General features: G+C 39.2%; 4 protein-coding genes and 1 long non-coding RNA gene across 9 annotated transcripts; 3 read left to right on the forward strand and 2 right to left on the reverse strand.

Moving 5' to 3' along the window:
* The first annotated feature begins 36,682 nt into the window (after positions 1–36,682).
* On the forward strand, positions 36,683–60,912 carry C3H2orf50 (chromosome 3 C2orf50 homolog). Its single transcript, XM_032682245.1, is given in 8 exon segments — positions 36,683–36,768; positions 43,927–44,002; positions 50,016–50,215; positions 50,217–50,369; positions 52,603–52,646; positions 53,267–53,384; positions 53,386–53,458; positions 60,679–60,912. Coding segments are annotated over 8 exon segments (984 nt in total).
* A 39-nt stretch (positions 60,913–60,951) lies between these two features.
* On the forward strand, positions 60,952–70,555 carry SLC66A3 (solute carrier family 66 member 3). 2 transcript variants are annotated; one of them, XM_032683829.1, is made up of 7 exons: positions 60,952–61,197; positions 63,262–63,344; positions 63,783–63,852; positions 64,473–64,530; positions 65,670–65,790; positions 66,881–66,922; positions 68,800–70,555. In XM_032683829.1, the coding sequence occupies exons 1-7, from the start codon at positions 61,055–61,057 to the stop codon at positions 68,886–68,888; spliced, it is 606 nt and encodes a 201-aa protein (XP_032539720.1). In that variant the 5' UTR covers positions 60,952–61,054; the 3' UTR covers positions 68,889–70,555. The 2 variants fall into 2 exon arrangements, with proteins under 2 accessions (XP_032539720.1, XP_032539719.1); XM_032683828.1 differs by lacking the exon at positions 68,800–70,555 and adding an exon at positions 67,521–68,792.
* ROCK2 (Rho associated coiled-coil containing protein kinase 2) lies at positions 69,095–175,586 on the reverse strand. 3 transcript variants are annotated; one of them, XM_032683823.1, is made up of 35 exons: positions 175,390–175,586; positions 135,117–135,198; positions 124,679–124,779; positions 118,231–118,368; positions 115,365–115,625; positions 110,021–110,165; positions 107,486–107,624; positions 105,676–105,767; positions 104,710–104,869; positions 104,058–104,121; positions 103,888–103,899; positions 100,394–100,473; positions 99,994–100,042; positions 99,124–99,259; positions 98,902–98,993; positions 98,406–98,652; positions 97,972–98,078; positions 97,192–97,351; positions 96,368–96,528; positions 95,764–95,948; positions 94,508–94,577; positions 93,098–93,201; positions 92,781–92,967; positions 92,451–92,544; positions 92,242–92,336; positions 91,416–91,595; positions 91,101–91,269; positions 90,566–90,742; positions 87,995–88,065; positions 86,929–87,017; positions 86,097–86,175; positions 85,633–85,894; positions 84,837–85,050; positions 80,636–80,739; positions 69,095–79,424 (listed from the first exon to the last, which is right to left on the reverse strand). In XM_032683823.1, exons 1-34 carry the CDS (start codon positions 175,537–175,539, stop codon positions 80,646–80,648), a joined length of 4,446 nt encoding a protein of 1,481 aa, XP_032539714.1. In that variant the 5' UTR covers positions 175,540–175,586; the 3' UTR covers positions 69,095–79,424; positions 80,636–80,645. The 3 variants fall into 3 exon arrangements, with proteins under 3 accessions (XP_032539714.1, XP_032539715.1, XP_032539716.1); XM_032683824.1 differs by lacking the exon at positions 103,888–103,899 and having other exon boundaries at positions 175,390–175,585; XM_032683825.1 differs by lacking the exons at positions 90,566–90,742; positions 103,888–103,899 and having other exon boundaries at positions 175,390–175,582.
* A 420-nt stretch (positions 175,587–176,006) lies between these two features.
* Positions 176,007–186,371, forward strand: LOC116784843. Its single transcript, XR_004356266.1, has 4 exons — positions 176,007–176,338; positions 180,558–180,672; positions 182,833–182,935; positions 184,193–186,371. It is a non-coding gene; the product is annotated as an uncharacterized LOC116784843 (long non-coding RNA).
* Positions 186,372–191,546: 5,175 nt separating this feature from the next.
* On the reverse strand, positions 191,547–204,806 carry E2F6 (E2F transcription factor 6). Of its 2 annotated transcripts, none has more exons than XM_032683827.1 (7): positions 204,634–204,806; positions 199,931–199,979; positions 198,149–198,365; positions 197,690–197,848; positions 196,554–196,668; positions 195,138–195,285; positions 191,547–194,402 (listed from the first exon to the last, which is right to left on the reverse strand). In XM_032683827.1, the coding sequence occupies exons 1-7, from the start codon at positions 204,688–204,690 to the stop codon at positions 194,356–194,358; spliced, it is 792 nt and encodes a 263-aa protein (XP_032539718.1). In that variant the 5' UTR covers positions 204,691–204,806; the 3' UTR covers positions 191,547–194,355. The 2 variants fall into 2 exon arrangements, with proteins under 2 accessions (XP_032539718.1, XP_032539717.1); XM_032683826.1 differs by having other exon boundaries at positions 204,625–204,804.
* Positions 204,807–226,858: the final 22,052 nt, after the last annotated feature.

The raw sequence follows: 226,858 nt of genomic DNA on the forward strand, positions 1-226,858 counted from the left end.
GTGTTTTGTCTGGAAAAAACCCATCTCACATTGGGTTGAGATGTGGGAGGGGGATGGAGCTAGGGAATTGGATTTTTGGGCTATCTCAAACCATGACAATTAGACAGTGGTACCATGTGGGGAAAACTAGGAAATTATTAATTGCAGCCATAAAGGCAAGGGAATTAGAGCAAACTGCAGATTTTCACACTATAGGCTGAACCATCTCTAGATACCCTGAACTCACCTCAATATGTAAATGCCACTGAATATTTCCAGTTTCTCTGCTAAGCCCCGGAGACTGGCTTGCACAGTGAGGAGACAATCCCTCAGCTCAGCAGGGATGCTCATCCTCCCTCTGCTGCCTGTGGAGCTCAGGGGAGTGGGAGTGGGGAGATGGGTTCCACCTGAGCAGCACCGTCTGCCAAACCATGTGTCAGCTTGTAAAAGCTCCCTCACCTTGGCCCTACAGGGAGCTAATGTCTCTGATTTCAGAAGTCAGAGACATTAAAAGAGCATTTGCAAGCTGGACATGGTGGCTGCCAGTGTAGTTCTAAGGTCTAAGAAAGGATATTTTCAACTTTGTGAGGCAATTAGTAAAATTAATTCAATAATATAATAAATTTATAGTCTTTGCATGAAACTTGTATGAATATTAATTGTACAATAAGACAATTTATAATGGCTCATTATTTAATATTATTAGTGTGACTGCAGCTTATTAATTTCAACTTGTTTTATCTCTGTTGAACTAACTTCAGCCTTTCTTTGAAAAAATCCATTACAATGGTATCTCTTTTTAAGCAGCACTTCTGAGCATAAGGTCAGTAATGTTTGCCAGGGTCTAGGATTTATTGAACATTTAATGAAGTTAATTTATCTGTTTGGACAAAATCTTCATTCAGAAAACTGCAGCCCAGCAGTGGTCACAAAGTGTAATACACAGCATGATGTTCATTTGCTTTGATTCTAGTCATGTACTGGTAAATGGTAAGTAAATTTGACCCTCAACCTTCTTGCTTTTCTAAAAATTAAAAATGTCATTAATACAAAAGAAGCAATTTTGTGCTTTATTTATCCATTATGCTGCAGCTTCACAAAGGGAGAGCCTGTGTCTTCAGCATGTTTAGTCCCTGTAGTCACTTTTCTGTCTATAAAGTGAAAATAAAAAAAAATTTCATGGGAAAGGCAAAATGTTGACTTGGTAGTTCAGTTCTTCTCTTATGTTTTTTGATATTAGTCACATTTGAGAATACAGAAATACTGAAAGACCGCTGCCTTCTGAAACTAGAGTCACATACATTCACATTAAACATTAATTTCAGTATTTACACACACACATATTTGAGAATGCACAGAAACATAGACATGCTGAAGATACAAAAAACCCACTATTTGTGAAGGTAATATCATACCATACCAATTCCATCACATTTTCATAAGGTCAGAGAGGTCAGAGCGTGGGAAAGGTTTGCTGGTGATGCAAGAGCTGCTGAGGGTGGTACGAACAAAGGTGGATAGTGGCACTAGGAAGGACACTAGGAAAATGATTGTTAAGGCCCTTAGATAGCAAAGAGATGAATGTAAAAAGATGGACATAACGGCAAATGATTCCCACATAAAATGCTGCTTCTGAGACAACGAGAACCCTTTGGGAGTGAGGCTTTGGGAAGCTGCAGCTGTTTCTTTATCAGGGTTTGGTGGAAGCCAAAAAAACCAAAGAAAATGAAAAGATATATCAGGTAAACAATTGTTTCAAGGGGAAAACAGGGACTTCCATAAAAGAGATCCCTTGAAGGTTACTGAACAGATAAACCGGGACAAGCAGAGGAAATCCTTTGCTCTGAAATTGGAGGAGGTGGGCCAAGGCTGCAGGAAGAAATATCCCACAGATTTCTTCTGCTTTTATGATTCCCTATGTATCTACTTATGGACACTTTCAGGCTAGGTGGATATTTGCTCTGAACCAGTATGATCATGTTCATGTTCTTATGTGACACAGGAGGCCTGCATTAAAATCCAACTTGTTCACAGAAATCAAGAACATTCTTTGCCTGGTGACTTAACCTTGAATAAATTTTCCCAGACATCTGAGTGAATATGAAGTTTATGGTTGTTCATAAAGAGACTTGTGCACCTATGAAAATTATTCCCACAGGCTTTCAGTGAACTTTTGAGAAGCAGAAACACTGTGAGGTTTTTAAACCAGGAATTCTTGTCCTTTTATTCAGCCTGAGAGGCAGCCAGCACACCTGTGGCTGGCAGAAAGCAATTACAACAGTAATTATTTGCATTTTAGTACCAAAATTATTAGCCTTACTGAGGAAATTCAATCTAGTTAAAAGTTGGCTTCAGTTCACTCAAAGGCTGAATTGCTCTGTCTTTCCTTGAACCCTACCCAACCAGCAGTGTGGTTTGTAAAGGTTGCTCAGCAGGGTACAGACCAATTTTATTCCAAATGCATATAATGAGAGGGTGCAATAGAAATGGCTGAGTCAGACACAGCTTGCCATTTGTCACTGCCTACATGGGATTAAGCAAGTGACCTTACGATGAAGCCCAGTATTAGAGGATCATTTATGAAGGCTGTTTGATACTGGAATAACACTCAACAAAAATGAACACTTAACTGTTGTGATTTTAATATCTACTTGTCCCTCTTGGTTCAACTGTGCACTTACATGTGATTAGCCCCATTTCAGCTGTCAGTCCCTGTCTGAGTGATGCTGCAGGTGTACCCGTATCGATGGACTTCAGAGCCACATCACAGCTTCTTCCCAGCCCTGTTTCTGGCCCCGTCTCCTTCCACTTCTGGCTGGAGCACTTGAATGGGTCCTGGTCCTGGTTCATTGTTTGCCAAGTCAAGGGCTATCAGACCCTGTTATCAGCTCCTGTGAGACTGTGACTGGGTGAGGGTAGGTTATGCACTGGCTCATGCTCAGCTCCTGGCTTGGCTGTCCCCCTGGAGCAGCCGGCCCTTGTTGCCCCCAAGACGAGACCTCCCTCTCAGTACACTCAGTAAAAATGGGTGATGTAGGTTTTTTCACAGCAGGTCTACTTGAGTGGATTTGTGTGGATGTTATGCTTGAATGAGCACAATGCCTTGCTGCTATTTTCTATTTTACAGTGTAGGGATATACAGAAAAAAATGCAAGGCAGCTTCTTAATGGATCTTTACTTTTGGAGGCAACAATTTCATCTTCTAGAAATCCAAAACTTGTGGGTGAAATGTTTTTTTTCACTGGCCATCTATTTACTTATATTCACATTCTTGAAGCAATCCAGAGGGCAATTGTACAGTATACAAACAAAAAGCAGAAAGAAAACAGAAAGAAAAGAATACTAAAAGAAAGTAAATTATGTTTTCATCACTGACATCTAAAGGCTTCTTACTGCCCAAATGACAAGCATTTTTGACATCTGAGAAATTCTTTAGTATCTTATGCTTTTAACAAAGACACAAAAGATGTTACAGGTTAAGCAAATGTGCTTGTATTGCTTGAGAGATGTAACTTATGGATTCTTAGAAAGAAAGGGCTGATAGGCTTTTTGAACTGTGGCTCATGGACTGCTTTTACCATTCTGTGATTCAGCCCTTGTCTGAATCACTCAGGTCTTAGTTTCTGCTGGAGCCTTCCCTAGAACCAGTTTATCTTAGGCTACAAATTTCAAAGTTTCTTGTCTCGTCCTTTGGATATAAGGGAAAGAAACAGAGGGAGAAAGTACTCAGAAGTGGTCTAAGTGTCAAATTTTAAATTGTTGTTATGTCACATGCTATCGCTGAGAAGAGGATGTAATAATCTAGAAAATCTGAATTTGGCAAGATCCATGTATAATGAATATTTTATACAGTGAACACTGCTTTCAGTGCATAATTTAGATAGTTTGAAAGAAGTCTTGCATCTGTTGTGATATCTCCACCTCCAGAAAATCCCAGAATGCTTCATTCATATCGCCCAATGGGCTCCTGCCTCAGATCGTTAAGGCTTTAAAAAACAGAGATGAGAAAACTGCAGTGCAAAGAACATGGGAGAAAGGAAGAGACCTGATCAGAGGCTTTCAGGCATGGACAAGTGTACAAGATGACAAGTTGAAAACAACTCTCCTGTGTCTCTTCATAACACTAATTAACACTGGAGGAGGTCCAGGAGGAAAGCTTAGCAAGGCAGGCAATTCCAGCTAAACAAAAGCACACCTAGGTAACTCTAAAAGCTCACCAGGGACATCAAGCCTAAGAGAGTGAAAGTAGTTTGTTGTTCCCAACCATATAAAACACTAGAAAACCAAAATAGAAATATACTATATTTTGTTATTTTTATTTAATGATTTTGTTTAGAGCTGTGTTAATTTGGAATACAATCCTTTCTGGTAACACAATAAGATTTCTTTTATCTGTTAAAGACAGTTGATTATTCTTAGAAGAATTTCATAATTTGATAGACCACACAAGCAGCACATTATGTGCTTAGCAGACACATTCTTTGATTATCTGTAATTTCCTGCAAAATTCAGGGATTAGAGTGTATTTTTCATCAGTGAGCAAGAGTTGTCTTAGAGGTTGATAACACTGCTAGCCTACCAGCACAGACAGAAATATACCTGTGGGTTAATGTATCTAAGAGGCAGAGACAATCTGACAGGCAGGTAGGATTCATCTTCCACTATCCCATATTGTGGAAGATGAACCTTGCTGTGCAGGATGAAAACCTTTCCTTTGAGAAGAGAAAGACATTATACAGACTGCAGAAGGATGTACAGTTGGCAACAGCCCTGAGAATTGGATGTTACCTCTTGAAAAAATGCCTAGGATTCCAGTTTGCAGATTTTCAAGTTATTTACATTCTTAAGCAGAAGCAAAAATATTAAAACACATTTTTTAAAAAAAAGCTGTAGAAAGCTACTATTTTCTGTTATACAGTGTGGGGATCTATAGAAAAGAAGGTCTTATGGTAGTGAACGTTGTGCAAAAACATCTATATTCTATAGATATCCTCCAGTCATTGCACAAATTCTTTTACAATAATTGTCCAATGGGTAGCTTTGAGACTAGTCAGAGCACAGATATTTGAGTACTTTTTGAGTATAGTATTGGCTTAAAAAAGGTACCAGTGCATCAGCAGACTGTGAAAGCGGACTGTTCTTGTATCAATTAGGCACTAGCACATCCCCACAGGCTGCCTGCTTCTGGAACAACTCCATTTAGTAGAATATTCAGTGAATAGCAATAGCTTGGTATCATTGGACTAAAGAAGCTAATAGGCGATGAGACGAGCGTTTGTGGGAGGGGAATAGACCAATGTTTTGATTTTTAGTAGCAGAATGTTAGAGAAACTGGTTTCAACTGCATTTTGTAAAATAGCAACAAGTCCTAACCTAAAAAATAATCCTGCCTGGAATAAACCAGCAGTTGCATGCACAACGAGGAGATGGGACAACCTGGTACTTCTGATCCTCTACTTGAAGTATCAGCCCCTCTCAGTTTTGCCTCCAAAATCCCTAGCAACACACTAACCTGCGGTCTGCGATTGCCCTCAGTGACGTACATGGCTGATTCCTCACTGATCTGAGAATATCAAATCCTCTAGTTTTCAAGAATAGCTATGATGCACTTATTGATGGGTACATAATATTTATCGTAAAAAAATATCTTTTATATCAGTAAATCTTACATGGCAAGCAATCCAAATCTGACTACTATTTATCACAGTTTTCCCACGCAGAAAATCCCAAAATAAACCAACAAACATGATTGCATGTTTAACCATGACACTCCTTTCTGATTAAATATTATTTCATAGCATACACAGTCCAGGAGCAGTAATATACATTAGAGGCCTCTTAAAAGTTTATTAAGACCCTTATAACAATTCTAGCAACATTAAACAGATTATAGTAAAAATAATTTATATTTTAAATCTTTTATACATTGCACTAGGTGAGGTTAAGATTGGATATTAGGAAAAATTTCTTCACTGAAAAGGTTGTCAAGCATTGGAACAGGCAGCCAGGGAGGATGTTGAGCTATCATCCCTTGGAAGTATTTAGAGACATGTAGATGACAATTAGGGACACGGTTTAGTGATGGACTTGTCAGTGTCAGGTTTACACTCTGACTTGGTGATATTAAGGGTCCTCTCTAACCTAAAAAATTCTATGATTCTATGATTTTAATAGTACAGAATATTGAGATAATATGAATGGGAACATGAATGTAAACCTACCACATGATTTCTGCTTCCAGTCCAAGAAGGCTTTTTTTAAAGTTATGAAATAAAGTTTAATCAAAATTTCACAAGGATCTTCAATGATTAAGCTGCAGCTCAAGTATAGCACATAAAAAATATCTAGGAATTACTTGCAAGACATTTGTGAGAGTCACAATCTGTTTTGACAATCTGAAAACAGCAAATGTAGAAATTCATCAAACAGGGAGAAATACTTATGAATACATGAAGGGAACTGAGAGGGAAAGCAATCCTATGTTCATAGCCTAACTGACACATACCTGGAGATAAGGTATCATTCTCCTTTCCGTGGTTCTATTTGATGACTATGAGGGACATGAATTGGTGAGGAGTGGGCTACAAGAGCAGAAGAAAGGAATGTTTGTGGAGTTTGCTCCTAAACAGTGAGGTTCAGGTTTCATAGAGGCACTGATATCCAAACACTGCAGAAAGAAGCCCCAAAGACTTTCACAGCATTGCTTTACCAGAGTTTCAGGAAATGTATAGCTGATTTGGGCACATTTTGACATTTATTGTAGAAGGGAAAGCTGCCTGGTAATTCAGAGAAAGCTGATGAGGTGCTCTAAGAGGCCTGAGGTTTCTAAGCAAGAAACCCAAGTGCTGCAACTAACCCCTGGACCTGAGCCTGCCTGGAGCATGTAGAAGGATCACCCATGGCCACTGTTCTCCAAATACTCCTGTACATACAGCTTTTAACATTCACCTGCACATCAAGGGCTCTTTTGACAGGCTGCTCATGTCCTCAGGTAAGGAGTACTCTTTGGACCCCCAAAGAGATTAATCATCACCCTTTTTAATGCTCCAGTGTCATGCCACAGAGAACTGTCTCATTTTTAGAGCTGAAGAGTACTGAAAATGTAATAACTCTGTCTCAGCTCCACAACAGAAACTGACATCATGCTTGAAGTTGCTCAACACTCTCATTTACCAGTTCTTTTCTTCCTGTCATACATTCCTCTAGCAGTGAAGCAAGGCTTCTCCATTCTCTGTAGCCCCCCTCTTGCCCAACCCACAGAGTAAACATGATCAAGGCTGTGCCATCACCTGGGCACCATTCTTCTTCCTCCTCTTCCTTAACTTAATAAAAACCCTATTTATGAAGCTCCTAATATCTCTGTGAGGTCTCAAGCCTAGAATGGTGGAAAACAATTCAAAGACACTGTGGCATTTTGCATCCTCCTGCTGCCTCCTATGGTAGTAGCAAAGAAGTGCTACAGATTCCTGGCTGTTGTCAGTGAATCAAAACCAGAGGTGGAGGGGTCATTTCGGAGTGGGGTGTACAACCTGGGGAAGCATCCTTACTGGTTCCCAGGCAAGGTATGGCATTAAGAATCTTAACTGCAAAATACTAAGGTCAGATTGCATAACTCAAGAAAAATGGAGGGAGCAATAACAGTGTGTCCAAGTGACAGTGACATAGAGACAGGAATTTAAAAAGCCTTAATCTCAGATGCAGCATTTGGCAATACCAGCTCTACCACAGCTCCTTTCCCCGTTCTTGAATTAGGAATGAAAAAAATTTCAGCAGCCATTTACTCTGGATGTTGTGATATTGTACTGGCCAAGCTATGTTCTAGCAGCCCACATTTTAGAAACCTGAGAGTAGAAACACTGACTCATGAATCCTGTAGCTAAACTAGTGCTACAGGAATATGACTGCATGGAGATGTAAGCTGAGATCTGTAGTTTTACCAAGGCATAAGAATGTTTTGTACACTTCTTCGATATTTCCATATATTTAATATGTTTCTTTGGACTGATTCCATGGCAATTTTTTTATGAAATGTCTGCCTATAAAAGTAAAAGAAAGGATTCATAGTTTATAACTCCCTGACTGTAATGTAAGTTACTGTAAAGTAAGTTTATCTGACTCAAAATTGAAAGAATTAAGCAATGGTAGTTTTACCCTTCTGAAATAAGACTTGTCTTTAAGAGCCTCTTAATCCTTTACTTATGTCATAAGCATGAACTTCACACAGTAAAGCCTGGTACCGACTTCACAAGTGCTTCCATGAATTCTGGAAAGGTGTAACATTTCTTTTTTTTTTTTTTTGACATAAAAGATTAGGCTTTAACTTCCATTTTTTGTGATGTTTCCTAGAAACCGTCTCTGGAGAGTTTAGCCCACTTACATCTGGCAAAACATGTGTCAAATCTATTGCTGGAGGCATAACAGTGAATGATGTTGGAAAGGCAGTGTTCGTCTGAACATCACTCCATAAAAAGCTCCAGGCTGACCCCTCTGCTGTGTGCTGGCACAAAGGGGCTGCCTATGGGTCAGATATGCCTGTCACCAGAGCAGTGATCTGTGTCTCCGGGGATGCAGAGTAGGGGAGGAGTCCCAGTGTAATACAAGTAAGCTTTACACACGTACCCAGCTTCATTGGGACAGTGAGATGCCCCTTTACAGCACTTCATAGCTCTCCTTTACAGAAAAGTGAGCTCAAGCTCCAAAAGTTTTGAAAACTGTAAAATACATTTTAAAAATTTGGAGGGGGGGAAAAAAAGCTTTAAGTCAAAATAACAAATGAAGCCTTAAAACGTACTGTGCCTGAAAGCTTGTGAGCTTGTGCATATTTTATGAAAGGTGTTACTTTACGGTGCTCATCCCTCACACTTCTGATACTCGGGTAACATATATTGTATCAATGAAAGGATAGTGCCCCAAAAGGCAGCACACTGATAGCTGCTTCCATACCACAGGCAGAAGACACCAAAGTCAGGACGATCCCATCTAGCTTTGAACATTTCTATCTGGCCCCAAAATCAGAGACTTGTCACCAAAGATTTCTACAATACTCAATGGAGAGAGAGAGGCATCTTTGAGGGACTGACTCCTGCTTGCTGGCAACATTTCTTTCAGATTTTTCTTACCAATCTGTAGAGTGTTTGCTGTCAGAGCGTGACTGGGAAAGGAGCAGGAGATGAGTGCCAGGTGCTGGAGTTGTCATGGGGTCCCCTCAACAGTCACCCTCTACTGCAGCAAGAGACAATACAGCACTGCAAGTATCTCACTGAGCTTGTTCACACCCCAGAATGTTAGAAGATATTTTCAGGATAGTTAAATCTGACTGGCTTACTGTCATTCATTTCTTCCACAGGGTTAATTATTAGTCCAGAACCAGCACCAGCATTTCAAACACCACCAAAAGGGATTTCCCATCCACAATAAAACCTGTTGTATTGGTATCTTTCCTGGTAGTCTTTTCAATAACCAAAGACATGGATATTTCACATGAGCTTAATAATGCCCAGAAAAAATGATAAATACTTTTCTTAGAGCATTTGTTCTGTTTATTTCCATTCCTAATAAAAATACATATACAGAAAGCTGCAGGCTTGACCAGAATACTTGAAGGTGCTTCCTCTACACAGAATGAGACTTTTAAAAACAGAACCTAAGAGGTTAAAATGAGCTCTTGAAAAGGCTTTTGGAAATACTGAACATAGAAGAGAGAAGTATTCAGCTAAAATGCTGGTTCACTGAAAGAATGTTCGTTCCTGTGGTTTCCTGGCTTTTTTCTTCAGACAGACAGGATAAGTTGGAGCTAGCTTTTCTTCAAAAAAACCATTTCTGTAAAGCTGTGTGCTTTGTGCCAGTGACATATTGCACAGGAGAGACATTTTTAAATGAACATTTTGAAGGTGAATTCCACAACAGTGACACACCTGTAGGCATTTGTGCTGTATGAGTAATAGCAAAAAAGATTAACAGGTTGTCATAGCAACAAGGATTAAGCAATGACTTCATGAGAGAAATTGAGTGACATCAGAATAGGACCTTGAAAGTAGCTGCTTTTGCTGTGAGGCTCTGTTGTAGTTTAACCCCAGCCAGCAACTGAGTACACACAGCCGCTCACTCTCTCAACCCTGATGGGGAGGAGAATTAAAAAAAAAGAGTAAACCTCATGGGTTGAGATAACAATAGTTTCAATATTGAAACAAAACATACTAATAAAAATATAATTGTAATGAGAAGGAGAAAGGAATAAAAAACACAAGTGGTACATGCTGTAACTGCTCGCTGCCCACTGACTGACGCCCAGCCCATTGCCAAACAGAGATTGGTCCCCCATCCCCCCCCAGCCAACTTCCCTCCGTTTATATACTGGGCATGATTTTCTCATTTTTGCCAGTTCAGGTCAGCTGTCACAGCTATGCACCCTCACAGCTTCTTGTGCACCTCCTCACTGGCAGATCAAGAGACATTGAAAAGTCCTTGACTTAGTGTTAGCACTGTTCAGCAATAACTAAAACATCAGTGTGTTATCAACACTATTCTCATGCTAATTCCCAAGCACTGTACCAGGAAGAAAATTAACTCTATTCCGGCCCAAACCAGGACAGGCTCCCTTTACAGGACAGACTGAATGAATATCTTCTCTCCCAACCCCTGCAGCTCGGAGGAGCTGTGAGCACAGGGGAAACCTGAGCTATGTGTCACCCTTAGTGTAGGGATCAGCACAAGCAGCTGGATGAGCAAGATGCAAGCCCCATAGGCATGGAGGATTCTCTCTTGTCTACCTGATAGCTCACTGAGCAGTTCTAAGAAGATTTTTTCCCCCAAAATGCTTGCTGTCACTCATCCAAATTTTTACTCAGATGTCAGAGCAGCTCCTTGACTCAAAGTTTCTGTTCCCTCAAGCTTCTCTGTAGAGGGTTTCTGTCTTCTTAGCATGTTGACACATGAAGCTTTTAAAACCCCAAGGGAAAAGGAGGTCTGAAAAAGGCAGAAAATATGCAGCACAACTGGGCTTGGACTGGAGCTGGGACATCTGTGGTGCTATTGGAAGGAGTAGCTGATATTTGGAGTGGTATCTGAGGAATCACTGACCATTTGCATCCAAATAGTATTTTCTTCAGAAGCAGATTCTATTCCCTTTCAGGTCTCATCTCTTATTCCTGTCAGCTGAGAGGCTCAAGATTTATTGGGGTGAATTTTTTTTAGAAATTTACAAGTTTTTTTCATCCCATCTTCTCTGCTTTCTTTCACCCAACAGGCTTAAATAGACATAGAGAGATGTCATCTGGTCCCTGTTACTTCTTGCTAGCAATTGGCTAGAGGAGGCTACCTGCCTTACATCTTTTCCCCCAAACAGATAAGGAACCAAGGATTCAAGGACTTGATAGGTGGATATAGAAGATTATCTCCAACTTTCCTCTTCCCTGCTCTCTTCGGCTCTCTTATCTAACCCATAGTTTTCTCTCATCTGGACAGTTTCCATTTCTCTGTGGTTTTAGTACATCTTTTTGAATACCTGCCTGCTTCTGGGCAAAGGGAAGGTGAACAAGGGCTTGGCACTCCAGATGGTAGGGAAACACAGGTGTAAAGAACGTAGAGTCTAATAAAAAAATTAAAAAAAGATGGTTTAGACACCAACATATTACATATAAAAGCCAAAGAAAACTTATACAATAGCAATTTTCTTCTCTGAAGAACCTGATTTATAGAAATGAGCTTAATAGGATAACTTCAGGATGCTTTTCCAGACAGGCTCCTTCCAGGTATTACTACATCATTGCCTCTTTGACTCTGGGATGTCACCTGCTGGATACAAGTGTTCAGGAGATCACACACATGTGTGTGGCAGATGGGACTAAAGAGCGAGACTCATAGTATGTGAGACAGAAATATGGCAGAGAGGTGAGTGAGGAGGGCCAGATAACTTAGTCTCATGTGTAATGCTTTAAACTTGGTATAGTCTGACAATTCATTGCTGAGGGACAAGCACTAATTGCATTCCAGAAGCAGACAGCACCAGACAGTGACCACTTGGGTGCTGCAAAAGCATCTAGAGGCATGTGTCAGGCCTTTCTGCTGTTTTTGTGCTTGGCTAGAAAGACTGAACTCGTTGCAGGGTGTCTGTTTTGAATGCAATGAAAGGACAACACCAGAGGCTTTCAGCAACTGAGAAAAGATTCCAGTCCTCCAGGCTCTTTTCCAGAGAAATATGACATTTCAGTCAAGATACTACTCATAAAGAAAGCAAGTGCTCCCAACTGACAATATTTAGAACAGTAACCAAAATGGCCACAAACTCTCCAGATACTAAAGATACTGCATGAGTCATTAATGAGTGCTGTAAAGGAATCTTTAGCTGTGACAGGATCAGAAAACTACATCCCACCACATTGTGTACACAGTCTTTTTTTAATGGCTTAGCCTACTCTGACTTCAGGAAACTGTGGTGTTGAATCTCAATTTATGGCCTAGCAATGGCTAATGAACCTCAGAGGAGGAGATAAAGGTGACTAATTATTTGTACATCTGGACATATGAGAAAAAGAGGAAGAATAGGAACATCTTAAAAAGATAGAGGTGGAAAAGACTCTTTGGCATGCGAAGGCATTTAGTTTAACTCTCTGTGTAATGGAACTCTCTATAAAGAAAACAAATACTTAGTTTGGCTTCCCTTCTCCTTACATATTTGAATGAAGCTGCCAGAGAAGAAAGAGGGATACAAGGTCCTTGGACACCAGCCCTTTACCCATAGATACAATTTAAACGCCAAGAGAAATGTGAACAGTAGATGTCCCACATATTCACTGACTTGTAAAAAGCAAATATCCCAAATCCAATACCAGTCATAAGATTCTGAAAGCAATTCAGAATAAGCTAGCATCAGCCTATAGTGCTTCGAATCTTGCCTGAGAAGCCAAGGATAGAGGACAAAACATTGTTAACTTCAAAACTCCCTTCAAGGCTTGGAAGGACATGGCAGCTCAAAAGTGTAAGAATAGCTTTCCAGTGGAAGTTCCTTTATAAATCTACATTCAGATTGTTCAACTCAACTGTTAGTTGCCTGATCCTGAGGGGCTTTTCCCTCTCACCTGCCTTGAGTAGATCTCTCCTACTGGTCAATGTGGTCACATCTTTGCAGCTGTGCAGCTTCCTTATTCTTCTTTCTATCCTCCCTGCCCTGAGGCTGGGATGGTTTCTGGTTCTGCATAAAGATGTACGAAAGGAGAGCTTTTCATCTCACCAAGAAAAGAAAGGATTTCAGCCTCATAATAGTGTTGCATAGAAAAAGGAAGCAAAAATCTGGAAGATGATGAAGACATAATGCTTCAGGAGTTATAGGACCTCAAAATTCAAGCATACATTCAAACTAAGAGACAACATACATATATATGGTGTCTGTATGTATATATACACAGACATATATAGATATACACAGCATATATAGATAGATATACATGTATATAAAACAAATCTTTAAAACAAGAGTGAACTCATAACCAGGTATTATATAAATGACTATAATTCTGGAAAAGATGCAATCTAATCTTCCACAAATTTAAATGTAATAGCAATTTCCATTAACATGTTAGAGTATCTGTTTCTGATGCAGAATAAAACTGGTTTTGTGGAACAACACCTTTTCCTAGCGCAGTTACTAACAAAAACCTGAAATGAACTCTCTAATTAATTAATAAATAAATGTCTATGCCTATTATACACTGAGTTTTATACCACCAAATTGCAACCATATAGTTGGGCATCTAATCTGCATTAGGTAGCCAGTTTGAGGTTTGTCTTTCTCACATCTCTACATTACATTAGCAGACACAGGTTGTCCCCAGAGTCCAGCCTGGGAGCACACCACCTGTCCTAGCTGTCCATAACAGAAGACAAAAGCACTACCAGAAGGTGTCTCTTTTAGTACAGTGATTTCAGTTAAAACCTAGGTCAAATTTATTTCAGTCGCCCCAGTGAAGAGATGTGAGTTGAACTTCACTTTACATTTTATGGTGGGGGTTGTACCAGAGTGTGAATCTTGCAAAATCTCCAAAGAAGGCTCCAAAACAAAAGAATGCAAAAAAATGGTCTGAAATTCAGACCTTCAACCTGGTGTACACCATGAAGAAATGTAGTGACATTGTGCCTCCACCTGGTCTGCAAAGAGAAAGAAAGGATCCCTGTCGATGCTGTATGTGACCTGGCCAGCCATGGGAGAGGTGTGAAGCCTGGCACGGTACTCACTCACCTGTACCTCCAAACTGAGCCAAAACCAGATTGCTGTGAATCCCACCTGCTGTGGGCACCCAACGCCGTGATCTACTCAACATCCTCACATGGTGTGATATTAAGGACAGTCTGGACCCATGCAGAGATCTCAGGCACTGCATGTTGCTGGCTTGATACAGTGCAGGTAAATGTAGATTGCCTCAGAAATGCATTTCAAATACTTTACAGACAAAGACAGAGATGGTTGAATGCTGCAGCTGGCAGAACTCCAGCTTGGTGAGAATTAACTCACTTGATTGCAGATCTGACTCATATGTACCTGCAACTCTGCCTTCAGTGAGTCACATGTACACATTTTCCTTCATGAAAAGGAAACCTCATCTGATTCTTAATGCATCCACAAGATTTTCTGCTCTTCTCATGATATTTCTTCTTGTTCCTGCTAAGAGTCCCTTTATCTTCTTCCCTGGCCTTACCTCATGCAGTATTTCCCAGTTTCTCACTGTCCTGACATCCTCTTGCTCTCCCAAACCCTTTTCCTTAGTTCGTATTTTCCAGATCTGTCATTGTCCTCTTCTGATTTTCCATATCTTCCTTCCACACCTTACATTCCCCTCTGCATCTTCTGAAAAAATGATTTTTAGGGTTTTTTTTAGCAACAGCTGGTGGCAACCAGTGGTGGTTGCCATTGCCTAGGGTAACCATTTGCCAATTTATATGGGCAAATATGACCAAAATTAATTCAGTGAGAAGGAAAAATAATAACAGATCCATCCAATTTGTTTGGATCATATAGGTCTCAGCCAGGCCTGCTCTAGACAAGGGTAACTGAACTCTAACACAGCCAGTGGTTTTCTCTGCAATGGCTCTTCCACAGTCCAAGATAAATTGCACTGACTCAGAGACTTGACCATAGAAATGTCCTTCAATTGACATTCATCCAAAGTGTTGAATAGATAAATTCTTACGGGAAACTGCAAACAGATGCTATTGTGGTTCACAATATAATTTTTTATCACCATTGAACTCCGCAAAGATTTCCTCCAGATTAGCTTTCTGTCTAAATACACCAAATCTGTCACCATTAAGGTAATTTCCACATCGTTATAATCTTCTTGTACTTGTTAAGGAAACTTCCTTGCCATTGGGTATGCAGAGTTCAGTTATTAAAATGTGCTTTAAAGCTAGTAAAATGTTGTTAGCAGTGGGTCTGTGGCTTTGTACATTGACAAATATAAATCAGAAGAGTATCCTTAGAAAAAATAAATTTGCTACCAAAATGAGAAATGAAGAGGCAATTTTCAAAAATCTGAAACTGTGACTGGAGGAAAGAGGGATGAAATGCTTTAAGAGAAACCTAAAAATTGATAAAATATATTTAAAAGACCATTCTTGCTTCTTTAATTTAATCTCTTCATGTAAAAACTTCTAGCTCTAATTAAAATCTTCATATCGCTCAACTAACATCCACTGCTACAAAGTGATAACAAACCACAGGACTGGTCTTTTGAAAATGAAGAATTCTGGTCTTAGAGATAATTGGATCTCAATTAATTATAAGCCTTATCTGATTATAAACCCAAGATATTTCTGCCACATACTAATCATGATATATTTCTTGATTGTCCTAGTGCAAGACTCTAAGCACTGCTTAATTACTTAGGCCAAAATGAGAACAGTTTTTCAGATATAGTATTAATTGGATTAAGGGTACTATCAAGCTTGGTTTCCCATAACTCGATACCTAATTTCTCAGTCCTGCTGCTAATGCCATGAAAAGTCTGCTTTTTCCTTAAAGATAAGAATCTTGCCAGAGTTTGGTCTTGCAGAGGAGCACAAATGGACTGTGGTCCTCCAGATTTCAGCAAGGAGGCAGAAAGCAGGGATGTGTCCCACTGGGGTATCAAAGGATCCAGGCAAAAATATCTGGCATACTAAGTGAGGCAAAAGTGTACTCCTGGGAAGAACAATCACGACTGCCAGGATGACAGGATGCAGAGAGGTCTGAACACCGGCTTTGATTAAGCGTGGTATGTTCATGGAAGTAAAGCGAATGCTGGCATGTGCCTTAGTAGAGGAAGACAGCACATCCTGTGAAATAATTCTGATCAAATGAAAGTTGAATGCCAAACATAAGAGGCCTAAATTTTATCAGCTAAATGCAGCTGTGTCTCCGTCTCTGTTCTGTTTAGTGAACTGGTCCTCATCAAATCAGAAGAGCAGGTCACACTTACTCACATGGCCAAACATATTTTCAGTGTATCACTTTTCACATTTTTAGTGTCATTTCTATATAAAACTAGTGAGTAATTACGAATTCTCTGAAATTTTTCCTATGAGATAGAAATGTGCTGGAGCCGGGCTCTCATACAGAAGAATGACATGAGGGGAGTTTGTTCCACTCCTATTTATTTAATTTCTAAATACCTATTTTTCAGAAATTGGAATTGCTTCTAATACTCTTCATTGAATCATTCATCCCATTTTCTTTTTGCATTTATTATTTCTCATCATCTATGAAAAATGCAGTCCCAAAGTGTCTTAATATAGCTGACAGTTTAGGTAAATTAAGTTCAGTCACTTTTTGTAAACTGAAAAATTACAAAAATGGCATTGAGACCAAAAATTTCATTAGTAAAAAGCACAAATAAAACTTTCATTCTCCAAAGTTTTCATCAGTTCAAATATCCTTTTACTGCACACTCCTTGGGGAAATTTTAAAAATCATTTTTATTATTGATCAATGAAAGCAGCTACTTGACTTCCTGAGTATACAGTCTTGTCCTTGAACCATGACCAAATGCCCCACAGAAGTAAAAGGAAAGGAAATTCTGGGTGTGCCTCCAGACAGGCCCACTTTGTCTAGCAGAGTGCAGAAACTGGGCCAGACACAGCTCCATGGAGGCCGGGGCTAATTCAGGAATTTAATCCATGTCTCTCCAATCCTGACTCTACAACCTCTCTCTATTAGATCAATGTAGCTAATAGCCAAAAATGGTCAAAAAGAATTAGTGTTGCAGAAATTGAAAACCTCACCACTTCTAAACCACAGCAGCGGTAGATGCAATGACAAAACTTCCTCATGTCCAGTGATGGGGGGGGGGGGGGCGGGGGAATCACACTCTTTCTTAATAAGGTCCTTTTTAAAGTATTTTTTCTCTTTATGAATTTTAAGGCAGATGTAGAGTCCAGGACAGAGCTGCCTGGGTTACAGGAGACACAAGCTGTGAGATGATAATTGCTGTGGTTTACATGGTAACACACTTTCCTCTTACCTTTGACGCAGAATGACATATGGATTAACCTAGGGCTGGATTCCTCTGGACAGATCAAGATGCTTGGAGTGTCTGGGCTTCATTTTCCTGACACACTTTTCCCCAGTTGGGCTTGATGCTACAGCTCCAGCCCCCAAATACCCGCACACTCCTCTGCTCTCCTGGAGCATCTCATCAGCATTTGTTTATCATTCGGTGTGTTCACTGCCCTGTCCATCAATGCTGCGTGCTCACACCACACCTGGCCAGGTGGTGGGCAGTAAGCTGTCCTGCCCAGCCAGGAGCCTGTACCCTGGAGGCTCAGGGGCAATCCCAGCCTCCCTCATGGAGAGTGATTCAAGACATGCCTGCTCCTAACCTCTTCTAACTCTGCAGTTCACTTAATTTCACAAAAATGTATCAATATTAATTATTGACTGCAGACAGGATGCAGTGAGTCCCCCTCAGTGCTGGGCTCCGGCACAGCTGCAGGGTGGGCTACTGCCCATGGTCTGCTGTTGCCTGCCCAGCCAAGCAGAGCCCTCTGACCCCCAGGGCCATCAGTACCACACACCTGTGGCAGAGCAGCAGCCCCCAGTCACAAGGGATGCAATGCTTGGGGTCTCAGTACAGGCACTTGAAGCATCACATAAATAAACTATGGGTGAGATGAAGGGAAGAATAGTCTAATAATTTCCTGTTGTGTAATTACAGTAAAAATAGCTAATCCTGAATAAAGTTATTGCTTCATCCCTGTATCCATAGCAACAGGGAGGAGGCTGGTAGACTATCTGGGTGTGAACATGGGGTTCCTCTCCATCACACCAGGAGTTCAGTCAGCCCAATGCTTCAGCAGGCAGGCAAGGGAGGGCTTGTCTGCTGCTGGGGTGGGCTCTGCCCTGTGGTGAGAGGGACTAGCAGCAGGAAAATATATGTCCACATTCTGCAAGCTCTGTATAAGCCCAATACGCTTTCAGAGTGCCCTGCTCTGCTCCCTTGGCCTTTTCCAAAGGCATGCACAGGGAAACATGGGGAAACTCTCAGTGCGGGGAGATGTGGGCTTACACCCAACCTTTCCAGCGAGCCCTTTGCCTCCCAACAAGCTCCCAAGCCAGGCAGTTAGCACCAGCATGGGTAGTCTGAACACTTCCAGCCTCTCCTGCCTTCTCCTTGCTCACCCATCTCCACAGATAATGCTAATGGTGGTGATTAAAGAGAACAGAGCTTCCTTGTGACTGATCATCTGTGTCTTCTGTTGCTGAGACCCAAGAGCTTCTTTTTGCTAAAAATATATAAATTTTTGCATCATGCTGCATTAAAAAAACAGAATTACACATACCTTACAATATCTAACATGATGTAGAACAGTTTCTTAAAATTATTTCCTCTCTTGAGTGGCATCTGTCCATTTGTCAGTCCTCGTCACACTCTTCCATTATTCCATTACCAGAAGAAAGTAATAATGACAAACAGTTCCCAGATCACTGTTATTTGGCTACATGAAGGCCAGGTGCCTGAGTTCTAAGTCATAAATCAGCACAAAACAACTGACAGGTGACCAGACAAAGTGGACCAACACTTCTCCATGTGCAGCAACAGGTTTCAATGCTTGTCTTAGGCGTTAACTGAATTCAGCTGGGGCAATTTGCATTCTGATTTAGAAAAGATCTTGGTGCATTGCTGATAATCTGTAAATCACCTACTGACACTAACGTGTTTGTGCTTGTTCTGTGAAACTCTACACAAGTCACTGAATGCCAGTGAGCAGCAGGTCAGTGTCCCTATTTCATCCTCATTGAGTCTGTTGAAATTATGCCACCATATTGACAAGCCTATCAATATTGTCTGGAAATTAGTAAGCACCACACAGAGCAAACCTTTAATTCCCAGTTGGAAAAGGCCCTATCCAATGTTTATTCTACATGTGGATTTAAGTGCAACAGATTAGGACTGGGATACAAATTTCAAATGTCATGCCTAGGTGAACAGGGGCCACAAGCATTGTATCTCAGTCACATCTGTTTATTTGCATGTTCTCATCTCCTTCTTTTCATTAATTGCTGGTCATGAAATTCCTCCTCTTGAAATGATATCAAATTTGATTATAACAGTCAGTTTTCATTTGATATTAACATTCCTTTAAGTACAGCAAATTGCACTGCATTTTTAATGGAAAATCATATAATACAAAATCTTATAATGTATTCCACTGATGACATAGCATCAGAAGCACATAAAGTTCTTGCAACTTTATGTATGAAGAAGCAGCTTTTCTAATCAAAGTCCTGGGAATAACAAAAAAAACCCTTGTAACATAATAATATCATAAGGGTTGTGCAAATTGTGAACACTGAGATGCTGGGAAAAATAAAAGCACTTTAATATGTTTTTCATGTCACAGAAAGGATGGGTGAATAATTATAGCCCCTTTTAAAAAGTTAAAGCTCCTTTAAAAGTTAACCATATATAGAATGCAGTATCACCTCTTGGAGAAGAATAACTGCACAAAGTAGGATATAACAACTAGTGTGTATACAACAGCTAGCAAAAAAATAGTTAATTCTTTTTCTGTTTGTGGGTTGCTGGTTTGGGGTTTTCCCAAGGAAGTGGGAATGCCATCTGAGATGCCATCCCCAGTGGATGGCATTTCTGTGGGGATTTTTATTAATTACAAGTAACTAAGATGGGGAAAAAAAAACCCAAAACTTTCAATGAATCTTTTTACCTAAGTGAAAGCCATATGAAATGACCAAAGAGAACAAGTCTCATTCTGATGTAGTTCAACTAGCTTTCTCTAGTCTGGCTTTCATAGGCAATAGAGAACCATTCTATAAGTAGAGTTAGCAATTCCACTGCTGTCTTGATCAATCCAAATGTGAATTAATTTTTTTCCCAATATGCTCCATGGACATCAGTAAATAACACATTCCATGCTCAGAACATTGACTGGTTTGGAGGGGGACTGGCATGGCTTGGTTTGTACCCTTGCAGCTGATTCTGCTGTCCCCGGCACCCACACTGCCTGACAGGATGGATCCTGCTCACCCACACTCCCTACCCAGGCACTGCATGGCAGAGCCAGCCCTGCCCCACAGCCATGTCAGGGATGGGCCAGGAATTCCACAGGATGGACAGCCATGTGCCAGCACTGCCCCATGTCCTCATCTGGTTTAGTTTACAGTAGGGACATAACTTGTGTGGCTCAGAGGGAACTTAGTTTTTCCCAGCAGCTGCTCATCTGAAGGTTAACAAAGAGCTCTCACTGTCACACCAATGTTCAGAGTTAATCCATCATGCCCTGTTTGCAATTGATCTAAATCACTAGTGTGAATGGAAGAGGCACTGATGGAAGTGAGAGGGAAATACTGCTGGCTGATCCCTATTCCAAAAAAATTTGCCTCTGGATCCCAAGGACATTTGCATGAAAAATCTCCTGTTTTCCTCAATATCTGTCACATTTATCAACAGCAGCCTGTACTCATCTAAAGCCTTTTGCAAACCCTGTCACTGTGTTCTTTTCACCTAGTGTTTCTGCAGCCTCTGCCTCTTCTTCACTCCCACCGTCTCATGCATTTTTAGCCCCAGTGGTTGTCTCCTTTATCAGTGATTCTTCTCTTCTGCCAAAAGCAGCCACATTCACTTTAGTAAACCGAACAGTGTTAGAAAGGTCACCTGGTTAGGAAGGTCACAGGTGCAGTTCTGTCCATCACCCCAAGCAATTCCTAAGAAGTGTTCACAGGTTGGCAAAGAGGAATCTTCCAAAGTTACTTCCAGCAGATGATTTCAGTGCAGCTTCTGTTTCAGTGCAGTGCCTATTTTGAAGCAGTAGAGAACATGACATGGCCAGGCCGTGCCGTGCCGTCGCACTTCCAAGCTCCGAAGCTGGCTCTCCTCCTCTTCAAACACAGGGCTACCCTGTGCCAGTGTGGCCCAGTGAGCTGGTCCGGGCACCATTTAGCACCTCAGATACAAGCTAATAAGCAGATGTAGCAAATGTGATCTCAGTGTAAGGGTAGTTATGGCATTTAATTCCTTGGTGCAAAATTTTAGGGCCTCTGTTATTGTCAATCTACTCTCCTAATGTGCTTATTCACTTCTTGGACTCACTGACAAAAGCCCTCTATCCCATTACAATGGAAGGGAAATGTTTTCTTATCAACATTGGAAACTGGAAATGTTGTTGGTACAACAGAGGATCAGCCTGAATGTGTGACCATCAGCTGGGACAGGTGATGGTGAGGGTGATGAGAGCTGTTGGAGAAGAAGACAGCATCACCATTAGGGCAGAGGCTGAACTGACATAATGGGTTCCACTCCATGTCCTGCCAGATCATAGCCATACTGATGGAAATGCCTGGCACTGCCCCATCAGGAGCTCTGGAGTGCACGTGGCAGCCATTCTCTCACCCAGCTCCAGTACACCACATATTATGGACAGCACACAAGGGAAATTACTGGGGTTTGCCTAGAGAAAGAATAGTGGTAGAAATAAATATTTTCCCATTATTGCCAAATATGTACTTTGACATCTTTCAATTTTTCTTTCAAAACAACAAGACCCAGAAAAAAATTGCCCAGAAGCAGTTTCTGAAATTTTCTCCCATGTGTTCTCTCTAATGAATGTTGTTTTTATCCTGATTTTCCCTGAACAAAACAAAATACATTGCTACAGAAGAAAAAACCCCCTTGTTACTAGGGATGTTTTGTCTGCTACAGTAGCAAAGGACCGTGGTTTAGCGAGCCAGTACTATCTAGGAGAGCTATGTGCACAACTCAGTGAGAGGATTGCATGAGGTTTAATCTTGGTTTTTGAAGGTGAATCCTTTCCTGTACAGGACAGGTGAGCCAGTGTATGAAAGCATGGGTAATCCTCCTGTAAGGCACTGCAGTGTTGAGAGGGTTAATGATCCCAGGCAGTTTGTGAACCACCCACCATTTCTACACACTACAGCTCTGCCAAGCCCCATTTCCAAGGACAGTTCATTTTCAGAGGCTCTTTTTTAAAAACAATTCCTATGTTTTTGCTATTTGAAGCCTGTCCTAGGCTTGCTGGTGTTAAAACCCTTTCCACCCAGTATGGCACTGGCAGAGATAACTGGGCACGATAGGAAGCAGAACTGCTGATGGTGTCAGAGACCTGGAGTCACAATTATAAGTGAAGTGAAGCATTTCAGAAGCAGTGATGATAAGGCAATACAGAATCTGGCAAGTCACACTTTTATCTAAAGCTGACAGGGGCAGAAAGATGTGGCTTTTACACAAGACATTTTTCCATTGTTAATGGACTGCCTCCAGAAATTCGACCCTGTTTGGGGCAGGGGGAGGGAATGTAATGTTGGGATTGCTTTAAAAGAGATTTCACATACTTTCTGAGGGCAATAAAATTGCATTACTAGTTCCTAAAAGAAATGCGTTACTGAATAGATCTTAAAAAGTTTTCCAGATTTCCATAAAATGGTTTGTAATGTCAAATCTGAATAAATATTAATTTCATGGGGATGTATTTGTTAGGGTGCAACTTTTTTTCATTTGTACAGGTTATAAGACTAACTATCACTGCCCAAAAGAACATTATTACCGTAGCTGAACAAATTACTGCAATGTATAATTTATATTGTGTATTTATTTATTTCCATTTGTGAATCATCTAGGTATAGTTTTTGCAGTTTGCTCTTTACAATTGTTTTAGCATTTTAAAAAATAATATATTTCACCTTGTGTCTGACTGAGCAGTTGCTCATGGTAAGAAGTGGATATGTGAATTCAGTGAGTAGGCATCTAAATCACCCACCATCTCTTCTGCTCCTAGACTTGAAAATCTCACTTTCAGTAGGAGCTGAACCTAATAAATTGTGGGTTTGCTACCCTCACGATGGTCCAGTTTGGGAGGACAAGGTGTGACAAGTCGGGGATGCTTTAAAATATTTCTCTTTCCGATTTACTTGATGCATTTTTGAGCATAGGATAGTCAGCAAAGCACTCAGTTCAAAATACAGGAGATGCAGGAGACCACAACATACAGATTCCAGTTTCAGAAAACAGCAGTTTCGGAAAACTTTACTATTACCCTGAAGACTGCAGATGAGACCAGAGTAACTTGGGTGATACATATATACAGACACAAGGCTTACGCGTCCAAGGTTGTGAATCCTAAGAAGCTTATGGGTAACCTAGAAAAAAATCCTCAAACAAATACACAAAGAGAGATAGAGGCACAGCAGGATAAGGGATTCAGCCACAGACATGTGGTGAGGTGGAAGCAGAAATAAATAGAGGGTCTGGGTGTCACACATGCTATCCTCGTGGATCATGCCACGTTGCCTTTATGGACTGAAAGCAGTCAGTTGTGTCACATCACATTATTTTTTCCAGTAGAAATAACCCACATGGAATGAGCAATATGGCAGGACAGTAACATACCTCATCACCACCACCCACAGAAACAGAGCCTCTCAAGAGCCTTCTCAGTATGATCACATCCTTGCAATTTCTGTGCGTGCCTTCAGATGTGTTTTATCAGTTCCTCTCTGGCCACTTGTTCTGACTGGTTTTGATCTTGAATGAGATCTTAGATCATATCTGCTACTTGAAATAAACCCAACCAAAACTGTATTTGGGATTGCTGTCAAGATATTTTCTGAAAAAAAAGTGAGCTCCTGTAACCTCTTCCCTATGAAAGAAACCATTTCCTCTAACAAAAAAAGAAGGGAGTCGAGTTTCAAATACTAATTCTAAACCTCCAGCTAGCTACAGACAGATTTAGTGCTGTAGTGCTGCAACTATTCAGACAGCTCAGAGCCATGGGATAAGGTACAGGAAGAGCTTTGTGCTGCCTGAGAGCACAGGACTGAGCGATGTGTTGCCCCAGGGAATGTGGCTCTGTTTCTAAGACAGCTCTTACTGCAATGAACTGCAGAGGGGGATTCTCCTTTTGCAATCATTTCCTCAGCCACTGCTTGTTCCATGTCCTCAGTCTTTCTATGGGGCCAGGGACCACATGCTGAACAATTTGTCAAGGTCTCCACCAGGGCTGTCTCTTTGTAATCCCTCCTTTGGTCTTTCAAGCCCTGGGAATCATTCCAGACCCAAAGGACCATCAACCCAATGCTAAGGAGTCTCCCTCTAATTACAGCTTCAGAAAATAAGCCTTTTCTAATACTCTTCTGTACAGAAATGATAAACCCCTGTAAATCCTTTGCCAGTCCTACACACCCATCAGCAGTGTCTGTGCTGTTTTTCCCAAACTCTTTGCTGAGCATTTTCCTTCTGTACTCTTTGCTACCTCAGGTGTACCTCTTCCCCACCGGTAAAGGTTATACTTGGAGAAGGACCCTTCCCTCACCCCACATCCTACCTGACCCTGGGACCCAGGGAAGGAGACATGCACAGGCTGCTCCAGCCCTGTAGTCAGGTGCTGCCTCAGGAAACATTCGAAGAGAAATGGGAAGTGCTCTCTCAGCCTCAGAAATGGAAACTCGCTACAGCCTCCAGCTACCAACTTCTATTGGGAACTTATTGGGAATTTGAAACTTATAACCCTTAGTATGTCTATAGATGTTTACACAGGAAAGTGTAAATTTACATGGTTTAGTAGCACAAGGAACCCCTGCCCTAATATCTTGTAACTTCATCTAGAGACACAAATGTCTTGCTCTGCCATGGTTGCAAACTCTACTTCATCCAACAAAGATGAGAAGGTCTTTGACGCCCTCTGAAGAAAGGTATAATACCTCTAAAACCGTAACTTCAAAGCTGTTAAAGCAGAAGGCAGTCAGTGGAGCTCTTCCTTCCAGACAGACCACACTGGGAGGGCAGTTACAGGCCATGCTGTGCATGTAGGAAGGTCTCCGGCATCTGAGGTCTTTCAGAGTATGCTGCAGGTTTAAAGAAATAGCATCAGATTTTAACAGCCTCCAGATGCCTTGAAACATGATAAGTAACATTGCAGTTGTTGTCTCTGTCCAGTAAATTATGATGGACATTGCAATGCAAGCCTGATTTCACAGGCCGCCAGTGAAGCTACACCAGTGAAATCCCAAACTACCTATTAAACAGTTCAACTAAAGTTTGACTTTCCGCAGTTTCTGGTTAATATGCCTCTTCAGGATTTCAGAAAGAAAGTAACATTTCATCTAAAGGTTCAAGGCAGAATTTAAAGTATTACCAACTATCCAATGTTTAAAAATAAGCATTAACAGATGCTGATGAATAGTACTGTGCACATCAATTATTGTTTTTAATAGCATCCATTCAGCCTCAGCAGTCACAGTGGAAGAGCTGGTGCTCATTATTAAGAAAATTAAACAGGAATGTACTCTCTAATGTTGATCACAATTATACCAATCATAGAAAGTGGCAGGACTCCTATGAGCCTGTACTGGTGGAAGACCCTATTAATTATCCCAGTGGAAGGAGGAATGATTTGCCTTTGTCACAAAAACAAACCTCAGCACTTGTTAACTCAGCTAGAGAAAAAGTACTGAGATGTTTTAATTTTTCATATTGGAATGAATCTAGAAGGTCAGAAGAGTGTTTTGATATTTAGGAAACGAGAAAGATTATTTGTGAGATTAGATTAGTCTGACACTGAGGGTGTTGATATTAATATAAGACCCTGTAGTGCTAAAGAAAGGTGTTAGAAACTCAAACACTTACAGAATAATTTATTATTGTTATTTGCATGGTAAGGGCACACAGAACCTTTTTTTAAATACTTCCACATTAATTTAATATTTCACATTTATATTTGGCCTTCTGTGGATCACAAAATACAAAAATTAACAGGAGTCAGGAATATTTTGTGCATGTTTCTGAGTGGCCAAACATGTTTTAGCATGTTTCTGGTAGGTTATGAACTCTTAATATCTCAATTCCCTTTTCTGGGCAATGCAATATAAAGGTTAACAGGAGAAACACAATCAGCCTGATCCTCCTCTCAGATTGCTGTCTGGATTACAGTGCTTGAAGAATTCCCTGGGGAAGAAGCTGCAGGTAATAAAGCTCTTATTTTTATTTTTTCCAGCAGGGAAAGAACTGAGAGAGGGTAAAGGCTCGAGGGGGCAACTGCAAGTGCAAGAATACCAATCCAGAACTGCCCAGAAATGTTGTGCTGACATCGTATGAATGAAACCAGAAAACACAAGAGAATTGAAAAAGCAAGTTAGCAGCTGACAGGTGAAACTACACTTCTGAAATGAACCTTACGTCTGTCCCATCATTCTTTCTAAATGCTCTCAAGATGGCCAAATAAACAAGATAAACCATAACATTTACATTGTACCTCTCCACTAAACTTCAGGAAGGAAGATCTCTGCTCATCCAGCTGTGAGATGATAGGATTAGCTGTGAGATGATAGGATTTGCTCTCATTGTTTTCTTTTGCGTTATTTTTCTGCCTATTCCACAACTGGCAACAAAGTGGGGATTTGAAGGCTGAATTTTGATATATCACTCCTTGGAAACTCAAACAATTAAGGTGGCTTGGCAAGATCTCAAATCATTCGAAGCTGAATCAGAACAAACAAGGGAAATCGCATTTGGGGCTTCCACCCAGCTGCTGCTGTTGTCACTGTGAGCATTTCATAGAATCCTAGAATGGTTTGTGCTGGAAGGGACCTTAAAGATCATCTGGTTCCAAGCTCCCTGGCCATGGGCAGGAATGCCTTTCACTGGAATAGGTTGCTCCAACCTGCCTTGAACATTTCCAGGGATGAGACACCCACAGCTTCTCTGAGGAACTGGTTCCAGGGCCTCAATTTAAGAGTTGTTTGGTTAGGAGACAAGTATTTTCAGTAAAACTTTCCTCTATTTCTGCAGATTTTGAGAGTTTCCCACATAGCAGAATCCACAATCAGAAAAGTGTTTCAGGAGATGTCTGTGTAAGATGGTGGCTAGCAGCATGAGGTTGGTAATGTCTAATCATTACAAAATGAGTCCATCTACACTCTTCCTAAGGTGTAGAACATATTAGTAAAGATATATTCTGGTTTGATATATAGGGACTTAGACCAAAACTAGTTTAATCCACCTATTACTCAGTAAAATACTTACAAGTCCATTTGGAGAGACTGTCACAGTTAGAAACTTATGTGGGACATAAAGCAAGGGCTGAAGAGGAGTCAGATAAAGGCTTGGTGGACTCACAAAACACACTATGTCCAAAGTGGAAAATTAGGCTCAACATGATGCAAGAAAAAATTCTGTACATTACCAAATCAACTATGCAGCCAAAGAGTTCACATTAATTTTATCTCTTAGCTCCAACATCACCTTTTAGCTCCAAAATGCAACCATGTGCTGTGACTCCTGGAATTCCAAACATGCAAAATTACGTTTGCATAATCTTCAGTAGCTTTTGGAGAGATGATGCCCTAAAAGATATGCAAGAGGAATTGTAACTCAGGTAAAATGAAACTAGTCCCATTTTACATCAGACTGCTCAGTGGTCTGTGGCTGCATAGTAAGGATACAGCAAGATGGGTCATAATTGTGTTGGTTTGCTAAATTTACCTGCACAATAAAATTTTAGTGATTCCTTTATTTGGAGAAACATTCTGAGCTCTTCATCTCATTAATTTGCACTTACTTTAAACTGCACAATTTATTTTCCATAATGGAAAGAGTCTTACAAAGTGGAAGTCTGTAAATATTTGAACTCCTATCATCAAGTCAAGACTCAGAATCAATAAACAGTTGTCTTTTTAACCTGATATTGATATTCTGGGAAATATAACTCATTTGCATATACTTGGCCCACTGATGGGACTCCAAGATTTTCAAATATTCCTACAGCAATGAGTCATCCCAGATCCTGGAATAACATCTGAGATTATTGTTAGACAGATGTCAGCAGAGACATGCCCAAACTGCCAGGTGTATTCTTCTGAGAGTTTATTAAAGCTATAATTAAAAAAAAAAAACCCATGGGTGAAGATGTGTGGAGCATGACAACAAAAGTCTTTGTGGCTGAGAGAAATCTGACTCTGGAGAGACAGTTTTACAGTGGCACTGATGCAGAACTGGACTGGCTAGGAAGGAGAAGCAGAGAGACATCTCAGTACACCTTTGTAAAACAATGACTATTCACACAGGAGGGTACATGTCAAGGTAAGAGGTACCACTATTCCTTCTCACCAAAGGCCAGATGTTGTTTCTGCTGCCTGTAAGAAATACGATTATGAAATTCAAAGGATGGAGTTAGAACCTTAGGGGATGCTGACAGAGGGTTTTAAAAAATATTTTGTTTGTGTTTCTTTGAATCTGCAATGAACAAAAATCCTCAGCCACTCATGTTATTGTGACCTGGATGTTAAATTATAATAGAGATCACAGCTGTGCAATGGCATCCCCTGCCCCTCAGCCATAGCCTAGCTCTCATATGAAGAATGCGAATGCTCATGGAAGTGCTCATGGAAACAGCATCTTTCTACTTTTGAAAGGTTTTTGTTTTACAGTAAACCTAGTTTATTGTCTTTTCTTGGTTTACAGTGGCACAGTCATTGCTCAGGCACCCTCCTGCCCTTGGATAAAGCATCTCAAAGAAAGCGCTTTGAGCAGTGAGGAGCAGCACAAAAACGGCTTAGAAATACATCCAGAGGCTCATTCACAGTTAGGGTTGAAATGCCAGGCAGAAAGCCTTAAGATTTTACTTGGTATTTTTGTCTGGTTGATTGGTTGGGTTTTGTTGTTTTTATTTGTTTGGCTGGGCTTTTTTGTTGGGTGTCTCTTTTTATTTTTTTCCCCACCCCAATATTTTCAGTGTTTCCTGGCTTACTTGAGCCAAAAATGCTCAGGGTAGATGAACCCATCCTTCCAAATTTTAATAATCCTCAAAACTTAACTTGATGCTAGCTTCATTCCCATTTCATTTTGCAGAAAACAGAGGAAAAGGAGGTGGAAAGTAATGTCTATTTCTAATATGAAATGTTATGTGCATATTGCATCCAGGCTTAAGCAGTCATGGCAGCTAACATTCAAGTGCAAGCTCTTTCTTCTGTTAAGAATTTTCTTTTGGATCAGTGGAAGTAGACATTGAAGAAACTATAGCACTTTGGCTCATAACAGCCTATAATTTTATTTTCTCTAAACAACCAGATGAGTATTCTTTTTTGCTTCATTAATTGTGGCCCACAAAAGGCACTTGAAAGACCTAGTCAACCCAGAGAGAAAGGCTTTTTAACCTGCCTGGAACAAATGAACAAATGACATTTTCCTTTTAAAAATCATATGCAGTGGATGGAGAGGGGAGTTAAAATTACTTTTTAGAAGGAATGATGAGTATGACCACTGGTACTATTTATATATTTGTATCTATGTGTGTTTATCTGTCTCATTCCTGGGCACCCTTACACAGAACTCACTTCAAGGAGAAAAAGGGAATTTAATAAAGAATGGCAAAAAGCAAAAGATCAGTGTCCTTCTTCTTCCCCATACAGTATATACACTTTGCCTTTCCAGAGCGTAATTCCCCTGAACAGAAGAAGCTTTAGAGAAGCTTTTTTGCAGCAAGAAAGCCTCTCCAACAGTCATCATAAACCCCCACTGAGGAGCTTAAACCATGCAGCAACCCAGGCAGTCAGAAGCAGGTTATTTGGTGCTTTGGTTCCCATGTTTGATCTGAGCAGCTGTGGTGTCGAGAGCTGTGCCACAGGCTGCCGAGACAACCCCAGCAGCCCTGTGAGGGACTGCTTCAGTCCTTCAGCAAGTCCCACCAACGTTCCTGTGGGGCTGGCTAGGGAAAAGGGAAGGGCTGGACAGTCACCACCCACCATAGCTGAGAGGAGAATCACTGCTTCACCTTACTCTCCATATCAGTGACCCTGGTATTTTAGGATGAAGAACACTCTATTCCTTCTGAAATACTTTCCTCATTCCTCCTGCAAAGGATTTTTTCTACTTTCTAGGCACAGCTGATTTCTTCAAAGCTCATCTGTCCCGCTGACTATGGCAGGGCAGCATGTTTCTAAAGCAATCTAAAGCAATAATTGTGGTGTGTAACCTATCAAACCTAGTAGTAACCTATCAAACCTCAGAAAGCAAAGGTTAGTCTGAAAATAATAGAATAATAACATGAAACACAAAGGGAACACAGTTCTTCTGGAGCGGGTGGCTGATTTAGGGAAGCTGACTGCTTGCTCTTGGAAACTGAGCGCTACATTCCAGGGATCACATTTATCTGGGTCTGAGCACAGGCTGTGATGCAAAGTTCTTCTATGCCATAAGTGTATAACACTTCACCTCTCACTGACATTACACCTGTGATGAAGTTTGTACAGAATGACAAGAAACTGCATTTCAAGTAGGCAACTCAGAAGTTTGCTGCTCCAGAAGGAATTTAGGCATCACAAACATGGATGAAACCACAATAAAGTCAGAGGAAATGGTACACCCTCTTCGCTTGGGTTTGTCTTTCTTTTTCCCTTGTGTAGGTGCTGAGATATTGTGCATCCACAAGCCTGAGCTCTCTGACTAAGAGAGGTTTTTATTATTTGATATAGCAGATCTACTCAAAACCACTGGGCTAACACTATACGTAAGAGACAGTAAAGCTTTAATCACACAAGGCAGAGAGGGGGGAGGGAAGATGAGGTCAAAGATTAGATAACTTCATGAGGCCCTTCCATGAACATAAATAATCCTGTGAGCCACAAAGGATAGCCAAGACACCATATAAAAGTCAAACTGAAGAACACCGAGACCTGAAAACACTCACTGCCTGCAGGCATTGGGGCAGCACCAGAATCCCACATTGGTTGGTGCTCACCTTTCTCCTGTTTCACAGATACTGTCCATCCTCCTCCCTCTTGATTTTTGATCTGCCTCCTTTCAGCTTTCCACTCTTAACCTCTGTAATTCATATTCTCCACCTTCACCCGTCCTCCACTCCAAAAGCCACTCTCACCAATATCACTCCTCCCACATCACCTCCCTCATCTTAATAAGTGCTTTTGTGAAAGTGCCACTGCTAAAGATGCATCCTCCCCTTCTCCTTTGATGCTGCACAGTAACAACTGACCTGCACCCTCTTCACCCCTAATCAGTGCTCTTCTCTCCATTGATCCCACCCACACTGCTGGAGCTTTCCCTGATGCTGGCTTCCTGCCCTTTTCTCCTGCTGAGAAAAGGAGCAGGGTCTGTGAGCACAGCAAGGGCCTTCTGCTACCCTTCAAATCTAGTGGGTGAATTGTGGTTCTGTGCAGGTTGAATCTGCCAGTAAAACAAACCAGAATCTCCCTCAATGAACTGAGGAGAAGGCAAAAGCAAGGGATAGAAACAGACTGTTAAGTTATATTTTACAGACCATTTATTTCTGGCCTTTTATGGTTTGTGAAGAAAAGAGACACTTGGAATATTCCAGTAGAATAAAATTATCAGGGATGTGACTATCAGATATGCAGTTCTCTCTCAAGATCTTGTCTGTAATGTTTGTTCATTGACCTGTTGCTGTATTAAAGACTCCTTTGGAGGCTCTGAGACAGTTTCATGTCATGTGTTTTCTGGTATAAAATGTTCAGGGCATGAATGTACTGTTCAGTGTTTTGGGAATTGATGGATATTTATGTCATCAACACATCACTTTTAAGTACCCTAATTCATTAGCGTCCACTTCCAGCACCTCCACAACACAGTAGACAACTAAAAACCAGAGCTGCTGAAAATGCAAAGGAAGACATTTATTCATTCATGCATTAATTCACTCATTCATTCATTCATTCATTCCCAAGCAGCCTGTGCTTTCCTGCAGCAGGCGGAGATGGATGCACAGCTGTCGGCTCCCCTCTGCTGGCTGGTTTGCGGGCATGGAGCAGAGCCACGGTCAGACCTTCCCGGGGCCCTTATCCACCAGCTGAAAAGCAACGAGGGCCCAAACTGTTCAAATAATCACAAAAGGATTTTTTCCCTGGCAAGTGATCAGCCTTTGCATGACTCTGTGCTGGGGCAAGCAGATGTGACAGCAATTTTCACAAATTCTTTATGCCAAGACCAGTAACTTACTGCAGGGAGACTGGAGATACTGCCTGGAGTGAGTATGTATTGAATTTCCTGTTGTAAATACCAGGTTTTCTGTGATTATAAATTTCTGTGGCTATAAATTCTGTGATTATAAACTTTAATCATTATGCCTGACAATTTTCCTGTCAGATCTCTACCTCAGACTGATTCTTTTTAACTTTCTACCAAAACAGCTCAGCAATTCCTATAAATTAATATAGGGAGGAACAAAATATTTTTCTCCTTCATTTTATTTGCTAATTTTTTTATTTCTTTCTTTTTTTTTTTCTCTTCTCACAATGCTTTCTAGCAGTAACTTGAAATATGGCAGTTTGGGAATGGCTTTATATCAGCAGCCAGAATGTACATACCCAAGTCATAAAACTTGGAATTGAAAATTGCCTCTCTGCCCATAAGCAGAAAGAGACTTGGGGGTTTGGCAGCAAACCTCTCCAAAGAGACTGTCTACACTGAGAGCACACTGCTGTTTTAGTCCTTCTGTGGGACTGCAAATCCAGCATTTTGTCATAACACTGCCCAAAAAGAGATAGTAACACCCTTCCCACTGATGGCAGTGAGTCCACAGACCTGCGGGGAGAACACGTGGCAACAGCAGCACTCCCACCCAGCCAAGCTCTGAGCGCTTTTGGCAAGGCACTGCTTGGACAAGGAGCCCAGAGTTGCTCTTCAATTGCATCCTGAAAACAGGGCAGCATGTTCAAAGCTTGACTGTATCATTAAGCAACACCTGTAACTGAAGCATGCTCTTCTTTTACATTCCCTGGTTAGGGATTTATTTGGGCTTTTTTTCCCTGATAATGGGAATTCTGATACTGGCTTCATGAGAACAAGGCAAGACTGTTTAGTCACGGAAGTACTTAAAGTCCACTGTGTACGAAGGGCATTTATTTCTAAGTACAGAAGGTCTGGTTTGAATCAATCCTGATATCACAAACTTAAAGAAGTCTCACTTACATGGCTCAACGCCAAGAAAGGATGCTGCTTATCATTATTCATATTATTGTTGCTATTTGTATTAAATTATTTATGCCCTGAGTAATAGACTCTTACAACTTTTAAACACTGGGGATAAGGGTGTCTTCTGGAGGCACAGAGATACAGTCCTGAGCTACGAGTGTGTTCGTCCATAATAACACATCACTCTGAAGAACAGGAATAGCCGAAGAACTATCCCACATACCAGGAACAGGATCTCTCAGAGCAATCTTCTCTCTGGGAGACCAGATCTTGCCCCTTTGGCAAAGCTTTGTAGCCTGGGAACAAACCTGTGATCTTCTTGTTCTAAACTATCTGGTGTGGTCTGCTGGCAAGGTACCCCCAACAGTCAGTGAGCAACTTCTCAGTGGGAGCACAGATCTACAACAGAAACAGTGCACAGGCACAAAACTCAGGGCTTCTCATACGCCCAAAGGGAAATAAGGATAAAGGCTGTCTTGGTCCTTGGTCCTTAGATTTTGGTCAAACCCTGGTTTGTTTCAACACTTTTTGTGTAACACAGGAGCATTTATGCATAGTGCACGTGTTGCAATGTACTCACAGCATAGAACACGTATGTGTTCCATTGCATATACTAAGTGACATTTTCTTAAAATCATTAATGCTTTGTCTAGCAGAGAGATATTTATTATATTGAAATTGTAGAGTACTTCAATTTCACCACTTGACTAAACACCAAATAGGACCAACATTATCTACAGGGAAACAAGGAAAGAAAACAAAAATAGTGCAAAATGCTGGGATGGTTGTTTGAATCAAATTTTCATGAAAATGATCAGGTTTATGCAAATTTATAACTAAGCTACAAGTCAAGCACTGACACAAAAGCCCACAGGAGCACAATGATAAATGGCTGACCATGTTGCTTGCTGTGTCAGTCACAGACTTATGATCCTGTTACCAGTTACGGGCAAACGGCACAGTGTGGCCATAATGAATGGTGCTGTTGATTGGTAAGATGCCATGGTTCAACACAGAAACACTTTGCATAGCAGGTAGACAAAAATGGGAAAATAGTATACACAGAGTACAGTCTATATTCCACAATAAGTGCCTCTGATGATAGATCCTGCAAAAATTTCAGATCCAATTTCAGTAGTCACTGACAATAATCTTGTGGCTGATGATTTTTGCTTGATGCGTTATGGTACAGAAGTCCATTTGCAGTAAATGTATGCCTTGTGAAGAGACTTAAACCAGCATGGGAGGAGGACAGGCTGAAATAATTTGAAAACCACTTCCACTCCTTAAGTGGCTCTCAGGATTAGAAGCCACAGTGGTAATGTGAAAAGCACTTGGCTATCTTCAGGGATTTCCCTTCAGCATTGAAAGATTTCTCAAGATGTTTTTGAAGCTCTGATGGAAAGGATTTACAGTGGGAAGGTTGGCCGGTGGGGTCATCTTGTTTCTTCTACTAATCATATGATACAGTAAGAAAAATACTTTCTGTTCTTCCAAGCACCTACATAAAATACTGTCTTTAAATGGAAAGCTGTGTTCATCTGAGAGCTGAAATCCAAGACAGAAATGGACTAAAAGAGTATGCTGATTGTTTTCCTTACACTGAACACAACAAACAATATCTGCTTATTAGTTTGTGTTTATTTTGCACTTATTAGTAGATATCGCATAAAAAAATGGCAAGGCACCTGATTTTGCTTGAGAGGCTTCCATCACCCACAGACTCTTGTAGCTCTATCACAAAGAACTAAATAATGCAGCTCTTCCCAGAGTTGTGACTTTTTTAGGCAACAAGAGTGGATCGCACTCAGCACCCTCAGGGCTCCCTCAGAATTCAGAGCTGCACTGACCATGCTGCTTCTCCTCTTGCTCTTGTTTGCTTCCCCCTGTCTTTACAGTTTCATCAAATCTCCATCCAGACAAAGGACCCAAGAGCTCTCTTGGACACAATAGTTACTGGGATGACTATTCAAAGGCTTTGAGAGGACAGCTGTCTTTCACACTTCCCTGGGGCTGTCAGACGTAATTTCCAAACACCAGAGCTGCTCAACACCCCAACTGTTACTCTGCACAGGGAGGTTTAAAAATAGGGCTGTAAGAATTTTACTGAAGTTATATCTTGCACTCACCCTCAGTAGGAAAGAGAATAATTGAAATGTTATTACAAAAAGCTCATTACAAGTTAGCTGTGGGCTGCCAATCAGGCAGGGAGGTGTTGTCATTTCTTCTTCATATACTATTAAACCTACTTGAGAAAATTCTTGCAAAAATGAGGGGGAAACCTGAGCTTTCCATTAGCATTAGGAAAAGGTAGACAATCACATGGACACAAACCCAACATTTCTGCTTGCATGTCCACCTCTCAGCTTTCACCAGAGGCTCCCAAGTGCTCAGACTTGCTTTGCACTCACCAACAAAACAAATAGATAAAAATAAATAAATTTGAACTGGCATTTTTATCTTTCCAATCAAAGCTGCAGACCAGCCCTGGGTACACTACGCTTGTCAATGCCATGCCCTCTCCTGACCTGAGAGACCTGCCTTCCTGGTCCCAGCCTCCCACAACATCTATATGTCACTGCTTATCATCTGAGGGCAACAGGGGACACAGAGACTTTGTGAGTCAACACAAGAACCCGAGGAAGGGAACACCTATGGGTTGCATGCTACAAAAACCTCTATAGTCTCACAACTAAAGCCCAAATCCAATTTTTTGTTCAGGCTCCCCTACAGAATAAACTTCTATCTGGTCTTCTTGTGTTTTTATTTATACAGTAATAATAACACACAAAAAGAAGTCTCTTTTCTCCGTATCTACAAATCAACAAAGGTTCTCAGCTCTGAGGCCACAGGCTACTGCTACAGGAGGCTACAGAAATAGCATTGGATGTGTTTGCAGACATTCTTGTTAAGGTTCATTTTAGCCATCTTTCCCTTTTTATCTGTACCCTCAGTTTTATGGATAAAAAAGAAATATTGCATCAGTCATGGACATACTGCTGCTTCAAGACCAGAGTACCCCTTTTCAAAGGACAGAAGAGGAAAAGGGGGGAAAAAATCATATTAAAAACTTAACCCCAGGATCTGCCAGATGGTCATCTTTCCCCCATTTCCCTGGTGTGGTCCTATTACCTTACTCCTCCACAGAGCCCCAAAGACCCCATTCCCTATGGGATTCTGCCAGAGAGAAGGAGGATGAGGAGGATGAGAAGGATGAGGACAAGGAGTAGGACAAAGAAGATGAGGAGGACAAGGATGAGCAGGACATGAAGGAGGAGGAGGAAGAGGAAGAAGAGGAGGAGGAGGAGGACGACAATGATGATGAGACTGAGGAGGATGAGGACAAAGACAAGTAGGATGAGGAAGAGGATGATGATGAGGAGAATGAGGAGGAAGCCTTCAGCCACTTGCTTAGCTACTGTTCCAGAGAGAGAGAGGATGAAGAGTCCTTCTGGCTTCCTTCTTCCCTATTGCTACTGCTGCCCCAGAGCCATTTGTCCTCCAGTAGGTTCCTGCCACCGTCCTCCCTGTACCGTGACTCCTGAAGTCCATCCAAGAGACACTGCTGTTACTTCCCAAGGCTGCCAAGCAAACCTGCTCTGGCCTATGATTATAAACAAATGCCTCCAAAGAGCTCCTGCTCTTTCCTGAACAGAACTCCTCACAGCATCCACATGGCCAGCATCAAGGAGACCTTCATCAGCATCTCACCCACCTTAAAATTGATGAGGATTAATTTTCTTGGACTTGGCAGGCCTTTTTCTCATTTCTGTCTGCATCAGTAAAGCTTTTAAAGAAATGGCAAAAGGAAAGCATTCATATGCATGACTACTTTTATTTCATGTGCTTGTTCCATTTCCTTCAGTGTAGCCTTTTTTATAGAGTTTTATGTCTAGACTTCTGCACTGGCAAACCAGCTGATTTTGACAGTGGTATGTGTGACATCAGATATTGGCTACTAGTGAAGAGAAAACAGTTATAACAGTTGATGTTTGTGAGAGTTTGTTAAGAAGATCAGTAAGAACAGGAGCACTTTGACTTTTCTTATTACGGTTTCTCTGGCAACCAGGGGCAATAACATAGGTAAAATTACAGTCCCATCACGCTCATGTGCTGACAGTACATAATACATAATTGCATGCTTCCCACCAGAAAGCTTACTCAGTATAATCCCATACAATCTTTTCTCTCTCGCTGTTTTAGGTATTTCATCATTTTCACAGCTTGCAAAGCCCTAAAAAACTCAAAGAAGGAAACAAAACCTCTTGAGTTTGTTTTGCTATTGCCTGGCTTTGAGAGCTTATGACAGCACCAATTTAGTTTGTCTGGCAGCAATAAACCTAGATTATTCAAAACTAAAAAGTGGGTGTGTAAATCATGCAGTCTTTCCGGAGAGAATTGGGTTTACAGTTTGTCAGAATCCTCATCCCACTAGATGATCAGCTTCAATACTTGTACAGTCTGACAGAACCTGATTGGCTATTGATTTCAAAGCGGAGGTGGTGGGCCAGTACCTTTCTTTCAGTGCACATTTTCCAATGGCTGGAATATGCAGTTTGTCAAACCCACGTGCCTGCTCTCTGTGTTTTGAGTTGTACTGGTCTCACAATCCAAGGAAACTCTGGGCTTGCAGAAGGTACTCAAGGGTACCTGGAGAAGCACCAGCATTTTGCTGTGACCACACAAGGAGGCTTTGTTAAGCCAAACACAAGTGGGACCTGCTCTGTCTGTCTGTAAAGTGTAGGAGGCATGTCCCAGGGATGCAGGGGGACACACCAAGGGCTAGGAAGCCAAGGGGCATGTACCGAAACAAACAACCCCATTAGTCTCAAGGTCACATGGTTTTAGGGGATAAAAGGGAGTGCCAAGTCTGAATAAAGTCTCTTTGATTTCCACCTCATCGGAGAGCGGTCTGCATTTCTTTATCATATAAAGACACCCACGCTACAGTAAAGTATTTTGCTGACACCAGTTGCCTACAGCTTCCCTGCTCATACTCTGGGATGTTGTTTCACTTGTGTTAAATATAGTGCAGCCATTGGAAAAATCACCTAAAGGACAAAAAAAAAGGTTGGCCTCTGCCTTGCTTTGCCCACTCTGAGGGATAGGAGGCTAAAGCACGACTAGGAGGCAGTGCTGGTGATGGAAGCAAACAACCATTTTTAAACCATGTCCTTGTTGCCTATCCTCATCCTCTCCTTTGCATCAAGCTCCTGTTCAGCTTTCCTAGACATCAATTTTCAGTGAGGACACACACCACATGACTTTGCTGAGGGCAAGATAACCTTGACCATCAAAAAGAGAGCTTTACTTTGTACTATATTTTCCACACTGTTTTTTGGTACTCCTCAGGGTATTTGTCTGCAGATTTATCTGCAATCTAAATAAATATTTATCTGTTTCTCAGGTAAATGTTTTTGAGATACTGCCTCACCTGTAACATCCAAAATTTGTATTTTAATAAAGTGAGTTCCTTTTTCTTCCTCTAGAGATCTTGTAATCCCAAAAGAAGCAAGCACATCTATTGCTTTAATATACGTCGTGAATACAGTCTCCTTATTACTTTTAGAGAGAGCACTTCAGATGTCTTTGAGATGTTCTTCATTTGTTTTTCTCTTCTTGTTTTGTTTTGTTTTTTTTTATTTAAGCCAGACTTACCAGAATTAGCAGGATTGCCCTACTGACTGAGGATCGATATTAGATTGCTTTTCTCCCCTCACAGCCAACAGCTTCATTCTCCTCTGACTTCAAAAATATTTATCAGAGTTACAGTCATTTTATAGACTTCTTTATCTTAACACTATCATGAAAGGCTTAGTAGATACAATACTTTTCATATATCAGCTCCTTTAATGCTGGCTCTTCTTTACAGATGGAGAGACAGAGAGACGACTGAAAGTGACTTTCTGGGGAAAATTACAGTCATAATTCAAACCACCAGATGCTTGATGTCATCCACACATTGTGACAGACTTGAAATGGCAGATAAACCTTTATAGTAGGAGGCTATGGCTTTCCTTTTCAGTGTAAACAACTTCAGACATTTGGCGTCTTTATATTACAGCATCCCCTAGTTGGGAGCTGCTGCTGGCTGTGCCCACATAGCTGAGCACACTATCACAGAGTTAGTGGTTTCTATAGCAGCAAGCACTATATAAAAAGCTTGACTTTTCCCTCACCCAGCTAATCTTCAAATGATGTAAGGGAGTTGGGAGAGAAGAGCACAGACCTGCATCTTTGTGTGTCGCACGTGGGCTCTGAGCAAGCATTGCACTGGAGGCTCTGTGGGGATCACCCACCCCTGGACCTTAAGACTCGTGTTCCACTGGTGTTCTGTAGTTAATGGGTTTTATGATAAGTTTTATCAAGCAGGAGGTGCCCAGAGGATTTCTCAATTTCCCAGATGCTCCATATTAAAACCATACCTAACCCTGCCCTGCCACCTAATCAGCTTCTCCATACACTCTCCACAACAAAAACCATGAGGATCTCACCAGATACAAAATCCTCCCAAATGGTGACTCCATCCCAGACTGTGACCCTTCTCCTGACCATGCTTTCTGAACCACTGGCCAAGTATAAAGGCAAACCAGCTGAAGGACAAACACGTATGGGTGAAATCGCTAAGGAATAAGGAATGGTTACACTTTGGAATAAAATCTTGCCAATTTGTATATCAAGAAAAAAACAAACCCAAAGTACTGCCAGCAACAGTGTCTTAACACCAGCTGCAGGAAGGAAAAAACTGTCCTTTTCTGGCATACCCTTTAAAAGACTAAAATCTCCCTGCAGTCAGGATGTTCAGACGCATGGAACTTACTTATTCCACTAGGTCTTCTCAAGCAAAATGTCCAGTTCAGTCAATAGACATTTTGCTTGAGTAAAAGCTACTTCTTTAACCAAAAGGCAAAGAAATTACAAACTGACAGGTTTAGGTTTTCAAAACACACATGGAGTTGCTCCCACTAAACAAACTGAGTTTTAATATCTATTTTAATGGAAAAACTCATATTCTGCTGAGTGCTTACATGAACCTCTTCCTCAAAACAGTCATGTACTTTCTAGTACTGTAAATGAGTGAAAAATACCCTCTCCCTACTGAGTGGCTGTGATGTATTATTTACTGGCAGCTTTTAAAAAATAAAATTATTCAACATTTAAATATTGAATGTAGATTTGTCTTCAACTTATCTGCATTAATCCTTTTGTTATTAAACCAATTAGTGTACTAGTTTAGAAAATTCCTCAGGACATAAATTTCCATGACACTGACGTTTATTTGAACTGTAAACAGAACTGAAGGGTTGCTATGGTGTGATCTCTTTCTCAAAGTCTATTTACTTCTCCCAGCTAACAACAGTCCCAATAGTGGAGTCCGTAAAACAGAACATACAAAGTAAAGCAGCCAGCACACACCTTGGTGTTGATAAATCTGAACACTCACCATAAACAAAGATATAAAGTAGAGTAAACTTTTTTAGGTTAAAAATTATGTTTTAATCTGTATTTTGGGATAAAAGTTTTAAAAAGAAGAAGCAGTTTGAGAAGTCTGCTTAGTATACAGCCTGAGTGTATATTCATAGTCCAGTAAGTTAATGAGACGCTGGAGAAACTGAAACAGGCAAAGACCAAATAGATACAGCAGAGAGATGCTTTTTTCAAAATCCCTATATTAGCCTTTTGCAAGAGTATGTTACAAGTTTAACAACGAAGCCAGTTCAAGCTATTTCCAAAATTAATATTCTCATTCACCAGCAAAACTTTTAGCTTCTGTAAACTGTTCTCCTACTGGAACTACAAGTACAAGAAAGTTTCTGCTTTTATTTTACTCTAATGACATAGGTGGTTTTCATCATCAGACTTGCAAAAAAGGCAGTGCAAACACATCCTCAATGTTCCAGTTGTCAGGTTCAAGGACATAACAAAACTATTATGAAAGAAAAATGGCTGGAATTAAGAATATAAACCACATCATCAAACAGAGAAAAGATCACACTTTCCTCTAACACAAGACTAGAAATTTAAGCCATATTTCTACAAAGTCTCTCACTCAACTTTTCCCTTTGGTCCTGGCTAAGTCCCTTTTTAAACAGCAATTAAGTAACAGAACATACCATGCAATATAATGCAATCACCTAGTAATAAACTGCTTCACTAAGGTGGAGAATGCTTCTGATCAAGGCTGGTGAAGGGACTCGAACACAAGTCCTATGAGGAGAGGTTGAGGGAGCTGGGGTCATTCAGCCTGGAGAAGAGGAGGCTCAGGGGAGACCTTATCACTCTCTACAACTACCTGAAAGGAGGTTGTAGCCAGGTGGAGGTTGGTCTCTTCTCCCAGGCAACTATCAGTAAGATAAGAGGGTATGGTCTTAAGCTCTGCTGGGGAGGTTTAGGTTAGATATTAGGAAGAAATTCTTTACAGAGAGAGTGATCCGGCATTGGAATGGTGGATTCTCCATCTCTGGAGGATTTTAAGGTGAGACTGGATGTGGCACTTAGTGCCATGGTCTAGTAACCACAGTGGGGTTGGATCAAGGGTTGGACTTGATGATCTCGGAGGTCCTTTCCAACCCAGTTGATTCTATGACTCTATGATTCTATGATACCCATTCAGAGAATGGGCCCTGGTACTATCTTCCCAGTGTAGGTGTAGTTATACCTTTCCTTCACAGAAAGAAATGCAATTTTCAACATCTGTGTGTAGGATTCCTTTAAAGGTATTTCTGCTACCCCACAGGTAATGGAGGTGTGGGGAATACATCTACAGTAGCAGGTAGAGTGGAAGTGAAACCAACTGTGTTTAAGGACTCACAACAACCTCTAACCCACCCTACAGGCCAGGGGCTGCCTGGCCTTTCCTGGTTCACTGTGTTAAGCATCTGGAGAGCAGGTGCACCTCATGTTCCCCAGCAGCTGCCTGGGAGTCCCCACAGCCAGCATGTTCCAAGACCACCCCATGGCAATCCATATTATAGTAAGCGGAGGTGACTGGGAGATTTGTCTGAAAAACACTATTAACTGGATGTCAAGATGTGAAATATTGACACACTCATAGTCACCTAGTGAAACCTGACAGCCTTTCCCTGTTCCTGCCTTTCCCTCCTGCTGTTGTAGAAAGATACAGGTTTCTTGCAAGTTTGCTATGGATCTACTGGCCCATCATGGACTTCTCAACTGTCCTAAGACTTTCTAAATGGCAGTAGTGGCCCATCATGGACTTCTCAACTGTCCTAAGACTTTCTAAATGGCAGTAGATGCCTCTATGTGTGACTAACTCACTGACCCAACTACTTTCATATAGGTTAGTCAATTTTAAGCAATTCAGAATACATTTAAAGGATCCTCAGCATGCACAGCTGATTCGCAGAATGGCCTTTTCATGGTTAAACTATTAAGGACTTGGAACATTGCAGCAGATCAAGACTGAAAAAGCCCTGTTTTGATTTTTTTCCTCTCTTTTAAAATCATACAGAAGCCTTGAGTAGACTGCACAGAAACCAGGGATGTGGGTAGCACAATATCTGAGAGCTTTGATATTCCTCCTATTCAGCAGCAGGAATACTGGAAGCTGTAGGAGACCTCACCTGACCTCCATGGCTGTCAGGCTTTACTCTGCTCTCTGTCATGGAACTCAAGAACCTGAAAGCATTTTGTAAATCCTGTTTTCTCATCAAAGATTCACTGATCTCATCATATTTCAAGATGAAATACTTCAGGTTGAACAGGTCAACAATTTTCCACAATCTCAGTTTGGCTGAAGTTTTTCATGATGTCTATAAGTAAGAGGCTGGTATGTGCACTTACATCAGCACTGTGATCAAAGCTGGATTTTTAAAGAGAGATATATGATACTCATACTGCACATGTGTAGATTATGTGGGTAATTCACACAAAAAGTAGAATAAGTTCTTGCCCTTTTTCTCCTTAAGTGTCCAAAAGTAAGAAAGCAAGATTTTATCCTAATTCTGCAACTGCATTTTTAATTGCATGGCTGTCTACTGCTTTGTAAGCTTTCTAAACTTAAGCAGTGATCTACACAAAAGGTTTCCTAAAAACTGAGGCCTGTCTTGAAAACTGGAATATAGCCCATCCTAAGAGGCAGGCTCCCATTCTCTTCATCACACCATACCAAGATTTTTAATGAAGCACCTGTTACAGTGAAAGTCCAGTCTGAAATTTGTTCTAAGTCTCTTTGGCTGCTCTGGCCCCAAGGTCTAGGGACACAGCTGTTTTTCTTTCGGTTTTGCCTGTTCAAGTATTTGCATGTGAACTGTTGCACAACTGAGCTAAAAATACAAAGCTCCAAACGCATCCAGGAAGATTTCACATTGTTCTAGCTGTCCATTTCTTCAGGGAGTAAAAGTTTCCAGTGCCATAGCAAAACAATCAAGCTCTGTACAACCATAGAAGGAATAAAGCTGAACTGAGCTACGGAACAGTGCAGGTGATCCAAGAGAAGAATGGCAAAACGGACTGTGCACTCATGGTACACTGTTACTTTCCTTTGTAGGTCTCATGGAGCATCTGCCCTGCTGGGCCTGAGCATCATACAGGGTCAAATCAGACAGGGACAGAGAGCAAGTGAGGTAAAGGTCTGACACATCTGTGTAGCAGAGACAATGTGACTGGCAACCAAATCCTGCCCAAACTGGAGCAGAGAATCTGTGGGGAAACTGAAGTCTCCCAATACCTGCAAGGAGGTTATTGGAAAGACACAGTCAGGCTGCTTACAGTGGAGCCCAGTGGAAGGATGAAATAAAAAGGATACATATTGGAAAAGAAGAGGTTCTGACTGTATATAAGGCAAAACAGAGTGCCCAGTGGTGAGACATATTACCCAAACTGGTTTTGCAGTTTCCATTCTTGGAGGTTTTCAAGATCAACAGCATAAAGCTCTGACCAGCTGGTCTGATCTCACAGTTGATTTTGTTCTGAGGAGCAGGCTGGGCTAGAGACCTTTTGAGGTCCCTTCAGACCTGAATTCTCCTATGATCTCAGGAAACTTGCCATCAGATTATAGTGTATCAAAGAAAAAGTTATATACAAAACTCCCTACATCTAGTTATAGAAACATCTTACCTTTAGGAAGAACGTCCTTCTATTCCCTAACAGTCAGACCCGGCCAAACATCAGCCTGAAGTGTGATTTAACACTAGCTTCTATAGTTAAGAAGGAAACCTACACTAATAGCTGCAGTGAAGATGCTAAAAGCTTTGCTGAAAAACAGATAAAGCTTGTGATTGACATGTTCAGACAAGGCTTCCCAATTTTAGACTCTGACAGTTACTTTAAAAAAACCACAGGAGCTCAATTCTCAGCCAACAGAACTTGCAAAGGTGAAGACATTTTAAAAAAACAGGCGCCTTTCATTTAGTAGCCAGGGACACAATTTAAAATAAATTTTAGATATCCTGATTTGAAAACTTTGCCTAACTTGCAGCAGAGATTTTTTGGTTTCTCATGTCAAAACTCAGAGTTAATGTCCTTTCTGAATACAGTGAAGTGGATGGTAAATGAAATATTTGGTGTACTAAAGTGCAGATCAACAAACAGACTCTTAGCTACCAGTGGAGATAGGTAAAACCCACAGAATGATGCAAAAAAATAACCTGAACAGCATCTTGAGCATTGAAATATGTAGTGATACAAAGCTGGAATATTGTAATTAACAAGACAAAATACTTCTGTAAGTACCAAAGTGTCCCAGGTAGCAGAGAGAGGAAACTGAACCTCTGTCTTATTTGTGCAGCAGCTTGCCCTGAGCTGTGAGCTGACACTGTGAACAGCTACACACCCTGGGAGTGCAGGAAGCAGGGCCGCGGCCAGATTCCAGAGGCCAAACCGCTGCCTTGGGTACTTAGGCAGTATAAAGCAGGGCCATTCTGCAGAAGTACTTAACCACTTTATACACTGGAATTCTCTTAGACCTGTCGATGAACTGTGCAAGCAAACAGTGAGGCTAAACAGAATAAAGCCAAGCTCCACCATGAAGTTACCAGAGCTCCCTGATGTGGTGAGGATGTGACTTGAGCTCAACTCCGACTAACAAAGACAACTTTGGTTGTCCATGCAATATTGCACTTCTTGACAGATCTAGCCTCTGAAATTATGTGCAACAGTAACTGAAAACATTCCCCAGCCAGCTCAGAACACTTCATATATATTTGTAGTTCTCCTCAAACCAGATACTTCCAAACATCCCTACTCACACACCAGCCCTGCAGCACTCCCTCCCTGAAGTCCCATCACCTTGCTCAGCTGGCAGGTTTAAGGATTAGACTCTAATGTAACAGGCCTACCTACTCTATGGAATAGCTGACGTTTAATATTTTTTCAAGTAAATTATTCTTTTTCAAATAAATAATTTTTGCTTCAAATAAAACAAACTGTGTATCAGTAGCTAACATATTTTGCAACATTCATGAAAGTATGAAAAATCACAGTATATTTCTTACAGTCTGTACTACAGCTTTGGTTTTATTTTGAAGTGTCAGACCCTGTGTCACTGGAAGCAGACATTCCCTCTGTGGTATTTGTACGCTGCGATGCAACAGACACTCAACTTGCCAAGGTCTCTCAGTAGAACCCTGCTAAAACAAGAAGTAAGTTTATATTTTTTAAGAAAGCTACAGCAAAACTTGATACAGGATGCCTTTAATGAATCAACTACATAACTGCTTAAAAGGAGTTTTCCTCTGAACTGGTAGTTGACTGGATTTGTTTTCGGTTTGGCTGCATACAGTGACCCACTCTGCTCTTGGCAGACCATGACATGGTTTGTCAGCAGGACCTGTCACCTCTGGGCTTTCCAGGGCCCTCGGTGGTTAATGCCCAGGGCCAAAGCCCTACATCACTCCTCTGCTGGGCGCTCAGCGTCCTCTGACTGACCATGTAACACCCTGCTCTGCTACCCATCAACATGGCCCATCTGAAACCTTGACTGACTTGACTGATCTTTATTCATTTGAGGAAAATTATGATGACAAGTCAAATGCCGCTATTTGAGGCAGGCAGGAAACACTGCTTGTACTGAAAGATTTCCATGGGGGTCTCCATCTCATTTGTGAAGTGACAGAGATCTTCTGAATTGTGACCTGCTCTGAAAAGCTGATCTCCAGACAGCTGCCCTCTCCTCCAGCTTTTGGTCCTGCCTCTTATTTACACATGATATATGCATTGCACACAGGTTTTTAAACATGTGTGTTTCTTAAATCTCTGCAAAATCTCACAAACTTTCTTATACATAAATTTGCCTTGGTGTCTATCAGATCACTATCACAACCCTCAGAAAGTTTTTCTTTGCAGATAATGTGATATGGCTGTTCTTTTTCTTTTACAGGTGAGCTTGTTGAGAGACAGGCAGGCATACCATGCACCTTCTCCTAAATTCAGCAGTAGATGTAGGAGCAGGTGAATCCAGAAATCCTTCTAGGTCCCTCTTCCATTGTCTGAACTGTGCAAAACACAGCATTTGGCAACACAGTCCTTAGAATTTAGAATACACAACTTTTGTAGGAAAGTATCCCAACACAGTATTCTTATAAAAAAGGTGCAAACCAATATTGGGTGTATACTGAAGAAGAATCAGGTGTAAGTGAGAAAACTGGGAAACACAAATGAGCTAAAAAATATTTCAGACTTATTCCTGCAAGTAGGACTACATATAAAAATCAGATCAGAGTCTTGCTGACTTTGACAGCTCCCATACTGGACCAACAGGCACTTACAACCAAAGCAGCAACACATTTATCTCCTGTTATTACTTCCCTTCTGTGACTGATATATTCTTGCATTTAACCAAGATATTTCCATTAAGTTTTTCAGTGTTTCAGAATAATTGCCTAAGTCTCTGTCTTCCAAAGAAATCTGTGAGAACTTCTTAAGCTTCTAGAAACTTGTTACTACACATTTCAGGAAAAACCAGCTCAGAAGTTGCCCTTGGACAAGGACGTAAAATACTGGCATACAGAACCTGATTTGCTTAACTACTGCCTAATATAAATGATCAATTTTGAGAAATACGTATTTTAAAAATAAGGCAGTGCACATAGAGGCAAACATTAGCTCAAGTCTTGCATAACTGATACTGCAATACCCTCTTGTGGTCAAATAAAAATGTTTTGTCCAAACATCTGAACTTTTTCCTTCACAAAATGCCTCTCTAGACATCTTTTCCTTTGACTCAAAGGAAATTACTCACATATTTTTCACAGATGAATTTGTACTGCATATCATCACTTGTCTGGAAAAACCAAAAGACTAACCTCAGTCAAGTTCTTCCTCAGAATAATGGGCTCTGACACTGCTTGTCAAATTAATTAATACAAAACAAACTTCTAAGCAAAGGCATCATCTTCAACAGTGACACTCATGACTTTTTTCAAGTTTCATGTCCCCAACCAGAAAGAAATCAAGATGCCGTAATCAATTTGCATAGATACATATGGCATGAAGCCACAATAAGTATCAACCTATTGTACTATGGGATGAAAAGAAGGTCACAGTAAATCAGTCGTACCAATTCAAATGAACAAATAAAATGCTAAACTGGCAGATGGTAAAAAGAGGGGAAACAGTTCGGTATCTGCAGCATGTCTGCTGAACTATTAATCTAGTAAATGGCCTAAATGGGATACTAGTATGTACAGTAGGGAATCTAGAGTAACATCCAGAAATGCCATCCTTGCACTCACCTTGATGTACTTTGGTGGTGCACAACTACTCCCTTAATGACTTTCAGTAAGACATTCTGAGAAGAACTTTGCAGCCCCACATCTGCATCAAACCCAGGATAGTTACAACTCCTGCAGCTTTGCAACCACCACCCAATGGCACAGACCTTAAACACCTACTTGCAATCTTTCCATCCAGAGCACAGCATTTGGAGGCTGTACTCAGCTCAACAACCATTTTTAGCTTATTGCTGATTAATTTGCAGAAATTGACTTGAAGGAAGGATCGGAATTAAAATAACACAGGAACTTTGTACAGAAGAATTAAAGAGTATTCCATGCACAGGAACAGACTTTCCATCGGGATCTTTTCCTGATCTGATCAGGAGATAAAACCCCATGCACACTGATTAACACATCTGGTCTTCCATACGTACCTCAGTTTCCTTTTAAAGCAATAACATGCTGCTAAAACACTACTCTCCAACCAGCTGCACACACTCCAACTTGGAGAGGACTCTGGAACAAATGCAGCAGGATAAGCAGATTCCAGAGACAACTATTAGGCCAGGCTAGCAAACACTTAATTGAAACCTCAATAGTGTTCTTCATCTCTTTCTGCCAAAAAGCAAAAAGTCATGTACCCACATATCATTATCATGAACTGAAGAAATTATCTCAGAAAAAACAGCAAACAAACAAAAAGTCCACTAAAATTTAATTCAAATCCAAAGTAAACATTGGGGTTTGTGGTGGAGTTTACCTCTTCTTATGTTATATTATCGTAATCTTCAAATTGTGAATAATTTTTCCAAATATAGAAGTATTTCTTGCTCAAACATGTCTCATGAAGTGCTTGGATTGTTGTATACTTGTAACTATTTTTAAAGAAATTATTTGCCAAATTCAGTATATGTTTCCCAATACTGCAAGCAAATAAGTATGTCAAAAAAACCCTAAAGAATCAGATTCAAAGTTCATTAGCATTTACCAGGAAGATGAAGCAAGAGACTAGAATTCATCTGGAGCTAAGCCACACTACTCAGAAACAAGTCAGCCAAGAATTTCAGAGGAAATTTATACTTAAAACACTCTATTTTCCCGCAAGGTCACAAATACTTGAGGAAGTGAGTTCATGCCACAAAAGCCCAACAGGCTGACTGTAAAGACAAACACTGACATTTTGTATACTGTTTTGAAAATTCTCGCTTTGTATACTAATGACCCTTTAAAGTTACTTAAAAATTGCTTCTCATAGTTGCTTAATACTTTCAGCAGAAATATATAAGTGCCTTAAAAGGGCTTTTGATGATCTCTGACTGCTCTTTTTTTTAATTTGAAAATAAGGAGCTTTCAGCACAGATTCGTTGAAACACTTTTATTTTAAACAAATAGCTCTGCTCCAAATAGAGTTCAAGGCCCTAGCAGCTGTTCCACTGGGTCTCTGCTCCTTTTCTGATGTATATTCACAAGTTAGACTTGTTTCCAATAGAGACAGTAAACACACCAGGGAAACTAGCAGCTTTCAGAAGCTTTTGCCTCTGCTACATAACCACAACAAAAGTCTTCCTGACATACTCAGCAGCAATCTCTCCTCTGCACCCTTTGCTACTACACCAGACTTTATTGTTCTGAGGATTTTGAATAGAAGCTGATCTCAGCTATAGTAGCAGTAATAACCTTGTAAGCTGAGAGTTTGCTGGTTACAGCTGGAGATCCCACAGCTTCCAATAACATTCGTTTCTTACAAAAGTGCTGTTACCATGAAAACCTCCTAAGTGTTCAAGCAATGATGCAACATAAAGCAGTAGGAAAGAAACATTAAATAAGAGGGAAGTAAACCAGTTCTGAGCACTGCCTGTCAGTGCTGCTGCGCACATTCATTTTCTGAAAGCACTCCAAAGCAGCAGCTGAAAGAAAACGTTAGGAGGGAAGAGGCTTTGAAAGTGCGAACAAGAGCAGGTTTAACTTTCTGAACAGTCACAATATACCAAACAGTGCTGGGTATATGGTAAGTCTCAAAAGGGACAAGTTGGGAAAGGGTTCTGGATTCAGGAGAAATACCTTGGTCAGGTCTTGGCAACCAGCAACCACACCCCTGGGGCAACCAGTCCCAGCTCCATCTGTGTCTCAGCAGCACCCAACCAACCAGACCTGCCACCGCACAACCGGCTACTCAGGCCTGGGCAGATGAGCAGGCAGCACTGCAGCCAGACCAGGTCCAACAGGATAAGATCTGGACAGAGTCAGCTGAGGCCAAACAGAGAGGAAGGCAAATCTGGTAAATCAGTTGTTCCAGTTCATGCCTCTTCAACACGTCTTGACAATGGTACAGATGCTCCCTGACAGCATTAGGGCTTGATCCAAAGCCAACACTATCAAATGAAATTTTCTTCTGCAGGGACTTTGGATCAGATCCTAATACCTTCCTTTCGAGGGCTACATTATCTCTGTTTTCTTTCACTGGACAAAATCTGTGCAAATATCTCCTGGCATGCTGAGCTTAAGTTGAAAAGAGATGCAAAGAACTGCATGCTAAGTATCTTTTAGCTTTTTAATGATTCCCACAAAGAAGATATAAAAGTGCCAAGCTTTATAATTTATTGCAGATGTACTGGTATTATCACCTCTTCTCATAATCTTGGAAATGGTTGAAATGGAAGCTGAACAGAGTGTTCTACCCAAATATGATTTGTATCCCCAATCTGTAAATCTACTGAATTTGCCCCATTTTTGTAGTCTTTCAGCAGACTGAGCTTCACACATACAACCTAAGCTTTGACTGTACATACACCAGTGACACAAAGGAACCCAAAATTAAGATCCTCTCTCTGCCACGTATCTTGAGTGTTTAAGTTCGTACTTCATTGCACAGCATGAGTATGCCTATTAGAAGAATAGCCTTGGTAAAATTAAAATCAGCTCCATTTCCAACTATGTCCTACCCAAGCTAAAGGGATGAAAAAGAACATCACTCTCAGTACTTTTTAAGATGGAAAAAGAAACCATCTGAAAACTTTTGCCCTCATCAGCCTTCTGGAGGAGATACAGATCACAGCTCTGACTTCCCCAGACACATTTGCACTCTCGTCTGGCTCCATTTACCTGAGGGACAGGCTGATGCCAGGACTCTGACTCATGCAAAGCCAGGGCCATAGTGCCAATGTTATTCTCTCCCAGCTGTGCTGGTAAACTCAGACTCCTGCTCAACAAGCCCAGCATATTCCATACCCATTCCTTAGCTAAGGCAGCAGGAGGGACTCTGTGCCTGTCCCTGGGGTTCATGGTCATGGATATTGGTACAAATTCACTTTCCTGAATAAGTAAGGTAACGCATCATACAGCTGATGCAATTTTCCAATTTTAGCTATGAAGACAGAAACTCTTGCAAAAGAGTAGGACAGACTTGTGAAGAACAAGGTGCCTAAAGCTGGATTCATCAAACTACATACCCTACAGCCTGCAGACAGCTGTCCTTCAGTTCCACATTCCCATCCCAAAGGTGGAAGGCTGCAACACGTTAAGTGGTCTGACTTGAAGTAGATTTAGGTAAATATCTAAGACTATAGCATTTCTCACTAATTAGCACCATTCAGTAATACCCAAATCTGATACATTCAAATCGTGGCTGCATAGCATGATAAAAAATTCTAGGACCTCAATGCTGTGGTGGTATACCAAGACATATAGTGATAAAGAGAACAAGCACAAATTCGTTCTTACTTGCACTTGGGGTATATCTGCACTGGGTGAGGGAGTGCAGCACAGAAATCCAATGCTCCACGTGGCTGTGCTGTACAGATGAGTTCAACTAGGAAGGATGTACACCTTCAGCACTAGCTCATTGAGCTTAGATTCAGCACAGGTAACAAGCTCAGAGACAACACAGGTGTCCCTTGAGCCCTGCTGCAAATAGCTGTACAGAACTGTTTCCACTCTTCACCTCAAAGTACTCTTACAATAGCAGGTGAACGGTCACTTTCTCCATTTCAGGCCGGGGAAAACAAGACAGAAGATCAAAGGACTTGCCCTGTAGTTCCACATCAGGTATAGAACTGAAGAGCAAAACTCAGGACTTCTGACTCCATTTGCTCCTAGCACAGCTGCCTATCCACACAAAATATTCCCATGGGTGTTTGGGAATTCCTACCAGGGACTTCTGGCAGCAAAGTATCGGTCATTTAAAAAATAAGAACCTGTGTCTTACTCAAGGCATTGGACAAACATTTTCCAGAGTGATTCAGCATGTGGGTAATTTATTTGCATTTGCACAGGGAATGCATTGTGAACATGGTATCCTCATTTTTCCTTAACAAAAAAACCACTCACTCCTCATGTAGTATGGGAATAAAGAAAATCCTGGGCTCCATGACAGAAAAGACATGTTTTAGTACAAGGAGTTTGCAGGTGTAAGAGCTGGGCTGTAAGTAAACAGGCATTCAATTATGACCAATATTGACTATTTTATTTAAAGACAGAAAATGTGACTCTGCATTTTTCACTTCTATTCCAAGGTACCAGAACTGGAGTTTCCTTAAGGACTATGACCAAACAGTGAGTTTGGAAATGGACATTCAGCTGTATCCATGCTCTTTTTAGTTTTCATCAATTTGGGCCTAGGCTAATATTTCAAATTGAAGCTTACTTAGGCACACTTGGAAAATGTTTTATGACTAAACTCTTTAGGAAAAATAAAAGGAACTGAAGTGCCTTTCATCTCCTACCTATGTGTGTTCAATCTGTTTCAGTGTTAACAACTCAGCAGAAAGACAAGTGCTAGAAAAACCAACTCCTTAGGAGAAAATTTGTAAGATAATGTCATCACTAAAAATGAAAGAAAAAACCTCCCACATCACAATCATTCTAGAGCAGGCTAACTTCTGTCCCAGATGACATTTTATTCAACATAATTTTAAAATTACTCATTTCCCTCTGTTATCCCATCATAAGATAGCAGAAAAAACCAAACAATTGCTTTATGTTATTTCTACAAGTTTCATGTACACTCAATATGATATTTTTAAGCAAGTTTAAATTGTCATTTCAAAAGCAAAAGCGGCTGGTATTATAAGTAAAAGTGCTGATATTATAAATAATTTCAGTAACTTGTATTTTTGTAAGAAGCAATGGATATAATTTTTAAAACTTATTAATGGCCTTTGTTTTATCCATGGTAAGAGAAAGGAGCTCAAGCTACTGCCAAACTATATACACCTGTGTTCTCAAGCAAAGTTCCCAATCTGACCAATCAAACTATCCTCAGTCAAATGAACATTGAGCTTGGCAGAGCTCTGGTATATGGATTATTTTTCCAGCAGTGGAGCACGAAAGAGGAAACTTGAGGGTGAGCTCCAACTTCCTAGTGTTTCAGTAACAATAAAACAGTAACAAAGCAAGTTGAATGGTTCTAGCTAAGCTGAATGGTTCTAGACACAGCATGAAAAAATTCCTCCATCTTTCCTACAGAGACCAACACTACCGTCTGGCACGGATTTTCTTTCAAGGGCAAAAATGGATGTTGTCCAGCAATGCTGTAGGAGATGAGTTTTCATTTTTGTTTCTTTAGATTTGCTGTTCTCAAATTCCCTTCTCTTACTCTTTTCTCTGGTTTAGCTGATAAAAACTCATTGACAAGGAAGCAGGCTTTCACATTTTGCTCTGAAGGCGTGTTGGCTCAGCAACCTGTCTTACACCCTCAGGACTGACAACCTTGAATTTAACAGGTTCATAGTCCCTAAAATCTGTGGTTGCCCAGGGAAACCATCATCAAGATAAATTGACACAATACCAAAAGCCTGTTCACTAGTGCCTCTTTATTACATAGGTTCAAACTTTGTGACCTATTATTCTGTACAGAAATATCAGCAAGCAGCAGAGCATGGAGAACGTACACACAATACCTGCCTTTTGAACTGTGCATAGCTTCCATAGGATCATGCTCAGTTCTAGGTGGAGCTCAACACAGAATCCATTAGAATGGCCTCGACACAAAAGGCTGCAATCTCTCACCAGACCCAGGTGGAGATGAGTTCACTTATGTCTTGCAATTAAAGCTATTTTGTTTTTATGATTAGACTTCAGTGGCAGAAAGCAGCTCAGAAGCACACGAGGTGACTGAGCACTGTGAGCACTGTGATCACAGATCCAAGTGGTTTCTGGAAAAAAAAGGCACTGTAGAAAGAAGAGCCAAATCCCACTCACTGAAGTCACAATACCAAGTGGTTCTTCTCCTAATTTCCTCAACACAGTGAGAACTGGAAGATTAAGGCTTTTGAGATGACAGGTAAGTTATCTAAAGAAGGAACACCACGTCATGCAATCAGCCCAAGTGAGGAGGACTGATTTCACTCTGTGCAGACATGAATTATATTGGACAACTGAGTTCAGTTGGGACTGAAAAAGTAGGTTCCAAATGGGAACCTACTTTTTAAAACAGACATCTTCCAAATGGGAACCTACTATTTAAAACAGACATATTCTCGTTCAGCTAAAATGCTTTCTGCTCTCTCCTGTGAGAAGAAAACTGCACCAGGAACTCACTTGTTTTCACACATCTGAAAGTGGGAAAGCAGAGAGCAGATCAAGACTTTCCTTGTCCCTGTGCTGTCCAGGAGCTTCTTGAAAAACTGCCCAGTCCACTCAGAGGTTACATATTTATTGGGCATTGCATAATACCGAGAGTCATTAGACTTGCATGCCTTACTCTGAGATGTACTGAGCAGCTGCAAGTCTTTCTGTGGGTCACAAACTCTACACTGAGCGGTGGATGTCCAGTATCTGTCAGGCTCAAGCTCCTATTCATGTAAGAATGTCTCATTTATAAAGCACAGGGATTTTGTTTTTCAGCATGAAAGCCTACAGAGCTCCATGTTTCCTAACCTCCAGATGGCACTCACTCCACATCAAGTAATCCACCAAAAAAGGACATTAAGGCAGTATGACGCAATTCCTTTTACATTTCAAGGGACATGAAATAATTCCAGATTCTTGACTCTGTTTACTGTGTATGAACCCAGAGAATCCTTCTCCCAGAGAGTTCCTGCAAACTGGAGGGTAAGAGGATGGTCTCAGCAGGGTACGATTTAATCCTCCCACTTCACTTAGAACTGGCATGGTTTCAACTGAAGCACTTCTCCTAGTTTTTCACAAGACTTTCCACATATTACCCTAAAGATGTGGATCGCTAAGCAGAGTTTAAAGAAGCAGTGATGGAAACTGGAGTACAGGAAGACATGTTATATAAGGAAAGATTAAAACGACTGTTAAAAGTTTAACCTGAAGAAGAAAAAGCTGTCTTGGGAAGAGGGCAGCAGTCTTTTGATACATGTATAACTCTGGAATGAGAAAATGAATCATTTTGCGCTTTATGTGAGTGGCAGGCACCAGGAAAAATAACAAGCTTAAATTATAGCAAGGAAGAATCATGTTAACTTTTCAGAAAGCTAGTAGCAAGGATAATACAGTACTGGAATGGATTCCCTGAGGTTAAACACACACCCCCATCAAGAGGGATGTATTTAACAGGGTTTATCTTTTACTGTATAAATTGAATCACTATCTAAAGAGCTCTTCACCAATTCTCTGTCTATATCAGAGCTGCTGGGATCAGAATACACTTTGCAAACATGATTTTTCAAACACATTCACAAAGAATTTTAAAAAAATCTATTTTAATTATACCAGGTTTAAATAGATTTCACATCTAAAATACAGATTAATCACATAATTTTTTTGATTGAAATATATTTCTAATCCTTCTAACGACTCAGAGAAGATGCTTTTCACAAAGACTAGTTGTGTCTCTTTCAATCACATACATCTGAGAGGCTTGTTTAGTGCCCTCCTGACAACCACATAAGGACATTTCTCAAGTTCCCTGTTGAAATCAATAGCAACTCTTAAGCACTCTGACATCTTCATGATTAAGGGGAAAATGTCTAGAGAAATAAAGTTGCCCACATGGAATAGATGAGATAACCTGTGTGATATGGGAAAATTGTGTTGAACTGGACACCTTATTTTGTTCAATTACACTTTCCCTGAAAATGTAAATTATTTTATGCTACTGCAATTAGCTCTCCTCTAATACCCAGCATTATATTTCCAAAGTTAGTTTGGGTCTCTCTACCATGTGCAGCAACCTTCAGAAAAGACCTTTTGGGAATATCCATGGTCCTTATCAAAACTGCCTCAGCATCTGCAAGCAGAAGGCAGCAAGCAGATATTCTCTAGACACCAATTTCATGCCAACTTTAACAGTAATTTTTCTTTTATGATAATTAACTTTGCCAACTAATTCTTATTTACATAAGCAGAGAGTCTTAGAAAGATTGGATGAGATTACAACAGTAGTGAAATCTGTAAATAACCACTGGAAATTCCATTTATTAAAGAGATTGTGTAGATATTAAACTGTGTGGTAAGTTACTTGTAATGCATTCTTATGATGTATCACTTGTGCTTCAGTTTTATAAGCATTTTTCCCTCTTGTTGCCAGATCTCAAACAAGGGATTATGCATGTTTAGATAATTCACTTTCAGTACTTCTTTCAGTTAAACAGCACAAGTGTGTAGCTATATGATTTAATTCTTTCCTTACGTATACACTGCTTTCAATGTTATATTTTTGAGGACTGTTAACGTTAATTGTACCTTGGTGCACAGGTGTTTCCACTGCCTCTAGATTTTGTGTGTTCTCTTTTTGAGTTCCATTTAAAATAAAGAATTGTGAAACATATATTTTAACAAAACATAACATAGGTAAATTTATATAAATCTGTATTTTTTATGCTTTTAGGACAGTCTTTGTATATAGTTCCCAGGTGGCATCTTAACTATAAAGTTTTGCTTTATAAGATCAGCGATAACTGTAAATCCAGTTGTGTTTCTTAGAAACTGCATTTAAAACTGTTGCTTGATCTTCAGATTACTCTAAAGTAAACAACATAACCAAATGGATTTTCCTATGAAGAAGGTGTCCTCGTGCTGTGAAAATTTCTGCATAAACAGTAAGATTCCTTGAACTGGGAAGGATGAGGATGATTATGTATGAACATTAGATGAATAATACTGCCAGTCCAGGCATCATATGTTCGTATGTATTATGTACATACACATTCACATTCTTTGCTTTCTATAAAGAACACACTATAGAACACAATTTCTCGACTGGAGTTCATCTTAAAGCAGACAACAGTTTTCTGAAGCGGGGTATTTTTTTGGTTTGTTGGTTTTAGAAATCAACAATTAGGGCCTCAAGCTGCATTTCCTAAATCCTGCCCAGGGAGAAACCAGTAAACCTTTCCTAACGCAGGATGTCTGTCTTAAAAACTCTACTTGCTACTCTGAATTCACGTCAGTTATGTTCTCCCTCTTCAGAAAACTTCATGTTTGCTTGATAAATTCCCTGAAACACAGATGGGTCTCCAAGTAACTCAAGAGTTCTGCCAAAGGCTGAAGAGGTGCTCACACAGCCATGCCCACAGTCCTCTTCTGTCACAGGTCATAGATGCCACAGACTGACGTCAGCTTGTGACCTTCTCTAAGCCTCTCTGAGATGCTGTATGTATCTATGTATCCACAAGAGCGCCAGCACTTAGAAATGGAATTTCCAAATATATGGGGTTACAGTCTCACCTCAGCACAAGATCTTTATGCCAGGCCACTGGCGCAAAAACAGGTAAATTTCTCGTAACTGCCTATTGACCCAGGGGATGGGCAGAGGAAAGTCTCAGTTGGCATATACTGATTGAAAAATTGCATTAAGAAGTAATCTGCAAATATAGTGGTAAAATAATTATAAAAATTATGAGATTTGTTTTCACTCTATGACCTGATCACTTCAAACTGTTGGTTCACTTTGCCCACTTAATAACAGTAACTCTTATGTCAACTGTGGGTATTGCTGAGAAAGGGAAACAAAATCAACCAACTATGTACTGTAGAACCGCCTGCAATTATCACAAGACTTATTAGCAGTTACACCATTATGTCTCTTAAAAGCCGAATGGATTGAAACTAGTACTACTACTACTGTGTCACCATAGAGATACACTAAAAACCCCATAAAAGCCACAGAGTGAAATCAGCACCTGGTGGTGTTTCAGACCTGGTGAGACGATCTTCACTGCTAGAATAAGCATGATTATACTGCAGCTGCTCCTCAGTGCTGGCATGTCCATTTGCACACTCTGGGAGAATCTTAAGACCTATAGCAAGAATGCAGGAGCCATCACACATCAGGACCTTACCAAGGGCTGTCATCATGCACTCACACTTTCAACTCTTACTGGAGGCCTCTTCTCCGAGTAAGTTGGATGTAAGCACAGATTTAGAACAACACCAGTACCAGATCCAAAAGCTACAGCTCAAGCTCCTCTCTGGGCTACAAGCTCAATGCAGTTTTTCTGGAAGGGACACTAGTTAATATATTTTCCTTCTCTTTTGCTCCTCCCAGATCCTTGGCTTTGTTAGGTTTTTGGGTTAGGTTTCTAAATCTGTGTTTGGTGTTCTAGGCTCTTTCAGTACTACTTTTTAGCTAGCCATACTGTTTTAGATAATATGCCATTACTTATATGGGTTGTCTTCAGCCCCACAGGTTCCTCAGTTGTGGAATCTCCTTTATTTTAACCTAGAGCTTAAAACACCAATTACCTATAAAATTAACTGTTAGCATGGTAGGCTGTGGAAATAACCAGCAAGAGAGCACTCTCTGCATTCCTTGCAAACCCACAAATTTTAAGGCATTATTTTGTTCAAAGACTCAACCATAATAAGCCAACATCATTATTGAAAAAAAAAGTCTGGTTTGGCTTTTTTCTTTGGTTACTACAGGAAGATTATTTTCCTCCTCTGTTTTATTTTCAATAGGACTCAACATATGCATTCCCATTTGAGGTGCAGCAGTGTTAAACCACTGCCCATCTGCTGTGGAACAGGAAATCTGCACTGGAGACTCAAATGTTATAATTTTATTCACTGACTTGCAATTTCAAATGGTTCTGCATTCTGCTGAAACTGCTGAAATTTGATGTAGAACTAAATAATTTAAACACAACAGGAAGAATTTCTTATATTCTTCATAGATTAAATTTTTTTGTTGTAACCTTGAACAGAGCTGCCCAGCACTGCAGCGTCTGTTCCTTCCCTAAGCTGCCACTTACATGGTCAGTGAACAGATGCAGATCAGGATTATTACACAGACAGGGCAGGGGAAGGATGGTAAATCATTCTGCTTAACTGACTGCTTGCAATGCAAAGTAGGATGTATTTTTTAAAAAGGTGAAATGATGACTAAAACTGCATTCTTAATGTCCTATCAAATTTAAAAACAGTTGAATAAAATAGGCTCATGGACCTGCTTAAGAGTTTGAAGTCAGTTCAGCTTCTTGATTACTCAAGTAAGATATAAGACAGTGCACATTATTGATAATTTTACATCACTTTTTGGATCAGCATCCACACAGTAGTGAAAATACACAACTTCTACCTTAAATATTGGTCTATTATTCTCAGATTATCTGAAATGACAGACACATCTACACCTCAGACCCAATTTTAAATGAGATAACTTCATCTTGTATGATGCATTTCCCAACTCTGTTTCAAGTACATAATAGTCCCACAAGGCTGAGGACTCAGTTTATCAAGAACATCTTGGAACAGTTATTATTTTAAGGCAAATTCAAATTTTCTTTTCTTCTTTTAGAGTTTACTGACTTTGAAAAGCTTGATTAATTTGAGTTATATTAACAGAAACACAGTTTTTAAACTAAAACTCTGTATTGGGGGGGTGGTATTTATTTGAGTCAAGAGTTTTGAGATTTTATGTAGTCATACTTCTTCCTTTTATGACTGAATTACACAGACATGATTTACAAATTAAGAATTAGTAATACTGTTTTAAAATACCACTAAGAGAATGTGAAATAAGTGCAATAAACTTCTTTTAGCCATTTTAAGAACTACTAGTCACACTGAAATACAACTTTCATTAAAATGAAAACCAAGAAATATTATGCCTGCGAATAATCCATCATTTCAAAGCAATTATGCTCTAGGTAAAACTCAGGATTAATGGTGTGGATTTGACATTGTAGTAGTCCTGGCAATATACAGGCATGAAAGAGCCAAAATTCTGTACGTGTGTGATCAGTACAAACGCAAATGCGTTGGATAACCACTCATATTTAGTTCTGACAAGTTGGTAAGTACGAAAGCTCTAAAGCCCGTGCTTTACTATTTTTGTGGATAACTGTGTATGGTGGGTAGGTGTATGTTCCGGGAAAGCTGCTCCATCTTTGATATTATGACAAGTTCTGCATTCAGGCACTTTTAGATTTGCTTAGCTTTTTTTTTCCTGTAAAAATATAAGTGCCGCTGTCAGAACTGTGCCTTCCCTCCTGCGGGAATTAAATCCAGACAGCGTGACTTGAAAAACACGGCCGCTGGAGCACTCGAGACTCCACTTTGGGGGAGAAAACTGAGGTCTAGCCTGCAGCTCCAGCCCGGGGCTGAACCTGCTCCCGGGCGAACACGGCCCATGGCCAACACAGCATGACAAGATCACTGTTCTAGGGATGTTGTTTAAGGTAACAAAGAGTCATTCCAACACCAACAATCTGAATCTGGAGCGGAACGTGTCTCGGCCCCGACACCGACGGAGTTCGACATGGGGAGGCCTCAACCAGCGGCCCGAGAGCTCCTCCCGGGCAGCGTTCGGCACCACTGGGACGGGGGTGACCGGAGTCCTGCCCCTCCCGAGGGCACCGGGGATGCCGCCGCCGGGTCCAGCTCTGCCCTCCCCGCGCTCCGGGCGCCATTAGCGCTCCGTGACGGCCGCCCCGGCGCCGGCGTGGCCGTTCCGGGCGGACTCCCCGCCACACCCCGTCACAGGCTCCCCGTCCCGGGCGGGCTCCCCGCCACACCCCGCCCGTCACGCCGCACGGCGGGTTCCCCGTGCCCAGGATGGCGCTGACGGTGCTGGACGTGGCGCACTGGAGCACATGGGCGGTGTGTGCCGTGATCAAGCTGCCGCAGCTGGCGGCAGTGTTGCAGGCCGGGTCGGCGCGGGGGCTCAGCGTGAGCAGCCTGCTCCTGGAGCTGGCCGGGTAAGGCGGCGGGGGCACACGGGGACAACGCTGCGTGTTCCCCCCGATCTGAGCAGTAGGTGCGGGAGCGCGGCGGGAAGAAGCGCTGGGGCCGCGGATCCCCTCGGCCGGGGGTCCGGGGCGCTGCGGCCACGCTGCTGCAGCAGCCAGGGATTAATTCCTTCCGGCGCGGCTCGGGCCAGGCGTGAGGGCGCGCTGAGGGGCGGCTCGAGGGGCAGCGAGCACACCCCGCTGTCTCGGTGTTACATCGCTCCGTTCGGGGCCAGCCCTCTCTAGGAGAGCCCAGAGAGACTTTGGAGAAGGATCTTCCTGTTTCTAAAGTGATTCCGCGCTGTTGTTTAAAGGGCAACCGCTTTTATAACTTGTCCTATACGACGCGTGTCGCTGGAGGTGAGAGCTGCTGAGGGTGCAAGCCGTCTGTTTGGGTTATTGAGTGGCCCGTGTGCCCTGTGGTGCAGGTTGTACTTGTCAGACAGGCTCCCCTCACCCAAATCAGTAAAACATAATCATTCTTTAGGAAAATTATAAGCCGTGTCAAACTCCAAAGACCTGTCAGCCTGTAATAAGCTTACATAGGCTAGGCTTATTAAATCTTGCCTAAAGAGGATTGTATGGAATGAAAAATAAATAAACTTTGTGCATGCACATTCAGATGTAGGTACAAGTGAGAGTAAATACCTTGAAAAGCCTCATGTTGGCCAAACCGATGGATGGAGGTGGGCAGAACATCCAGCCAGATGGCTGCTAGCTCCCTGCACCAGGCTAAAACAGGGCTTTTTATTCGGAAAAATCCCCTCACAAAACCGGCATGTTGTTTCTGAACTCACCCGTGACGTCTTCAGGCAGGGGCACAACTGCTGACCCTGGTCTGGCATTTAGGTGTACGGACATCTCAGAGTTAATTAAGTAAATTCTAGTTCCAGCAGAGATTAGTGACCCCACAGCTCCAGCCAGAAAGTGGTTGCAGCATTTTAAAATCATTCGTGTGCATTAAAAAAGCTTTGTAAGTAACGTTTCAGATGAGCATGGCGAAGCCATAAATGTCTCCTAAGCACCTGTGTGATAACTATGGTACCCACACCACTGCAGTGTGGGTCTTCTTTGAAACATTTATTGGGACTGTTTGTTTACTCAGTAGACTATTTATCCTGCAGCTTTTAAAGACTTTGAGTCCAGTTGCAGGGAGCTTTAGGACTACTGGTGCAAGCTGGGATGGTTCTGCAGAGTCAGCATGCAATGACAAGGCAGAGGAGTGATAGATAAGCATGGTGTTGATGGCAGGGAGTCTAATTTGACTTTATAACAAGGAAGTTCAAATATTTAAATTCTGAATACTGAAAGAAACAGTTTCTTCCAAGGCAGGCTGTTCCTTGTGCCATATTTCTACCCTGGAAACCATAAATTTTTCCTTACATAAAATTGTTCTCAGAGTCCTTTCTCTTTCCTCTGTGCAGCCATGAATTTTCTGTCTAACCCCATGGACTTGCAGGAGAGTGGAAAGTAGAGAAAACATTATAAAAATTCCGTTCTTTTCAGATACTCTGTTTTGGATTGGCAGGAAGGAGAATTGCCATTGTTTGGTGCACTTAGGAACAGACTCTCAGTCTGACTAGTAGAGCTACACTGGGCAGTCTCTTACAGTATAGTCTAAACAGCTTGGAAAACATTTTCTATTCCTGTAAAACTTGCTTAATGTAGAGATTGAACCACGGGCATAAATAAATCTGAATTATCCTAGAGGTGCCAGGGTTCTTGGAAAAAGAAGGTATTTCCTAGGTCTGGAAGCCTTTCTTTCTTTCTCACCAGTTGTAATTAATAAAATTATGCCTTACACACTCTGCCATTGATGAGAAGTGTGTGCAGCTCTCTACCTCTTATTCTATTTGAGGGTCACAGAAATAGATTACAGGATGATCAGGCTTGCACTTTGTGCCCAAATTTGTTTGATCAGTTTGACAGCAGGGGCTGTCTTGTGCCTTTTGACACCACCAAAACAGTAAAAAGTTGTGAAGGCGCTGTTGTGTCCCTTTGTGCAGTCACCTTGTTTTGTATCTCTCTGTTCAGCTTCATTGTGTTTCTGAGGTACCAGATCTACTATGGTTACCCTCTGCAGACATACCTGGAATACCCCATCATCATTGCACAAGGTAATTTTTTAAAACCATGTTTTGGAAATTAAACGGTTCATTCAGCACTCCCAGGCTCTGCATGTAGGTACAGTACTCCACTGCAGTGATGCTGGAGTTGGGGGGGGGGAGTGAACATCTCAAATAAAATTGAATTCTTATAAATTTCATTAAAAGAGATGGTAAGGTAGAGGAGAAAGACCAAATTATTACAAAGAGTTGCAGTGTAAGCGCATCCTTTATGCAGTACCTCCATGTGGGAGAGAAACAGTTTAAACACTCCAGACTTGATGAAAAGCTTTGTTTTGGAGCTTGCAGTATTTTGGACATTAAGCCCATTTGAGAGACAGAGCCTGTAAGAAAGGAGTTGCCATGGACATGGTGCCCAGTGGAACAGTCTAGGATTGCGTTCGGGCCCTGCCGGTCCCTCGGTGATGAGCTATCTTTCATTTGTTTCAGATGTCATTCTCCTTCTGTGCATTCTGCATTTCTTTGGAAAAATGAAACGAGCTTTGTTCTTTGCAGTTACGTATCCTTTGATATCTGGGAGTTTTGGTTTATAGAGTTGTTTGATAGTTCTTTGCATAGCAGCTATGTCATCATTTGTTTTGTGCTACTGTTGTAAATCATTTTCAGCCACTCCTCAATGTGCATTCCACATTCACATGCTGATTTCTTGGATCACAGTAAATCTCCACAGGAAGTAAGCTTCATATGTAGCTATGCTTTAGAAGACTACCAACTGATAAAGAGTAAACCCAATTCTTAATTTACATCTTTGCTAGGGATGCAGAGTAGAAACGACAGATCTTTTTTCTTTGATTCCCGCCCATGCACGTTATACTTTCTATGATGAAGATAGCAGTGTTTGTTTGTTTTTAAATAGGACTTCAGTTTAAATCTCAAATCTTGTGCTTTGGAGCAAGTTTTGAGAAACTACAGGCAACTGCTCAACTGAAGACAGTGTGAAAAATAGGAACACTTAATGTTTCAACCAGTGCTTAATATGTTTTATCTGGATTGCATAGTCTGTTACAAAGTTTCAATAAGATTGTTTCCAGATGTTTTAAAAAAATCTAATTCCTCAGGCAGTTTTGAGAACTTTGTATCCTAGAATTTTCAGTGCTATGAAACTTAACTTAATGTAAGATTTTGGGGGGGCTGGTACATGCTAACACTGCGGAAGTGGATAATAGACCTGGCCATGGTAAGTGCTGCATGTTTATTTGAAAGTAGGTCTTCATATGAAATTACTTTTTTTCTGGAAGTCTTTATCAGTGGAATCTCTCCTTATATTTGTCATTGGAATAAGGACAACTTTAGCTTTCAGAACAACCAACCAGTTTTCAACTGGTTCTCTCTTCTATGAGTAGCTGGAAAACATCAGTGGCAATAGAGACTCTATGGTGAAAAAAAAAGGTATGTTCTAAGGTAAAGTTGCTAATTAGTGGTGCCTTAATTAAAACTAGGAGATGTTGAGATTCTATTGCCACTTTAGTCCTAATGTCATAATCCCAACCAATAAACCTTTAACACAACAAGAAGAGAATGGACCGTCAGTCAAAGCATTTGGAACAGGACATGTAAAATAATTTTTCCCCTTTAGTCCTACAATTTTGCAAGAAAAATACCATCTGATAATGCCTACATAGGTTAAAGATGGTCTTTTCTCTTTTTACCAGAAGAGAGAAAGTAAAAATGTAATTGAGATGAACTGGAGTTGCTAATGCAAAAGATGATACAAATGGGGATAAAAACTTCTAAGCCCAACTCCAATCCTTACTTGCAAAGAAAATCTGGGCATGGCACAAAGGCCTGTGTGGAGGTGCTCTCTACCTGCTGCCTTTGCAAAATCCCCTTTAAAAGAGTGACAGAGTGAATAGTGCATTCCTGTTATTATTTTTTTCCCTCCAATTGGACTAATTTTCCACACATTCTTGTCAGTTTTCTCATTCCTTTATGGTTTGGTTTGCCAGACATAGTGGTAACAGATGGTCTGAATCAACCTTGCTGTTTAGACTAGATCAGTCCCATTTCAGCTGACTTTCATAAACAGTTTTATGGAGCAGGTTGAAAAGCTTTTTTCGTTTCTTTGCTTTTTATTGTATTTGCCTATATCAAGCATTTGCCAGCAACAGTAGCAAATGTGCTGCTCTTTGAGCCTCTTGCCTCAGAAATCAGTCCCTTGTTTCTGGCAACTTCCAGTTTTTGCTTCACTGTTCCTTAGTAAGAACCAAAGCACTTGGGTTGCCAAATACCAGCATTTATTCTAAGTGAAAAAGCTAGTTCTGTTCAGATAATACAATAGCAGAGGTTCTTTCTCTTTTTTTTTTACCTGCTTTTCAGAACCTGTGCACATTCATCAGCGCAGCCAGTAAGCTGGTTCAGCTGTGGTGTCTCTGGCAGACCAAAGATTCCGGACAAGTGAGCGCCTTGACCTGGAGTATGTCTGCATACACCTGTGCAAGTAAGCCATGGGCAACTTGGTGTCAAGTACTGAGTTCTCCTAATGCCTCTTTCCATAGGTATTTACTTATAGGTAAAGATCTTGCCTGAGTTTCCCTTAATGCTGACTCCTGAGACTCTTGAAATCAAGTTTGACACAATGATATAAACCAGTGACTTAAAACCCACGTGAATATGGCCAAGGGAACCTGAGTTGAAATAACTGAAAGGCTGTCTTTATGAAGAAAAGATTTCCATGTTCTAGGATTTAATAAAATTACAAGTGATCCAGCATGAAAAGGTGCTAACACTTGAGTTAGACAATCAGGCAATGCTAATTTTGAAGCTACCTATAAATAAGTACACACTGATAAATACCATTAACTCGGTGGCTACATGTAATTGCATTTCTGGACAGAGAATTTAAGAACAGTGATTTGTAGAGTTCCTGTGGTAATTCCCAATGGTCTGTATGAACAGTTCTACAGCTTTTTTCAGAAGTGCCAGTGCCTTTCTCATCTTCACAAAACTTGTTTAAAATATTCTCACTATAAAACACAGTGATGCTGGATCTATTTCCACATGAAAGTTAATAATTAGAAGTTTTGGTATGTTTGCTGAACAATGTAAATGCTTTTAGTCTGATGCAAATGTGAACTAATTAACGTTTAGGTCCATTGTGGGAAGGAAAACTGATTTCCTTGTATTTGCAGAAGGCTGAAAGCACACACCTGGACATTCACAATGGTTAAGTTACTTGATTGTGGGTGTAAGTCACTGTCAGCTACTGAAGGAGGGGCTGAACAGAAAGAAAAGCAGTATCCTCTGGCCACATCCAATCTATATCTATGTGATAGATACAGATATAAAAGTTCTAATTATGGCTGTGATTTTCTCATTGAAAAAGACCCTTAATACATTGCCACTCACCTTTGAGAGCATGATCTCTGAAGCTAAAATAGTGAAGAGTTGGATGTACTAAAAGTGGGAATATCTGTACAGTGTATATTTTCATGGAAGATTACCCTCTGTTGAAAAATAGATATTTCATCATTTTTTAAAATTATAAATATGTCATGTGTTCCACTAATCAGATTTCATTCAATTTACAGCAAGAATATTTACAACTGTAGTGACTACAAATGATCTCGCAGGTGAGTAAAGTTTGGAACTGCCTTTCCAAGGGAACAGCTGCCACAGTAGTTTTTAGGTCTTTTGTAAAACAGCTAAAAGGTCGCAGAAGAACAAACCATGAACATGGTGGGTTAGCATGGGAAGGGAAGGAGTTGCCAAAATAAGTAGCACAAGATTACAAATCAGGAAAATACATCAAGAAAAAAAAAACCACGAAAAACTGCTCACACATCACATGGTACAACTGGTCCAAAAGATATTATTTTTTTCAATTGGCAAAAGCACTATAAAATTAATTCTAAAACTAGCAGAGTAAAGCATTAAAAATCTTTACTATTTAACAAAAAAATGTAAAATATAACTTAAAAACTCTGTAGTAGTTGAATGAATTTTTCAAATAGGAAGTGCTTCTATTTCATATTGAAGGCTTTCTGAATTAAAAATTCTTCTAGAAAACTAAAGTTCAGCTTAGTATATGAATAGTAGTTAGGCACAACATTCAGAAGAAAGTTTTGGCAGGCTGAAAATGAAATGGTAGGCTGGTAAGAAACTCATAAAAATTGACTTAAAATATATAATTTGCAGCTGTTTTAATTATGAAGTAAATTTACTTAACAGGTTCTTACCATCCTAAGAAAACTGCAAGAGCTAGGGAGTGTAACAGATTTTTCAATAAATGGTTTAAAATCAAGACTTGGTGGATGCAAGAACAGTAACAAAATCCCTTTGTGCTTCATCTGCTGGTTCCTTGTTCTCGTTCAAAACTGCTGTTTCATCAGAAGCATCATTTGAATGAATTATATCCTTTTTAAGCAGCACATTAAGGCCGCAGCTTTACAAGCATTTCAAGCAGCTCTTTCACTGGAAAAGGAGTCCCATTTCAATCCCCCATTTCCACTCCTATGCTTGCTGCTTTCCTTTTGCCAGAGTAAGGAGTTCATGGGGCCATGATGTTAACTGGGTCACTAAAAATTTGGCAGAATGCACGTGCAGGAATTTAGTCAGGGTCAGGTACTGAGCCCACCTCACCTGCAGCTACACACACACACAGAAGTGAGAGAAGTTCACTGCGGGGAGGGAGGAAACACCAGGAGAGTAAAGCTGGCTCTGGGTAAAGCTGATGTATAAAACCCAGCATCATCCACTTTGGAACAGGGAAGAGACAGCAGCAAACATCGATGCTGTGCTGCTCTAATGGAAAATGTTTCCAGTTAACTTGTAACACTTGTAACATCCACATGTACAGAACTGTCAAATATCTCATAGTTCTGAAACAAAGTTTTGTGTGCATTTCTGTGAATATTCCAGTTACCAAACAGACATTAGACATACCTGTACTTCAACCTGTGGTCTTACAGGTAGAAGTACTATGCCTATGGTTTTTAAAAGAGCTGAGTTATTCAAGGTACTGAAAAACTGATTTTTTTTGTCAATTGTCAGATTTTCCATCATTAAAATCTGACAGATACAGGTTATTTCCTGTCTCCCAATGGCTACACTTAACAGATGGCAATAGAGACTAATCCCTTTATTATAAACAACACATGCAACTCTAAAGGACGTGATCTGCGACTCTGAGTTTAGCTTTTGCTGTAAATAAGAATTAATATGAGGCTACTCACACTTGTACTACTCTCCTGGCTTTGTTAGAAAATAATTAAATGTACTGCAGTGTATCATTTTCAGATATCGCTGCAAGCGAGTAAGTGCTAAATGCTCTTTTCTGTTGTATTTACACTCAGAATTTCTGGGTTCCTGAATATAGTAATTAAAACTAATTGGCTGAAAAGAGTTGCAGAATAGGAACCAGCAAAGGTTTACAAAACAACTTGTCCTGTGAAAATAACAGCAGTTGGTTTTTTTTTATTAATGCTTACAATATTTTTTTCCCTTTTAGTTCTCATCCGTTTCATAACCATGCTCATTCTCAATATTTGGGTCACAGCCACAATCCTGCACTACAGGAAGACTAAAAAGACCGATTAGAAGATACTGATTAACACACATATCATTACCATGAAAAAACCCAAACCTACGATTAAGCTTGAAGAACAGAACAAAGGTTGAGGAAGCTCCCTGTCTCTCTCAAGCCTAATATTTACCCCTTAGCATACTTATACTATGTACAGTTCTTACAGTATAGTATCTTCATGCTTACTTTATCTAAGAAATAATTTTGATAAGATACTTAATTTAAGCAGCATATTTTTATTGGTCATTTCAGACAAGTTTCACTAATATCACATTTTCTCTGGATTTTTTTACTACAATGTATTTTGTAATTAGATGTTTATATATTCTTGTATCACTTCAGTACTTTCTGGTTACATATAAGCAATTTTCTTCAGTTATACATGATCAATTTTGTACCAACATACCGACTTGTCTTTCTGCTGCAAGATTGAAAAACCACAACAGATGTTTGTCTTACAAGCAACTCAGTTTGACATTAACTATCTGTATTTTAGGATGAAGAAAATCTGAGTCAAGGCCCAATCCAAAATAAGGTTCTAAATGTCTTTTACTAAGTCACAAATCCACTTGGGATTGTAACACTTACATGCAACACTTAAATAGTACAATTTATACAGCTGATACAGGATACCCTTGGTCACTTTCTTCAGTATACCCAGTTTTTATTGGATAAGAGCAGAAACTCAACTATGAATTCTTCTTTTTCAACCTGAGCTCTCATTCACTGAACATACTGTTTTGGGAACGTCAGAGACTAGAATGTATGGGAATTAATGAAACTGACCAACAGGTAAAAATGGTGTTCAAGCAGAAGTTCCTGAACCGATATCCAGAATCCCCAAACACAATCCATACTGGCAGTGACCTGGCTACATGTGCACCTTGATGCACCTCACAGACTCATCTCCCATGGTTGGTCAGTTTTTGGTGATACTGCTCTGTGGTTCATTAGTTTTTGGCCTGTCTGTGCTAAAGGGTATTGAAGAACATAGACTTCACTTAAATTTTTACTTCAGAGATTCTAATCAATTTGCAGTACTTAGAGTAAAACGGGGCAAAAGGGTATTCTTGAGAACTATTAACGAGATTTTGCCTTTGGAAGCAATGCCTTCTAAACCAAAAGTTACATTAGTAATCACATATCTTGTCTTCATTTCTCATTACATTCTCATTACATCATTTCAAAAGAATTCTTACGGTATTCTGTTCATTGGCATGTACAAACCAAGGCACCCTTGATCCCAACACTCCTGAAAACTATGGGAAGACTATATTGACTACATCTGAGGCAGGTTTTCTTTGCAACATGCTAAATTGTGGGACTCTTGTGGAGGAGCAGGATGTGCAAAAGCAGATGTTTCCACCAGTGAACACTCAGCAATCAGACTGGGATGTTCAGCATCAGAAAACAGCTGCTTCGTTTTTAGAGTGGGAAGGGGTGGGAAGAGATGTGTCTTGAATCTAGATTTCATGTATCTCACATTATTGAGGGCAAGTCAAAGATGAGCATTTTTACTGCTACAATAAATCTTTCTATGTTGGTTGAGAGATTAACTGTAAACATTCTGTTACTGATTTTACTAAAGCTGTGTAAAGTATCTGAAGTGGTCTAAATGGTGGCAGGTGGCATGTGGTACATTTTTCAGGTGATATTAATAAATGCTATTCTTCAAGATTGATAATGTCATTCTTACAGTTAATTTTCATTGCATTTGATTTTTTATTCTGTTTTCATATATGGAGAGAAAATGAAATATTCATTACAGGTCATAAATGGGCAGCTTTTACCCTAATTATCTGAAGCATCAGACTGAATATTAACCTGTCAAATGCTAAAGAGCTCCAGCATCTTAAAATGAAAAAAAGAAACACACCTAATTTTTTTTTTTAAATTAAAGCCTCTTCATGATAGAGAAAGATTTGGATGGAGTTCAAACCCCCTCTGTTATTGACATGTTTCATACTCCTGAGTGATGCTGCAGCAAAGTGAAGCTGCTCCATTTTTGGTTTGAGAATCAGCACCTTAATTTGGTTTTTTCCATCATAAAATGCTGAAAACGCATTTAAGAAAGTTCTTAATAGGATACGTAACATATTTTGAATAAATCTCCTTAGAAGCCTGTGTGAAAAAAAGACTGAGGAAAAGAAACAAAGCTGGGTAATTCATGAGCTAAGGTAAAGTAATTTTGTGGACTTGGAAAGCTGGACCATGAGTTCTCATTCAAGCTGCAAGAGATATGGAACAAATCAGACAGTAGCAGTTAATAGTTTTACACACTTTTTTTTCCTCCCAGAGAGTAATTTCCTTCACTTTCGTAAGCAGACATACATTCCAGTTCTGGGCAAGCCCCATGAAAGCGCTGACCTTGTCTTTTCCAGTATGTAAAGCATAATCTTCTCAGTGGCTGGATTAAAGGCAGCAGCTTTAGACAAGATACACAAGGAGGATAAATCTTGTTAAACTTGTCATTCATCAGTATCGGGTGGACACAAGTTGGTTGCTGCTTAATGCAGCAGTGAGCCAAAGGCAGGCAGGGAAAGCTGCTTGGATTTATTGCAGTGGGTGTAAGCCAGTAAGCCACTTTTGTTCACGGGACTGGAAGTAATAAAGCTCCATTCACAGATGCTGCGTGAGTGTGGAATTACACACTCCGTGTCTAATTGCACCAGTTCACAACATGCTCACAAGGTAACACAGCCTGTCCTGTCCTGGCTGACAAAACCTGGGCCCTGTCAGGGCTTTCAAAAAGTTTGTTTCCTTGCGTGTGAAAAGACAAGCTCTGAATTCCAGTACAGTCCACTGAACAACTCCAAATATCTCCAGCTGTGGATATGATGAACTGTGACTGGGCATTTGGCAACAGGTAAGCTACAAGCTCACTTTAACTGTATGAGAGAAAGCATTTACCAGATTTACTATCCAGAGGAAGGAATGAGGACGTGACTCGAGGTAGCAGGCTGTGTGCCTGAAAGTGAGGATGTGAACAGTGTAAGATGCACATAGTTTATTTTTTCTGAACTGTCCTCAGTGAACAGCAACATCAAACACGTGCAAAACCATCTTCTCCCCCACCCTCTGGGCCTTTCTAATACAGGGCATTTTGTGCAGAGTAAAACTGTGCACAAAGATGTGTTTCTTTGTGCTACTCTAATCCAGCAAAGGATGCTGTTGCTTGGACTGCTCAGGAGTCCCTGTCCCTGCCTGACCCCCAAGCCTCTCTTACTGGCTTATGCTGTGCACGTAGCTGCTCCCTATCCTGGCTCTGCTAATCTAATCTATTAAAAGAGGAGAGAAAAGAGTAGGGCAGGGAGGCAGCAACGCTCCCAACCACTGCAGCTCCGAAGGTGGATTTTAGTGCAGTTTGACTTTCTGGAGGAAGTAATTCGCAATTAGCTGAACAGTCCCAATCAGCTTAAAACTTGCAGAATGGCTTCATTCACTTCTTTAAATGAGGTATCCTCCACCAAACAATCCTTATCTATTTAGGGGCATATGTAAGGCAGAGGGGGGGGGGGGAATTAACCCCTGAGAGCTCACAGGAGGAACTATTACAAATGAAAAGCTACACAGATGTGGAGATCAACTCAAATGAGGTAGTTTGCCAGCCATGTATTTTCTCCAATGATAAATAATAATTACTCCCCTCCAAATTCTCTTCAGGCTGGTTTGTTCCACTCCCTTCCAAATTCTTCGATACTTGGAATTCATATTTATGTATTAAGCAGAACATAAAATGTTGCCTTCATCAATAATAATGCTCTGAGGATGTCTCAGTTTGGAAGGTGAGAAAGCTGAAAAAAAATCTTAAGATGTTATTAAGTTCTTGATTTGTACTGAATTTTAATTCGCTTGATTTTGAGCCAGAGTTCTCCAGGATGCTTCAGAGTTCTCGGAGGTGATAGCTGCTGAGGTCAAACAGGTGTCTGGGAACCACAATAAACATCACCTAAGAACGTGACAGCTCATCACTTGAGATGGATCCAATTGCAAGATCTTGGCAGTCTCAGAGACCTGAGTCCTGATGGACCTCAGGTGTTTCCTGCCTGATGGCAAGATAGACATACAGATATTTTCAAGTTAAAGATGTCAGCTATTCCATTCTACACTGGAAGTGGTTGGGGCAAACACCATCTATGTCTTGAAAAATAACCCAGTCTTTGGACTAGGGGTAAAATAAGAGGCTTTTTAAATTATACTTTTGATGAAATTTAACTGGGGATACCTGAAAGACAATTTAAATACCTGTCAAAATGTTGTTAACACCCTGTTTTGTTTCATTATTTCAGCTCGTAACTGTCTTAAATTGTCAGTAGCCTAAACAAGTACTTCTGTGCATTATGTGCTATCACCGACTCACAGGGAGGGAACGTTAAGTGGACAGACATCTTGTTTTATCTGTCAAGTATTCTGGAAACTGATGTAAAGAACAGAACCTGCACCAGTCTAAAATGTGACAAGAGAAGTTAGCTAATGATAATTCTGATTTAAACTGAATAGTAACATGGCTCCATGCTGAAAGTCAATCCTACTTACCACCTTACTGTAACTGCAAGTCATCGGTGCATATGCCTGCTCTGCGATGTACAAGAATTCTGCTTTGGAATTTAGAGGCTCTGGCCAGCAATACCAAGATGCTGACCTGACTCAAATTATATGAAAATCATAAATGGAAGAATACACATCCTATGCCTCAGCGTCCTCTCTGTCATGTACATCATGACTAATGAAGCACAAATTGAGCTCGTGTAAAGCATATTTTAAGTACCCAATTACTGTAAAGAAATTCTTTCACCTTTGAGCAACTGACTAAATAAAGATTCCAGTGGTCTGACTTTCAAGAGAGCGACTTATCTTGTGAGATTTAAATTTTTTTTCCATGATATGCACTGTTGGCACAACTTTCAGTCCTCATGGACTCTGAGCTCAAGGATACTTTCCTCTCTCAGCTTTGTTTTTTTTTTTTTTAAGCTTGCATGTTTGCCCACCTTCCAGTAATACAACTCCCATTGCTGTATCTCTGAACAGGATACGAAATGTGCAGGGGAGCCTCCTTATTGTATTTATCTAGTCCTTCCATCACTGCAGAGGGGGGTAATGGCTACACAGGTCCTACTGAATCTGTTGGCCTCCAGGACATAAGGACTGTAAAATATGCTGGACATCACGCAGACACATGAGGCCATGGGATCCAGCAAATAAATGCAAGTCCTGAAGCTGCAGCCAGACCTGCACCCATGTGCAAGATCTGCTTTGAGAGTCTATTGGAAAGTGGAACACAGCTGAGGCAAGCGACACCACCAGGGCAAGCAGATATGAAACAGGGCTCAGACAGTGGGACTCCTGGCTCCTTCAGCCTCAAAAAAGTTATTTAATATCTCAGATACCTCCAGAAAACATTTCCACCAGTTCACTTGTTAATAAAAAGTAGCACATATCCAAGGCAATTCAGTGCCTGAAGTTGGTGACCCAAAGGAAGAGGATTGGCAGTGATCTCACAAGCCTGATGTACTTCTTATTGGGTGGCCATGCTTACCCAGTGCTGCAACAGCATCCTGGGCAAAAAACACCCCAAAGAGCAATGACAAATGACAAGAACTAGATGACCTACGAGGCCCACTGGTACACAGTGTAAGAGTATACATACAAACAGGCTCACATCTCTGAACAAACACCGAAGGCCTCGACCTCAAAATGGGGCAACAGACCAAAGCATCACATGTGGTTGTCTTGTCTGTGACAGCATTTCTAGGTAGCTCCTTCAACAAATGAAATTACTGTGCTCTCTGCCCTTTCTTTTCAGGGCGACGTGTTTCCAGATTTCTTTAAAGTATGCGGGACTACATACATTTATAACTTTGAAATTTTGCTGCCTTTCACTGTGACTTTCCTTTTGAAAGATCACTTTTATCATGGAGCTTCTCTTAAGATTATTGGAGCAAAACCAGCTGCAGTCAAATCCAAAGCTTCACCCTTTCATTAGCAAGCAGTATCGTGTCTTTCCTACCTTTATAAAACAATGCTTCCTTCCTACAAAGGGGCAAAGATTCCAAACACCAATCTTCATTAATAAGGCCTGGTAATCAGCATCCCTGTGCCAATAAATTACAGTTCCTCTGCATCCCCACTTCTTGGAGCTATGGTTTTACAGTGAGATTTTCCATTCACTACAGTAGTTTCTGGGGACAATTAGGCTCGATGTGTTAAGCCATGGTGCTCTTTTCAGCCACATACATCTCAATAGACTCATCTCATTTCTCAGATGAGAATGTCTGAGTATATTCCTGTCCACTTGATAGGCAACTTCAACCAAGAACACAAACTAGTTTCAGAACGACTCCATCAACATCTTTTACAGAGATCCAAAAGAAGACTCCTTCCTGCTCTTATGGAGGATACTTCTAAGCAGTAGGAAAAACCGCATGATCCTTGGGATGCTGATAAAACCCTAAGTGGTTCAGAAGCTAATCTTAAAAATAACAAACAATGTTTTCAGTTTAAAGTGTACTACATGCAGAGATGACAGTCCATAAAAAACTGTAATGCACTGAAAAGGCACCAAGCCTGTCAAAGTTCAAGGAGTGTCTGGATGATGCTGTTAGTCATATGATTTAGTTTTAGGTTGTCCTGTGAAGAGCAGGAAGTTGGACTCCATGATCCTTATGGGTCCCTTCCAACTTGAGATAGTCTCTGATTCTATGATATAATAAATTAACCCTTATTTTAACATCAATGCTGAGGCAAACTATCCAGGAATGTGAAAGAGACTGAAATACTCAAGTTCACTGAAGTGGACCATGTACTGTTATGTTCACCTGCCTCAGAAACAGAATTAGGAGACAGTAAGAGTTTGTAAGAGCAATGCAGGTAAGAAGTTTGTTTTCATATACATTCCCCCTTTTCAGAGCAGCATCCCAAATATCACCTCACAAGCACAGGATGGGTAAAGGCACTTGAGACCAAAATATATAAATCCTCTTCCAAGGATAATTCTCTCAAAGCTAGATGGGAAACTAATAGATTATAAGATTACAAACACAAATGCTCAAATTTCTCATGATCACTTGACATTGCCTGAGAAACTAAAGAGAAAAAGCATACAATTTCACTGGCAGCTTTCCTGGCCTTGGTGCCTTCAGAGAGCCACTGAATGTCTGTCAAAATGTAGGAGGTTCAGTGCCATCAAGAGGTAGTAAGAGATCTGGACACTTGCAGTAGAATTTCAGTGATGTTTTTAATCTGGCCCCTGTCACTGACTGCCGAGATCCACGGGCCTCTTGCATGTTTCCAAGTCCTACATGGTATGTGATTCTGTGTCACATTTTGGTTACAGCATCAACCATGCTCAGAAGCACAAGAACCACAGTTTTCCTCTAGTAAAAGCAGACGTGGTGCTGGATTGCTGGTAGTGCTGGGAGGGGCTGTGCTTTGGCAGGAAACACTAGAAGTAGAGAATTGCAGCACACAACTAGGACGGAAGTGGAAATCTCCTTGCAGAAAGGTCTTTCTGACAACTGACACGGTAACTCCAACGGGGTCTTCCTGTCCAGCTTCTCTGCTGGTGAGCTTTTGGATTGTGAACTAAAGAGCAACTTCCCTACAAGTGTCCAAAGCTTCTGGATCCAAGTTTGATCCCTGATTTTTCCAGAAGGTTAATCTGCAGCTTGGCTATGCTACTTGTTTACTCTTGTGAAACAAAAGGACTTGCAGTGAGAGAATTTTCTATAGATAAATCATTCAGGCCATAAAAATGTTCTGTTTGCTGGGGCAACCCTGTTACAAAATGAAAGTGTTTAAACATCTGTGGCTTTCAAGACAAATATTCTTTAGTTAATGAATATACCCTTCTCTCAAAAATGTTAAAAGGTGGACAATAAGGAAACAACACAATCTCCAGGAACTGGCATTTAAGAGTTCTTTGCGTTTCACAGCAGGACAAGTGAGAAGAACAGAAGAGCGGCTTTGCCTTTTGTGTCCGGTGTACAAATCAAGGTTCATACACATCATACCACTGGCCTTGAGGAACTGGTGCTAAGTTAGCCCTGCTCTGAGGTAGAGGTCAGAGCACAGGACCTCCAGTGCGCTCTCTCAGCCTCTATTGCTCTACGACACCATCTCAATACAGCCTGCTGTAATGTATAAACGCACAGAACGTATAAACTGGGGCCAGTAAATACTATAATATAGTACATTTCCTGAAATGTCAGGCTTAACAGGGCCCCAGGGATTAACAGTAAATGAGGGCAGGCCAGGGAGAGAAAAGTGCAACAGATCCAGCCCCAGCAGTGGAGGAGCTGCCAAACAGCTCCCCTGGAGTCTGCGCTCCCTCCTCACACAGGCTTTGTCCTTGCCTTTCCCATGTCTGCCGCAGTAGTTGCCTCTATAATTAAATTCAATTAATTACCAGCTTCTCAAGTTCAGGAACTATTTTACCTTACTCAAATAGTTTATTTAAAAATATATATATAATATTCTCCAATTCAGAAAAGGATAGAACTTCCCACAATGTAACATTTTTTTATATATATATATAAAATATTTATGCATTCAGTGAACGGAAACAGTTTTACTGTATACATTTTTAATGTTGTTCTCTATGCATATCTGCATCACCTAAAAATATACCGTATTTCTGTAAATCAAAACAAGCAGGGAAAAAACACTGTAGCTGTGCGCTGGGTTAGAATACCTAATAAAAAATGATATGAAAGTTTTAGCTTCGATTTTAAGAACTCACAAACAACATTTTACTTTGTGAGTGCATAAATAGAAGACTGAATACATTCTGGCTCTGTCAAGCTGAACTGTAGTAGAGGTTACAAAATGTAAATATATTTTTTAATTTTCAGTATTTCAGTGTTTCCAAGTTCACTTTTCATGATAGTGTTAAATAAATCATGGTCCTATCCTTCCAAACATTTCAACACTCTTTAAAAAACAAACAAACAAAAAATTTTAAAGTGAAATGTCCTCCTTCATTGAAGTGTTAGATCATATTTTAAATTACTGCACTCCCACACAATATTTTATATATATATATATTTTAAATATATATATATATTTATATATATATATATAAAGAGACCAAATAGGAGACTATATTTTTTACTGTCAATATGTTTAACATCACATACTGTAGTTGTATAAAACATGCATTTTCTGGGATAATTATGAACATATCATGAATGAGCCCACATAAATTATATTTTTTGTACAACTCCAAGTTAAAAAAAAGAAGTCAGATTAAGTGCCTCTGAGGCCCTTTCTTCCCAGCTATCAGTTCTCAAAACACACTACTGAAATATTTATCTATGCCTACAGCTATGTGCTAGAGAACCAGATTAAAACTTTAAAATACATCTACAGTATGTTTTACTTTTCTTAAAGTTTGTGACAGTCCTTGGATATTGTGTTGTGAAATGTAAAAATAGTCACAGATTCTTTTTCTTTCCAGAAATAAAAAAAAAAACACATCTAGGAGAGTATGCAAAAACAAGGCAAAATGAAGTTTCATAGCACTTAATGAGGGTTAATATAAGTCAATAACTAGTATTGAGGTTCGTAAAAAGGGCTGGATGAGCAGTTACATGTACAAGCAAATGGTCTGGTAATTCCAATGCTCTCCGACATTGTTTCTGTAACCAACACTTCCCCACCCTTAAAACCAGTCAATATACATTCAAAATAGGCTGACATTGATATACTTACTAGGTGTAAAAATAGTGCACTATTTTTTCTGCCACAAAGCAAAATTGCATTCTAAGAGCTGGTAAACTTTCTTTTTCCTTAAATAGAAAGAATGGGCAAAAAAAAATTGAAAAAAGTTTAAATTAAGGCAATTAGACAGGTAAAACAGGACTGCCCATGATGACGTACAGCTGAAATTAGTACATACTTCAAACCTATACTAGCTGCTGAACACTGACATGCAGCTTCTGATAGACGTGTATGAATGATATAAACTTCAACAGTATGGCTTTATACAAGTGCATAGTTGCAACTGCAATAAGTAACGGTATCTGATTAATAAGCATAAAAAAATAAAGTGGAAAGATTTTTAAAACCCTCTTGCAGTATTACAGTACAATATATATACACAGTATAATGGTCACTTCTTACAGATGCAGTCTATATCACTATGGTGGATCTTCCTCCGGTTCTGGTTGCAGACGTGCTGGTGGCATCTTTACAAAAGCTGAGAAGTCAGTTTCTTCCATTTTAATATTCATTCCTCTCGATCCTTTAATGAAATGTAGTGTATGTGTCTTGCCAAGAAAGCTTTTGTGGAACAGAGTTTAAAAGGTTACCTAACATATCCTTTTACTATTTGCCAACCACTCCTCAATTGATCAGTCACTTGGGAGAATACAGGAAAACCCTCAGAGATTAGTAATTTATATTGCAGCAAAAATGTAAACCTCTGATATATATAGCACAATCTCTCAGGAAAATATATATTTTTAATATATTTTGGGATATGTTTCAGTCTTGCTGTAATGGGAAGAAAATTATCACCTTGAACTGTGTCTGCATTCACGGAAAGCAGTTAGCTGAAAAAGAAGCAGGAAGGTTGGTCAGTAAATGCAACAAATGTAAATCTGACAAAAACATACTTCTCCAAAGTCTTAATTTAAGATGGGCTCATCATCATACTTGGGAGAAATGCATCCAACAGCATTGTTACTTAAGGACAGCACATCCTTAGGCATTATGATCCCAAATCAGTTAAACCCCCTTATAATATATGAGGGTACAATATGCACAAGGTAATAGTCACTTCTAAAAGATTAGTGACTTGTAAGCTTTTAGTACATAAAGATGCAGTATATTTAATTAAAGTAATGCTTGTTACTGTGAACGCTAAGCTGGTTAATTCCACAGGAGCTGGTGTCTCAGTTCCCTGAGCACAGCTGAGGTGCAGCCCCAGTGCTGCTGCCATCGCCCCTTCTTTTATATGGCTGAGACAAACCTCACATACTGTTTGAAAGAATTCTCAGGCATTTAACATTTAGAGGTTTTTTTCTGTGTAAATGAAAGATTGCATCAACATATAAAATTATTAAACTGAGATCTATAAAATAGGTAACACTATTTCCAGTACATTCACAATTAAGCCGTGGGACAAATTAAATCACTGCGATGGCCGGATCTTTCCTAAAGCAGTCAAGGAAACCACATCACAGAAGCTGCAAAGCCCATTTGTTTACATAATTTTCAAATGCATGGTTAGGTACCCAGAAAGCACAGCACTGCAAAGGAAAGCCAAGTCAAATTCACTTCAGAACACAAGGTAGAAAAGCAAAATGCAGAACTCCACTGATTTCATGTCTGCTAGCCATAGTCAGTTTATATTAAAAGTTTAAAAATGAAAAGTATTTGTAAATGCTAAATCTATTTGAGCTAAACATCCAGCTGCTACTATCTTCCTTTTATCCTTCAAATACTCTCTGCTGAGGTTAAAAGTATTAGCATTATAGATGAGCAATGACTGACAACAGCAGGGGTTTTTTTTCAGGCAGGCAGACATGAATTTGGAAAAAAAAAGATCTAAAATTAGAAAAATGAAAACACTGACAAAGGTAACAACTTGTTCTAATGAAAATGACTCCTCTTAAAGTTCAACATCACGAACAGAATCTCATTTTCACTGTTTAAAATATTAAAATGAGATCTTGTATTTTCTCTGCTTTGAGAAACAAAATCCAACATAGCATGCTGTATTCAAAGGCAAACAAATCCATTCCTCTCTATTTAGATTTACCCCTTATACTTCAGAAATCAAAAACATCGTCATCATCATCACCATCAATATCATCAACATCATCAAATGACCAATCCCAGTCCTTAAATGCCAGATCAAGTAATCTGCAACAGGAGGGTTTGATGTTTAATGAGTGTCACACTTCTATGAAAGTCTTCCAAATTCCTTTTGTTATCATTAAACCTTTTTAACTAAAAGACTATTTTAGGTAGATGGGTTTGTTCCTTTGTCTGTCATGGAATATCAAGATTCAGTTAGTGTTCATGTAAGCTAGGAATATTGTACTCATTGAAAATTCATCTCAAAAATCATTTAATTCAATATAGAACACTTACCATATTGATTTTTTTCCCAAAAAAATTTCAGTAGGAAAGACCAACAAGTACATTTTATAAAATTAGCTGCTTTTTGTTTTGCTGCTGTTCTTGTTGACTCAGGTGGTTTTATGCTCTCCTTTTATCTCTTTCCAGACAACAATGCAAAGCTAACAATTTTTCCAAGAAAATCAAGTAATTTTGATTGCTGAACAGAACAATGAATAAGAAACCTTCCTCTAAACATACAAAATACAGCATTATTTTACTGTATCCCAAACAGCGTGATTACACTATACAGCTATTCTGTAGCTCATGGCTTAAATCTAAGCAATGCCAAAAAAGAGGATATATCAGCTTGTTCTCTGGGCCTCGCTGTCTGTGTTCCTTCTATGGTCACTACAGAACAAAGAAAGCAAGGCAAACTCTGTCAGCAAATGAGTCATTTTACTTATTTAAGATATTTGTTTTGGGATGGAGTGAATCATTGTCTAGAAGCATTCATCTCTTTCTGTAGTTATTGAAGGATCTTAGACAAATATCTTAAGTAGTAACTTCTCAACTACTTTAGCTACAAGAAATGAAACCCAGTCTAGTTGTCTCTTCAGTGAGCTCAAAGGACTTTTAATCAGGATTATAGGTCGAGCATAGGAGGCAGGCATAGAAACCTTACTCTAACAGAGCATCAATGTAAACAGACTACACTGTTTAATATAGTTAATCACATGCTCTAAACAAAATGGGTTTCAGGAGGATTTGCATTTTTAGGTTTTAAACTATTTAAACCTTTAAATGTGATATACCCCTGAAAAGGCTCAATATTAATTTGTTATATAAACTACAGCTATAAAACTTAATTAATTAGGAATTAAAATACATTAAAGTTGATTTTTTTTCAATTTGAAATTATTCTTTTGGCATGATTGAACAGACAGCTAAACAGAAGTTATATGGTCTGCAGGAAAATCTGGTTTGCCCTTTCTTAAATCATCACAAAGAACAACAGCCATGAAAACCATGGTGAAACAATAACTGTGTGAAATTCCTAGGAGGGACAGCATTTTTAGGACCATGCAGCTTGGAAGGAAGCTCATGAAGTTTCTAGCCCAACCTCCTGCTCAAAGCAGCTACAAGGCAAACCCAAGATGCTCAAGGCCTTGTCCTGTCAGGTCTTGGAAGCCTCCAGGGATGGAGCCTGTCCAACCTCACCAGCCTGCCTCCCTGCATTGACTTTTCCTTCTATCCAGCTGGAAAGTCTCTTGGTTCAAGTGAGCCCCTTGTTTCTCACCCTCCCACCACGCAGCACTGCAGAGCCTGGCTCCGTCTCTTGGATACCCTCCCCACAGGCCAGGGCAGGCTGCTATGACAGTCCCTGGAGATGTCCTTCATCCAGGCTGAACAAGCCCAGCTCCCTCAGGCATCTGCTCTGACCATCCTGGTGGCCTCTGCTTGGTCCTTCCCCGGTGTGTCATTGTCTAGCTGGAATTTCAGGGCTCAGACACAGAGGCACTATCTTGCAGCAGACTATGGAGTGAACAGAGGTGGATAACCTATTCCTTTAATCATCTGGCTGTGCTCCTTTTGGTGCAGTCCCAGAGCCTGCCCTGCTGCCAGGACCCACTGCTTGTCCCCAGCCACTCAGTCCCTATCTTCATTCTTAATAAAGTTCATAAAGGAAAATTAATTATTCCATATGGTAAGCCCTTCCACAAAAGCCTCATAGAAACACCAGTCAGATATAAACTGGCCATAGCCATTACAGTAATTTATGAGTATGTGGTTTCTTAATTAAAGGTGTTTAAATCCCTACAAATTTCCACTGGTTTGACAGACCTGCATTAGTAAGGTGATAGGTGACATGACCTCAGAGAGCTACACTTTTCATCTGTTAGGTACATTTGCAAAGCTAACTTGGAAACTTTAACTGAAAAAGTAAAATGGTTTACATACAAAAATATTCATCCTCCCCCTTTTTTCACCAGTATAGAATGGTAGAGTAAATACTGTGTTATTATACCATTTTGTACAAAAGGTCATGAAGATTAAAAAAAGGATGTTGGAAGGAGAAAAATTATTTTCAGAACATCTAAGAATAGCTATTGAAAAAGAATAAGAATTTATAATATACCTTTACATATAAACAGTAAGAAACAGAATAATGCTACTAAATTAGACTGTAAACACAGTCTAATTTAGTACAGAAGAAAAGCATTCTGCTTGTCCTCCAAGTTGTCATGAATGTTTCCTTGATTCGTGCTTCAATCCTATCATTGATATTTTCGTTAGTTTTGCACAAAGAAACTCTTCAATAATGGGTCCCTAAAAAGTGATTAAAACCCTTTTTCCTTCATAATTATAATAAAAAAATATATTAATTTAAAATCCAAATTATGAGGTCTGACTCTCTTTTAAATACGTAAATTAAATCACCAAAAATTAGACTGCATGAAAGTTAGGAGAGAAGTGAAATTAAGTTAATTCAAGTCCTTTCACTATGCATTTCCACCCATTAAAATACCAATATTTGTTTAAGATGTAACTCTTCACAGCATAAGGATGTTTTGGAGTAACAGCAGCATCACAGCAAGCACTTCCCTGCATTCCCTCCTGTAACTCTGGCAACTCAACCAACCCTGTTCTCACCCAGCCAGCTGAGACACTGGTGCCAGTCTGGTCACAGACATAAGGACAGCAATCCTGTGTAGCCACTGCCAAATTACCTCTCTGGAGAAAAATGTTAAGCCTTTGCTGAACTGTCCATTGTTGCTGGAATACTGTAACAAACAAGTCAGGCCAACCTTTTCACAGGCTGCCAGCAACTGGGGACTGATAAAAGCACAATATTAGCTAGTGCTGCAGGTCATGAAAAAGGTACACTGGAAGAAAACCAGAAACTCTGTACTGTGCAATCACATAAACGCTACCTGCAGAATGCTATCACTTTTAAGAATCATGAGCATGAGTCCTTCTAGGTTGAATAAGGAATTGAAACCAAATTCTCTCACCCTTTGGGTAAATGACTTGACCAAATATTGACCCTCTGCCTCCCATCTTCCTGCTCTCTTTCAAAAAGCACAAGTGATACTCAGACAGGTGCCTGCCACTACAGCAACAGGCTCTACACTGTGGAACCCGTGTGGGCAGAGACACAGAAGCAAGATTCGCCATATCAGCTGTGTGCTCCTTTTGTACACTAGGACAAGAACCCTGACAAAGCTCTTCCTAAATGGAGTCAGACACAGAAATATATACATTTGGTCAGATGAAACACACATAAACATACAAATCCCCAATCAACTGTCTAACTCTAGAGCAGGGCAGGAATTTAAACACATGCCTCAAAACCGAGCAATAAGAAACGAAATACAGGTAGTTTTTTTTGTGATGTGTAAGGCCTTCTAGACTGCTTTTTGAAGGCACCTAATTCTCTCCAAGGTTCATCAGAACCACAGACACCTAACATCATTGCTCAACTTCAAATCAGGTACTGTAGTGGCCACATTGAAAATTTTTAAACTTTTTTTTTTTTAAAATCTTCACACCCCTTCTCACTGACCCTTTGCCTGGTTAAACACCATTTTCCCTATCAGTTCACAGGAAATATTAGGTCACAGATGACAGTACAAGTTCTGCCTGTTACAGGTAAGAGCCATTATCAATATGGTAGAGTTAACTAACACATAGTGCAAGGTCCTTCAAACAAGGGAACAAACATGGTGGCTCTTCTAGTGGACCTTTTTGTAACTTAACTGAGGTTTATAGATTACATGCTAGATCACACATCACTAGCCAACTACATTTGTGGTCAATTATTCTTATCAACTTATATGACATTAATTGTAGTAAAACGTTTAAAACAATAACTTAAATAGCAGCCCTTGTGTCACCTTGGTTTGTTTGGAGGAAGCTGTCGACTTGGTCGTCTGATGGACTGGTTTGGCTGTACCTTCATGGAAGTTCTGGGAGAAGATCGAGCAAAGGGGTCTGGTGCTGGAGGCTTCTTGGGTATTTTTTTCACCAGTCGGCTCACCCATTTTTGCTGTTCTTCCGTAGAATTAGCTAACAGTAGTAGATTCTTTGCCGTAGAAATATCATAGTACACTGTAATAATAATTTTTAAAATAAAAATGAATACTGTTATTATTCTAAACACGTCCCAACATTAGTTGTCAGATTATGGTACTCTCAGAGTCAACACAGTGAAATCAAAAGAAAATGAACCAGATTTTGCCAAATTAAGTTTCCTGGCTGCTGGCAGTGCTTCCTCCTTATATTTAGAGAGTAACAATTTAGTATTATGGAAGAGTGTGCGCCTGAGCCCAAAAAATTATATAACATTGAGTCACAACGCGTAACCTTCACCAAATGTCATCTCTTCCGTAACACCCACTAACACAAAGAGCACAACACACAGTGTGAGCAGCCTTACGAGCACCCTGCTTTACTGCATGAGGCTGCCAACACAACAGGTACACAGGTATCATGGTCACCTGCCATTAACTCACAGCAGTGAGTGACCCTCACAGAGACACCCTTGGAAAGGTGCTGATGGCTACGTATTAATAAAAGAAAAACTGACCTGTTTACATTTAGTTGGTATCAGATCATTATTAGAATCCTCTGACCTATCAGAATGCCTTGTGACTCCAGTACCATATGCATATTCAAATACTTGCTATTTACCTTTGCAAGGCGCTATAATCTCTTCTTTTTTATCCATGTGATCTTTGTGACATTTGATGTGGCAGCGGCGACATTCCAGAGCAGGAGGAGGTTTAAACATATGCCACAGTGGCTTCATACAAGCTTCACAATTGGTTGGAAAGTGGTAAAGAGTAGGTATAAACTCATGTCCTTTGTGACAAATGTAATTTGACTTCTCTCCCATGGGCTCCACAGGAAATTCCTGTTCCTTTTTGCTCTCTCCTTCATTAGCATATAGAATCTAGAATCAAAGCAAAATAATCTCAGTACTCCTAGATGGCAAATGTAAATTCAGAGTAATTATGTAAGTAGAAAGATTGAAGAATTACAACAGAAGTGATTTTTCAATAATTTTTTAGTAAATATTTCATTAGACAATATTTTTGACAATGTGTGAAATACCATGTCTGTTACACTAGAAACATTAATTTATTAATGAATACCTGGAATATCCTTGGAATCTCCTTGGAATCTGCTCTGTACACATCAGTCTGAGTGACTGGTCGGACATGGAAGAGTTTGCTATAGGAAATTATTTCAATAAGGACAAAAATGAATGTTACCAAAATAATAAATTTAAGTTGACAGATTAAGTTAGGATACACATTAAGACTTAAGAGCCATTAAAGATTTGTCAGTACAAATTTCTCATCACTTAATCCAGTCCTATCTTTCAAACCTGCACATGAACTCCCAAAACCCTAAATAAAAAGAACTGACAAGAATCCAGCTATATTTGCAAAAAAAATAACAGCACTGATAAATAAAACCACCATCATGTGACTTTAATGACTGCTGGCAGCTTTCTAACATAATCCTCTCCCTGCGCTCCAACCTCTGAATACACACATTCTGCATTTATTAAGAAAATTAATTAATTATACAACCCACCTGTAAGGACATGTTGTAAGAGAAAATATAGAACACTGAAAATTATAGCCTCTCTGCTACAGTTCTCTAATCATGTTTTGCTCCCATGTGTATGTGAGGAAAGTCTAGCTGAGCTCGTGGGAGCAGTTCAGTTACATCAGGCTCAGTGGAGTTCCCTGGATCAGTCTGAGCACCATGCTGCTGCTGCACCAATGCCTACAGCAAACTCAACTCTTTCCCACAGTGGGTACCCTAAGGGCCCAGCTCTGTAGTTCAAATTAAAAAAAAAAATGCCCCATGTGACGTTGTGATCCCAGACTGGACCTCAAAAGGCCTTTGGTCACAATCATTTCAACAAAATTCACCTGCAAATCAGAAGAAGGAATCACACATGGCAGTACTTACTCTATATCCAATACCATATAGGGATTAGATTGTTCTTTATCTTGTTCGCTGTCATAGAACAGGATCTTCTTACTGCTTACAATTACATACTGTTAGGAGACAGTAAATGATAAAATATACATTTTAATCCAGCTCATCACAGAGGTCAGAGATGTCACAGCAATTACCACAGATGTTGCACTGATATTTTTCTATGATTTTATTAAATGGTACCTAAATAAACAATAACAGTACTGTATGCTAAGTCCATGATTTGCCAAGAAATTCACTGCACAAGAAACGAAATCCTCATTACTGGATAAATCAATATATGTTATCAGTCTAATTGATACCTAAACAGATTTAAGTATCTGTGAAGAGACAAATCTAAAGTCTGGAAGAAAGTAAGATAAAATCTTTTCCTTTCTGTTTTATTGATTTAATTTTTACTTGAACTGGTAGAGTCAGTGTCATCTTATGATGACTTTGCTCAGGTCACAACTAATAGAGATCATACCTAAAAAGATCACTATTATACTTACCAGAACAGCCAGCAATATTCATTAAAAACCTAATTACCTAGAAGATGCCCTGTTTCTAGAATTTTGGCTAGAATTAACAGTATGACTGAGTAGTAAGCAAACTGGTATGAAAATGTGTATGTTATATTTTGGACAAAGACCCATCAAAGACGTTACTGAGAAGCAGTAAACAAGTGAAGGCTGCACAAGGTAGATAAGTAGTTGCTAGTTTTATCTCCTAAATAAAGAAATTGTCAAAGGCATCTGCTTCCAGCCTCTGCTGAATTTCAGCTATGAAATACTGTTGGGAATGCTTACAGCTGCATGTATAAACGTTTGAAGACCATGAATGATTCTTCTCACCTCTGGCTGGACAAAGAAGTGTCTTAACATATTACAATTGTCCTAAGCTGCTCCCCTCAGAGGTAGCTATCCCAGCTAACATATTTTATACATTTAAGTAATGAGAGAACACATATCAAATAAAAATTGAAGTGTTGAAAATCTGCATTCAGATTAAAATCCAGACTATGCATGAAACAAGACCAGAAATCTGGTTTTCTTACCTTTTTAACCCATCCAAATTTTTTAGTGTTATTTCTAACAGGCAGTGATAGCCAGCCTTCCAATCTCGATTCTGAAATAGATATATATATTAAAGAACATAAATATTCACAAAACATCTTTTTTGAGACTACCGTACATTTTAAAATAGTTATCGAAGATCAATAATAAAGCAACAGAGCAAACATAAGACCTATTTAACAGTACAAGGTCTTGCAAAGTTTAGCACAGTAAATGTTCAGGAATACATTAAATAATCTTTAATGAATACAGCCAATAACCAGCAATGCAATCACAAAAAAGTAGTAAGCACGAGGAGGAAGGGAAAGAGCAAACTTGCAATTGTAGCACACACATCCCCTTTAGTAATTTTTTCAAGTCATAAAAGCCTTATGTCTATCAACCTTTACCTTTTACAACAGCATCTAAAGGTATTAGTACAGATCACACAACATCCAGTTCAAGACAAAAAAAGGCAAATTACCACCACAAATAACCCATATGCTGGGGAAAATGTCAGTTTAGTATTCTAATTCATACTTTTTGGTCTGAAAACTTTTCTTTTCTCTAATTCTGCCTGTATCTCCTAGGTTTTCTAATTCAAAATAAGTAATTTTTGGTTAATCCTTAGGCCTTGCCTGAATTCAACTGCCCTTTCACACACTTGCAATATTTTATATTACACTGGCACATTAGTCAGATTTGATTTATCAACAGTATTAAGTGCTCAGCTGTTGCTTGACACACATTTACAGTAGTAACTATAGTACTGACACAACCAAAAGCTCACCAGGATCACACTTTCTCAGTGGTAGGTGATACACAGGATCACATAGCCTTTGACCCTATTTTTATAGCTGCACTTAACACAAGCACTACTTTCCCCTCTGCTTTATTAAGAGCAACTACTCAATTAGAATAATATTTTTCCAAAGAGTTTTCTACCCTAGCAGATAACCTGTACTGCTGCAGAGGAATCTCCAAGTCAAAAATAATGAAGCCTTAAGCATTAGCAAACACAAAACCGTGGAAGGAGCAAAAACATGCTCCAGAATTGCAAATGTTATTTTCTTTCTCACCAGAGGGCATTTGCAGGTTCCTGCCCATGTTTAACGTAGCAGAACGAATGGTTATTAGATATTCATAGAATTTTTATTGTGCCTAGAGAGACTTGAAGCAAGGTTATGTATTCAGATACACAGTCTTCAACATTTATCGCTCTACCAGCATTGCTGTTGATAACCCATTTTAATGTATATACTGAGTACATGATGCAGTTCTATAAAATGTATTTTGCCTCATACCTGCCACTTACATTGTTCCTTTCAACTACACCTGATACAAAGTGTAGCAAGCATAATGCTGATGAAAAAAAATCCTACCCCACATCCAGGAAGCATGTGTAGGGCAAAAAGTATGCTTTTCTTATTTCCTAAAATATAATGTTTTTCCTATTTTTTGCTGTAATCTCTAATACCATTGCATGAAATTGGACAAAATGAGTTTCTGATTATAATTCTTCAATGATTACAGATCAGAGAAAGGACAGAATATTCAAAAATTTCACAGCACATGCTTATAAAGCAATAGGAGGGAAAGAAACAACAAAACACAACGATCATACCTCAAACCTGTTGTAATTATGTCAGCAAGAAGTCCTAGCTTAGATATGATTTCTACTTTAGAACAGAAGAAAACCATGCACAAACCACGACAGCAGCTAACAAGAAAAAAATTATGTATGTACATAACTTTTCTTTTATTAGAAGCCTCATAGTAAAAAACAGAGAATGAGGAAAATAGAGAAAAATACATTAGTCTTTACTCTATTTTGATGAAGTAATGTCAATATCCTAAAAGAAGTTTTGCCTTCAGTGGAAAGGTATTCACACTTTAAAGGAACCTCCAGTGACATACAGGAATTTGAATGCAACTAAAAAACCCACCTATGACATTAACAGTAAACAGAAGCTTTGTTCGAAAGAGTGCAGGTGCAGTCATATAAAATGAACATAGAATTAGTAGAACACAGTTCTGTTTTACTGGAGTCTTATCATTCATTATATACTTTATGTATCTGGGAAAATTAACAAATCTTGCTTTCCTTACCACAAAAGAATCAAATATAAGATTTAAATTAAGGCAAAACAATGTAATACTCAGAAGACTGAATTTCTACAAGAAGATGACAAATGTTTAGATGTGAGGAGTCAGATGTTTCCATACTTCACTTTAACACAAAGATTCAACTTTTTGGTATCCAGTACCTTAGGGCCATACAGATAGTTGCAGACACTGGAGAGAGGCTACCTTGAAAACAAGGCCATAATGTTCATTTATTCAATGCTTTAATAAAAATGGTGGGTTAAGACATGGCAGCAAGTATTTGCAAAGGTTTAGAGAAAACAGGCCATTTATTTGTTGTGTCTTTGATGGCAATGTTTACTGTCAGTTTAGTGTGTTAACTGCCAGATTTATGTTTCTTTGTTTTAATAATGCATTAAGAGTGTTAGTTTTGAAACAGAAAAAAGGACACAGTAAGAACAAAGCCAAACACTTCTCAGGCATGTCACCTGTGCTATCAACTTCTGTAGGACTGTGTGAACAAGACAAAGGTTCTTCCTCTGAGTCAGAATCAGAATCAAGAAGCATGCGAGAACTGGAAGGCTTAGTGGCAATACTGACAGAGGTGGAAGAGTGCTGATAGGTAAAGGACATGGATTCCATAGTGTGGGATTGAGTGATACGGACTAAACATAAAGCATAAAGGAGGAAAAGTAGAAAAGAAGTCAAAACAGAATCTCTATGAAAAGAGTATTAGTTTTATATTTCATCACATAAACACAGTAACTGCAAAGGAACCACCACAAGTGAAAAAATATTTAGCTCTAATGGTGTGCAATAGAATTTTTAAAAATACATTTCAAGATGAAGTATGATTACAGACAGATTTAGTTAGTAGTGGATAGTGATCCCTATCAAAGGATTGATAAGATGGTATAAAATAGATGAAGATGAAAAGTCGCAGAATCATCAGATCATCAGCTTCCATGGTAAAACATTGATATAAACCCAGTTAATGAAGAAATATTATTAAGATTAACATACCAGGGAATCCATCATCTGCCTCAGCATCTCCAGGCCCGCTGCCAATGCTGCTGTTGTCCAGCCCGATGTGCAGGGACTGCAGCTGGGAACGAAGCTGTTCAATGTCACTGTCCTTGCTGTCCAGAGTCATCTGCAGCTCAATCCGGATCTGACTCTCTTCTGCAATTTGCTGTAGGGATAAATTACAAGATTTCCTATAATCCCAATATTCGGTTACTCAAATAAAATATAAGCAGAAAATCACGTGGAATTTGTAGCCAATTGTACAATATTACAGAAAATGCTGCAATGTCTATATTTGCAAAAGGATCTTACTGCCTGCATTTCATTTATTTCCTTCTGATATTTGATCATCATTTGGGTTAACTTTTCTCGTTCAGACTTCAGTTCCATATGCAGCTTCCTATTTTCCTTTTCCTTCCGCCGTACATCAGTGTCAGATCCACGTTTGACTGGACCCTTCCGATTCATGATCTCAGCCAATTTATTCACAGCCTTTCCATGGTAAAGAAAAAAGAGACAAAACCCACACTAATAAATACACAGAGCTACATTGTGCAGAAATAAAGTCTTCTGTCTACAATCAGGCACTTCTAACTGTAAACCAACACCTCTGTAATCCAGTAACATAAATTTGCTTTAATTCCATGTATTACTTATAACTGAAAAGAAGGTAATGATGACACGTTTACTTTAAGAAAGTATTAGCTGTGAACACTTCCACTCATCTCATTTAAATAATCCCTTCCATTTTCACTAGTTAGACCCAAAATATATATTTGCATTAAAATGCCACTTGTTCTAAAAAATAATCTGGATTAAAATCAAAAATATACTTCTTTATAGAACTTATAGAGGAATCAAGACTGAAACCAGTAAATAATGTGAGAGAAATGAAGACTTTTGCTGGTGGAATGCATCTGGATTAGAATTTCCTCTATGATGAATCACAAGGATCCAGTTTCACTACAGTGAAAGTCTACTTAGTAGAAGAAAGAAAAAAATCAGTATTTTTTTTTCAGGGCAAAAACAAATAAAGCATTAATGGTACATACAAATAGTTTACCATGGAAAGTTTTCTATTTTAAATTATTTGATTCATGAACACTATCTCTACATTCATTTAAACACATTTGCTTACCTGGGTTTTTAATGTTCTTTCAGTCAACAACTGTTTCTCAAATTGTGCTTTAATATTTCCTATATTTGCTTCTTCTTCTTTTAGTTTTGTAATTTCTGTAGTAAGGTAATTGAAAAAATTCTATGAAAACTCATTACAAAAGAAAACAGTACTACTAAAGAATAAAACTGGTTTCAAATTAAAGTACATTTGGTTCACAGAATACATACGTTCTTGTACTTCCTTCAGTTTATTGTTTAGTTCTTCTTTCTCATTAGCAAGATTAGCCACATCACTGGTTAGTGTCCTATTTGCTTCCTCCAACTAGAAAAAGAAAAGAGGGGTAGGGGCACAGAAGAATGAATGGTCAGAAAGATGTATGAAGAAACATGACAAAATTTTTGAATTTCAATCATAAAAAATAAATATTTCAAAAATGTTAGATATATCTCTTGTATATCTCTGAGTATTCTAAATAACAATGGATAACTCCAACTGCAATAAATAAATAAAACTCAAGCTCTACAACCTCTACCAAAATTACAAATCATACAACTCACCGAAGCTATGGTGGCATCTTTCTCAGTAAGTTCCTGTTTATGCCTTGCCATCATCTCTTTAATCTCCAGCTCTTTCATAATCTTCTCTTTTTCCAAATCAGAGTACTGCTCTTCAGCAATGGAACGGGCAAGTTGTTCTGAATCTGCTTTTGTCAAAGTAATCTCTAGCTGAGCAGCCAAGGAATCTCTGCAAATTATTGATATATATTTTTAACTTTAAATTGGGTAATGTAGGGGTGGGGGCAAGGGCAGGGAAGAAAACAACAAATAGCCATCCTCATCTTTTATGTATTAGTAGTACAACTAGCAAAACCTACCTCTCATCCTGTAACTCTTGTATCTTTTGCTGCATTTCTTTACAAATTTTGGTCTTTTCCTCACATTCTTCTTTAAGTTCTCGAACTTGCGTCTTATACAAAGTCTAGAAATTAAAGTTAGCAAGAAACTTACGTGATTTTCTGTATTCTTGAAAGTCCACAAAAATTATACAAGATGACATTGCATGCAATTCTTTAATCACACACTCTAATTAGAGTGTAACTGTGCAATACCTTCTCTAAACTTATCTAAATGTCATCATTCACAAATGTGTTTTGGTTATTTTACGTTTTGTTGTTCTTTTTTTAACTTGTATATTTGTGAATGGGTAGATGTACGATATACATTTTCTATGTTTGTAAACATACTGTTAAAGATACTCTAAATGTGAAAATCACTATTTGATAGAAAATTGGAAGTATCAGAAGCAAGGAAAATGAATTTTCTCTACTATTTTAAATCTTTGTCAGACGTAATTAAGTACGTGCTGTTTCTAACCATACAAACCCATGAAACCCATGTGACAGTTAAAGAACAAGAAATATAGGAGGAAGGGAAAAACAGATTAGAAAATAATTTGAAATTCAAAATTTCTTGAAATTGATACAAATCTAGAGCTCTAAAAAAATGAAAGAAACATTATATTGCTCTGTCCACTCAAATGACTGAATACAGGTCAAGTGACAGACAGTTGTAAGTGGACTTACTGCAAAGATTTCAACACAGATTGTCTCTCTCTAGCCCATCTACAAAATTCTCCCTTTCTCTCCTTTAATGTGTGCAATGTTTTCATCTACTAAAACTTTAGATAGTCCTTCCCCTCACTGACCTGAAAACCACAATGAAATTTTTAGTTTCCTTTAATTCTGAAACAAGCCTTTTGGCATCTCCTGCAGTGCAACTGGCTGCGCACTGTTAATAAAAATTAACCTCCACAAGCTAGTGATGATTTTTACGTACAATATCTATTTATTCTGTTGTATGTTACCACTCCTAAGAGACCTCTATCAAGTTTGGCTGTAATGCAAAAATTTCCTTCCAAGCCTTAATGTCACGTTTTGTCACACCACGTGAGAATACAACTCATCTCTACAGTGCAGCATGGAAGAGATGCTGAATGCAAAAGGCTGGAAACATGCAGAAAATTATTCACACTGTGGAAAAGTGAGCTGCTTGCCTCCTCCCTCCCTCTGAACTCCCTCACAAACCTGGGACACTTTTTAACCTGAGCTCTTTTATATGCTCAGTGATCAAGATCAAGGCTGCAGACAACACTGAAGACAGGTACAAGAAAAACAAGTAGCTTTGGGTTAGAGTTGTGAAACAGCTGATGGCTAAGGAGGAAGAAGAAAAGATAACATTTACTCAGTAAACAGATTAGTAAAAAAATAAAGCAGCACAAAACATACCGAGAAATACTGTTCAGCTTCGAGTTGGTCTTGAAGCTCTTTCATTTGTCCATCTGCATCTTGACGTTCCCTAGAATGGAATAACATGCTTTAAAGATATGAAGACATTCCCAACCAGTAAATTAAAAAAGACGGCATTCATACTCTTGAGATCTTCAGTGATTTCCTGACCAAAGTATGGTCAGCAATTAAACCTGAAGCTTCCTCTGGGCTACAGATCTCTTTTTCAATTGTATAGCTGAGCCCACTACACTAATAACATGTCAATTTAATATTGTTAACATGTTAACTACAACAGTGTCACACAGTTTAACCAGTAAGAGACACCAATAAAGTAAACAGCCACCAACAGAATCTTGTTTCCATGTAAAACATCTCTGATCTGACCGGTTGTTTTGGGCCTCTTGTTTGCAAGAGCAGAGTCTGTGAAAACATGTCTGTATTCCTTGACATGGATAATTTCTTGAATTCATCTGTTATTAAAACAACAGTCAGTCCCCTAACAAAAGAAATGTAGCAGAAAAGACTTCTGCCAGTGTTTCACATTGTGGTCACCTTCTATGTGACTAACTGCATCTTGCTGACAGAAAAGGCAAAGCACCAGGAGATGAACCATCAGAAGTCATAAAGGAGTTGAGATTCATCTGATATGTGTGCTAAACTTGTATTTTCATTCACAAGAAAGTTCTTTATGCAAAAAAATATTATTTACTTATTTATTATCAGGTGCAAATACTACTTGTAAGACCTTGAAGAACTGCTGGGATGTAACACAACTCCTAAATGAAGGTCCAACAGATGTGTTTAAACACCTGTAGTATTAGATATTTCCAATAGTTATGCTTTCCAGCAGTTATGCTTTCCAGCTCTGTAGCAGTATTCATTTCCAACTCTCCTAGACTAATAATTCCGGTAACTTTTCTCTTCACTGAAGTTCTACATCATTAAAGAGAAAGTATCTAGACTTTCAGTTAAATAAGTGTTTCTCTTAAGTCCTCAGACTCATGTTTACGCTGAGTTTTTTAAGGTTTTCAGGATAACAAACACCTTTGAATACAAATCCATACAGTGCTGAATCACTAGGGCAAGTCTCAAACAATAGTCACTGTAAATTATTTTAAAGAACCTTAAAGTTTAGCACTGTAGAATAGCATATTCTTTGCAGCAAATTTTTTCAATTAATATTGCCCTCAACTTTTGTCACAAAAATATTACAAATCAGTAACATGACTAAAAATATGGAGCAACTTGCATACTTGCGGAGTTCATTGTTTTGTTTTTCCAGACTTAATTTGATTTCCTGGAGATGGTTATTCTCCTGTTTTAACTGCTTCTCTGACATTTTCAAGGTGTTGACCTGCTGCGTTTGCATCTTGAGGTCATTTTGAGTGAGACAGCGCTTTTGTGTTTCTTGCTCTATTTTTAATGTCAAGTTTTTTACCTGAAAAAGATACAAACTCCTGGTAATTTTACAGACTTATACAGGAAAGCAACATTTAAACAGTCTGTTATTGGCTTCCTCTACATTTCTGTACAACATGTACTCACATCTCTTGGTAAATCGAAGCTGCTTCCTGAATAAAGGCATTAGCACACATTAAATTAGCTAGTTTTTCCATGTCAATCTCACAGAATTTTAAATGCCAGAATGAAAAACTTTTTAAGATGAGTAATGCTGAAATATTTCTGAAAAATGACACTAGACTCCATGAAGTAGACTTTTTAAAGTTCCAAAGACAGAGAAGGAAAACTGCTGCCATTTTAACTCACAAACATTACTAAATATAGCTATAACAGGAAAAGTATTAGAACATTGAAAATGAGGTTTGACTCAAGATGCTTTTTGTCAGTGTTCCTTACATCTTCATTTAGTATATCCTTTTGCATAAGGAGCTCATTGATTTTCTGTTGTGATTGTTTGAGATCACAGTCCAACATGGAGCGCTGCTTTTCAGCTTCCAACAACCGATTTTCTACTTTTTGCTTTAAAGCTCTCTCTTCCAAAAGTTTCTTCTCCATTTCTGTGAAGTAAAAAAATTTAAGACATCAGTCAGTGTAAACCAGCATATTTTGGAGGCCTAAGGGAGGAGGACGTTTAACAAAAAGCCACATGTTTCTCCTTTTAAAACTGAAGAGGAAGACTGCTGAAAAGTAATTAAAATTTTCATCGTAAAATCACACCCAGAGGATGCTTTTGCAAGCATTCCTGACAGAGCTATTTCCTACTTTTGAGTTTCTAGATAACTTCCAGTTTATCTGCAACACTTTTGAGATGAACAAAAAGGGTGGAATTTTAAAAATAAACCATCTAAATCTACTGAATTGTTGCACTGTGATAATATAAAACCAATTAAAGAGCTGAAGCTGTTGCGGAATCCGATATGATAAGTGACTTGGTCATTATTACTGAATCATTTTTGCTTCTTTTGAAGATTGCATGCTCAAAATTCTTGAGAATGCTCTGCAATTGAAAGGAGAGGTTCTATAGGTAGTTTTTTAATTAGCACAATAAACATAAGCCATTTAATTAAAAAGTAAGAGCCATCTTCTGGAATTTTTTGGTAATTATCCCTCTCTTCAAGATATTTCGGATGTCTTGAGATGCACCAGAATATGCACAGTAAAAGCTTATAGTATCGACTTTGTATAATTCACTCCTAAGTCCAACTGTGTCAAATACCTACCTTTCATGGCTTCAGATTTTGCTTCCTCTATAGATTCATAGATCTTGTTTTTGTCTGCTAATCGTGCTTTTGTGGCTTTATGTTCAGCTTCTTCTTGCTCAAGGTTCTGCTGCATAACTTTAAATTTATATGTCATATCTATTTCCATGTTGCTCTTTTCCTGTTAGAGAAAAAATAATATTGAAGTAAAATACATCAGGTTAGAGGCAAAATTTTGGATGACAATAACATGCTGCTTGGAAAGATGCAAAAAGTAGAAGAGAGAGCTCAGACTAAGGAGTTAACTGAGAACTTATTTCTAAAATGTTTCTTTGTGGATGGTAAAGTGCTCTAAAATGTACAACAACATCCCCGGGGCAAACAACTACAGAATTACTGCCTTAACAACAATGTCCTGTAATAGGCTCAAAGATTAGGTTTATTGAAGAAATTTTTCAAGACTTTTGTTTCAATGACAAATTTGTTCAATATTAGCAGAAGCCCTTTTACTTTTGGCAACAAGGAGAGTCTAAAAAAACCCAACACATGAAATGAAATGTTATCACTGCACTGTTAAGCTACACACCAGAGTACATTATTATGTACTTTAGAAGTATAATGCCTTATGATCGTATGGGAAATGATGACTTTTTCCCTCCCATTTTTCAAATTGCAGAAACAATTAAAAAAACCCAACTAAATGTTGAAAACAAGGTTTACTCAACATCTCAAATAATAAAAGTACAAATTCAAAAATTTCATAAGAATGTGACACCAACGTTCAGTTAGAAGTGCTGTTACCTTTTCTAAATCTGTGAGCTTTTCCTGCAATTGTCTTTTCTCCATTTCCAGTTTGGCTAATGCACTCTTTCCACTTTTCACTTCTTCTTCAAGGCTAGATATTCGACCTAAAAATAACCAAAACATCAATGAGACTGGGCAGTGTGTGAAAACGAGACTGTACTTTATCTATTTAGAGATAACATTTTTCAAATGTTACAGCTTCTAATTCCGACTGTTAAGAATATCTCCCTTTGGGGTGATTTTAAAAGTTATCAATAACGTTTTATAAATGTTATCACACATTTTCTCTTAAATGTGTGTTCAAAATTGCATAACATTTTAGAGGACAGCACACTTATCTAGTCAGTCTGAAGCTCAAATAACACCACCCAAACCTGTTTTTAATTTGGAAACAAGAAGCAATCTTAACATCAGAACATTTGCAGGAATACCTTGTAAATCACTGATAATCTCTGATCCATGACTTCGATCTCTCCTTTCTGATTCTAGAGCTGACTGAAGATTGAGATACTCCTTCTCCAGTTTGAGTTTCGCATTCTCTAGCAGGCAGTTCTTATCTTGTAGTTCTCTATTATTAGTTTCCAGCTGCTGGATTTGCTTTGTGCTTTCTGTCTGGTTCTTCCTTAACCTGGCTGCAGTATCAGACTCTGACCGCAGCAAAGAATTGGCTTCATCCAACTAAGATTGATAAATACATACTTCAGAAACAATTAAAATATAAAACCTGCTATTTCTACTACAGCATACTAGGTTTTAGGGATTAAAGAAGTAAAAAGGAGTATACTTTAAGATTACTTTTGAACACCAAAATGAAACAAAAAAAATCTTTAAAAACTCAACTAGAGATTTCAAATCCCTCCACTAATCCCAAAATCTGTACTTCAAACAGCTATTATTTTCAAATATACATATATAAAGTTGGCATACCTGTCTTTGTAGTTGATTGATTTTCTCATTAGATATTTGAGAGTTCTGATTCCTCTTTTTTAAATCTTCAAGCTGGTCTTTCAAACTGTTAACTATAAAAAAACCCAATTCAACATTGTTAATCACTGTCATGAAAACACTTCAATTGGGACTATAATTCATTTATTTTAACTTTTAAAAACCCACATCAAAATGGAACCCTTCAAGCATGGTTCAACATACCCTCATTTTCCAAATTGCGTTTCTTATCTGCTTCATGTTCTGCTTTTCTCTGGTATTCTGTATTCTTATGCTGAAGAAGAGCCTTCTCTCTCTCTAACTGCCTGACTGCAGACTCTACATTCTTCCTTGAAGTTATCTGGATATATTTAAAAAAAATACACCACTAATTACATACACGAGAGTGGTATTCTTATATGATAAAAACACAGCTCACACACTCAGTTTAGCCTGTAATGGAGAAAGCCAGTTTATTTGCCTGCTGCAAACACAGTGTATCAGAACACGTGATCAAATCTGGCCCAGGATGACTATGGCCAGGAGCTCTGCTATTTAAATACTGTCTGATCGTTTGGATTTGACAAACCTGGTAGACCTGCCTAAGCAGTCACTCTGGGAGTAAAGAAACACATGTGTAATGTAAGGCCTTGACATGCACCTGGATGAGCAATACATTAAGCTGCAGACATCCACATCCAAGTTTGTAGAAGCACTAAGGTGCAAAGCTGGGCAAGAAATAGGGTCCTTTTACTAACACTGAACAATGCAAAGCATGGCCTTCCTCCTGTAGAAACACTACTCTCACACCTTCGATTTTTAAAATCTATAGGAGATATTTATATTATGCTGTTCCCCAGCTTAAAAACACAGTAAAAAACAAGTTATCAAAGAAATGTGTCATTATAGTAGAGAAATCATAATGAAAATATTTTAGCAGTGACAACAATTTCATGCTTGTGAATACTAAGAAATCAACGGGTTTGACTTGCTATAAATACACAGCTACTCAAAAGTAATTTGCTGTTACCGAAGGAAAAAGCCACACACAAATGTTAAAGTTCTAATTCCAGTCAGAAATATCTGTGGACTTACCTCTTCATCGAGCTCTTTCAATATCTTCTCTAAACGAGTACTTGTAGACCTGAACAAATTTGAAAAATACTTTTAAATCCTGCTGATAATACAGAAATTAGAGTGCTTGGATGTGTCTCATTAATTAGATATTCTATTTTCAGCAGTAACACGAAACCTCAGGGACAGGTGAAATCACTCTAATAACAGAGAGATTCTTCTAGAGAGGTAAGGCAAAAAACCCCAACAAAACCACCCCAGTAGTCACACGAGCAGCAAGAATAGGCTGGCAAGTTACAGTGAGATCTGCTCACAGGGTTGGGAATCCCCAAAGTGAATTAAAATGCTTTTAAGTATCCAAAACCAGAAGGTCTAATAAAACTACTCTATAAACATACCAAACATGTCAAAACAATCTCACCTGTACTTCTGTTCTAGTTCATCTTTGGCTTGCAATTCATTACTGAGCTGTTCTTCTAGCTTGCTTAGTTTTTTCTGAAACTGTGTAAAATATTAAAAAAGTATGGCCCACATATAAAAATGTTACCACATAAAACAAATGTAATTCAATTAAATAACAAAATAAGGGAAAGTGAAGAAAATTAATTCAATCTTCCACTATATTATTTTAAAACCATCACTAGAAGGTTACATCTTTACAAGGCATTAATTCAGATGATTTTAAAGATACAGATCCATAGCAACAAAATTTGCTGCATGCTGCATTAAATCAAACCATCACAGAATTACGTGCCACAGATTGTGAGTCATAAAATTTATATGGGGAAAGAATATTGTTACCGGCCCTTTGCTGTTCTCTGTAGCCAGAGACTGTCCACTGCAGCAGATTTTTTGGGATAGCCTTTTCTAAATGAAATGAAAAAATAAGAAGGGGGGGCACATGACCAAAGTGGACAATATTCAGATGACTAAACATGTTCAGTGACCTTACCTGAAGAAGAATTTCTTAGCCTTACTCATTTGAAATCTAATGAACACTTTTCAGGTTTGGAAATGCTTTGTTTTCTCAGAATCAACTGGGTTGGAAGAGACCTCTGAGATCACTGAGTCCAACCTATGACCTAACACCACCATGTCAACTAGACCATGGCACTAACTGCAACATCCAGTCTTTCCTAAACACCTCCAGGGACAGTGACTCCACCATCTCCTGAGCAGCCCATTCCAATGCCCACTCACTCCTTCTATGAAAAAACTCCTCCTAATGTCTAACCTAAACCTTCCCTTATGGAGCAGCATAAGACTGTGTCCTCTTGTCCTGTTTCTGGTTGCCTGGGAGAAGAGGCCAATCCCCAACTGTCTACAATCTCCTTTCAGGGAGCTGTAGAGAGTGATAAGGTCTCCCCTGAGCCTCCTCTTCTCCAGGTTGAATGACCCCAGCTCCCTCAACCTCTCCTCACAGGACTTGTGCTCCAGACCCTTCACCAGCCTTGTTGCTCTTCTCTGGACATGCCCAAGGACCTCAATGTCCTTCCTGAAATGAGAGGCCCAGAACTGGACACAGTACTCGACGTGCGGCCTAACTAGTGCCAAATACGAGGGAAGAATCACTTCCCTAGTCCTGCTGGCCACACTGTTCCTAACACAGGCCATGATGCCACTGGCCTTCCTGGTCACCTGGGCACACTGCTGACTCACGTTCAGCCACTGTCAACCAACACCCCACCAGGTCCCTTTCTGCCTGGCTGCTCTCCGGCCACTCTGTGCCCAGCCTGTAGCGCTGCAGGGGGTTGTTGTGGCCAAAGTGCAGGACCTGGCACTTGGCCTTGTTGAACCCCATACCATTGGATTCAGCCCTTCTATCCAGCCTGTCCAGGTCCCTCTGCAGAGACCTTCTACTCTCCAGCAGATCGACCCTCCTCTCCATCTTAGTGTCATCTGCAAATCTCGCTAATGGTAGACTCGGTCCCCTCATCCAGACCATCAATAAAGATATTAAATAGAACTGGGCCCAACACTGATCCCTAGGGGACACCACTAGTGACCAGACACCACCTGGATGCAGCACCGTTCACCACCACTTTCTGGGCCTGGCCCTCCAGTCAATTCTTAACCCAGCAGAGAGTGCCTCTGTCCAAGCCATGGGCTGCCAGCTTTTTCAGGACAATGCTATGGGAGATGGTGTCAAAGGCTTTTCTGAAGTCCAGGTAGACCACATGCACAGCCTTCCCCTCATCCACCAGGCAGATCACCTGGTCATAAAAAGGAGATCAGGTTGGTCAGGTAGGACCTGCCCCACCTAAACCCATGCTGGCTGGGTCTGATCTCCCGGCCATCCTGTAGGTGCTGTGTGATCACACTCAAGATGATTGTTCCATAACCTTGCTGGGCACTGATCCCAAGCTGACAGGCCTGCAGTTTCCCAGATCCTCCTTCCAGCCCTTCTTATGGATGGGCGTCATACTGGCCAACTTCCAGTTTTCTGGAACTTCCCCAGTGAGCCAGGACTGTTGATAAATGATGGAGAGCAGTTTGGCAAGCTCTTCCACCAGCTCCCTCATCAACCTAGGATGGATCCCATCTGGTCCTATAGACTTGTGAAGATACAAGTGGCTCAGCAGGTCACTAACTGCTTCCTCCTGGACTACAGGGGGACTATCTGGCTCCTTGTCCCTGTCTACCTGCTCAGGAGGCCAGCTGTCCTAAGGACAACCTGTCTTATTGTTGAAAACTGAGGCAAAGAAGGTGTTAAGTACCTCAGCCTTTTCCACATCCTTGGTAACTATGTTCTCCCCCATGTCCAGTAAAAAATGTAGGTTTTCTTTGCCCCTCCTTTTCCTATTAATGTATTTATAAAAACACTTTTTATTATCCTTATTTTAGTTTTGTTTACTAAAATATTTTTTAAAAGAATGTGAGTCCAGTACCCAAATATTCACAAAATAAATTATAAATAATAAATTTTGGATTAATCTCATGACTTTGGGCTTTCGAATGCATTTATTTTCCTCTCTTCCCCCTCTTCCTCTACCCTCCAAACATGAAATGTAAAAATGTGGTTTTCTAAAACACTTTACAATTATTACAATTAGAGGATTCCCAGAACAGGGACACTGAAAAAGACATCAAAACTGGAGATTCATCGCTTGAGAAAATACAAATACAAAAGTTGTCAGAAGTCAAATGCAAAATGTTACCATCTGCATTTACTATCACAACATAAAGCAAATGTCACGAATGTGACGATATGTATTTTGAACAGCAGTACCATTTCTTTTTAAAAGGGAAACTCTAAAACTATTCATCTATTCAGCAGTGACAGGAAGGAAGTGGAGTGTAATAAACATTTGCATTTAAATTTAGCTGATCAATACAAAATGCATTTCCTCTATTTATTTTTTAAACTTTGAAAAGGAACTGTAAGTTTTAAGAAATGTTAACAATATACTATCTACACTTGAATAATACAAATGTTTAACTAACATAATGAAATAAGTACATGAAAATTCTATAACATTTTCCTGTCATATGCATATTTAAATTCAACTGTCAATCTTCAAAAGCTGGATAAACATGCTCCATACACTCCAACCGGAGTATGATTTAAACATTCCTTTATCACTGCAAGTGACAATTTATTTTTCCAAACTCTGAATAAATCAGTCATGAATTGCTCAGGCAAGTGTGGAATCTTCCCAAGAGTGATGCTGTCTGTAGCAAACAGAGCTTTACGCATTGGATTTCCAAAAAATTCTAGATGCCAAAAGAATTTGAGAAAAATCTGTATTCATTCCCCTGTATACTACAGCACCTTAACACTTGAGTACAACTGTTTCAAAATACAACTGGTTTACTGTTAACAATTTGGTGAATAAACATTTAAGATACTTCACATTCACATAAAATTATGTAGGAATCTTTCTATTCTTTTCATAATTCAAATAATATACTTACCTCCTTGCTGTCCTGTAAATAGAAAATATCATTTTTATTGAGGATCACTAAAAGATAAAAAGCCCCCCCACAAAACTGCTTGAAAACTTATTTTAGGCTTTGTCTTTTCTTAACAGACTTAACAAAATTAGTTAAGCATACCGTTAATACTGAAGAAGAAAGGCACTAACCTCATTTTTACTAGATTGCACAGATTCATTTTCTCTGCAAGACTGAGAGGAGTCACTTAGCAACCTGTCAAAAACAAAAACAAATCCCTCCAGCTCTTATTCAAGTTTTCAACAACTCTGGCAATCTTGCCATTTTAATCAATTCTCTCAAGCCTTAATTTGTCCTATGCTCCTCTCAGAATAAAGCTTGTTTTATTTCAGTCTTAGTGCATCTTTGTGATTTGAATCTTTCCTTAACTGAAGTATAGCATGTTTCCAAATCCACAGCAGCTTATGATCTTTTAATTAATACAATTATTTTTTAATTATTCGAGTTTAATTCTAGAAAGTTATCTTGTGTAAACTTTTTTCCAAAATAACTAATAAAAAGCCTTTTTAGAAGTAAATTACAAATCTATCAGTATTTTAACCCTAAACAATTTTTTAAGATATTGTATAATTCTGTGTCTATAAAAATACTGTGTTTAATCACAGTTACCAAAATAACCAAAATAGTAAGAAATTATTTTACTCAAGCTTAGCATTTTGTATCTTCCCAACTGGACATAAATGAATATAATGTAAGGAATAAATTATGAATCTAGAGTGAAAAGTGAATACAAGAAAAATGTGCAGGTATTTTTCTAAAAATGTATATTAAAGTATCACATACAAATTGTCTCTATAGTAGGTAAATCCTATGAAAGGCAGCTGGTTTCCCACGAAGGCTTTGGGGATTGGAAAGGTTTCCACGTCTCCCTTGTCGTCCTCAATGTCATCAAAATTACTGCTATCTATATCACTGCTGAGCTCAGGAACAACAGGAGCAGCAGCTATAAAAAGGGGAGAAAAGATGAACTTCACTCCAAAATTCAGTCACTTGCTATATACTGGTATCTCTATAATGTTAAAAGACTATATTATAAGTTGTCCTTAAATAACTTGTAGTTAAATATGTATTAACCAGACAGCAGATCTGGAAATATTACTGGGCACAATTTTTTCTAGAGCAATCTATTTTTGTATTAGTTGCTTCATGCATAGACTATCTAATACACAAGACATATTTATTTGCTCAGGTAATCACGTTTGAGAATAGAACTCTAATACAATCAGCATTTTAAGAAACCTTAGTAAAGATGTAACTTTAGAAGTTATGATCAAGCTCGTGAGCTGAACTGACATACTTTGCTTTTTTTACCTAAAGCTATCAGGTTCTCAACACCTTAAATGAAAAGCAGTAAAACTGACAAGACCACTGTCAAACTACTGTCTTAACTACAAGAAGATCAAAAAAATCCCAAATCAAAATGAAAAAAACCCATAACACAAAACAACAAAAGCAAAAGAGAAACATGCATTCTTTTTAGTTAAAATTCTGAAACATCCAATTCCTTTATTTAAAATGGAAATGTCTACATTAAAAGCATGATAAAGACGAGGATAATCCTAGTAGGAATAATGTGTATTTACTAACCCTTACTCACATGAGTTTTCATAACACAAATGCTAAATATGAAAGGTTGAGCAAGATTTCTGATAGATAGAAAATACTTAATTTATACAGCCTAACGTTTTTTCCTCATTTCTACTATTGCAAATACTGAATAAAATAGAACTCGTAAGCTAATTTACTCACTCTCTCGAATGTTGTCCCAGTTCCACTGATCGCTTTTGAAGAAAGGGTGATGCTTTATTTCTTCTACCCCATTTCTCCCAAGTCGCACATCCCTAAACATAGCAATTAAGCCAAAGTCACATTAGGGAAACGAGCTTCTTTTTTTTTTTGCTTAGTTTGTTGTTATTTAAATTCTGACTTGTTCACAAGCAGCAATGAAACTTTCAGTAAAGATTGTCTGTGTTAACCACACTAATGGTCAGATAAAAAACAAAATTTAAAAACCACCAACCACTAATCTTTAGTTTCTTATATAAAACATACTCTGATTCTTAGCATGCGCTCTCCTTGCGACTGCTAAAATGTCCAGAATTTGGAGTCTGCCACGTGGGGAGTAAAGCAAGACAGAGAACACTGAGGCAAAAACTACGAAAAACCTAAAAACACAAACAAAAACTCAACACCCTTGGGGGAAATAAAACTGCAGAAGTTCCGTGTCTGCCAAACCACATGACAAACCGTAAGACGCAAGTGAAGGAAGGTCTAACCTACTGCACAGAACAGTTATTCAAAGCTGGACTAAAATAAATATTTTAAGAATTTCATCCTCTGCCCCACAACTAACCCTGACACGTCTTTTGCTGATATTTGCAGTGAAGTAAATCTTAAGAGCAACAAGAAACTTTTAGTTTGAACAGAAGAGTCTCTCTTGAAACTATGTACAGGAACAGGACATAAAAACAATGCATGGAAAAGAAGCAGTAAATCACAGGGTCGATGCTTAGTCCTTTAAGTGCTTCAGCAGTGATCACGCAGACAGAGAGCAAGCATCTGTTTCAAATAAATCGCTCAAGCACTGTGTTAAATATAAACAGGAAGAGGGACACACGTAGTGGAAACACACCTCGCCACATTTACATTATTAAATTCTACTCATATTTTCTCTCTTCCCTTCAGCTACTAAGGGTGAAAAATGCTGCTAAATTAAAGCACATCTTTCCTGAGCAACTGCGATCTTGCTCAGTAGAGCAAACAATCTCTGAATGCAAAACCCATTATAAAACCATTTGTTTTCCTAATCCCTCATTCTGTATGCTCTGCTCCAGCCGGGTTCAGGTGAAAAAGCATAAGAAGGCATCACCGATCCAGAGTTAACTGTGGGTCTACAGTGCTGTTCTTTTAAATCAAAGAAATCAAAGATGATCTGTGCTTTCTCAAACTAAAGAAAATATAAGTGTTCAGGTTAAGAACAAGCTTACACAGTTTAATTTCAATAAATGGCTCCATTCCATAAAGACAAACTTCGAGGACCTATTTGCAGCCAAAACAATACTCTTGCAGGTTTGTTAGCTATACTTATCAATTAATGCAACAAAGCAAATACAAACTAAAAATTCAAACATTCCAAGAAACCTTAAACAAACTCATAAATGCATGTTTACTTTCAGAGAAGTACTTGCTTTCATTTTTCATAAGTAACAGCCATACAGACATTGAGCACAACAATTTTGTCCCAGCCTTGGAGCTTACAAATTACTTTCAGTCTTACAGGTTTGTAGCTGTATTACACACTGCAATTGGAAAGATTTGTCCAGCACAAACTGTGTTGTTAACAAGAGCTGTCAGAACTGCTCATAGAAATAAAATACAATACCTGGAAAAAACACCCCAAAAGAAAAACTAGAGAACAGAAGGTTTTGCAGAAGAGATGTGGACAGAGATTAGGAAAAGTAATGGAAGGAATTAATTTTTAGAATGCACCATCCAAAATAAATACAGCCAATACCATCCAAAATAAAAAAAAAAGTTACAGAACAACACATGCACTTACCTATCAGTTAAAAAGGCACAGATAAGGTTCTTCGCATGCTTAGAGATTTCCACGTCATCCGGGAAATGTAATGAGTTCTTATGATCCATAATTTTACTGTATGTTCCTACTAGTGAGTCTGCATAAAAAGGAGTATCGCCTGAAAATAAAATAGCAAATTGACTGTGATTTTGAGTCATGTAAGTTGAGTAAGAGAAAAGATATAAAGAAAAGTCTAGAAGCAGTTTACCAAAAATAGTCTTTTATTTAAAAAAAAAAAAGAAACAGTAAAATTGAAATGCAAAAATAATGTATACTACTAAAAATATTCCTTCCCTAAAATGCCTGTATTAGAAACTACACCATTTTCTATCCTGCCAATCAATACCAAAATTTTGCCCAGCGAATTACACCTTTTGTTCTATCTGAAGACTCTCACTGTGTTTTCTAATTTACATGATGGGTGACACCCACTTAAATCCCCACCTTTAAACACTCCATGGGTCAAATGGGCCGCAAATCACTAAAGATTTGCTAATGCACATTTGTTGGAAAGAATAAACCAAAGCTCTCCGAAGACCATTTCAGAGGCATGACAGGCCTACCCTGCCTAAGGCAAGTCAGCTCTGAGCAGGAGCCTTCCCAGTGCGTTACTGCACTGTTAAAGCCATATTACTAAATCTTGTTCACTGACAAATTAATTAGCTTCGGTGCCCATATTAACATGGCAGGTGGCTTTTAAAATCATAGACCTTTCCCATCCAGAGGTTTGCAGTATAGGCTCTAAAGATATTTGCAAAGAAAACAGAATTAAGAAAGGTAAAATTGAGACAAGTGAAAAGAACTGGAAGTAATGAAGGCAACTGACACTCAAATTAACTTGACAACATTCTGAACTTACAAATGGTTCAGGTCTGTAATCAAGAAGCTGCAACTTTCACAGAAATGCTTTTTCTCCCAACTAATCCATAGGTTTAAGAGGGAAGGCGAACAACTGATTGCATGAGCTAGGCTCCTTTCTCTGTCCCAGTGTGCTGTGTGCAGGCAGGGACCACCTGGCAGGACAGCCTTGCTGGCTGCAACCTTCCATCAAGGAACTGAATATTTCAAAAGCCAAGTACATGAAAAAAACGTACAAACAGACCAACGGACAAAAAACATTCTGCTTTCAAAAGAATACAAATGTAACAATCCTAACTTGAGTGTCCTCCTGTCATTTTATGGCATAATAAGGAATTAGTACACACCAACTTGAACTAAACTTCTAAACTTTTAGTAAATTCATTAGGGTGCCATACCAGTGCATTGCAGGCGGGGATCACTGATACTTGCTGCTGCCTCACTCCTTCCCAACCTTTCTCTTCTCAATTGTCTTCTGTCCCAGAAACAGCTTTCATTTTGGACACACCTTAAAACTATCTAAAGTCACTGAACTATCATTAGGATTCATCCTGTGACCAACATTTTACCTTTTAGTCAAGGACACAATAAAATTTTAATTCTCATAATAAAATTACCATTTTCATTAGTACTGTGGTTTTACTAAAACCAGAACAACAGAACACTTTCTGTGATTTCTTTGAAGTGCAAAGTTTTAGAAGACCACGGGTAGAATCTGATATGTGAGCACAGACAAAAACAGATGGAGAAATTAAGTAATATTTCCCTCCTAGATACAAGAGTTAAAAAAGGGAGGCTCTGAGAAGAAAATTCTGGACAGTTATGTCCAATATTTTAATAATTGAATAATTTTATTTATTGCTAAAATTGTTCATGAGAGACTAATCATTATGAACCACTCTATTTAAAGCCAAAGTGCCTTAATTCTGAAAGACATAGAAATTGTAACAGCTTTTTATATCCAAATGTCTTTCCTAGCTTAGGATACCAGAAGCATCAAATCTGCAATATTCCCAGAACATGCTGATTTGGATTTTTAATAATTATATGCTCAATTCCATCCTTCTGTAATCAGTATTTTGCTACCAGACTATAAAATTGATCCTCACTATATATTAAGAGGCAGATGACTCATCTCCTTAACAGATTATATTCTATGTTGGTTGCCATAGCAGTCTGGTGTATCTTACTGGAAAATCCTGACTCAAGCATAGAAGAAAGAATCAAGCCATAGTTTTGGATTTTGACCTAACAGAAGACACTGACATGCTGTGGAAAAAAAAAAAAGAGGAGAAAAGAAAAGGACAGTCCTGCCCTTTCCACTCCTTTCTCATCTCTGTGGCCCTGCAAACTCAGTACTGCTTGATGTGGCACAAACCTTCACGAGCTGGTGAGGTAGCTGACTCCAGTCAAAACTATTCTAAGAATTAGTTTTAAGGTGAATCGAGTCAGGGAACTAATCACTGAGCACGCACGCAAACAGCTGTCACAGCGTAAGAGTGACAGAGAGCAAAGAGAACAGAAATGAAACCACAGCATCAGCCAAAAGTCAGAAGCTGTTAGTGAGGTACAACCAGAACCCAAGCAGCAAAGTACAGCTAAAGGCACAGTAAAGACTCAATGATAATCTCATTAGTAGACTAAATTACTACTTACCAACTAACATCTCAAAAAGGAAGACCCCTACAGACCACCAGTCACATTCCCGTCCATAGTAACCATCACCCCCCTGCGACTTCAGAACTTCGGGCGAGATGTAGTCGGGGGTTCCCACGGCTGTGTCGCAGCGCACCATTCCTGTCTGCAACAGAACAACACAAACAGCTCAGTCCAAAATACTTCTGAGTCTTTAAATAGTTAATCTATTAGGAGAGCAGAAAACCATACAAAATATAGCCTAAAATATTTGTTTGACAAGTATGTTTGAAAGACTACTTTTTTATTCAAGAAACAATATGGACTGAAATGACATTGTCTGGTAATGTGGTCACCCCTTGCCTACTTCATAGTGATTTCTCTTGACTACCTCTTTCCAAAATTGACCAATTTTATTATTTTTACCATTGGTTTCAATATGAAGCTACACACCATATCAGATTGCTCCTTATGTCATTGAATTCAGGCACAAACTTTAGAATCATTTCTACAAGTTAGGATTTCTAGGCCCTACACTGCAGATACATAACAATTTTGTCCAATTCAGACAAATAAATCAAGTTTGAGGTAAATTTTTACAGTTACACCTTGTTTTTTAATTACGGATGTGAAGAAGACTAAAAGGAAAAGCTATTTTTAAAGAATAGGAAAGCTCTTTTTCATTTCTTTTTTAATTAGCATAATACCACATTTGTATTAATGGAATGATTCCTCATCCCCTTTGCTTCATGCTGAGAGACTGAAAATGCAGGGGCTAAGTGACGCAGAAGCATCAACCAGGTCTGCCAGCATTCTAATTCAGAGTTATAAGCCTTGTTTCCTTTAGTCAAATTCACTGTATTCACTCCTCAGAGACCAGATGGATGAATGAACGAAATTCTGGATGAAGCTAGAGAAGTACCAAAAATACACTCATCTTTTATTCTGTTTCTAAATCTGAAATCTCAGTTATCTTACAAAGTTCTTCATGCATTTTCCCATCAGCATGAACAGCAATGTGTATTATTTACGAATATTGATACAGAATATTAGTAGCAATAACTAAAGTCAAAATACATATTTAAAGAAAGGAAGAGAAACATTTTGGTTTGGGAATTGTACTGATGTGTAAAACTCACACACCACACTGTAATATTCCTTTTCATACACAATATGAACTGTCAAGAGCTTTTATTTCTGTACTAAACCAGAACACAGAGAGTCATGAACCAGCAGGCAAAAACTAAAGGGATGACTAAATACTGTAGAGACCTATTGCCTGTCCTCCTGGCAAATGCCTATCATCTTCTACAACTCTATGCTAAAGCTGAAACCTGAAGAAGTTTTAACTTCTCAGTTACAGAACGAAGAGCAGGTTAACTTTTGCCTTCTATACTATGGATGAGATAGCACATAAGCTATTCATCCCTGGGATAAGAAAACGAAGTTAATACTTTTCAGAAGATCTAATGCATTCATTGGTCAAAAAAAAACATAAGCACATTTTAACAGTGGAAACAAACTGAAGCCCAAAGGCTCCAAAAATCTAAATTTAAGAGCATTCAAAAATGGATCTGGCACATGGCAGGAACGACTATTTGAATATGCTGCTTGTAACAGCACTTGTGCACTAACCTACATGTCTTCTCTGAAGCTTAAGCCTCTCTTTGCTTTGAGCTCAGGAGGAATTGCTCTAAGGTTATGTAATTCTGCTCATCTAGTAAGACTGTGGCATCTTAATGAGGCCTTCAACACTGGCGTGTGTCTATCTCTTCCTTATCCAAATGCAAAATTACAAGGAAAAGTCTGAATTTTCGCTCAGTCAAGACTGGTTGAAGCCACCCAAATCCCTCTCCAGGGGAGATACTTTAAAAACAAAGTAAACAAAACAGTTCTGAAAGAACTTTTTCTGAACATCACCTTGACACCTAAGCACTTAATAACACACCATTTCCCACTCCTCTATAATTAATACACCAAAGCAAGGACACTTTTTAATATGTTACAGGTGTTGATATTTTATGAAGTCTTAAGCAAACAAAGCAAAGGCTGTGCCAAAACCAGCCAAACCCAAATCTGGTTGGTATGTAGCAACAAGGAAAGTTCTTTGCAATGACATTACAGATGCTAAAGAACTCCAAGTAATAACACCTTAAGTTTTCAGATGAGATGCCAAAGAACTGAACAGTAAAACAAACAAATATTTCTACAGCAAAAAGGGCCCTGCTTCCTAACACCAGTTTTCAATAGACCATACCACTTTGATGCACATGGAGCTGGTTGTACTTACTCCCCATGAAACTCTCTACCTTCTGTCTCAGGAACTAATCTAAAAGTGCATTCACAGATCACAGAACAGTCTGGCTTGGAAGGGACCTTGAAAGATCATCTGACCCAACGTGTTGTGGGAAAAATGGCCTATATAAGATTATGTAGCACCTTGACCAACTGCATCACAAAAACTCCAGCAATGGGAGATTCTATCATGTCCCTGTGGAGGCTGGACCATTATCATCTGCATATACTATTCCCAGATTTCTGTTCCTCTCATTTACACATTTGTTCTTTCAAAGAACTTGAGTGTTGCTCTGTATGTATTTCTAAGTACTGGATACCTTTAATATCACCATCAGACTCGCTTCTATGATCTCCGGCATCAAAGGTAAGTAAACAGGGATGTCCTCTTTGCGCAATACACGGCACCCTGGCAGTCCCTACACTCTGAAGAGACCTAAAGGATGCTGTTTTCTCTGGCCAACTCATTACTCCTGTGTTTCAAATACTAAACTTCTGTTTTATGCCTGAGCAGCACACTTACTATAACAGTTCTCAGTTTCAGGCCAGCGATTTACCCGAAACTTTCCTCATCACCTCAAAAGATCAAGGTGGATCTCGGAACCCATCTCCTACAGCTCTGTGAGCAACGCACAGTGCACAGTTTTAAAAAACAGGCTGTCCAGGAGACACAGCACGTCACAGCTCGTGACAACTTGGCAGTGAGGCTGCAGTATTTCCCAGCATCGTTCAGCGTTATTGTATTGTTGAAGGAAAAGCAATTCAGGTTTCATCTTCAGGATCATCTCCATCAGACCTGAAGGACTTGCTGTCTTGAACCAAGGCAAACAGTCAGGCTTTTATTTCCTCATTAAGTTCCTTCCCGTAAAAAGAGCTGGAGAGTGCTTGTGTGAAAATATTAGGATAGCATATATTAGGTGTTAACACTGCACACGGGCTAGTGCAGTGCGCTGCAGACAATGGACTGAAGAAAGAAGGATCCAGCAGGGTCTTGCATAAGCTTCAATGAGAAAAAAGTTGAGTTCTAAAAACAGGAACACACTGCTTCTTCCAACTAAACTGCCTGAGCCAAGGTAATAATCCCAAATGGCAAATATGCCTTCTTTTGGTCACATCTGTTTTCAACAGTGGCCTCTAAACCTGTGCTCTTCTGGAAGCTCAGTCGGCACAGGACAGCACCGTGTACCGAGCCTGGAAACACCGGCCCTACCGTACCCACCGAAGCCAATTACTGCCTAGTTTCTTACAGAAAACCTGAATATTAGACACCTGGTGAAACCTGCCCTGATCGACCTTACCAGACCTAAATACCTAAAGGGAACCACAATTTCTACTGAACCTCTGAGGCCAACTCCATTCTTTATACAATAATAGAAATACTCACCTTATTGCAGATTTTAAAAAAGGCAACAAATTAAAAAAAACTAAACCACCCAACACCACAAACCCTCAAATCATGACAACTGAGTTATATAAACAGAAGAGTTCCTTTTATGCTAGAAAAGATCACTAAAACACTTAGCAGCAATTCTTTTCACATAGTGATAAGGAGGAATTCTGCTGCAACTGTCAGGTTTGGCCTGGCAGACTTAAGTGAACACTGACTTCAATTCCACAGCAAAGATCAGAAAAATCTCTAAACAAATTGCAGTAGAATTTTCCTGGGCTATTGGCAGCATAAGGAAGATGCTAATGTCCACAACTGCTAAAAGAAATTCAGATCCGAAAAAATAAAAAAGTATTGGGTAAGCTATATTTTCTAGAAATCAGTCTGCCAACACCAATATTATATTTACACAGCTGGGATGTGTTCGTGTTTTGTAAGAAGTAGCATGAGATTTGGAGACAATCCAGAATCTCTCAACTTCTAAAGCTTCCTGTAAAAAAAATTTTTGCCATTCCACTGAGTCTGAGAAACACGAAGAACTTAAAATGTAATCTGTTAAAAAATTAATTTCTTTAGCAGATTACTGGTCCATTGATGGTGAATATTCTCTCTGCCTTTAGAGTAACAATAATTATTAAATTATCAGCAAAACTAAATAGACTGAATTTCAATAAACAGCTGCGGTTGTACAATGAAGTTAATATACTGGCATGTGAAAAAAAACAACCTAATCAGAGACAGTACTTCTAGATACAGCTGAGAAGACATTAATTTAATGATGCAAATGCAAATTAAGTAGGTTGCAGAGACTATATTAAGCACCATCAAAACAATACACAGAAAAATCTAAAACACTAAAGCAAGTAAGCTTAAAAGAGTAACCCTTGCCAATATTAACACAGAAACCTTTCAAAGGCCAGGCAAATCGTAACACACATTCATACGCGGGGTTTTTTTAGAATCTGTTAGAATTTTTCACAGGAAGAATATATTCTGTAATTTACAGCCTAACACTGTTTGTCAGGGAAGATTTTAAGAATGCAAACTTCAAAGGTAGATTTGTTTTTAAGTCACCTTTGATAACATAAAGTATTACATCATGTTAAAAATATTCTTATGCAATCTCATTAGAAAACTGTATTTGACTGTAATAAAATCTGGACAATTATAATGCATGACATCTTGACAAACAGCTAACAAATTTTGATGAATATATCACATACCACTGCTGCCCTACTGCAACCTCATTTGAATGACCACTAGAGGATGCTATGAGAACAATGAGACACAGGAAAACACAGGACTTCATTTTGCCTGTAAAATAATTTCATTTACAGAAAAATGTCAGTCTATGAACTGTTCCAAGGTTATTAATGTTGAAACTACGAGTTATCTCGTAAGCTTTTCAGACATTTGGTAAAAAAAAAATGAACCCCAAAAATTCATAAGCACACATGCTTTCAGAAATAACGAAAAGTAAGTTTACATCCTTCTTCTGTATGACAGAACAGTTTATTATAAAAAAAATTACACTATTTAGAGTACTCATATTTAAAACTAGGAGACAAGAAACAGCTTTCTAACCAGGTAGACCGTTTGATGAACATTCTTTTGTGTATTCATAAGAAAATAACCCTAGAATTACAGTTTTATATATAATAAATTATTCAGTTGCGTACTTACTTCATCCATTTTCATACAAGTGCCAAAATCTGCCAGCTTCAGATGCCCATGTTTATCTAAAAGCATATTGTCAGGCTTCACATCTCTGTGTATCAAGCCCATGGAGTGAATTGCATCAAGAGCAAGAACAACTTCGGCTGTGTAGAACTTGGCCCATTTCTCAGGCACATCGTAATTGCTCATAAGGTTTACAAGATCTCCACCTGGCATGTATTCCATTACCATGTACAAGTACTTGTCATCTTGAAAGGCACAAAATAGCTGCAACATTAATAAAAAAGAAAGAAAAAAATGCAATTACTTTTCAGAGACATCTAGTAAAAAGAATAAAGCCCCTTATGTTGAAATTTTGTTAAACCTTCAGAATATATTGTCAAAACTTATGTAAATAACTTTACTTTTTATATTCAGACAATCTACATTTTCTATTAATTATGACAGTACCTTGAAGTTTACTGAACTTCATCTTCATTTTAAACTCCCCTCATCTTCATTTTAAAGAAAGTGATAAAAGACTTCCTGATTTTTTTAATAATATAGGCTTATATATATACATATATATATATATCTCCATATTTCTTGGCATTAAAAAGTATCACTGAGTCAAAATGAAAAGTATCAAATCTGAGAAAGGGAGCATCACGTAATGATTTGAAAATACCTCAACAGTGAGCAGCAACTCAGACTATTTCTAAATTGTGTGTATTATAAACTCCTTAACTCTGTACTTGTTCACAAAGTCACCACTGATTTTGTCCAAAATCAACATATATTGAAATAAGAAAGAAAACCAAAATGTTACTGAAGACAACCATAACACAATACAAAGAAATTATCCTTAACAATAAAATACTGATCTGGCATAGGTTGCAGTCAGTATGTTTCCTACTGGCATGATAATGAAAATAAGTTGTCTCTTTAAAATGTATTTCAGACATAAAGTGCTGAAGTTTTAGAGATCTCACCCAGTAATCACCAAGTTTGAAAATAGCCCAAGCCATCAAAAGCATTACTATCAAATGTTCAAAGGCTGGTGTGAAAAAGCCTCTGAAAGTCTCACCTTATTACTCAGGGAATACTGCTCCTTTACCTTAAAATCTAAAATTATTCACATCTTTAAATTACACACACAAAATTTAAAGGGAAGTGAAGATAGGTTGTATGGAAAGGAGGAAGGGAAAATAAGGGAATCCGTGGAGGATGAAGAACCATGTAAGGTAGGTATGCTATTATGGAGATTTGACTTTTAGATTAAAATTAACTGTATAATTAGCGACAGAAGACCTAGATTAGAAATATATATTTTAATACATACATATTGCACTGTATTTGTTTTCACAAATGGATAATATATGCATTATATAGTAAGATAATGCACTTGGTCATTAAAGTCTAAATTAAAATCCAAAATAGTCTCTGTATTCTCACATGTAAATATTTTAATGTTACACAATAACAAATAACAGCACTATGCCTTTATATAGCACTTTCATTATTGCCCTCAAGGGATTTAATTTAAAAAAAATAAATTAAAATTATCTAGGGCTCTGGTATCATTTGTTTTTCATATTAAAAACAAGACACAGAGAAGCAGTGTGATCTGTCCCAGTTTCTAACTCAGAACAGGAGCTACATTTTCTTCAAACCAGCTCGATGTCCTGTCCCAGTGGACCACATTACCTAAATATATCACACTAATACACTTTACCAGAAGGCACACTTGCAACTACACTTTTGTTCGTTTGCTATTTGCACATACAGACACACATTTATATCCTGCTTGTGACACTTTCCTTTGAAAATCCATGTCATGCATTTCTCGTTCCTTTCAACTGCATGTGAAAAATAAAAATAATTCCTGACAACTGCTGTTACTAGAACAAAGAACTAAATAAAAAAACATCTATTTGGTTAAGTATTTCTGCTGAATATAGGCAAGGGTACAGAACATGCTCAAAGAACAAATCAAGTAAATAAAAAACCTTGTAAAACATTTCTTGTGTGAAGTTATGAAGAATATATGGAAAGCTTTAGGCCAGTCTTATTAAATACAAAGAGGCATGGCAATATACATGAGAGCACTTAGATGTATTAATTATTTAACAAAATTCGGTACTAACAGTTTCTCCAAGTACATGCTTTCACTACCCATTTTATTAACTGGTGTAATTCACCAGTTACACCAAACAGCAATATGCAGTACTGATTCCTCCCAAAGGCATAATTCACATTACAACATCGTGATGATCCATCTCAGGAGACAGCTGTGAGCAACGGTGCTCAAGACAACTGAAGAAGCCCACTCTCCATTACTTGGATTTTACTTCCAAGCTCAGGTGCTCTAAAACTGACCACCAAACAGAAGATGGTTTCAGCAAACCACTGCTCTGGTCTTGCAGGATACCGGGGTGCACACTCACCCATAGACCAAACTGCTGATGAAAACACAGTGACTGTTTAAATCACTCTTAATATTAACTGCCTGTGATCAACTGACTGTATCAGAAGGAAAGACTGGAAAAAAATACTGACATTTGTTTCTACATTTCTGCACAGAATTTTTCTTAGTTGGAAAGATAAATTCCCTATTATTCCAAATAATTATATTGGTATTTCGAAAGTCTGTTTCATTCTGTTTTATGATGCATTTGTGGTGACTAAAATGTAAATTAATCTACTTTCTAACACAGCCAAATACTCAAAACTCAATGAAGTTGCTGTAAAATGCACTTTTAAAAAGAAAACTGTGATTTGAGTTTAGATGTCAATTCAAAACCAGCTCAAGACTGGAAAATATTTATTACATCATCGTTATTATTGCTGTTGTTGTTATTATTATTATTTTAGTCTTACATATCTTCCTTACCTGAACCACCCACGGACTGTTGGCGAAGGCCATGATATCTCTTTCTTCCCAGAAAAAGGCTGAATCTGATCTCTTGATCATTTCAAATTTACTAAGTAGCTTCATTGCATAAACTTTCTGTGTCATTTTATGGCGAACCTGTTCGTTGAGAAAGAAGAGAACCAACTTTTTTTAAATGCCTCGTTAAAAACCTGAACACCAGCGCAATATATTTCTGCCATGTGCAAACTGCTTTCTGGGATGCGATGCCTCCAGGTCTTCATACACCCGATTTTCTACACAGTAAGGATTTGAGAACTTCCAAACCTGGAAAGGAAAGCTTAACAGCCGCTCAAAAAAACCACCATAGCAGGGGTGGAACAAGAAGGATGCCAAGGGAAGGAAGATATGCCAGAGACTGGACAAGGGCTGCAGCTGCCACTGCGATCGCAGCAGAGGAGCCACTGGGCCATGAGCAGAAGCTCTTGGGAGGTGCCTGTTTCTTTGAAGATGCAGCAACACGAGCATATGATAATGAAAAAAACCTCCAGAAAAACCCAACGCAAAACTCAGAATGAGAAAAGCACCACCTTTCTCTAAAGACCTGGACTGCTCTTAACATTTTCTCAGTGAAGGTGCCGACTTCAAATCACCCAGAACACTAAAAGATAAAATGACTCTGTTCACAGGAAAAAAAGGAAATGCTATTCCCCCATCAAAAGTTAGATCATGTAAGGAGAAATAAAGTCTAACTGTGTTTGTATTTTCTTATTCTGAACACTGTCTAGCCATTTAATTCATTCATGTTAGAAATTCTGCAAGCAGTCGGCTTCAGCCTCTGCCAATTTTTATTTTGCACCAGGTAAAGATTGCTCCTATTTCTTTCTTTCCCTAAATAGTTCTTAAACTCACTTTAAATGGTGCTTTATGAAACAAGTACTAAAACACCAGGTTTTTAACATTCTTGACTGTTCCTTACAGAAATCAAGGTGAGAAGTATTCAGCTGTAAAATATCTGAGTCAGCAGAAAAAAATAAACTAACTGCACCTTAATGTTTTGCATATTTTCTTCCTGTTAAAATAAAAGATTCGGTGGACTAATTTCTGAAATCGATTTGTGAAATTTGTGAAAAGCACCAGAAATAGAAGTTATGGTTTTCTGGTGCATTTAAAACTCTCACATTTAGAAAAATAAAGCAGATCTCCCGACCTTAGTTTTGCACTAGTTTAATTATGCTACTTGAAAGAAAAGAAGCTTTTTCTGAACAACTGTAAATGTTTCAGGTCCACTACATCAGCAGTGCAAAGCTTCAGAGAGGCATCTATTTGGTCTACAAATTGGGAGTCTCCCTGCTGCAGAGGAGCAGTAGAAAATAATATTGCTGAAGGAATAGAAGTATCAGTGGAGGGGGTAATCTTGGAAAGAGTGAGAACATGAATAGAAACAGGATTATTTAAGAACTTACTTGAAATTGGGGCTTTTTGCTTTCAAGATATAGATGTAGACGTTTTAGTATTAGTACCTTGCATAGTTTAACACTAACCAAAAACTTCTGTATAGTTAGACCAGAAAACCTCCAGCCTAACACCAGAACAGAAACAGGATATCTACCTTTATTAACAACTCTATAAGCACATTTTAAGACATCGACAATTAGTCAGCTAGTGAGGGTGTCCTAAAAAAGGATTTTGAAAATTAACTCCTTCCAATTTACTAATCCCACATGGGATTATTTACAAAGATTTGGTGGTACACCACAAACTACACTCCACAAAGTAGAGCTCTTGTAATCCTGCCCAAAACCAGAAGAAACACAAAGACCAGAAACCACAAAAAGATACTGTTTAATTGAAGAAGCATTTTCTGTGAAAGTTCATGTAAAGCTCTGCAATGTATTTAGTAGTTTACAGTTCCTAAAGTTGGTGTGTACTCTTGCATAGGTGTAGTTAGTGTAGCTGCCTTCATTTAAAAGAACACCTGTCTCCCACTACTTTGGGAAAAAAATTGTTGAAAATTAGCACAGCCTGAAACAAGCTCATGCACAGGAGAGGCAAAGTAAACAGGGGTGGGGAGACCCGAAATCACAGCCTGTGCACCTCTCTGAAGTAGTGCCAATAGCTTATTAGTTGGCTAAATTACTTCTGGAGAAAATTTCAAGATAGGTTCTTTCTCTGTACAAAAATCAAGGAACCAAAGCAATAACTGGTATGGCACACCCAGAGACTGAGTATGTCTTGGCACACCTTGCAGGGGAACAGACCTACCACTGATATTACTGCTTCTACCACCACCGTGGCCCCTGGAGACAGCCTTTTTAGCTGCTAGCCACTGTACTCTTCACCCAGAGCTATATTTGTACATACAGATATTGGCTCATACGGCAGATTATTCATGTATTAAACTGTCATGATGTTTCAATTTCTTCCAACTGTTAAAAGGACCTGCCAAATTTAAACTGCAGCTCACCACAGTAACTCTCAAAATAGGTAGGAAAATCCCTTCATGCCATTAGCACTGAGTAACGTGGTCTCATTTAACTCATGAAAATGCATTAAGAAAAAAGAATTTCACTCTACTGTGCTTCAACAATCTAAGACTTTCAGTAAAGGAGTACACGCAAAATGCACCCATAATTTCTACAGCATCCACACCAGAAGATAATCTATAGGCAAAGAAAATAACATATCTATTTGAAGTTAGCAGATTGAATATGCAGCATTGGCAATGGTACAGTCTCTTTTATGATTAAAAGAAAATGAAGGTCCTAGAGTGGAGTTTTGAAATGAACTCCAAGGCTTGAAGTAATCACAAGTATCCTAAAATACTTAATAGAGGCATAACACATGACTATGGATAGGGCACTGAAGTTCATATTCTGACAAATTTTCAGGTAACAAACCGTGACTTCATCTGCTCTATTACAGAGCTGCACAACAGCAGTGGACAGGGAACTAAACCTAATAAACAAAGCACTTAATGGAAAAAAGTAAACTAGCACCTCTTTACACAGGCCATGACAACTGCTGGTTTGCAACACTAAGAAATTACACAGTAAAGACTGACACCCAGACCATCCTTTAGCACTCAAACACAAGAAAGCTTTAGCTTTGCTTTAGTTTTCTCTTCCAGTACATGACCAGGTCAGTCTGGTGTGTCACTGCAATGTTGCAGTCCTTCATGGTTAGATCTGGGAGAAGGGACTTAGGATAAGTTTCAATTTCAAATCAAGAGGATTTTTCCTCAAGTGAAAACAAACAAGAGGTACTCAGGATGTGCTTTCATAAATTACTGTTTCTGCATAAACCACACGTAACATATTAAGCACCATAATTCAATTTTTCTGTCTGCCCAAACACCAGTCACTTTTATTCACGGCACTGCATAAAAGAAGAAGTGGTCTGGCAGCTGGCAATTATTTTCTTAGCTTTCCCCAGACCCAGTAAAACCAGAGACCAGAGCTCAAGTGTAGAGTTTAATACTTCTGGAGCTGTAAGGAAATTGTTTTTCCACCAAAGTCAGATGCTCAAACCAGAATCATCTGATCTCCCTTTACTGGATTGAATTTTTTTAATTTTTTGGAGGGGAGAGGAAGGGAGAAAAGTGAGGCTTTTAAATACAATCTAACTGTAAGACACAACAGTAGAGAATTTGTTTCCCTTTTCTGAAAGAATCTGGAAAGCTGATCACTCCACACCACTTCAACAAGAAAATGCTATACTGGAGCAGAAGACATGGGGAAAATAAAATTAAATGACAGAGGTCATAGCTGCCTATTTTATGCTGTAAATATTACAAGCCAAAAAATAAGCATTCTAATATAATCATTAGAAACATATAATAAATATTTGTGCTACAAATACGTATGCACAACAGCACACACTGATAACAAAACATTCATTAATTCACATAGTTAATCATGTTTTATTTATGGTTCTTTCTGCATTGAGTCCCCACTGAAGCAAATTTCTATTTTGATCGCAGAAAGTATTGTAAAATATTTTGCTTACTGCAAATCCATCATCTGCAACAGTGGTGTTAACATTTTAAATGAAGTAGAAATAGATATAGCTTAGCTCAATAGTTTAAATTTGTATCATACCTTGTGAGGCAAAAAATCTAGGTATGTCTGTCCACATCACCAGCTAATATTAGTTCAGATCTGCAACTGTATTTATTAGCCCACTGCTTTTTAGCTGTAAGACTGCATAACATTATGATTTCAACTTATATTTTTACATTACAGAAAAATGGTGTTCTCTTAAACTGACATAAAGTACAGAAGAGTTCTATATGAACACACAGAAGTTCCCCTCCAGTACCAAGCATTCCTGCTTTTTTGAAGGGCTTATTAAAGAATAAAAAAACCCCAACATAACAACAACAAACCCCAAAACTCATTATTATATAACCAGGTTATCAAGCATTTTGCCATTTTCATAGTCAGGTAAATGAAAAATAGTTTGCCTTCAGATCCCTCAAACTGCCTAACTGCAGCATGGACACTGAAAAATCAGCTCTTTTTCAAAATCTAAACTGTGCATGACATGGATTATTTAGAAAAACCCTTCTGTCTTTAGACATACATATAAGAAAATGCATCTTCATTTTTGAAGCACATCAAAAATACAATTCTCTTGGATCCTTCCAGCAAATATATGAGTGTGACACCCAAAAAAGGCACAGCTTCTGTTATTGAGATCTTCTCCTTTTCATCTCACCCCTACTCAGAAAATAGATGAGGAATTCTGCTCCTTATGACTTGACTTTTCACCGACTTCACATGCAAGCATATGAAAAAGGAGAGTCTCTGTTTGCTGCTACAAGTGGAATACATAAAGATAAAAACATCTAATCAGGGACTTTAAAACAAACCATTTGATGTGTCTGTCAGTGAAAAGACAAGGAATAGCCTGCTTTTTTACAAAGCTCCCTGCAGCAGCCCTTTCACACATGGGTAAGGTTCTGCTGAAGGTTCTGGGTTTGGTTTTAATTTCTTGCCAGCAAGGATATAAAATCATATAAAGATACATATTATTTTTTTTAAAGTCTTGTTAGAAAATGGAGATTTTTGGAAATACTCCACTGCAGACTTCATACATTCTTCTGGATAAAAACAAAGTGCAAATGACCCTGATAAAAATAGGTAAGAGGGTGCTACATCCTCATGTTGCCAGACTTGGATAAAGGTGTCTCAAAAATGACACAAATGAATAAAAATTGCTGATTAAATGTTGCTATCTGCCGCATTAATCACATCTAAATCTGCAAATTACCCATTAGTCATGCAAATAGCTTTACTCTAGTCACAGTTTCAGGCTAATTTTAGGTTTTCTTCCCCGTTTTCCATTAATTTCACCAACGCTAATATGGAAAATACAAAGAATTTTATAAATGAATCATAAATGTATTACCATTATACACTGTATACCTTCAATAAGCACTTCACAGCTTAGATTTTACCACATTCCTCAACAAAACCCCAACACATCTTTGTATTTTCCAAAATGCTTATGTATTAAAACACAATATAATTTTTGCAGCTTCCTAGTGCAAAAATAGCACATAACAGTAAAATGTCAGTTCCATGTCAAAAAGCAAAAGGGTAATTTTTGTTACCTTGTGGTAACAAGATAACAAGCTTCAATTGCTGCAAATTAGTTGCTCCACTTTCCATTTACTTGCTCCACAGCTCTCTTCCACTAAAAATGCTCATAGAGAAAAGTATCCTGGCTTAGCTGGTGCACAGTTATCTGTAAACTCATGATAACTTGTCCCTGGTGTTTGTACTTCAGATTCTATTTGGTGCTTACATCCAAGGCTTATTTCAAAACTGACATATCAATCCATCTTATACATATGTGCACATTTTTGTGTCACCTATCACACATTAGGACTTGGAAGTCTGGGAAAACCCAAAATTAAACGAAAATTAGACTATGTGTGATACACCAAGGGTTTTTTTGTAGTTTGCCTTTTTTTTTAAATAAAATTTCTCTACAATAAAAATTTACAAAGTAATCTCATTCTTACTTCAGATATTATAGAGCATACAATGTTGAGGGGACAATGTCAAAAAATGAATCTTTTAAAAATCCTGAGTCATGTCAGTTAAATACAATGCAAGCATTAAAATTATAAGAGCAAAACAAAATTCTTTTGTCACACTATATACTTGCTCTTTCATAGGAAGGTTTCAGACATTATTATACAGTGAAGCCTGTGGCCAAAAAAATTTAGAATTGCCATGAACTGCCTTTTTGACATTGATCAAAGGATAACAAACTGTTTCCCAAGTCCTTCCCTTCCAATCCATCACATTTTAAACTCGGATGTACTGTCTACTATGTGCAGAAACGACCTCATGACACAATGAAAATAATACTTATTCCCTATAAGAATGCATTTTTAGATATAAAGTGTGGAAAATTGAGGAAGGTTTTGGCTAGCATTAAATCATTACATTCTTACCAGCTGCACTTCTCCAAAAGCCCCTCTTCCAATCACCTTTACAACATCATAGTCTTCAGCTTTCATTTGTAAAGCTCGGATTTTTTCCACAATCTTCTCATCTAAAACAAATCAAATAGAAGTTGTGATAATGCATGTATTAACAGAATACAAGAATTTTCTCTATAATTTTTCATTTAGAGTAAAAATAAGCTATTTGTATTTAAATGTTTAGAGTTTTCTTGATAATTCTTGAAATCTGTAGTCACTCTAAATATCCCCTTTCATTATTCTTTGGAAACCATTAACCCTCTACCTTTAGCTATAACAACTGAAATGTCTTTTGGATTTTGCTGATTCCCATTTCACACCTCTAATAATCACTCAAAAGCTCACAAGAAGACTCTGGCAATGAAGAGAGGCAGAGATGCCTGTTGTGAAGAGGTAGAGGACTTGGTACACACAAAACCACTGCAGCTGTGACCTGCTCCTACACACCTGGAGGGTTCAACACCAGTCAAATGGCAAGGCATATAACCTTCATGTATGGATCATGCAAAGACATGACTTCAGATCCACTCATTCATTCCATCCGATACATTGATTTACCTATGTGTATGTAACTGCTGGCTATCTCAAAGTGCTTTTTGGTGTTCGCTACACTTCTTAAAATGATGTCTACAATGCTCTGTTCAAGTATTCTCTGGTATAATGTTCTGCAGACAAGCTCTGGCTGTCAGTATGTGTCTTGTTGGCAGTTGTGAGAATCCATAAGGGAAACCAGCGAAATTCTGATCTCTGACAAATTCTAAAAACACGCAAGGTCCTAGACTCTTTAATTTTGCAAATGAAGCATGCTATGAATGCATTCCTGGCTAAATGCATTTTTTAAGTCTATTCTTATTACAAGGACAAAAGATAATGGAAGCAATGAATGGAATCCATAATACAGGAGGTAATCTTTCTTAGGCATGGCAAGCCCCCGCACACACTGAGAGGAAGCAAAACAAAGCAAACCAGGTGGCTGGAGCAAGAACTCTACCAGGGAAGAGCATGAAATTGTATGAAAAGCTGTGGATGCTTATATTCAGAGAGGAGTAGAGGTGTATATTGTGGGATCCCTGTTTAGGGTCAAATACCATGGAATTTGATCCCTAGAAAGGCATGAAAGAGGATCTCAGATCTGAATACAGGAGGAAAAAAGGATCAGAGATACAGTTAATCCAGTATGACATTAAAGATGATATAGTCCGAGGAAGTTAATGATAATGAACATCTAGTAAATAGCTTAACCATTCCTACATATTTACAAAGAGCAGCTTGGCAGGCTACAAGCAATCCAGGAGATGCCTGACTACCGAGAACATTTATTTTGTTCCAAGCAAGTAGTAAGCCAAATCAGGGAGGCACTCTAGTCTATTACTCACAAACAAAAACAATCTGGTCCAGGAAGACAAAGTCTATGGGAGACTTAGCTGAAGCAACTGTGGTAGAACTTAAGACTTAACAGAAATGAGGAAGAAAAATAGCAGAGCTTGGACTTAGAAGAACAGACTACAGCCTGATTGGGAAACTCACTGGCAGGATCCTGTGGAAAGCTGCTGTGAAGGGCAGAGGAGTGGGTTGATCTTCAAAGATGACATGTTCATAGCACAAGAACAGTCTGTTCTAGTTAGCTAGAAACTGAACAGGTGGAGCCAGTCCAGCTAAATGGACAATCTCTGCCTCAAGTCAAGCACAAAAGGCAAAGGTTTGGACCACGGAAGCAGAGATGTCCCAAACGAGTACGAGTGATCCAGTAGGAATGTCTCAAACAAGCAAAGACAGAATTGGGAAAGCCAAGCTTGGTTGGAATTGAAACTAGCCCGGGTTATGAAGGCAATGAGAGCCTTTATAAATACACTGGCAATAAAAGAAAGAATGAGGCAAATATGGGCCTGCTACTCTCAGTGAGGTAGGGGATCTAGTGCCATGGACATGGAGAAGACCAAGGTACTCAATGATCTTTTTTGCCTCAGACTTCACTCTCAAGCTCTGCTCACAGGCCTCCCAGCTCCTTGAAGGTAATAGTTGAGTGTGGAGCAGCAAAGTATTGCAGTAGGGGAAGTTAGAGTTAAGGACCAATAAACCAACTTGATGTACACCAGGTCATGAGACAGGATGCATCCCAGTATGTTGAACAAGCCAGTAAACACCACTACCAGCCTGTTCTCTATCACCTTTGAAAGGTCATGGCAACCTGGGGAGGCTCCTGATTACTGATAAAGGGCAGATGTCATGTCCGTGCTCTAGAAGGGCAACAACGAGGATTCAGAAAGCTACAGGCTGGACCAGCAGGCTGACCACACTGCCTACAACAAGCACGGAGCAAATCCTTCTGGAATCCGCTTCCAAACACTTGATGGACAAGAGAGGATAAGAATGGCCAGAATGGATCTAAAAAGGACAAACTGTGTTTGATTAACCTGATTTCCTTCTATGACAAGATGTCTGTCTTGGTGCACAAGGGGAAAGCAGCACATACATCCTTTCCTATACTGCAGCATGACTTTCAACACAGCATCTCAAAGCATCTTTGTAGCCAAACAAGGCCAACATGGATTGCACAGAGAAGTTACCAGGTGAGTGGAATACTTGCTGGAGTCACAGTCGGTGGTTTTAAGTTCAAAGCTGATACACTGGAGGGCAGGGTGGCTTTTAGGAATGACCCAGACAGGATGAGTAAATGAGCTGACAGGAAGCTCACAGAGTTCAACAACAGCATGTGCAGAGTCCTGGAGCTGAGATGTAACATCACACAACAGTATAGGATGGTACTTTGAGAAAGAGGACCTGACAGCCTTGGTGGACAATAAGCCAAGCAAAGAGGAACAAGCAGCCAGCCTTTGCACTGACTGTGTACAAGTCTGCATGGGTAAATCCATAGCCAGTAGGTTGAGGGAAGTGAGAGGAGATTTCCTCCTCTATTTGTCACTTGTGACACCATATCTGGAATGCTATGTCTAACTTTGGGATCCTCAGTGCGCGAAAAATATCAAAGCATTCGTCAGCTTCATGGAAGTCTACCAGGATGCTTCACATGGTATTCATAGAGAAGCTAAGAGAACTGAATTGTTTAACTTAGGATGAACAAATGGTTGGCCTCAACAGAAGCTGAAATGAGGCTTTACTTCTAAGGGGTGCAAAGTGAAAGGACAAGAGTCAACAGACAAGTTGAAACACTGGAAATTCTACTCTGTAGGAAAAGAATACCAAGAATTGGGGAATGGAGCAGACTGTCCAGTAGAGCTACAAAACCTCTGTCTTTGGAAATTTTCAAAATTCAACTGCACAAGGACCTGGATGATGTAATATAACATCAGAACTGGTTTGACTTTGAGCAGAGTTGGACCAGTTGACCTCCAGTGATTCTTCCTAACCTGTGGAATACAAAAATGCAATTCAAACTTTCTTCTTCTGTGGAAAAGATTAAATGTGACAGGGAAGGGGAGAGATTAACGTTAATAATGAGGCAATAGTCTGCTAGTAAAGTTGTAAGGACAGAGGCAATTAAAACCTCAAAAAGTAGATACATTTGCTACATTCAGTGTACCAGTAAGATTGAAGTAAGCCAGAGTGTGAATCAGGAAAGCTTAGACAGGAAGCACAGGACAGCAACAGTGCTTCACCCACAGCAAGTTTATTATTTTGTTAATAATGTGAACTAATTTTGCAGATTGAGAAGGGAAGACTGTGCTTGGAAGCTTATATAACTGCAGATCGGAAGCTCTGGCACAAGACAAATAATAATAAATGTAAATTCACAGGAAGCAGCAGTAGAGAAGGAACATCAGCAAATTTCAAGGCAGAGAGAATGTGCAACTACATGTTTGAGCACAATATTACATCTCATGATGGACAGGAATCACATGAATTTATTTTCAAATGTTTCTAAGATGTTACAAATATCTTCAGATGTGTGAAATAAGATGGCAGGTATTTCAACACATTGAAAAACTAGTGTGTAGTTTTACATAGCTCAATTTCTGATCAGAAACTCAAGGGCATATTTCTGTGTTCAAAACAGAATGCAGAAACTACAAACCACTCTACTACAGCTCCAGTGAAACTCTTTAAGCATTAAATACTGTGATTAAGCAATGAAAAACCCAGTAATATATGAAGCAACCAACAGAGGAGTTCTCAGTTTTATCATCCCTGTGAAATGCTGAGAAAGGAGAAATCCTACTTTCTTAGCTAAGAGATAGGAAAGAATAGGATAGAATAGTATAGAGCCCTGTCAGTTGGAAGGGACACACAGCTACCATCAGTCCAACCGCCCGACCACTTAGGGCTCACCAACAGTTAAACATGTTGTTAAGGACATTGTCCAAATGCCTCTTAAACACTGACAGGCTTGGGGCATTGACCGTCTCTCTGTGAAGCCTGTTCCAGTGTTTGACCACCCACTTGGTAAAGAAATGCTTCCTAATGTCCAGTCCAAACCTCCCCTGGTGCAGCTTTGAACCATTCCCACATGTCCTGCCACTGGATACCAGAGAGGAAACCTTCCTCTCCACTTCGCCCCTCTTTAGAGAGCAATGAAGTCACCCCTCTCAATCCCTTTAACTAAGAGTTAATAATCTTAGTTAAAAATAGTATCATCTAGGGATGCAAGTGTTGTGAAGGTATCAGCTACATAGATGGATTGTCTATTTTGGCATAAAATTTTACAGATATGGAACAGATAATCAATGCATGGAACTAATCTGAAACAAAAAAACTGGGGTCAAGAAGGCAAGCTTAGATTAATCCTGAAGCCCTGTCATAATTGCAACCCATGCTGCATCATATGATGTAGTTCACATATCACATAACATGATCTAATTCAAGGTGCAGGAGACCTTTCCAACAGTAGCCTTTTAGTAGAGTTCTGAATTTTTGGAAGATTTCACACGGGTAAGTTTGCAAATTTGTGGTATCTGTATGCACAGATACCACAGTTTGTATCTTACAGCCTCATAAATTTGCAAAAGAACAAAGCCCAGCAGCAGAAAAATGTTATGTTTAAAGGAAGGAATTAGATGGACTCCCCGGACCCAGAATATAATGGAATCTGATAAAAATATTGTGACATTTGAGTAGAAGTCCTAAACGTGAGAATATCACCACCTGTGATTCAGTTTTCTTCTTTAACACAGGAAGGACAGGGAATGCTGGATACCAAGAGTGTTTAAAGACAGTTTTTGATTTACTGTTTAAAAATGGCACTATAATCTTTAAACAAATGAAGTTTCACTTTCTGAAAGGGTAGAGTGTTTGGATCAGTCACTGACAGCTGGCAGCAAGAATGTGGCTGAAGGTTGCAAATGCTTGTGAAAACAGAAAAAATACCTGACTAGGAGAGTAAAGGGGGACGGGGAGGAAGAGAAAACCACACTTTTCTGCTTTTTAAAGTAAAAAAAAAAAAAAGTTCATATGAAGGTTATTTTCTTTAAATAAAAGAATGTGTATCAAGCAGTCCTGGGCTGCATATATATGATGAATAAAAATGCGAGGGAATGCAATTTTACCCCACAGGTCAGGTACAATCAGTCAGAGAGTGCTGCTGTGGAGCACGTTAAGTCAAAAGCTACTGCCCTAGGCACATGTCCAGCCAGAAATTAAACTGAAGTACAGCCAGGAAGTGCTGCAATCCCACACCCAACCAAAACCAAACAGAAAGCACAACAGAAAGACTGAAGTCATTAGGTGTGCATACATAATATCTGGTCAAAGGTGTGTGAAGAACAGGAAGCTGTTGCAGACCTTGCAGAAGCAGCAGAACCTAGAAGGCACAGCTTCAGACAGGGTAGTGCTTCCACCCCCCAGAGGAAAGAGAGGTGGACACAAGAAGTATTTTGACTTGCACAGACAAAAAGAGCAGAAGACAGGGAAACAGAAAGCAGCAGCCCTCTAGCTTGCAGAGAACAGATTCCTTAATGAAAATAAGCCTGATGGCAGGACTGAATTGCTTTGTATCTACTGAGTACCTAAATGAAGAAGTGGTTAATAACACCGACATATAACTTGTTTATACGTCTGAGACATTCTGTGTTAAACACTACGGCTTCCATGCTCTGCTTGGGAAAGTTGTTTATTTGATACGTCTCCCATCCCTACTCTTACTAGAACAATGTCATTAAGAATGGAACTGGAGCCCAACCTGCTGAGGCAACAGCAAAGACCTGGCAAGGAGTGCTCTAAGAGAAGCCAAGAGAAAACCAGAGTAGCAATTAGCTCCTTAACTCAATGTGAGTTCTGCCGTGCACTACATTTCTAAGAGTCTTCTTGGCATATGACACTTCATCAGTGTGGCTGGCAGGAAGCAGGGAGCACAGAGAGCTACAGCCATGGCAGGCACTCGCACCACACCAGATAACACATTTCTGTTGGTGGCTGCACGGTTGGCACATGATTCAGCAGCTTCAAGCGACACAACGAAATGCAAGCGAAGGAACCAGGACTGTTAATTTTACAAGAAATTACCCTTAGCAGATAAAACTTCCAAGTAAGCAGTGTCTGCTTGGAGAGGAAAATGGCCAAAGCAACTTTCTAGGGAGTTTATTCAGGGGGTCAGCAAAGCTGCTGCACAAATGTCACATTTGCACTAAAAGTTCCTTCTACTGTAAATACGTCCATAGCCATTACACTCTGCAAATCTGCCAACCTACAAAATATCAGCAAATCATTTCAACAACACAGGTTTCTAGTTCTTGTGTGATGCTGGATAATGCACAGGAAATCACTGATCCACTGAGGGGGTCAAGACTTCTGGATTATACCAGGCCTGTTGATGGCACCACTCCCTGCCCTGCTGCTTGGATTACTCAAAATCCATTTTTTGTGCCCTTCTATTCCCGATGGTAAGATTATAAATTATCAAATATTTTCAACTGTTGCTTAAATCTGTTATTTAATTATTTAACTTTCTGCTCCCAGAAGTTAAAGCAGCCAACAGGCTAAGTAGCACCTGAAAGGGAGACCACCAAAAAAGGCACAAGCCACCAAGAGATGATTCAACACTTGGCAAATCTCAGATGACAGAAAAAGTGACTTAGAAGAATTTACTCAACCTATTGTCTTGGTCTAGATAATAGAAGAGGAAAAGAAAACACCAAGAAAGATTTGTTACACCAAGCCCATGCTGGAAAACTCACCCTTCTTTTCTAAAACAAGCAAACTAGTTTTGGCTCTCAGAGGTCTATGAGATTCCTCTCATTGTTTCAGGAATTAAATATTGCGTTATGCTTTCCCTTCCATGAATACTCTAAAAGAACACAGCAATTTAACCAGAATCCCAACAGTTGATTAAAACAACATAAAAGACTGAAAAGGAAGGGTTGTATTATATGAGATACTTAATGTATCTCTTACAACAAATATAGGCTCCACTTAGGGTCAATACCTCAGAGAAAGTGGTAAGAAATCAGAACAGTAAGGGAAAGCAGGCAACGAAAGAATTTCTTGCATATTAAACAAGTGAAGAAGCTGCTTCAGCAAAGTGGTCACAGAAACAGGATATACCAAACTCCTATAGTATGGGAAATAAATAAACTCCTTTGTGAAATGAGTTGAAACATCTGAGTTTCAGCTTGAAACTATGAGTTGAGCTGAACATCAATTAATGTCTCAGCTGAAGTGCAAACTATTTCATTTTTAAACTAAAATAAGCTATTAATAAAACATTAACCTTCATAGCAATGATTTGACGTAGGTTGGAAGTACGGTGCACACAAACCCCTGGGAATATGGTAGGAAAAAAAAATTCTTTCTCAAAGTGTTATTGTGGAAGAATTAAGTGATTAAACTGACCAAAAGTGTGATGATTATTTAGCATTCTATACAACTTTTGAAGATTTGTGCAATATAGATTAAAACAATCGCAATGACTTCACCTCAGCTGCTTTACTGTGCACCCCACTGCTAACTCATGGGATGGCCCTGCCATCTCTCTGTGGTTGCCTTCAGGAAGCTGTGAGGAAGGATGCAGGCTCCAGGCCCCTGGCACAGACTGTTCATCAGTGCCTGTCAGAACCTTTTGACAGCAGTTCTCATCTAGGCATTTGCTACAGTTCTTCAGATGCTGAGAAAAATCACAAGCGACAAGAATTCACTGTTCCCTAACCTAAGAGAGCAACAACTTACAGTTCCATAAATTCCTAACACAATTCCCAACTCTTCTTCCAAGCCCAAGGTAGCAAGAGGCTTCAGCAAGCCTGTGTAACGCTCTTTCCACTGATCCTTGCTATCCTCAGAACAGTTTCCAGGAAGACATGGGCTATGGGTTCAGCAACTTCATATGGCATAAAATCGCAAAGCCAATAAGAACCCAGTTGTTGCCCCATTTTTTTCCTGCACCCCAGCAGCTTGTTTTGTGTTGGCAAAGTATCAGTGAAGTGAAATGAAAATCAGAAACTGGTCTGCTTTTCTTTTGCCTGACTAGTTTTAACAAACAGAAAAAACAAACCGCCCCACTCTTTGCTTTAATTCTGCTCGGCTCCCCAGTCTGGTACCTAACAAACCACACAAACATCTGTGTTGGAAAGGACTTTGAAAGACATCACTGCCAGGACTGATTCTTCCCACTGCAATGCCAATAGATTACTAGCTTCAAATGTTTACCAGATCTTCATTTCAGAATTATTTTTTTAAGTGTAAATCACAGAAGATAGGGAGCCTTATTTTTCATTCTCTCCCAGGCAATATAGAAACCCGAGAGAAGTTACATGGGTGATTCTTAGGAGAGATGCACTGACACACGATCTATGAGCTAAAATAGTCTGGTCTTACATGCCTTTTTTTTGAAGTTCAACAGGTGAGGATGAAGTACACCTTTGAAAACTCTTTGAAAACTACTATGAATTTTTTGGTAACATGTCTTAGATTTTTTTTAATTAGTATTTGGCTATTTCAATTGTATACTGTCAGCTCATTTAACAAAAAAAGGTGGTAATAAAACTGTGAAAGAAAGTATATTTCCATGTTTCTGCCACTGCTGGTAGCCTGTAGGCCACATCAGATACTTAATAATATTTAAAATAACAATTGGAGGGAACCTAGAGAAGGAGAAGGAGCAACAGCCTTCAAAAAAGGGCAGACAGACAGCAAGAATGTTCAGGGGCTGCACAAAACAAACACCAAACAAACAAACCAATCCAACCTGTTCAGAAAGTTAAATTATTTTCCCACAGTAATGTAAAAGTGAATCTGAACAGCTCATAGGAGTTACTGATGTTATTTCTGTCATTTTCACTGGGTTTTTCCCTTACTTTTACACATACAGTACTTGGTTGCAGGTAACAAAGAAACTTAAAATACTGTTTCAAACCCTTTCTTTCACAAATATCAGCTTGAATTCCTTTGAACTTAAACTGAGAATACTCTCAAAGTATGCTTCTACTTCCTAATCTGCTGTTTCTTATTTACTGTATTTTAAGTGATTTCTCCAAGTGAGACTTTACTGGCAACTGTAAAGCTGTATGTCCATCTACAGGGCTCTGCCAAACCTCACAGAGAAGCACTGAATTCCAAACAAAAGAACTCACCACAAATTACTACACTGGCCACCATTTAGCTGAGGAGCATGAGTGGATATTTCAAGGAGTCCCAGGACAACAGAGAGCAGAAATACACCTCTTACAAGCAAAGAATCTAAAAACAAGTTGCTGATAAGACTGCATCTGCAGAAACCTTAACTTATGCAAAAGAAAAAGCTTTTAAAAAACCCATGGATCTCAAAATAAGCTCCCACAAAGCATAGCTGTTCCAAGAAGGGTTACTCACTGCAACTTACATTTTAAAACAAATGACCCACTATTTTTACAAGAAAAATATTCTGCTTATATACATGGATAGAAATCACTTTGAAAAGACAAAATACAGCTACTCTGATGTACAGTCTTTCATTTCCGTATGCTCAATGAACTCCAAGATCCTGTCTACAATTAATTTGGGGAGAATCACACACATCTATGCAAAGGTGCAAAAATGCACCAACATATTTTAAGGTACAACCTTAGTTTTAGTTTTTAGTTTCAAAAACGCAGAGAAGGCTGTGGGTTAGATCAAGTATGACTATATAAACAATGCTGACATTTTGTGTAATGAATTCCTGAAGAATAATAACTTGGATATGCTTAGCAAATTATATAGCTACACATACGTAAGATAAAAAAAAATAACATAAAAGGATTTTTCCAACTGTATTTAGGAAAACAAAAATCTACAGCTTGTATTTTTCAACATTATTTTCAGCAATATAATAACTCCCCAAAATGAAACTTCTTTCTGTAACAAATGGTCCTCCAAAGCCTTCTGAATACAGATGCTCAGAGTTATAAAAATCAGTACAACGACCATCAGTAAAGCATTTCTGACCACTCAGCTTCCTATGACAGATCACAACTATGTCATTGTTCAAGGGCCACTTGCAACTTACATCTATTTAAGAAATTATCAATGTTCTTGTTCTTCCTCAGTGCTGGATAATCCAGATCAAGGACCAAAGAATTCAAGCCGTCCTGAAAAAAAAAAAAAAAAGTTAATTGAGTTCTAAAATCTTAATTAACAACTTCACTAGAACTACTACACTGAGACTGATTATATATTATTCAAGCATGCATTACATTCCTAGTAGGCAAATCAAACAAGCTCTCAAGTATGTTTATAAACCAGCAGAGGAACTAACACACACTGACTGGCTCCAAGTTCTATAAACAGTACAGCTATATTACCACTGATTAGTGGCACTGGGACTTAAACTGGAGTAGTAGTTTTAATCTTACTCATTAAACACTGATTTAAGATACCGAGTTCAGTCAATCCATTTTTCCTATTTTCGTTCACAAGGATTTCATTACACATTTCCTGCCAAAAACCATTTGCAGGAAATGTTTGTATTATCCATATTATTGCTCTGATCACAGTCTCTCTACCTTCTTGTTCTGGATATTTGAAAACCAACTGCTCATTATTCTTAGAAGCAAGACGTGACCTAAACTTAAGAAGACAATTCACCACGTAATTCAGGCTCACAAGACTAGATTACTTTTTCTAAGTGACTCAAAAGAAGGCAAGCCAGAACTCTACATACCATTCTGCTACCCATTATCAGTGCCTCAGCAGAAAACAATTGAGACCTCTTAAAATGGCAAGGGATGAGATCACCAAATCTAAACTAAGAATAGTATTTTAAATGCCTGTTACAAGACAGCTCAATTCCACCTTTCTGCAAGTTGGGAAAACTTAAAAAAAATTACTCTAAAACACAAACACTTTTCCAGTTACACATGGACAAATAAAACTAAAAATTAGTTTCAGATAGTAAGAGGAGGCAGAGATACCATTCATTGTCAGCAACTCCAGTGTTCAGCCTGAACTGGCAGTTTTATTCATTGCTCTAAGAACAAAATTCTGAGACTGTTTCTTCAGGCTTTTGAACCTTGATAGGGCATCACAGAGATTTAAGTCAGAGACCATATCATGTTTATTATAGGCAGACAGCAGAACTAGATAGCTTTTCAGTCTTCTTAATAACTGAGGCTATAGCTAACAATCTGCTGATTTCATACCTTTTTCTTAAAATAAATGAGAAGGTATAATTTATTGAAAATATCACTAAAATCACTCATTCTAAAAACATATCTGGAGAGAGTCAAAGGTGAGGCCTAAGATTATTAAATACATTTTGAATGCCACTTTGTCCTAAATAAACACATACACAAATAAGACTACCTCTGTGGAGATGTCACTTTGCACCACAAAATACATTAATGGTTAAGACCATTCTCAACACTAAGAGATTTTATTTATTTATTTACTTTTTACCTCCTGACAAACGAAAGCATCTTACAAAGTGTCAGAGACACACTGACCAAGTACAGGTTAGACAAATGATTAAAAGCTGTCTGAAAGACTAGGCCCAAGAGACTGTGATCAGTGGCACAAAGTCCAGTTGGAGGCCAGCCACCGGCTGTGCACCCCTGGACAGAGAAGATTAACACAAAGTTCAGTAAGGGGAAAAGCCAAGTCCTGCTTTGAGGGAAGGAATAACCCCAGGCACCAGGTATAGGCTGCAGCCTGAGAAGCTGGAGAGCAGCTTTGCAAAGAAGGACCTGAGAGTCCCAGTGAACAGATGATCCTTCCTCTCTGCTCAGTACTGATGAGGTCACACCTGGAGTGCAGCATCCATCCCTCTCCAAATCACAAAAAGCAAGGATTTACTGGAACAAGTCCAGCAATGGGCCGTGGAGACTAAAGCACTGGAGCACTTCTCAAAAGAGGAAAGGCTCAGAGAGCTGGGACTCATCAGCCTGAGATGGCTGAGATGCTCAGGGCAGGGGAGCTCATCAATGTGTATAAGCACCTGATGGGAGGGACTGAAGAAAAGGCAGTGCTCACTGACAGGATAAGAGACAATGGACACAAGGTAGAACACAGGAAATTCTATCTGAAAACTAACCTTTTTTCCTGTGGTCAAGTACTGGAACAAATTGCCCAGAGAGGTTGTGGAATCCCCACCAGCGGAGATACTCTAAACCTGACTGGACCCGGTCTTGGTCAATCTACTCTAGCTGACCATGCAATGAGCACGGGTGTTGTACTAGATGATCTCAAGAAGTTCTTGCCAACTGCAAACATTCTGTGATGTAACACCTATAATATTTCCACTGTTGCTCAGAAAAAAGGTGGAATTTTACTCTTGAATCTATGTAACATAAACTGTTATGAATGTCTTACACACAGAGTTTTAGAATTTCCTAACAGAAAGAAACATAAAACACTGTTAATAAACAAAAAAGGAAGTCACAGACTCATAGAATCAGCCGGGTTGGGAAGGACCTCTAAGATCATCAAGTCCAACCCTTGATCCAACACCGCCGTGGTTACCAGACCATGGCACTAAGTGCCACATCCAGTCTCACCTTAAAAACCTCCAGGGACAGAGAATCCACCACTTCCCTGGGCAGCCCATTCCAATGCCTGATAACCCTTTCTGTAAAGAATTTCTTCCTAATATCTAACCTAAACCTCCCCTGGCAGAGCTTAAGACCCTGCCCTCTTGTCTTACTGATAGCTGCCTGGGAGAAGAGACCAACCTCCACCTGGTTACAACCTCCTCTCAGGGAGTTGTAGAGAGTGATGAGGTCTCCCCTGAGCCTCCTCTTCTCCAGGTTGAACAACCCCAGCTCCCTCAGCCTCTCCTCATGGCACTTGTGCTCCAGACCCTTCACCAGCCTCATTGCTCTTCTCTGGACCTGCTCCAGCACCTCAACATCCTTCCTGAACTGAGGGGCCCAGAACTGGACACAGTACTCCAGGTGTGGCCTCACCAGCGCTGAGTACAGGGGAAGAATCACTTCCCTGGTCCTGCTGGCCACACTGTTCCTGATCCAGGCCAGGATGCCATTGGCCTTCTTGGCCACCTGGGCACACTGCTGGCTCATGTTCAGCCACTGTCAACCAACACCCCACCAGGTCCCTTTCTGCCTGGCTGCTCTCCATCCACTCTGTCCCCAGCCTGTAGCGCTGCAGGGGGTTGTTGTGGCCAAAGTGCAGGACCCGGCACTTGGCCTTGTTGAACCTCATCCCGCTGGAATCAGCCCATCTCTCCAGCCTGTCCAGGTCCCTCTGCAGAGCCCTCCTGCCTTCCAGCTGATCAACACTCCCTCCCCTACTTAGTGTCATCTGCAAATTTGCTGGTGGTGGACTCAACCCCCTCACCTAAATCGTCAATAAAGATATTAAACAGAACTGGGTCCAACACTGATCCCTGGGGGACACCACTAGTGACCAGCAGCCAACTGGATGCAGCACCGTTCACCACCACTCTCTGGGCCCGGCCCTCCAGCCAGTTCCTAATCCAGTCAATAAAATCAGTAAAGAAGGCACAGTAGTTGCTTTCATAATAATAAGAATTATTTCAGCTTGATCATAACTGTTCCTGCAAGACTCATAACAAATAAAGGAGTGATGCACCAGGACATCATGCTCATCTTTCAGAGGGGCAGAAGACTTACTACCTATTCTTAATTTTGACAACATTTTTACAGAAGATAAAATAAAACCAAATCAAAGTAACGAAGTTTTTAAATAATTATGGATTAATCACTTCATGAACTGTGCAGGTATTGCCCAATAACCCGGACAAATCCAATGGAAAGTACTGACTTCAGGTGATTTTCTGCAAAACAACATAATCCATACTACTCTTTATTTAGCAAACACCATCTTCTAAAAAGGATATCTCATTCTGGAGCACAGTGTGCCAGCAGAAATATGGATCCTCACTTTGCAAAATGTAGAGAAGGACCATGCTGAAGGCCCTGATGGAGAACAGCTGGGTCACCTTTTAGGATTTTACCTAGCTCAGTAAAGTACCAATTCCAATTAGCTGGCAGTCTACACACACCACCAAACTCCAGCATTCTTCTTCCACTGCCACAATATTCTCATGATCACTAACAACTGGGCAGACATTTTAAGGGAGATGTAAAAGCACTCCGTGCTAACACAAATCAGCCAGGTATACTTCTGTTCTTTGTATTTTGGAGGAGAAGAGAGGTGAAGTCACCTGATATTTTAATGCTTTTCATGCAAAGGTATTTTAGTGGTCAACCAAGAAACTCATATATAGTGTGCTTGACTTCCACCTTATGCAAAATGTCAGGGAAAAGAATAAAGTAATCAACCCCAACAAAAATTTTATGAAGTTGGATTACAAGGTCCAAAACAACTGTAACTTCCAATTTAAACAGAGCTGTGTATTAAAATTTCAGATGTCACTGTTTTTTCGCCTGTGTCATTCTGATTCCACAGCTTTTTTTGTGGGCTATAAAAACTGTATTTGCTGCTAATTTTTTTATTACCTCTTTCTGCCTCTTTTTCATGGACTCCTGGTAACAATTTTCACCAGTAGCTATTAATGAATGGTAATTTAAGAAAGTGCAACTGACTCTTATTAACTATTAATAACTATTTGGAAGTGTCCTAACTCTTGAAGACAGTCAGCTACAGGTGATGTCAAAGAGAGGTGATTAGTATCATCACCACAAGGAACAGAAAGTGTCATTTTTTTTTTTAACCCTGTGAACAAGCTTTATTATCATATTCCCTCAAAGACAAGTGGGTTTTTTTTAAAAAAAAAAGCTTTTGAACAAAATTTTAAGTTCATAAGTTCATATCAACAGGTAGTTTATGAAAGACTTGTCTTGCACATTAGCATTTTGTCAAAAGTTGTTTCCTTAAAGCTTTACATTTTCATTGAAAGACCTAGTTTACATTACTTAACACAAAAATTCACTACAATTAAGAAGCTGGGTCAAAAGATTACACAGTAAAACAGACTGTTCAGACTGAAGAGAAGTAATCCAGGAAATGACGTTGCTTCTGTCTAGGCCTCACAGATAAGTCACTTCAACCAGGAAATATGCTATTAAAGGGATTTCACTGTTCACTTCCTCTTTCTGCTCTTACAAAAGACTCAGAAGCTCACAGGCCAAAAATAGCAGCTTCCAAACAAATGCACCACTGGCAAAGACAGATCAGCCCCCATCAAAAGCCTTTTGCTCATGGCCAACATGCTAAAATGTTTTCCATAGATTGTTTTCCAAAAGAAAAGTCCAAACTTGATAAATTTTGCAACACCTTTCTACTACGCCAGGAGGAGAGTTCCTGGCCACTCTGACAGTCCCCCTCCGTGGACAGTGTGGAGCTTGGCTTTCCCAGCAAGTGACTTGCACTGTTTACAGACCTGAATGAACCTAAGAAAAAAGAGGCAAGAAAAGTTCAGGAGATACAGGAACAACATGTTTATGTTCTTCTCTGACAGAAGGGGCAGTAACAGGGAAAAAATACTAATAGTTTCTCAATGAGTCCCATGTTAATTCCAGGCAATCCAACTGAAGCCCTCACCAAATTAAACCATGCTGTGCTGATAGGAGTTTCTGAAGTTAAAATAACTGTTTGAACCTGTCTAACATTGGTACGTTCATGTAAACTCCACAGGGTGTCAAAAACAGCTTTGGCTGCTTTGATTTATTCCTCACTTTCATGATGTGAAAACAGTAAAATTCAAGGCCCAAAAGTAACATGACTGAATAGAACAGGTATCACTTGCTTCAGGAAACAATCCATAATCCTGCAGTAACTGGAAAACATAAAAAGCCTAATCTAGTAAAAGATGTCCCTACATGGAGACAAGGAGTTGGACTACAAGGGACTTCAAGGTCCCTTCCAATCCACACCCATGTGATTCTGTGAAAACTTCACTAAAGCATTACTTACAGGGAAACCAAAACAATATTTGTTTCACCTTCCAAATCCTCAAATAAAATATAATAAAATATGCTGCAGCCAAAAGTACGGATAGAAAAGTCTTGTAACTTCAGATTACATTTTCCTAACTTGGTCTACATGCTTTTTAAGGCAGAACTTCCCAAATCGATGCACACAAGAACTGACCACCTAACAACTCTTCATGAGGATTAAATTCCCACTATGTTCTTCCTTATGCCAATCGGAGCCTTGAATAATGCTGGTCTTTCCTGCATGATTACCTCTTTCCATATCACAGAAGTTACCTTCAGATGCAAGGAGAACAGCTCAGTAACAGAACGCAATATGAAAAACAACTAAAAGGTCATATGCAAGGCAAATAAAGCATTTTCCCAAGCCCATCCTACTCACTGATCACTAGGACATGTTGGAATTCACTTTTCTCTTACTTAAGCAAAATTAGTATGTGAAGGAATAATCTGGGGTATGATAATGCAGCCAACATTTACTGCTGGGAGGTCTTGCTATTCTAGTTCTTCAATAGCTCTACGTTAATTAACAGATTTAAGTTTTAACAGTATTGAGCATGTACAGTTTAGAAACCTAAAAGCAGCTACTGTCCACAAATGACTATGTAAATACTTAACAACAGGTCTTACTTACAATCTGATTTCTCTACATGAAGGTAAACAAATGCTGAAATGGTTTTAATGTTGTCTACTACTGAATACATGTATATTTTTCTTCATCGTACAAGCAATGCTCCTTGAGATGTCCTCTTATGTGCTGCATCCCATGTGCATATTATAATGGTTTTTATACATTTTCCCTTGCTATTTGAAAGGCATAGTATGAAAGTGTTCCACTGTAATGATAGGATGGTAACAGGTCAAAAATAGCTTCACCCTAACTACTTACAAAACAATAATCACAAAATTGTTCAAGATGCAACAAGAACTTCAAGGAACACCACTGTGGAATAGCAAAAGCATGTAAATAACAATCAGAAAGACAAAGAGGTATAATGAGTTGTATTTTACAAGGGACACAAGAAAATAATGGAAGATACTTTATATGAAGAATGACCAAAATAAAAATCCATTAAGATTTACAAAAAAAGAAAGGGTGCACAGGCAGCTTAGGTCTTCCAGACTTTCTAGGATAAGAATGAAAACAAATCCTAATGAAAATCACTACATACATGAAGAAATGTGCTGAAGTTAGCAAGAGCCACTGAAATTCACTCCAAGTATCTAAGGAGACTGTCTTAATCAATTTACTTTGAGAACTCAGGAGAACAAGAGAGGTCAGCAAGACTCAAAAGGGCCAATCAAAGCACTCCCATTTAAAGGCAGAGGACTATCTAAACTACAGATCAGAATACTTGGGGACAGGGAGATAGAACATGACAGTAATCATTTTGTAAACACCTAGAGGATTAACATGGGAGATCCAGCGTTTAAGGATTTCTGTATTCTTCTCAAAAATAAAACAGTGCCATGTAACTGATTTGTGGAAGAACATGTGATGTAATCAATAAAGCAAAGCATCTTAACATAGGAATAAAACACCAGACTCACCATTCTCATTGGCAAAGTAAAAAAATACAGTATAGAAAATCAGGGAGAATATGTCCAAAAGGTACTTATCAGGAATTTGGTAATCATCAGGACTTGGAAAAGTGTGTCAAAAAGAAATTCCCTTGGGTATGTCCTGTTCCATTTCTACAGAATATTTTCATTATCACAATAAAGCAACAGAATAAGAAACAGATCTATTAAAAACTAACAAATAAATAAATAAATTCTGTGACTGATACCAAACTTGGAGTTTTGAGCACATGCTTTTGTTTCTCCCCCATTTAAAATTACTTCAAAAAGAAGGAAAAAAACCATGAAAAAATACAATCAGATACAACTCAAAGGCCAAATACCAAAAAGGGGAAAATCCCCACTAACATATGCTTTTGCAAGAAGTTAAATGCACAGAATATGAAAACTGGAATAATGAATACACAAAAAGATAACGGACAACAACACAAGGTTATAGCAGACTAGACATCCTATCTAGGATTCATAAACAGGAGGTGCATTGTATAAGACCTCACAGAGAACCAAGATTCTTTTGTAAATAAAGATCACAAATCATCTGCTGTTACAGCCTAAGACAGAATATTGTATCCAGATCTGTAAATCCCTGTACAGAGGACTGCAAAAGACAAGCTGGAAAAGAACGGAAAGGAAGGTAACAAGACCGAGAAAATGATAAGCAATTTGCGCTAGGGAAGGCTGTCAACACCAGAGACTTCAGTCTTAAAAATGGTTTGCCTAAGGAGACAGGACAAGTTCTTTCAGAACATAAAAAGCTGTTATGAGTGACAATGATGATGGACAATTCCTCACATCCACAGAAAGAGCATAAAAATTAGCTGAATTAGGCATGAAGACTTAGGTTACAGATTAGGAAAGAAATTCTAAATAGCAGTAGTGAAGAACTGACACAATACAGCTACCCAAGGAAGCTGAGAAATCACCTTCACAAGAGATTCACGAGTTAGAGAAATATTTATTACAGTAGATCCAGCTGTGGATTCTACCTCTGGGAAGAGGACTTTACTAGTGATCTCTAAAATTCCTTCCAAGCCTACCTGGAATCTCTTCACAAATTTGCTGGTATAAGCACATAAAAGCAGTAAATTAAGCCAAAGAAAGAGGACTGGAAAGAGGAGTAAGCCAGTAGCTGTGAATAGACAATAATGTCTAAAACATTTCCCTCTTCAAAAAAAACCAAAAAAACCTTAAACATCATAAAAATGCACATTTTCTCCTCTAAATCAGCTGTTTCTATTTTCTCTTTAAGCCTTAATAAAACTGGTCTTGCATGTCTTGCTGCTTATCACTGTAGCCATGGAAAATTCAGTAGTTCAGCATAATCTGCTTTCATCTGTCGTCGCTGTACATTTCCAGGTTCTTTAGCTACTTTTGATTTTAGAATTCGTATTGCTTTCAAAACATTAATGTGCAGCAAAGCCCACAAACGCAAACCTGTTAAAATGACACTAGAGATAATTTCCTATTCATTGGAATCCTCCAAGGCCTTTATTAGCAAGCTTTGCTCCTTAACAAGAGAGCAAGAGTGGGCTGGTAATTTTGACTGTCACTTTTCCTCAGCCATTTATGCACCAGTTCAGATGGATTTCCCAAGCAATCAAGCAGAACAGTACAAGTACTAGAACTGCAAAAAGACTACCTCCAAATGCACAAAAAACAAACCCATGCCTGGAATTATTTCTCTGACACCCTGAAAAAGCGGCGTTACCTACTGTTTCATGAAAATCCAAATGCAACACACAGCTTTTTATTCATTCCTCTTTTCCCAAACAGGGCTTTCAAAGGCTACAGCTGCAGGAGTGAGAGGCAACACCAGGAAAACAGATAAAAGGTCAGGGAGCTCATCTGTGTGTGAAGGAGGAGACAGATGTACAGTCTATTCTTAAAAATCATGTTTTGACCACAAGGCCATCCTTGTTCCACATTAACTAAGAATCCCACTTCTCCATCATGAAAATTATTCTGTTTATTTTTCTGTACCCTCAAACAGTTCAGTCTGTGAAGCTAGTTTCAGCAACTATCCATTGCACATTACACCATCAGAATCACTATTTAGCAGTCATGGATAAATGAAAAGCAAGTACACATTCTAACAACTAAAAAGGTGTTGTTTTTTTTTTTTAAGGTCAAGATATCAGACCAATCCATCAGAAAGCAGGATGCTGACCCATACAGCAGTAGAAAAAGGCACCACTTCTGCTCCAGGGGAGAAACAATTAAAACCAAATAGAAACAGTCGAAGTAGGGCCAAGTCCTACTATTTAGTGGACATGTTTTGTGGAGAACTTCTGGAAAAGTCTATAGTTGTAAAAATGATTGCTGGAAGAAAGGGAGCCTGGCTGTGCGAGAAAGCAGGGAAGATTAAATGGACATGGGAAAATCCCAAAAGAGGTAAAAGTTAGTTTTAAATAATGATGAGTCAAAAGACCTTATTCAAACTTAAACTACTGATGGTCGACTGCCTAGCATTATGGACAAAATAATTATTTTAAGATTATCTCTGCATGAGTAGCTACCTAATGACATTGGAGGAAAATGAATGGAATTTAAACGAAATTAATATGTATATCTATTTCTACCAAACATCAATATCTAAAGTCAACAGGGCAAAAGAGTATATCAACATCAGGAAAACAAGATTTTTATTTCTGCAATAATACATATGCATTGTTGGTTAGTAAGGAGATTAATTTTTAATTAAAAAGAAAAAGCTAAGCAGCCCTAAAACATAGCTTTCTCACAGAAACAGATTTGACAATAAAGGAAATAATTTATAATCAATGTAATTCCTTTAATTAGTAAGTATACACTACTTTCTTGAAATATAAGTGCCTTATTTATAAGTCTAACTGACATTCTGAAAAGTAGTTGTATCTGTTCACTACCTTAGTTAAATACAGATTGTATTATTGATATAAAAGGACAAGCAATTTGAAAAAAAAACATTTTTATGGAATACGTTTGAGTAGATGCATTTTAGTATGTTCAGGGCTTTTTTTTCCTACATAATATTAGATTCATTTGGAGTTCACATTGCAATACATTATTCCACAGTCCAACAAAATAAACTTCACTGATGACCCCAGACTGCAGTCAAATCCACTATTAAGTCTGTCTCCCAAACACATAATAAATTTTCCCATAAGCCTACATGTAAACATGTTAAAATAAATAAATATTTAGAATGTTTAAATATATAAAATAACAGAAATAACACTTCCATTTCAATTCCTGAGTCAGGACTACTAATGCAACATTCTACATTTTAAGGCAGAAGAGGAATTTTTCTGGATGATTTCTGCTGAAACTCAATCCATGTTCTTCTAGGGACTGACTAGAGTAATAACTCCATCATTTGTAAAATCCATGAGGATGAGGTATTATCAAAGAATTGAAGTTTTCTCAGCAACTTCAATAACAAAAAGGCATTTAAGAGGTCACTGGCCTCAGCCTCTAGGACCGGAACGGAACATGTTGAACATGTTGTCTCTCCTGACAAGCCCAACTAGAAGTGTTTGATCTTCCGTGTTTCCCTCTGGAACAAAATGAGTAAGATTGTGATCTGAAGTAATTTGAAGAAACTTCCTTGAAATACCTTCCAAAAAACCAGAAAAAGAACAAAACAAAAAACAAACAAAACCCTACAATAACAACAACAAAAAACCAAAACAAATTAAAACCAAAAACACTACCCCTGCGCCCCCCCCCCCCCAAAAAAAAAAACCCCAACAACATAACAGGGAGAAAATCTAACCCTACCTCACCTATCCAACCCACATAACTGACTGTCCTGTATAAAAGAGACCAGATTCACACTCAGGACAGACACTAAGCAGCCGCTCTGAACAGGGGTTGAACCTCAATGACCTCCTGAGGTCTTCAAAGCTGAATTATTCTGTGATGCTACAATTACTTTTGACCAGAGCATAGGGCAGGTCGGCAACATTAAAATCAGTTTTTGTATCAACAACGTCTGGTCTTGCAAAGATAAAGATAGTCCTTAAATAAGGAATTGCTTTACAGTAAAAAAGTATGAAGTACAAGAGTAGAAAAGAAGTGCTGACAGGAACTTGCTATCTGCAGATTTTGAGAGACCTCCTTCAGCAAGTCTGACGAAGTGAATGCCTATTGGAATCTGCTGCTATAATTACTCATTTTTCAAGTCTCTGAGCAACAAGTTTGTTGTGTACACAAATCTATATTAATTAGCTATTTCTCCCACAAGATCCATTAGGAGCTTCACATTGCAAACAACTGCTCCTCCAAGCTGTGAGTAGGCTTTACCAAGATCTTTGAGCTTCTTTCGCAGAAGAAGAGGTGAGACAAAGGGCCAAAGAAGAGAGCAAAAAATTTCTTCTGAAGGATTTTTTCAAGTACTTCATCAATAAATTAATTTAGTCATGGAAAAACTTTTCTTCGTTTCGTAATGTTTAGTAATGTAAAGTCTAAAAGGTATCAAGGTAAGTGCAGAACTTTTCTTTGGAAGCTGCTAGTATGAAAATTCATTACAAAATTTAGAACTTCTTTCACAGTTGACCACAAACTGGGGAAAATAACAGTTCTTGATTCCTGATCTGTTTATCTAGCCATAAATTCCACTGAGTGGGTGTTGTTATATCCTCTGCTTTATGAATCAGTCTGCAGAAGCTTTTAATGCTAATTGCATGTTATATCAGAAGGAACTGTATTTAAAAATAAACATTACATAATATTAGACATCCAAGAAAAAACTCCAAACTATTGCACCTTGAACAGACAAACATAAGCAACAAATACTTCTTATGTTTGTACACAGCACCTCGGTTTTGCTTCGACCAGGAAAAAACATCACCTTATCAGTGTCTGTGAGATATTCAAATGCCAAACAAGACCATAATAAAATAAACATATTATGTCACTTCAGATATTATAGAACAGCCTGTGCCATGCATAAAAGAGCATGACTTAGAGCATGACACAGAATGACTGTGATTAAGCCTGTTTCTCTTAAACTCTGAAGCATTTAGTATTTCTGTCCCTAGAAAATCAGAATATACGCACATACACGCACATCCTCACACACAATCACAGGTTCAGGTCCATACTGAAAGGGTATGAAGGACAAGAACAAAGGCTTCTATGAATAAATCAGCAGCAAAAGAAAGTAAATGTGGGCACACTTTCTCAGAAAAAACCCTCCCAGGACTCATCCGAGAGGGTGAAGGAGCCAGTCAAAATCATTAACAGGCTGCTCTCTATCTGCTCTGAGAGGTCACAGCAACTGGGGGAGGTTCCTGTTAATTAGAAAAGGGCAAGTGCTGTGCCTAGCTTCAACAAGGAGGATCTGCAGACCAACAGGCCAGAATTCCAGTTAAGTTCAGGCCCCTGGACACCATTTCTAAATAAACGGAGAATAAGATAAATGAATAAACTGATCACAAGCAAATTGTGCCTAATTTGCTTGTGCATCTCTTTTCTAATGAGCTGACTGTTTCAGTGCCCAAGGAGTGAGCAGTATGTTGTTCATCTCGACTTCAGCAAGGTATTCAACACAGATTCCTACAGTAATTGCATTGGCCAACTGGGTCCGTGAACAATCAGCTGGAAAGCTGGCTGGACCATCAGAGTCCAAGTATCATTGTGATCAGTAAAATCAAGTCCAACTTGGCAGCTGGTAACCACTGGCATTCCCCAGGGATTGATAATGGGACCAATACTGTTTGTTTTCACAAATGACCCAAAAGCTAGGACACAGTGTACCTTCAGCAACTTCATGGATAACACAACCGGGGCAGTGGCTGATACGCTGGAGGGCAGAGCTGCTATTCTGACAGACCTGGAAAGGCTCGGAAAATGGGCTGAGAGGAGCCTCATGAAGTTCAGTGATACACAGAGACTTCCATGTGTGGGATGGAATACCACCACACATGAGGAGAGGCTGGCACTTTGCTGGCTAGACAGTGGTTTTGAGGAAAGGGATCCAAGGGTCCTGGTGAAAAAAAGCTGGCTGTGAGTCAGCAGCAGGCCCTGCAGCAGAGGGGTCTGACAAGAGGCAGCAGACACGAGTTACCATTTGGAAAATTGAAATCAGCTATATGGAAACACGTTCTTCACCACGGTCAGACATTGGAACAGGTTGCCCAGAGATGATGTGGCATCTCCACGTTTGGATATTTTCAAAACAAAATTCTTAAACATCATCTAATTGAACCTGCTTATTGAATATATCCATGGTTTGGACCAGAAGACCTCCACAGGCCCCTTGCATCCTACATTATCCTATGATGGGTATTTGTATTCAATCCTGAAAATAGCTTCGACTAGAGCTCAATAACTGACAGAGTGCCACATACATCTCCAGAAATACCACAGATTATTTGGCTAGACATTGCTGTTAGAAGAGCTGACAGGATATTTTGTGAAACAGTATTTCATCATGAATTGTATTATCACAGTGTCATCGATCATGGACTGGGGCCTGTCTGTGGAAGATCATGACTGTTCTGTTTTGTACTGCAGTCAAGTCTAAGATAAGAGATACCCGATGGATAAGCACAAATTGAAATAAGCAGAGACAACATCAGACAGTATCACAGGCAATCAACTGGAACCTGGTCTGCTATGTATGCGGTGACTCAGACTCCCTGGCTGGCTGGATCTCCATTAATAGGAAGATGGAAGGCAAATGAAGCCAGCATGCAAGAGACTCAAAACAGAAGGGAGGGGTTTTTTTTCACATCACAGAACTGATTGCCACAGGATGTTTCCGCCACCAAGAAGTTTACATTGGGCTGAAGGCTATTCGATTCAAAGGAGATAAAACTGTCAAGAGCTCTGAGACAGAAAACCACCACATCCACCTTGAAGACTCCCTGAGCTGCTTTGTCTTCCCAGGCTGGGGGAGTGGAATTGAATAGGCACAGTCCTTGTTCTGCACTCTGTCCCACTCAGGCACTTCTGAGCTATTGACTATTGCTGGGAACAGAGTAGCTAGGCTAGGCAAACTCCTGATTCAATCTAGTGATCTGCTTTCATGTTATTACTTTGGGAAACTGTCTTTTCATTCCTGCACAAGCTACTTTAATCCCTACAAATAATTACAAGGAAATAAACCAAGTTTATTTCAGCCTCAGTATTATATGTTCTGCACAAAAGAGCACATCAAGTGCCAAACTCAAAAATATACAAGGAAAAAGAAAAGAGATTCAACAACAGAGACTAAGAGAAACCATTCTGAAACCAGCAGTACATTGTATTTTGCCTGTTATCCTCCCAACCTGCAAGAGGAGACTTGTAATTTGGGGTTGAAGGAGTAATTAGTTGACGAGGTGGTGACTGGTCAAAGGTTGGACTTGGATGATCTTGGAGGTCTTTTCCAACTGAAATGATTCTGTGAAATGTGAGAAAACAGAGGCTGGATTCAAACGCCACCTCTGGCAACAGCCAAACCAAATGCTACTGCTACAAAGCAGGCTGTGAGCTTGCAGAAAACACTTGAAAGAACTTAGTATCAGCCCCATGTGCAATAAAACAATTTTTCTAATCTTCGGCTTACACAGTAAGAAAACTATTTACCATTTTGTGGCATTTTAAACTCATACTGCATCTCTTTTAAGCTAACTTTTACATCTCAGGAGTGGCATTACAACTACATACACATACAGATATATTAAGAGGAAAAAAAAATTCAAAATTTAAGAGGATAAAATAGAACAAAGGTTGACTGCCCAACCTTACTTTGCTTCCCTTTCCACAACAAGATAATTGAGCATGCAACACATGGCTGTGCAATATTTCTTTGTGTCCTCTTTCCTGAATGCAACTTCACCTCTTGCTCAGTGAGAACAAAACCAACAGAACAAAGTGTATAAATTTTCTCTTTGGTAGTTTAAAAACTACTTTCAGGTACAATCAATGTTCTAAGAAGTCAATTTTCATTACTGCACAGACAATGCAAAAACCACTCACACTGCAATTTCTGAAATACCATGACTGATTATCAATTTTACAGCTGGTTAAACCTCATTCTGGTTAAAAAAGGCCACTTGTTGTGGTAATACTCTAGATGATAACTCTGAAATAAAGTGGGACACTTGGTCTGACATTTGCATAATGAGTTCCCAGAACATTCTTCTTCCCAATGTTCCAGCTGTAGGTGCAAATCAAACAATTGGGTGTGCTTATGTATACAAGAACTTTTTGTTTGTATTTCTGAAAAGGAATCACATCAAACTGGCAAAGGAAACTGCAGCCTTTTCAGAGGAGACTCGAAATTATAATGAAATTCCTTATTCTTTTACTGCTAAGAGTGAAAACAATTTCAAGTTATAGCAATATTTTAAATATAAGATTTATCTTTAAGTGAACTCCAGTGTCTTTTTTTTTCAGACATCTCAATTCTCAGTATCTCAATTTTCAATTTAGTGTTATTTGCACAATTTCACCTACCTAGGAAATTACTATTTTCAAATCCAATTCAAAAGAAGACTTATCTCTACTAACACAAAAATATTGTGAAATTGTTCTGAAATTAGAGCAAGTATACTTTGTTTCACAGTAAAGATGATGTTCCTGAGCTATTGTAAACTCTTTTCTGTTCATTATGGATGAATGAAATAAAATCTAAGTTTTTGCTCTACATATGCACATTTGTCCTTTTAGCCATGAGTAATGTGATTTTCAGATGGACATACAAGTTTCCAAGTGCTCAAGAAAAAAATCCCATCCGAAATCATTACATTTTGAAGTCAATATGCACCTTCACTGTCTTTTAGTCTTCAAGAGAGTTCCTGGTCCCTAACTTCCTGTACTCAAATCAGGAAGATGAAAGTACACAGGTGAGAGATAAGAAGATCCCTCTTTTAATTTAATCACTTACAGATGCAATGACCCACCATGCAGCTTACCTTCTAATACTGATTTCTAAATTTCAGTATCACCCTGTACTACACGCTATGCAATTGGATATTTAATCCATTTCTTCACTCAGAATGCCATCACTCTGAGTGGAAATACTTTAGTCAGATACCAAAATAGAACTCCTAGAAGTAGTAATCCTTTATGCTGACTCATGTATCTGAAAATATAATTTCAGTTCTTCGAAAGTGCAGACCTAACTTCATTATGTGCTCAAATCATTCAGGTTTAAGAGTACTGTTCAGAAACACTGAACAGTTCTAGTTTTTACCACAATAATAATTATTTGCGAAAATTTGTTAACATGCACCTCACCCCTGCTATTTTGTCTGATCCCACAGTGACTTTAAAACATCTGAATAATAAATCCATCATGGAACATCTGTTTGAAAAGTACGTATGACTGTATTTGCCTAATAGCAGCAACGTAAAACTTCTTCTACAAAGGACAGAGGAAGAAGTGTTGAAGAGGCTAAGAAATACTGTGGTCATCGAATTAGAAGATATTTAAGACATGAAACATTAATCATCAAATCCTGATCAAAGTTTGGCATGAAAACAAGATCACATTTCTTCATGCAAACAATTTAGAAGAATGAAAATCCACAGACAGGTTTCTACAGTAAATCATGATACTGAAAATCCAGGTTAATAGTAAAATGACCAGAAAAAAATTGGCCAGAGTTTCAGCAGACATAATGCAGACAAGAAAGGCAGTCAACAGTTAAAAGATGAAAGGATAGAAAAGAATTACACAGAGAAATGCCAAAGATCATTCCAAGGACATTTTGATAGGAATTCTAAATGCTATCACTTAGACTTGGGTAAAAGGAAGAAAGGAGCAGATAAAATTATTATGTCTTTTTCAATCTGAATGGTTTTATTCCAATTAATTTAATTCCAATAAACCAAAGTTTCTGCATTGATTTTAATGCCCATTAGCTACTAAACTATACAACAAATTAGGTATTTAAAGTTTTTAAATAGACAGTAAATTAGTTAAATGGAAATTTAACTCCCTAGCTACACAACTGATCCATAAAGCTGGAGAAACTGAAGCCACTTACTTCAAAAGTGATCTTTCCTGTAAATTCCTAAAATACTATTACAAAAATGAGTATTAGAACTCTAAAATTACTGTTAAAGTTCTAGAACTAGTTCTAGGATTATTTACAAACTTTGTTCATAGATTTCTTTAGAAAAAGGACAATATAATTGTTTTCCAAGTACTCCTACTTGTCCACAAAGCACCACAAGTTGAATTAGATTTGACGACCTTGTATGTGAGTCCTTCCCAGTACCAACAAGTGAAAAATACATGTGCCTTCAAGTTGCTTGTTGAGTCAGTAAGATAGATGACTTTCAGGTCATTCACCCGTACATGTACATCCAGAGCATGATTCAGTATTTGTAAACAGTTTCCAGAATCCCCCACATTATATCCATGGGAATAATGTGGGGGAAAATAATCTGGAAATGGAAGTTTATTGTTTTTTTAATGTTAGGTTAATGGTTGGACTTGACGATCTTAAGTGTCCTTTCCAAGCCTAATGGTTCTATGATAAGCAATCCAGTAGGCTTACAAAGCAGGAGTGGGAAGGCAGCACCTCCAATGTGACAGCACAGACAACTGGGAAGCCTTTCAGGTAGACAGCACAGGCTGTCTAGGGTACAGTCAAACAACAACAAAAACGGGGACAGGTCAAAGAAAAAAAAAGAAAAGAAACTTTAAGAGCACTACCTTCTGCCAATAAGACAGCCCTGATTTCAGAATCTCAACTCCTCTGGGTTCCCAGAGAAAGATACTTTACAACAAGCCAAGGAAGTCTTCCCCAGTGCAGATATCCAAGGCAGTGGCTGAGCCCCCATGCAGACTGTGGAGCCCTTTTTATGGTTATGGCTGTTTCTGAGCAATACCAGCAGTGAAGATCATGCTCAGAGTGCAGCTCAGCCTTATCCCTGCACTGTAAATGAAAAAGTGGATGACCTCAACAGCTGTTCCTTGCACTTCCCATTGTAACTTGAAACACAGATTCCTAGGTGGAGACTTCTGGAGCATAACCACACCAGATTACTGATGCAATTCCTTTCTCCTCCCTCCTATGAATTTTCGCTCCACCAACGTCATAACGCATTATCTCATCCATTCTGCAAACTCAACACTCAGCTAAGCAACTAAACCTCCTTTGCTAGGAAATAAGATCAGTCTAACAAAAATGCTGCATTTCCACCCCTTTATTAGGCACCCTGTGCCCGGCAGCAGGGGCTGTGCAGCCCATGGTGCATCACTGAGAGCAGAGCAGGAATGGTGGCCAGGGCAGGAGGCAGCCACTTTATGCACTCAGGAGTAAGAACCAGAATTCCCTGCCTGTGACAAGAAGCCTTCAGAGCTGCTTCCCCACCAGTATTTGCCAGCTCTTCCCTACTACCTTAAGACAATCCCGTCTGAAAACTATAAAGGGGAAGAAAAAACCCACATCCCTGAGAAAATTTTGCAGACAAAAACTTTCAAAACTAGGAGACTGTCCTTCGACTACATATGAAAGCCAAAGCTGCCCTCAGAGCACCAGCCTTATCCTTATCTCTGACGTGGAATTCTATTCTAGATGAACAAACGTTATCCTTTTTTATCAAAATGTAGTTTAACCAGAAATCAAGGTTGTTAGCTAGGACACACTGTTTTGCAAATCAATTTTACATTTACATTTGTGATATTCAATTAACAAGAATGCTAATGAAGATATTAACTCACTTCCTTTATCATGGAGAAATATCTTAAATATGAAACCTCTTACTAGCACAATTTTATATTTTCTGTATTTAAAAAAGTGCTAGGGAAAAAATCTACTATGGGAAAATTTGCAAGAAGTAAACAGAAATTACACTGAACTGACATTTCCACAAGTCTCCCAAGTTCTGAAGCCACCTATAAATTTGCAATCCAATCTTACTCTTTAATATGCATGGAAACCTGTAACTATGCTTTGCTATATATTGATTTCAACCCCCTCAGTTACTTCAATTAAGACTGTATGTGCAAAATTAAGAGTATTGACATGTTCCTCTTCTAAAATGTTTAGGAAATTATAATCATATTTTGATTCATTTTAAAAGTCTTCCACTCAAACAGAAAGTAGTTTAACAAAAGCAGAACCCCTACAAACAGCTACTCAAATAGTATCCTCTAGTAAGTACATGATTAGATGGGAAATAATTTAATTCCCTGATCTGCCTCAAATTTAAGAAGGTGCTACACAACCCACAGCCATCGGCATGATCTACCCTATGTTTCTGTGAAAAGCAGGAATTTTTAACAATGACTTGCAATTTATCCAAACGATGCACATGTCAAACTTAAAACTCCAAGTGTGATATCATACATTTGTTGAGCTCTGACATTCATAACAAAAAAAAGTGAAGCCACCTTCAATGTAGCTGTGACAACATAAATCATGGCGCTCTATGAAAACTCACTTTCTGACTGACTGTATAATCACGGCACGCTGTAATTAAGCACATTCCTCTAACCAGCCGTGACCTTAGTAAACCAACTCCCTCCTTTTAGATTTCTCACCAAGTCAAAAACAAGGAAGCGTTCAGAGCCCTTCATCAACCCTTCCAAAAGCCCTATGACACAGCCACCTCCCAGCTGCACAACCTTCCCGCTGACATATCATGTTCCACTATAAGATCTAGGTCCTTCCCTGGACAGAAATGGATTGAATGCACATTTTAAAGTATGACAGAAGAACGAAGATCAACAGAAATGTATGCTGTGATTTTTTGGGCAGCTCAGAGGAACATGAAGTACTTTCCCTGTCAATGCAGAGGTAACCTATTCTGCACAGCAGGCAGGAAAATGAGGTAAGTGCTTTCGTTAACTTCCACTTGCAAACCACATTGCACCAGCTCTTTATGTTACAGAAACAAGGAGGAAAAGCTAAAAGTTTCTTACAACTTTGTGCTGCAATAAGGCACTTCAGTCATGATTCACTTTATTTCTACTGAAGTCAGCAGAACTGTCTTACTTTAAGGCTTTTTTTAAAATGGTGTTTTAACAAAGCCAGTAATACAATGTCAAAAGTAGATTTTTTAACAAAGTCATGCATCTCTGTTCCTCTCATCTCCTGCTTTTTTCTTCTTTGGGTTTCTTTCCTTCATATACCTCCATCTCAGCTTGATTCCCAAACAAAATTTCATTGTATCAAAACTGATCTTGCATTATTTCCATAATTTGTCATTAACTGTTCTCACATGAAATGTTTGACCACAGTCGTATCTCTTCAGAGTTGCAGTGTCTTAACCAGCCAGCCCATTTGCAGCTCTTTAAACTTAGCTTATCTACACAGTCCAGGTTGCCATGTCATTATTCATACAACAAATCTTTTTTTCTTCATTACATGTGAAAAAATCTGCTGTATTAGCAATGCATGCTACTCTTCTCATCAGATCACGCAATGAAAGACCTTTACAAACCTTCAGAGTGAAAAAACCACAAACCTTTGATTACTGGGGACTTTTCTCTAGGAAAACTTTTAAATAACACTTTTCAGAATTCTTCTCTTTACATTACAACAGTTCAGCTACTCATTTTTTCCCTAGGTGCACATACGGGCCTGTGGAGGACACAAGGTGTTTTTCCTTAAACTTAGTGCCTTCTTTAGATTGCTCTCTGAAGATTTGTTGGTTTTCAGTCTACTCAATGGCAAAAAACAATAGTCCAGTCTACTTCACAGCTAAACAATGGCACTCCACCAATTTCACAAAAGCAGAGAAAGAGGTTCGGAGGTCTGTTGTATGAAATAATACTCTCAGCATTTTCTGTGGAAGTTCTACATTTACCACACAATTTCAGCTTCATTTGTAGCTTTAATTTAACTTATTTGCTTAATTTGTAGCTTTATTAGAAGAATTTAATTTTCATATGCTTCAAAGAGAATTTCTGAGTGAGCACAACTGCACAGTGGAATTCAGCAGAAGTATCCAACATAACTGAAAAAAGCTGTCAATAAATTAGCAAATGTTTAATAGAAATGTTATTTAACAGCACTTCAAAAGCTTGATTGGGGAGCAAAAGAGGATCTAGCCTGGCACCATCTCCTAGGGAGCCACACACCACTGCATAAACCACTGGGGTTTCAGAACATCAACAGAGAACCTGGGTGGCCACATGAAGTTGTGGCTTTACATTCATAGCATTTATTTTACATAAGTTCTTGGAATGCAGTTTATAGTTTAACACAAAAGTCTTTCCAATCTTTTAGCTCTGTGATGTCATTTCATCTCTTCAACAAGATGGCTCTTGGCCAATTAAGCCTTTCATTAAAAAGGTTATGTAAATGAGAGCATTAATACCGGCTCTCCCCTCCTATTAATTCCTTCCATGACATTAACAATAATGCACCTACGAGATTTATAAATAAACTCTGTGCACTCTATGCCTCCTACATCGCCTACCTCCATGTCTCAACATCTCAAAATATCTGGCTGACACAAACAAATCATCGCAGGTATTGCAAACATTAACTGTATAGAACATATAAAAGTATTTTATAATGCAAGTTTTAAAAAATAAGGTTAATAAATCTGAAACTCATGTCTAAACACATTATAGTCAATTAAAATCATTTAAACAGGACTGTCTTAAGGGTAAAATGAGAAAAAGCCTAATTATAGTGACTGACTCTCCGACCACATGATGATGTTATTTGCTACATTTTATTAGTTATTTGCTACATCTTTTAACAAAGCCTGGAGGACTTCCACAAATAACAAGTGTGAAAATGTTGAAATTGTAAAATATGTTGGTAATATCTTTGTGTTAATACACTGAAGAAAAGCGATCAAAAATAGCTTTTTCGGAGGGGTTCTGAAATGGAACTACAAAACAGATGGTACTTTTCATTAAAAGTGACCAATCATGAGAATTTTTATATAAAACAATTATTATTGTATGGCATTCTGCAGAGAAATTGGAAGTTCAAGCCTATGCTATTGGTGATATCCACAGCAGTTGGGTGGATGTCTCAAGAACTTACTCCACCCAACTCTTCTCAAAGCAAACTTTGGAAGCAGGTTAACACTAACGTTTGCTTCTAAAGCTGTGTGTGTTGCAGGCTTCTAACAATGAGTAAATCAATTATAGCAACCCACAGTAATTTTCAGGGCTGCAGATTAACCAGTCAAGCAGCATATGTTTGCATACAGCAATGATATACTCAAGGTCTGAGGATGAAGTTCCAGGACAGTCTAAACCAGTCTCCCCATCCTCTAAACAAAAATCCCCACGCCTTCTTTGACTCAGCAGTGATGCCTTTCTCACCCTGAGCAAGCCAGTTTAGGGAGCTACACTGGACACGTCTTCTGCTGTTTTCCTTTTTGGCCATTTAGCTCCTTAAACCTGCTCATAGCAGGGTCAAAAAAGTAAAATAATCAGCAAACAGGCAGCAGAGAGAATATAGCAAGGCAGATAATTTCCAAGCATGGGGTATTACTCCTGAGAAAATGTCATTTAATTCAAACCTGAAAAACTGAGATAGGGGGAAAAATCAAGAGAGGGGGGAAAAGCAACAAAACAATAAAAAATGTAAAACACTTGTTTCTTTTATCCTACCAATACAACTTCATTTGAAAAGAAGATGTATCGAGTCTTCAGAACTGATTGTTTCTGGGCATACTAATCAGTCTATTTTGAGAATAGAAAATACTTTCATAACTCTGTAAGAAAATATGCTAAGCCTACTATCAATAGCTCTTAGCTTATCCATAGAAAATGTTCTTATTTCACTAAGTTACAGTTTGCATCCAAGTGGACAGATAGATGTGTCAAGAATTAAACACTCCCTACATATTTTAGAGTCATCCAGAAAGTTCATTCTTCATTTCCTGAGAAACATAAAAAGAAAGCCAAAATATCAAAATAGTGAATATTTATATAATTAATTAAAAAACACTTCAAACATGGATATAGCACCTTCTTTTGCTTAGGAAATAGAGTAGGAAATTTAAAGAGGGTGAAAAGGAGAAAAATAATTTGTAAGAAAATCATACTGACATACTGCACAAGGGTTACCTTCAGCTGTAAACACATAAAGCTATAACAGTAAGTACATATTTTGGGAAAAGATTAATCCCAAAGTATTGTCCTCTACAGAGAAATGGTAACATCACTTCACCTCTTCAAATAGTTTTTCTTTCTCATTCTATTTAAGACATGGATCGTGACCTCCCTCATAAAAGTGTTGTTTGGATTTATATTAAGTAGCTTGAAAGAATGTTTATCCTGAGTTTCATGTATCCACGCTGTCAACTTGAAAATCTCTTTCTTCCCTACCCTTTGCAAAAAAAAAAAACACACACACGCACACACACACAACACAAAAAAACCCCACAAAAAACCAAACCAAACCAAACAAAAACAAAACAAAACAAAAAAACTCCCCAACAACACCCTGCAAAAATCTGAACATTTTTCCTCCTCAACTTCCTATCACATACCGCAGATAAGCCTTATTCACTTATCTTAAATCTTGCTGGAGTACTGCCATACAATTTTATGGACATGAAGACTTCTGGAGCCTAGTCCTGCCATACAAAACCCTGCAGTATTCCTCCACAGTCAGACTAGCTGTCTCAATACATTTGCCTTCAGCTCCTGTGGTTGATTTAGACTTTGCAAATTGATCTCAGCATTCCTCGAGGAACACCACGTTCATCAACTGCCCCTTACAGTGTAAATAACACCAGTGCAATCTCTCACCTGAAGATTGTAGTGTATAATTATGTTCCTCTTGAGCAAAGAGGCTTTCCAAAACAGAGATGAGTTTTATCATCTCCATCTGGAAACCTAGGATTCTGAGAAACTGCTCCAAAACTAGGCAGTGAAATTCCATAGAATTAGGGGCCACAGGAAAGCTCACCATCTTTTCCAGCACAAGCTGCCTTTCTTAGTCAGATGCCACGTTCTTCCCACAAGATTTGTCTCCAAATATCATATTTGAGGAAGTTAGCCTAACAGCTTATGGAAAAGCAAATGCAATTTCCCAGACTCTAAGGACAGAGCTTGCAGGAGCTCTGAGGGCAGCCAGCCCCACAACTCTGAGACAGACCAGTTTTCTTCACTTATGCTGAGCTAATGTTTAACATGCATTTCATAACACTGAAGTGTGTTCATTCAACCACATTTGAAGTTTGTTGCAGAAAGTTTCTCCTACAAAGAAAGAGGTTAGCAGTTACCACAGTCCCTTATAAAGTAAGTGGCTAGGAAATACTACAATTTCTCCCAAAATTTAAAAATTTATTTATTCTTTTAAAATTACCTGTGTTCAAATGCAGAGAAAGGGGAGAAAAAGAGAAGATAGCTGGTTATTTTTTGACAATTTGGGTTGGAATTGCTTTCCAAAGGCTAGCCTAATAAAGGTTGTGCAGCTCACACCAAGATTAGTAAACTATGCATAAAGTCTAAGTAATTTTTACTAAATGCTTGGCAAAAGGAGATGAACAAGACAGAACATCTGTCAGTCAATACCACCTGATTAAAGTTAGTGAAAAGCTCAGGGGAAAGACAGGTAGTATTTCCTCACAAAAATATTGAAAAATACTTAATATTATTTCCAGTGTTAAATATTCATATTTTTCAAAGTGGATGAATAACTCAGAAAATAAACAAATAATCATAGCCAGTAAGAAGAGTAACACATACAAATATACACAACAAGAAACACTGTATGCTCCTTCCAGTGATCTCAAAGAAAAGCTAACAGTACCATGGAAAATGTTCCATATCTTTAAAATACAACTCTTTTAGAAAAATAATAAAAACGTTCTATCACTCTGTTCAGGTGAAAAAGATGGGATAAATCAGTAATTTTTATTCTGTGATTTTCAACGCAGTGGCACAGTTGCAAATATTTCAGTTACACTCCAAGTTTAACCCAGATACTCTAGTAACAGAAAAAAAAACATTTAGAGTCTGAAAAAAAGAAAATCAAATCATCACTGGGGCTGGGACATCTGCCCTTTCCTCTTCCTCCAATTATTTCTCCATAAGGCATACAAAAGTCACTCCAAAACCACAATGAAATACCTGAGAAAGAAGGGGTGAAATTCCACGGAAATGAGTTGAATGTATTACTGAATGCACTACTAAATTTCACATAAGGTAAACTGTTTGGCTTCAAAGCAGTAATGACTAAGCTCACAGAACTACACACTAACAGAACACACATTCAAACATTAGCTCTTAGATGTCAGGAATCCACTTAAACAGAGCATATTTTTATTAGGAAATAGACTTAGTTTGTTAGTCTCCACTGAAATGGCTCCATGTTGCTCTAAGATGAGAAGAGAGATTAGAACGAAGTGGGTACAAAAAGTATCTTACATATCAAAGAGATGACAAGGAAAAATTACAGTCCTGGCAACAACCACCCAATTCACTGTGGATTTCAGCCCTCTGGACTGAAACAACCCCTTGCCTAATTCTGGGCCCATAAGTAGTCCTACCCACTTAATTGTATTTATTAAAATGTTTTAAGCTAAACATGCATGTAAGTGCTTGCAGAACTGCACTCTTAATAATAGTTCTAAAAAACACTCCCCCTGTCCCAAAGTGTCTTTCAAAACTTTCAAGAATCTCTAGGATCCATTTCACTTTCATGATTAGTTAAATAGTAATTAAAGAAATTCTAGTGTGGCTATCTAATCTGTTTATCTTGGGGAAAGAAATTCGAACACCCAAAGAAAATTCCCACTATGACAAACTCATGTCATCTTTTTTGTGAACGGATGATATTCACATTTTGATATCTGCGCACTATAACAATACAGATTTTGGATATACTCTATTTGAACACAAAACTGACCATGGGGACACTACAAGTGCCTATTCCCTCCATAAATTGTATTTTACATAGTTTTGTAAGATTTTCAGGCAAAGAATTGAGAATATCAATGCCAGTTACTGCAGTAAACTATTGGCTTGTTTCTTTCAACAAGGCCAAGTGCAAAGTTCGGCACCTGGGTTGGTGCAATCCCTGGTATCAACACAAGCTCAGGGGTGAAGGAATTTTCTGTGGAACCTTCAGAATAGTTTTATCTATTATAAATATACCCACCTTACCATTAACAACCTAGAAGTAAACCCTTTTTTCTTTAAGTTTAAACAATCTTGTCTCAATGTAACACTACTGATGTAGTTGATGCCGTTGACCTGATGTAAGAGTATGAAATCAGAAAATACCACATAAGTGTAAGGTCCAACTAGTACTTCTACAATTTATTCCAGTCAGGTATCAAAGCAGGCTGCAGTGACATCAGTCTGCTTTGTGCCAGTGTAACAAAACATACATATCAGAGATGGAACAGTAACATGGCACCAAAACCAACTTCTGAATAATCACTGGCAGCTAAAAAGTCAAATTAGTCATTCTGGCATTTCATATGTTGATGGATTCCACTATTTTCAGAAGAAAATATGAGCCAGTATTTATCTTTAAAACAAGATTGTTTACTCACAGAATCCTGCTTTTCCTAAAACAGAGGGAAAGAAACAACAGATTAAAGCAAAAGACTGCAATACAAACCCCCCATTTTAGTTACTTAAACACAGACAAGTACTAGTAGGAATTGACCTTTTACAAGTTTATTTACCAAAAAAACCCCTCTTTCCACTTTCTACAATTTTCTCTGTACGTAGGCTTGTAAGACGCTGTGCTATTACCCTGAATATGATAGCAGAGTTTATTTCATTCTTTTATTCTAATTCTCTTTTCTCCTAAGTGTATATTAGCATATTCTAGCTGAATTGAAGTTCTCTGCAATCTGAAAGTAGCTACAGCATTTGTACAGCAGTATATGGAGATTTGTTCTTGTCCCCAGGCTCTCTCCAAAGTTTCATTACTGACACTGAGGTAGGACACCTGTATCCAAAAAACATTAGGCTGCATATTTTAATCAATAAACACACCATTCATTTGAAACCTAGTTCCTTGAGGAAAGGAGACATGCTGTGGATTTTTCAGTTTGTTTTGGACAGGTTCAGGATTATGGGTTGTTTGGGTTTTTTTGTTATTGTGGTAGTTATCGGTGTTCTGCAAATCTGCCAGGATTAACTGAGAAAATGGTTTAGGCTAGTTTTAATCCAGGTTAGTTACTCAAAATTCACAGCACACCAGTACAAACATTGCGCCACCACCAAGGTGGTGCCCCATGGACACAGGTGCAGCTACAGCTTTAACTGACAGCAAGACTATTTGTGGAACCCTGTTAGCATTTGGTTTTAAATAGATTCATACAACTAAGGGAGAAAGACACAGGTTAAAAAGTTTGAGATCACTCAGGTTCAGTTTCCTATACTGAAAAACTTCTGTGTTCCTCAGACTTCTGAACTTTTACTGGTCTAATACTAAAAGCTGGTATCTCAGTCCAACAGTGTACAGTTGTATTGGTTCATTTACAAATTCTTACAAGATAAATATATTTTTGTTAAATATGTAAAAACTTGATTGGTTCTAGCTTTAATGACTGAAGCCCTTAAATAAGTACAAAAATATATATACCTTTAAAAAAAACAACAATCCAAATCCACTGGGTCTTCAACATCCTCAAGAGGGGAAGTGCAGGGGCAGGTACAGATCTCTTCACTCTCATGATCAGTGATGGGACTTTAAGAAATGGTATGAAGCTGAGTCAGGGGAGGTTTAGGCTGGATATCAGGAAAAAGTTTTTCACCCAGAGGGTGGTAGGACACTGAACAGGCTCCCCAGGGAAGTAGTCAAAGCACCAAGCCTGCCAGAGTTCAAGAAGTGTTTGGACAACGCCCTCAGGCACATGGTGTGATTCTTGGGGATGGTCCTGCATTAGGACCAGGAGCTAGACACCATGATTTTGATGAGCCCCTTCCAACTCAGCATATTCAGATTCAATTATTGAGACAATCATGTCTATTCCTCTTTTAAATGAGCTACAGATACTGCATCCTGCAGCATTTTAAGGCCTCCCTCATCCCCTGACTATTCATGGCTCTTAAGTGGATGACTACAGAGCTTATCTGAAAAGACAGAAAGACATTCCGAAGTATTTGTCTATGGCTGATAGAGATCTTCACAAAGGAACCCAAATCCTCGGGAACTCTGGTCTCAATCTGACAATGAAGTACCTTGTATCTTCAGAATGGTAGGACTATTTCAAAGCCTTTTCAAGGCAAAGCTATTACAAGGAAAGCCCCTGTAAACCTTGAAACAGGTATAAAAATTTTCTTCCAATTGATAATAGCTCTTCAAGACAGTGGCATTATCTTCATACATGTGGGCAGTGAAATGTCGCCTTAATCACTGTGTCATTTAACAGAAGACATGCATGTCTGCCTTTATTGAGACAGTTAAATTACAATTCTATTAGAATTCATTTAGAAACTGATATTAAAAATATCAGCTGAGATTACGGTAGCAAAAAAAGAAATCTTTAAATAGAATATTTGCAGTTTATTTAGCTTGTATTTATTCCACCATGATCACTTTCCTCTTTATGTGCAAATCTGTCTTTGTAATATAAAGAATAAAAAAAACAGTGAAATAAAAAATATGGCAAGATATTCAGGGCTAAGTGAATATCCCAAATTACTTGGGAGAATAAAGTAAAATAGAAAATAGATTTTCAATTCACCATGGTCTATATGTGGAAAATAATTTTCCCGAAGACCACAACTCGATGTTTCCTAAATTTTCCTTCTGCTTGGCAACAAGCAATTCTGACACGGAAAGGCAAGAAAATATCTGCCTTAGACCTGATCAGATAAATTGCCACAAGAGTCATCTCAATGAGCTGCTTCCTCAAGGAATCCTATTTTTTATATTTGAAGAAAAAACTTGTACATCAATCACTAGGGTCAGAAGAAGTGCATTCACTTGGCTAAAGGTTGTGGGGAAGAAAAAAATTTACACAGGTCTCTTGTAAGAGTATTTCTGCACACGTCCTCTATGAATATACACAGGTGTAGAGGCACACACCCACGACCTAACCAAAAACAGGACAGCCACAACGGTGTGGCACTACCCTGCAGCCAGTAGAGTTCATTACTAGCTTTCTACTAAAGCAGAATTTAAATCTGGGAATACAAAGTCCTTATATCTACAAAAAACAGCTTTACTGCGCATCAATTAGGTAAGAGCATGACCTTGATGATTCAGGCCATTTCAGACAAAGTTGTGTCCTTAATTCATCTGAATTTCTTGTCATTCCTTATTACCCTACATGGAAAATCTGCATACAACCAGCTATCAGACACCTCACTGTCCAAGGAGTTCAGACATGAAAAAGCTGATTACTGAATAGGGCTATGTCCATTTACTCATTGACCAGCATTTGCAGAAATAACATGAGATAACTTCATCTAAAATAAAGCAGTTCCAGTTATCATCTACTTCTACTTTACTACTTCTTGCTCTGCTGCAAGAATGGTAGCACTGAATTTAACCACGGTATTTCTTACTCTGTTCTGTCACAATGTGTCTTATCCAGCAATTAAGTCAAAACCAGCAGAATAATCAGCAATTTATGCTTAGAATGCACCTTGCCAGCATTCAGGGTGAATGATGATTTCCAACACCACATCTGCAGCAGCAAGTGAAACAACAGCAACACCTGAGCCCCCCTGCGAGGCCTCCACTCCCCAGGCTGTAACCACGGCAATGCTTTTGGACAACCACAGGCCAGAACTTCCCACGAGGGACAGAGCAACACCCTATAAGCTCTAGCACCACAGGACCCTGACACGGTCTGGGTTACTGTTATTAGATAAAAATCTTACAGACTACAGCGATATTTTACTTTTGAGACTATTTTGCATGTAATTAAACACAAAGAAGAAAAAATTGTTGTGCCTCTCTCACAATCCATATGTGTTTTCAGCATCAGTGACCCTATGATACTACACCATGAAGCATGTTTGTTTCTCCCCCTCCTTCCATTTTAGAGGACAATTAACCCAACAGCGGTTAAGATTTTATAATTAGAAAATAAATCAAAATACGATGGCATTAAAAAGAATATCAATTCCATAATTCAGAAAATTACTCTGTGTATAAACCCAAAAACAATTCCCATGTGCCAAGAAAATAGTCCAATCACACAGCAGCCTCTTCTGATAGTTATGTTCTGGAAATTAAGCTTGAAATCTAAATATAACTAAAAAGTTCTACCTTGGAATAAAATGTGTATAAGACTTTTCTTCAATCATGCATCGTGCATACTCCAAAAAGGCAAAACAGCCAATCCTCTCCCTCATCACATTCAGCATCCATTTGATGTAACACACTGATAAAGAAAAATTACTTCAGTGTACATTTGTTTTGTTTTGATTAACTAAAAAGGCACTTGGACTGTAAGTACAGGCAACTTCATGAATTCCCATCTAAGTCTAAAAGATGCACTGCATATCTTCCCTCATAAATGTGGACAGTGTGATTTCAAAACAATACCATATTACCAAGCATACTTTTAGCAATGCAGCATAAGCAACACATTCCATCCTGTACAGAAAACTTATAATGAACTCTACAGTTGGGTTCAATGCTATCTCTGATTTTCTGATTCAGTAAAGTTCTGCAGTAGAGTCAGATAAAATAAATCCAGGAGTTTTTTAAATAATGAACAGTCACACCTCACAAAATTGGTCTTAAAGTTATATTTTTAAATCTGTCAAATTTTGGCAAAGGTGCTCCCACAAGTAGAGAGGGGACATTTGTGACTTCTGGCACTTGAGAAACACTGCAGGGCACATGTAGGAAAAAATACTGGTATTCTTTCTAAAAAATGAAAAGCACTGAAATAGTTTATTTTGACACTTAAATTGCCTTTCTTCAGAGGCAGCCAACCATTAAAATAGACGAAGTGATTCACACCTCATGGTGCTACTGTTTCAGGCTTCTACATGCGCAAACTGTTCTTCATCACAGCATCCATATTTAGAGGTTTTCTTCATAATCCTAACAGAAATCATTTCTAAAACACAGAACTAGCTGGATATCTATGATTAAAAGCAATTGCCAGCATAGTATTTTTTCAGGAGATGCAGCTTTTATTAGTCTATTTTATATTTCTTGTATCTTCTAAGCCAAGCTTAAAATATTCCTGACACAGAACAAACACTTCATGAATAAAAAACAGTTTTTGCTGCCTTATTTGCTGCTACATTCAGGTTTTGCCATCAGAATTTTTATCAGGAGTTCTGCTGCTCCCCACCCTCACTGGCATTAATGACACCATTTCCTGAGTCAAGACAAACCCTATAGATCTGGGAAGATGACGATGAGTGTGGAACAATGAAAAAAAAATAAAATAAAAAAAAAAGCACATTTCATATAGTTTAAGTAATTTATTCATAGTAATACTGATCAGTAAACTTTAAAGCAACTAAAAAAACAGGGCTTTACAAAACTTTACAGTGTAGTAATAGGAATTTTTTTTTTTTAAATGCAGTTATTTTTAGCTTTCCTTATGAAATCTATGTATCAGTTCTAATACCAGCACGGATGCAACTCTTAAGTTTTAACAGAATTACTCTTTTGTGCTGACAGAGAAAAAAAATTAAACATAGAATAACATTTAAATTAATAGCAGCAGCTGCAATACAATAATAAACTGTCAGTATCTCCTTGCCAGATGAGTAATTCAAGTAGTTGTTCTCAGTCACTTTTCATATAAAAGTACATAAATAAAAGGGGGGGGTTACTTTATAATCCAGGTTTATACATCCTAAAGAGGTCATTAAATTGAATAGGCCAAGAAATAAAAACTATGGCTTAATGCCTAAGTGGGCTGACTTTTACTGTTGGAGGAGGTCCCAAGATGTTCACTAATGGAAACAGATTGTGCATGCACACCCCTGGCATTAGAAAGGTTTTCATTATTCACTAAACCTACAGCTTCCAAGATGGAATTACTTCCTGCTCTTCCCCATTTTCCTGAGCTATTAGAGGGAATAATTCTATTCCTAAATCAAGAGACTTCATGGATTTTCTATCACAAAAGTTTAAAAATTCCACAAAAAAACCCAGAATTCAGAAGTCAAGCAAGGTTACAAAATTGTGTAAGAAGGGGTGGAAACAATATTAAGTCACCCCATAACATTTTATACCTACTTACTGCAGCTTGTTCCCAATGACTTCAGCTGCACATATTAGAAGTCCACCACAACAGACCTGTCCCTACATAGCAGAGGGTGCTAGAAGTTATTTACAAATAAAAACCCGTGTCCTAAACGTGCAACAAACAACAAGGCCTGTCTCCCTAATCTTGCACGTCACATAATCAGCACTAAAATGAAAACAGAGACTAGAACCAACCAGTTCCAGAAACCACAGGGAAAACCAGTTTAAAACTAGTTTCCGTATGAAATAGAACATTTTCATAGCATAGGCAAGCCAAACGATTGTATACCCCTCAACCAAAACCTGGGCTATTACAGTTTTTAGTGCACAATCTCTTTGAAGATATGCACATACACACTACCATGGGTTTATGGATGCAGGACTTTTCATTTCGAACAAAAGAAAAATAGAGAGGGTCAATCAAGTTGTACAGTAGCGACAAACAGAAGCAGACTAAGCTTTCCAAATTCACAGTTCATTCAATAAAAAGTAATTTCCAAGCAACACCCAAAGATATTTCCCTATTCCTATTCCACACTAGGTTAAATCTGTGCTGTTGAGAGAGCAATGTTTGATATTTAACCAACAACTAAGCTTCAGACTTTGGACGACTACCTATAACAGCAGTGACAGACATGGACAAAGAACAATGATGCATTACAGCCTTTAAACAGTAATCAAGATTTTAGTTAAACTTTAAATAGCATTTGGAAGAAAGTGTGGAACTTCAGCATCTTTTCCTTCCAGCTATTTATTTATTTGGATAGTAACACTCAACATTATGTTTTGAGATTAAAAAAATCAGAAGAATATTTGTTTAAGATTAGCTTTTCTTCTTTCATAGTTATTCAAACCTTCTTTCATGTCTGTATGTGACCTCGATTTCCTCCTGAAGAAAATTATAAGAAAATTCTTGTGTTTGAATGAGTCACAAACTTTATCTTGCCTTATGTAGGATCCTGTTATTCTGTACTTTAAATACATACTAATAAAATCAGTACAGTCAAGAAGCAATAAAACAATCACTTGGTTATCTGAATCCTCAAGGTTCGAAATTAAACACTCGGGCATAGATGATATGTGATCATCCTTTTTATATCATATAAGTCAATTCTAAAAATTAAATTCTTCTCCAGTAGCGGTTAAAAAAAAAGCTTCATCATCTCCATTTCATATAGTTGGAAATGCAGAAAGATGATGCCATACAGTGATAGCACTAGATTAGGGTTCAGACCCTCCTGCACACCATCCTTTTTAATTTCTGCCTGTACCATCTGAACAGCACCATCCTACTAACAAAAATGAATGATGAAATGACTATGGAATAAAGTAACAATGCTGCACACTAACATCATAACTCATTAGTCTTAATTTTGGCACACAGAAAACACAAAGTGATTGGTGACCATTTGCAAACCATTTGACTCAGGTAAGCTATTCCACGTGAAATAAAATTAATGAAAGACAAGAATAATCAAAAACAAACTGTATGTGGCACTCAGATTGTTTTTCTTCTAACGTCTATCACCTTCCATATCCTACCACAGCTGAAACAGAGATTGGATAGGAGGCATGTTTCACATGACAATGAAGAAATTTGTGTCCATCCAACAAATAAACTCCATGATACGTCACAGACGTAAAAAGGCCCCTCACAATAGCTGTAAGTGTAGCAGATGAACCCAGAGAATAAGAAAAAGCTAGGTTCATACCACATAAAGCAGCTGTTACTGAGACTATCCAACCTAGTGAAATCTGGACAAAATTCACAGAATCACAATCTGCCAAATATTTCAACCCCTCTGCACATTAGGAGGTGGTCAAATCATGGTTTAAGCATAAAATCTAAACCTGTAATTAGTAAAAATGTTAATTAGTATAATGTTCCAAATGAAGGATACACATGACGCTCCACCTGTACCAGAGCAGCCGACGCAGGACTGGCCATGCGGATGCAATGACGGCGACACGAGAACGTTTGGACATTGCATGGCTGTGGCAGCAAGAGCTTCATCCACAGTAGGGGTGGCTTGGGAACTGAGCACTGCATTCAACATGGTGTTTACATTGCAAACGGCTCATTAAAATAAGTTTATTACTAGTCAAGTCTGCCAATATAAACACAGTATTCTTGTTCTTAACCAATGGGATGTACCAACAAAAAAAGTGTTTTAAATAAATTTGTTACCAGAAACACTTGCTGCTTTTCAATGCAACAGTTTAGGAAAAAATCTTGGACACAATGTACCACCCTCCCTCCCCCCCCCCGAAAAGAAACATCTTTATGGGCTATAAAAATATACATATTTAATTTTTTTAATATTCTTTCACTATGTAAAACTCTACTACCAAGTTTCAATCACTTTCATCTTTAAAATCCAAAGTCAGCTTCACTGTGACATTGATACAATTCCAGTAATATTTTGTAGATCAAACACTGGCAAGAAATCATCATTTTACAGCTGCAGAGATTGGTTACTGAAGCAGTACTTTTCTTTCTTTTTAAATTACTCAGCTTTTGTTACAGATTGCATTACTACATCAATAGCCAAGTGCTTTGGCATCGCTCTATCAGTAGTTAGAACTGAAAATATACTTTAAAAAACAGTTTCTTATCAGCATTTGTACACATTCCAACAGACATTGAGGCTACTAATATTTGGAAAAGTGAAGAGTTCCTGAATTTTTATTCCTTCACATATAAAGCAGAAGAAAATTGCGCTAATTTGATGGTGTGGGTGTCTTCTTGTTTCTCTGAAGTTGTTAAAGAGACTGAACAACTACAGGGTACAAATGACACACTCTGCAATCTGATCAATACAGATGAAATATTGGGAGTGAACATTCCTCTTGTGAATACACATACACACTATCTGCAAGCATCTTGTATGGCAGTAAAAGTATTGAAGCTGAGTAAAATGTTCTTTTTGCTTTCTTACACTTCAAGTGAAATACTTCGATCCTAGTGCGGAATAAGACAGAATATAAGAACAGGTAAAGCTGTCAGAAAATAGAACTGTCCTTTTCCAGCTAACTATACTGCTATATATAAATCCATCAGAGGGGAACGATGAACAAAAGACAATTCTGTTTCCTTAAAGATCATCTTTTTCAACTCTGCAGTAGATGCTGTAAAATTACAGATCAAAAATAGAAAATTTATAGAAAGAGTCAGAAACTAATAGAAAAATAACAGTACAAGAAATATAACAAACAAGGAAAGATTATTTCTTCAAGAACAGAGAATCATCTGGCCTTCTGACTACTTACTGGGCAACAAATTTTAGATCAGATCCTGCTAACTGCTACAGTTTCAGCTCTTCCCCATACTTCCTGGCTCAAATTAACACAACAGATTGCTCTTGCTGATTCAAAACCATGCAGCAATAAATTCAGGAAAACAAAACGACTTTCATGTTAAATATGAAACACTCAGAAAGCTCATAAGGCCAAAATCCTACGAAGGGATACATTGTGTCAGCCATGATGACCTGGAGACCCCCTATTAACAGAGCTCAGTCTAGGGATCTGCTCAATTAACACTCTTGGTATAAAGTTGGCAGCTACTCAGTTGATGAGATCGTTATGGACAGATGCACCTATTGAAAGGATGAGAGTCACAGCTGTATCTGCAACCCACTTTTCATTAAGAGTAAAATTCCAGGGTCTCAATAGCAAGGGTCAACACAGATAAACATTATTCATGTTCAAACTAGTGGAAACACACAGTTCACCTGCCAGCTTTATTTTAACAAAAAATAAATGGCAAATTAGTTCAGTTTTGGTTTGTGGGTTTGGATTTTTTAGGTTCTAAGGCATGTACCTTGTGAGACACTTGAGCACTCTCCTGCTAATCATCTCTCCATTTCTCAGTCCACCCTGCTTGCATTCCCAGCGTAGCCCAACACTGTGCTCACGATTTCACTGCTGCACTGTCTAATTGACAGTTTTAAGAGCTCCTTCTCTCCAAGGCTCACATAGCAACCACAGCAGAGTAGGCAGACTATATTCAACATTTTACACCACCAGTGTAATGCCAAAGTTTAAGTTTAACACTAAAATCCCGAGGCTTACACTAAACAAGTCCAGGGGCAGACACCAGACCCTTTCTCTGGGCAACCACCCTTGACTGGAGCCCCAGCAAAAGGCCCAGGCAGACCACTGCAGGGAGGAGGATGATAAGATTTATCTGAGCTGTTCGTCACCACCATACAACACTAAAGTTGATTTCAGCATGTGCTGCAGTGATACAATTACACAGGGCAAGGAAGTGGATGTCTGGATTAGTTTTCCACAGCCTACAGTGACCTATCTGGCTCTAGTTTTAGAACACATTAAGTGTTCAGCTAACACTTGCCAACACACCCCTGAATAATGTGTATTGAATCCTACAGAAAATAACTCAGTTAATACTGTAGATGGAGCTTATATGCAAAAGCATAAATACACAAATGCATTTGAGAACCATTAAACTCTCCTTAAATGTAGTTGTCAATTAGGTACTATTCAGTAGGAATGTATTTATAGATGGGTTTCTTATAGATCACCCAAGGTCAAATACCATTACGTGCTATCATCCATGTGTACATGCAGTACACATAAAAATGTCACTTCGTTAAATTAGTGGATGACCCAGCTGGCAGAAAAGCAAATAGCAAGAATATGGTAGCTGTACAAAGCAATCTGCACCATCTGAATGTAATACACAAAACAGGTTTTCATAACCACTAATGCAATGTTACATGACCAAAAAGAGTAAGAGCTGTGACAACAAAGTTATTTATCTTAGCAGAGGCAACCTAACAACAGGCTTTCAACACAATACAATGAGAAAAAGAGCACTTGGTTGACATCTGAATGAGGCTACAATAACCACTTCCCTTTGTAGATGTTTTGGTGGAACCTGTCACTGAACAGAGTATACAGTTCTAGCATTCCCATTTTCATCTCTTTATCAGACCAAAACCAGAAGAACTCCACCAAGCACAGGCTGCACATCTGACCTATGCTAATGAGTCGAAAGTCCTCTATGATTTTTTTTCCTTTTTTAAGCAGAAAAAGGATGGTGACAACCATACTGTACATTTCAATTTAGGGGGAGGGGGTATTTTGCTTTCAAAACTAACTATGAGGACAAACTAAATGGTGAGTTCTCCATCTCTTTGTGCCTCTGAATTGAGAATGCATGTCTATTTGAAAGATAGGCTTTAATCACACACAAACGATTATGCTCTACACAGGCATAAATAACAAGTTTTAATGCATATAATATAGCAAAAATCACATCAGAAAATCTAATGGTCTCTCCTGAGCCCCAAAGGGGGGTGGAAGGAACATAATCCATCAATGTATTTGGCTTTATAGATTCTCCTGCTGAAGAAATGGATGTGGTCAGCCATCCTGTGGCCAGGGAGGTACACAAAGAAAGTCTCTTCATTTAGAGCCACTGAATGAAACAGCTCTTGATAGGCAGTGAAATTGGTATCTAGAGTAAGACAGCTTATTACCTCAGCTTTTCACGGCTTTCAAATTTACACCATGTGTTGTAGATTAAGAGTTACTTTTTCACTTTTTATGGCTTCCTAAAAATAAAGCATGCACACAAAATGCAGAATAGCAGCTGTTTATGACTTTTTACACTGTAAGGAAATGAATTCCATTTTGAATTCCATTCCTCATTTTTAGTTTTGGTTATGTTATTTTTGGAAGATGAAATAGTGGCATTCCAGCTAGTCTTTTTAAGATGTTTTCCCTGATTCTTAGTTTCTGTTGCTGCATTTCTACTTTAAACTAAAAATACATTTCCACTTATGATAATTTACACTGAAAGTAAGCTGTTTAGTAAACAGGTATATTTTTTAATATGAATATGATATTTTCACACTCAGACCGCTTAGCAGCATGCAAATGCAAAATTAAAGTCAAATAGCATAAACCAACAAAACTAAAGCCCCAATGAAAAAGCTTTTACAGGAAATCCATTGCAAATTTCATAAATAAGAATGATAAATAGTAAATTATTTAATACACAGACAGAGTGCACAAGCTAGGATATTTGATTGATTAGTGTTAGATTTTACTTGCTGCTAATTTTTTAAACAATACTTACAGAGTGCAGAGCAAAGTGATGACCTTTAGCATTAAAAAATGCTTAAAAATGCATTTACAATCCAACTAACACTCTCCTCTGGTTTGCTAATTTGCCCAATGTGTTACATGAAGTGGTCTACATTGTAAGCATACAAAACAAACAAACAAACAAACAGAATCAAGTTCTAAGCAACCCAGTCTCAATTTTGCAATTAGAATTTCTCTTCAGAAACATAAACATATTTCAGTGTATTTAATCTATGTCCAAGGTACAAGAGGCGAGACAATACTAGAATCACACTGTTGAGTATAAAAGCAGAGTGTGAAAAAGTCTACTGGGGTTAAGTATTAACCTGATGCATTTTTCAGAACGACTGTACTATTTTTAACTTCTCTTTTTTGGCCACAGGTCAAAGTTTTCCTAGCAAAATACCAAAGTGAAAATGCTGGGAGCGAAGCCCAGAGGCAGCTCTCTTTGCTTTGGCCTAGGCAAAAACTTATCTGAACCCAGTCACATCTGTAGCGCTATTTCCCACTCCCCTCCACTGACTATGGCTGTCATTATGCCTCTGAACATCTATAAGAGGAGTAACACAGCACTACAGCCTCGGGAAGAACATTTTTCAGATGTTATAGGAAATTCCTATATTCTCCACACAGCACAGGCATACATACTGTTCAGTCAGTTCCTGTATTTTTGGCCAAACAGAACTGAGCTATTTGAAAGCAGGAGAGAAAAAAAAAAAAAAAAAGGACACAGTGTAAGTGCCTTTAGCAACTCTTGGAAGGATTGGGATTTATTCCCCCCTTTTCTGCTCCTCATAACTCGGACACATTGGAAATCTTGGGACACATTGGAAATATAAGATTTGAAGACTCTAAAGTTCAGTTAAAATAATAGCGACAATAATAATGATAATAACAATGATAATAATAACAACAACAATAATAATCTCTTACTGCCTTTTCAGAGTTTGGATGTTTTAAATGGGGAAATCTAACTCCCTTCCCACTTCTTCCCCAGGGCACAAATTTCTTACTAAAGTAAATTATATTTCATACACTCACACAGAAAAATGCTATTTGAAACAGGAGACAAGACGAATCAATTTGCCCCAGTGGAAAATAAACGTGACCCCACAGGACCCCCCGGTTACATTTCTCCCTTAGGCGTGTCCTTTTCCTGAATTATTTCCACATCACACAGCAACCTCATCTTTACCAGAGGACGTTTTGGAGGGGGTGAGCGATGGGTGCCCTCGGCGCACACAAAGGCAGGTACTCTGGGGACGGGCACGCCGTGATTACGAGGCGCGAAAGGGAACGGTGCGAACGATGCTGGGCGAGAAAACAAGGCGCTTTCCTCCCCCGGTCAGATCTTGCCGGGGACATTTCTCACTTCCCCCACAATAAGATGTACCTAACCGGGAAGCGCTCGCTCCCCTCTCACGGCGCCGCGTCCGTCCCCTCACCCAGCACAGCCCCGGGGGGCGAGGGCCGATCCCGCCACCTCGCCGCCGCCGGTGGCCGGGCCGGGGGCGTGGAGAGAATCTCTCGTCCTCCCCCAGGAAAACTCTCTCAGGACGCGGGAGCTCTTTCCTTCCTTCCCGTTCCCTCCCGCCCGGCCGAGGCGAGGGCAACGCTCCCTTTGTTCCCCCGCCGAGCGCTGCCCCCGGGCGCGGCCGCCCCTCACCAGAAGGCTCTCCACGTTGACCGGGGAGCGCGGGTCGCGGATCATGGACTCCAGCTTCCTCTGGCGGCCCTCGAGCATCCCCGCCGCCGGCTCCGGCGCCTCGGCCGCCAGGGGAGCCGCCGACATCTTCCCCGCCGGCTGCTGGCTCATCCTCCGGCCCGCCTAGTGCCGGGCCCGCGGAGGGCACTGCGCTGGGCAGCCGGGCGGGCCTAGCGCGGCGGCGATCCCGGGGAAGGGCGGGGGCGGCGAGGCGGGAGCGGAGGGCAGCGCCGCCGGTGGCCGCCGCCCGGGCATGAAGGGCGCGGGGAAACGGCCGCTGCTCCGCCCGGGCGCGGGGAGATGGGAGGGGAGAACTGGGAGGGAGGGAGAGAGGGAGGGACGGAGCGCTTCCCGCCGTGCCCCCGCCTCTCCCCGCTCGGGGCGTCCCTCGGCGGCCGCCGGCTCAGTACCCGCTCCGCCGGGACATCGCTGCGGGCGGAGGGAGGCGGGCGGGGAAGGGGGATCGGCGGCCGCGGAGTCGGGCTCAAAGCGCGGCTTCCTCTGCAGCGCTCGCTGGCTGCTCGCGCGGGAGCCGCGATCCCCGCCGGCCTCGCCGCTCCGGCTCCGTCCCTCCCTCACTGCTCACCCCGCGGTCCGCCCGGCCCGGCCCGGCGCGGCCGCCGCTCCCCAGCTCCGCGCAGGCGGCCTCCCCTACCCACAAGGCCCCGCTGCGAGCAGCGCATTGCTCGGCTCTCACTCACCGCCCCACGATAACCCTGAGCTCAGCGGGGCAGCGGCCGGGCCCGGGCGGGGTGGCTGCGCAGAGAGAGGGCTCTCTGCGTTCGGGCACGGGGAACTCACTCTGCCCGCGCACCGTGAAACACGGGCGGAAAAAAGCAAAACCAAAAGCCTCCCGACATTAGAGAAAGTGTGCAAGCAGCGTTTCCGGTAGAGCAGCAGTGCTCAGGGCGTGAGTCATTAAATCATAGAATGGTTTGGGTGAAGGGACCCTAAAAATCGTCTAGTTCTAACCTCCCTGGACACCTTCCACTAGACCAGGTGCTCTGAGCCCCATCCAACCTGGTCTTGAACACTTTCAGGGATGGGGCATCCACAACTGCCCTGGGCAACCTGTTCCAGTGCCTCACTACCCTCACAGCAAAGAAGTTTTTCCTACTGTCTAATCTAAACCTACTCTCTTTCAATTTGAAGCCATTCGCCCTTGTCCTGTCACTACATGCTCTTGTAAATAGTTTGCCCCATCTTTCCTTTAAGTTCCCTTCAGGTACTGGAAGGCAGCAATTAGGTCACCCGGATGCCTTCTCTTTTCCAAGCCTTTTCTTATAAGAGAGGTGCTCCATCCCTCTCCTGTGTGTATATCCTAAGTGTATGAGAGGGAAGATGGAGAGAGAACTAGATGGTGCTGGGCAAGGTGCAGACCACCCCTGTGCACCCTGAGGAAGATGAACCTCCACACTGTGCTAGAGGTGGGTAGAGCCACCTCACCACACTCGGTGGGCACTTTTAGGGGTCAGGATGCTGTTTACCAGACCCAGGCAAGAGGGGCTGGAGCAGGGAGGGTGTCACTGATGCCCAAGTTGTGGCTGCAGGGGTGGCAGTGGTGAGTGGGATGGCAGAGATGTGGCTGCTGGGCAGATGCTACAGGGCAGAACAAGGGAGACCATGGAAGTGCCATTCGCTGAAGTGGAGGGACCTCAGGGAGGAAAGGTTATCATTTTACTGTGTTGACTTTCAGCTGATAGCTGGATGTCAGTGAGCTGATGTCAGAAAAATGGCCCAATATTTTAACTTGAAAGGAAGAGGAGAGGGAGTCAGAGAGAAGTAAATATGTGAGTCACTCACATGGCTTTGAGCGAGATCACTCTCAGTGATATTCTGAGTCAGGGCCCCGACTCAAGGGGAGGTCTGTTCTGAATATCAACCCAAACTCCATAACTGGATTCTGTTTTTACAGTATACTGAATCAAAATCCCCAAACCTGACAGAAATACACACACACACACGAACATTTTGAAAAGTCAAATTGGGCACTATGACTCACACTTCTTTCAGTGAACTACATTGAGTTTGTGAGTTTCCTGAAGGAATTGGTGAAAATCTGTTTCAGAGAGGCGCTGGTTATTTATATCTTAGGACTGCTTCATCTCCAAAACAGATTAGGATCTGCTTAAACTGCAGCACTACAAAAAAAAATCACATAGTTTCCTTGAGCAGTTTACTTTGCTGTGAGATAAAAGAACTAGGTGCAACAACGAGTTGGGTTGCTACTGGGGTTAGCACATGGTACTGGTAGGATCATGAAGTTACACACCCAAGCACAAATTAAAATTACCTAAAATAAATATGATTTCTTCATTTACAGCCAATTCATTGGCTAATTTCTTATAAGTGGCATAGCAGAAACGTTTCAGGTTTTTTTAAGAAGGGATTTAAAATAGGCTTGGACAACAGAGCAAACTTGGGGAGCGTGTTTCCAGTGATTGATAAGAAGCCTGTGCTAGGTTTTGCTAATGTCAACAGCAATTTTGGGGGTGATTTCAATGAGCTTGGAGTCAAGCACCAGGTTATAGAAGAGCTAAGCTCTCTTCTCAGTTTCCTCTTGGTATAGGCTAGGTGCTTCTCTTTTCCTCATTTTTTCTTATCTATGAAATAAGCTTTGTAAAAACTAATCTTTACCTAGCTTATATGATTTAGTGACATTGTTGAGGGTGCTATCTAAACAAAGGTAACAAAGAAATTCTTAAATAAGCATTACAGCCCTTTTTACACAGAAATAAAAGTGTGATTGTGACTTCAAAAGCAAGTGTGTAGAAACAGTACCTTCTTGAAATTCTTGCCCAATAGATCTGTTCCTCCAGCCTTCAGGACACATCTGTTTACTGACTAAACAAGTTTTAGTCTGTTACAGGGACAAATTGACAACGGCAGTCTGCTGAATTCCTTTGTATGACACAAATCCTCAACAAAATCATCATCAGAAGCTTTATTGCTTTATATTGGTTATAAGTGACAAAAAGGGTACCGAGAAAGCCAGATCCCTCTCTCAGTATTTGCAAAAAACACTCTTTTAATGTGCCCTAAAGGAAAAATAACACCACCTTCTGTGGTCTTTTTGCAGTTCTACCTTTTCTGCCTTCAGTGGCGGCGTATATCTCTCACCTATGCCTAACAATGACCATCTAAGGAAGAACTGTTTCTGCCCAGTCTGTGTATGCTAGTTTTGAAGTCTGATGCAGTGACTTGTCAAATGCTATTTACCATGTTTTTTAAGGCAAAGTCCAAGCCTTCCAGCATGCATGCTGCAGCTTTAAGCCTAGAGTCCGCAGTTGGATCCTTCACCTCTCTTTTTGCTCCCTAAAAAGCCATTTAACTCTTTAGGTGTCTACAGTCCAAATATGTTTTAGGTGTCCTGATGCAGTAGGGAATTTGCTGTTGACTGTTTTCAGTACTGGCTGCATTTTTAGGAACAGATATTTAAGAAGTTGGTAAATGAGGCTTATTGGTTAAAAGCCATCCCCTTCAGGTCATTCCTTATGGTATTCCATAGGGATCAAGCCTTTTCAGGAAGAAGAGGGATTTGGCTCTGGACCTCAGGCATGCTTTCACTACTATCTATTGCAAAAGAAAAAGGAGACTACCCATGTGTGCATGTGCTACGCTTTTAGCACTTGCTGCTTGCTAAGTAAGGCTTTTGCAAATCCTCTTCTTAGGCTCTCTGCAGATATTGAGAGGAAAACATAAGAGCACTACTGACGGAGGAGTTGATTCCACTAATTGGTGAGATCTCTAAAACTTAGGTTTAGCATCTCGTGTGGATGTAGTCCATTTTTGTGTTTTGCATATGGGAAAACAGATGTATAGAAGAATTAAGTGATATCATGGACTACCTTTGTCTAGCAACACGAACCGACTCTCATCCCAAATGAGAACCAAATTGTGACAACAGAGTAAGAAGAACAACCCCTCCACCTCAATAGTCCAAGCAAATACAGAGTCTTTGAAAGCTTCCAAAATTAAACCATGTCAAACTGCTACAGGCAAAGATATATAACTATCGTCACTCGCCTGAGATGCTCCACTGACATAGATGGTTGTCGTTGTGATGGAAATAGGACAAGAAATGGTTTTTCAGATAATGAGGTCTCGAGACTTTGGAGGGTGTAGCTAAAGATCATCATTCTACCTCCAGAAAATAACATAGATTTATTTCATTAGTGTGAGAGTTTCTTTACTTTTAGATTCATAAATATGAAATAGGGGTGGAAAGGAATATAATTTTATTGGGGGCAGGGGTTGGGCTTTTTTGTTTTTTTAATTTTTCTTTCTCACATGCTAGTGTTCAGTCAGTCTAATGGTTAATGAATTATTTTTCTGGATTAAAAATAAACCTAGTTTTCTTCATTTTGCATTAATGAAAACAAATGGGAAGGAAAGTATATGACTTGTGTATCTAGGACATATAAAAGCACATGTTTTTGAACAACCCACAAAGTCAGCCACAATCTTCATCATTGATTTACCAATTCCAGTGTTATCTTGGGGCAAATACTACAGTTATGTGAAGTCCACAAAAACCCCCCAACATTATTTAACATTCTTTCATTTAATTCATAGTACAGCATCGGTTGCATCGCAACTAATGATGTTAAATACAAGCAGCTTTTCAAACCCTATGCATTTCCAAACCAGCCTTCAGTAAGAATGACACTACCACATCAATTACTAGCACAGGCCAGCTATAAAATTACAAAACCACTCAGCCATCTATATAATTAAATGCAAACCAAAGTAATCAAGCAAATGTTAAAGAAAATGTCTTCATATGGTAAACTTTGTAGGTAAAGGCCTACATCTACTGTTCTACTTGGGAAGGAATATACCCTTATATCTCATAGGTATGCCAGGTATCTGCTTCCCACTCTTTCAAACAGCATTTATAGCTGATAAATACAGAACTGTCAGCTGGTACTGTCTGCTGCTTTGTCGAATTCAGTATCTTAATCACAAATACCAGAGAATCAAGTAAAAGAGGTGTGAAACAAAAGTGGCTGCATAATGCCTGGGTGTGTCCTGATAATATAGGACTTGGTCTCTGCCTGGCTCTTAATTGCTTACATAATTCTCCTGAGCTAACTAGCATTGCTTTTGTTAATAATGTAATTTTGTAGTTTCTTGGATGCGCTGTGAAGACAGAAGTGAAGCTGTGAATCGAGGTTAATTGAAATGCTTACGTGATGGTGATGTGCCAGATTCCCTGCTGTAAGTCTCAGGAGGAAATTTGCAGTAAGTGTAGCTTGGAGAGTAAGGACAAAGTGACCTTGGCTTTTCCTTTGCTGCTTTCTGCATTTAGGTGAAGTTTAGGGCTCTGTGGCCCATAGGTGTAAGTCAGCAGTTTGGGAGGGTGCTGTGATTTATGAAATTCTCCCCACTGTGCTGTCAGTAGGCTGTTTATGCCTCACAGTACCTTAGAGCAGAGGAGGATTTCTGACACTCTTCTTTCTGCTGTGAGCATTATTTCCAGCACTTCATTTATATGACACATGCTAAAGGTTACAAAACTGGAAACATGCAGAAGTACAAAGCTTCTGGTCCCTTGAAAGTGCTGGCCAGAGCTTCTCAAAGCTGCTTCTGCCTCCTTTTAATTCTGACAAGGGGACTAAGGATTGATTCTGACCTGTCACTTGCATGCCTGTAATATTTATTTCTTCCAGTGAACACATACCTGTATGAACAAAACCATTTTTGATAGTTTATTGTGGATTTAAGATCAAACATTTAAACATTAACTTCCCAAAAGGGAACCCAAAGTCCAGAATTAAGTAAATAGGCTCCTCATAGAAAACCTGAGGAGAATCAGACGTGTTAGAAAGGGAGCCTAACTGTGCAATGAACAGGACTTATAAGAAATGTGCCCAAAGCCCCATGTTTTCCCAGATAAGACGTAGTATGAACCAGCATGTCCATTCTGATCCGATCTAGAATTCTTTAGCAGAGTGAGAGCCTCTGCACGTGTTCTTCTTTCTCTGTCTTATGGCAATACATGTTGTGTAGTTCACCTCTAAAAAAAGTTCCTAGACACTGTTTTGCAGGGTGGTGTTTGGTTTTGCCTCTTTAAGAATGCATTCTGCTAAAGAAGTCTTTATGCAGAAAAGTGCACCAATAAGAAGATAGGGATGCCAGGAAGAAAAGGCTCTGTAGCCTATCGAAGAGAGCACTCAGCAGAATGAAGGCAGAGAGGTAGATAGCAAACTTAGTGACCTTCACAGTTAGACAGCTGTTGAGAAGAGTATTTTTGGATTGTGATCTTGGATTTTTGTGTAAGAACCATTGTAGTCACTTAATAAATCTTTCTTTTGATCTGGCCTTTTGCCATAAGAATGCAGGAACTGGCTTGGAAAGTGTCAGTAAAATCCTGGGCACTGAATGCTCCCCGCAATTAGGGGGAAATGCCAGTAGAAGATGACTTGGATAGAACTGGCTAAGAAAAGATGATTAGTGCAGTGGTTCTGTGTGCATCTCTGAATACCCACATTATGTGTCTGTATTAGCACTGTCATTCCTATGCTCTGCTTTTCATCAAGACTTAGCTACTGTTAATTGTGGGGAAACCGAGCTAGTCTTGCTGATACTGGGATGTAAACAACTACAGCTGCTGTGCCTACTCTCAGGGAACTTGCAGAGGCTGTAAAACAGGAGGAAGAACAGTTGTGAGTGCACTAGTGAAGACATAGCTTTGCATATAAAGGTTTACAGTCTTGGAGAAATTGCGTCATTTTATATGTAAACAACATCAGAGTCAAGCAGCAAAGTAACCACTCAGCACAGAGAGCGAGAGAGGGAAGGAAAGGGAGGGAGGGAGGGAGAGAGGAGAGAGAAAGGGAGAGGAGGGGAGGGCAGAGGAGGGAATTTTCTTCCTGTTTGGAAAAGATATGGCTTTCCTATTTCTCCTTTTGTCCAACAAGGACAGTCTTGTTATTGCTAGGCTTAACTCCCAAATAGTAAATGGGATAACTGTGTTAAGAGGCTTGCGTAGAGATGATCTCAGTTTTGCTCCAATCCAAATAAAATACTTCATCTAGGCTTTGGTGATGGGTGATGATGTTAAAATGAAACACTAGATGGAAAAGCAGAATTAAGGTATTAGAAGTGGTAATTGCAACAAAATTGGAAGAAAAGTTGGAAGATTTTAATAAATTTGGTATCAGATAAGCATCATAATTTTGAAATTACTAAAACTTAATCTTAATTTTACATCAAGTGATTTTCAAATTAATTACTATTGCCAGGAAAATGCCATATGATTGAAAATAGTAAGATACATCTGTATCTTAAAATGAGACAAATATGACAGTTCATAGACTTATCTCCAGTAAATAATTTGATATGATAAAGATGGAGTTAGTAGGAATTATTAAGTGAACTTTTAATATACATTCTTTGTAGGAAATCCAGCTATAAAACGTTCTGATGGGTAGCATGCTATTCCTAAACTACAAATAACTGACTACATGTAGGACAGCATTGCCTTATGGGTTGAAATAGGGAGGTAGGTATTAATTGAATCCTTGAAGATTTTGATTGGTAAGAAATACAAGGACTGGTCCTGGTCCATCTTGTTTAACTTTCTAAATAGGAATCTTTTTATTTACCAGCATGAAGTCCAGGCGTGTGCTGTTTAAGCTGGCTGTTTGCAGAGAGTCAGAAGACAATAGCAGTAGAGTTAAGGGTTGGGATATTGCTTGGAAGATCTGGATCATCTCAATGATGGAAATTATAGAAATAGGATATAATCAAAAGGTACAGTCTATAGAGGGATGTGCACTTGAGCACTAGTAAGAAATTCTAATGTAATGTGGGAATTTACCATTTGGAAATAGCTGAGGAGAAGTACTTAAGGCTTCTGTTAGCTGATAAAAATGTGGAATTAAAAAGGATAAATGGTATTGTAAAATTTAACAAAGATAGTCAAGTAAGACAGGGCAGGGCAAGGTCAAGTGCTGGGACATAAATAGTTCCATTCATCTGTATTAAAGGAGAGGAACTAAAATGGGAATTTGGCAGAGATAAAGGAACAAAGCAGCCTGTTTTATGTGAGGTGGCTTGAATAACTCAGTTTTCTGGATCGGCAGACGGGTGACTGAGGATATGGTAATGTCTGTAGATACACTGAAGATGGCAACATCAAGGAGTCTGAGAGCTCTGTACATTATAGAGTAATGCTGGCAGAAGAGCATATGCAAGTAAACTGGCCACAAATAAGCTTATATGGGAAATAAGACTGTTTCTAGCTATTCACAACAGGGTTTTGGTACAACCTTCATCCAAGTAAAGGCAGAAGGAAAAGAACTACCTGCAGTTTGATCAGTGCACTTTGAAAGGGCTGTATGATGTGGTGTCTGGCACTGCAGGGACGGGAGTTGGGAGCTCTCAATGTCGTTTTCAATTCTTTGTGTGGCTGCAGGCACAAGGGTTTGTATGAAGTGTAGTGCAGCCTGGATGAAGGTGAAACCAAACTATTTCATGATCAGTTAAACACTTTGTGGAAGTTGCATTTTTGTTCAAAAGCCGCAGTGAATGTAATAAAAATCAGCACAGTTTAGACATAATCAAACTGGCTTTTTCTCCTTGCTGGAAGAAAATAACCTGAAGGTTATTTTTTTGCATGAAACATTAAATGTTCAGTTTAATCTGATGTAGAATATTTGCTATGGATGCTTGAAAGAATGTCATAGCATGGATATACTTAGGATAAGGAAATCCTACTTTTGTCCAAGGAAATTTGAAGCAGAATTCTACTTCTTAGAAAGCTGTCAAAGGACTGGGTATGCCTGAAGCAGAAGAAAGGGGAGATTCTTCCTCACATTGAAGCTGTTGACCTGCACCAAGTTTGTTGGGTCAGAGAGGGAGAGCATGAGAATCATGGCTTTCTACTCTGGGAACCAGCGTGCTCCCTTGGGAAGTATGTCCCCATCCCTCACTGTCTGAACAAAATCTAAGTGGTAACAGGAAGAACTGAGCATAGCCTGCCTCAACCAGCCTCTGCTGAGGGGTCTCTGCTACCTAAGTAAATGCTCTGATCATTGAGCTGTTGCGTAATTGGGGACTTTCCTCCAACACAGTTTATCCCCTCCTTTGTTTTTTTTCCAGCCAAAACTATTCAGCAAATTTGAAGCAAATAGTTTAGACATGACTGAAACCACATTTTCCGGGGAATTAACTATTAAAATAAATAAATAAATCATCCAGCTCTAACTATTACCACTTCTAAAATCTATGCTGATTCTTTTCCATGTAAATTAAAACACTTTTTTTAAACGTAACAGTTTGACCCATCTACCCAGACAGGGTAGTAAATTAGGCTCATTACTTATGCTGTTCTGGAGTGCACAGTATCTGTTATAGTACTTACAACTAAAGCTTATTTCTTCAGTTTACCAATCTTTTCCTCTCTTTGCACCCTCTATGATCCCATCAATTCCAACAGTTGGTCCCTGTAGGAGAGGGGACTCTTCACTATTACATTTTCATCCTTTTCTAGTCAACTAATTTAAAACTAATAAAAAAATAAAGTACTTTTTTCACTGGGCCTACTGCTAACTTGTTGATAGTTTAAATTATGCCATGCTACTAGATACAAGTTAAACCATTGGAAACAAACAAACAAAAAAAGGATATCTCTAGATGTACTTGAGAGTAGTAGGAAATGTTGCAGTAAAACAGAATTCCAGCTCTGAACCAAGTGCTGGACTTGATGTTGCCTGCAGAGTGGCAGCTTGAAGAGAGATTTCACTACAGAGAAGAACAAAATTTGGGGTTTTTTTCAGAATTTTCCAAGCAGTTGTGCAAGACTCCCCCATGACCTGTGTCACAGGCAGATGTGTAGCCCACAGAGTCAGTCAGGTGGTATGACCTGATCTTACAGACCCCCTGATCTTACAAGGCCTGGAAGCCCTTGACCTTGAGCTGTCAAAAAGACTCGGGTAGATCATGTCAGATATGCTGGAAGGAAAGCAGCAGCCAGGGATTTGGGGACAAGCTGTTTGCTTTCCACCACATTGGAATTTGATGGTAGAAAACTGTTTAGCCAGAACAAGGTGGGTTGGAACTAGATTATTGTCAAGGTCCTTTCCAACCTAAACCACTCTGTGAATCCATGATTCTGTGATTTTTGATCAGCTCACCTGGGCCTTGTGGGACTCCAGCATTGCATCTCACCTTTCCATCTGGTAGTTTCCAAATACTCTCCCTAGGCCATGGTGAGCAGCCCTCTGATATATTTGTTGCGGCATTTTCAATTCCTGTTTGATTCCGTGTGTGATTTGCAGCTGGCTGGAAAAGTGAAGTGCTGGTTTGGCGCTTCAGAAGCCAGTGGAAGGATGGTTGTAGACATCCCTCTAGTGGCCCTGCAGCCTCTGGGAAGCCGGGAGCAGCTCCGGCATCCCCGGGCTCAGCATGCATGCAGATGCTGGCAAATGGATGCTCTCCTCTGTGGAGTTGGATCCTCTGCAGAGCTGAGGAACTGTAATGGCAGATAATATTTCCCTTTTTCCCTTTCACCAAAATTGTCCTCGAAACTCAGCACCAGTTCAGGCTGTTTAGAATGTTTATTTCATGCAGGCCACAATGCTGGAAGGACGTATCCATTTCACTGGCCACTGTAAAAAACAGGTGTACTGGGAGATGATATGAGGAAAGAGTTAATACTGTCTCTATGCTTTTTTAAATGTCAGTTTATTTAACCTAGAGAGAGAGCAATTTTGTCATCATTGAAAAAACAGGCAAGTTATACTTGAAGATTAATCAAATGTTTCAGATTTTCTTGTCTCTTTTATACAAGATTGATAAGATACCGATGGGGAAAAAAGCAAAAAAAATAAAGTATATGTAAAATAAACATAAGGAACATTCATTTGTACATTTGTAGACTTTGGCTTCTCAACTGAAACTGTCAATAAAATGCTAATTTTGTTTATGTGTTTGGAGCATTGAATGTATTTTGCTATTTAATTTGTTAAAAGACATGCAGTAAAAACAAGAGCCCTGGGACAGCATCTTTAAAGACAGTCAAGAGTTCTCTGGTGCTGTCTTCAGAAAGGCTGCTGCTCCAGGACACCTGTGAGGTCCTGGCACCCACTGTGATTGCTTCATGAAACACAGCAAGAAGTCCAGAGATTGCCCTTGTTGGTGCTGGACAAGCATCCTATGGAGGGTCCTAGGGAAGCTAGCACACTCTTAGGAGTCACTGCAGAACAGAACTGATAGGAGTTCGCAAAGGAGATCAAGACAGTCACCTCCTTTCTGCAAATGGGAACAGAAGAGAGGAACGATTTGTCCAGAGGAAGCAAGTTGCCTGATAGCAGTGTGATGTGGTGGTGAAACGATATATGGGTTTATATGTAAGTAAAACTGTCCTTAAAAGGACAGTTTTTTAACTCTCCTTAAAAGCCCACACTGAGATTTCTATGGAAACAGAAACTACAAATCTCATCCTTCTGATAATGGTAGCTCTATATCTCAGTAACTCATCTGTACTACCAACATTACCATTGTGAATCCATTATGACTTTTAAACTGTGAATTACCTATACAAAATATCAAAGTGTGACAATTCAGCTCCAAGTGTAATTTATTCAGTTTTAACGCATGCCCATTTCAAAGCCCTCATTTGCTGTCAATAAAGCACATGGCTGAATGACTATTTCTAGTTGAACCTTGATTGTTTTAAACTGATTGGGAGCAATCAATTGAATGAACAGACATCATCCTGATCAGGTTTTGATTTAAAATGTGGTAAAAAACTTTTTAAGTAGCAGTGGGGGAATTTCTTTTTTCCCTTTAGAGCCGCATCATTTACTCTCTGAATCATAAATGCTGTTTTGCAGACTTCACCCCTTACTCCCCAAAAATAGCTCCCATGGGTCAATTTAAGCAATGGACCATTGGCATAAAGCCAGCAGGGAGAAGATAAATGCCTGAGAAGTTTTCAGACAACATCTATGTAAACAATTACTGTTGTCTTGTTTTCATTTCCAGGCAACTGATCCTCAGAGACACATACATAGCATACAGACAATATCTGGACAGCCTTCCAACCTTTTGTCTCCAAGCAGTCTATATTTTCTCCACGTATAAATGAACAGTATTTTTCAGATCAGGAATAAAATATATGTTTCTTTGGAAGATACTGGTTTTAAAGACTCCATGAGTGATCATCTAATGTCACATTTAATTCCTTTTTGAAAAGATTCCCAAGCTTCAATCTGCAGTAAAATTTTAATACAGTCTAGAGTCTTTCAGACTGGGAGCAACACATAATTAACACACTAATCCACATTTGCTTTTTGTGCTGCTCAGTGGTCCAGGGCTTTCAATGTTTTTGGTACGTTCCAAACAAATCTGATCTGTGCATGGGGACTGCCAGTCTACGTGTCAACTTTGGCAATTTGAAAGACTCACATTTGTATTTATACCTTTATTCAGTTCTCCAAGATAAATCTGCAATTAATACTTCTTTGATCTCACAAGAAAGGCAACGCTAATGTTTTTGCTTTTATTTTGCTTTCTTTTAATCTCTCGTCACAGGAAGAATTGATCCTGCAGTTTTTGAGGCAAATGTCTGTATTTCTCTCATGAATATTCTGCCAGGACAGGATAATTTTGTGTAATTTCAGCTGTGTTTGTTTTCTCTTCAGCCACATAAGGATAGAAATCATCACCTCTGATAGCTTCTTGCCAGCCTGAGGGCCTCACACACATTGTTGGGGGGACTTTTTTGGTGAGAAATTGTTTCTTACACAAAACTAAAGTTATAGAGGCATTGTAAAAAGGTTCTTCGATGATTTGTGGGGAGTAGCATTATCAAGTAAATCACAACTCACTGTTCCAAACTATGAATTCTGTGCAACCTGCTTTAGTGCATGGGATGGAGGCAGTGTGTGGATATTGTCCTGTTTTTGTAGGAATTTTAGGGATCGTGAATTGACCACAACAAACTTCTGGGAAGCTTGGTTTGATCCTTGAGTGCCCAGCTACCAGCAGAGTGTCAGGTGTCACTCAGAGCACTTTTATAGCCGTGGTATGATCAGGAAGAAATGGTTTGAAGGTTCATGATTCTCACCATAGGGAAATGGGAGTGAGTTCATTCAGCCATTGGTTCATTCATTTATTCTACAAGTAACTTATTTTCTGGACACTCTGGAACAAGAGCAGAGGCAGAGTACAGTCTAGCAGATGAGAACATCAGAAGACAGTTTCATCGTAGTTTGGAAAGATGGATCTTACCAATAATAGCACGAGAGATACTGATCGTGTGTCCTTTTCTAAGTGGCATTAATGCCTTCCCTCATTCCAAATGCCACGCTACAATTCTACCACTTGTAATATTTAGTAGAATCCTCTTTAAAACTTTATTATCCAAATAAATTCTGAAATGTTTGCACTAGACTTTGAACTTTTCTTCAGACAGATAGCTGTCAGTTTTAATGTTGAGGTCACAGTTTGTGCACACAAATGTCATGCTAGGTTTAGGACCCAGCAAGCCTCTTAAGAATTTGTGTGTCTTGTAATTAAAAAATATATAAAATCAGCCTTTCCATTTCTGAGCTTGTGGAAACTTTATATCTGATCTGACACCTTCCTAATTTGCAAGAATTTTATCAACTCTTGTTTCATTTTTCATGACATGTGCTTAGGCTGCATGTTAAAGAAGCAACAACTATGGCTGTAAACTGCTTGTGACATTTTTATGGTTATAAGTAGGGGAAGTACCCTTAGAAAATGACAGCTGTAACACCAAAATTGCTTATCTATCTGAAAAACAATACTGCATTACCTAAAAGCAGTTCTGTGCAGGATTTGTATTAGGATCTACAAAAGACTGAAAGCAAAACTGTTTCAGGAACTTGAATAGCTTCTTGCAGATTTTTATATTCCTGAAGTTTTCACTTTTAGTGCCAGATTTTCCTTTTGAAGGATGCTATGAAATATTAGAGGCTGTTGTGAATGAGTGTTTTAAGTTTTTTTAAGGAATTACCTGAAAAGGTATCAGCAAAGTCAGGTTTAATATAAAAGCGACAGCACGACAAAGTTTGTTGGCAAGGTTCACTCTACTGCTTACTAGATGGTTAAAGCACACAGAGAAAAAGCAAACAAAAATCAGAAATCAATCAATCCAGACTGAAATAAGTCCAAACCTGTCTATGTAGAGGCTGGGGGGAGAGGGGAGGGAAGAGGAAGGAATAGGAAAGGGTAAGGATAAAAAGGAATACAGAAGACCCTCCTGTTGAGTCACAAGGTTCACAGTAGACCCTCATGCTAAACTGAGCTCAGACTTGACCAACAGTTTATGCCTAAAGGCCCAACATCACTTAAACTTTACAAAACAGCACTTAACAGCACTTAACTTATCAGTACTTAATTGATAACTGAAGCTAAATAATTTAGCAAAATATTCATACTGAATTTACTATATCACAACAATAACTCACAGGTCTGACTTACCACAGATTTAAAGTATTTAAGGATCTGAGTGAACAACATTCCTAGTCCATTTCCTGTAGCATATTCACACTTGCATGCACACAGAGTCAGTACAAGGTATATGCTTTTGAAAAATTCCCCTTGAATTCAGTGAAATACTCACTTTGGATGCCTTTGCGTCTTCTCAACTGGCAAAGGGTTGAGCCTCGAGGAGTCGAGGGTATCAACTCAGGATCCTTTGTTGTGGTTCACAAGTCTATAAGTGTAGCAAACTTGAGAGTTTGCTGGCTCTGAGAGGCCCCACTCAGAGGGAGATGCTGGTCACAGATCACTGTGGTCCAGGAGAGATCAAAGGGTCTCACTTTGGACCACTGTTTATAGGGTCACAAGAGAGTTGGCTTTAGTCATAATAATTTTCCATCCTGACCACAATTCAGGTCAACTTTCTTTGAAAGTTTGATAACAAAAATATTATTGCACTTAGGTTGTTATTCAGGCAAGAAAAGTAAGTTTCCAAGGCTGTTCATTAAAAAGCAGGAGTTCATTAGACAGCACTAGTTCCTGGGAACAGACAGTATTTCTGATAATCCCAAGATGACCTGAGCCCAGGTGCTGTTCATCAAGGCTGAGGCCTAACCAGCATTTCTCAGATCATATTGCAGCCCGGGCAGGGAGGGAGGATACACCACCACAGAGGCCTAAAAAAAGTCAATTAAAGAGTAATGATGTGGTGAGCTTCGATCTTTTGAGTTTGCTGTTACAACTTCTAGGATTGTCTCCTATAACCCCATCCCTTAATCTAGAGGTGATTGCAAATACCATCTCATTCATGGGTCACACAGTGAGAAGCTGTTGTCAGCCCATGTTCCCATGATGGGTGCCCAGGGAGCAGCTCCAGGCCCTTGGATGGAGGGGGTAGCAGGGGGGAAAGGAACCATGTACACCATACACAGAGAGCACCAGGCTTCCCTTTTTCTCCAAATATCATTGAGATTTCCTTCAGAACATATATCATGTTTTCTTATAAACGAGTATCCCAATCCTTCAGTTAACATCTGTGTGAGAAGCCTCATGTAGAATTTTATAAACTACACAACATCTCACAACACGCTTCTCACAAATTACCAGTGACAGATCAGAAGTGGAAACAAAAATAGCAGATTCTTGTTCCAGATAAAGACTTAAGCAGTTACTGATGTCCCAGCATGGTGCCAAAGCCCTCCAGGATCATGGAACACAATGGTTTAAGGCTTGCAGTCAGCCCCAGCACATGAGGAGCCAGCAGGCAAACTTTGCCACTGACAATGACAACAGCTAAAGTGACTTTCGAAATCAGTGTAATTTAATTATGCTTATTAACGAGGCTCTTCACACACAACAAAAAGATTATTCGAAAGGAAGAAATTTGCTGGCTTTTAAGACCTTTCCAACCACTAATAATTTGAAGGACTCCTCTCTTCTTTACTAATCACATTATTTAAAACTGCAGTTTATATCTGAAAACTGACGAGTGATTTCCCACATCAAATGCAGGCTGACCTGGCAACTTGCAGCATTTGTTTCAGTTACAGAGTCAGCAAACCCAGGCATTTTATAATTACGGACCCTGGCTGTTGCTGTTGCTGATTAACGCATTTAGATACTCAGCCGTTCTTATTGAAAGGAACACAAAAACAGTATTGGAGCTTTTTAATTTATTATAGGGTCCTCAATTACCCAAGGGAGCTGCTTACACACACAAATATATTGAAAATGGACAGATATGGGCTCAACAAAAATAACCTTAATACCCTCTCAGAAAAAAAAATCAACCGTTATTACACAAATTCAGAGTAAGGTCCTATCACATTTGCAAGTGAACTCGTATTTAAGTTCAGCATCACTCAGGAATTTTTCCTCTAGTCCAAGTCAAATCTTTTCAGTTAGTTAGTGCACTGAGCTTATACAGTACATTGTTTTCCAGTGTTGCAAGTGGATAATATTGTACATAACCAAATAGTAACGACAGTGTTTTAATCTTCAAAAGTCCATTTGTTTCACTAGAGGTGCACTATTAGAACAGATGTATTTAATAATTATAGTGTAATTGTCATATTACAGATTCTCCTATTTCACTGTGACAATTGTGTAGTTAAAAATGAATTTTATAGCTAGAAAACCTGTACGTATGAGGAAGGAAAAACAACCACTAGAGATCTGTTCAAAATGAAAAATCCTAATGTTTCATTTAAATAATGTTCTGCTTTTCAAGACAGATTTCCTTAACATTTGTAAGATGGTTACTTTGTAAAAATATACTTCCTTACTCCACAGATTAGACAAAGAGTAATGGGTAAGAGAGTAGGTTTAGCCTAAATATTAGGAATATTTATGCCCAGATAAGTTGGGGATGCCCCATGCCTGGAAGTGTTCAAGGCCAGGCTGGACGGGGCTTTGAACAAGGACGAGAGGACATAGCCTCAAGCTGTGCCAGGGGAGGTTCAGGTGGGCCATCTGAAGAATTTCCTCACTGAAAGGTTTTTAAGTATTGGAACAGACTGACCAGGGAGCCAGTGGATTTACCATCCCTGGAGGTGTTCAAGGAACGACTGGACATGACACTTAGTGCCATGTTAACATGACAGTTAAGGTTGGACTCAGTGGTCTTGGAGGTCATTTCCAACTTAAGTGATCATTCTGTCATCTAGTGGAAAGTGGCCCTGCCCGCAGCAGGGGGGTTGGAACTAGATGATCTTTAAGGTCCTTCGAACCCAAACCATTCTAGGATTTTATGAACATGTAATAAAATCCAACTGAAACACAGAGCATTCAGTATTAGTTGTTAGTGCTGTTTTGTTTTATGGCAAACATTGTCCTCAGTTGTTGAACCAGCGTAGGAGAATCAACACTTCTCTTCAGAACAGACCTCCGTCCCCACCAAAGCACAACAGCAATGTAAAAAATCAAACAGAGAGTTTGCCATCTGGAAAGAAGCCAGCCACTGAAGGATAATCTTTCTGTGCAAAAAGAAGCTCTTACTGCCACTTCCAGCTTCTCTGAAGGAGCACATTCCCCATTTTTACTGTGATATATGTATTAACTCTGTGCTTGTATTTATTATTGTAACAACTCAGCCTGTAGTTTGCATTTTACAGAGACAGAAAAATAGTATCCAATACTGAAGTCCTGTATTCTGGAGCTGGAAGTTGGTAGCCCATATGTAAGAAGTCAAGATTACTTTCTATCACAAGCTTGCACTTGGTTTGTTTCCCAGTTGTGAGTAGATGCATAGTTGTTGATGCTGTGAGATCAGGAGAACAAGGACTTGGACTTCCAATTTAAACACAAACCAGCCAACACACTGCCTTAAAGTCCCAAAACCTATGGTGTCACTTTTCAGTACTGGAGTGAAGTGAGCCCAAGCATGGCATTTGTATAGTGACAGTTCATTCTCTTAGAAAACCCAGTATCAAAACTCTGCAGTTTTATTTTATGGATACTAAAGCTGGATGAATACAGATACAGTCCATAAGTATTTTATGTATTTTTGCAAGCTGAGCCACAAAGACCTCATGATACTCAGCCAAAGCTCTGCCATATGTAAACTCTGGAAACAGGAATGGACCAACTTAAGTAGTTATTGACCACAACATTTCTCCTGAAAATTGCTACAGGATTGTGGCATCACAAGATGCAGATCTGTTAGCTGCCAGCACCATGTAAAACAGATTTTAAATTTTCACATAATTTAAAATGTTTGCAGTTACACAGTGAATTCCAACAAAGGCAACCCAATGTGTTTTATTAGACTATTTCATATTTTTGTAAGCTTATTTTATTTTTTTGCTGTACAAAGGCAGAAATGCAAACTATCTCAATAAATCTACATCAGTAACTATCTAGACATAATACAGGTATGTACACAAAGCCCAATTATTTCACTTCAGTGTTGACACCACAGTTCATGCAGAGCTGGATGCAAACAATGCAAACAGCACCTACACAGTGTAAGGCATAACTCTCAGGATATTTACACCTTGTTCCTTATAGCAAAAGCTTCCTATACACCACTTCTTTGCTAAACTTGTAATTGACAATCCTGCTTTGTAGCGCAGAACTCAGAACTGAAAGTGCATTCCTTCATTTTATACATTCTCACACAGATTGTGGACTGTTCCAGGAATAGTTTTCCAACCTTCAATTTTAGAAGCAATTAATTACCTATGTTTTTGTCAATTAAAATTATAAGGTAAAATACCTTATAATTTTCCCAAAGCTCTGTAGATCACATGCAATTATGAAAACAAGGCTCCTAAAAGCAATTCCAGGAACTGTTGTGTCTTTTGACTTGGTAAGATAAGTAATCCTATGAAAGTACTGAATCAATCCACTGCTGGCTTTTTTAAAACACTTTGGAGTTTCAGGTTATGAAGTTTGCAGATCCAAGCAGCTTTGGAAAAGTTCTATAACACAGGTATTTACATTCTGTATTGGATTTTTATGTTGTAATTAATCTGGCATCTCAGAAAAGTTTTTTTCTTCCCTCGGAGATCTCACTTTGAAAGGAAATTCAAAAAGAAATATGATTACTGTCACTGAAGAAAATACAATTCTGACTTAGTTTACAAGCAAAATAAAGTAAAAAAATGCCTAAGATTAAAAAGTCAACTCTTCCCCTCAAATATAAAGCAGCAGTGCTAAAAATAATTTTTCTTTTGTGTTCTGAGCTACTGCAATTCCTTCCACATTTATTTTTAAGCCACAACATCCTGAAGCACTGGGGCTCCTGAGAGACTATATTCCATCCAATCTTGTTTTAGGAGATCAAAATACTACATCCCCTCTTCTTAGTCTTCCCTCCCTTACACAGGGCAGGAACAAGCAACAGCAGCGTGCTCTCATTTGAAACCACATCATAACTGTCATGTAACAATCTCAGCTGAGCTGGACTCTGGAGTGCAGCACCTGAGAACTGACACACATTGTTCCATCCACAGAGTGCAGCTCTGACAGGAAACCAGTAATGAGTGAAGGAAGGAAAAGGTCAGGGAACAAGAGTGCCTTGCTGTATGTGCACGTGCCTGACTCTCTGACCTCCTGCTGCCGTGAAGTAACACAACAACGGAGACTTCTCTTCCAGGCATTTCCTATACTCCCACACATCTTGGCCCACAAACTATGCTCAGAAAATTATACTTGTACAACAGTAGAGTTTACAAATTCATCAGAATGGTATGACTATCTTAAAAAAAAAACACAACACGTATAAAAATGTAAATGGAGGAGATTACCTTCATCAGGAGGAACTGATGGTTCCGTTTCAGAAGTAACAGTATCCATATCTTCACAAGTTTTGGCACCTGGTTTCTCTTTTTCCACCTCACACAGATACACGTCAATGGGTCCTTTTGTGCTCTTCACATGTACTTCTATGTGATCCTATAAAACAGCAACTTGCATATAATTCAAAAATTCAAAGAACAAATCTTACACGTGCTTTATCTGTTCTTGCACATATTTTAAAACCAATAGATTAAGAACAGAAAAAATACAGGAACGATATTTAAAATTGTTTTACTACTTCCACATAAATTATGACTATTACATATATTTTTAGGACAGTTTTTAAGCAGCACTAAGCTAATAAGTTTTCATTTTTGAAGAAAATGCACTTAAGTACTTGTTTAGTCTTTCTACTAACCTTTAGATATATGACCAAGATTTACTGTATGTTTAGGAAGAGTAACAAAATTTCAAACTTGACAAATCAACGCCATGGATCAGAAAACAAATCAAGAGCACGCAGCTTTACCAACATGGCAAAGCAACTAACCCCTATCACTTCTACTACTTCCCTTCAGCAGACATCACATTGCAAGACACAGAGCAAATATAATTTTATGGACAACTGAGAGAAGATCCTGTTCTCTCTAAAATACAGCTTTTTAAATTCTGCCTTTTTATTGCTTTAGGAAGTCTTTGGAATTTTATCTTTTTCAACTCCACTGGATGAGAGCCAGTTCCTTTTACCAGGGAAACCATTGGAGATCTATGCAGTGGAACTAAGTCTTCTTGTTCTACTGATTCATACCTCCTTTTCCTAAGACATCACCACCCTTTATGTGCACGCAGCAAGACACATTTGATGACTATGCAATTAAGAACATTATAAAAAATGCATATGCAAAAGGAAAGCGGAATTAAAGCTACATTTGTTATCTTAAGCTCACTTCCAGGATTGCCCCTCTCAGAGCACTACTTTAAGCAGTGGATTCTCAGTATTTAGGCCCCAGTATGTAGATGCAGCATTGCTGGGTGCAGATGGAAAAGGTCTGGCTCCTCTGTGTGACTGGAATGGAGCCTGAGTATTGCACCATGGGGTGAGGACAGGGCACGGCCCCCACCTCCATCAAAGATCCATCTAGACATGATCTACTAGAGTGACAAAATGTTTTCTTTTTTTCAACTATACTGCACATTTCATACTTTATTACAGCTGTTCCATTCTCTCTAGCAAGACCTGGGTACCTAAAGCCCAGACACTATTATTTAATGATTTAAGTAAAAATACTGTAAGTTTCTCAAACAGTTATCCCTACAGCATTGTTTAGTGGAACACAAGAACAATGAACTACCAATATTTGCATGACAAAGGAAACAAGTTAATTACTGACTGCTGCTGCAAAAAGTGAAATTTGAGAACTTACATCTTTAGGAACTGGTATTTCCAATTTGGTTTCCTCTGGAGCTTTGATTGCAATCACAATCTGTTCTTGAAATGTCTGAATGCTTCGGATATCTTGGTATGTAACATAAGCTAGTGTATACATTGGTCAAGGATTCTGTAAAGCAATTTGCTAATGAGCAGAAGCAAAGAGTGTGATGTCAAGATATGCTGAGGCAAAATACCAACTTAAGAAAAGTGGTCAACAATGGTGTTGAGGTTATTTTAGTATTAGCTTTGTAAAATGAAGCTAACAAGTTAGCTAATGAATTAGCTAACAAGTGGAAAACAGCTTTTCTTTATTTCTAGGAAGAAAAAATATATTCAATATTAAAAAACCCCAAATACATTTGACATTTTTCCCAGATCCTTCATGAATCTACAAAGCAGAGGGAATACTGTGCTTGAGAAACTACTTTCTGTTTTGTAATAGCATGAAAATAATTTCCTGGGAAACTACAGAACTATTTTCTTAACCAGAACAAGTAAAGTGTAAAGAAAATGGACACACCTCATTTGAGCATAGACCTTAACATTTTGCCAAACAAGGGAGCTAAGTAATATTTTACTGTAACCTAAAGCCAAAATTCAACATTTATGTCATATTGTAAAAAAAATCTCTTTTCTATTGTCAAAACCCATCTGTAAGTCAAAACTGCACTGGAACCTCTATCAAGAGACAGAATAGTATTAGGACACAACCAACATACCATTATATCTTCTTGGCAACAGGCCACTGGGACTCCATTTTGAGTCCTCTTTGTCATCTCACTAAGGAACTCAATCTCATGGTAGGTCAAGACCTGTCCCTTAGAGAACTTTATAATGGAGAGAACGAGGTGATGGTCAGGGTACTAAGACCATTGCTGCACTTTGTTCTTCTGCAGGGGAAAGGTTACACAAGCAGCACACACCTCAGAACAGGCTGGACTGTGCATGACACTGCAAAGCAAGGTACATGACTGGCAAACACAAATACAGAATAACCAAAAAGTTTCCTTTTTAAAACTCATCAAGTATTACTGCATACCTGTGGTATGGGCCTATGCTTGTTACTTGATATGTGAGTACCTGGAACCAAAATCACATGTTAAAGTAATGTAAGAGTTGAAAGGATATTTTGCATTTTCTTTGTCATCTGTTAGTTCAAATATCTGATGAGCACAATTGTTGATTAATTCATCCAGAGCTTCTTCCATGGCTGACAAGTCAGAAAGTTCATCTTTAAGGTTTTGCTGCTCTGGTGCTTTTCCAACAACTTGGTCAAGATTAGAACCTCTAAAAGAATATGAAAGTTGTTTAGTATGTTTATCAATAAAAGCCTGTTTATTGAACATCATGTGTACTAAGAGAAAGCAGTGAGAAACCCTGTCATCTTTTACTCTGCTGAAATACGCTCACATGTGCTTTTGCTCTTGATACTTGTTGACATATTAAATAATTCACACAGCCTAAGGATACAAAATATTATCTATGAAAAGTAATTTAATGCTTAAAAATACTCTCAAAGTTATAAACATTACTCAATATTGTTTGGTTTTACTGTTTCAGAAATTAGAAGTTTCAAAGCCAACTCACATCCACTGGATAAGATTCTTAGATCTTTTCTGAATTAAGTCGATTCCATCCAGCACATTGGTGATGTCATACACTCTTCGTTTTCGTACTCCAAGTGCTGTTGCTACTTCATTTAAATCAAGAACACCGTCTGGAGCTTTTTTGAGAAGAGCCATAAATCTTCGTGTCAAAAGCACCAAGGATGCATCAAATCGTGGCCTTTTGACTTCCACAGTTTCTGTGAAGTTTTGATAGAATATTTAGGGTAAGCTACTACATAAGCATGAACTGTTCCTTAAAAAAAAAAGTGATAGTGATAAAGTAACAATGAAGATAAAAGTCTGGAAGCACTGCAGTTTTTAATGCTGACATTGCAAAGGCATCATGTAAAGCCTATTAACTACATATATCTTTGTTTGTTTGCAGTGACTGTATCTACATAGCAAGCATGCCCCCTCGTGCTTTCAACATTTATGACTTCACGCTGCTAGTATGGATATTAATAGTTGTGTAACTGTATGTTCCATAGGACATGAGGTAGATCACTGAATGAATAGCAATGAAATCCTGGGTTAACAGTACACAGATAGTCAGGGGCACTGCCAGAGAAATGCAGCTCTATCTCTGCTCCATGACACCATTAAAATGTTTTTTCACACCCCTTTGGCCCAGATTAACCAGCAGACCTCCCAAATAACAATCAGGCATGGTTCAGGAGTCAGCTCAGCTTCAGGACTGTTTCAGCCTAGAAACAACCAATCTGTTTGGGGTAGGAGAACTTAATATGTGGACAAACTCTGTTTGCACTATTTGGCCTCAGGGCAAAAGAACTGGTCATTCCATGGTTTAATTTACTAATGGAATAAAGATCTACACACATCCTAACACTACAGGTTTAAGAGAGATCCCTGTGCTATGTGTATCCATTACCAATATATTTGCAGAAACAGCAGAAAAGTCACTGACAAACAGCTTGTTTAACTTGAGAATGTTTTTTGTGCCTCAAATATAGATGCTTTTTTGTGCTTTTTGCATACACAAATAAGACATGATACACACACACTCATTTGATGCCAGAGGCAATGAAAGACTGTCAAATTCTGCTATTACTTGTCTTTTCTCCTGTAAAGCAAACTAGGTATTTCATAGCTGTGAAAATATCTGTTCATATCGAACTGTGTTGCTGAGCAATACTCCAGTCTAATGCTTTAAGAAAAGGTGACTGCGTGTGTAAACAAACTTCCCTAGAAAATGCTCTACTTCAAACATCAGTATCTTTCCCAAGATGAATGAGACACGTACTTTTACTCATAATGTATCACACCCACTCCATGGCTGCAAATCTGTGCACTCTTTAACATGAAGTGACAGGTCCAACAACGCGGTTTTGGACTGTGTTACTGAGAGATGTGTGAAAGAATTCAACTGGTGAGAAAACAAACAAAAAAAACCACAACAAAACCCAAACACCCGGAAATTCACTCAAGCTTGTTTTTACATTTATTAATACCAGTTGAAAACCAGCATTTGCCAGCATGATGTTTCAGTTTTCTATAACTCACTTTTCCTGAGCATTATTTTCTTTATAGCAGTGGGAAGGTATATTTGCAACACATTTTAAGAGCAAAACTACGAAGAAGTATTGCTACACATCTGTTATTTCATTTAGTGTTCAGCATTTCTCCTGCTCTGCTGATATGAGATACATTACAATTTCTCATTTGTTTACAGCATGGACTCTCATTGTAAAAAGCCATGAAATACTTAAAGAATAATCTTCCAACATGAAACACAGCAACTTACTTTTCACAAGCTGTGCATCTTTGTGCACATTGAGGTTGATCACTGGTGGCTGGGGAAATAAAAAAGGAAAAAATAACTGTCATAAAATGCTATTTACAGGGGAAGCTTTTTCAGAAGAAATACCCAAATCAACTTCAAATGCTGCAGCCATTACAGTGCTGACAATTCAACAGGTATTAATGTGAAGGAGTGTCACCAGACAGAAGGGATACATGCTCATTATTTTATGACAGAATTTTCAGCCCTTAATCTCAGCATATCTCTCTGTGTTTTGGAAAGCAGGAAACACCACAGAAGGTCCTAGTGTTCAAGCAATGGTCACAACACAAACAGATAACTGCATAATCTCTATAAATCCAAGGTTCATCTATTCCATGTAGCAGCTCACATATGGAAGATACACTGTTATTATACAGCACTACAGTTATACCTTACAAAACAAGAGTGGCAGCAGAGCCTGCTCTGGGCAAGATACTAATGTAATGAGCCTAAGCAGGTACTTCATTACACTCCTCTCCCCAGTTTAAGAACAGAAGCATTTTCAGACTCATTACAGTTGGAAAAGACCTAAGGTCACCTCTGGTCCAACCGCCAACTCCAAACAGGAACAGCCATTAGATGAGAGCAGCTTATGCAAGGCTTAATTAACTGGGTCTTTAAAATTACAAGGGATGGAGGCTACTTCTCCCTGAGCATCCCACTACACTGCTTCCCTGTCCTCACAGTGAAGAAGTTCCATTTTACATCAAGTTGCAACCTCTCTGGCTTCTTTTGTTTCAATTCATGACTATTTTCTTTCAGCCTCCCATCATGTACAACTGTGAAGTGTCTGGCCAGTTTCTTCAGTTCTTAAGATCCTTGCAAGTACGGCATGAAGCTCTGTCAGAGGTGGTTTAGTCAGATATTATCAAAAGGTTCTTCCCCCAGAGGGTGGTCAGGCACTGGAACAGGTTCACCAGGGAAGTGGCCATAGCCTGACAGAGTTCAAGAAGCTCTTGGACAACGCCCTCAGGCTTACGATGTGATTCTTGGGGTTGTCCTGTGCAAAGCGAAGACCTGGACTTGATCTTATGGGTTCCTTCCAACTCAGGATATTCTATGATTCTACTGAAGGGCTGCTGCAACTTAACAAGCTCCCTCAGGAGTTTATTAACAGCCTTCCTGTACTACTGGGCCTAATCAGGCACAGCATTCCAAGAGCAGCCTGATACATGCCAAGTAAGGAAGAAGAATCACTACCCTCTATTCACTAATAGGAAGCTAATACAGCTTCCTATGCCTCAACATTAGGTGCATGTTTAGCCCACTGGCCATCAAGACCCCCAGGTCCTTCCAGAGTGGTCCCTAGCCTGTACCACTGCAGGGTCCAGTGTAGGACTTCGCACTTGAATTTTCAACTACCTTGGTTGAAGTTTATGAGGTGTCTGATGACACCTTCCTCCAGCCCATAAACATCATGAGGGGGCATCTCACATCCTCTTCCTATGAACAGCACAGGTCCTAGGATAGATCCTTGAGGAACGTCACTTGTAACCTGCTTCTGAGTAACATATGAACTACTAACCGTTCTTCTTTGATCCTGATGATTCATCCAAGGATTTTTTTACTCACCCGGTAGTTTATGACATCTGTAACATCCCAACTCCAAGAGAAGAATGCTGCAGGACAGTTTCAAAAGTCCTGCTAAAGCTAATGTAGTTGACATCCAAGGCTTTGGATCTACAGATCTAGGCATTTCATCAGCAACGGGGTAATCAGGCAGCCATGTTGGCTATTCAATCACCTTCTTCACGTGCCTTCCCAGAGAACTTGCTCCATGGCTTTCAAAGGGACCCAGCTCAGGTGGTGTGAGAGTGACTCCCAGACTAGCTCCTGGATGGTCAGACAGGGAAGTTTCTTTAACATTGTGACCCTTGGCATTCCTTGCTAGTTTCAACATTACAACTTCAGCTTTCCAAGCTTCATACCTACACGTCCAGACAGTTTTTATTCTTTATGGTCTGTCTTTGCTTTCAACTCCTGTATATGTTCTTTTAGCCCTCCCCACAGTGCAGATGTAGCTGTGCCCCATCCCTTAACACATCTACTTGTCATGACGATCAGGATGGAATGTCTCTGTCCTTACTGACCTCCACCTATTCAGCTCTTCCAACTTTGAAAGTTGCCTCCCCTAAAATCTCAACTACCTGTTGCCTGAATAAGTTTAACTCCTGAAGCCTTAAAAAGACAGAATCCATGTTCTGTACTCTGTTACTAGCCTTCCTCACTACATTCAAGGTCTTGAACTCCACTGTTAAGTAAACTTCCCAGTCACACTCCCAACACCAGAGACTTTCAGTGGTGGGACCGAAGCCTCTTCACAGTGGGTGGCTCCAGTGAACCAATGGGAGCCACACTTGACTCCCTACACACCCCACTCACACAGTTAGACCAGGTTTCTCTACTGTTTTGACACCAGGTTTCCCTTAGCAAAGTCTCAGATGTCTCATTCCATAAAGCAATTTATTCACAGCGCAGTAACACAGAAACAGCCCAAGCTGTTGCCTCCAAGGAGGGACCCCCAACAAAAAAAGCTCTGAGCTTTTATACCCTGACAGCCTACCTGCACCCGGGTCTTGCTATTCCTCCTGAGTCCTCTGCTCCCGCCCGTCCCTCCCAGTGTCCATCCACCTCACTGGCTCCACCCATCTTTGTGCCCTTTTGTTATCCAAAGGCTGTGTTTGCTGTGTCTCTGTGTCCACTCACTTGGCCAACACCACTCATCTTCATGCCCTTTGTTATCCGAAGGATTGGGCAGTTCATGGCCTCATGTCTCTCTTGGCTCCCACTCAAAGCTCAATTTGCAGCTTGGAAACCAAGCCACCTGAACCAGATGTATTCCTCAACATCCACTATTCCATGGTGGGTTGTAGTGGTTTGACCGTGGCTGGATGTCAGCCACTCACCAAGGTCGCTTTATTACTCCCCTTCTCAGCTGGACAGGAAAGAGAGAATATAACAAAGGCTCACGAGTTAAGGACTGGGAGAGATCACTCACCAAATACCATCAAAGGCAAAACAGATTCAAACTGGGGATATTAACTGAATTTATTACTAACAAAGTCAGAGCAGGATAACGAGAGGTAAAATACATCTTAAAACACCTTCCCATCAACCTTCCTTCCTTCCCACCAGCAGCTCAGGGAGATGGAGAATGAGGGTTATGGTCAGTTCATCACAAGTTGTTTCTGCTGCTGTTTAGAGAGAAGACTCCTTCCCCTGCTCCAGCATGGGATCCCTCCCACAGGAGACAGTTCTCCATGAACTTCTCCAGTGTGAGTCCATCCTATGGGCAACAGTTCTCCATGAACTGCTGAGATATGGGTCACTCTTGCACGGGGCGCAGTCCTTCAGGCACAACCTGCTCCGATGTGGGTCCCCCAAGTCCTGCAAGGAAACCTGCTTCAGCGTGGGCTCCTCTCTCCACAGGTCAGGTCCCTGCCAAGACCCTGCTCCAGCATAGGTTTCCCACAGGTTCACAGCCCTCTCTTTGGCATCCACATGCTCCAGTGTGGGTCTCCTCCACAGGCTGCAGGGGGCCATTCTGCTTCACCACGGGCTGCAGGGGAACCTCAGCTCTGTCATCTGAACTACCTCCTCCCTCTCCTTCTCCACTGATCTTGGTATCTGCAGAGTTGTTCCTCTCACATATTCTCACTCTGCTCTTCTCTGGCTGCAATTACATCTGTGCAAGAACTTATCTTTTTTGTTCTTAAATTACAGAGGCATTACCACCATTTCTGATTGATCAGCCTTGGCCAGCAGCATGTCTCTCTTGCAGCTGCCTGGCTCTATTGGACATGGAAGAAACTTCTAGCAGCTTCTCAGAGAAGCCAACTCTGTAACCCCACACACATCCCTGGCTCCTACTACTAAAACCTGGCCATGCAAACCCAATACACACAGTCACTACAGCCAAGGCTGTTAATAATTTGCACATTCTTGACTTCCCTGTTTAGAAAAAGCCAATTCAGGAAAGCATCACCCCTGGTTGACTCATCTCAACACCTAGATAGAGAAGCTGTGCCCAACACCCTTTGTTTTTAACGACCATGATTTCCAACAATAAGAAATTTTCAATTACCAGCACAAAAACTCACGTAAACTCTTTCATGGCTATGAGAAAATACTACCAAGTACCATTTAGCCCACCTGTAAAGAGTAATTAAAAGAAATATAACAAATTTTAAGAAGTTTCACAAAAGTAGACCTGTTTTTTTGTTAGCTACCTCATAGCATTACTAAAAGTTGTGGTGGCAGCTGTATATAAGATTGCCTCGACAACATAAATGTTCAGAGAAGAACAGAATACAGTCGTAGTCCATTTTTCTCAAACTCAGCTACAAAATATTTAGCTCGATTGAGAGGCTATAGGCAACACAAGTAAGAACACCCATCCCTTTGCACTCTAGCCCCTTTCCCTAGCAGTCTGCTAGGGAAGCATCGAGGGAATGCCACGAGCGAGGGGAAGCATCGCATGGCTCCTTTCGGGTACCACGCTGCCCGGGCCCGCCGCACCTTTCCCGCTCAGGGGATGCAGGACGGGCTTTCGGCCGCCTACTCACCACCTCCCGCGGCAGGAGCGCGGCTGCAGCGCCCTGTCCCGCCCTCTCCCCATCCCCAGGCAGCGCCTCCCTGTGCCGCCCGCCATGTACCTCACTCACACGCAGCGTGTCCGGCTGCAGCGGCCTCAGGCGTTCCCACTTATCGCGGCTAGCCATGTCCGCCCGGCCCCTCCTCCTCCTCCTCGCCCCGGCCGACCCCGAGGCGCTGGAGGAGGGAGGGTGCTCGGTCGCCCTCACGGGAAGGCTCCGAGCCCCGGCCGGGCCGGGGGCGCCGCGGGGCCGCTCCCGCGCTCAGCGCGGCCCGTCATGGCCGCCGCCTCCCGCCCCCCATTACCCATCGGCCCCCGCGGTGCGCGCGCTCGGCAGTGCCCGCCGCTTTCCCGCCCTGCCCAGCTCGTCCCGGCTTTTCCCGCCCCCGTCGGGGCATCCCCCCAGTCCCGCCGAACGTCGGGAGGGAATGCGGTAAATCAAAGCCTTTCCTCCCCTGTTCGTCACCGTCCCTGAGCGGCGGAGAAAAGGGTCTCCTTGCCTGTGCCGGCAGCGGGAGCGCCCTGAGCCCTGCGGCAGCCAGTGTAGGCTCAGGGGGAGGATCACGGAATATGCTGATTTTGGAAGGGACTCACAAGGAGCATCGAGTCCAACTCCTGGCCCTGCACAGAACACTCCAGTAATCACACTGTGTGTCTGAGAGTATAATCCAAGCACCTCTTGAACTCTTATCACACTTGGTATGTGACCGAACAAGATTCAGGATGGGAACAGTTCCGGTCATGGAGAAAACCATACAGCAATTGGCAGGACTTTCATATGGACGTTGCTGTTATTGTGTGGTTTCATTGTATTCATGCTGCGCGGTGCACAACTGCACATGCCCAGGCCTGTCATGAGTTTGCCTGCTCCCTGCTTCCCCCACTCCTCCCCCTTTTGCCTGTGCCCTATTCTGATTTGCTCCCCTGTTTGTCTGTCTGATAGCCCACCCTATGTTCTGCCCCTTTTTCCCTGGCGGGACGGTTAAGAATCGGGCGCACGCCTGAATAAACAAGTCTGCTTGCACCCTTCCTTGTGTCCTGTCCCCCCTTCGGACCGCGACATTGGTGCTGTGACCGCTTCCAAGGGGAGCCTGTTCCAGTGCCCAGCCACCCTCTGGGTGAAGAACCGTTTTCTAATATCCAACCTAAACCTCCCCTGACACAAGTTCAGGCCATTCCCTTGGGTCCTGTCACTGGTCACTAGTGAGAAGAGATCAGTGCCTGCCCCTCCTCATCCCCTCATGAGGAAGCTGTAACTGCAATGAGGTCTCCCCTCAGTCTCCTCCAGGCTGAACAGAGAAGTGACCTCAGCTGGTCCTTATACAACTCCCCCTCAAAAGAGAGGAGGTCTCCACCATTTTGGTTATTTCAAGGAGGGAGATTTTTCTTCCTTCAGTGTACAGGAGTTACGATCCACCCCAGGAAAAAAGGGGGGGGTGTAACCCAGGTTCTTATCAATAATTCCCTTGGGGTGGATTAGAGTGAAATGACACTGAATAATCGGTGTTTGAAAACATATATAGGTGGGGTTTATTTTAAATGCATATAGGTAGGGTTCATTTTAACAATGTTGTTTGAACAGGTATGTTAGCATTTTGGCTGTTGTCATCTATGTCATCTATCATAGGGATAACCCCTGGGGGGAAAATGCATAAGGGAGAGAAAGAAAAGACAAGATAAGGGAGAGTAAGGGAAAGAAAAGCTGAGAGTGGAAAGATATATATATAGTCACCACCCACAGGGTCCAGCGATGAAACTTGGTAGTTGCAGCTTCCATGTCTGTCAGTTGAAGTGGGGGCCTTGATCTGTTGGGGGTGAAGGGGGGAAGCCCCACACTCAAAAGAACTTATGAGTTACTATATCCATGGTTAGTGTCACAGGCCATGCCACGAGCCTCCAACATCTCCTGGGTCTGTGCTGAGTTCCCCTGAGGGGCCTGGCCAAAGGGTTTTTCCCGCCTTTCAATATTGGCGGGGAGGGGGGGGGGGAATGGGCCATCAGAGGTGTAATGCAAAAGTTCTGCAGAAGCCTGAAAAAGTCCCTTGGCAATCCTAGAATGCATAAATCATTAACCTTTTTAGTCTCTGACAAGCATAAGCAAGGAGAGAGCACCCTGCTGTGCAAATATGTCTGAGAATAATTAGTATGCTTTCTTGCCAAATAATCTGTTTCTGTCGTGACTTCCTAGTACAAGGCAGCCAAAGCTGCGTGTGTCACTCATGGGGCAGACACAGATAGAATGCCCATGTCAAGAATGAGAGGCTCACTGGTGAAGGGCAAGGTATGTTCCTCTTGGGCCAGACACAAGCGAATGTGGCTTGTCCAAACTCAGCCTGTCCATTTACCTCCTATCAACATCCTTTCCCCAGTGCTCCTGCCCTTTCCTCCCCACTCATAACCTTTTTCAAGCACTGACTGACACTTTGCTGATTTGCCAACATCAGCAGTAATATAAAAATTTCCGAGTAGGTAACTTCTGTTTGTCGGACAAAAGCATTTCCTTTAAAAACAGCTCCTTGTTAAATAGCCCATCTGTTGCTTGGTTGCTCTTTATGGCAAATAACTCTCCTCTAAAACAGATAAGTCTGTCATGGAGTCCTTTTGCTTAAAGAATTTATGAACTGTTCCACTTCCCCATCTACACTTCAAGTAAAATTTCCAGTCACTTCCCCTCCCCAGTTTCATCGGGCATTGTGTAAAACTACCAGTTGAAGAATTCAAAGCCATGAAGAACTTTGTTCATATTCTCACACGCCAGACCGAACAGGTCAAATAACACTCCGATATTTGAAAAAATACTGAATTAATTTTTATTTACTAGCCTTTCCATTTAGACAATCCTTTGGAGTAGTTTATGGTATCACCCATGATAGATCAGATACCTTGATAGAGGGTGGAGTTTTCTTCATAGCAACCAATTTTCAATCAAGTACTTGCTTGGTAATAATTGCCCTTGTAGAGAACTGTTGAACTAAGGTGACTTGTTCTGGTATTCTAATGAATTAATAAGAGTAAAAAGGGGAAAAATATGTTACAACTCCTCAAAGGCATGACATCTGTGCTTTAGGAGACATGAAGTCTGGAGCTGTGGATTTCAAGATGTCATGCAAATGCTGATTGTCAGTATTGCGAGGCGAAGTTAGACTGCTGCAGAAGCAGAAGGTTTTCCTGTCATGGAAGGGACACACGATTACACTGAAATGTAAAAATGCTCATTTTTGTATGGGCAGCATAATCCAATTGCTAACTACTCTGTGGTGATAAACTTAGTCCCGTAAGGAATGAGTATTTCTCCCTCTTTGTTATACTCTGGAAGATGAATGTTATCATTGCAATTACAGATTGTATAAACCCACTGTGATAAAGCAGGTTTTTTCCAGCTGGAACAGCAAAATGGTTTGGAGTAGATGTCTTAGGCCACTTTAGTTTGAGGTGATGTAAGGAATATGTCATGCAGTGTGAAAGTCATTGAATAGGATTTGGTGACTGTTGGCTGGTCAGATATTAAGAGGGAGGCTAACGACTCATAATCTGAGGATTAGGATACATGAATTCCTGTATTAACGCATGTGGAAAACATTGCATCAACATTTAGCTATGCTGTTGTTCTACCCAGTCATAAGATCAAATCCTGTTGTTCCTGTGCTTCTCTGTCCTTGCCTGCTGACGTATCTAATGGAGCAAAGAAGAGCCCCACATGGATTCAGAGTCAGGAAGAGCTTTCTGTATTTACATGAAAATTAAGAAGCCTAATTATTCTTTTAAATGAAAATTAGATTTTGAAGTAACTCACTTGACTATCAGAGTTTTTGCTGTGGCATTCTACAGATCAAAGAGTTTGATTCTAATATGTTATTATTTACATTTTATAAAGATGACACATTCTTTATTACTCCTTTAGATGCAAATGAAAATTATACCCCATTTACTGTTATTTTAATGCATATGAAAATGGTTGTACATTCTTTTTAATACCTCCAGATATTAGTCACATAAGACATGAAACTTAAAATGAAAGATTTGCTTATTTACCTGAATTCTTTTTTAATTGCATTGATTCTTAATGTGCCACCAGGGGGCAATAATTCCATTTCCTAAATCTGATCTTTTACCATCAAAACCTGCCAGAACAGTGGGTTCAGTAACATTTTTGAGGGACTATATGTGAAAATCAAAACATAACTTTCTTAAAAATACTTCCCTTGTGTAATTTAATATTTTACCCTGCACTACTTAGGCATGTAGGTTTTACTTTTATTTTGAGCAGCTAAAATTAAACCACTTTGTAAAAGCTTTTACCAGTGAACCTCATGCAGCGCTATGATGGTGCAAGGTTTGGATTTCATTCAATATAGGATATTTTGTTGTTTTTATATTTCCATCGTAAGATTAAAAAAATTGTTTTGAGTGCCACTACTTTCCTATCTTTTTTTTGTTACACTAATATCTTATTAATATTTATTAGCCTATATATGTGATCCTGAATTTGGGAATTATATCTCCTGACAGGTACCTCTATACCCTTATATGATATATATTTTTTCTTTATGTACATAGTAATTCCAACATACTGCAGTTAAAGCCAAAATTGCCCTCTGCCTATCGGAGGGCAATACTGTATCAAATGCAATCTTCCCTTTCACAATTGTAACTGGATCTTCCATTATGTGCATATATATTGTTGAAAAGATGAGTCAGAGGAAATATCTTCCTGCAAAGGTACAAAAGTACAAAATCATGAAAGACAGCAATAGCTGTAAGTATCTGTTTAAACTTCAAAGAATTACAGAATCATCCATATTTTTGTATATTAGTATGTCTGTCTGTATAAATTTCAAAGCCTCCCTAAGGTCCTCACCACTGCATAACGATTAGACATAAAGGTATAAATTTTTATGCTCTAAAATGTAATGACTTAAATCTGTTTCTGGCAATAGTAGAGTCTTTCTTGATGTGCTCAGCTTGACTGAAAAAAATTTCCTGTATACTTGGCAAATAGTCATCCATTAATTTAAGAAGGCAGATCTCTTATTTCTTCACTTTGTTGTATGAGTATGAGGAAGATCAAGTCAGCTAATCAGATCTGAACAGTGCAGTGCTAAACAACATTCTTTTTTGTCATGTTTTGAATGGCACTTAGAAGTCACGGATGTGGTATCATGTTGTATACATAGGGTTTAGCTCATGATACAAACTGAAGCTCTTACTTTTTGTACCTGTAATTCAGAAAAGAAGTTATATAGATGGAAAAAGTACCCTTAAGGTGACATTAAAGGCAATGTAACTAGCAAGTGCTTGCTGCATATGAACACTGATGTGTCTTATTAAAAAGGTTCAGTGAATATTGTGTTCTTAATAAGGTTTGGAAATTTGGCAGCAAGCCATCTGCCAGAGCCTAAGGATTCTAGACAAAGGTCGTAACAGAGCCTGCTGGAGGTTTTCATCCATGCTAAGGAGTTTGGAAACAGAAGAAGATTCCTGTTGCATAAGGGCATTATTATACTTGGTGTTTGTATCTTTTGAGTTGCAGAGGAGGTGCAAAATTCCCTGTTGTATTTAATTTTGTCAGCTTTAAATGTATGAAAAAGTTGAAGTATGTTCTCATGAGATGGTTAGCTTTATATTTTGAGTGTCAAAGTATCTTTGAAGTTGATTTTTTTGGTGGATTTTTTTGGTTGTTTTGTTGGTTTTTGTTTTGTTTTGTTGTTATTGTTTTGGTTTTTTTTAACTTTAGGTGAAGATTTCCCCACTGTAGTTTTTGTATATTTGCTACGATATATGAGGAACCTGAGAATCAGAGAATCATTTAGGTTGGAAAAGATGTCTAAGATCATCAGGTCCAACCATCAACCCAGTACTGCCAAGTCCACCACTAAACCATGTCCCTACGTGCCACGTTGGCACATCTTCTAAATACTTCCAGGAATGGTGACTCAGCCATTTCCCTGGGCAGCCTGTTCCAGTGCTTGACAACCCTTTCACTGAAGAAATTTTCCCTAATATCTAATCCAGACCTCCCCTGGTGCAACTTGAGGCTTTTTCCTCTCATTCTATTGCTTATTATCTGGAAAAAGAAACCAGTACCCACCTCACTACCTTACAGGTAGCTGTAGAGAATGATAAAGTCTCCCAAAGCCTCCTTTTCTTCACCTTGAGGTGGTTCTGATCAGAAGCCAAGTTCTAAAAAATAATAATAAACTATTTGATTGTAAATGGCAGTTTATCTAATTATAAACCCTAGGAATAAAAAACAAAAAAAGATCAGTTGTTACATTCTACAGCAGTGAGTTGTACAATTTTAATTTGTTTGATAAAACAAAGTAATTTTGTTTTAAATATTCTCCCAATCACATCATTGGGTGCTCTGTAATTCCTGTGTTATGAGAAACTGGGAGAACTTCTTTTCAGTTCACTTTTTCCATATTATTCTCAGCTTCATAGGTGTTTATCAGCTCAGTCACCAATTTTCCAATTTGAAGACTCATAGCCTATTTAATCTGTTTTGTGTGGAAGTTATTTCAAATCTCTAGCCGCTCTTGTATGTTGCTTTTCTGTTCTGCCATAGCCTTTTCAAATGTGACATTTGAAAGGAATAACACTACAATTTGAAGGGAAAAAAATTAAAGGGAAAAGGAATTTTTTTCCCCAATATGAGGACAGTAAAGCAGTGGAACAGGCTGCCCAGAGAGGTTGTGTAGTCTCCGTCCTGGAGGTTTCCGAAACATAACTGGGTAAAACTGAGCAAACTCACCTCATAGCTGACCTTTCTTTGACTGGGAGATTGGGCTAGACACCTCTTGTGGCCCCTTTGAACATGAATTATCCCATGATCACATGAGCAGATATGCAGGCAGAGTACAAGAAGTCTACAAGTGTAGACTTAATACAATGTCAAACTGATACTTTCTTCTTTATTCTCACTTATTTTCCTAACATTGTGTGTGCCTTTTTGATAATTAGTGAGCATTATGCTGATGTTTTCAGAAAACTGTCTACAATGCTCAAAAACCTCTTCACTAACCCATTGTTATTGGCAGCTGCAGCAACAGCAGGGGAAAAAAATATCAGAGGGCGATACTGTGAAATGTGGCTTTGGGAGCAACATCCCTCCATTCTTTCTGTGCTGAGTTACTTCCCTGAACCTGGACAAAAGCAGGTAGTAAGGAAGAAGTGTTTTGGGGATTGCCTGGTTCTGTGGCTGCTGCTATTGGCTGAAGCAGTGGCAAAAAACATTGGTTCAAAGGGAAGGAGTGTCTGCTGCAAAGGGAAAGGATTGCAATTCATGGTGCTAGTATGTCTGTTGCCATTGCTGGTACACTCCTGCACCAGAGAGACTGGGCAGAGCTGGACCCAGCTTTGGTTCCTTGACCATTCTTTCTTCTTCAACTCTCTGGGTAGGTAACTCTTCTGGTCAGCTGCTTTTGCTCCTCCACTGATCTCCAAATCTTTATAAAGCCATACTGTCAGCATCTTGGCTCTTCTTCCTGCCCTCAGTGCCACTGTGGCTTTTTAGAACCACAAGGCAGACATTTTCTTGTGCATCCATCATTTTTCATTTCTTACTACTTAATTTAACCTGCCTTTTCAATCATCCATGTCTATGAGATATGCCTGCAACATTTCACAGTTTGTATTTGGATATCCTGAAAAATCTTGTTGTTTCACTGTTCTGTGCTGTGCAATGTTACAGCTGTGTTCCACTGATATACTGCTCTTCTAGTAATGATGTTGGTTTAAGCTATAGGTTACATCTTAACCTTATAGCTAGTAGTTCAGCAGCCTTGTATTCGGGTAAAAAACCTCTGGTCCTGGTGATATGTTACTTCCAAATGATCTGTCCATTCTAAAGCTTCCTTTGCTGACCATCAGAAAGGAGGTCTGACCTTCAGAAGTTGTGCTGATGTGACATCTCTGGAGTGTTCTAGAAAAAGCATCTAGATTTTATAGAGATATTTTAGCACCAAAATAGATGAGAAATCTCTTTCTCTCTCCTCATTTTAACATCTAAACATTTTAACAGTTTTTATTTTTAAAGTTTACCTGTTGTTAAAATAAAAACTCTGACTTAGTCCTTAGCGCAGCTTAGTAGTGGTGCTATTGTCCTTATGGTTTGGTAAAGGCTATTGGAAAGCAATGTGTATACTGGAAGTTGGTAGGAAATATTTCCATACACAGTGCAAGATGACACTAGTTTTTAAAAAGCATATAGAAGCCCTGAGGAAGGAAAGGTTTGATTCTGGCAGTCTGGCTGTCAAAAGTTATCAAGTTCGAGTCTTTACTTTGGCTTGAGTTTTGAAAAAGCTTTGAGATGTGACATTAATTTGGATCTTTAAATTATGTGAGACACACTGAGGTGCAAGTCTCTTGATCATGGAAATAGGCATAATACCCTTTTGCTGCAGCACAACACTGTAGCTCATTCTGAATTATTAAATGTGTCAAATGCATTTGGTTAAGTTTAAATAGTTTGGCAAGAGTTGATCTGGCTGTGCCTTCAAGTAGGAGAAGGGATAGAACACGGTGCTGGGATGCAGGTCTTGCAGAGGAGAAGGTGGAGGAAGCTGCTCCTTTGAATCACGTGCTGGACATATGAGATTTGGCAAGTCTGGATTATAATTTTTTCTTAAATTTTAATTTCTGGACAAAGTCACTGGGAGTATTATGACAGAACAAATGATTAGTTCCTTAATTTCAGTTCAATCACTTAGGTTATTATTCTCAAGATGGACCAAATCTGTGTTGTTTGTACTAGTTGCTGAACTTCTCCTAGCACTGAATGAAGATAAAGACTATGTTCTGATTATTTTCAAGTTGATCAAGAATTTTACAAAGACTGATTAGTAGATTGCTTTGATATGGTGGATGTTGCTTAGAAGGTATCTTTTATTTGTGAGATGATCCAGGCACGGTGAGTGTTGTTTCTCTGTCCTGTGGACCACCTTCTGCATGACCTTAGATGTGTCATGCCTCCTAGCTGCTCTATGAGGCAACCAGCAATGAAGAAACATGGGCTAGTTTTAAGATAACTTGCAATTACCCCTTCACTGTGTCTGACCTTGGCTTTGCAGTAGCTAACTTGCTGCTTAATTTTAGGTACTCAGTAAAAGAGACTTCATAAAGTGAGTGTCAAATACATCTTCATACATCAGTGGAGAGAGCCAGGTGCCTCTCCAGGCCTCCAGAGGGAGATCCTTTCCAGCTAAGGCATTTAACCTTAAGCAGACAAGATCTTTTAGAAGTCTTCAACATCACCTACCTCTCTGCACAGTCTCTGTGACAAACATAAACACTTCAGAAGGACTGTTTTATTGTGTATCTAAAATTAGGTCCTTAAAAAGAACATGCTAGCTAGCTGTAATGATATGTGATTTTCAGGAGCCTGAAAGTGTTTCTAGTCATCATGACTGCTGAAAGTGAAAAAAAGACCCCTTGAATGCATTTGTCATTCAAGCTGAAAAGTCAGAGGACTTGTGCCTGTGTTTTCCGTGATCTTAAAGGGCTTATTTCATAGCTCATAATCTTAAAAATGCCACTTGTTATTTTTTCACTTTTATTCTCTATTGCATCATCAGATTATGCTGGTATTTAAATCTGGCTTTGCAGGGGAAAAGTTTGGAAGCTTCTTTTAAAAAAAACTATTTAGAATAAGGATTGAGAAACAAAGAGCATAAACAATAGGTAAGCTGGATTTGGGAGATAACTAGCTATCCAGGGCACTTTTCTTTATCTGTATAGATTGCTTAAACTAATCTCCAAATGGCAGCCTTTGGGTACTGTGACTAGATATTTTTTCACATACAGAAAAAACCCCAAATTTTCTAATTTCTCCAGAAGACTTCATATCTTTGGTCTTCCCTGTTCATCTTCTGTTTTATAACACTTTTTTCCCCCTCAGGCTGCTGAAATTGTCTGCACTTTAGACCTTAGAGCCAAATAAGGCACGTCTCGTTGGGAAGATACCATATTCAGTGGGAAGCAGGGGTGAGGATGCATGAGGCCGGGGAGGAAAAGGCGGGGGGAAGGGTGAAGGGGTTGTATTTTTGACCTTAGGTAGCTGGTGCTGAGAGGTAGCGAATTGTGTGGGAACACAGGCAGACCTAGAGCTTGTGGATGGGTAGGAGGGAGCAAGGAGGAGGGAGGAGGAAGCTGGGACAGTGAGGGGGGAGGAGGAGGAGGAGGAGAGAGCAGCATCTCTATCTTTCTTTGCAGACCACGCTGCTAAACAGCGAGGGGAGGCTCATGCTTCCCTAATATCCATCACTCCCTGCTTCCAGCGTGATCGCAGACAGAGCAACAAAGAGGGTCTCAGAGGTAAGATCCATGCAACTTGCAAAGCTGTAGCATCTGCCAAAATACGGAGAAGCAGCAGCAGCAGCAACAATAGAGAGTAAAGATTATCAGCACCTGGGAATGCTCAGAGACGGCAGGGGGGTAACTGGACGCTCCTGAAGGTTAGGGAAGTGTTAGTCCCAGCAGCAGTAAGAACGCAGTAAGAGGAGAGCAGAGGATCAGGATACCAGCCAGCAATATTTATCCGTGGGGAGTTTGTGTCCCAACTCTCTGTGTGGGAAGAGGAGAGAATAGGTTAGCAGCATAACTGATACATGGATAAATGAGACTTAACAGAAGATACAAATGGTTTATTTACCCAAAAAAATATAGTTCTGGAGTGAACAAAACAATTCATTAATTTGCGTATTCAGAAAAAAAAAATAAAAAAAGCAAAGCTAAAGCCTGCATATTGTTTTGAATTTTTTTTTACAATGAAAGTTTGATTTTTTTATTTTAGGACAATGTTTTAGTTCAGAAATGCATTTAATAGGAACAACAGGGAAAAAAGGCAAAACTCCCAAATTAAATGTGGGAGTTTTTAGGTCAAACAAAATGGACTGTTTGACAAGTATTATTAGAAAATATTTGTGATGACTAAAGAAGGTATGCTGTTTGAACTGAGAAATACTGTTTCATTTCATTTAGAAAAAAACAAACCATAATTTTGTGGTGGCCTGAAATGAAATTTCTAGTTATGTTTAATTCATCCACTCAGACTAAAAAATTTGGTTAGGTGTATTTATAAAGTTAACTATTTATTTTTTGTTGTGAGTACTGGAAGTTTAGATGAAGGAGACAGAAATTATAACATCTGTACATTAGAGACATTGGTGCTTGATTTTTGCTTGTGCTTTGTCTCATTGACTTTAGTTTTTGAAGTATGGGCTACATTGATTTTGATCTAACACCTCGTAGACCTTTCTGAAAATTACTAACTACTAAAAGCTGTAGTGTCAAGTGTTTGTTGTTATACATGTTGAACTGACTACAGAGAAAATGAACAGTGGTTTGTATGTCTTATGAGTGAAAGTCTGTAGGATCTAATGGTTTACTTTTTGTTTGGGTTTTTTTTTGCTATGAAACACAGAATCATTCTCCAAAGGTGGACATTCTGGAATATTTGTGCTTAATTGGAAGTTTCTGATTTTCATCACAAGATTAGGTAACTAAAATAGCTCTAGTGAGTTGATTCAGTGTCCGAGTGAGGAAGTTGGAACTACCATTCTCTGCTGCACTGTGGAACTTGGAGGTGGTGGACCTGAGTTTGATTTGCTTTCTTATCAGTGTAAATTTAGTAGTACAAGTGTACATCAGATCAACATCAGGTTCTATACTGGTCTCCTTCATCTCATTTTTCTTATAAAAGAAGGAAAAGCCACAACACAGGAATGGGACTTTGCTTCCACCAGTTTTTACAATGATCTTATTTGCTATTTCAGGGCTTATTTCAGTTATATTATTATTTTCTAACAATAAATAACAGTCTGACATTGGTCGCTTTGTCTGATATGGTAGTTGTCAGCTCTAGCTTTGAAATTTACTTAAGTCAGTAGTGTGTCAGGAGTTTTATTATAAAAGAAAAAACAAAATAACTTATTTTCCTGTCAGCCCACTCCCTTGCTTACAAAACTGGTTTGGGTTTGTTTGTTTTTTAATCTATCTTTTGTTTTGCTAATTTCGGGAATGAGTAATATTTTTTGAAACCTCTTGTTCTGTCTTGTCATTAATGTACAGCTGTCTAAGAAAAGATTGAATTAACTGAGGCTTTAAAAATGATCTGTTTCTTTAGGAAAACTAAAAATACTACATACAAAATTGCCTATTTTTTTTTATTTCATTTTTTGGTTTTGATTACAGTTTTTGATTTTCTGTGACTTTTACCAAAGAAATGGCATGTTCTCACTTTGGAAAGGTTTGACTGTGTTATGTGCATAAAAAAATACAGTAACAAATCAAGCCTAACACAAATCTACTACTGCAGGTAAATTTCATTTGAAGCTAACATTCTTTCCTACTTAGACAATAGTTAGCTATTGTTCTCTTAAAACAACTTTCTATGAATTGTATTGTTCTTGGAGTTTGTAAGGCCTAGATGCAAAGCTCCCTGAAGTCAGGAAGAGACATTCCATTGACTTCAAATGGCTTTGGATCAGGCCTGTCACATGAAATTAGCTCCTGACAGAAGGTATTATAAGCACAAGCCCAGAAAAGAATGATTTAGGGATGGAATTTCACTTACGCTGTGATCGTCTTTGCTTTGTGAATATCTATTAGGGACGATGTTTTTGAAGCAGTGGTTCATTTATTTTCTGTTAAAAATGGTATATTTCTTGGTAGTGTGAAAATATAGTGTTGCATAAATTTTCTTCTAACTTAGATCTTGAATGTATTGTCTATTTGTCTATTATTTAAATACCTTATTAGGGTAGTCTTGATACAATAGCTCTGAATCTCTTAGAGGGGATTTTATAACTTCAATAATACTATGCATGATATGTACAAAATTAAGGAAAGACTTTTCTAATGTGAAATACCAAATTAAATACATGGTTTGAATTCTCTTTTTTCATGTTAAACTAAAATAATGTATTCTGTATAAGAAACTAATGGCTTCCATGGTTTCTCTTCTAATAAAACAACACCTGCCCCCCAAACCCAGAAGAGATTGCTGTATAAAATGTGAATGGCAAAGTCACACATTTGCAGTTTTCCTGCATTTAAAACATAGGCAACTTACACAATGTAAACGTAACCATGAGAAAAACAGTAAAGTCTTGTATAACAAAATAAAATGGCAGCGTTTTACAGCACGAGTATGTAAGGAGAAATTTGGATTAGGAACTTGTAAACTTTCAAAGATGATTCTTACTAATAAATGGAGGCTTGTCAGACTCCCAAACCCTCTAGTGATACTGGGCATCATTATCTATAGGTGAAAATTACCTTTGTTTCTTATTGATTGTGGCTCTTCTAATGAATACCAAGTCTGCACGGTGGATGATAAGTGATCTGTCACTCCATTTTTCACCTTCATACAAAATAAAGCATTTACTCTCAGCTGAGATCAGGCACAACCAGAGATTTACTTCCTGTGAATAACAGCCATATGAAGGGACATAAAAGGCTAGGGTAACTAACAACAACCAAAATCTACATGCAGACATTCCTAATTATACAAAAACATGCCTTCATTTGTGTATTGACACGTGCACAGGGAAAGCATAGTTTCTTTAACTGCAGCTGAAGATTTCTTGCTTTTTTCCTACTTAGACTGTGGTTAATGATTCAGTCAGTCAGCAAATCTGACTAACTCTTCAAAACTTCTCTCTTACACAAACTGTGGGAGGGGATACTGTAATCTACTAAGGAAATCCAATCCTTATGTTCACTTTATTGACATTTGCAGCTGTACCTTTATAGTTATGCCTAAGGACTCCAAGGAACATTGGGTTGGTTTTCAGTTTATCTTCATTTGCCATTGTCAACATGTTATCTTTCACACTTGAATGTTTCTGTCAGGAATAAGGAACGTCTAAAACATAATATCACCAGTGGTCTATCTCTGAAGAAATGATAAAAGAAATTTGCCCTTTAGACATTGTATATCATAGAAAAAATGCTGTAAAATATAAATACTGATTGAGTATTATATGAAGACAATATCCTTTTTCTAGCTCAACAGCACAGCAGTACTTTATATACTAAAATCATGTAATTATGCTGACAGTGTATTTATGTAATTATGCAGTAGCTAGAATTAAAAAATTATTTATGGGAAGTATATTAACATCACAATCATAAAAATAGTCAGTACTGGCAAAGAATTGCAATCAAAGATGTATTTATAGGTATGAGAATTCATCCTGACAACTTATTCTTTTAACACTTTTTGTGTTGCTTTAAGTGATTGCTTGCAAAATGTATCCCTGTTTTTAACTTAGCTGTCTTAGTTTTTAGAGCTTCTTAGTAGGAAAGTGTGGGGCTAAGTCTTCAGTTTTAACGAGAGGGAGAAAATACATAGGTTTGGTCATTTGAGAGGGGAAATTTTTATTTCCACAGTGTTTCTTATCCCTTTTCCAAGGATAAATATTTATTTGAAATAAAAATAACGATCCTATCCTATCCACACTTCAGAACTGTGAAGTTCTAGTGTTGTTATACAGTACTTGGAAATAGTAAGCGAGTTTCTAATAATTATGACTGTTTTCATCATACAAATCCTCGTTTACAGTGTATATGTATTAACTGGAAAATGATCTGAACAGGCACAGGGTTAGGTTTAAAAGCACCAGTTTTACTTGTATTAATGAGAACTTTAGTACATTAAAAAAAGAAAGTATAGAATTTTCTGACTCGGAGCCACATTTTCACATGTTTTCAAAATATCTGTATTCTCCCAGTTTCTCTAAGAACTAGAGATTAAAGTGCAAAGTCTATACACAGAGTGGTCAAACCATACATGGAGTGGTGGATAAAACTGTAGATTTCACTGGTGTAATTATTCAGGATGTTACTTGAAATAAGAATAGTGAAAATAATTTTGAACACAAGAATGATTTGGAAGTTACTGAAAAGCTGTAAAGATTGTTTCATTCTTATCTGACAGCTATTTTCATTATTTTCACTTCAGAGGTAATAAAATGGTTGATTTATTATGTAAATGCATAATAATTTTTTAGAATAATTTTAAAGAAAATATTTTTTATTTACTTGACTGCAGTGTTAAGGATGCTTTAATTAAATGAGGGATCCAGATCTTGGTGGTATTTTTTTGTAGTGGAGTTATAAATGGGTTCAAAGAATCACAGAACGGGTCAGGTGGGAAGAAACCCCAGTGCATCCAACCTCCCTGCTCAAGTAGGGTCATCGTAGAGCACATTGCACAGGATTACATTCAGACAGTTCTGGAATATCTCCAGTGAGGGAGGCTCCACAGCCTCTCTGGGCACTCTGTTCCAGTGCTCAGTCACCCACACAGTAAAGAAGTTCTTCCTCATATTCAGGTGTAACTCCCTGAGTTCCAGTTTCTGCCCGTTGCCTGTTGTCCTATTGCTGAGATGGGTTGAGTGATCTAGCAATGGTGTTGAAGGATGCATCCCATCAGGGCCCATGGACTTGTGAACGTCAAGTTTGATTAAATTGTATCTTACCCAATCCTCCTCAACCAAGGAAAAGCCTTCCTCCAGGCCTTCTCCCTACTTTCCAAGGCCAGGGATTCCTCGGGGCAAGCGTTCAATATCTCCGCCTTCAGTGTAGCCTCTGTTGCAAGGGTCCCTATTCCATTCAGTTGTGGATCCACATTTTCCCCAATATTCCTTTTGTTATTGATGTATTTAAGCCTTTGATGGATAGTTTTTAGTTATATCATTTTATTCAATGAAAACTGTCACAGGTGTAAATGTTGCTTTACACTCTGTTGTTTTCCCGCTTGTTCACAAAGGGGGAATATATTACCACATTTTTTTTCATTTGTCATCTTTTGTGTAAGGAAGGGCAGAGCATTCACATCAGTGGTAATTATGTCTCTGCTGCTGAGAAGGGCCTTGGAGAAAGACAACCAAAGAAAGGAGATAAACCAAGTCTTATCTTCTCAGCATCAGACAAACATTTGACCCACTATCCAGCCCCCCAGCTATGATACAAGCATCTAACACACTTGTTGCACAGCATTGTAATATGTCTCCTTCTTTTGAAGTTCATGTGATACTGAAAAAGTAGAAGAGGAATCTTGGTGATGTACTGTAGTTTTCTGCCTCACAGTGGGGTTCTCCTTTTAAAGACAATTTAAAAGGAATATTTCCTAGGCAGTGGCATTAGTCCAGTCCCATGTGTGTAATACAGGGCTGAGCATTGTGGGGGCCATGAGATATCGACCAGGCCTATTCATGAAAGATGGTGGCTGAGCAAAAAGCAATGTAAAGTGTACATTCTGTATTTAAAAGAGCTTGAAAAGACCAGGAAACATCCCCTTAAACTCTGAAGTAAACTGAAGCAAATCTTAGTGCAGAATCAGAGAGATGGTGTTCGGAAGGCTCTAGTCTTCTACTGATACTGCAGTCTATGCCTTTGGCTTCCACAATGTGAAATGTGGGTGCAGCTTCACAAGGAGAACTCGCTATAGTTTTAATATTGTTGATGTGGAATTTACTATCTCTGATATAATCCGAATGCATTGCAATAGATTTCTTCTTGCCATTTAAAGGATTGCTTAGAAAGTTAACTTTGAATTAGTCAAAAATTTATTTTTGTCTAGCAATGCTTGTTTAGGTCTTGCTCAGATTGAAAAAGAAATTTTAAGTATACAGCTTTCAGGGTAGTGAGATCAATCTCCTTTCGTTCTAGGCATGAGTCATAACATCACCAAGGATGATGATGTTGTGGAATTTTGTGGAATTCTGATATCAGTAAAGCTTCTGTTTTGATTCTTACCACTGAGGAGGATGCAGTGCATTGTTGCTCCCAGTCAGAGAGCGCAGCAGTGCACTGCGATGTAAGATAAGAAGCTGTTAGAGAGTGTCCAAAGGAGGACAGTGAAGATGGTGAAGGACCTTGAGGGGAAGCTGTAGGGGAGCAGCTGAGGTCACTTGGTCTGTTCAGCCTGGAGGAGACTGAGGGGAGACCCCATTGCAGTTATAACTTCCTCATGAGGAGAAGAGCTCTGGGTTTGCTAATGAGAAAACTGGTCCTATTCATACCAGTTCAGATAGCTATGTTAATGAGGTTCTTTGCTTAATGGACCCACCAGTCCTTAATGGACCTATCTTTTGCTCCACCACTGAGTTCCTTTTTCTGTTGCACTCCTGCCAGGTATTTCTGTAGCTTAATTCATGTATGTTTTGTATGATCTAGAAAATTACTTCAGCTGATTATTTTTGTGCTCCTATCCATCTAAATCATCAAGCCATAACATCTCTATCCATATAGATGCTTTTTTATGGATACACATCACTGCCTTCCCATGTGGGGAAGTCAATGATTCTATGTACTGTATATATTAAAGTAGATACACGTCTCTATCTGCAATTTGGCTGATTAGTGAGTGCTTAGGAAATCATAACATTCTCCAGCTATAATGCATGTCTTCTACTGAATTTCACACTGCATAAATTATAAAATAGATGTGCCTATTAAAAATCTAGATTATGACTTTATAATCCCTGAAAAAGGGAAATGCTTCATTGTACCTATGCATTTTCAGCATTTTATTATTATTGTACCTTAAAAGATCGCTACGATCTCAAAAAGTCCGTTTGGATTTTTCAATTTCGCATTAATTAAAATACTAAGATCTGTAAAATCTCAGGCAGTGATTGTGTGTAGTCTTCTATAGATGTTAGTATATGTCTCTTCTTGTGTGTGTGTGTCTTGTTTTCTTTTATGGAATGAAGTTTCCCAACACTCTCTAATGCTTATTTTATTTTTTTTCTTTCTATTATGCAGCCATCATTTCCTGTGCACAAGGGAAAGGCAGAGGCAGCTGAGGGATGCAACTGGGAGTATCAGTTGGTATGAAAAAGAATGCAGGCAGTGTGGCAGGTGACTTGGCTTCTCAGTTGCTTCCCAGGTTTGAGCCCACTGATGATGTTCACTGTGTGAATAGTGTTCTCTCTTGGGTTCTCTTTTACAGAAATTCAATGATTTCCCTCCAAGGCAAAACTTAAGCAGTCTTCTGGAGCTGATTTATCTCAAAGACTGCTTCCACTAGGCAAAGTGAATGACACAGTTACTTTTGACTCTCTTAATCTCACATGATTTTCTAATACTATTGAGGTAGGTCCCTTGCCCTGCGTGTAATGTGATGCAGCATCCCTTTTAATGTTTCGCATGCTTTTAGTTCCATGCTAAAAAATGTTGCTCTGATAAAATCTGCAGTTAAGCCTGCATAATACTTAAATTAAAATGACTAGGGGAAAGACAACACACAAATAGTTATGTCAGGACCATGGAGACCCAACAGAGGCCTAGAGACACTCTGGCCAAGTGCCAGTCGATGTGAACAGGGTCCTGCAGTATGAACAGGCAGGAAATTCTCCATCCCTTGACATAAAGGCCAGGCATCTCTTCCTGGGCCAGTTGCTTGTAGCAGCAGAGGTGTAAGGTCATGTTGACAGGCCAGTCTGGGTGTGAAGTAATGGTGTGTAGGATGGCAGCAAGAAAACAAAGCTTTATGGATGGTGCTATTCCCATTTCAAATTAGCTATACTGCTTCACTGTCTTTTCACTGCTAGGTGGCATTGTGTTTGCATGTAATTTGGTTTCTTTGGCAATGTGTTCACTTTCTAAAGAAAAAAGGCTATTTTGAATTCAAGCTAAATCTTACTGAGTTGGAATGATCCCTTTAAACTTTGCAAATGAGATCTTAATTTACAGAGACCCCTGAAGTTTGGGGTTTTTTTCCACTGTGTCCTTCTGTGGATCCAAGATGAAATACCTTCTTCTTTTTAAGGTGCAATGTCTGATATATCCAGTTAGGAACTTCTTTCACAGTTGTAATTGTTAGGTTATGTGATGAGAGTCTGGAAACTCCTAATGACTGACACAATGGAGAAAGAATAGTCTGACAAACAACAGGACTGAAAAGGAATAACCTATTCAGTTTTATATCTTCTACCTGCATCAGAATTAAGTGTAATTGCTGCCATAGAAATTGCCTGCAGTCAGGGCTGTGTATAAAAGCATGCACATGAAAAGCTGATGTGCTTTACTGAGGCCTTATTCACACATCCTCTTCCGACTGCTCCTGTACCGGCTGAGAAGGTTCCTGCCCCTAGTAACTCCTATTGCACTTCTGTCAGAGGTTGTCACAGGTGCCTCTGCCAGCTGCTCCTGTGCATGATTCCTAGTCCCTTTTGCTTGAAATGAGTAGGGGTGGTGAAGGTCTATTACTATAACAGTGTTAACTTTTTTTGCTGAAGTGCAAACGGGGTTGCTCAAAAGAAGAGTGATGTGGGTAAAACTGGCAGTAATTTCCAACATCCGAGCAGTAATGAGCTTTTGTAAAACAGATCGTAATCTTTCAGTGGGCACTGCCAGAACTGGGAGATTTTTTGATGGCCCTGTGTGCATTTCAGTTATGCCACTGATTTTTCAGTCTTTTCCTCTTGGTTTATAGGTATGATTCTAGGTTTGTATTTATGTTGCCTGTTTGGGGGTAGTTTGTGTTATCCATGGCCAGGATTCAGTTAAATGAAAATATTTACAGACTTGTGGTTCAGTAGAGCTTTTTTATCCCTGGTTTATCTGTTTTCCGTTCATGCTGGAGCTGCTCTGAGGGCTCTATACTAATTCAGAATCAAGTCTCTGTTCTGTTTTAATACATGCAATTTATTTTAAAGATAACAAGTGATTACAGAACAAAAAAACCTCAGTCTGGTTTGATGCAAAACCAGTAAGATCAATTCTAACAGTCCTTAAATGGCTATCATCAGCATTTGTCTGAGAATTTTATAAATTCTAAAACTTAGAAAACCCCTCTTTTTTCCCTCTCTATTACTTTTTTTTTCTGCTGTATATGCATTATCTTTCTATGGTAGTAATTAATATAGAGGAGAAGGGAGTTTCTAAAGATTCTTTGTCATTCAAATCACACTCCATTTCTTTCCTGGATTCAGTTTCCCTCTTTTCCAACAGCCATCTGCATTAAAGTAAATAAACATTGGCTGAGGCGGGTAGATAATACTAGGTGATTTAGAACTGGCTTTAAAAGAAGCATTACAGATCCCAATGTTTGCGTTATAAAATATGAAGAGTTTTATTTTTAAAATGTTGACATGTATGCTTCCTTTATCTGTTGGATTCACACTCATACATGATTGACTTTTAAATTAGGAGAAATATTAGTGTAAAAAATTGTATTGATGCCAGTTTAAGAAAAAAAAAAATCAATGCAAAACAGTTTACCAGTTGGGCATAGCTTATTAAAGTTAGAGGATTGTATACTGTGAAAGCCATCAAATTTTGGACCAGACTTTGTCCTCATTTCGAGCAACAGAAGTTCATGGCAGGATAATATTTTAGCAGTGTGCTACAAAAGTTGTTGTCAAAGCAAAGGGACCAAATATAGACACTGCTTTGGCTAAACTCGAAATTTTTGCATATTTATGGATTGTCAGCAGGTTGGTCTTATTAGAATTATACTCTTACTTAATAATATTACTACTAGTGTTATTATTACTTACACTAAAGTGGGTTTTCGGCAGGATCTCCTGTAATAATGCAGGGGAGATGAGTGTTTCTCTAGATGTTTGCCTGACTCCCAGGGTCTTGGCTAGATGTGTATTATTTTTATTTGGCCATTTTGTTCAATTTTAATCCCTCAGAAAAGGGAGAAAAAAACCAGCTTGAATAAAAGCACCCATGGTAATCACTGGTAGTTTTGTGGAAAATGTGCACTCTAAATATTCTGGAAAACAGTGGGAGACTGATCCAGTTATCAAATCACACAACGTGTAGAGAGGATCTTAAGATCACATATTTTTTTTTTTAAATATGAATGTATAGAAATTGATATCCGTCCTTAACATACAGCATGCACACCATTTAATGTGTGTATGTTTACTGAGTGAAGTTATGTTAGCAAGCAACATCTGCAGGTTAGCAGAATTATATTAACTGCATGGAAGTAGAATTCTGAATGACGCTGACTAGGTGGAAATACTGTGGGTACTTGTGCACAGCGTCGCATCATCAAGGCACAAGTGGTTTGCTTTTAGAAAGTAGATGTTTAAGAATGGTTTTGAAACCAGAAAATTGAAAGTTTTTTCCTTGTTGACACTTTTCTTTCCACTCTCTATGTAAAATCTTCTTAGCATTCCCACTGGTACATTAGGACACAAAGCACTTATGAAAAGGAATATAAATCCTTAGTTTATTGGCTAAATTTGGAAAAAAATTTTGACATTTCTGACCATCTTTCAAGTAAGGATGTCAGAGTGCAGAGGTCAGGGTATAGAAGCCTTGGGATATCAAAAGGTGGTGAGAAGAATGGCTGGGATTTCCAGCAGCCTAAGAGTACTCTTTTGTCTCTAGTGGTCAGTTGTCGAGGATGATGCCTGTGGACATCAAAGTGTCTAAACAGTGTTATCTAGGCCTGTCCTTTGCCCCCTGCCATGTAATGGGCCTCTTTTCAGGAAAACATTGGGAAAGCTCAGAAAGCGAGTTGTCCTATCCTAGTGCTATTAGTTCAGCAAGAAAGCGGATCAATAATATTTGCACCAACCAGTAAAACAATGTGTTAGTTTCTAAAAATGCAGATTAGTCAAGCCTATAAATTATAGACTGCACATCCAAGAACCAATGTTTTTTCATAATATGATGAGACCTTACTTTTAAAGAATTCCTTTTTTGCCTTCTCGGACATATTATGGAGAAATGTTCTGAGAAAATGCAACAAAACAACCCCCTCCAATCCATCTTTAACACTTGCAAAGAAGTTTGGTTTGTGGGTTTTTTAGTTTGTTTGGTTTTATTCATGGGTCGTATGTACTGAGGTATTTTTAAAGAAAAAAAACCCTGATATTTGATGCAGTTCATGCTTAAAATGTTGACTTTGATGTCTGGAAGAGTTATGCCATCATTTTCAAGATGGATAGCTTTCCTCATCAACAAATAAAAGTTACAGTATCAAAACAAAACCTGTACCTAAAATATTTCAGATCCTGTATTGCCCATTCACCTTTTTAGTACACTGGTGAAGAGACAGCTATGGTGAGCTGTTTGTTTGTGTTAAATACAATAAAAAATATTCTGAAAATGTTATGAGAAAAAACCAAACAACCGTTTGCTCCTTGTCAATTTGGATTTCTTTTTGGAGAAACCCGCAGTTTTGCAAAGAGATATTGCAAGTTTTGGTGGCGAACAACTGGGATAATAATCTGAGCCCCAGACATATGAGAGCTCATTAAGCCTAAAATATGGAGCAACAGAGAGGAAGGCAGCCTAGAAATGGGACCGTGCTAGTGATT

This window comes from Chiroxiphia lanceolata, chromosome 3 (assembly GCF_009829145.1).
Source record: "Chiroxiphia lanceolata isolate bChiLan1 chromosome 3, bChiLan1.pri, whole genome shotgun sequence".
Lineage (NCBI taxonomy): Eukaryota > Metazoa > Chordata > Aves > Passeriformes > Pipridae > Chiroxiphia > Chiroxiphia lanceolata.

What these genes read in the sequence shown, in the direction of transcription:
- SLC66A3 (XM_032683828.1), top strand. Translation starts at nt 61,055, where the DNA reads ATGGCGCTGACGGTGCTGGACGTGGCGCACTGGAGCACATGGGCGGTG. An exon ending in CCCCATCATCATTGCACAAG is followed by an intron (nt 63,345 to 63,782) that starts GTAATTTTTTAA and finishes CATTTGTTTCAG; the next exon opens with ATGTCATTCTCCTTCTGTGC. An exon ending in GTCTGCATACACCTGTGCAA is followed by an intron (nt 65,791 to 66,880) that starts GTAAGCCATGGG and finishes TTCAATTTACAG; the next exon opens with CAAGAATATTTACAACTGTA.
- E2F6 (XM_032683826.1), bottom strand. Translation starts at nt 204,690, where the DNA reads ATGGCTAGCCGCGATAAGTGGGAACGCCTGAGGCCGCTGCAGCCGGAC. An exon ending in AGATGCACAGCTTGTGAAAA is followed by an intron (nt 198,366 to 199,930) that starts GTAAGTTGCTGT and finishes AAAACTTCACAG; the next exon opens with AAACTGTGGAAGTCAAAAGG. An exon ending in AAATACCAGTTCCTAAAGAT is followed by an intron (nt 195,286 to 196,553) that starts GTAAGTTCTCAA and finishes GCTGTTTTATAG; the next exon opens with GATCACATAGAAGTACATGT.
- ROCK2 (XM_032683823.1), bottom strand. Translation starts at nt 175,539, where the DNA reads ATGAGCCAGCAGCCGGCGGGGAAGATGTCGGCGGCTCCCCTGGCGGCC. An exon ending in GAACTAGAACAGAAGTACAG is followed by an intron (nt 100,043 to 100,393) that starts GTGAGATTGTTT and finishes AAATTTGTTCAG; the next exon opens with GTCTACAAGTACTCGTTTAG. An exon ending in CAAGAGTTACAGGATGAGAG is followed by an intron (nt 92,968 to 93,097) that starts GTAGGTTTTGCT and finishes AATAATTTGCAG; the next exon opens with AGATTCCTTGGCTGCTCAGC.